The following is a 288,358-nucleotide window of genomic DNA, read 5'->3' as shown; positions in this document are numbered from 1 at the left end:
GCTTGGTCTAAAACTTGGCAATTCCAAATCTCAATCAGCAAATGCTCAGTCTTACATATAGGAAAAAAGAACCCAAACACTAAGTACTTGCTTGATGGACATTACCTTACAGATGACCCCCATCCCGTTAAAGACCTTGGAGTTTTCATGTCAAATGATCTAAGTGCCAAAGCCCACTGCAAATACATAGCAAAAAAGGCTCTAAGAGTTGTAAACCTAATCTTGCGTAGCTTTTTTCCCAAAAACACTACACTACTAACCAGAGTATATAAAACATTTGCTAGACCAATTCTAGAATACAGCTCGCCTGTTTGGAACCCTCACCATATCTCTGACATCAATACAATTGAACGTGTCCAGAAATATTTTACAAGAAGAGTTCTCCATTCCTCTGTAAACAACAAAATACCTTATCCCACTAGACTTGAAATCCTGGGCTTGGAAAACTTGGAACTCCGTCGCCTTCGACAAGACCTAAGTTTAACTCATAGAATCATCTATTGTAATGTCCTTCCTGTCAAAGACTACTTCAGCTTTAATTGCAATAATACAAGAGCAACCAATAGATTTAAACTTAATGTCAACCGCTTTAATCTAGATTGCAGAAAATATGACTTCTGTAACAGAATCATCAGTGCTTGGAATACTTTACCTGACTCTGTGGTCTCTTCTCATAATTCTAAAAGCTTTAACCAAAAACTTTCTACTATTGACCTCATCCCATTCCTAAGAGGATCACAAGCGCACATAAGCGCACAAATGTGCCTACCGTTCCTGTCCTATTGTTTTTCTTTTCTTCTATACCTTTATATACTATATAACCTTTCTGTATGATAGTTACATATATTGTTGTGACAAAATAAATAAATAAATAAATAAATAAATAAATAAATAAATAAATAAATAAATAAATAAAATCTTGGTGCTGTTGACCCATTGCTGTTTTTATATTCTGGTCCATCTCTGGAGACAGCAATTATTTCATTTGGGAATATGGTTGATGAGTTATAATTTCCAATGATGTTATGAATCTTATTGATATCTGGTTTGTTAGTGTTTTCAAGTCCAAATAATATTGCATTATTTATTTTTTGTCCTCTCTCCATTGGTTCTCTGATTAGTTGGTTTGTAGTTATTTGTTGTTTAGGTTGTGTTGTATTAATTTGTTGTCTGGGTTGAGTTGTAGGTTGTGTATTAGGTTGTGTATTATGTGATGATAGATGAGTTTGGAAGAGATTTAGATCATTTGAGTTTTCATTTTTTAGTGTTGAAATTTGTTTTATCAAGTTTGTGAAACTTTGTTCAATAACTGTTAAAAAAATTTTTTCTAAGTTTTGTTCAATATTTTGTATTCTTTTTTCTAGGTTTTGTTCAATAGCTTGTAATCTTTTATCTAAGTTTTGTTCAATAGTTATTAATCTTGTTTCTAAGATTTTATCAGCGTTGGATTTTCTGGCTGGCATAATGATAATATTTCTTATTCCTTTGTTTTATTTCACACTCTTTCCAATTTTAGTAATGATTAAGTATCTGTCACTTAATCAATTATCTTTAATTTTATATCTCTCTCTTTAACTTTAAATGGTAATCAATTTGGCAATTGCTATGGTAATGGGGAGTCACTATGGTAACAGTGAGATTTGGCGGGAAATTTAAAATGGAGAGATTGGGTGGTTGAAGAAGCTTCTTTAAGGGTGGCCGTAATGGCGGGAGTTTCAAAAAGTCAATAGAGGCCGGGAGACTGGAGTCTCCTAGGAACTCACCAGGGTCCTGCAGCAGTCCTGCCGATTGGGGGATAGGTGGTTTTTAATCCTTTTAATTCTGGTTGTTTTGAGTTGATGCAAATAGCTTCCCTCTCCCTCTGTTTCTAACTCTGGAAATTCAGAGACCATAACTTTTGTGTCACGGTTCTTCATTCAGGAACCCTTGGAGATTCACGCAGTTCCTGAATGGCATTTCAAAAAAAGCATCGGAAACAACTGTGTTCCACTGAGCCTTTAGCCCTTGGGCATTGCCAGAAGCATCTGTCCTGTTTTGCACAGTTTCATTAGAGTCTTCTGTTTCAGCTGAGGGAACAATATAATATAAATATAACACAATATGTTTTATCATCATATCAGGAGACCCAGTTTGGTGTGGTGGTTAAGGCACCAGGCTAGAAACTGAGAAGTGGGGAATTCTAAATCTTCCCTTGGCACAAAGCCAGCTGAGTGACCTTGGGCTAGTCACTCTCCCTCAGCCATAGAAAGGAAGCAAGGACAAATTTCTAAAATCCTAACAAAAACATTCCTGGGACCTGTCCAACCAATCACCAGGAGGCAATATTTAAAGGTACAAAAATAAAAAAAATACACGTATTTTATACCTCATATCATGTTGTATTAAAGGATGGCTAATTCAAATGAGAGAGGACAGCCAATAGCCGGCCATCAACTCACCAATCAACCAATAGGAAGCCACACCCAACCAGCCACCACATAAATATGACATATTTAGAGCAGCCCAAAGCACATAGTCCTGCAGAGAGAAATTCCCTGAGGATGGGTTCCAGCACAAATCCAAAAGTTCAGAAGACTGGGTCCCAGTGTCCAACCCAGATTGGATCCTGCAAGAGAGAGAAAAAAGACTAATAGTTCTAAATGGGCATTCCCTATGAGGGAGATGGGTGGTTAAGAAATTGGATATAAATAAATAAATAAATAAATAAATAAATAGTCTTCATGTTTCCATATTATCTACAGACCCCTAACATCCTGGACATAAACCATTTCAAATACTTCCCTTAAAATGATACTAACTTAGTTCCTTAACCGTTACCTCAAATTGGTCTTCATTTGCAGTGCCTGCTTTACAATACTATACAGCCCACTGTGGGAAGAAGAATGAAATATTTTGGGGGAATATTAAAAAGGCAGGCTAGAATATTTCCCCTAAAAGAGAAATGAAAAAATCTTAAGTGAGGCAGACACCAGCCCCAGTTTCCCTGCCCCCAAACAGAAACTGAGGAGACCATCTTTTAGAAATGTACATTTGGTAATCCATTCAGAAACACAGGGTCAAGCAGAAACTCAGATAAACAACAAACAAAAGGCTGACAAAATTAGCTCAGAGAAGCACCTAGGATTTTCATTTCCCCTTTTGCCTATTGAGCCAGCCATGAACCCATAAGAATCTGACAACAGCTAATAGAATATTGAAGGACATGTTTTTGTGCAGGAACTGGAAGCTCAGATACAAAGCTCAAAGAGGGTATAACAACCCACCCACTGTCAATTCCATTTTGTCAACTGTCCAGAATCACATATGATTGGTGGTTCTGTTTCATCAATAAAGAGAACCTTTCTTTCCAATCAGCCTGTAGGCTCCATTTTATCTCATGCCTTTCTCGTGGTTTGGAATTGAACCAGATGGATTTTTCTTCCAACATCACCAATTCAACATTTAATCTGGTCATTTGGAGAAAGAAAAACATTTTATTTTATACAAGCAAATTTAAGAATAAGTTCACAGAAGGAACCTGTCGATATCTCTGTTAGTCAACACATTTTGCTTCTCTGAGATGAACTTCAAAAAAGGCTTGCCCCAACTGTTAGCAGTAATGTTTTTCAATGTCTCACTTCATCATTTAGGCTTCTATTCCTGGTTTCCTTGCTGTCTCATGGTTTTGCCTAAAGTCACCATACTACACGCTGGGAATCTTTCTCTTCCCTTTAGGAATGAAGCAACAATGAAGCAGCAAGTTGCTGGATTTTTTAAAAAACTAAACACTTTTGAAAGGAGTAGAAGGGGTAGATATTCCCAAACAGAAATATGACAATAAAAGACTGGAAAACCCCCCATAAATCTAGAGTATGAATCCCGGTAAGCGTTTCCTATTAAGAAATGTAGCCCAACCCAGACAAATTGCCTAAGAAGCCTTGAGGAGGGCTTCATTTCAGATTTCATTTCAGTGACGAATGGCAGTCCTTAAACGTGACAGGGCTATTTTGTAATTCAACTAGAATGGTTAAAAGCAACCAGTTGGGTTCAAGGGCTTCCTCTGTTTGTAAGTATTCAATTTGTAAGCTGAAGAGATGCATGACCAAAGCAAGTGGAGATTTGCTTAAGCAAAGGTAGTTGCCACTCCAAAGAGGAAACGCATGCTAGGCCTCAGAAAACACTCTTTGTTTATTACTGCCATTTTGTAATCCAGTCAGGTAGAGTCAATACAGAAGGATCTACGAAGAAGAACCCCATTGTCTAAAATAATCTTGGTTCACTGCCTTGCTTTCCGCTGGCCAAGGATAGATAAGGTGCCTCATAAACAAGACATAATGATCTGCTGGAGCTCTGGAATATGGAGAGGTTTGGGAAGCCTAATAAATCTACGCCTATTAACTAAAGGCTGCATATTGCAATAAAGCTGCCAATACTTATATTACTCTTGTAAAAAGCAATAAAATCTTTGTGGGGGGGGGGGGTTGAGAATTTTTTTTTATTTTTTACAGACAAACAACAACATACAATGTATCTTTTCTGAACAAAATATCAGCCAGGTATATGATTACATCCAATTCAGTTTTTTCCAACACCTCTTATATGCTTTTATCAATATATTTTCCTTCCCCCCTTTTTAAAATTTCCTTATTTGCTTTTCTCTTAAAAATTCTAATCTAACCCTCCATCCCCAGTTTTAATCTGTAATCAAATCTATCCCTCCCCCCCTTTGTCTTTTCCCTTTTATGTTAAAACCCTATATTTCCATTTACTAATTTCTTTCTTTCCAACCTCCATAGCATCAGCATTAATCATCTCTTTACATTTCAATGAACATTTTAGAATTGTTATTCATAATCTTATGAAGAGAATAAAAAACAAGCAGGCATTTCCATTATTTCAAAAAGTCTAGTATTTATATATTCCCATCTCATTAATATTTCAACCTTAATTTATTTCAGTTCCCTTTTTTCCCCTTAAAATTCCTTGCTTTCTTTGCTTGTGCTATATTTCTATCCATTCTCCTTTTTTCCTCTTCCCCCTTTTTTGTTTCTCTCTATGTCCCTATGTAGTCCTTTGACTTTGTATTTTTCCCTTCCCTTCTTTCTTCCCTTGTTCCTTCCTTCCCATCTTGTTATTTTTTCCCCCTTCTTGTTTTCAGTTTTCCAATTACTTTCATCAATGTCTTTGTGCTATTTCCCTTTTTATTTCCCCCCTTTCCAACAATTTTTCCCCTCTCCCCTTAAACTGTTTTAAAGTTACATAATCACTTAATAGTTCATCATCAGTATTTTTTTCTTCCTCTTCCAATGCTCTTTCTTGTTTCATGGAATCTTTCTTTACTGTCAGTTCCAGAGCAGCTCTTATTTCTTTTGGATCCTGTTTTCCATACGGTCTTGTGATTATTTCTTTTATTTGTTGCTTAAAAGTCTTATGCAACTTTTTCATCATTTCAATTATTTTCTGTGCCATTTTTTAAAGTTGTAATTCTTATTCTTATCAAAGTCAAACAGTTTATTGACAAAAGAAACTTTCGGTTCTTACCAGCCTTATTGCTGCCGTAGAAAATTTTTCCACAATAGCCACTAGTCCTTGTAATTTTCTCTTTCGCATTTGGGTGTCACTTTAAAATCCACAGTTCTAATCCACAATTAGCGAAGGTATTCATTTTGTATCCTTTTCTTAGAGCTGCACCTTGTTTTATTTTAACTTTTTATTTTTTCCAATTAGTCCTGTTTAAAATCCGTATCCAAATTTATTTAATTCCAATTCATAGAGGAAAAAGAAAATCAGAGATATTCCACCACGTTGCAATTTTAAATCCTCCATTTTTTCCTTTTTTCCTTTTTATAATCTATAACCAACCTTAAAAGTTTCAAAATTGTCCAAATTTCCAGCTTTAATTAGGGGTTCCGGGTTTTTTTTTCTTTTTTGTTTGAGTTAAAATTTACTTCAATTTTAAAAGTCAAATTTCTCTCGGGTCTTTGGGTACTGCTTCCGTTTCTTTTGTTTTACTATGTTTACAGTCCTTCGCAATTTAGCCACTATTCCACTGCCAAATTTTTTTTTGCAAATGTCAAATTTAGAGTGCTTTTTTGTGAGTTGGTATTCACTCACCCAGCTTCGATATTTCATCCAATTCCCTGCTCCTGCTCAATAGCTTTGTCCAGTTGTCCCAGCTTAGTGATGGCTGCCATAGCCATCTCCCCCACCATTGAGTCGAAGGGATTTCCTCCAACTTCCAAGGAACTTGCTGGTTCCTCTTGGTCGTCCGAGGTGCCTCTTCTCCTTCACTATCCCTACAGGACAGTCCGGTCTAAAGACCCCTCAAACGACGGTTCGTCGGCCCGGGGATTCGCAGAGCTTGGCAGAGCTCACTTTTCCCTGTCTGTCTCGCTGCAATGCTTCCGGTTGAATCCCAAATCTTTGTTGCTATTCAGATTTTGCATTCATTTGTCATCAAACACCTTCACATAAATTTAATTGGGATTACATCTCTCTTCTAGAGTGTGAAATTAATCCTTTTTCTCCATGTATTTATTGAATGGAAGCTAATTCTCTGCTTTTTCCTCTCCTCCAAGAACTGTTTTGGGATGCAGAGTCTCCTTTGTCAGGCCACAGAATTGTTCAAAAGCCTTCTTGGCTATTTATTTATTTCTTTATTAATCGTATTTGTATACCGCCCTATCTCCCGAAGGACTCAGGGCGGTTAACAGGCACATAAAAACACATAAATACAGAGTAAAAACAATTAAAAAACTTATTCTAAAAGCCGAATATTTAAAACAATATAAAAATAAAACCCATTTAAAACCCATAAATTTAAAATCTAATTCAGTCCTGCGCAAATAAATAAGTGTGTTTTAAGCTTGCGGCGGAAGGTCCGGAGGTCCGGAAGTTGACGAAGTCCTGGGGGTAGTTCGTTCCAGAGGGTGGGAGCCCCCACAGAGAAGGCCCTTCCCCTGGGCGTCGCCAGACGACATTGCCTCGCTGATGGCACCCTGAGGAGTCCCTCTCTGTGAGAGCGCACGGGTCGGTGAGAGGTATTCGGTAGCAGTAGGCGGTCCCGTAAGTAACCCGGCCCTATGCCATGGAGCGCTTTAAAGGTGGTTACCAAAACCTTGAAGCGCATCCAGAAGGCCACAGGTAGCCAGTGCAGTCTGCGCAGGATAGGTGTCATGTGGGAGCCATGAGGGGCTCCCTCTATCACCCGCGCAGCCGCATTCTGGACTAACTGAAGCCTCCGGATGCCCTTCAAGGGGAGCCCCATGTAGAGAGCATTGCAGTAATCCAGGCGAGACGTCACGAGGGCGTGAGTGACCGTGCATAGGGCATCCCGGTCTAGAAAGGGGCGCAACTGGCGCACCAGGCGAACCTGGTAGAACGCTCTCCTGGAGACGGCCGTCAAATGATCTTCCAGAGACAGCCGTTCATCCAGGAGGACACCTAAGTTGCGCACCCTCTCCATCGGGGCCAATGACTCGCCACCGACAGTCAGCCGCGGACTCAGCTGACTGTACCGGGATGCTGGCATCCACAGCCACTCTGTCTTGGAGGGATTGAGCTTGAGCCTGTTTCTCCCCATCCAGACCTGTACGGCTTCCAGACACCGGGACAGCACTTCGATAGCTTCGTTGGGGTGGTCCGGTGTGGAAAAGTACAGCTGGGTGTCATCCGCATACAGCTGGTACCTCACACCGAAACCACTGATGATCTCACCCAGCGGCTTCATATAGATGTTGAACAGAAGGGGCGAGAGGATCGACCCCTGCGGCACCCCACAAGTGAGGCGCCTCGGGGCCGACCTCTGCCCTCCTGTCAACACCGTCTGCGGCCGATCGGGGAGATAGGGGGGGGACCACCGATAAACGGTGCCTCCCACTCCCAATCCCTCCAACCGGCGCAGCAGGATACCATGGTCGATGGTATCGAAAGCCGCTGAGAGGTCTAATAGGACCAGGGCAGAGGAACAACCCCTATCCCTGGCCCTCCAGAGATCATCCACCAACGCGACCAAAGCCGTCTCCGTGCTGTAACCGGGCCGGAAACCGGACTGGAACGGGTCTAGATAGACAGTTTCATCCAGGTGTAAGGGAAACTGATATGCCACCATACTCTCTACAACCTTCGCCGCAAAGCGAAGGTTGGAGACCGGACGATAATTACCTAAAACAGCCGGGTCCAGGGAAGGCTTCTTGAGGAGGGGCCTCACTACCGCCTCTTTCAAGGCGGCCGGAAAGACACCCTCCACCAAAGAAGCAGTCGTTATCGCCTGGAGCCAGCCTCGTGTCACCTCCTGAGTGACCAGCACCAGCCAGGAGGGGCACGGGTCCAGTAAACACATGGTGGCATTCAACCTGCCCAACAACCTGTCCATGTCCTCGGGAGCCACAGGGTCAAACTCATCCCACACAACGTCACCAAGACCACCCTCGGACGTCTCACCTGAGTCACCGCAATTTTGGTCCAACCCGTCCCGAAGCTGAACGATTTTATCGTATAGATAACCGTTAAACTCCTCAGCACGTCCCTGCAGCGGGTCATCCCGCTCCCCCTGGTGAAGGACGGAACGAGTCACCCGAAACAGGGCGGCTGGGCGGTTATCTGCCGACGCAATGAGGGAGGAAACGCCTCGCTTCCCTCAATGCCACTAGGTAAGCCCTATTATAGGACTTCACTAGTGTCCGATCAGCCTCTGAACGGCTAGACCTCCAAGAACTCTCTAGGCGTCTTCTCCGGCGCTTCATCCCGCTCAGCTCCTCGGAGAACCAAGGAGCCGGTTGGGACCTGCGCCGGGTCAGAGGCCGCAAAGGCACGACACGATCTAAGGCCCCCGCCGCGGCCCGTTCCCAGGCCGCAACAAGTTCCTCAGACGTGCCGTGAGCCAGACCTTCAGGAAGTGGCCCAAGCTCCGTCCGGAACCTCTCCGGGTCCATCAGGTGCCTGGGACAGAACCAACGCATTGGCTCCGTCTCCCTGCGGTGTTGGATGGCGGTCAGAAAGTCCAGACGAAGGAGAGAGTGATCTGACCATGACAAAGGTTCAATGACTATTTCCTTCAAGTCCAGATCTCTCAACCACTGACCAGAGATAAAAATCAGATCCAGTGTACCACCCCCAGTGTGAGTAGGGCCATCAACTACTTGAGTCAGGTCGAAGGCCATCATGGAGGCCATGAACTCCCGAGCCGCTGTCGACGACGAGCCGGAAGATGGCAAGTTAAAATCCCCCATGACTAAAAGTCTGGGGGTCTCAACTGCCACCCCAGCAAGCACCTCCAGGAGCTCGGGCAGGGCAGCTGTCACGCAGCAAGGAGCCAGGTACGCGACCAGCAAGCCCATCTGACATCTATGGCCCCATTTCACAAAGAGGGATTCACACCCGGCAATCTGAGGCACAGTGGTCTCCCTCGGCTCCAGACTCTCTCTAATCACAACCGCCACCCCCCCACCCCTACCCTGGGCTCTCGGTTGATGGAATGCACGGAAACCCGGCGGGCACATCTGCACCAGGGGCACGCCCCCTTCTGCGCCCAACCAGGTCTCCGTAATGCCTATAAAGTCCGCGGCACCCCCCTGAATAAGATCGTAGATTAGGGGGGCCTTATTGGCCACGGACCGTGCATTACACAGCATCAGCCGAAGGCCCGGGCTCTGAGGGTCTTGACCATCTGGGGAACGGGAAAATTCTGAGGGCTCGGGGCGCGCGATCGCCTGCAAGCATTGAGCGCGCACCCCCTTAACACGATCCGAGCCCCCACTTCCGCCATATCTGCCCCTCCCCCATACCGTGCAAATAGCACCACCCTCAACCAGTGGAACACGAACTCCCCCCGTAACCCTCGGACCTATTACACCACCACGAGCATGCGCAGGAACTGGTACCCCACCCGACGGGTTTCCCCCAACACCCGCCCTTCCCCTCCCACCCCTTAAAAATGCCCTATCTAAAAACCCCCAAAGGCTCTTCCTCTTCGCATGCCACCTCTGTGGGTCCCAAGACCCGTCATTGAGGCCGGCCCTTGGTAATAAAACGGGCCATTCCGCCGAGGCGGGGGCACCTCGCAGGCGCAAGAGTTCCTGTACCGAATAGCGTAAACAAATCGTAGAAATAACACTTCGCTAGGAGATAGAAGTCGACGGGAGATGATAATTGTCCAGGATGGCAGGAAATTAGTCAATAGTTCTTCACATGGATACCCATCGTCCGATGGTGGCTGACACATGATGACAAATAGGCTAAAGATGGAAAAGGTGGAAAAAATAGCCCAGTCCTAAAATCCATGGGGAAACGAGGTGGGTGGGTCTTCTACCACCAGCAGCAATGTCTACAGCTGTTTTTGGGTACGTCCTCCGGCAGATCTCAAATCGGTCTCCAAGCCTCTTCCATCACAGGCTATGGCTGCTTGTTGAAAAGTCTGGGAGGATGCACAATTCTGGTTGGGAGCAGATCTTCATGGAGAAAATCTAAGAGTTGAAAATTGCGCACAATCAATCAATCGTCAGTCAATCAATTTATTTGAGGTAGTGCAATCTGAATCTGATTGGACATGTGATGCAACATCCAGAAAAATATGGCATACTTCACTTAATCCCCAAAGGAAAGATTGAAGGCAAACGAGATCCAGGCAGAAGAAGAACATCATGGCTTCAATGGATTGGTTTGGACAAAACTCAACAGCACTTTTTCGTGCAGCTGTTGATAAAAATAAGATTGCCAACATGATCACCAACGTGCGATGACGGATATGGCACAACAAGAAGAATCTGATTCTGGACAAGAGCTGGAACTAGAGAGCCCCAGAATCATTACATTTAGCAAAGGTTGTCTTGAAGTCTAAGATAGAGCCTCCACAGCATCAAATGGTTAGCCTGGAGTGAAGAAGTTAGCTGGGTATTCAGCATACTGATGGTATCATACTGCATACTGTATACAGCATACTGATGCCGCAGTGGCGGTTGAGACCCCCAGACTTATAGTCATGGGGGATTTCAACCTACCATCAGCCGGCTTGTTATCGACTGCAGCTCGGGAGTTCCAGGCTTCCATGACGGCCTTGGACCTGATTCGAGTAAATGATGGCCCTACACACATGGGGGGAGGCACGCTGGATCTGATTTATATCTCTGGACAGTGGCTAAATGATCTGGAGTTAGGTGATTTAGTGACAGAACCTATGTCATGGTCTGATCATTTTCTCCTTCGCCTAGACTTCCGGACCGCCACTCACCACCGCAGGGAGACGGAGCCTATATGTTGGTTCCGTCCCAGGCGCCTGATGGACCCTGAGAGGTTCCTGACGGAGCTTGGGCCATTCCTGCGGCGGGGGCACCTCAGGCGCAAGAGTTCCTGTACCGAATAGCGTAAACAAATCGTAGAAATAACACTTAGCTAGGAGATAGAAGTCGACGGAGATGATAATTGTCCAGGATGGCAGGATATTAGTCAATAGTTCTTCACATGGATACCCATCGTCCGATGGTGGCTGACACATGATGACAAATAGGCTAAAGATGGAAAAGGTGGAAAAATAGCCCAGTCCTAAAATCCATGGGAAACGAGGTGGGTGGGTCTTCTACCACCACCAGCAATGTCTACAGCTGTTTTTGGGCACGCCTCCGGCAGATCTCAAATCGGTCTCCAAGCCTCTTCCATCACAGGCTATGGCTGCTTGTTGAAAAGTCTGGGAGGATGCACAATTCTGGTTGGGAGCAGATCTTCATGGAGAAAATCTAAGAGTTGAAAATTGCGCACAATCAATCAATCGTCAGTCAATCAATTTATTTGAGGTAGTGCAATCTGAATCTGATTGGACATGTGATGCAACATCCAGAAAAATATGGCATACTTCACTTAATCCCCAAAGGAAAGATTGAAGGCAAACGAGATCCAGGCAGAAGAAGAACATCATGGCTTCAATGGATTGGTTTGGACAAAACTCAACAGCACTTTTTCGTGCAGCTGTTGATAAAAATAAGATTGCCAACATGATCACCAACGTGCGATGACGGATATGGCACAACAAGAAGAATCTGATTCTGGACAAGAGCTGGAACTAGAGAGCCCCAGAATCATTACATTTAGCAAAGGTTGTCTTGAAGTCTAAGATAGAGCCTCCACAGCATCAAATGGTTAGCCTGGAGTGAAGAAGTTAGCTGGGTATTCAGCATACTGATGCCGCAGTGGCGGTTGAGACCCCCAGACTTATAGTCATGGGGGATTTCAACCTACCATCAGCCGGCTTGTTATCGACTGCAGCTCGGGAGTTCCAGGCTTCCATGACGGCCTTGGACCTGATTCGAGTAAATGATGGCCCTACACACATGGGGGGAGGCACGCTGGATCTGATTTATATCTCTGGACAGTGGCTAAATGATCTGGAGTTAGGTGATTTAGTGACAGAACCTATGTCATGGTCTGATCATTTTCTCCTTCGCCTAGACTTCCGGACCGCCACTCACCACCGCAGGGAGACGGAGCCTATATGTTGGTTCCGTCCCAGGCGCCTGATGGACCCTGAGAGGTTCCTGACGGAGCTTGGGCCATTCCCTGAGGATCTGGCCCGCGGCACGACCGAGGAACTAGTCGCGGCCTGGGAACAGGCGCGGCTGGGGCCCTGGACCGTGTCGCGCCTTTGCGGCCTCTGACCCGGCGCAGATCTCGTCCGGCCCCTTGGTTCTCTGAGGGCTGAGGAGATGAAACGCCGGAGAAGACGCCTAGAGAGCACTTGGAGGTCAGTCGTTCGAGCTGATCGGACACTAGTTAGGTCCTATTCTAGGACCTACCTGGTGGCAATGAGGAGGCGGCGTTCCTCGCCTCCACCCTCATTGCGTCGGCAGATAACCGCCCGGCCGCCCTGTTTGGTGACCGCTCCCTCCTTCATCAGGAGGTGCGGGATGACCCTTGCAGGGGCGTGCCGAGGAGTTTAGTGGTTATCTATCGATAAAATCGCTCAGCTCCGGGACGGTCTGGACCGAAATTGGGATGATCAAGCGAGAGAGAGGAGACACGTCTTGTTGAACCGGTTTGGGATGAGTTTGACCCTGTGGCTCCGAGGGCGTGGACAGGTTGTTGGGGAGGCTTCACGCCACGACATGTTTACTGGACCCGTGTCCTTCCTGGCTGGTACTGGCCACTCAGGAGGTGACACGAGGCTGGCTCAGAGGATTATCAACGCTTCTTTGTTGGAAGGGTTTTCCTGCCGCCTTGAAAGAGGCGGTGGTGAGACCCTCCTCAAGAAGCCTCCTGGACCCAGCTATTTTGGGTAACTATCGTCCAGTCTCAACCTTCGCTTTGTTGCGAAGGTTGTAGAGAGTGCTGTGGCGACAGCTACCCCAATACCTGGATGAAACTGTCTATCTAGACCCGTTCCAGTCCGGCTTCGACCCGGATACAGCACGGAAACAGCTTTGGTCGCATTGGTAGATGATCTCTGGCGGGCCAGGGACAGGGGGTACTCCTCTGCCCTGGTCCTATTAGATCTCTCAGCGGCTTTTGATACCATCGACCATGGTATCCTGCTGCGCCGGTTGGGGGGATTGGGAGTGGGAGGCACCGTGTATCGGTGGTTCTCCTCCTATCTCTCCGACCGGTCGCAGACGGTGGTGACAGGGGAGCAGAGGTCGGCGCGAGGTGCCTCACTTGTGGGGTCCCGCAGGGTCGATTCTCTCGCCCTGCTGTTCAACATCTATATGAAGCCGCTGGGTGAGATCATCAGTGGCTTCGGGGTGAGATACCAACAGTACGCTGATGACACCCAGCTGTACTTTTCCACCCCGGGCCACCCCAATGAAGTTGTTGAAGTGCTGTCCCGGTGTTTGGAAGCCGTACGGGTCTGGATGGGGAGAAACAGGCTCAAGCTCAATCCCTCCAAGACGGAGTGGCTGTGGATGCCGGCATCCCGATTCAGTCAACTGCAACCGCGGTTGACTGTTGGAGGCGAGTTATTGGCCCCAAAGGATAGGGTGCGCAACTTAGGTGTCCTCCTGGATGACCGGCTGTCGTTTGAAGATCATTTGACGGCCGTCTCCAGGAGGGCCTTCCACCAGGTTCGCCTGGTTCGGCAGTTGCGCCCCTTCCTTGATCGGGATGCCTTGTGCACAGTCACTCATGCGCTCGTTACCTCTCGCTTGGATTATTGTAATGCTCTCTACATGGGGCTCCCCTTGAAGTGCACTCGGAGGCTTCAGTTAGTCCAGAATGCAGCTGCGGTGATAGAGGAGCTTGGCGTAGCCCCCATGTAACACCGCTCCTGCGCAGACTGCACTGGCTACCTGTGGCCTTTCGAGTGCACTTTAAGGTGTTGGTTACGACCTTTAAAGCGCTCCATGGCTTAGGGCCTGGGTACTTACGGGACCGCCTGCTGTTACCACATGCCTCCCACCGACCCGTACGCTCTCACAGAGAGGGACTTCTCAGGGTGCCGTCCGCCAAGCAATGTCGGCTGGCGGCCCCCAGGGGAAGGGCCTTCTCTGTGGGGCTCCACACTTTGGAACGAGCTTCCCCAAGCTTCGTCAAATACCTGACCTTCGGACTTTCCGCCGCGAACTGAAGACATATCTTTTCATTCGCGCGGGGCTGGCCTAAATTTTAAATTTTATATTTTAAATTTTAAATTTTAAATTACATAAATTTTATCGATTTTAAATTCTCTATTAATTTTAAATGGGGTTTGGTTTTATAAATTTTAAGGTTTTAGGCTAATTATAATAAGTTTTTTAATTCGTATTTTAAATGGTATATTGTGGTGTTCTGTATTTTATTGTTGCCTGTACACCGCCCTGAGTCCTTCGGGAGAAGGGCGGTATAAAAATCAAATAAATAAATAAATAAATAAATAAATCTTGTGCCACATGATGATCTCACACACCCTACTTGCAGATATGAATGACCAAACTCCTCTTTACCAAGTCCATTCCCATTGCCATGCCAACTTGCCAATTTGCCAACCATAGATTGGTATTTCAGCCGCATTGCCCCACTTCTATAGCCATTGCTGACTCTTTGAGGGGGTCACTTAAAACAAGGTGATAGCCACGTATGCTTCTGTCCCAAATCACCTGAAAGCCAGACAAGGGATATTAAGAAAACCAGCCAAAATGAAACCACAATCCAGTCATATATAGCCACCTGGTCTGCATAAAGCTTGGAAGATCCCATCGTCCCATAACCTGCTAGCACCAATCACAAACCCGCTCTGATGTACTAAAATGAGGCCATAATCAAAGGCTTTCACAAAACCATCATGCTATGATGGGAAAAATGAAATATTGAATGCTAAATTGAAATCAAAGGCACTTAGATGGATAAAAGATGGAGAGTTTCCAATAACATGAAATCAGATGTAAACCAAAAGCAGTGCATTTTATAAGAATGAGATTTAGGATGCAATGGACTAATATTAGGAAAGGATTTTAGAAAAGGTTTGGATTGGAACAAGAATGATGTTCTTTCAAAAATATTACTAAGAAAGAAAAGTTGGGAAAGAAGTCTGTACTGAAAGGACTCTAAATATTTCTGAGATATTACCTCAACCTCCCCCTTAAAACCACCAATTGACTTGGAAAGCTCAACTAAAATGCTTCCATTAGTGGAAGATATTTTAGCCACTGCAGCACCAGCGTCTTAGTCAAATACACCATCTTGTTATTGCAACCTATTATCAATCCTTTCCGTGCTCCAACCAGATGATGAAGGGTCAAACCACATCTGTGAAGAGAAAAAAACAAAACAAAACAGGCCAAGAAAGCTATTTGAAATGCCGTTCAAGAGGTTGCAATAAAAACTGAATCAAAGATGGATCTGTTCGATCGAGAATGCTGTAGTAGAGAAGGAGCAGAGATGAACCTCCTATTTAACTTTCACTCTCCTATTTTACCTTTGACGTTTGATTAATATATTACTTTGTGTGGTTGCTGTGGTCTCTTGATTTGTTCCCTACCAGGAGATAATCTATTTTTCATCCCAGGGCCATTTGATTGCAAAATGATCTCTTGACTTTGAGGAGGCACTTAGAACTACAGACAGTATGCACATAATTTATCAAGATCTCCCTGTAAATACAACGAGGCTGACATCTTTTCCCTAATACATGCAATTTCGTGTATTGTTTATGATGGGAAGGGAAGATTATAGTAGTCATTATTTATTTTATGTCAGATATGGCACTATAGCTTTAGAAATAAATCAATTATATGTTTGGATGTCTCCATGTGTATTTCAAATGAGATATAGCCTGTGGGATTTGTAAGTTTCCCCTCAAAATTGTAGTTAGTTTTCCCAAGTAAAATTGAATATTATCAAACCTGGGTTGCAAAATAAATGCCAAATAGAAACAGCAATATCTATTCTAATGCTCAAAATCTCACCTCAGCAAGTTGAGGGTTGCCAGGGGAAACTATGGGGGCACGCAGTATCAAAGTCCTGAGGTTGTTGCAGTGAAAGTCTGCCTGAAGGTCCCCGTCCCTTTTACTCTTTATGGGTTCTGAAGTCTAAGTGTCCTCACTCTGAATAATAGTAGAATACTTTCTCTCTGTCTATATTGTTATTGATGGGGTGCCAGGATCAAAGCTATTGCAATAGAAACTTATCAACTAATTATGATGGAGAATGACTGTACCGTACTTACTTCTTGTATTTATATTTGTTTTTAGTTACCTGGATAGGTTTGAGAGGAGGAGGAGGAGGAGGAGGAGGAGGAGGAGGAGGAGGAGGAGGAGGAGGAGAAGAAGAAGAAGGAGAAGAAGAAGAAGGAGGAGGAGGAGAAGAAGAAGAAGAAGAAGAAGAAGAAGAAGAAGAAGAAGAAGAAGAAGAAGAAGAAGAAGAAGAAGAAGAAGAAGAAGAAGAAGTAATAATTAGTGCAATGACTTTATCATGTTAGGAATTATCTTACACAAACTCAAATACTTTATGTACCTGAAATTCAAAGCAAATCCTAAAATTACTATACATCAAATTTTACTAGCCCCAACAAATGGTTTGTGAAAGTGTCTTGATTATAGCCAGTCAGTTCAGTCTGATGGATTTGTATGAAAATCTCCTGCTGCTACCAGTTGCATATGACCTTCATAACAAGGACATTCTATACCAAATCTGCTTTTGATTAATGGAGCACGGAACCTTTAGAATCCATAATGTGGTACAGGAGACACATATTAACTGACAGTAAATCACACAGGTGCTGTAATTCTTTACCAAGGTAAATTTACATTCTTAGAATGTTCTAATCAGGTCCAGTGAATTTAGTAAATAGAAGATGATCACATTCAAGAATGAGTCAGAGCAGAAGTAGAAATATTGTCAATACTAATAGAATATACAATAATTTTTGAAGACTTTATATTTTATTTTTTGGCAAAAACTAACATCCAATGAATGTAGTAATTATCTGGTGTTACAGCACTCTTGTTTTCTTCCTAAATAACAGTGCAATTCAATTGCCTACCGATATTAGCAAAATGATTAAATTATGACAGTTGGATGTAACATGGCTTATTTGATATAAAAGCTGTGTATGTAAAATTAATTAACTGACTCTCAGAGCCAAATGTGCCTCCTTTTAATTGTCTTTGATCATTTCAACATATTCTCAAGTGTTTTCAAGAGTGACTTTTTAAAGCTACATCTGGGTTTCTTCCTTTGTTACGTTTATCTGCAGGCTGTTCATGAGAAAGTGAAGCATTTGTATGGTGACTTTATTTAATAAGACTTAGAGGCAGTCCGACTTTCAGATGGAAGTTTATATCCAAGGACAGAAATTAATAAAATAGAAAAAAAGAAATCATAGGAAAGGGTTCATGGTTCTTCAAACTAATACCATGCATTGTATTTGGGATTGGCAATCTGATTCTGGTTATTATACAGTATATCAATATTATATAGTATACCAATTCCATATGATGCTCCAGATGTATCTCCTTTTCAATTGCTGCAATCTCTGGTAAGTTCTCTATGATGTTTCTTATTGATATTATTTCATTTTATTTGAGGGTGGGGGAGCTTCCTAAAGGATCCAGCTGGCACTGCTCTTGTCATTACTTTTTACTTAGTAGGAGTGACTAGTACTTCAAAAATAATTCAGAACTTGCAGGATGGGAAATGTTACACCTGTCTGCAACTCTTTAAAGCAGCTGCATCTTCTGCATGTCTGCTTTCTTCAGCTGCCATGTGATTTTGGAAGAGATGAACATTTGTAAGAATTCAAATGTTAACAGACATGCATTCAAAAGGTACATTCTGGAATCAAATCCAAAACATTGTTTAGCCCTGCCAATCATTCTTCTGTTCTCTCCCATCCTATAACATCAAATAATCTTACTTTGTGCTGTGGTATTTTAGATTTCGACATCTACAATGTTTGTTGGTGTTATTTGTTTATCTAACCCACATATCACCTCCTTCCCAGAACTCAAGCTAGTTTGCAAGATAAAACAAAAACAACCCACCCACATTAATATCTCCTTTTTATTAAATAAAATGTCGCTATTGGCTCTCAATTGCCCTATGAAATGAAAAGATCTTAAGTGCTTTCTTGAAGATTGCAAAGATAGGGGACACCATGTAGCTCAGGAGGCAAAATATTCCAAATTCTCCACCCTGCAGAAGCTACATATGCCGACAACCTCAGAGTATTATCTATTCAGTAAGATGTGTCAGGGATCCAAGCAACACTCGCAACAAAATAACAGTCTGAGGTTGAAATTCCTCAAAGTTCCATTTTATTAGAGATGTCATATTGGCACATCTGGGAAAACCCGAATCTGAAAGTTTCCAGGTTTTCCCCACTGAAAGGAAAGCCCAACACCCACAAGTCAATCACATAGTCCAATCAAAGCACCATCCCAACTGGAGATTCCTCCCAGTTCCAGCCTTCCAGGAATGTTATTATGACTATATACATCACCCTGGCTCCACTCAATTCCCCCCTCCCAGTTTCCCACTGCAGCAAATGTGGCAGGCCTGAAGATCCAATGAAAAAGATGGCTTCCAGGCCTGACAAGAGGCTTGTAAAAAAACATACAGAGTTTAGTGACTACCGAATATTTGCTGTAATGTTTACTTTAGACCCAAGGATTCAATATTGTTTCTAATACTAATACTATAAAAATATTGCTATTATTTGGTTTACAACTTGCCTTTTTATTCAACGAGGGCACTCAATTCAGCTAACAAAAGAAAATACAAGTGCACTGGATGTCAGGAAAGAGGTTCAGCTAATAAACTTATTGCTACTAACCAGTGATTGGAGGATTTTTACATTTCGGATCTGGTAATCCTATTTTGCATAGCTATAAAAGGAGATGGTTTTCATCACCTGCAGCAAAATGGAATGAGGAAAATTTATCTGAGAGTTTACGTTTCTTTGAGACCAAGTCTAGTCAAATCATTTTTCGCTACTTTGCTTCTTCAAAGAAATAGTAAATGTATCTTCCACCAAAGTTAAGCATATGAGAGAAATTGCTGCATGTGCTACTCTCTTTCCTTAGCAGATAAAATACAATAATGCATTCAATTATTAACAATTTCCTTTCCCCCCCTGTCATAGAATAGAATAGAATAGAATTTTTGTCTTGGTGCATATGCTCTCAGTGTACATAAAAGAAAACATACGTTCATCAAGGTACAACATTTACAACACAATTGATGGTCAATATATCAATATAAATCATAAGGATTGCCAGCAACAAAGTTACAGTCATACAGTCATAAGTGGAAGGAAATTGGTGATGGGAACGATGAGAAGATTAATAGTAGTGCAGATTTAGTAAATAGTTTGACAGTGTTGAGGGAATTATTTGTTTAGCAGAGTGATGGCCTTCGGGAAAAAACTGTTCTTGTGTCTAGTTGTTCTGGTGTGCAGTGCTCTGTAGCATCGTTTTGAGGGTAGTAGTTGAAACAGTTTATGTCCAGGATGCGAGGGGTCTGTAAATATTTTCACGACCCTCTTCTTGATTCGTGCAGTATATAGGTCCTCAATGGAAGGCAGGTTGGTAGCAATTATTTTTTCTGCAGTTCTGATCATCCTCTGAAGTCTGTGTTTTTCTTGCTGGGTTGCAGAACCAGCCAGACAGTTATAGAGGTGCAAATGACAGACTCAATAATTCCTCTGTAGAACTGAATCAGCAGCTCCTTAATCTGCCTGTTGGTAATTTATCTTTGTATCTTACCCCAGCATGAAAAGATGGGATTTCAAGGTCATATAAGGGGGGAACTGTAGATCATGTTGTCCCAAAGGTGCTTTTTCAGGAGGCAACTGGACTTTCTTATTTTTCTTTAAAGATGTTTCACTTCTCATCCAAGAAGCTCATCCAAGAAGCTTCCTCAGCTATAGATCATGCTGTACGTGATTTTTTTCATGATAAGACATACTTTATCTTGAAATGGAGCATTTCAAATTTTGAAAACAGGCTGATGCTTTGAAGAATCAAGAATGTACTTGAAAAAGAAACATGTTATGTATTTGTTAATGATAATGTTGGTACAAATTGAAAAGCTGTGGTGTAAACCTGTGTGGTTGATCAAGAACATGATAGGGTGTCTCCCCCACCCCCCACCAAACGGACTGTGTTCTTCAGTTGTCTAAGACATAAATTATGACAAGATTATGACCTGGAGGTTTTTTTAAAAGCATCTTTTATAAAGACATTCTGAGCAGGTTAGGATTGGATTTGAGATAAAGCAATAGAAATATGCGGAGCAACTGAAACAATAAAAAGCTGCCGAGTCCACTAAAATGACACAACATGGATAGCACATCATGTTGTGGTTAAATAAACTACGCCAATTGCCTAGGTGTGATTCATTCCATTCCTGATTGTATGTTAATTTACTAAAATCATACAGATAATACGAACCAAATTAAGAGGAATGCTTGGAAACAATCTCATTAATTTTTAATTATCTCAAGGTTCCTGTGATTAAAGAAAATGTACCTATGTTGCTGCAAGTTATACATCTAGTAATTCATGGAGAGTATATATGATAGCTGAAATGAAATTTTTATGCCCTTGCTTAGCCCCACATTGGCTGGGGATGATAGTGTTATCTCAATATTTCTGGAGGACATTACGTTGGGAGAGTTATAATAAATATTATTAACCAGATTTATGTGATACTGAAGCATCTAGGCTCAAGGGCAACCAAGAGTTCTAGAAGAAGAAGAAAAAAACCTACAAGGAACATTTGGAGAAATTGGTACATTTAGCCTGGAGGAAAGAAGTCACAGGAACATCTCAGAGTTATCTTTAAGTATCTGAAAAACTGTCTTGCAGAAGAGGAGATAGAACGTGCTCAGTGTTCCAGAAAACAAGAAAATAAATAATGAATTTACATGAGAAAGCGATATATCTTAATTAGAGATCGGGAAGAATTTTTTGGTAATAGCTGTTCCACTGTGGTAGAGATTGCCCCAAGGATGGGGATGTGTTTAAATGAAGTTGGAAGGTAATCTGTTATAAGTGCTGTATTTATGGATTCCTGCAATTGGTTGGACTAGTGATCCCCAAGGAGCTTTCCAGCCTTTCACTGATTCCTTTAAAAAAATATTATGGATAAAGCACGGTTAAAAAAAAAATCATCTCTGGAAAAGTGTTTCAAAAAATCTTTTCTTGTCACAAAATATTTAAATCTGTGTTGGAAGCATTTGAGGGATATAATCACAAATCTGGAGGATTTGGCACAAAGGTAAATTGCTACATATCCAAAGATATTATTTAGACATTTGCAACCTGTTTTCCCAGATCTGAACAATCAGACTCACTGAGCTTGTTCACAATTTAAAAACTTGCTATTTCCACTGTCATTACTACAACTCATCTGTGTAAAGTCTTAACCTCAACTGGTATCAATACCAATATTTTTATAATTCTTCTTCTAAGAAATCATCAGACGATCATATCTAAAACAGCCATGCTGAGACATTCGTGCGCTTGCATTTTTTGTGTCCTTGCTGTGCAAATACCATGTGGCATTTATTTATTTGTATTCTAACATCTTCTGTGCATAAGAGAGGACAAATCAATAAAAGACACTTACTAAATGTTGCGATTTCCCCCCCCCCAGTCTTTTTCAATTCACATTTACATTTCTATCAACAGCCAATTCTCTGCAAGTGATGAATTCTGTAATTTGCACACCTGAAGTCATTGCGTCAAATCCTCTGCTCAATACAGGAATTCACAAGACCTTTCCCATTGGATTCTGGACTCTTGGGACAAACAGAAGGGAAAGAGTTTCTGATCTAAGTTTGGAGCTGCCTATTCTAATATTGCAAGCCGCTTGCAATTTTTCTTGAACTAATGTGATATGCAACAAGCACTTGCAAACGCCTTCTCTTTCTTACATGCCCCAGTGCAACTGGTCCGAAGTCTTTTCACTATATATATATATATATATGCAGGTTTTGGTATGTTCGGGTCTTTTCCTGTGTAAGATTGGAAGTATTTAGCCTAAATACTTCTGGTAGGCTGGTAGGCTGGTAGCCGGGAGGCGGGAGGCGGGAGGTATTATCTCGTTTATTCATGCTGTGTGGGCGTTTTTCTATCTTGATGGTGTCTCTGATTATTCTGTTGTTAAATTGTTCAGTTTTGGCAATAGTTCTGGTATTTTTAAAGTCAATTTTATGTCCTATGGCTTTAAGGTGTTGGACCAGGGAAGAAGTTGGTTCCTCTTTGCTGACTGAGTTCTTATGTTCTTCAATGCATGCACTTATTCTTCTGTTGGTTTGTCCGATGTATGTGGTGCTGCAGACGGTGCATGGGATTTCATATACTCCTTGGTTTTCTAACTTAATGATACCTCCCGCCTACCAGCCATTTGGAAACCTGCCCTTATCAACAAACGAGTCCCTAACATGAAGAATGACGCAAGACCCACACTCAGGAGTGCCACACAGCATGTCACCACCACACATCCACGCGGAAAGCAGACTCAAACCCACACTGATGATGAAGCATGACCACGGACCAGAAGCCAGACCACAGCTGCATCATTAGCCATTCCAAACCCCTCCAATCCATACATGCAGCAGACTGACACCCACCATGAAGATGTAGCACGACCACAAACGCGAAGTCAAACAACAGCAATGCAGCTCACCAACTCAAATCCCCCTGCAACTCAGACTAACCTGAACACAACCAAGCCCCCCCAAACAGAACACACCCCCAGCCAATCAGAGCACAGACAACTCCACCATCCAATCAGAGCACAGCCAAACCCCCAACCAATCAGTTCAAACCCCCACTAGCAGTTAAAAGGAAGAAACAGCTCACACATTACTCCTAGAAGCACGAAGCTGATAACACCAGCCTGAAGATGACGAATGAGACTTCGTCGAAACATCGCCAAGACACTTCCAATTTTATGCAGGAGAAAACCCGAATAACCAAAGACCTACACACACACACACACACACACACACACACACACACACACACATATAACTACCTCCTTTTTGGTTTCCAGGAGTGAGGGAAATAGAGATCCAGGAAGCCCAATAAAGGTGAAATGCCTCTTAAAGAAGAAGCTGGGTGTTAGTATAAGTTCAAGGAGTATTTTCAGACTGGAATGAAATGAGAATCTGAAATGGTTTAAACACAGTGTTATTCATGAAATGTCACACATATGGAAGGAACTTGATCAGAATTAAAATATGAAAATGTCTACACTAGTATTGGATCAGGAATGTTTTCTGCAACCTTCCTGTGGCAGCATGATTAAGAAACAGGGATCTTTTAGCGTAAGTAATGGTTTAATGAAGTTTAGCCACTTTCTTAAGTGTAGTTGAGAGAAATCTCACTGTTTCTGGGGATTCATCTTCCCAGAAATTATTTTCTTGGAAAGGTTGTAGAGAAAAATGTGACCCTATAGAGACCCTATAGAAAAAGATTATTTGGACTCTTGTTAGTCAAGGTTTAGTCCCAGGATTAGCATGGAAACTGCAGGGGTCATATTTGTGCATGAACTTAGAAGACTGGAACTATGAGAATGTAACTTTCCTGGTCCTCCTTGTCTCAATGGCATTTGATACCAAGGGTCTCCAAACTTGGCAACTTTAAGACTTGTGGACTTAAGCTCCCAAAATTCCTCATCCAGCTCCACAAGTCTTAAAGTTGCTAAGGTTGGAGACCCCTGGTCTAGACCATCTCCTACCTAGAGACTAGAGTGGAAAGCACTGTTCTGCACTGGTTCACTTCCTTCCTAGAGGGTTGTATCCAGACTGTGGTAATAGGAAAAGAGAAAGTCTATTCAGAGTTCTCAGCTGTGTGGCATGTCTTGGGGATCACTCTTCCTTCCACTTCTTTTCCACATTTCTGTGAAATTACTGATGGGGGAGGAAGTCATCTGTTGGTATGGGATTTGCTATCATCAATTCCAGATTAAACATATGAAGTAGTGAATGTATTCCCTCAATGTCTAAAGGCTGTCAAGTCTATATGAGGGGGAACAAATTTGGACTAAATACCTCAATCTTTGTGTGGCTTTATGACCTGGATGGAGAAATCCTATCTTTGATTCTGAAAAGAGCTGCTCAACTCTCCTGCTCAGAAATGGTTCACTGAGAGTCAGTGATGGGTTTCAAATTTTTTTACTACTGGTTCTGTGGGCATGGCATGGCTTGATGGGTGTGGCTTGGTGGGAGTGGCAGGGGAAGGATCCTGTAAAATCTCCATTCCCACCCCATTCCATGGGAAGGTTACTGCAAAATCCCCCATTTCCTCCTGATCAACTGGGATTTGGGAGGCAGAGAATAGATGGGGGCGGGGCCAGTCAGAATTTTTACTACCGGTTCTCTGAACTATTCAATTTTTCTGTTACTGGTTCTCCAGAACTGGTCAATACCTGCTGAAACCCACCTCTGTTGGGAGACCTCCTAGACTTACAGCTCCTGTTCTCAACTAAGAAAGGTTTAAGCAAAGTTAATGCCCCAATTACAATCTTTCATGGATCAAAATGGCCTGCTCCCAGTCACCCATACTCTAATCCCCTCCTATTTGGACTACTGAAATGGTTGCTGTTCAAGAAAATACAGTTGGTGCAGAACTTGGGCAATTATGGTCATATCCAATATACTTGGATGACCCTACTGCTTGAAAGCTACTCTAATTAATCAGTTAGTTTCTGGTACAATTCAAGTGCTAGTTGTCATCTTTAAGAGCCCATATAGCTCCAGACCTGGTTATCTGAAGGACTATCCCATCTAGTCATGTACTCTTCTGGGATTTAAAGGAACTTAAAGAGGAAGGAAATCTTAGAGGAACTCCTTTGTTTTGTTCAAGTTTTCAGAAACTTCCTGATGCAGATTGTATGTACTATCATGGGACCTATAAAGTACCTACTGAGTTTTTATTTATTTATTTATTAAATTATTATGCTACCCATCTCAGTAAGAGGCAACCCTAGGCAGCTTACAACCAAGTGAAAGCAACAAGACAAAAAATTAAAGTATTAAAATAATAAATACTGATATTAAAATTGACTTAAAATTAACAAAGATGTCAAGGAAAGGAGCAAAATGCACATGGACCAGGTGTGGAATTTATCAGTGACCAAAAAAAAAAAAAAAGCCTCATAATTTTTTGTTCAATATACTTTCTGCTCTTCCCCCCACCCCATATGGAACAAAACCTCCTCCAGAGGGTACTATACTGCTGGAAAAGAAAAGGGTTCAGCTGAGAAGTGTTCAGCTGAAGTTAAGTTTTAAATCAAAGAAAATTCAGGGATTATGACTTCTCATTTTCTGCAGACTTCAAGTCTCATCCCAGCTCCCAGATTATTAAAATAACGCAAGCACGATGAGTGGCCAGACTAATCCCTGTGTGCATCCAGCAAAATCCATCATTTTCAAGTAAAAATAATAATAAAGCAAACACGAAGCCTGCTAACTGCAGTGAAAACAAGTGCAATAGCAGAAAACTGTGAGGCAATGAAAATTCTTAGTTACTGGCTTTCATTGCTTGTATGCTTGTCATTCCTGAAGGCTTTAAGTGATAAAAGCACAGGTATATAGTTATAAAGGCATATAATATAAAATAGAAGAAACTCCATAGTCCATACAAATCATATCCATATGTATCTAAGTATAAACATAAACATAAAAAATAAATGCAAAGAATACAAGAAATATCAAAATAACAAACCAGCAACCTACATTCTAATCAAAGAACTCCCCTTCCTTTTGCAAATCAGAACAGTTTTTAAAGCTTTGTGAAAGCCTAGGAGGGATGAGGCTAATTGAATTTTCACTGGGAGCAAGTTCAAATGAGTGGGGGGAAGCCTCCAAGTCTCTATTAAGTAGAGTCTGATCCTAGACCTACAAGAAGTTAATCCTCTTTGATCTGGCCAGAAGAGAATATGAATATAGTCTTTGGCAGAGGTGGGTTTCAGCAGGTTCTGACCAGTTCTGGAGAACCAGTAGCGGAAATTTTGAGTAGTTCGGACAACCGGTAAATACCATCTCTGACTGGTCCCACCTTCATCTACTCTCTGCCTCCCGAGTCCCAGCTGATCGGGAGGAAATGGGGATTCTGCAGTAACCTTCCCCTGGAGTGAGGAGGGAATGGAGATTTTACAGTATCCTTTCCCTGCCATGCTCACCAAGCCACACCCATCAAGCCATGCCATGCCCACCAACCCACGCCCACAGAACCAGTAGTAAAAAATTTTGAATCCCACTACTGGTCTTCGGGTCATTGCCGTGCATGCTCAGGGACGTGTGCGGGGCTACAAGCACATGCGTGGAATACGTGCAGGGGGCTGCATGCATGCGCAGGGGGCGCATGCATGGGGGCATATGCACATTGCATTTTGGGGGTTCGGGCGTGTGCACATGCATTTGGCATGCGCACTTTGAACACTTGGTCTGGAAAAGGTTAGCCATCACTGTCCTATGCCTTGCCTATATTCACTAGTGCTTTTTTTTTTTTTTGATGCTGAGCTCTTGGAGATTCATATTCCCTTATTAACAGCCCCCTCACCAAAGAACAGTTCCCTTGATACATTTGTCAATCTCTTTCAAAGTGGCAGCAATTAATATCAAGATGAAGTTTTCAGGTTAACACTTCTTCTTTTTTTAAAGTTCCAGTCATGGGAACATTGATCTCTAGATCCCAACTGGGAAATGTGTCAGGTTGAAATGTTGATATACTGTACCCGTGGCAAAACAAAAAGAAAGAAAGCTGATAGATTGGAGACACTTGGAATTCTTTGCAGCAAGTGATCGAAGTTTGCTTTTGTAAAACAAAAGAGAAATGATTTTCTCACCCTGGCTGTCTCGTTTCCTCCTCCTGCAGGAAAATCAGACGAGGAGCAACAGCAACAGCATGGCTGACCTTGGGCAGCACAACAGCAGTAAGACTGGGCTGGGCTGTTTCTGGGATCTTTTGACCTCATTAGATCCCCCCTGGCTATGTCTGGACATCCTGCTCTGTATCCTTCTAACTGGCCTCGGGATGATCCATCGACACTAAGGTAGCTGTGCTATATAGATTTGGGCCAGTGGTGAAATCTAAATTTCTTTCTACTGGTTCTGTGGGTGTGGCTTGGTGGGGTCATGTGACTGGGTGGGCGTGGCTATTTGACTGGGGGATCAAAAGACAGAAACTCACTAACAATGTCCTGCTGGAGCAGGGTTGGACTAGATGATCTCCAGGTTCCTTCCAGCCCTGGATTATCCTCTAAAGCTGTGTCTAGTGCCAGGTTTGTAGTATTTCCTTCCTCCCCTTTTTCCTCCCTCCCTCCCTCCCTCCCTCCCTCCCTCCCTCTTTCTTTCCTTCCTTCCTTCCTTCCTTCCTTCCTTCCTTCCTTCCTTCCTTCCTTCCTTCCTTCCTTCCTTCTTTCTTTCTTTCTTTCTTTCTTTCTTTCTTTCTTTCTTCTCTCTCTCTACAACTTTTTTACCTTTTAAAAATGCTTTTAAAGGTAAAAAAAAATAAGCCTCTGACAATCAGTCACCTCAGCTGGAATCGTCAGAGCCTTGTTTTAACCCTTTAAAAGCATTTTTTTAACATCCTCTTCGGCCAAAGAGGTTGTTAAAAAAATGCTTTTAAAAGTAAAAAAAAAATGCTCTGACGATTGCGTGGCTCAGCTGGGCGTGTGTGTGGAGGGGATTTTTGCTACCGGTTCTCCGAACCACCCGCTGCCATTGCTACCGAATCGGCTGGTCCGGTCTGAACCAGGAACATTTCACCCCTGCTTTGGGCAGATTATGATATGTTGAAGAAAGTGTATTAAATCATGTATGCTGTTTTCTAAAGAGATAATTGTTCAGTGTTCAACATCAGCTGTAGAACCACAACTCCTATCACTCTTTGCCATTGCCCATACTGGCTGGAACTTTTAGTTCCAGAAAAAAAGTACAAAATAACAAGTTGCTGGACTAAACTACCATAAGTGGCTTTTTGCATTGCAGCCTTAAAATGCTTGCCACTTCTGTGTAATCTGGTTGGAACTGAAGCCCCTTTAAAACAGGGGTCTCCAACCTTGGCTTGGAGCCAGCAAAGCTGGCTGAGGAACTCTGGGAGTTAAAGTCCACAAGTCTTAAAGTTGTCAAGTTTGGAGACCCCCTGCTTTTAAAAAAAACCCTTTCTGGATTTTCATTCCTTTTTCTGTAATGGCCAAAGTGATTGCCTGCTGTCTGACTGAGTGACATTTACTATAATCCCTGATTGGTGGATTTTCGTACTTCTTTATCCTTCTTAAAGACACACACACACACACACACACACACACACACACACACACACACACACACACACACAGCTTTACCATTTTTCCAGTCGCTTGAATTAGAAGGAAAGTGACAGAACATTTGTCAATTTATGGGTTAAAAAATCCAGGTCCACCCTTTCAAGAGTTTCATCATTGAAATCATAAAATAAGAAGGTATCTTTCCTACCACTGTTCTAACACTTAACTTTTTAAAAAGAATTAGTTGTGGAGAGAAATAATCAGTAACTGAAGGAGAAGTACAGTTCCTGAAAGAGTACATAGGAGTCAGTTGGGGCGGACAGAAACCTACAATGAAATAAGAGCAGCAGGCAAATCAGACAATATCGCTGAGCCAGCGTAAGTTATAAACGTATTGATTAAATTTTTAAAATAGATAGAAGGCATTTGTTTTCCTTGTGGCTGGGTATGAGTAGAGGGTGTAGAACCAACCCCTCTTAGAAGAATGAAATGTTTTAGGAAATATTAAAAAGGCAAAAGATTATATTTTCCCTAAAGGAGAAACATGTTTCTAAAGACAGAAACTCACAGCTTCAGCTCCCTGCCCCCCCACCTCCGGGCAGATATTTGGTGCCCATTGAAAAGGACTGGGCCAGCCTATCTACAAAACAAAAGACCTTCAGCTCCAGGATGATGGGATTATCCTTCAGGGCAAAGCCACAATAGAAACTGCACAACAAAGCCCCTTCATTGCATCAGTCCAAGCTTCAACCAAGCTTGACTCAGATAAGCTATAAAATCAGCTATGTATCAACTTGCAAAGACTCTTGCATAGCCCCATGGGAGTCTTGACAGCAACCAATAAAATACATGCCACAGGAACAGCAAGCTCAAGGGCAAGGCCCAAGAGAGGGTATAAATAACCTTCACTCTCCACTCCATATGTCAGTTACCCAGAATCACATGTGTTTGACAGTTCTGCTCCATTAAATCATCTTTCCAATCAGCCTCCATGTTTCCAGTGTCTTTCTCCCCACTTGAAACTGAACCAGATGGATATTTCTTCCAACAAGGGCAATGCTGTTTTTTTGATTTTGAGAAATGATCACTAGTCCAAGGTCCTAGGTACAAACTGGTCATACAAACCAATCTTAAGTATAGATGTTTAATAGTACAGGGCTCTACCAAAGTACTGCAACTTTATAGGTCTCTGTCATATTATGATCCTACATTTGATCAGAGACCACTTGAAACCAAGCTTCATAAGCAAGCATCTTCCTCCCTGCTAGATAGCAAGTCTCTCATCACAGAGTTCTGTTTACTTCAATTAAGGCAAGATGGGCTAATGCTGCTTCTTTCTGCATCTAATATAAAAATGCCAATCATTTAATAGTATCTCACTTTGACAATACACATTTAGTATCATTAGGAAAATTTAGGTTTAAAATGTCAGCATTAATTTTGTAGTTCCTCTGTCATTACATGCAATGTGTTGAAAAATAGACAGAAACATTACACCCATTAGTGGGTTTCAATTTCGGCCGCTACTGGTTTGCTCATGGGTGCGTGTATGCCGCTTCTGCGCATGCGCAGAGTCGTTCGGGCGGGTGGGTGGAGCCTCCCACCGCTGCTACCACTTCGCCTGATCTGGGGTGAACTGGTAGCAACCCACCACTGATTACACCACACAAATGTGGTGGAGTTAAATTCAAATAGCATTTTTTAAAAATGGAAATATTCCATTATTTTTTTCTCAGAATGGAAATATCGGCTATATTCTAAGCCGCTTTTGTTGTAAAGAAACTTTACTGAGCAAGTCCTATTACATTTGAATTTCCAGCAGGAACCTGTGCCTATGGATCCTGGCATGCCCTTTTGCTAGCTCTATTTGGTCATTGGCTCAATTTTGAAATATTTAATTATTTGTGTCATGCTGAAAAAAATTGCTATTTTGGTTTACTCATATACTTACCACTGTAATTGAATTTTGTTATTTTACCATTATTGCAAATAAAATAAAATGAAATACAGTGGTACCTTGGTCTTTGCCATTAATTGGTTCTGGGAGACATGATGAGTACCAAAAACGATGAGTCCAAAACAAATTTTTTCTATAAGGAATAATGTAAATAAATGAAGCAACTGACACTGACAAGTTCTAGCTTGTGCATCAAGTACCAAGCAAACAACAAGTACCAGGACAAAATTCATTAAGTTTCAAAGCAGTTGAGTACCACGATATGACTGTAATATAATATTTGCATCCAATTTTATGAATATCTAGTTGAAAACTTTAGAATTAGGCCAGAGATACTAGCACTTAGTATGGTTGCTATCATCTGCTTAGATGACCCCCTCCATCTGAAGTAATTTTTTCACCATTCAATCATATCCAATTTTTGGAGACTGGACAAGTCAATGCAGTTTCCTTGGCAAGGTTTCTAGAAGTGATTTGCCCTTCCTCCCTCCTCCCTCCCTTCCTTCCTGGCATCTCTAGAATGACAAGCAGTGACTTAGGCCAGTGGTCCCCAACCTTTTGGGCACCAGGGACCAGTTCTGTGGAGACAGGTTTTTCCACGGACCAGAGGGGGGGCATGGGTTTGCATGCTGCCTGCATTCTGTGGATGGGGCTTCACTTGTTTGTGTGGCCCAGTTCTGACCTGGTGCGGCCAGTGCTGGTCCATGGACCAGAAGTCGGGGCCTCCTGACTTAGGCTTTGTGCCTGAGGGGACTAGAACTCATTGTCTCCCAGTTTCCAACAGATGTCTTAACCACTACACCAAAGTGGCTCTCAAGTGTAATAGAAGTTTATTATCCGAACTATAATAGAGCAAAAACTATTAGTTTTTAATCTTTCCAGTTGGAAATGGCTACCTGTTACATTGCCATATTATAGCTGAAGAAATGGTGCCACAAATATCTCAGAATGCTTCAGATAATTTGTGCTTCTGATATTTGTTTACACTGGCAGCTACAAAGTCTTCTCTGGATTTCTAGAATACAAAAGCTGCTAATGTTTTTGGTTTCCTTGACAACAGATAAAGTATTAATGAAAAAGAAGAGGGAGAGAACATGCACTAAGGGTTCAATCCTAGTTCTACACACATTAAACCAATTTGCCAACCTGTTCATGGTTACATAATTGCTACAACGGTGTGTAGTTTTTAGAGCATTATCATTTATGATTACATTTTTACCAGTGAGACGGTGTGCATAAATTTTAACTCTGTTTCAAATCTATATTTATTGTCTAGCAAATTAAGTCAGTCTCTTCCGTTTTCTTCCCTGACTCTTTTTTCTCAATTTGGATCATAGCTGATGACTAAATAAATATAGTTTGCTGGAGTTGTCGATACAAACAAAGATAAGAGTAGCCCTAAATTTGTGGCCAATATTGATTTTATTCTGTTTTCTGAATAAATAGTCTAAATAATATCTCTGAGTTGTCATGTTTGTTCAGAAAGACATTTTTACTTTTAGTCTATCTCCAATTTTGGAATTTTCATTGCTTTGTAACCCAGTCGACAATGACTTAGTTGTATCCTTTTCTGTTCAGCTCAATGGATCATGTTCACTTTCTAGAGGAGACCAAAGAATGGAAAAAATGGTTTTAATTAAAAACCCTTTGAATGGACTTACCTGCATCTTTTATGAGCTCTTCACTTTCACATAGATCCTGTTACTATTTTTCATATTTTAAATTTATGGGAATATCCCAGAACTCTTGGATCCCAATTTATATCCTTTTCTGTAGGGAATACAAAATGTATTTCTCTGGAATACTTACATAGAGATCACTGTTCCATAAAATGGATATTCTGCTTTTTACTTGGTTCAGCAGAGCTGAGTTAAAGATGAGCAGGGTGGCAAAATACAAATTCCTCAGAACCTTTCAAACGGGGAAAAAAAAAAAGCTTCTTGAGAGCTAATATTCATCCTAGTGACTAATTGCTATTATTGCTAGCTGCTATTCTTCAGTGAATAATATAACACATAACAGCTAGCATAATGCAACTGCTTATTTATTTGTATCAGCCTTTTTTATTTTAAAAAGTAATTCAAGGTGGTGGAATATATCCATCTTCCTCCTCCTATTTCCCCCACAACAACAACCCTATGAGGTCAGTTGGCCTGAAAGAGAATGACTGACCCAAAGTCACCCAGCGGACTTTCATGGCTAGACAGGACTCTAGTACCGCAACCACTAGACCAAAATGACTAATTATCTCTGAAATATGCCTGAAAAGATGACTGACTGTTAATTTTCTTCATAGTCAGGGTATCATTGTCCCTGGATGTTGACTCCAATAGTGGATTGGAAGCTGGGAAATCATCCTATCAAGTTTCAAAGCTTTGAATTAAATTATTTAGCTATTTTGGTAATTTTATTTTGTCCATTATTCAGTCTTCTTATCACCTGCTGAGGAAATAAACCCAATTAATGAGCCTGCTAGTAATGTCAGGTCAACATAACTAGCCAAAAAAAATGAGTAATACAATTTCCGGCTTTCTCAGCTCTGAATACTAACAAGCTATTTAGAAGCTACTGTGGTGGGGCAACCTAGCAAAAACAACAAACAAAATTTAAGACAAACATTTCTGTTTGGTAAGGAAAGAAAAAGAAGTATTTTGCACTGAGATATGAGAACACAGTTCAAGGATAATTCAGAAATATGAAATTACTGGTTCTTACTGCATCTATGTTTGAAAAGCTTAATATGAATTTCAGAGCCTCGTGATTGTAATTAGAAATAATATGTTTTTCTTGGGTCCTGCTGATTATAAACATTTTCAGTTTCTTAAAACACTAAACCTTGGGCACTAAACTTTAAGGGGAAAAAGTACAGGTGCGGATTGTTCTATGTGTTTTCCATAAATGTCAAGCAAATATTAGATTAAACACAAGTCTGGAATGTATCTCTGTACTATAAAAAAATCCACAGGCAGAATTGCTTCATGGAGAAAATTAAAGTTTTGCTTTAATTCAAGAGCTGCATGGGTTTAAGATGTACAGCAGTCCCAGCTATGACATCATTAATTCAAAATTAAAACAACAGAAATCCAATTTAAAACTGTCTATCTATCTATCTATCTATCTATCTATCTATCTATCTATCTATCTATCTATCTATCTATCTATTATCTATCATCTATTTGTCTATCTATATTTTACAATGTTTGTTTATTGTTAAGTTCATGATAAATTCAAATCTGATAAGTTCAAATCTGAAGCAAACAATTAACAATATAAATAATAACTCTCCCAAAGTAAAACATTGGGATACTACAATCAGTGGCTCCAAAATTACACCACCAGAGAAAAACACCATAATATTCAGTTATTTCCAATCTTGCCAGTAAGAACTCGGAGACCTTTGTCCTGCCTCTGGGCTTTGGGACAGGATGATATACGAGCCTGCTATAATTATATCCATTACATATCTGACGCTCCGTACAGTAGGTTTTATTTTATTGGGTCTTACTGTTTTTACCAGTTTCTTTGTCTTTGATTTAACAACAGTTAAATCAAAGGCAAAGTATATATATTCTGATTCCTGCGGTGTGATGGAACCACCATGTTTTAATGGAATTTCTAAAATTAGGAGGCATTCAATGCTATTGTAGAGGAGATGAGCAAGATATTCTGGAAGATACTTCCATGGCCTTCATGGATGGCAGTACTTAAGATAAGGTACCTGTAATGAACCCACCCTACTATAATCTTATGACACAGGGAGATGTTGGGATAAGATGGTCCTGCAGATATCTAGATCCTTCACTATGAAAGTCTTTATAGGTGAAAACTGCATCTTGAATAGTACGTGGAAGCCAATGCATCTGTCAAAATACAGAAATTACACAAGCTCGGTGAAAGTTCCAACTTCTTCATCAGAGGAGACCATCATTTATGGTCGATGACAGTCAGGAATACTTCATCAAGGAATGGTGATGGCTGGGATACCAGAACAAAGAAAGAAAAGCAAATGTAGGGGTTAAATAATAAGACAAAATTTCGACACAGTTGTGTGAAGAAGCACAACAGAGAAGATGGAAGTTGGTACAAAGCATGAAAAAGCACTGGTTTTCATTTAAGTTCAGTTCAATTGTATTGATGCATTCCATGGAGTTTTCTTGGCAACAGTAGAAAGTCATTCGCTTTTGCATTCTTCCAGGTTACTTTTCCATTTTCCAATCTAGGCTATTCCTAGAATATCTTGGTGCTTTCCCATCCAAGTACTAACCAGACCCAATTCTGCTTAGCTTCCGAGTCCAGGGAAGGTTGGCCAGAGGCTGCCACCATAATTGCAGACAGGAACTTCATAATGGATTCCAAGAAACTGCAAATGAAGTCCCTTTGCTCTCAATTAAGCTAATGCCTGAAAGGGATCTAGATGATGGCAACTGATGACAGAAATAATGATCTTGGCAGAGAACAGCTGGGGAATAACAAATCTAAGGAACAGTGCAGAATACTTTAGAAATGACAGTTTTAGAAGAACTCTAATGTTCAAGTAAAATGTTTTTCAACCATTAAATGTCAAAATGGTAGCCTTTGCTCATGGAGCTTTATGCTGGATTTGTTCTGCTCTCTTTTTAAAAACCCAGCAGATCTGCTGGAGAATGATAATTAATTCATAAAATATACCAGTTTACTTCTGCTATAGGTTTTCTCTATCATAATCTTATGTTCTATGTCACTTGTCTTTGAAGACTATGCTTTTAAAAGAGATCCTGGCACAATTCCACAAACTTGAAATATATCATGCTAAATATATTATGCTAAAATTGTGCTTTGGAAAGTAATAACAAGTTTCAGGGTTCTCTCTACCTCCACCAAACATTATTAAATAATGAGAAACAGAGGGAGAGGGGAAGAGAGAGAAGGACATAAAACTATTGAGGATGTATGTACTGTATGTATGTATATGAATATGTACGTATATGTTTATGTATGTGCGTATGTGCGTGTTTTCATTGTTATTAAAACATACTACAAATTAGTAAAAGACTATTTTCTCTGTGCAACTAATAGATCCACACTCTGATTACAAAATCTGATTTTACACTGTGGGAAGGGAAAGATAGTATCACCTCATGTCAGTAAAATCAATATCAAAATCAGGATGCACAAAAGGAAAAACAGTGCCCCTGGCTTGAGTCCATCCAAAATAAAGGTAATGCTTAAAACTGACTAGTAATGTAGTCCATAAGAATTCATACAGACTATTTTTCCTGAGGCATCTTCAGCCAGACAGGCTCCTGGAAATCTACTGCCATGGTAGGTAGATAGGTAGGTAGGAAGATGTATGTATGTATGTATGTATGTATATTTTCTATGGCCAAACCTGTCAAACAGAATTGGATGCATCAAAATTACCGGGAAAAGATGGTCCCTCAGCTAACCTGGTCCCAAGCCATGAAGGGTGTTATGTATCTTTAAATATTTTGGCGGGAAACAAGCACGTTGCTGATTGGTTGAAGCCGCCGGTTAAACAGTATATAAAGGGTTGTTTTTCCCCAGCTTGGTCGCTGGGTTCACCATATATTAAAGAGCTGTTGTCACTACCCTGGTCTCCAGCCTCGTTACTTCCCGAACTTAACACTGGCGACGAAGGTGGGATCTCGAGGCTAAGGAGCACCAGAACCGAGCTGAAGCACGAAAGAACCGAACCCAGCAAACTCAGGGCAGAAAAGCGGAGATGGCCAGTTACACTCCGCCCGCACCGCTTGACCCATCCAGGGAGAAATGGGAACGACATGACCCGCTTCGAGAGCTTCCTCGAGGCAAACGAACTGCAAGGAGTTCCAGACAACCGCAAAGGGCATACTTCCTGAGCCACTGCGGTCCCGAGGTCATCGACATCGCGGAAGCCCTGGCAGAGCCAACGCCGCTACAATCGGTATCGTGGCAGACTCTGCAAAATCTATTGAAGAACCATTTCGCGCCAACGCCGTCCAAATACGTGCGGCGTTTTGAATTTGGAGAGCGCCGGCAGCTAGAGGGCGAATCCATCGGCGACTACATGGCCGCCCTGCGGAAAGCCTCCAAAGACTGTGGGTACCGAGACCTGGACGAGGTGCTGCTGGAGCAACTCATCAGGGGGGTCAAAGACATGCGATTGCGGAGGCGGCTGCTATCGAAAAGCAATCTGACGCTGGCAAACGCCCTGGACGAAGCCAGAGCGCATGAAATGTCCACCCAAGTGGCGGAGACACTGCAAAAGCCTCTCACACCAAAGGCGAGCACAAAGTCAACCCCGGTGCACCAAGAAGAGATCCAGACCGAATCCGACGGAGAGGATGAGGAAGGGGTCTGCCGAACCGAGAAACGCGGAAAAGAGGACCGGGACGAATGCGGAAGTTGCGGAGGTCAACACCAGCGCCAACGCTGCAAGTTTAAGGACGCAACATGTCGGCGGTGCGAGAAGAAAGGGCACCTAGCTCAAGTCTGTCGAGCTCCCCAACCTTCCCGCCGAAAATTCAAATCGGCCAATCAGAGCGCGGGATCGGCAAGGCGACCCGCGATTGGCTCAAACAAAAAAGGCGCGGATTCGAACCAAACGACTGTGGTCATAGGCCGCGCCTCAACCCGAGTGGAGAAGAAGATCTTCACCAAACCCAAAATAGAAGGAGTACGGTGCCGACTCGAAGTGGACACCGGGTCAGCAATCACCATCATGTCCTGGGACACTTTGGCGAAGTCACTGCCATCAGTCGCGAAGCGCCACCTGCAAACACAACGGCTACGAGTCCACGACTACCAAGGGAATCGAATCCCTGTTCGAGGGACCACCTCTGTCCGAGTCGAGTACGGACCACACAAGAAGACCCTACCCATCACGATCGTCGAAGGGACCCTGCCTAGTTTGTTGGGACTAGACTGGTTTCGTGCACTGGGCATGGGAGTGACTGGCATCTACAGAAGTGACTGTAACCTAAAAGACATACTCATGAACGAGTTCAAGATGTCTTCAAGGACTGCCTGGGCAAGTACAAGGGGACCCCTATTTCCTTCAACTTAGACCCCAGGTAGCCCCATTAGGTTAAAGGCAAGGAGAGTCCTTTGCCCTCAAACCTAAAATTGACAAGGAGCTAGATAAGCTCATAAATCAGGGGATTTTGGTGCCAGTCGATCACGCAAAGTGGGAGACGCCAATCGTCACCCCAGTAAAACCAGATGGGTCAATTAGAATCTGCGCTGACTACAAGGCGACGCTAAACAAAGCCTTACAGAAAAGCGCTTACCCAGTTCCCGTGGTGCAACACTTGCTGCACTCTTTGGGGCAAGGGCAAGTCTTTGCAAAGTTAGACTTGGCCCAAGCCTACCAACAACTGCCCGTAGACGCCAACACAGCCGAAGCCCAAACGATTGTAACTCACAGGGTGCATTCAAGTGTACCCGATTACAATTTGGGGTGAGTGTGGCACCAGGGCTGTTCCAAAACTTAATGGAACGACTTCTGCAAGGGCTCCAGGGTAGTTCCCTACTGATGATGTATTGATATCAGCAAAACGAGAGGAATTGGGGAGCGTGAGAAAGGTTCTGGGCATTTTCCGTCAGCCGGACTAAAGGTTAAAGTGAACAAATGCCAGATAGGGGTAGAATCGAATTCTTGGGCTACCGAATAGACAAGAAAGGAATTCACCCCACTGAGAGCAAGGTCAAGGCAATCAGAAAGGCTCCAGCGCCCAAAAACAAAACAGAGCTACAGGCATTCCTGGGGCTAGTGAATTTTACGCGGTTTTTAAAAACAAAGCGACTTGCTGAACCGCTGCATAAGCTTCTAGGAAAAATACTGTTTGGTCTTGGGGAAAGTCGGAAAGTAGGGCTTTCAAGCAGTAAAAACCTGCTCTCGAGCGATAGCCTGCTCATCCAATATCATAGCTCATTGCCCTAGTGCTGGTTTGCATGCCTCCTTACGGGTGGGGCTGTGCTCAGCCACAGACTTCCAAACGGCACAGAAGCCCCTATAGCCTTCTACTCCAGAACGATGTCCTCCCAGAGAGGAACTATAGCCAGTTAGATAAGGAAGCGCTAGCAATTGTGTCAGGGGTAAAAATTTCACGAATATGTTTTTGGGCGAGACTTTGAAATTGTGACTGACCACAGACCGCTGTTAGGAATACTGGCTGGCGATCACCAACGCCTGTGGCACTTTCGCCACGATTGACCCGATGGACTATTTTCTTAGCCGCTTATTCCTACAAGCTGCAGCATCGACCAGGAAAAGAAGTGGGCATGCAGACGCTAAGCAGATGCCCACTACCAGGGCGATCAAGACCCCACCCGGGACGCCCATCCTGCTTATTGACTCTTGACTCTGGCCCAGTCACATCTAAGGAAGTGGCTCGGCATCATACCGACATTATGTTAAGGACTGTACCGGTTGGGTACAAGAGGGTGGCCGCGCCGCTTAACGGTTTAAGGAATTTGTAAAAACGTGATGAGCTCTCGGCTCAAGGGGTGCCTGTTATGGGGTGATCGGTGGTAATCCCGGAGAAATTGAGGGAAAGGTATTGGACCTCCTCCACGAGGGTCACCCAGGGATCGTAAGGATGAAGGGCTAGCAAGAAGCTATGTGTGGTGGCCACTCATGGACTCAGAGATTGCTGAGAGGGTAGGGAAATGCCAGGCTTGCCAAGAGTCCAGACCTCTACCCCAACGGCCCCAGTCAGGAATGGGAAAACCCCAAGGGCCCTGGTCAAGAATCCACATTGATTTTGCTGGCCCTTTCCACGGCCAAACCTTCCTAGTGGTTGTCGACGCTTTCTAAATGGTTGGAGATCATACTCATGAAATCCACGACAGCCGAGGCAGTAATCGCAGCCCTGCGCCACCTATTCGCAACCCACGGGTTGCCTGACACTCTGGTGTCCGACAACGCCCGCACCACGGCAGCCCAGTTTGAGGAATACTTGGCAGAGGAGGGCATCCGACATGCCCTCTCTGCGCCTTTCCACCCTGCGCCGAATGGTTTTGCAGAGCGCTCCGTCCGGAGCGCTAAGGAGGCATTGTCCAGGCTCAAGCCAGGTGACTGGCAAACAAAGATAGATTTCTTTCTGGCCGTTCAGCACAGAACCCCAAGCACTGCTACAGGCAGAAGCCCAGCCAATTATTGATGGGACGGAAACTCCGTGCCCACTTGACCGCTTGAATCCCCATTACACACCAGAGGGTTACAAGGGGAACTAGAAAAACGAGAGAAATGGGCATAGGCGATCGAGTGTGGGCCCGCAACTATGGGGACGGCCCAAGTTGGCTAGCAGGGCAAATCATAAAAGCAACCGTCCAAAGTCATACTTGGTTGAGTTACAAGACAACCGAGTATGGAGGCGCCACATAGATCAGATAAGGAAACGAATAGCTGAACAACCCGAGCTAAATGAGACAGATCATGACCACTCATTATTTGAACCCACAGCTGACCATAACCCGGGAGGCGCAAGACTTAGCTGAGGTCCCGGAGGTCCAGCGACGCCATCAGGTTCCCGATGGAAACAGCAGGGAAATTCAGTAATCCAAGGCCGGATGGCCAAGAAAAGAGTCTGCAGTAATCCAGGGCCCGAGGGCCTAGAGGAAGAGCTGGGAGGAGAAAACAGCCCCTCCGACCAGCTCAAAACACCACCCAGGACTGAACCGCGCAGGTCCGAAAGAATTAGGAGACGCCCAGGTTATTTGCGTGACTACGTCGAAAAATAACATGTAAATAATATGTAAATAGTGGTAAAGTGTTTTCTGGGAAGGGAGGAGTGTTATGTATCTTTAAATATTTTGGCGGGAAACAAGCACGTTGCTGATTGGTTGAAGCCGCCGGTTAAACAGTATATAAAGGGTTGTTTTTCCCCAGCTTGGTTGCTGGGTTCACCATATATTAAAGAGCTGTTGTCACTACCCTGGTCTCCAGCCTCGTTACTTCCCGAACTTAACAAAGGGCTTTAAAAGTGACAAGCAGCACCTTGGATTTCCCGGGAAACGTGCAGTTAACCAATGCAGCTCACGTATTAGTGGTGTTGTTTGTGTTAAATATGCAACATCATTTACTACCCCTGTAGCCATATTTTGCACCAGTTAAAGCTTCCATTACTTTCAAGGACAGAACCTTGCATATTATGTAATAATCCAACGTCCCAGCCCCTGAGCCATCGCGTCCCCTAAAAAGAAGGCTAGGGGGAAAAAAAGAAGGGCCGATGGAAATGTCTGGTTTTCTGCCTCCATTGCACTATCTGTGATGCACTGGATTGGGATGGGGAGGTGGAAGAAAGAAGCAAAAAGCCCACTCGGTCCATACGTATTCCCCAGCATGACGGAGAATCTCTCTTCGAGCTCCAGGCAATTGGGAGCTTGAGGAGTAGATTGTGTGCCCTGAAGTCTGTCTGCTGCTGCTCCAAGCCCAGCTCTGGCTGCAGCCCACCGTCGCCCAATTTTCTTCCAGCGCTCACGCGAGGAACCCAGGGAACGGCAGCATATTGCATGCTTTTCACTCCGAGCAGCCTGGGTTGGAAATCACATGCCTGCAGCCAGAGCTGGGCTTGGAGCAACAGCAACGGTTTGGAGCTTGTTAAGGAGGACTGCTACTCCACCCCAGCCATGCGTTTTCCAGTCTGGGCTGCTCGGAGTGAAACTCATGCAATATGCTGCTGCTAAGCCTCCTGAGTTTCTCACACAAGCACTGGAAGAAAGGGAGTCTGATTGTGAGGGTGGGCTTTTCCAATCCAGCATGGTGCAGATAGCCCAATGGAGGTGGAAAATGGGGGGGGGGGTTTTCGGTCGGCCCTTCTCTTTTTTCCCCTCTAGCCTCCTTTTGCCAGCATACTCCAGGCAGGCTCGGCAGGCAGTTGCAATCTTTAGGTGCGGGCAGGCAATGAGAAGGTGGCGGCAGTGGCAGGCAAGTGGTCTGGGCCATAGGGGCTCCAGGGAAGGCTGGCAAGTGGTCTGGGTCATGGGGACTGTGGGGAAGGCAGCAGGGAAGGCAGGTAATCAGTCTGGGCTGCAGGTACCATCGGGAAGGCAGGCAAACAGGCTGGGCTGTGGGTGCCACGTGGGAAATAGCTGGGCGAGAAGCAAACAAAGACTCATCAGCTGGGCCACGTGGTTGAGGCGAGGGAACCAGAGAGCAGCAGAAGCTATGCTGTGGGCAGGACTCTAGGCAAACGGCCTAGGCGGGCAAGGTGAGATAAGGAGTGATGGGGCGGGGTGGGAGGGGCTAGCCAGTGGTGTGATTAGCCAGTTCTCCAAACTGCACAAAAAATTAACAACCAGTTTACTTGAACTGGTCCAAATCGGCTGAATCCCACCTCTGCTTTATTTTATTTTATTTATTTTATTTTATTTAATCACATTTTTATACCGCCCTATCTCCCGAGGGACTCAGGGCTTTAACCAGTTTGTGTGCTACAGTGATGCCAAGTGGCTATAGCAGTTTGTTCTGTGGTTGTTGTTTTTTTTGGAGTGTTATCCTTTTCCTAGGTTGCACTGCTCTGCTGTAATGGATTGTGCAGTCAACTTCTTAATAAAGTTGCATTGGTATCCACTTTGTTGAAAGATTTTGGATCAGAGGTCTGTTTCCTCCATCTGGTGTTTCATGTTGCTGCAGTGTGTTTGTGACTATTGAATAATGTTCTAACAGAACTCCTCTTATGGGAGGTTAGGTTGCTGCTTTGGTAATGGAGCACTTAGCTAGTGTGGGTTACATAATGATATTATTATCTGCAAATTCTATGGCTTAATTATGCATAATAGTTAACAGTCACTACACTATTTGCTTATATGTTCAAGAAACCCTGTTTCATTAAATAATTAGACTTCCCTACCGTGGACACTTGATATTTGCTATTTCAAGAGAGAGTTGAAAGCAAAATCTTTGTGCTCTCACTTTTTCGTCTGAACTTGCCAGAATCAATTAAATTGGGAGGAGGTCTTCGGTGTAAAGAACTCCAAACATTTTCAGTGACTGAGGAAAAAAGTTATTTAAATGTTGTGACCGCCTTCTGCTGTTGAAATTGTAAGCGATTTCGGTTCCTTCCCCCCATTAAACTTTCAGGACTGCCGAATGACTCTTGCCAATCAAACCCAAACACAGGAAAGGATTTTTTATTGTTGTTTATTTTACAAGAGCCAAAAAACATATCTTATTCACACGAAAAGATATCATTGTTCCCAGTTATGCAATTGTTTGCATTTTTGAGCAGGCAGCAGAGCGGGCAACAGAATTTCATTTTTAATATCGGCCAGTGTGCTCAGAGTAAAAAAATGACAATAAAGGTTACCTTGAGTTTTCCATGTAAACGTTAGTAAGAATGGACTGGGAAAAAAACAACAACCAACCACCCAAATATGCACGATGGAGAAGCATTATTCAGTCTGTCCCATCTGGTCCTCATTTTCAGATCCACTTAATAGCTACATGAATGGAGAAACTCTTATTTAAAAAAAATCAGGAAGGATTGTATCTATGTATACTAGCAGAGTTAGAATCTGATGAAAACAAGGAAAGAGAGAAATAAAATTAAACAATACATTGCAAAAACAGAAGTGAAAATATTTAGGAATAAATGTTTTAAAAGGTGTTGGAGAATAAAATGTTTTTGCTGATGTCAAAAAGACAACATTTGCACTCACTTAAGAGATCTCTATGGAGATTCTCAGTCATCCAGTCATAGTTGTCCCAAAGGTGCTGTTTTTCAAGAGGCAACTGGACTTTCTGGTTTTTCTTTGAAGACATTTTGCTCAGTGGTGGGCTGCTACCAGTTCGCCACAGATCAAGCGAACCAGTAGCGGTGGTGGCAGGAGGCTCAGCCCACCTGCCTGGACATCCGCATACGCAGAAGCATCACGCAGGTGCATGAGCACCTGCAAGCAAACCAGTAGCGACCAGAATTGAAACCCACTACAAGCTTCTTCAGCTCTGGCTGGATGGTGGGGAATGGAAGGATTTATACCCCTTGCAGGCACCTGGTCATTTGCATTCTTTTAGCAAGTTGTTAAGGTCACCTGGAGGTTTATCTGTGTCATCAGGGTCATCAGAGTGGTGCAAATGGATATGGAGCCTAGATAAACCTCCAGGTGATCTTAATGACCCTCTAAAAGAATGCAAATGACCAGCTGTCTGCAAGGAATATAAATCCTTCCATTCCCCACCATCCAGTCAGAGCTGAAGAAGCTTCTTGGATGAGAAGTGAAACGTCTTCAAAGAAAAACCAGAAAGTCCAGTTGCCTCTTGAAAAAAAAACACTTTTGGGACTAAACTCAAGTGGGTATTCCAGAGCTGGGGACTATCACTGAGAAGACTTCTCAACCATTCAAAACTTACTGCCCTCTGCATGAAAAGGCACCCAGACCAGGGCCCTTAAAGATTTTCTATTCATATACAAACATATTAGAATACATATTCATTCAGACAAATTGACTTAGTCAAGTAGGAATTTGATTATTTTCAGAAAAAATACCCTTGATAATTTTGGCCAGGATGACCACGATAAAAGCATCATCTTTCTTAACGCTAGTTAAAAAAATAAGCATTATCTGGCTGAAGTGTTAGAAAATGACTTTTTAAAGGTGAAGAGGGTTTACAAATAACTGCATGTTATTGCCAAAAAATTTTTTTTCCTTTTTCTTCTTTTTCCTTTTATATTTTGTATCTTTAACCTGGATGCATCCTCTGAATTTCTTATTCTTGCACCAATGCATTTTGACAAGCTGATTAAGTAAGCCTAGGGAAATTAAATGCCAGATCTGAAGAAAACTTAATCGGGACTCAACCTCTCTTGGAAATTGAGTGCTATCTTTTTAATGAAGCTAAAAGCTGGGAAAGATTCTGCTTCCTTTGAACTAGGGAATAGAACTCGGCTTCATTACTTGCATTACTTGCATTAAAGCGATTCTGCATCACTGAAAGCATGATTTTTTTCTCACTATCTCAGCTTTCATGTACTGCCAGGCACTTAACCTAATGAAAGACACCACTATTTCCCCCATTGCATTCTAATATCAAAACCTTGGCTATTCATTCATCACTTTCTACCAGGAATGGCAGATAGAACCAGAGACATACAGACACTGGACTCAAATCTCAAGACATACTGAGTTGCCAAGTCACATCATGCTTGGGTTGTCCTTGGACCTCCCATCTGTTCATCTTTTAATGTGATACATGCCACTGTTTTTCAGCAATGAACTGAAATGTTATGAACAGTTTGTATGACAAACTAGCCGAAATTTGTCCTATAAAGCATGCTAATCAGACATTAGCATGCTCACATTGGAAGCCTTTTTAATACGAAATTGTAAAAAACATTGGGAACTTCCATGGTTGATTTCCATTATGGCGAATGTCTCTGGATGATTGTCCTGGTAGGAGTGAGAGGAGGCTATTTTGTTTTAGATTAGTATTTGATTTTCAAAAGGATCCCCCTCAATGGTGAAATTCAAATTTTTTTACTACCCATTCTGTGGGCGTGGCTTGGTGAGAATGGTATGGCTTGTTGGGCATGGCATTCTCCATTCCCTCCCCACTCCTGGGAGAAGGATATTGCAAAATCTCCATTCCCACCCCACTCCGGGACCAGCCAGAGGTGGCATTTGCCGGTTCTCCGAATTACTCAAAATTTCCGCTACCGGTTCTCCAGAACCTGTCAGAACCTGGTGGATTTCACCCCTGATCCCGCCCCTCTTCCTAACAACCTATTTTGTGAGGTAAGAAAGAAGATACAAGGTATATAATAAAGCAGGAGAGAGAAAGGATGCCCTTAAAAGAGAAAAAGAGCATCATATGTTTCACTCCTTCACCACCTTTCACTTGTTCTGTAGAGAAGCCCTCAATACAGTTCCCATGAGGATGATGCCTTAGGAAACAAGGCTTGCCCATCCATTTTAGATATTTTCACTGAATAGTCAAGAGTTGAGTTCAGAAGATTTATTTACTGTAGAAAGGGAAAAAATAATGGAGAAAATGAGAAAGGGCCAGGCAAAAGGATAATATGGCGCAGTCTTTGATGTTCCTACCCCTGCTTATGGCTAATGCATTTTTTATGAGAGCTATTTCTGTGGCTGTGGAACAATTAGTATTCCAGCAATTTAATTTTTCTGAATGTATGAACTAACTAAATAAAGTTAATCTATATTTATGATTTATGAAGCAGTAAATGCCTTTTGTGAAAATATTTTTTTTAATTTCATTTGTTTACAAATGGATATTTGGAGGAGTCAGAACTGGCATATTATCTCCTGGTTGTAAAATTAAAAATAAGTCCTTAAAAGTGTAGGAAGTTAGCGCCCCCCCCTCCCCCCGGTAGAAGAATGAAATATTCTAGGAAATATTCAAAAGGCAGAATATTATACCTCCCTGGATGAGAAATGTAGAAACATGTTTTTAAGGCAGGGAGCAGACTCACTTTGAATAGCCCCCACCCTCCTCAATAGCCCACAGCAGATGTCAGCACTTAAGAGATAAAGAGATAGCTAGGTCTATTCATAAGCAAATGCCCTCAACCAAGATCCAACAAAGATAGGATTCACCCTCTATCCATCTAGCAATAAAACTCACCGCATGGCACTTGGGGAAATTGCATCACCCAGCAAGGATCAACCAAGCCTGGGACTCTAAAGACAACCTACAAAGTTACCCCTGCATGGCCCCATGGGGGTCTGACAACCAATCAGAATACAAGCTCAAATTCAGAGCCCAACGGAGAGTATAAATCTCTCTTTCTCTCTCTCACTCTCTCTCGCTCTCTCTCTCTCTCATCCATGCACTTTTTTTGCGCAGGTTCTCAAGCTATGTGATTCTTGTCCACCATTAAACCATCTTTTCAAGCAGTTTCCATGTTTCCAGTGTCTTTCTCCCCACTTGGAACTGAACCCAGATGGACATTTCTTCCAACAATTGGAACAAGGGATCCTCTCCTCTCCTCTCCTCTCCTCCCTCCTCTTCTCTCCTCTCCCTCCTCTCCTCCCTCCCTCCTCTCCTCCCTCCTCTCCTCCCCTTTCAATTCCCGTCCCTTCTCCACTCCACCTTACCTTACCTCACCTACTTCCAAATAATAAAATAATAAATAATAAAGTAATAAAACTGTCCAAGCAACCTGTTAATAATAAAAGTCGACAGGTCTGTGTGGCATAACTGCAATCCATGAAAAGGCATCTAAGAGTAAACTGGAGTAAACACATTGAGATTTCAGCTGATTGAAGATCAGTCTTTAGGTTTTCAATGTAAAAAAGTGTTAATATTTAACCTGCAGCATGAAGTAGGAAAGGAAATAATCTGCCTTTATTTATTTATTCTTATTTCCTGTAGGTTTATTTGCTTATTTGTCACAAAGAAAAATAAAATCTGGGTGTTGACTTATCATCCCCATCGAAAAACACGAATTCCCTCTTTTCTCAACATGCCCTCATATGCTCTCCAAATTTGCTCTAGAAAATTGGGATGATTGGCTTCACAGCATATTGCGGGCTAGAGAGGGAAAATGAGAACAAGCATAAATGTGTGCTATTGAATGTAGCCCTCATAATCCAATTTATTGTTTTGTTAGCAATTTTCATTCTTGTTATTGTCAGTACAATGGGAACATGTCCTAACATAAGAGACATAAAGATCAGTAAATTGAGTGGGACTTGCTATTTTGTAGGTATTTGAGGCTAATCCAGGTAGCACAGAAAGTCCTGACCTTTGAAAAGCAATTCAGAAAAGTCTCCTTCAGTTTTATTTTATTTATTTATTTATTTATTTATTTATTTATTTATTTATTTATTTATTTATTTATTTATTTATTTATTTATCAAACTTATGTACCACACCATCTCCTGTAGGACTCAGGGCGGTTCACAGGCATATTAAAAACAATATAAAAACAATATAATAAATAAACATTAAAACCCAGTTAAAACTAAATATTATCATAGCCTGATCACTAAAAAGTAAAAACCAGTAAAACCCCCATTAAAATTTAAACTAAAACATTTTGTTCTTAGGCTAGTCCCGCACGCTGAAATAATAGAGTCTTCAGTTTCCTGGGTGAAGAAGGAATAGGTCATTCAATAGGGCCCTAGAAGAAAAATGGATGATCGAAGTAGAAACATTTAATCTATAATCTAACAGTAGTCCTCATTTAGTGACTACAGTTGGTTCTAGTGAGATTGTCACTAAGTGAACTATGTGACTGAGAGAGAGAAAGAGAGATGCTGGGAAGATCACAGGTTGCTGCTTTCTCATTCAGATAAAATTCTATCATACAATGTCCAATGCCTAACCTGTTTTGTTTTGTTTTTTGTTTTTGCGCCCTCACAGGATGGAGAAATTTCTTAAATAACCTATCTCTTCCTGAGCTGTTTTTCTCTGCAGTGCAGCACATCCTTCAAAGATGCAAACTGCAGGTTAACAAGCTCAGCTCCTGTGATGTTAATTTGTTGATTCAACGTTTCCCACAGCTGGAACCTACTGCCTGAAACTGAATAGACCTCAATCAGTTCTACACTAAAATCTTTTGTAAATGTGTACTTTTGTTGGAAAATGAATTTTTGATTGGGTGAGATCATCAGTGGCTTCAGGGTGAGATATCAACAGTACGCTGATGACACCCAGCTGTACTTTTCCACCCCGGGCCACCCCAATGAAGTTGTTGAAGTGCTGTCCCGGTGTTTGGAAGCCGTACGGGTCTGGATGGGGAGAAACAGGCTCAAGCTTAATCCCTCCAAGACGGAGTGGCTGTGGATGCCGGCATCTCGATTCAGTCAACTGCAGCCGCAGTTGACTGTTGGAGGCGAGTTATTGGCCCCAAAGGACAGGGTGCACAACTTGGGTGTCCTCCTGGATGATCGGCTGTCATTTGAAGATCATTTGACGGCCGTCTCCAGGAGGGCCTTCCACCAGGTTCGCCTGGTTCGGCAGTTGCGCCCCTTCCTTGATCGGGATGCCTTGTGCACAGTCACTCATGCGCTCGTTACCTCTCGCTTGGATTATTGTAATGCTCTCTACATGGGGCTCCCCCTGAAGTGCACTCGGAGGCTTCAGTTAGTCCAGAATGCAGCTGCGCGGGTGATAGAGGGAGCTCCGTGTAGCTCCCATGTAACACCGCTCCTGCGCAGACTGCACTGGCTACCTGTGGCCTTCCGGGTGCACTTTAAGGTGTTGGTTACGATCTTTAAAGCGCTCCATGGCTTAGGGCCCGGGTACTTACGGGACCGCCTGCTGTTACCACATGCCTCCCACCGACCAGACGCCTCACAGAGAGGGACTTCTCAGGGTGCCGTCCGCCAAACAATGTCGGCTGGCGGCCCCAGGAAGGGCCTTCTCTGTGGGGCTCCACACTCTGGAACGAGCTTCCCCAGGCTTACGCCAAATACCTGACCTTCGGACTTTCCGCCGCGAACTGAAGACACACCTTTTTATTCGCGCGGGGCTGGCTTGAATTGAATTTTAAATGGTAAATTTTTATTAATTTTAAATGGGGTTTTTAGTGTAAGGTAATTTTTTAAATTCTCAGGCTAATTTAATAAGTTTTTTAAATTGCATTTTAATTGTATTTTGTATTGCTTGTTTTATTCTGCCTGTACACCGCCCTGAGTCCTTCGGGAGAAGGGCGGTATAAAAATCAAATAAATAAATAAATAAATAAATGAATAAATAAATTACTGTTTATTATTTGTTTATTGTCATTATCTGAGACTGTTGCTAATCGGGGACTACCTGTATTCTGACAAATTCTGAACCCATGGAAGAAAAATGAACAATAAAAGGAGTTTTCAGAGCTTGAAACCACAAAGCCACATTTCTTATGCACCTATAGAGATTTTGAGACAGTGGTATCAGTTATAGCATTTTAATGAAATGATATAAAACATCTTACTCTAATACCTTAGACATTCAGTCTTATACAATATAGATGATTCAAGGATGGCTGAATTATTTAGGACAAGAAGAAGGCACACTAGCAATTATCTGGTATACAAAGAAATAAATGGCAGTCAATGAAGTTTCACAAAAGAGAATATGGATTTGAATTTGAATTTGCCACATTCAGTGGCTTAGTGTAGTCCTTCAACGATGCATTGGTTGTTGCAAGTGTTGAACTATCACCTCTATCTGTTGTTCAACGTGGTGTTGTAAACTGTAAGTGCCAAACAGCAGAAATATCAGTAAAGAACTCTTTCTTGGAAGAAGAGATGGAATCTTTTGACTTAGAACATTCTTGATCCTTTTCAAAAAGCATCTTGAGAGGTAAAAAGTTTCCGAAAGACTGGTTGGGCTCAGTTCTAGAGAGTGAAATCAACAAAGAATAAAGGCATTCTATCTTAGAGAGTAAAGCAAAGTTTGAAGATAAATATCCTACAAAATGAAGGTATCACCTGTTCTGGAAAATCAATGCAGCAGGCTCGGTCAATAACCAAATAAATTTATTTTATTTATTTATTAATTTATTTAATTAATTTATTTAATTAATTTATTAATCACATTTATATACCGCCCTATCTCCCAAGGGACTCAGGGCGGTTCACAGGCAAGTAAAAAGCACATATAAATACAGACTAAAATAACAATTAAAAAACTTATTCTAGAAGACCGAATTATTAAAAAACAATATAAATAATAAAACCCATTTAAAACCAATACAAATTTAAAATCTAATCCAGTCCTGCGCAGATGAATAAATGTGTTTTAAGCTCGCGACGGAAGGTTCGGAGGTCCGGAAGTTGACGAAGTCCTGGGGGGAGTTCGTTCCATAGGGTGGGAGCCCCCACAGAGAAGGCCCTTCCCCTGGGTGTCGCCAGACGACACTGCCTAGCTGACGGCACCCTGAGGAGTCCCTCTCTGTGAGAGCGCACGGGTCGGTGAGAGGTATTCGGTAGCAGTAAGCGGTCCCGTAAGTAACCCGGCCCTATGCCATGGAGCGCTTTAAAGATGGTTACCAAAACCTTGAAGCGCACCCGGAAGGCCACAGGTAGCCAGTGCAGTCTGCGCAGGATAGGTGTCACACGGGAGCCACGAGGGGCTCCCTCTATCACCCGCGCAGCTGCATTCTGAACTAACTGAAGCCTCCGGATGCCCTTCAAGGGGAGCCCCATGTAGAGAGCATTGCAGTAATCCAGACGAGACGTCACGAGGGCGTGAGTGACCGTGCATAGGGCATCCCGGTCTAGAAAGGGCGCAACTGGCGCACCAGGCGAACCTGGTAGAAAGCTCTCCTGGAGACGGCCGTCAAATGATCTTCAAAAGACAGCCATTCATCCAGGAGGACGCCCAAGTTGCGCACTCTCTCCATCGGGGCCAATGACTCGCTCCCAACAGTCAGCCGTGGACTCAGCTGACTGTACCGGGATGCCGGCATCCACAGCCACTCTGTCTTGGAGGGATTGAGCTTGAGCCTGTTTCTCCCCATCCAGACCCGTACGGCTTCCAAACACCGGGACAGCACTTCGATAGCTTCGTTGGATATAAAGATATGCTTGTATAAAGTACTTGCGTCAGATACTGGAAGAGGTCCTCCTCAGAAACAGAATACTTAAAGGAGACTTCTCTTGATCTGCAGCAAAGTCTTGGGCAAAGAATCTATCTTAAAAGTTTTTGTGGAAGATGGCACGTGTTGTTGAAGCAACAGTTATTTATAAAAATAAAAATGAGACATCATAGCAAGGTCTTTTGTAGGAGTTTTGGACTGCAGAGTGGGAAATTCTAGGCTCCAGTTTGTTGTTAGCATCTTGGGACAATAGGAAGGAAACTGGATTGGTTTTAGTCTAGGCCAGGGCTGTCAAACTCTGAGCCCATGGACTAGATGCGGCACGTGCTGGCCATGCCCATGTCCGGTTTGTGTGTATTCCAATAATACATTTTTTTTATTTCATTTTGTCATAACAGTATACACAAACATCGACATAAAAAACCAACATATCATAAAAGAAGAATATATATATAAGCAAAAGCATGCAACAGCTATGTTAATTTGATATAATAAAGGGAACAATAGGACAGGAACGGTAGGCAATTTTGTGCTCTTATGCACGCCCCTTATAGCCCTCTTAGGAATGGGGTGAGGTTAATAGTAGACAGTTTTTGGTTGAAGATTTTGGGATTTTGAGTAGAGACTATGGAGTCAGGTAATGAGTTCCAAGCGTTAACAACTCTGTTACAGAAGTCATATTTTCTGCAATCAAGTTTGAAGCGGTTGACATTAAGTTTGAATCTATTGTTTGCTCTTGTATTATTGCGATTCAAGCTGAAGTAGTCTTTTACAAGGAGGATATTGCAATAGATGATTCTGTGTGTTAAACACAGGTCATGTCGAAGTCGGCGGAGTTCTAAGTTTTCTAATCCCAGGATTTCAAGTCTGGTGGCATAAGGTATTTTATTGTTTATGGAGGATTGGAGAACTCTTCTAGTAAAATATTTCTGGACGCGTTCGATTGTATTAATGTCTGAGATGTGGTATGGGTTCCAGATGGATGAGCTGTATTCAAGAATAGGTCTGGCAAATGTTTTGTATGCTCTGGTTAGTAGTGTAGAGTTTTTGGAAAAGAAGCTGCGTAAAATTAGGTTTACAACTCTTAGCTTATCCTTTTTTTTAAAAAAAATCCTTATTTCTTAGCTTATCCTTCACCATAGAAGTACAGCTTCTTAACTAAAGTTTTTAACCTTTATGTCACCTTTAATAGCCTCTTGGAATGTTGAAGGTCTAAGGTGTCCATTTAAAAAAATGGATTTCTAGTAAATGGGCAGAAATAAAATCTGAAGTAATATTTCTCAACAAGACACTCATATTTTTCTACAGGAGATGGATTTTCAAGCCAGGAGATTGATAGGTCCAACGTATTAAATGGTAACTCTAAGTTTCTTGAGAGGTAGTTAACCTACTTTCTAAATTCCTGGTGGGATTTCTAATGAGCGACACAGAATGGTTTTTTTAAAAATGTAGATTAAATGTTGGAAATAAAAGATAGTACTGATTAATTACTATAGTTTTTCTGAAGGTCACCCAGATATTGTACCAATATGTTTTATATTTTTGTTCTGGTTATTTCTCTCATAATTGTATCTAGAGCTTTTAGTGGACTGCAGTAGAGTTTCAGATAAAGTGATATCTAATAATTGCTGCTAGAATTTATTTTGGTGGGAGTATAGTTATGTTTTAATCTTTCCCAATATGGATATATTTTTTTCTATTTCTCAAAATTCCTGACCTAATTCTTATTTGTTTCTCAGTCTTCAGCTTATCAAGTGGACTTCTGTAATATACAGTCAACTGCAATTTCTGAACGTGCTCCAATTATACCATTAATTTTTTAAAGAAACTATATGTTAATATTCAAAGTTTACATTTAAGGACATCAATCATTGGTTAAAAGAATGATGAATCCCACCAATTTAGAAATATTTTTGAGACTTTTATAAGGCATATATTTGAGAAGAATTTATTGTTTATGCTGCTTGGAAAAAGAACAAACAGGAGAAATTTCCTAACAGTGAGAACAATTAACTTGTGGAATGCCTTGCCTCAGAAGTTGTAAGTGCTCCAACACCGGAGGTTTTTAAGAAGAATTCAGACAACTATTTGTCAGAAATGGTATAGTCTCCTGCTTGAGCAGGGGGTTGAACTAGAAGACCTCCAATGTCCTTTCCGACTTTGTTATTCTGTTATTAACTTAAGTCAGTTCTTGTATTTTCAAACAGACTGCATACTGGTATTACCATAAATGGTGGATAGTTTCATCCTTCCATGAGCTAACAAAGTGCTGAAGTTGTGCAGTGATTTCAGGAACTGCTGAAACTGTTGAAAACCGACTGTATATATGTATATGTATATATACATATGTATACATATGTATATATGTATACATATGGCTCCAGAATTTCCTGAAAGCATTGCACAGCTTCAGCGCTTTGTCGACTGAAGGAAAGGTGATGCCATCTGCTCTTTTTGCTGTCTTGGGCACTGAGTAAATACTATTTCATGTGAGGTGCTACCAGGCCTTGTTTTATTCTTTATCCTTAACATGACTGGGGAGAGGGAGATCTCATTTTTTATGACTTTGTAAAATTTCCACATGAAACAAATGGAAAGCGTTCCATTCACTTGATTTTGGCAGCTTTTTATTGTGCTAAAATTCTACTCACCTATAACACATTGATTATTAAAATTAAGTGGTACAGAATATAACACTGCAACATTGGCTGTTTCTTTTGTTTACATTATGTTTACAAAATGTTTACATTAATGTCATCTTTAGCAGTCTCTTGTGTTAAAGGCAAAGGTTTTTTTTTAATGTCTTATCTTGGAGCTCTAGAAAAGCAAAGTAGGATTATTTCTCTGACCTTGCTATATCTATGAAATGTTGGTTGCACTGTTTAATCATATAATCTGGAGCTTGCTGGGAAAGATGGGCAGGATGCACCACTATATGAGAGATGATCATTTGGCCAGTTATTTTGTAGATGAAATTGCTCATATTTGCCAGACACAAACAACTGGATCCACCCATGTAGAGTTCAAACCAGGGGTGAAATGCTCCTGGTTCGGGCAATCTGGTAGCGATGGCGGCAGGTGGTTTATTTATTTATTTATTTATTTATTTTATTTATTTATTCGAATTTTTATACCACCCTATCTCCCGAAGGACTCAGGGCAGTGTACAGCCAAATAAAAACATAAGAATAATACAAATAAAAACAACAATTAAAAAACTTATTAATTAGGCTGAAATTAAAATATCACTAAAATAGTATAAAACCCCATTAAAACTAAATTTAAAACTAAAAACCCTAGGCTAGCCCTGCGCAAATAAATAGATGTGTCTTAAGCTCGCGGCGGAAGGTTCGGAGGTCGGGAAGTTGGCGCAGCCCTGGGGGAAGCTCGTTCCAGAGGGTGGGAGCTCCCACAGAGAAAGCCCTTCCTCTGGGTGTCGCCAGTCAGCACTGCCTGGCGGACGGCACCCTAAGGAGTCCCTCTCTGTGAGAGCGTACGGGTCGGTGGGAGGCACTCGGTGGCAGTAGGCGGTCCCGTAAGTAACCCGGCCCTATGCCATGGAGTGCTTTAAAGATAGTAACCAAAACCTTGAAGCGCACCCGAAAGGCCACAGGTAGCCAGTGCAGTCTGCGCAGGATTGGTGTAACATGGGAGCCACGAGGGGTTGGAGAACCGGTAGCAAAAATCCCTGCCCCCCCCACCCCAGCTGAGCCGTGCAATCATCAGAGGGTTCTTTTTTTACTTTTAAAAGCATTTTTCTTCTGCCAAAAAAATGTTTTTAAAAGTAAAAAAAAAAGCCTCTGATGATCACGTGGCTCAGCTGGGATCGTCAGAACTCTTTAAAAACTTTTTTCCCTCTGGCGATCCCAGCTGAGTTGCCTGATTATCACAGGCTTTTAAAAGCATTTTTTTACAACCTCTTCAGCTGAAGAGGTTGTAGAAAAAATGCTTTTAAAGTAAAAAAAAAAGTTGGCCATGCCCACCCAGTCACATTATCCCCCCATCAAGCCACGTCCACAGAACCGGTGGTAACAAATTTTACATTTCACCCCTGGTTCAAACTAACTTCTTTATTGTTCTCTGCATATAATATAGGAATCTCCCCAGTCTGGTAGCTTTTGCCAGGGAAAGACCAGATAAAACACAAAGTGTGTGTGTGTGTGTGTGTGTGGTGTCAGACCTTGCCCTCTTGTATTTATATAGTAGATCCAAGCTAAGTCCCTGCTTGAGACCTCCTCTCAACTGGGACAGTTACTCTCCAACATCTTTGCTTTAAGTTATCAACTACTGCCATGGTAATGGATAAAGACCTTTATGATGTGAAGCCCATCACTTGTGAATCTGATCTCACTGCTAGCTAGTCAAAGCAACAAGGGAGGGACTGAGTGCTGGCTGTTGTTGGCACCTCATTGCCAGAAGGAAAATTTCAGCTGCCTTGAAAAAGATACTTGTCTACTTCTTCTTTGAGGGGTTTTCCTTTAATCAAGCCATCATCTTTAGGTTTTGGAAGAAATGAACCATCTGGACTCTTGGCAGTCAAGATTCAGGTTAGTATATGGAATAGAAACTGCATTGTGAGTGATGATGTGTGGTGAGGCATGAAGGGCAGAAATGCAACCATCCTCATCGTCCTCTATCTCTCAGAAGCCTTCATATTGTTGACTAAAGCAGCATTTTAGGAATTCTGCAAAAACTGGAAGTTGGAGGTATTTTTTAATGTAGGTTCTGCTCCATTCTGAGCAGGCAGGTTCTAGCTGCTGGTTGTAGGAGAAGAGAGGTCAATTAAGCAGACACTGTAATGCAATCTGCCTTGCTTCTCTCCTTATAGTTAACATCTACAGTATATAAAGGCACTGGGAGAGGTAAAATATAAATATATATATATATATATGTATGTATGTAAAATAATGGATGGGTGATGCAGTGGAAATCTTCACTTAGTCCAAAGGCTGACAAAACTTGCTTGCGAGAAGCAGTCCCAGACTCAACTCAAGCAAGATGGAGTGGGGTTGGTTTAGTAACCAATTGATTCTGGGTAATAAGAGATTTTGGTTTTATATCGGGTTGGCTTTCCCTTGAAAAAAAGGGATGATAATCTGGACTTCTGCTGAAGAAGGAGGTGGAGATCAAAGCCAGAAAGTCTTTACCCAGTTTTAGCTGGTTCCCCAGCTGCAGATGTACCTAGACGGGATGCTCTGAAGAGGACTACTCTTATTTGTCATTGGATTATTGTCATTTATTGTACGTGGGAGTGCCTTGAAGACCACTTCAACCATTTCAACTGTTGAAAGATACAGCTGCCTGAGTGTTGGTTGGGCAATCATAATATTATGATATAACACTGCTGCTATGGGAACTGCTTTGGTTACCAGTCTGTTCCTGAGTGCAGTTTAAGGTGCTGGTTATATATTTCCTAGCAGGGCTTGCAACCTGGGTATGTATCAGAGGTGGGTTTCACCAGGTTCTGACCCATTCTGGAGAACCGGAATATCATTCATGATATCATTCATATCAAATGATCTAAGTTCCAAAGCCCACTGTAACAACATCGCCAAAAAGGCATTAAGAATTGTACATCTAATCTTGCGTAGCTTCTTGTTGTGACTCATCCTCCCTCCTCTCCTCAGCCGGGCCCCTCCCGTCTCCAACCAGGCCTTTTATCAGACTCCAAGTCTGATAATGAAGATGAATGGCCTGTCATGCCTCCAGCCCCCGGCCCTGGCCCCATGCCCGGAGAAGATTCCAGAAGTGAAAGAAGCAGCCCAAGAAACCTCACTCATACAGTGTGTGTTCCTTTGGCTCAGCCTTCAGAGCAGGAAGCCAGCCAGGTGCTGGAATTACTCAGGCCTACTCCCTCTGACCCCTCCCTTTCCAAGATGCTGACAGCAGATCCAGCTGAAGACAATTCAGTGTGGGTGGACCCTCGCTTCCAGAGATCTGAGAGGCAATGCCAGCAGAAGGAAGGGTGGAAGCCTGGATAAATGCTGAGTCATGGAGCCACACCCCACAGCCTATATAAAGGACCTGCTTTTGGCATTCCAACCTTGAGTCAAGCAAAGTCTTATCTAGTTTGCTGATACCGGACCCTATCGCTGAAGTCACAACTTGGACTCCTGCCTGCCCTGATAAACCTCGAAGGAACTTGGCAAGTTGCAGAGGCTTCGTTGCCAAGTTTGTTACGGATTTCCTTGACTCGTTCGTCGGAGTGGGGGTGGGACATGACACTTCTTCTCCAGTAAGATTACAGTACTAACCAGCGCAAACAAAACATTTGCTAGACCAGTTCTCGAATACAGCTCATCTGTCTGGAACCCACACTGCATATCAGACATTAATACAATTGAGCACGTCCAGAAATATTTCACAAGAAGAGTCCTCCTCTGCTCGCAAGAAAATACCTTATGCCACCAGACTTGAAATTCTAGGTTTAGAAAATTTAGAACTACGCCGCCTTCGGTATGACCTGAGCATAGCTCATAAAATCATCATCTACAATGTCCTTCCTGTCAATGACTACTTCAGCTTCAACCACAACAGTGCACGAGCACACAATAGATTCAAACTTAAAGTGAACCACTCCAATCTCGATTCCAGAAAATATGACTTCAGTAACAGAGTTGTTAATGCCTGGAATGCAGTACCAGACTCTGTGGTCTCATCCCAAAACCCCCAAAACTTTAACCTAAGACTGTCTACTGTTGACCTCACCCCATTCCTAAGAGGTCTGTAAGGGGCATGCAGCGTGCTTACAGTCCCTGTCCTAATTTCCCTTTAGTTGTATTCATTTTATGTATTAAATTCATGCTTATACTTATATATATTATTTAATATGTATTTGACAAAATAAATAAATAAATAAATAAATAAATAAATAAATAAATAAATAAAATAAATAAATAAATAAATAAATAAACATGTAGCGGAAATTTTGAGTAGTTCGGAGAACCGGTAGTAAAAATTCTGACTGGCCCCGCCCCCATCTATTCTCTGCCTCTCAAGTCCCAGCTGATCGGGAGGAAATGGGATTTTGCAATAACTTTCCCCTGGAGTGGGGAGGGAATGGAGATTTTACAGTATCCTTCCCTGCCGCGTCCACCAAGCCATGCCCACAGAACTGGTAGTAAATTTTTTTGAAACCTATCACTGGTATGTATCCCAAATGAATTCTGTGCATCTGGCCCAGGTGAATAGGAGCACTAACTGAAGGTCTTCTCCTTCAGGAAATATTTTGGAAAGGGGCCTGGATGTCCTCAATAGCCTCCCAGACCTGGTTCAAGTTGCCCCCTGAAGTATGAATGGCCACCACTTACACTATATGGCCCCTTGGAGAACAGCTAAAGACTGGCTTTTATGGAAGGCCTTTGGTGTTTAGCAATTATGGTAGAAGAAGAGCCATTCCATTATTGTTCGTTATTGCATACAGTTTTATTATTTTTATTATCTTGTTCTTTGAACGTTTTTTAATATCATCTAAAGATTCAGGAATGAGGCCATTTATAAGTCCAATAAGTTAAATAAATCACTTTTTTTTTCTCTCTCTCTCTATAAAAGCAGGGAAGGTGAAATTTCTCCCTGAGCAGCTGACTCGGTTTTTATTGTTATGTTATTTATAATCCAAATATAACATCACCAATGTTTTTAACATCTACTTTTTTTTTTAGAACTGAGATCATAATCATATTCTTATCAAATAGAGTAATCAAATTGGGGTACTTGAAAACCTTACTAAACCAACTTGAGGAAGGTTCATATCAAGTGCTAAATTGCTCCAATTTTAAATAGCAATCTGAAATGATCCGAACACAGTGAGGAAGTATAGACTTGCAAGGTAATAATAAGGGGCATATAGCAACTGATAATTGAACACACGGGAAACAGTTGACAATAATTGAATAGCATCCTAGTGGTTTTCTGAATCATTGTCACCTGATAATGATAAATTGTATATATTTGCACAACACAGACCAAGCTATTCTGAATGGTTAATTGGAAAGCAAGCATGACTGTATGTCAGTTTACTGCATTCTATGGCTGATTTAACAATGGTTGGTCACTTTCTTAGAATTAAACACTGTGTCGAAATGGTAGCCATCAAATTTTTCATGCACACCTATTAAGTCACAGCACTAAGAAACTATTGCTCTAGCTGTGTCACCATATGAATCAAGATGTTTCGTCTCTGTGTGTGCTGGGATTAAAGCAATGAACAAGAATAACACTTACTCATACTGAACCACAGAGCAAAGTATTAATCACAAAAATCAATGCAAGCAATAATTCCAGCCTGATAACTCTCCTCCGTCTCCATAGAAATCACGTAACATTAAATCAACAATAGAAAGAATTGACAATCAATGTCTAATAATTCTCCATAAACTTTTGTTACACAAAGTATCTTCATTATGGAATGGGTTATCAGAGACACAACCCTTCACATGGAATGCTGTGTGTAAGAAGCAAGCTGTTGCTGTTGCAAATGAAGTGTCACCTCTGGAAAAAAGATGCCTAGTAGGACAGTATCATGGAGGTGACCTGATTCTTCTTCTTCTGTGTGTAGATCAAACTTTAAGCTGCCAGAATGAAGCTACCTTTTGGCTTTGTCTTTGGCCAAAAATAAGTCATCGTTGGTAAGTGTTTCTGGCATCAGGGCCTCTGTGGCTCAGGCTGCTAATGCAGTCTGTTATTAACAGCAGCTGCCTGCAATTACTGCAGGTTCTAGTCCCACCAGGCCCAAGGTTGACTCAACCTTCCATCCTTTATAAGGTATGTAAAATGAGGACCCAGATTGTTGGGGGCAATAAGTTGACTTTGTATATAAATATACAAATAGAATGAAGACTATTGCTAACAGTGTAAGCCGCCCTGAGTCTTCGGAGAAGGGCGGGATATAAATGCAAATAATAATAATAATAATAATTAGACGACATACCAGCAGATGTGCCAGGCTCTGTGTCTCTCCGCATTCATATGTTGTTATCCACTAACACCCTCCACCTAAGCATAATATTCCAACTCTCCACCTATTCCAAGTTCTGCCAAGTAGTATAAAGAAGGTCATATCCTTCAGCCATCTCCTCCTTTAATGTTATTCATTGCTCCATGGTCTCTTTCCTCCATTTTAAATTCAGTTTTGTTCTTGTGTCCCCTCAGGAATGTTTGTTCTCAGAGATGAGTAAATTGACATTTGAAATTAGAGAACAAGATAAGCAATATTACAAAATATGGGATTTATTTTATCATTGGATAGAAGGAAAGATATGTTAGAAAAGATATTATAATATATGTGTATGATAGAGATGTTTATTTTGAGATTTCACAAGAAGATATGTAAACACCCCTTCAGCACACTGTAACTGTTTGATTCGATGTTGTTGTTTTTTTTGTGTTGTGAAAAAAATAAAAATTTTCTTAAAAAAAAAAAGAATGTTTGTTCTTAGTCCATAAAGATGTTCCTAGATTTGAGTCACAGGGCTTAGGGCATTATGTCTGTCCAGAGAATAGAATAGAATAGAATAGAGTAGAGTAGAATAGAATAGAATAGAATAGAATTCTTTATTGGCCAGGTATAAACCTAAGGGATAATCTGTTAAATGTAATATGTAGAAGGTAAAACTGTTGAAGAAATATAGGATATGAAACTGAATTGTGAATAGATGTTACTATAGTTTAAATAAGGATGTACTGTAAGATAGAGAGATATAGAAATAGAATCTTTGTAAATATGTTTGTTATGATAGAGATACCGAATATGGAAAAGCTGTCATTAGTGTTAAATTTTTGCTGTGTCTTTTTTTGTTTTTGTTTTTGTGTGTGTTTTTTTTGTATTTTGTGTTTTATATGTTGGAAATTTAATAAATATTATTTTTTTAAAAAAGGATAGAATAGAATAAACAGAGTTGGAAGGGACCTTGGAGTCCAACTTTTAGTCCAACCCCCTGCTTAGGCAGGAAACTGTATAGCATTTGAGACAAATGGTTGTCAAATCTCTTCTTAAAAACTTCCAGTGATTGAGCCTTCACAACTTCTGGAGGCAAGTTGCTGCACTGATTAATTGTTCTAACTGTGAGGAAATATATGGGGGATTAGCCTCTTGCTTGGTTCTCTCGGCATCTGCTTTTATTTCTCTCCTGATCCTAGATGGGGTAATGCCAGTGAGAGAATATGTTTTCTCAATTGGTGTTGGTTTGAAACAATCTTTCACTAAGCAGACTGCTTAGTGCTTACAGGTAACTAGATCTTAGCATTTGAAGACAGAAACCTAGTTAGCATTACTGTTATTGGCAAAAGGCAAAGATGTTTCTGACATTATTCCTCAGAATTTTAATATATTCAAATTTATTCAAAAAGCTTGCTCTTGATCAATTCTATTTCTGTATTTTATCTTGTTTTCATAAAATATCCTGGGCATTTTTTTCTAATGGCAGCACTGAAGTCTTTAAAATGGCTTAAGCATTCTTATGGCTCGTATTTCATATGAAATCATAATGAGATTCAGTAGGGTTTTCTTTGTATAGTGTCTGGTTTATGGCTTGTCACCTGCATGAGTCGAACATGGCAGTACAATATGATAGAAAAAGGTTACCATTGCATTATACCTCCCGAGGTCTGGCTGGCCTTGGGTGGAAAGTGCTCTTTCTTTAAGCTAAGTGATATATGCTTCACCTTTGTTGGCTAGGATTCCATAATGCGCTAAGCAATAAATAATAAAACATGCTTTATTGAATACTTGTGCAGAGTGGCATGTATTTAGCCATCTTTGGATTTTTGAGGTACAAATAAACTTCAACTTCTGAGGAGTTTGTAATAAACAAACAAAAAGTTAGAACTGAGCAAAGCTAGCTAAGCCAAAATTAAAACAATTTCAAGTAGTGGGGATGAGAAGAAGCTGACATTTGAAAGTGGTATGCAGAAATAAAAGCTGAGAAAACTCCAAAGAGAAAAATGAGCAACACTTTTAGAGCTGAGCTCATTTCCCCCCCCCAGAAAAACCATTAAGAAGAGAAGACAGCATTGATCAGAATTGAACAGTGATCTGAAACAAAATGTGTTAAGTTCGGGAAGTAACGAGGCTGGAGACCAGGGTAGTGACAACAGCTCTTTAATATAGGGTGAACCCAGCAACAGGCTGGGGGAAAAACCTCTCCTTTTATACAGTTCTGCAGGAGGCTTCGTCCAATCAGCAACGTGCTGATTTCCCGCTCAAATATTTAAAGGTACAACTGTTAATACATAACACTCCTCCCCTCCCAGAAAACACTTTGTCTCTATTTACATATTTATTTACATGTTATTTTTCGACGTAGTCACGCAAATAACCTGGGCGTCTCCTAGTTCTTTCTGACCTGCGCGGTTCAGTTCTGGGTGGTGTTTTGAGCTGGTCGGAGGGGCTGTTTTCTCCTCCCAGCTCTTTCTCTGAGCCATCGGGCTCCGGATTATTGGCCGACTCTTTTTCTTGGCCATCCGGCCTTGGATTAATTTTGGAATTTTCCCTGCTGCTTCCCTCGGGGACCTGATGGCGTCGCTGGAACTCTGGGACCTCAGCTAAGTCTTGCGCCTCCCCCGGGTCATTGTCAGCTGTGGATTCAAAGTGGTATTGGTCATTACCTGTCTCTATTGGTTTGGTTTGGTCAGTTATTCGTTTCCTTAACTGATCTATGTGGCGCCGCCACACTCGGTTGTCTGGTAGCTCTACCACGTACGATTTTGGGCCTGTTATCTTTGTTACTTGTCCTGCGACCCAACTCGGGCCGTCCCCATAGTTTCGGGCCCACACCCGGTCGCCTATGCTCATTTCCCTTGTCTTTTCTAGTTCCCCCTTGTAACCCTCGGGTGTGTAATGGGGGTTCAAACGGTCAAGTGGGCACCGGAGTTTCCGTCCCATTAGCAATTCGGCTGGGCTTTTCCCAGTGGCTGTGCTTGGGGTTCTGTGCTGGACGGCTAGGAAAAAGTCTATTTTTGTTTGCCAGTCACCTGGCTTGAGCCTGGACAATGCCTCCTTAGCGCTCCGGACGGAACGCTCTGCAAGGCCATTCGACGCAGGGTGGAAAGGCGCAGAGAGGGCATGTCGGATGCCTTCCTCTGCCAGGTACTCTTCAAACTGGGCTGCCGTGAATTGGGGCCCATTGTCGGACACCAGAGTGTCCGGCAACCCGTGAGTTGCGAATAGGTGGCGCAGGGTTGCGATTACTGCCTCGGCCGTGGTGGACTTCATGAGTATGATCTCCAACCATTTGGAATATGCGTCCACCACCACTAGGAACGTTTGGCCGTGAAAGGGCCAGCAAAATCAATGTGGATTCTTGACCAGGCCCTTGGGGCTTTCCCCATTCTCTGACAGGGGCTGTTGGGGGTAGCGGTCTGGACTCTTGGCAAGCTTGGCATTTCCCTACCCTCTCAGCAATCTCTGCATCCATGAGTGGCCACCATACATAGCTTCTAGCTAACCCCTTCATCCTTACGATGCCTGGGTGACCCTCGTGGAGGAGGTCCAATACCTTGCCCCTTAACTTAACAGGAATTATTACACGATCACCCCATAACAGGCACCCCCCTTGAGCCGAGAGCTCATCTCGTTTCTTAACAAATTCTTTGAACCGTTCGCCCGGCGCAGCGGGCCACCCTCTCTGTACCCAACCGAGTACAGTCCTTAACACAATGTCCCGGTATGATGCCCGAGCCACTTCCTTCGATGTGACTGGGCCAGAGTCCAACGAGTCAATAAGGAGGATGGGTGTCCCGGAGTGGGGTCTTGATGCGCCCCTGGCAGTGGGCATCGGCTCAACGCGTCTGCATGCCCCACTTCTTTCCTGGTCGATGCTGCAGCTTGTGCGAATAAGCGGCTAAAAATATAGTCCATCGGGTCAAGCGTGGCGAAAGTGCCACAGGCGTGGGCGGTCGCCAGCCAGTAATCCTAGTAGCGGTCTGTGGTCAGTCACGATTTCAAAATTCCGCCCAAAGACATACTCATGGAATTTTTTGACCCCTGATACAATGGCTAGTGCTTCTTTGTCTAATTGGCTGTAGTTCCTCTCTGGGGAGGACATCGTTCTAGAGTAGAACGCTATAGGGGCTTCTGTGCCGTTTGAAGTCTATGGCTGAGTACAGCCCCACCCCATAAGGGATGCATCGCAAACCAGCACTAGGGGTAGTGAGTCGTGATATTGGATGAGCAGGCTATCACTTGAGAGCAGGTTCTTTACTGCTTCAAAAGCCCTATTTTCTGACTTTCCCAAGACCAAACAGTATTTTTCCTAAGAGCCTATGCAGCGGTTCCATAGCAGTTGCTTTGTTCTTTAAAAAGACCGCGTAAAATTAACCAATCCCAGGAATGCCTGCAGCTCTGCTTTGTTTTTGGGCGCTGGAGCCTTCCTAATTGCCTTAACCTTGCTCTCAGTAGGGTGAATTCTTTCTTGTCTATCCGTAGCCCAAGAAATCGACCGATTCGACCCTATCTGGCATTTATTTGTCTTGACTTTTAACCGCTGTCCGGAAAATGCTCAAGACCTTTCTTAACCGCTCCCCCAATTCCTCCATGTTTTCCCCTGAAATTAGGACATCATCGAAGTAGGGAACTACCCCTGGGAGCCCTTGCAGTAGTCGTTCCATCAGGTTTTGGAACAGCCCTGGTGCCACACTAACCCCAAATTGCAATCGGGTGCACTTGAAGGCCCCCCTGTGCGTCACAATCGTTTGGGCTTCGGCTGTGCGGGCGTCTACTGGCAGTTGTTGGTAGGCTTGGGCCAAGTCTAACTTTGCAAAGACTTGCCCTTGCCCCAAAGAGTGCAATAAGTGTTGCACCACGGGAACCGGGTAAGCGCTTTTCTGTAAGGCTTTGTTAAGCGTCGCCTTGTAGTCAGCGCAAATTCTAATTGACCCGTCCGGTTTGATGGGGGTGACGATTGGCGTCTCCCACTTTGCGTGATCGACTGGCACCAAAATCCCCTGATTTATGAGCTTGTCCAGCTCCTTATCGATTTTTGGTTTTAGGGCAAAAGGGACTCTCCTCGCCTTAAGCCTAATGGGGGCTACCTGGGGGTCTAAGTTGAAGGAAATAGGGGTCCCCTTGTACTTGCCCAGGCAGTCCTTGAAGACATCTTCGAACTCGTTAAAGAGAATGTCTTTCAAATTGCAGTCACTTCTGTAGATGCCAGTCACTCCCATGCCCAGGGCACGAAACCAGTCTAGTCCCAACAGACTGGGCAGAGTTCCTTCGACGATCGTGATGGGCAGGGTCTTCTTGTGAGTGCCGACTCGACTCGGACGGAGGTGGTCCTCGAACAGGGATGCGATTCCCTGGTAGTCGTGGACTCGTAGTCGTTGTGCTTGCAGGTGGCGCCGCGACGGACGGCAGCGACTTCGCCAAAGTGTCCCAGGACATGATGGTGATCGCTGATCCCGTGTCCACTTCAAGCCTGCACCGCACTCTCTATTTTTGGCCTGGTGAAGATCTTCTTCTCCACTTTGGTTGAGGCGCGCCTATGACCACCGTTGTTTGGTTGAATCCGCGCTTTTTGTTTGAGCCAATCGCTGGTCGCCTTGCCGATTCCGCGCCTGATTGGCCGATTTGAATTTTCGGCGGGAAGGTTGGGCCGCCGACAAACTTGAGCTAGGTGCCCTTTCTTCCCACACCGCCGACATGTCGCATCTTTAAATTTGCAGCGTTGGCGCGTAGAGTAGAATAGAATAGAATAGAATAGAATTCTTTATTGGCCAGGTATAAACCTAAGGGATAATCTGTTAAATGTAATATGTAGAAGGTAAAACTGTTGAAGAAATATACGATATGAAACTGAATTGTGAATACATGTTACTATAGTTTAAATAAGGATGTACTGTAAGATAGAGAGATATAGAAATAGAATCTTTGTAAATATGTTTGTTATGATAGAGATACCGAATATGGAAAAGCTGTCATTAGTGTTAAATTTTTGCTGTGTCTTTTTGTTTTGTTTTGTTTTGTTTTGTTTTGTTTTGTTTTGTTTTATATGTTGGAAATTTAATAAATATTATTTTTTAAAAAGGATAGAATAGAATAAACAGAGTTGGAAGGGACCTTGGAGTCCAACTTTTAGTCCAACCCCCTGCTTAGGCAGGAAACTGTATAGCATTTGAGACAAATGGTTGTCAAATCTCTTCTTAAAAACTTCCAGTGATTGAGCCTTCACAACTTCTGGAGGCAAGTTGCTGCACTGATTAATTGTTCTAACTGTGAGGAAATATATGGGGGATTAGCCTCTTGCTTGGTTCTCTCGGCATCTGCTTTTATTTCTCTCCTGATCCTAGATGGGGTAATGCCAGTGAGAGAATATGTTTTCTCAATTGGTGTTGGTTTGAAACAATCTTTCACTAAGCAGACTGCTTAGTGCTTACAGGTAACTAGATCTTAGCATTTGAAGACAGAAACCTAGTTAGCATTACTGTTATTGGCAAAAGGCAAAGATGTTTCTGACATTATTCCTCAGAATTTTTAATATATTCAAATTTATTCAAAAAGCTTGCTCTTGATCAATTCTATTTCTGTATTTTATCTTGTTTTCATAAAATATCCTGGGCATTTTTTTCTAATGGCAGCACTGAAGTCTTTAAAATGGCTTAAGCATTCTTATGGCTCGTATTTCATATGAAATCATAATGAGATTCAGTAGGGTTTTCTTTGTATAGTGTCTGGTTTATGGCTTGTCACCTGCATGAGTCGAACATGGCAGTACAATATGATAGAAAAAGGTTACCATTGCATTATACCTCCCGAGGTCTGGCTGGCCTTGGGTGGAAAGTGCTCTTTCTTTAAGCTAAGTGATATATGCTTCACCTTTGTTGGCTAGGATTCCATAATGCGCTAAGCAATAAATAATAAAACATGCTTTATTGAATACTTGTGCAGAGTAGCATGTATTTAGCCATCTTTGGATTTTTGAGGTACAAATAAACTTCAACTTCTGAGGAGTTTGTAATAAACAAACAAAAAGTTAGAACTGAGCAAAGCTAGCTAAGCCAAAATTAAAACAATTTCAAGTAGTGGGGATGAGAAGAAGCTGACATTTGAAAGTGGTATGCAGAAATAAAAGCTGAGAAAACTCCAAAGAGAAAAATGAGCAACACTTTTAGAGCTGAGCTCATTTTCCCCCCCAGAAAAACCATTAAGAAGAGAAGACAGCATTGATCAGAATTGAACAGTGATCTGAAACAAAATGAATTCCAACTTTTTACTGAAACTTACCTGAATCTCTTGAGGCTTAGCAACTGATCAATGGCATTGAGTCACACAGAACCATTGAGAGCAGAGGACTTTACTGACAAAACAGTAAAACTGTTTTTGAGCTCAATTGGTAATAACTATGCCAGAAAATTGGATTTTCCAAAGATAAATCAGGTTTGAGTGGTCCTTTACGTCCTGTTCCACAACCTCAACTTCATATAGTTAAGGATAATGTTCTGGATTCCAGTCACTGATCTATAATATTGGGGACATCCTGGCTGCACAACACAAATTGACACCAACAGACTATTCACAGACAGAAGAGCGGGAGGACTGACCAACTTCTCGGGGTTTGGGCTTCCTCACTTATACAGAAAATAAGCTACTGTTTCTGCTGTTAATTTCTAAAGATTTGTTTTGTTTTGTTTTGTGGGTTTGACATGTTGCTTATTGTTACTCTCTCTGGGCATGATCTTAGTCTTAGATTCTACTTAAAAATGAAAAAAAGTAGTATTTTGCTTCGCTTCTAAGTTTGGTATTATTTACATTCCTTTCAGTGCCGTCTGTCCACTGTGGGTCTCAATCTGTATGGTGTGCGGTGCTTATTCTATCCTAGCTGTTCCTCTGCAAATAATCTTGAGTGATTTTTGGAATATAGGAAATTATTAAAGGCAGAAATTATTAAATGTATGCATAGTCACATTGATTGATTGATTAAAATGAAGTCATTTTTTATTTTGGATAGCAGCTGTTCTGATAATACTTATGTGATTAAGTTTGTATGCATGTTTATGGACTACAGAACATTATTTTTGGAATTATCCTTTCAACCAAACTGGAGCCGAAATATGCCCAGATACTTTTCTGGGATGGCTTGTCTTGTTCCAATGTATGTCATCACATCTAAGGAAAAATCCTGAAAAAACAGCTCAGTTATTCTTTCTACAATTCATATTAGTGTCTTCAGTCTAATGGGTCTTAGCCACATGGTGAAAACATTAAAGGCAAGACATAACATTTTTATATGGTAGTAATATAGAAGGATACAAACCCCAAATCTGATAGGGAGCTCTGGAATTTGCAAATCATTCCCAATGTATCTGAAGGATTTCTTTGGGGTTGTTTCTTCATGCGTAAACCGGTGGATCTGTGGATGATGGATGTTTATAGTAGAGTGATACATTTGGAAAGGCATCCCCAGAAACTCGTTTCTGCTGTCTTCTGAAACAATTGAAGCTTTCAGTTTGTCTTATGGGTCAATAGATAAGTCAGCCAGTGTGGTCTAGTGAGAGCCAATGCGATCTCATGATTAAGGTGTTGGGTTTGCTTTGGGGAAACCCAGGTTTAAGTTCACCCAAAAAATTCAGCCCAAAAAATTTGCTGGGTAGTTTTGGGTAAATCATTCTTTCAGCTCAGCTTGTCTAGCCAAGTTGTTGTAGTAGTAGAAACAGGAAGAGGGCGCATTGTGTGTCCTTTTGAGCTCCCAAACAAAAGGTGGGAGATCCTTCAAGAAAGTAAACTTTTCTTACTTGAACCTATCAAATAAAGGACTAATTCAAATCTTGCAGATAGTATTTATCAACAATCCATGATGCAAATGAGGCACAGTTTTCTACTTCTAGTGTTGTATAATAATTTTTTCAGCCAACCACTATTCCTGAAAACTACACAAGTTCTGATATCTCAATTCCAAATTCAGGGATTCAGACAGAAAGCACATAGCCATATTTGACATATAGTAATTGTTTCATGGTTCTATTGATGTCAGTCCAAAATGCCGGGGGCAAACAACACAAATTACATTTCCAGCAACAGGATGTCCTTAATCAACACTTATTGACCAACCCTTAATCAACCCTTATTAGCATTCTCTGAGATAGCCAGTATAGATGAAACAACATTTTTGTTATATTGATCTCATTTTGAGATCATAGGAAATCAATTTCACATTATTTAGTACAATACTCTATTGGTTTATCAGACACGACTTTGAAACTTGTAATTCTATGATACTGTAAATAATTAATATCAATTTCATCGGCTTCCTTCAATTTTCCTATAAGAAATTTACTGGCTTAGGAGCCACCATTAATTACTGAAAAATATCTAATCACCATTGAAGCAGCAATCATATCTGCAATTCCTAAAGCAAATTAAAAATGTTTAATTTGAATAAGCTGTCAAGATATGCTCTGAGATAAGTCAAACTTTAAGAAAACAATTCTGAAAAAGCTTTATAAATAGTTACTCAGAACTGACTTGATTCAATTATTAATGTTATGAAAACACACTTTATACAGATCCAGATGGTATTTTAAACTAAGGTGTAACATAATCTTTTTATGGGCACATGAATCCCCCTTTTACTCACTCCAGTGGCTGGCTCATGTTAACAGAATAGCAGCTGTGCCATGGCCCTAAAACCACATTTTGGCCAGCTTCTCTGTCCAGGTGGTAGTCCAGTTCAATTCGCATTAGTATGGAACATGGCTCATTTTACTTCCTCACATTATCTGAGCAATCTGGAACATCTCCAGTTATCTAGTACTTGAAAAAAATGGAATGACTATTATTACTACATTATTATATGTTTAATATCCTACCTTTATTATCTTTTATAAGCTACTAAAGGTGGCAAACATACATGTACCTAATAGTTCTTCCACCCTCTACTTTTCCACAATAATAATCCTGTGAGGTTAGTTGGGCTGAGAGTGAGTGATAAGTTCAAGTCACCCACCTGGCTTCAAGGCTAAGGCAGGACTTGAACTCACAGTCTCCTAGTTTCTATGCCAGCACATTAATCATTTACACCAAACTGGTTCTCATTGTGATGCCTATAATTTAAATGTTTAATCAGAGCATGATATTTGCAGGCATAATGGACAATTTTTAAATGCTTTCATTCATGACATAATTTCCAGGCTATTTTTATTGCGAAGCTTATCATTTCAGATTACGTTTGTTCTTTAATGTTGTTGTTTGTATTTGTACCATTCTTTTTATGATTACTTTACCATAATAAAATAAAATTGAAAACTGATTATGGTTTCTAATAGTCCAATAATCATTCATTTTTCCTGCTATTTATGGCTAAAAAGATAATATACTAAATGGTGTGATTTACTGTCTATGGATTGTATTAGTGTAGGTAAATATTCACTCAGTGAACAAGATACTGTATGTGAGAATAAATACATGCTCTCGAGCACATAAGCAATAAAGGCAAAATATACTAAAGTCCTTAATGGGAAGATGTTTGTTATGTCTCTAATAGCATAATCAGTAGAGCAAAATGTGCTCAGGATGCAATGGTTGAGGGAAATTATTTATATTAATTATTCAGAGTTATTTTGGTCAAAGGATACTGTATATTCATTACTGACGTGGTGGGATTATATTCTTCCAAAACAAAATTCTTTCAATCTTTGCAGGACTCCTGCAATTTAGGAGGAAAAAATAAGAGTTTGTTATATACATATTTAATGTGGACAACCTTACAACTGTGCAAAGGGTCAAGATAGTACCACTTTATATTGAACTGATCAAAACTACAGCTGTAGCTACCAGTTCAGTTCTGGTTTTTCTATATAAAAAAAAGAAGATATCTGTTGCCAGGATTCTCAACCTTAGCTTTATTAGCTCATTTCTGAAAATGCTGTTTTTGTATGTTCATATTTACTTGCATTTGATTATGTCATTGGTTGTGCTTTATGAGCATGTATTTTTGAAAAACCGAATAAGTAATAATGAATAAGTAAAATAATAATGGAGAGGTGTAAAAATTCTAGAAGCAGTTAGGACTGGGGAGTCTGCTGTCTGTTATTAATACAGCTGCTTGCAATTACTGCAAGTTCAAGTCCCACCAGGCCCAAGGTTGACTCAGCCTTCCATCCTTTATAAGGTAGGTAAAATGAGGACCCAGATTGTTGGGGGCATAAAGTTGACTTTGTATATAATATACAAATGGATGAAGACTATTGCTTAACACAATGTAAGTTGCCCTGACTTCGGAGAAGGGCGGGATATAAATTCAAATTAAAAAAAAAATTAAAGACATTTATTTTGATCCTGTAGTTCTTTCTTTTATTTCCACATTAATACTGTTGCACATTGTGGTGAAATTGAATCTAAAGAATACAGATTTACCAGGAGGAAACAAAATGATGTTGTTCTTATTAGCCCCACAAAAATGGCAAAGCAAATACAGGTGATTCTCTATTTACAAGAGTTTGTTTAGTGACTGTTTGAAGTTGCAATGGCACTAAAAATGTGACTTTTGACCATTTTTCACTCTTATGTCCATGGCAGCATCCCCATGGTCATGTTATTTACATTTGGATGCTTGAGAAGTGATTCACATTTATGACGTTATAGTGTCCCTGAGTCACGTGATTACTTTTTGGAAACTTCTGACAAGCAAAGTCCATGGGGAAGCCAGATTGACTTAACAACTGTGTTACTAATTTAACAACTGCAGTGATTCACTTAATAAATATAGCAAGAAAAGTCATAAAATGGAGCAAAACTCACTTATCAAAATTCTCACTTAGCAACATAAATTTTGGGCTCAATTGTGGTCGTGTGGACTGCCTGTAATAGAAGCACCTATTGTGATTTTGTTATAGTGCAAACCAGAAATCGTAGCTTGTTTTCCTTCTAAAAGAATAGAGCTGGATGCCAAGGTTTGCTCTGACTTTGGATTCTTAATTAAGACAAAACCAATGTTCCCAGTTTCCATATGATGGCAAAGAAACAACACGAGTAATTTTCATGGCTTTTTTTTAGCTCTTCCAGCAGTTATATTCAGCTGAACTCACTATAATATATGGAAGGAGTAAGCACTGAAGGAGCAAATTAGTTCTAGAAGCCAAAACAGTTGATGTATCATTATAACTATTGTCAAATGTCACCGGCCATCAACTATATTCAGCATAGTTAATGTTAATATATGGATTAAGTATGTCAGAATTGTCCAGCTATTTTCTTCTCTGTGGCCATTCTTAATCTTTCTCACTTGTTTCTATTACTTTGCGAATCTTAGTGATGCCTTCTTTATGAACATCCGTGGGGTCCTGAATGTTTGTTTGTTTGTTTGTCTGTTTATTTGTCAAGTACGTATTAGATAATATATATAAGTATAAGCATGAATTGAATACATAAAATGAATACAATTAAAGGGAACATTAGGACAGGGATGGTAGGCATGCTGGTGCTGTTCTGCATGGCCGATTATCATTTTATCACTCAAACCAAGTCCTTTTTTCCAATGTACTCTCAGATGTACAAGAGTGTTATAATCATACTGTAATAGTAAACAACACTCCCAAAAGTCTAATAAGTAATCTTAGAAAGAGTGCAGAGAAGAGCAACTAGGATAACTAAAGACTTAGAGACTAAAACATATGAAGAAGCGTTGGAGGATTTGGGTTTGGCTAGTCTAGAGAAAAGAAGGACTGGGGGGACATTATAGTTATATATTGGTCCTAAGTGATCCTTGGATGGAATAGGATCTCTTGCTTAAGCAGTAGGTTGGACTAGAGCTCTAAGGTCCCTTCCAACTGTTCTGTTATTCTGATAGCAGTCTTCCAGTATTTAATAATAATAATAATAATTTCAGAGTTGGAAGGGACCTTGGAGGTCTTTTAGTCCAACCCCCTGCCCAGGCAGGAAACTCTACACCATTTCAGACAAATGGTTATCCAACATTTTCTTAAAAATTTCCAGTGTTGGAGCATTCACAACTTCTGCAGGCAAGTTTTTCTACTGATTAATTGTTCTAACTGTCAGGAAATTTCTCCTTACTTCTAGGTTGCTTCTCTCCTTGATTAGTTTCCACCCATTGCTTCTTGTTCTACCCTCAGGTGCTTTGGAGAATAGTTTGACTCCCTCTTCTTTGTGGCAACCCCTGAGATACTGAAACACTGCTATCATGTCTCCCCTAGTCCTTCTTTTCATTAAACTACGCATTCTGAGTGCCTGCAACTGTTCTTCATATGTTTTAACCTCCAGTCCCCTAATCATCTTTGTTGCTCTTCTCTGCACTCTTTCTAGAGTCTCAACATCCTTTTTACATCGTGGCGACCAATGGGAGGCTGCCACAAAGAAGAGGGGGTCAACTTATTGTCTAAAGCACCGGAGGGCAGGACAAGAAACAATGGATGGAAACTATTTTTTTTTGTATTTATTTGTCAAGCATGTATTTTATGACAGATACAAGTGTAAACACAATTATAAATACATGAAAAGGATACGAAGAATAGAATAGAATAGAATAGAATAGAATAGAATAGAATAGAATAGAATAGAATAGAATAGAATTCCTTATTGGCCAAGTGTGATTGGACACACAAGGAATTTGTCTTGGTGCATATCCTCTCAGTGTACATAAAAGAAAAGATACCTTCATCACGAATAATAAGGTACAACACTTAATAATAGTCATAGCATACAAATAAGCAATCGATATCAATATAAATCATAAGGATACAAGCAACAACGTTACAGTCATACAGTCATAAGTGGAAGGAGATGGGTGATGGGAACGATGAGAAGACTAATAGTAGTGCAGATTTAGTAATAGTTTGACAGTGTTGAGGGAGTTATTTGTTTAGCAGTGATATACACAATATACAAGAAAACATTAAGACAGGGACGGTAGGCACGCTGGTGCGCTTATGCACGCCTCTTACAGACCTCTTAGGAATTAAGGAGAGAAGCAACCCGGAATTGAGGAGAAACTTCCTAACAGTGAGAACAATTAACTAGAATTGTCACATCGTATTTTATGATCGGGACAGGAAAAGAAAAACTACGATACCCAACAGGCTCAGCGAGAGTCCCGGAAATATTTCCTTGCCGCGCGTTCCTCCAGGACGCTGAAAGACAGACCGCGCGGGTGATTTCGAGTCCGGCGGGGCGGGAGAAATAAAAGTTTGGGTAGTTGTAGCTGAACGTGATGTCTTTCCCGGTGACTGAATTGCGATGGCCCAAGCACCTTCTCCCGCTGGAAGTAAGTAGAGGCGGAAGGGAGCCCAACACCAGGCACGGGCTGCGTTAATGGCGTGAATTAGGGCCTTACACCGGTACGGAGGGTGTCCCTGATCCTGGAAGGGATGGTGGTTGAAGGAGAAAAGTGCTTGGGAATGCGTACAACACGCCTTTTCCTTCTGCGAAAGAGCAAAGTTAGAACCTCGGCGTTTCTTCCGTTAAAAGCTTCAAGAAAGAAGAAGGGAAAAACTCCCCCACTAATGCAAACTAATATAAAGAAAGGAAGGAGAAAGGAAATCAAAGAAAAAGCTAAAAATGCAAGAAGAAGAAAAAATAGAAAAGAAAAAAAAAGATACAGAGAAGTGGCTTCTGATCTTTGCAGCGATTATAAATTCAATTATAAATTTACCTCTTTCCCTGAAGTCACAACGTGACTCTTTTTTTATAATCTTATCATCGAAAACCATACATCATAACTTGATTTTGCTTCTCTTTTATGCCAAAAGAGGTTTCCAGTCAGCAGTAAATGTAAATATTCTCTTTTCTCTCATCAAAGAAGTCAATTTGGCTATCTCAGCAAGTTCCAACATCTTCACTAACCATTCCCCTTCGTAGGTATTGCTGAGTTAGTGTCTTTTCCGAAAGTCTGGCAGGCTTATATTTTCAGTGAATAGAGATTGGAAAAGGCAAAATCTGCTTCCATTTGTTCCTGAGTTGTGGTATCTTCTCAAACAAATATTGCTTGCAAATATTCTGGAAATGTTTGGCTTCTGCATGTTTCCAGACTAGCCTGGAGCTATAGTATTACAAACCCCACCCCCCCCACCCCCCACCCCCATCTCCCATCCCAAGTACTGAACACTCACTTAAACTGCAACAGTAATTTTTGGCATCTCAGATTTTTAGTTCTGCTAGTACTCCTTAGTAAAATATTAACTCTAGTTACATAATGTGATTTACATAAGATATAGCAAAGAGTTGTTGGGGTGTGATACCATAAAATGTAAATGAAGCCTGTATCAAATCAAAACAGAAACAGCAAACTTTAAAGCATAAAAGGAGGCTATAACAGGCCTCAAAGCAAGAAGAATTGAAACCCCAAATACAAACAGAGATTTAATTTGTTAAATCAAGGACATAAAAAAATAAAAGTTGATTGCATCTGCAGCCTGGAAGTAGCCCCACATTTGAATTGATTAATTATTTTATTCATTAAACTTATTATTGTGTCGCATGGTTACTGTGTCCAAGAAATCAGCCTGGCCGCTGAATTTTCTTAGTCCATTCTGGATCTCCATTCTCCCTGCTTTTTTATTGAAGTATTTTGGAGGGATTGTTTCCTTCAGGTATTATTTCAAAAAATACTTTGTACTTTTGCAAATAGATCTGAGGATCCTGTTTGTCTTTTGACACTGCCTTTTTGTATGCAGATGAATATTTGGCAATTGCGGTTTCTATTAGTGCATTTTGTGATCGATGAGATTAAAATAGTTAATCTCATCTGCTCAGCTTCATGATGTCTTTGTAGCATTTACTGACAGGGTTCAGAAAGCCTTCTGTCTGAAACCCTGGAGTGTGGCTTACAGTCATTATAGATAGCCTTGTGATCTGATTGGGTCAAGCTGTATTGCACATTACATTTCCTTCCCTGTTGTATTTGCAGTTAGACCTCTGACATAATATAACTTTTTGTGGCTAAGTTAAATTGCTACTGGTTCACATCTTTTGCATTCAGATAGATGGGAAAGCTTTTAGAGCATTTGTGCAAGCTTTGCAAAAGATATGGCATATGAATAATTTTGCATACTATCACAAATGAATTTCTGAAATGGGTTAAAATATGTATTTCTGATGTTTTAAATAATTTTTCCTTCAATCATATATAAAACTCCAGTTGGCACCATTTTTTAATGATTCAGGGAGTGGATATTTTGGGTATTAGGGGCAAAGCTTGTGTATTTCTGTAGTAGACAAGTTGATACTATAAAGCAGCTTCTCATATTCTCCTAAATCCTAGTCAAAACACACTATAGACCAGGGGTGTCAAACTCAAAGGCCGTGGCAGCTGAAAACAGAGCTTGGAAGCCTGTTTTCAATGGCAGAACGCTCAGGCCACCACAGGTGTCTCCAACAGGAGTGATGTCGAGCTGGCCACGCCCACCCTGGCCATGCTCACCCCGGCCCCCTAAGATCAAACACCACCCTGATGCGGACCTTAATGAAGTTTGACACCCCTGCTTTAGACTAAGCAATGCCATTTCCCCACTGATAATTACTCATGCTTCTTCTTGCAGGTGGTTGGTGTCAGTTTCCATGTAGTCGCTGGGAGAAATGTGATAGGTTTGTCAGGAATTCTGTAGTTGATATTTGATAGTTGATATTTGATCAAATAAGAGTCATTGGTCTGACATGGACGGCTATACAGATAGAATAAATAAATAGCTGTTTAGCTGACTAGCCATTAAATTACATTTTTTTGGCTGATTGATCATGTGCCAGTTCTAGGTTTAGCTATATTGACTCTGTGCAGGTTCCTTCCAACATGCAATGATGCTGCATGTGAACAAAAGACACTGATTACTTTTCCATTTCTGTCTCTGAGGCTGCATGGCCTTCTGGGCTTAATATCCTTGTGCACACATAAGCGTAGGTAAAGGCTCATGCATGGTTGGGAAGAAATGTAATCTCACTGTTGGGAAGAAAATCTTCTCACTATATCTTCTGAAAGTGTAGATATTAGAGATAAGCATACCCAGATTCATAATAACAGTGAGATGAAAATGTCTGTAAAGGGATGCTCTTTGTTGCTAAGAGTATCAGTTTGAAAGTTATAAATAAAAGTTATATTTAGATACTGTTGATAACCTTTAAAATAACTTCATACCTTAGACATCTGGGACAGAAAATTGATTGTGTCTACATTCAGCTACACTGAATTAGTGCAAAATATATTAGATCAGCTATAAGATTTCATTATCTGATTTTTAAAATGTTGGCGTATTGCAAAATGCTGGAAGAGATTGGACTCAGGGTGTGGAGGCTGGGGGCGGGGGAAGTTTGGTTTGATCACACTGAACTCAAAATCTGCATGACCAAAGTCCAAAATAGAATAGGGCAGTGGTTCTCAATCTTTTCTTTACCATGGGCCCTTTTTAAATACCTTTTGTGGCTACCGATTGCCAAGACTTAAGATTGAAATCATAACATTCGTCCAAGCCTTTGCGGACCCCCTGTGATGTCCCCCCCCTCCCCAGGGGTCCGTGGACCACAGGCTGAGAACTTCTGGCCTAGAGGAAGAAGCTTAAGCCATTGAAATTAGGTTCTCCCTGTTACTGATACAGTTTCAGGTTGCAAATGGAATTTCTGGGGTGCTGGTATAAAGAAATAGAGTAACCATATTATTTTTTTCATTAGCTGTTCATTTAATTCCTTGGATGTGTTCTTAAATTAACAGTTAACTTAAATTAACTTAAATAATCTTAAGAAGCATAATGCTCTATAGATAGTATTAAACCATACTTCCAGTGTTGACTGTAGTCATTGGGAAATGGGCAGAATTAGAAAGAACAGGTTTTTTACGCTATGACCTTCTTACAGTAAAGAATAGGAATTATATTCATTGTTATTTTTTTCCAGTAAGTACTTTTGCAAAATGACTTTTCAGCTTACTCTATATAAATACTGTAATTTTTAAAATGTATTTCAGGAAGTTGATAACTTGTTGCGTTGTGGGATATGCTTTGATTACTTCAACACCGCGATGATAATTCCACAGTGTTCACATAATTGTAAGTATAGAAATGGTTTCCTTCCCTCCTATCTTTTTTTTATTTTTATAATTATATATTTGGTTTCTCATTATTTGCTATGATGAAGACATATCTAATGCCTGGCTTTTAATTGTTGAATTATTTTAGTATTTATTTTAAGCTGTGTTTTTAGCTTTCTTTAGCCATCTTAAGTACTCATAAGAACAGAAAGACATAATGCATCTTGAATTATACCCAGAAGCTTATAGGGAACCAGTGTTCAGTGCCCAGATTGTCTCAGTGTACTTTTTCCTTGGAATTGAATGATTATGAGTAATCATGTTTGATGGTATCAGCATTCTGACATTGTGTGACACCAGGTCACCAGATGGTCCTCCTCCCCCAGCATTTTCATGGGAAAGTTGAATAGCATGGAAACAGTATGAAAATTGAATCACAGTAAAACATTCCCCGGGTTCAATCCTTTGAGACAATGGCAATTCAGAAGTTTACGATAGTTCAGGATACATAAACAGCAGTATAACTTTTGGTTCTCCAACTCAATTGTATGATTAATTCCTCAGAGAGTTCATATAGTAAAACATGTTGTAAATGTGAGAGCGTGAGGTGGGTCATATCAAAGAAAAGTCAGCCGATCAATATTTGTGGATGTAAATGATGAGCTTTATGAGTGACTAAGGAGCCTGGGGGAAAAAAAATCTTGTTTTACACTCTGTCTTATAGTTTTATAGCTTTATAAATCAGGGGTCTCCAACCTTGGTCCCTTTAAGACTTGTGGACATCAACTCCCAGAGTTCCTCAGCCAGGTGGCTGAGGGACTCTGGGAGTTGAAGTCCACAAGTCTTAAAGGGACCAAGGTTGGAGACCCCTGTTATAAACCCTACATTTTCTAAAGCCAAGCTAATGATTTGGCTGGCACTTTTCTTTCTCTCTTTCCATGTAGGAATCCATTCTATGTTGAATGTTCCTAAATATTTTGCTAACATATGAAATAAAGGATGTTGTGTTGTAGTTTAAACAATCAGTTAGGTTTCCTTTCTTTGGTATAGATATGTAGATTGACCTCTTCCAATCTACTGGCCACTGAATTGTTTTCCACATTTGCTGCTACAGCTCAGTTAAAACCTTCACTGATTATTATTCTGTTCCTTGCCATATTTCCATTGATATTCTGTCAATTGTATGGGCTTCAATTTGGTAATGACAAGAAGATCTAGTTGATCTATTCAACTTCTAGCACCAGGGTCTTGTAAGTAGGGAATATTGTTCAAAGTATCTTGGATGTTGACATCTTTGCTATATAAAATTTCAGCATATGCTTTCTTTGATCTTTGAATCAGTTGCTATCTGTCCATTGGCTTAAATTAATAACTGTCCATCTCCTTTAGCATAGCAATTGAAGGCTAAAACCTCCCTCTGAGTTCAGAAATCTTTTGGAATAGTTTCCTTGTTTTTCCATGTCTATTTTCTTCTTTGATGTTTTTATGGATGTTGTATAATAATGTCCCTTGTCTCTTCTACAGCTGTCTGAAATTCTTAAATTCCTTTCTGAGATGCTGTTTGCAGCTTCACATTTTCTTTTCCTGCATGCAATATCAGCTACTAGATGTCCCGAAGGCTTTAATCTAGCCACGTTATAAACACCATTAGTACAGAGGGATCCACAGCTCTTTCTGAGTAGCATATTTAGAGCTGTCTGGCCTAGGGCCCATCATTGTTCTGAGCCTTGGATGAAAATATTGTTCTGAGCCTTGGATGAAAATATTGTTAGAACAACTCATCTGTTGATGATTTAGAGCAGGGGTCTCCAATCTTAGTATCTTTAAGGCTTGTGGACTTCAACTCCCAGAGATCTCTCTGGGAGTTGAAATCCACAAACCTTAAAGTTACTAAGGTTGGAGACCCCTGATGTAGAGTGTGAGTGGTTACTCTCTGCTCATGGAAAGACTTCTGAATAGAGCTTAAATAGAATGTTTATGCTAGTGCGGAATATAATTCAAATTCTTTGTACTATGTATTTTGCATTTACAGCAATTATATCTAGTTAGAGAAAAACAATGAAATTAATGGATTTTCAAAGGCAACAGGCATACTACCTGATTTGAAGGCTTTTATGTGCTGAATTGTGACCTAAATTCTAATTACTTTTTGTAAAATAGTTTTACAAAATTATTTGCTGGCCAAAATAATGTTTCCCTTGACAAATGAAGTATATTCTATGCTGCTTGGTTGATAATTATAAATGTTGATTATTTGTATCATTAATACTACTCCATTTTTAAACCCATAACTTGTTATGTGATTTTTAAAAAATGGCTAATTTTAGAGACATGGACTTTCTTCATGGTAATCTGTTTTGTTTTTTGTTTCATACGGAAAACTGTGGTTTGGTTTGATATAATTTCATTAGGGATATTCAGTTCTGAAAAGATTAGGATTTTCCCTAGCCATTCTAGGCGTATTGGTCTGAAAACTCAAAAATTAGACTAGTCCTTCAGATCTGGATTGCAAAAATCAGAACTTCTAGATGGCAGCAGAAAGTTAGAATTTTCTAAATAAAGGATGATTGTAGGTGAGTTGAGTAGTAATAATAGCAGCAGCAGCATCAATAATGGTAGTTTGTAATGAAAGAAAAATAAGTGAGATTGGAATGATCTAGTAGCTGTTGGAGCTAGATAGAGTGATTGTTGATTGTTAAGGATGACAGGCAAAAATTGTAGAGTTGGAAAAATCGTAGGCAAAGATGGTTGCAGAGGATAATAGATGGAGTCTGGTTTTTGAGAAGCTGTGGTGACCTAAGTTGCCAAGAATAGTGAATTTGTGTTTGTTGCTGACCTAATCTGAGTAGTCACCAGGAGGAGTGAGTTTCAGACTGGAGGAGGATTAAGTTGCCTATTAGAGAAGATGGTGAAGCTTAGGTTGGATGCCATCTCTAGAGGCCATTGACAGGCAAAAGAACAATTGAGAAATCAAAGGAACTGGGGTACCATGAAGATGATAGAAAGATACCGGGATACAAATGGGCCAGGAATGAAGGAATAATGGTAGGGGTGAGAAGGTAATTAAATGGAGCTGGAGGATAGGAGAAGGGAAAAAAAACCTATGAATGAATGAATGAATGAACGAATATATATATATATCTATTAACCTCTAAACCACAGGTTCTCCTCACTTTGTCAGCTGTACCAAGGGAAAGATTAAGTGTTTTTTTCCTATTGAAGCAACCTGATCTACCCAAATATGGGAGGGAGCATACTGCTTCCCTGGTACAGCAGACAAAGCGAGGAGAACCTGTGTGGCTTAGAAGTTAATACATCTGCCTAATATCCAAGCAAGCCCAGGTTCGAATCACAGAAGGGTATGGCTAGCCGATGAGAGCTAAATAACTTGAAATAGATCTATACTAGTCTCCCTTTATTTCTTCGTCAGTAAATATAAATTTAACACAAAATAGTTTGTCGTGAAAGTGACTGCCTGTGAGGGCTCCTGGATTGGGGCTGAAAGGTGAAAGGGAAGCAGTATGCTCCCTCCCATATTTGGCTAGACCAGGTTGCTTGGATAGGAAAAAACCATATAGATAGATAGATAGATAGATAGATAGATAGATAGATAGATAGATAGATAGATATGAATGGGAGAGAGAGAGAGAACAAGAACAGTGCGTGATATTTGAGATGGTTAAGTTGTGATGATTTACAATGCTGTGTTTTGACTGTAAAATGTTTTCTATGTTTGAAGGATCTAGTTTTATACATTATTTTATAAAATAAATACCAGAAGCCCTGGTGGCACACTGGTTAAAATGTAATATCGCAGGCAAACTTTGCCCATAGTCTGGAGTTTAAACCTGACCAGCTCAAGGCCTTCCATTCTTCTGAGGTACTGTAAGTAAAATGAGAACCCGGATTATTGGGGTCAATATGCTGACATTTGTAAACTGCTCAGAGAGTGCTGTAAAGCATTATAGAGTAGTATATAAGTCTAAGTGCTATTGCTATTAATTATTTATGATTAAGATTGTTTTTATAATTATTATGCTAACACTGAATTTATATTACTTCTGTAAGCTGTGTAGAGTCATGGTTGAAGCAGCAAAGAAATATCTGAAATAAGATACTCATTTCATTTGCTAGTCTATCTTACCTAATTTCCTCCACTGTACTTTGCAGTATAATTATTGTAAAATTATTGTAAAAAATACTTACTCATTTGGATACAGAGAAAAGATTTTTAAAACTTGTGCTAATAAAATGAAAGACATTTTGAAAGATATAAATCACATTTTGCCTATAGAAAATCAAATCTCGTAATTTGCACTTTTGTGCTCTGTTTTGCTTATGTTTTTTTGTGTGTTTTTTCTTACAGATTGTTCTCTCTGTATTCGCAAGTCGCTGTCCTATAAACCTCAGTGCCCTATATGCTGTATGGTAGGTGTGCCTTTACCATGTTAAAAATGTTTTTAATTCTACATCTTACTGCCATTGCGCTGGATTAGGCTTTTGAACATACAGTGTGGAAGTATGTGTAGGTAACTTTACAGAAGGTATGCAGGAGGAAATAAGGCAAGGTAAGAGACAATTTAATCCTGGGAAAGGAAAAGATGTAAAAAAGGACCGCAGAATAGTTCTGTTTGAGCCTGTTTTGTAAAAGAAGGGGCAAAGGAAAGCCACAAGCCTTTCAAGATGCTGGTATTATGCATTACCATAATACCAAAAAAGGAGAATATTTGTAGCTCGAGGTTGAAATGAAGGGACTTTGGTGCAGGGGTGAAATATACTTACCTTCCTAACTGGTTCGGAAGTGCGCGCGCTGCGTGCGCACTCGCTTTGATTGCATGCGCATGCACAAATTCTATGCGCAAAACCAGGAAGTAACGACAGCTGTGTGAGCGGAGCCTCGCACCACAATTGCTACCAGTTCTCCGAACTACCAGCCCAAATCACTGCTGATCGTACGATCCGGTCCGAACCGGGAGCATTTCAGCCCTGCCTTGATGCTCTCTGAGCCTAATTGTTTTCTTGCAGATGTTTCATTACCCAATGGGGGGATCTTATTGTTTTGGAGATGAAGGAGGCAGTGAACGTGGTCACCTCATGGGTGCTGCTGTGTTGCGTTGCTGCAGCAGCGCAACACAGCTGTCTATCAGCTATTCACCCTGAGGCTCTCCCCATCCATGCCTGCGTCCTCCTGTCCCTGCGCCCAGTTCTTCGGGAGCCCGCTTGCCCACGGGAGCCCACTTGCAAGAGAACAACTGCCTGGCACTTAATCCCGTACATGCACAAATGAAGCTTCATGAGCTAGCCTGCCAATTCCCAGTCTGTAGCAGTCTGTGAACCAGAGGTTGGGAACCCTCTAATCTAAACGCATGGAATATGTACGGGTATGAAGAATCGATGATTCAGATATCAGGAACCCAAGTTTCCAAGAGGAGTTCTGGAAATTAAAATCTATATTGTAGATTTGTAATAGAAGCAAATAACAATAATAAAACTGGGAAAATGTACCTGACACCTAGTCTACGTAATACTTTTGCAGCTATAGTTTATATAAATTGAAGTTTTGGAGTTAAGTATAACCCATTGCTTGGAGAATAAAACTGAAAAGGACTGTGTACCAGTTGGTTAAGTGGCATACTTAAAAGCAGCTTCTTTGTGCAGATCTGCTAACCCTCACCAGGATTATTACAGTAAATAAATTATGTTTTGAAACATGTTTACTGCTTTGCCTGGGTTTGGAAAAAAAAGAGAGAATTGGACTACTAATTGGATGCTGATGAAAATCAGACTGACCTGATTCAGTGGTTTCATGTCAATGTTAAAATGACATGAAAAATGGAACTGCTTAGGTATGAATAAAGGTCATAATAATATAGTCTTAATCAGTACAACTTGCACAATATCTCCAGAAGGTACACATGCTTGATGGTAATGAAAGCTGTTGCGAAGTCCAAAAGAACAACAGGGCATATATTTCCCACTTTGTCTTGGAGGAAAGGAGATACCACAGGATGAATGAGGCACTTCTAGTGCCAAGCCAAATTACAAATCTGTTTGAAATTTGCCCAGAATATAATTTTCATTCAGAAGTATCTAATGTTGACACACTATTTGTTATATTACAAAGTATGAATAGGAATAGCTGTAAAATTATCAGGAAATTATAAACTATATAAGGAACTATAAGGTAATGCAAACCTGTTTAATAGCAAGTATCAGTGTTTCAGTATTAAGACTGAGAACATTCTGCCATTATTCAGCCTACGCATTTATTGTATTGACATTTCATCATGCTTTGCCAAAACTAATCACAGATAATATTTAGGCATGAGATTTTTTCACAAGGGTGGATACGAAATTTAGAAAACTTAATATCATTGATTTGGTTTATAATTTAAGTTTTAAAAATATAGTTTCCATCAAATTTGTGAGCTAACAATATTTTGGAAAACACAACCTTATACATTGCTTTAAATTTAATTTCAGTGAGATATTATGAGAGGTAAATTGGTGAGACATATGATTGTTGAGCACCACTGCATATAGTGTTTACTTCAAAATTAGCATTATATCATAAGCTATTTGAAATTCAGGCTGCATGTTGAATAAGCTAGAAGTACTATGATAATCCTCCAGTGTGGCACTACTTTGATATGGCTGTGGACATGTGGGCTCTGAGGAAGATGAAACCTATGCCAGAGTCAGCCATATTTGGTAGGTCTTATCACAGGAGGCAGAAGAAGAGTGCCTCTCCCAAAAACAATATGGTGAGACGTAATTTACAGAAACTTATATCGAATTGCCTGAGTCAACAAGGGACATTCTAGTGGTTCTGGACATGTGGTGAAAAGTGGACTTCAACTCCCAGAATTCCCCAGCCAGCTTTGCAGTCCGCCAGGCTTACAGTTGCCAAGGTTGGGGACCTCTGGACTATAGGACTCAGAATTGTTGACTGAGCAATCAGGGCCAGCAGGTGGAGGACTATTGGAAGAAAAGTTGTTTTCAAATATTTGAAGATTGAAACAAATAATGCCCTGCTATTATAAATTTTGTCCCAGCTCCTGTCCAACTAGCAGATTGAAACCATGAAAATGCAAGTAGATTAATAGGTACCACTTCAGTGGAAGGTAACAGTATTCCATGCACTACTGGCCACATGACCAGGGAAAATGTCTTCAGGCAACAATGGCTCCCCTGGCCAAGAAATGGAGATGAGCACCTCGCCCTAGAGTCAGAGATGACCGACAGGGAAACCTTTACCTTTATTACAAATCAGGTCCAAAGAGAAGAAGGTGTTTTTTTTAAATGCACCCATGCTGGAAAGGACATCATCCAAAAATTAAAAAATAACAGAACAAAGTCTAGCAGGTCAAAGCTGATTTATAATTTAAATAAAATATTTGCAGAAGAAGAACTGGAAGAATTGCAAAGTATACCCAGAGCAAAGAAATCAAAGCCTTGCCAGAAGTAGCTCAGACTGTCAAGGCAACCAGGGTAAGGGTGGGGATGGGGGTGGGCAGTAGAGGAAGCCAGCATAGCTATTGAATCATTTTCTTTCTCCAACCAGACATCTTTTCCTCTAACTTCTCAGAAAGAACAAAGCCCTCCAACTAAAGAAATAAGAGGGATTGAAACAAAGAATAGCTGAGCATCTAAAACGAAAACAACAGAGTAAGGTTGCCTGCATTAAAACATGTTCCAAAGAAACAGCTGGCACAAGTATTAAAATATATCAACACTGTAATATCAAATATAAGCACCAGTTTACTGTAAAAAACAAACCAACTGCACAGTTATAACTACAGTTATAACTGAAGATCTTGGATGCAAAATTAACAAACAAACAAACAAAAAATAGACAACAGTACACCACAAAAATGGAGGATTAGGTTAGAGAATAAGATCAACATACTAACTTCAGATGTAAACGTGGTAGAAGAGATGAAAGAAAAGCTGAAGAACAAGAAGACCAAGGGGTGGTGGTGGTGGAAATCATAAAATACAGAGCCATGCAAATAGAATTATCTTGGCAAAAGAAAGCAAAGATAGTACCAATAGTAACAGATACCTTTGATGAAATCTCAGAATATCTGGAGTACCACGAATCGGCATTGACAAAATCACCATCAGTCAATTGCAAAAGGCAGCTTTACTCGGAAAAAACTTATATTTATTTATTTATTTTTATTTTATTTTATTTTTCAGATTTATATACCGCCCTATCTCCCTAGGGACTCAGGGAGGTTCACAGGCAATTAAAAACAAACATATAAATACAATTTAAAATCAGACATAAAAAACTTATTCAATAGCCAGATTGATAAAAACAATATAAATACTAAGAACCCCATTAAAACCAATAAATTTAAAAACTAACCCAGCCCCGCGCAAATAAATAGGTGTGTTTTGAGCTCGCGACGAAAGGTTCGGAGGTCCGGAAGTTGACGAAGTCCTGGAGGGAGTTCGTTCCAGAGGGTGGGAGCCCCCACAGAGAAGGCCCTTCCCCTGGGTGTCGCCAGACGGCACTGCCTAGCCGATGGCACCCTGAGGAGTCCCTCTCTGTGAGAGCGGACGGGTCGGTGAGAGGTACTCGGTAGCAGCAGGCGGTCCCGTAAGTAACCCGGCCCTATGCCATGGAGCGCTTTAAAGATTGTCACCAAAACCTTGAAGCGCACCCGGAAGGCCACAGGTAGCCAGTGCAGTCTGCGCAGGATAGGTGTCACACGGGAGCCACGAGGGCTCCTCTATCACCCGCACCCGCATCCTGGCCTAACGGAGGCCCCCGGATGCCCCTCAAGGGGAGCCCCATGTAGAGAGCATTGCAGTAATCCAGACGAGACGTCACGAGGGCGTGAGTGACTGTGCACAAGGCATCCCGGTCTAGAAAGGGGCGCAACTGGCGCACCAGGCGAACCTGGTGGAAAGCTCTCCTGGAGACGGCCGTCAGGTGGTCTTCAAAAGACAGCCGTTCATCCAGGAGAACGCCCAAGTTGCGCACCCTCTCCATCGGGGCCAGTGATTCGCTCCCAACAGTCAGCCGTGGACTCAGCTGACTGTACCGGGATGCCGGCATCCACAGCCACTCTGTCTTGGAGGGATTGAGCTTGAGCCTGTTTCTCCCCATCCAGACCCGTACGGCTTCCAAACACCGGGACAGCACTTCGATAGCTTCATTGGGGTGGCCCGGTGTGGAAAAGTACAGCTGGGTGTCATCAGCGTACAGCTGGTACCTCACACTGAAGCCACTGATGATCTCACCCAGCGGCTTCATATAGAGGTTGAACAGAAGGGGCGAGAGAATCAACCCCTGCGGCACCCCACAAGTGAGGCGCCGCGGGGTCGACCTCTGCCCCCCCGTCAACACCGTCTGCGACCGGTCGGAGAAAGGAGGAGACCCACCGATAAACGGTGCCTCTCACTCCCAATCCCTCCAACCGGCGCAGCAGGATACCATGGTCGATGGTATCAAAAGCCGCTGAGAGGTCTAATAGGACCAGGGCAGAGGAACAACCCCTATCCCTGGCCCTCCAGAGATCATCCACCAACGCGACCAAAGCCGTCTCAGTGCTGTAACCGGGCCGGAAGCCAGACTGGAACGGGTCTAGATAGACAGTTTCCTCCAGGTGCAGGGGAAACTGACATGCCACCATACTCTCTACAACCTTCACATGAGCGGGTTGGAGACCGGACGATAATTACCTAAAACAGCCGGGTCCAGGGAAGGCTTCTTGAGGAGGGGCCTCACCACCGCCTCTTTCAAGGCGGCCGGAAAGACTCCCTCCAACAAGGAAGCGCTCGTAATCGCCTGGAGCCAGCCTCGTGTCACCTCCTGAGTGGCCAGCACCAGCCAGGAGGGGCACGGGTCCAGTAAACACGTGGTGGCATTCAATCTACCCAGCAACCTGTCCATGTCCTCGGGAGCCACAGAGTCAAACTCATCCCAAACAATATCACCAAGACCGCCCTCGGACGCCCCGTCTGAATCGCCACAATTTTGGTCCAGACCATCCCGAAGCTGAATGATTTTATCGTATAGATAACCGTTAAACTCCTCAGCACGTCCCTGCAACGGGTCATCCCGCTCCGCCTGGTGAAGGAGGGAGCGGGTCACCCGAAACAGGGCAGCTGGGCGGTTATCTGCCGACGCAATGAGGGAGGAGGCGTAGCAACGCCTTGCTTCCCTCAGTGCCACTAGGTAGGCCCTAGTATAGGATCTAACTAGTGTCCGATCAGCCTCTGAACAGCTGGACCTCCAAGAGCTCTCTAGGCGTCTTCTCCGGCGTTTCATCCCCCTCAGCTCCTCGGAGAACCAAGGAGCCGGTTGGGATCTGCGCCGGGTCAGAGGCCGCAGAGGCACGACACGGTCTAAAGCCCCAGCCGCAGCCCGTTCCCAGGCTGCGGCTAGTTCCTCTGCCGTGCCGTGAGCCAGACCCTCAGGAAATGGCCCAAGCTCCGTCCGGAACCTCTCCGGGTCCATCAGGCGCCTGGGACGGTACCAACGTAATGGTTCCGTCTCCCTGCGGTGTTGGGTAGCGGTCAGAAAGTCTAGGCGAAGGAGAAAGTGATCTGACCATGACAAAGGTTCTGTGACTATATCTCTCAAGTCCAGATCCTTCAACCACTGACCAGAGATGAAAATCAGGTCCAGTGTGCCTCCCCCGATGTGAGTGGGGCCATCCACTACTTGAGTCAGGTCCAAGGCCGTCATGGAAGCCATGAACTCCCGAGCCACTGTTGATGACGAGCCGGCAGATGGCAAGTTAAAGTCCCCCATGACTAAAAGTCTGGGGGTGTCCACTGCCACCCCAGCAAGCACCTCCAGGAGCTCGGGCAGGGCAGCTGTCATGCAGCAAGGAGCCAGGTACGCGACCAGCAAGCCCATCTGACACCTATGACCCCATCTCACAAAGAGGGATTCACACCCGGCAATCTGAGGTACAGTGGTCTCCCTCGGCTCTAGACTCTCTTTAATAACAACCGCCACCCCGCCACCCCTACCCTGGGCCCTCGGCTGATGAAATGAAAAGCCCGGCGGGCACATTTCGACCAGGGGCACGCCCCCTTCAGTGCCCAACCAGGTCTCCGTAACGCCTATAAGATCCGTGGCGCCCCCCTGAATAAGATCATGTATTAGGGGGGCCTTATTGGCCACGGACCGTGCGTTGCATAACATGAGCCGAAGGCCCAGGCTCTGAGGGTCTTGACCATCCGGGGAACGGGAGAAGTCAGAGGGATCGGGGCACGCGATCGCCTGCGTGCATCGAACGCGTGACCCCCTAAACCGATGCGATCCCCCCCTTCCGCCATATCTGCCCCTCCCACTTACCGTGCAGATGGACTCACCCTCACACAAAGGAACACACTCCCCCCCCATAACCTCCGAACCCATTAGATAGTCGCCACGAGCATGCACTGGGGCTGGTTTCCCTCCCGACGGGCTACCCCCATCACCCGCCCTAACCCTCCCACCCCTTAAAAATACCCTGTCTAAAAAACCCCAAAGGCTCTTTCTTTTCGCATGCCACTTCTGTGGGTCCCAAGACCCGTCATTGAGGCCGGCCCTTGGTAGCGACGCGGGCCATTCCTGCGAGGCGGGGGCACCTCACAGGCGCAAGAGTTCATGTACAGTGTAGCGCATAGAAAAGTGCGAGTCGGCGAAGGATGCTAAGATGGTAAAATCCCAGATGGTAAAAACGGTGGATCTTCCAGCGGATGTCCAGTTGGCAAGGAGGACAGATGGAGCCGGAACCAGATAACGATGACAAAGCAGGAACAGACAGGCCGGCAGTCTCCTTAGTGGACCTATGGAAAACGATTCTACAATAGCTCTTAATCAAGTAGAAATGACTATCGGTCTGTCAAAGTCCATAGACCAGTCGAATCTAGTCCAATCCAGTCCAGTCCAATCCAAAACCCGCGGATAAACGTGCATGACCACCCAGTTTAGGTGACCAAAAGTCCGGTGTAGGGGGGGGGAGGGGTGGAAGGTAAGATGGAAACAAGCCATGCCACAAAGGGCCAATAAATGGCATGCGATGTAAATATTGTTTAATATGTTATTAAACAATAGAATCTGCCTGTCCCAGACCCTTGGGAATGACTTGATAGGTGAATAAAAATGCTCAATCGAGTTTGAACATCTGGCTGACTGTGTGACCAACCATAATAATAAAGGCAAACTGTTAATTGTTCAACTGTCAACTTATTTGTATTTATTGAGTGATAAACAGTTACATTACCGAGACTTAGGTTCTCTGTCCTGCATGCAATTTGAAATTTGATTTGAGGCCGATTCTTTTTTACAGATATTAGAAAATGCTACTGATTTAATCAGTTTTAGAGGAATTACTGGGCCTTTTTTTCCAAATCCTCCATGGCAGTATGCAGTTTGGGAGTCATTTTTCCAATTCCAATCTGCTTATGTGGCTCCCAGTCTAAATTTCAAATAATTAGCTTTAGCTCCTAGTCACCTTTTCCCAACCTGTGTATCTAGAGTCTAGACTGTCTCTCTAGATATGTGGACTTACGTTTCCAAGATTTCTCCGAATAGCATGACTATTCCTAGAATTTGGGAATCAAAACATATAGAGGCTTCCCAAGTTGAGGAAAGTAGGTATTTTGTCATTTTTGTAGCCTGCAATGATTGTTGCAGTGTTTGTAAAACTAAATTTGTTAATAAACATGTATGTTCTCTAGAATACAGTTTCTTGTTGAGGAACCATGTAGCACATAGGAGATAATGATTCAGAAGAAAAGAATAAGATCTGTTAGAATAGAATAGAATAGAATAGAATAGAATTTTATTGGCCAAGTGTGATTGGACACACAAGGAATTTGTCTTGGTGCATATGCTCTCAGTGTACATAAACGAAAAGATACGTTCATCAAGGTACAACATTTACAACACAATTGATGATCAATATATCAATATAAATCATAAGGATTGCCAGCAACAAGTTATAGTCATACAATCATAAGTGGAAAGAGATTGGTGATGGGAACTATGAAACGATCAATAGTAGTGCTGATTCAGTAAATAGTCTGACAGTGTTGAGAGAATTATTTGTTTAGCAGAGTGATGGCCTTCGGGAAAAAACTGTTCTTGTGTCTAGTTGTTCTGGTGTGCAGTGCTCTATAGCGTTGTTTTGAGGGTAGGAGTTGAAACAATTTATGTCCAAGATGCGAGGGATCTGCAAATATTTTCACGGCCCTCTTCTTGATTCGTGCAGTATACAGGTCCTCAATGGAAGGCAAGTTGGTAGCAATTATTTTTTCTGCAGTTCTAATTATCCTCTGAAGTCTGTGTTTTTCTTGTTGGGTTGCAGAACCGAACCAGACAGTTATAGAGGTGCAAATGACAGACTCAATAATTCCTCTGTTATATGTTATATGCATAGAATGAAAATATGTTCCTAAAAAAGACTAAATGAAAATAAACTCTTATTACATTCAACTCTTTTGGATTAGTTATTGCTTTTAAATTGGTAGGTTTTAATGTATTACTTAAAACAGTAGTCTGTTATGAAAGGTTTTATTAAGCCCTGGAAAGATATGTCTTCTTTTCAAGCTCTACAGTATATCTAAATGGATGAATTTGGCTGTAAACTCTTCTGGGAAGTTGGAAGTCTCTATGTTCTGCTTTCAACCTCTCTTGACTTCCCCTGCTTGTTTCGAAAATTGCTTCATGTACTTTGAGCAAGTAACTTTGTTTCTGTCTTTATATTTTCAACATCGCGTATTGTGATGTTTTTCTAAAGAACAATAGAAGTTTGGCTCCATACAAGGCAACTAAAAGCTCAAGGAAGATGACTATCACTTACATAAAAGAATATGTGTATACAAAAAAACCTTAATAATAAATTAAACTCTGGACATGTTTCTTTTCTTTTTTTCAGTTTAAGCATTTTCAACAAATACATGTGTAGATCTCATATTTATGTCTTTATATGTGGGAATTAATATACAGAGAATTTACGAGACCAGTAACAGCCAAGTGTACAATTACTACCTTGAGCATTTCTGTTGTTTTACAGGTAGCGACAGGACCTGACTTGAAAAATAACCGGATATTAGATGAGCTGGTACAGAACTTTATTTCTGCAAGGTACTGAATAATTTTGCAAATTTTAGAGTGAGACTCAGGTATGATTCAACCTAAAATCATGTCTGTCTGTCTGTCTGTCTGTCTGTCTATCTATTTATCTATCTATCTATCTATCTATCTATCTATCTATCGATCGATCGATCGATCGATCGATAGATAGATAGATAGATACACATACACACACCCCGTGTTTCTCTGAAAACATGACCCACCCCAATAATAAGGCCAACCCTACTTTTGGGGGGATGGGTTTAATATTACCCCTTTCCCGAAAGCAAGCCCGGGAAGATGGGCGTGGCCAGCACAAGTGGTGCCACGGGCACGGGTGGGGGGAGGAACTGTACGGCCCCTTGGGGCACCGCAAATACTGCTTTTGCCCTTCTCTTTCTGAGTGCAGCACTTCTGCTTGTTGGGCTGCTTCCCCGAAGCCAGCAGCTCCGCGGCCAGCTGCTTTGCTTTTTGGGAGGCTCGTGAGAGGCTTTTTGGTGAATGGGAGGAAAATGGGGAGGGGGATTTTCCTGCCTGCCATTCTTCCCTCAGTCTGTGCTGTGCTTGAGGAATGGATGACAGGCAAGAAAATTCCCTTCCTCAATTTCCCCCTGTTTGCCAAAAAGCCTCCATTCTGAACGCTGAAGGTTCAGAATGGAGGTGATGGTGCATCCACGGCGCATCCAGCTCACTGAGTGGCCTGCTGCACCTCAAAAAAAGTAAGACTGTTCGAAAATAAGTCCAAATGCTTATTTTCAAGTCTAAAAGAAAATAACACTTTGTCTTATTTTCTGAGAAACACTGTATCTATCTATCTATCTATCTATCTATCTATCTATCTATCTATCTATCTATCTATCTATCTATCTATCTATCTGAATGATATATATTCAGGTAAAATATGCAGTATTTTGTCCATATGCATTTGTAAATTTAGGCGCACAAAACACGGTCACACTAAGCATATCAAATTGGTTGCAATTCAGTGCTGTTATAGATAGGAAATTATTTCTAGAATACAGGGAAGGAAAAGGTAGAATTGGAGAGTAGAATAAAATTGTGGTATGATATAGTAAAACATGAAATATTTATTAATGTACCCTGTCCTAGGTTTAGTTTTGTGCATTGAAATATTACAATTTGTAATACTAGAATAGGTGAACTAATAATTTGGCCTAGGAGATTCCATAGAGGAAAGATGTGAGGTAACTTTAATTTGTAATAATAATGCCATTGAAGGTTAAGAATTATGATATTGTTCTTCAGCTCTCAAAGTTTCAAATTCTCCCTTTTCATGAGAAAGGCTGCTGGATTTATATATCTGGCAATATTGTGATAATTATTTGCTAGTGATATTTTTGTGAGCTATTTGTTTTGTATTAAAACATTGCTGCATCATTGTTAACTTAAGAAGAATTAATGGAATTGTATATAACAATATCCTGCTTTATTTAATGAAGTCTGTCCAATCTTGCATTCTGTGAATGGAAATTGAAGAGTTGTTTTGTGCTGATTTTCCATTTTCTCTTCTTTACATTCCTTTCCACCCATCCAGATCAGATATATATAGTTGAAATATAGTGGCATTTGAGATGATGTAGGAGGACATATAGGGACACGGTGGCTCAGTGGCTAAGACGCTGAGCTTGTCGATCAGAAGGTCGGCAGCTCAGTAGTTCAATTCCCCAGCACCTTTTAAGGGAGTGAGCTCCCATTACTTGTCCCAGCTTCTGCCAACTTAACAGTTCGAAAGCATGTAAAAAATGCAAGTAGAAAAATAGGGACCACTTTGGTGGGAAGGTAACAGCGCTCCGTGCGCCTTCAGCTTTTAGTTATGCCGGCCACATGACCACGGAGACGTCTTCGGACAGTGCTGGCGCTTCGGCTTTGAAACAGAGATAAGCACTATCCCCTAGAGTCGGGAATGACTAGCACGCATGTGCGGGGGAACCTTTACCTTTACCTATTACCTTTAGGAGGACATAGTTTCTTTTATTCATGGAAGCTATCCCCTCTACAGAGAGTTGCCTTATGAAGGTAAATATAATTGCCTAATAGGAGATAAGAATAGTCTAAAACAGACAAAATGTCAATTTTAAATGTTTTGTTTTCTTTTGACATAGGTTCTACCTCTCTGAACATAAATAATGCAAGATGACTGACAACGTTAGAAATATATAAACAGTTTTAAACTGTATAAAGATAATTTAAGTTATTGATACTATAACTTAAAAATCTGGCTTTCCCAAGAAGGAAAAATCCTTCATAGAGATCAATATACTGTCCATGGCACTTAACTTTTCCATATCTGTATCTAATAGATTTTGGATTATCTTGGAAATTAAGTAGGGTCAGTCTTGGCTAGAACTTAGATAGAGGACCCACTGGGAATTCCAAGGTTGTTGGCCCAATTTGGAGATCTAACCAACATCCCAAAAGAAGGCAGTGGTAAGCTACTTCTATAATTTTGTAAAGAAAACTACTACATGGACATATGTAATGAAGTCTCCAACAGTTGGATTCAGTCTGAATGAGACTTTCATTTAATTATTTGACATGATGTGCTTATCTAGCTTGTTGAGAAATGATTAAGATTAATTTGGTGAGGCGAACCAAGCTTTTGTATGGGCAGTGAGCATTCTGTAAGTGAATAGTTTAATCAGTCTGTTGTAGAATTAGAGCAAGAATAGATTTTCTTAAGAAGAAATGGAACATTTCCTGTCAGCTAAATTGTGTTACTATTGACTGGTTTATATTTTGGGTCACCAAAATATTATATCTTCACTAGATGACTCAGAATTGGCTACCTCAACGGTACCAATAGACTTTTAATCTTTCTGTGTAGAATACATTGTTCTTTAAAAATGAAGACAACATTGTAGAATGACACCCAGTTTGTTCCAGATTATGCAGGCAGTCTTCAGGGATCTTATTTCAAGAGATGAAAATCTCTATTGAATTGTTACTTTTAACAATTTGCATTTCAAATGTGTCTGTGTCTGTTCAAAGTGTTAAAATAAATATTCACACTTTATAGTTCTGACAATAAATATGTTATTTCAAAGGTTGATCTGAGAAGTGGCTTATTACATATAATAATAAACCCATCCTTTTTTTCAAGATGGGACTATTGAATTGCAATATGTTTGCACATTCCCAAAGCAATTGCAATTGAGATTACTTCCTTGGATCTGTTTCTCCTTTGTAAATGCTGGGATCTATTTCGCATCACTTTTTAATAAACTTTCATGTGAATTAAAAAAATGTGTATTTTTATACCAACAGCAAAGAACTTTTAATATTTGGATATTAACACCTCAATATTATGAAGCATTTTTTTTTTCATTTTGAGATAACAGCATCCAACTTCTTGGTGCCAAATCTGACAACAATGAAACTATACTTCTTCTCATATCCTCTTATGAACGATCCTGTAATTATGAAGACTGAATTTTGGCATGACAAGTTGCAATGTTGTTTTCTCAGAAAACGTGTTTAGTGGAAGCAGAATAGGGAAAATTTAGTGAACTATGAAATTAGGAATTTCCCATGATTCCTTTTGCCCCTTTGTAGTTAGTTTTAAAGAAAGTTGGCCTATCCTAAACGTTAATTTCAGAAAAGTGTGACTGGTGTTTATGAAGAAGCATTAGCTTCTTCATAAACATCAGTTTATTTTTGTTTTTGTTTTTGTTTACATTTACTATTTTACTACTGGAAAAATGTATCAAACAACAAAAAACATTCTAGCTCTTTTCTCTGGATTTGGAATGGCATTAATAATTATAATTATGTTATAATAATACTAATACTAATACTAATACTAATACTAATAATAATAATAATAATAATAATAATAATTATTATTATTATTATTATTATTATTATTATTATTATTATTATTATTATTATTATTATTATTATTATTATTATTATTATTATTTAATTTTTATACCGCCCTTCTCCCAAAGGACTCAGGGTGGTTCACAGCCAGGTAAAAACAACAATGAATGAATACAATACAAGTAAAACAATAATTTAAAAACTTATTCAAATTGGCCCCAATTTAAAATACATTTAAAACCATAAAACCATTTAAAATTAAAAAACCCAGTAATAAAATTTTAAAAAATTCTATGCCAGTTCTGCGTGAAAAAATAGGTACGTCTTCAGCTCGCGGCGGAAGGTCCGAAGGTCAGGAAGTTGTCGAAGTCCCGACATAATAATTTATTTTAATCATTTTGTATTCTGCATTATTGTAACAGTTTTATCATCCTTAATGTGTTAAACCACCCATATTCGCCTTGTGGCAAGATGGGCAAAAAATAAATCGAATAAAATAAATAAATAAATACATACTGTATATACATACATGCATAAAACATACTTAGGAAAATCTATTGTTATAGTCAGGACTACTATTTCTTAAGCTCTTTGTGTGATACAGTTATTTACCTACCTAGAATATTGCTGGAAACAGCAAAATATTCTGTATGTTTTGATTTGGAATTTAAGAATTGGTTCTAAGTTTTTATCAATATTGTTTTCACATAGAGCAAAAGAAAATGAAAGTGCAAAAGTATAAAGAATCAAAACCAAAAACTTGGATTAGTTACAGTCATTCTCTGCATCAGCTCCACCTTATAGAATTCTTCCCAGAAATACTGTATGTGTGACATATTACTACAATTGGAATTAAGTTGAAACTTTTTTAAAATTTCAATATGATTTCCATTCCAACTAAATGATGTAGAATTCCTGTATTGGGTTTTCAGCTTGGATTTCTTTTGTGGTTAATTTTGGTCCTTTGAAACTGCCTTTGATTTATGTAATTGTTATTTTTTTTCTTTGTTTGATTTTGATGACACTTGAAATCCTTTGGAATTGGGCTGGATTATAAGTATTGTAAAAAAAGTATATAAATATTTAAAAAGAAAAAAATATCTCAATCAAACACACAGAAAATAGCTCATGTTTCACTGCAGATTAAACCTTGAATGGTTTAGAATTCTGGTGCAGTCCCTGGAAAATTTTACCTACTGTGCTGATAAAAATACATGTTTTTTAAAATTTATTTTTATTCATTTATTCAATTTCTATAGGGTTGCTCGGTGGTTAAGACACTGGGCTTGTCGGCTGAAAACAAGCCAGGTTTGAGCCCCGAGCTGTACACGATAGGCTAAGCTCCCATCCTCAACCCAGCTGCCAGTCTAGCAGTTCAAAAGCATGCAAATGCCAGTAGATAAATAGGTACCACTTCAGTGGGAAGGTATCAGTGCTCCGTGACGTCATGCTGGCCACATGACCGTGGACATGTTTTTGGAGAGCGCTGTCTCAATGGCCTTGAAACGGAGATTAACACTGCCTCCTATAGTAGGCAACGACTAGCAGAGTAAAATCCACAGGGATTCCTTTCCTTTTCCTTTTATTTAATTTCTATAGCCACCCATCTCATTCAATGACTCTGGGTTGCTTACAATTCAAAAAATATATTGGCTCATCATTTTCTTATCCTTTTTGTTTTTTTAAGGTCCTGTCCCTGGGCCTTCAAGGGCATGTATAAATTAAAGTCATCTTAAGAACTTCGTCTCTTTTCTGTGCTACCAAAGCTGTCATGGACAATGTGCTCTATTTGTCTCTTGACCAGAAGAGGGTGTTATGACTCTGTAATTCATTTGTCAATCAGATGAATTGGGAGGCATCCTCACATTTAATCTTTACCTTTTTTTTTATGTCTCCCTTTCATGGTTTATCAGTTTTCTACTTTACTTTTGAAGCTTTTGGATCAGTTCTAGAGAAACTTATGTTGCGACTTGTACTAGAGAAGTTTTTTTCTTCCTGGATTTTCCTTACTCCCTTACTTACACTTCCTTGCCCCCTTTTCGATTGGAATATGAAAAGAATAACAGATTCCTTTAACATTAAAGAAAAGCTGTAGTTAAAATGTATAAAAATAATATAGAGTTATAGTTAATGGATATCTGTTCCCAAACCATCTTAATGCTCATATAGTCATGAGATATTTGAAAACCAAGATATGTGGATGGGTTGGAGGTAAAACACGAGTTCATGGAAAAGATAATAAAAATATGGGTGGAAAGATTTGTTAGGCACTGAGAAATATGTGGGGACAATCTGAACAGATGAAAAATACAGACTGTACTTGAATCTGACGGGAGACCGAGCCCAAAACAGAGCTGTTTTACTTTGGACAGAAATCTGTTAAATGAGTGAAGTGAAAATGTTTCCCATTGCTCAAGATGGGATGGGAAGGGATACACTAAAAATAAACCATGAATCAATAGTAATCTATGATACTCCATGGAAGTCAAAGGTTTGTAAAAGAAAATGTAGATTCTAAAAAAAATATATCTGGATTTATATTTATGTTTTAATTTTGGAAGCATCTTAGACCAAAATGGGATAGTGGTTCTTGAAGAAGATTCTATTTGTTTATCTGAATATCTACCACGTGATGGAAACATAGAGGAATGTAAAAAGTGGTAGTGTATGATCATCTTTGTATGACCAAATGATGGAGAGGGAAGGGAACTTTGGGGTAATAACTACATCAAAAAGAACTTTAAATAAGCAGAAATCGAATTACTTTTGGAGAATTACTGAAAGATGATTACCAAGCTAAAATATACCAACTTTCAAAATAAATATTAGAGCCATTAATTAAAGTGGCCTTAACTATTCACATAGTAGAAAAATGCCCTCCACATTAAGCGTTAAACTTTTAGATACCAAAAATTTGCATCTTAAAGAATTGGTTATGGGCTTATGCAGAGTATAAGATACACATGCTGCTGGATCAACTGAAAATGGTGACATGGTGTTAGCAATTTTTATTTTTATGTGTAAATGGGAAATTGCCAGAGAAGGCCAACGTAATTGTATCTTAATTCAGAGAGAAGTGGTAAAAGGACAGTTTAAGTAAGAAAACAAATGTATGTTTTCCAGGATAAGTGATTAAAGGTCACATAACTCTACAATGTTAAAAGTTCATCTAGCTTTAATATTGCAGATCAGGAAGATAAATTCGAATAAACCAAATGTCACATGAGTATAATGCAACTTCTAAGAAATTGTTGGAACAAGGAAATAGAGAGCCATTTTTAGCTTGCCCAGAACACAGTAGCAATTAACTGTTATTTTGCACTGGGACATTCCTATTTTTTCCTGTGAAGGCTAACACAACAATCATTGTAACACAACAATTCCCTAATTTTCCTCTTTGATTAACCCATCATTTGGAAGATGCACTTTTCCCATATAGCACTGAGATTGAAATTAGTATGTATGGGTGGGGTGGGGACTGCAGATTAAAACTGAGCATGTTATGTTTTCTTTCTTTTGGATGGAGTATTCAGCTGAGTGGTCATCACAAAAAATGAACATGTTATCTACATGAATACAAAAAAGGAAAGCAAAGCTACCCAAAAGCTATATAAGCAGACAATACTGAATGCAAATAAGAAATAAAAGGCTAAGAGCTATAACATTAATATTTAAGAATTTCTTTAAATATAGGCCGAACAGGAAACCAGTTAGTAAAATGAGAGCTGTAATGGATGAGGCTGTTTATTTGCACAAGGGACGCGGTGGCTCAGAGGCTAAGACACTGAGCTTGTCGATTGAAAGGTCGGCAGTTCAGCAGTTCCAATCCCTAGTGCCGCGTAACAGAGTGAGCTCCCGTTATTTGTCTCAGCTTCTGCCAACCAGTTCGAAAGGATATAAAAAATGCAAGTAGAAAAATAGGGACCACCTTTGGTGGGAAGGTAACAGCGTTCCGTGCACCTTTGGTGTTTAGTCATGCCGGCCACATGCCGGCTTCAGACAGTGCTGGCTATCTGAAGATGAGCACCGCCCCCTAGAGTCGGGACAACTAGCACATATGTGCAAGGGGAACCTTTACCTTTACCTATTTATTTGCACATTTGTCTCTTCTTCTAAAAAAAAAAGAAAAAAGCTGGTCTCTATGTACACAATTTTGAAATGCAGTGTTAGTTTAAAAACAACATTAAAATGTTTTTAATGCTTTTTGCATAAACATAGCAAAAATTTAATGGAATTAAGGGGAGCCAAATGACTTATGTGTACCTGTCTGTAATGAAGAAAAGGTGGGCAGATGATTGTCTTTGAATTCAAGATTTTGGTTAACTTCCTGGGTTTGACATTCTTTTGTAAATCTATCCTGTTCGTTTTAACAGTTTTTAATTTATTAATAAACAGATAGCTACACAAAAAAGGATGGACTTGAAAAAGAATACCAAATCCAGGAAGTGAACATTAAAAAAACCACAAGGATAAATTGTATCCTGGCCAAATGAATTAACAATGTACATTGATAGAACCTGGCTGGTAGTAGTAATTGACTAGGAAAAGAATATTGAACTTACAGTAGATAGTTCAAGAATTCGGTGTTCAACTACAATAAAAATAATCACTTATATGATGGGAAACATTTAGAAAAGAACTGAAAATAAAATTGTCAACATTCATTGTTAACACAATTGCCCTAATTATGCTCACAGTGAATATTGACAATATTATGTATGACATAGGATACTACATGCATTTTGCTCACTGTAAAAATAAAAATGATGCCAAATATTACCAAACAGTTCTTGTATGCTATTTTAAATTTGTCGAATCCCCTGAAATTTTTTATTGCTCAGCCCTATTTAATTGGGGTGTGATTTAGGGCTTGGCATTCTCCTAAGGGTCCATTTTTGACTTTTTTTGCTGTCCAAATCAGTAGCTATCTGGACTCAGTCTAACTCATCACCCACAGATATTATTACTCTTAGAATCAAAACCCATAATAGGTTATTAACAACCACAGATGCATAACACTTATGTGTCAGGCTGTGCACTAGCTATTGATAGTGTTCAATGGTTTACTGGCTCAAAATGCTGGTGGTGTCTTCTAAAGCCCTACAGCAAGGATGTCAAACTCAAGGCCCACAGAGTGCTTAAATCTGGTCCGTGGGGCTAGCCTGGAAATATTAAAGGACCTGTCTGCGGTGCCTCTGGCGGCTAAAACAGGCCGCATGCGGGGGTGGGGTGCCTCGTTTTCACCCTCCATGGCCTCCTGCAGCACTCTGCCAGCCAACGTGCCCAAAAATGGGCCCAAAAATGGGCCTGAATGGGCCTGGAAAACTGGCTGAAAAACTGGCCAAAAACAGGCTGTGCGGCCTGTTTTCAGGCAGCAGAGCGTTGCAGGAGGCATCCGTCCGCCTCCCTCCTGCCAGCTGCGAAGAAAAACTAAAATGTTGATCTGGCCCTTGAAGAAGTCCAGTTTAACACCCCTGCCTTACAGGACTTGGGCCTAAAGTGTTAACAGAATTCCTTCTTCCAACCAAAATTTAACCATTCCATATTCATTAATACTAAGAGGTGTTTTTATTATTATTACTGAATATCCTTCGTACTTTGGAATGGCTTCCACTCAGAGATGAAACTTGCTTCTTCTTTAATAGCATTTTTTCAAAGGCTAGTCATTACTGAGTAATATATTTTTGTTCAAACAGCAATGGTGGCTTCTGCAAGGTCATTAGAAGTTTGCTTGTAACTCAGATTTCTAATAATTTACCAAGATTTTTGTAAGCCGCCTAGAGTTTCTGGAAGGTTCAATATAATATAAATTATAGATGGATAGATAAAGAGACACAGGCATGCATATACTGAGTTGGCATTACTATATTAACAATATTTCATAATTCATGTGGTTATAAATGATTAACATTTTAAAGGCATTATATTACTGCATTTATCCATTAGTAGTTTTCTTCTCATCCGTTTGAACTATTTATGTTTCATATATTTGTTTAATTATGCTTATATTTAGAAGGTATATGGGGAGCTTGCTTTAAATGTGACAAAATTGTGTTTAACTCAGAATGCTTCTATTTCTTGAAAATCAATAATAATTTAGAAAATAATGTTTTAAATCCCACAACATAAATATTTTAGCTTGTACTTTGTTCTAAGTTGTCTGAGTGACAAATGATTTATTGGAACTTTTATTTTATCGTATAAAGCTTTGTCTAATATTGCTAAGGTCAAGTTGTCCTGTTCTCATCCTATTTGATATGGATTATAATCTTTTACCATTTTTGATTTCTTTAATGGATATGTATAAATCTTAGGTATCAGGGAGGTCAGATAATCTATGTTTTTGACTTGGAGAAGAACCAAATCAATAGCTGTCCAATATAGTATCCTTGGCTAAATTCTAGCATAAATGGTACAGGTTAGACACATCTTGGGACTGTTCACATCCTTGTATTCTGAGGAGCGTGCCGTGATATAATCATGTATTAAAAAATACGGCTATGGGGATTCTCAATCATCCAGGTCATAGTTGTCCCAAAGGTGCTTTTTCAAGAGGCAACTGGACTTTCTTGTTTCTCTTTGAATTCAAAGTAAAACAAGAAAGTCCAGTTGCCTCTTGATAAAGCACCTTTGGGATTATTAAAACATGGATGAATATGTGAAACAGATGGGAGGATATTACGTGTTTGTCTTTGGAGTATCACCATTTCATTTTCCCACACAAGTTGAAAAAGGTTTATTTTTCCATTTGCTGAGTGGACTTTGCATAATTATGAATTATGTATGTATGAACCGTATTTTTCGGAATATAAGATGCACCTGAGTATAAGATGCAGCTTAGTTTTTGGAGAGGAAAATAGGAAAAAAAATATCTGCCTACCAGGTATTCATCTGGCTAGTGTCCTTAATCTGGTCATTAATTCGCTGGTTTTGAGTGTGTTTGCCTGCTTTTTATCCCCTACTTGGGGATAAAAACAGCTTCTAAAGCACAGCTGATCTTTGGAGAGAGAAGCAATGAGAAAAGCAAGCGTGGAAGATCATTTCACTCGCTAGTGCTTTGTTAGGGCTGAAAAAAAAGCTTTGAAAAAGCTACATTTGGAGTATAAGACGCACCCAAATTTTCAGCCTCTTTTAGGGGGGAAAAAGTGTGTCATACTCCAAAAAATACAGTATGTATTTGTGATATTTCTAAGGATGTCTACTTTAAAATGACAACTACGCTGAGGTGAAAAACCAATCACCAAACATACCCAATGTTTGTCTGGGCCAGAACCTTGGGGGGAAAAAATCTTTAGTATCTTCTTAGAAGTTACAGTGGTTGGGCTATATGGGGAAATACTATTCCAAATGGCAGATACAGCAACAGAGAAGACAAATGTCCCTGTCTTGTCCCATGAAGATCTTTATAGATGATCATCAGCACCTTGATTTGCACCTGGAAGCTAATCCTGAAACTGATCAGAGCAGCTCATGGAATAGCAATGTTACAAAGGCAGACTCAGGTACATCCATAACTAATTACACTGCTATATTGTGGATTAGCTGTAACTTCCACATAAATCTTTAAGGGCAGCCCCATGTAATGCATATTGCAGTAATACAGACGTGAGGTGACTGAAAAATGCCTTCTCATCCAGGAATTGACACAGTTGGCATACAAATCTATGCAAGGCCTCCCAGATGCTTGCTGCATGTTGCCACGATGTAAAAAAGATGTTGCGATTCTAGAAAGAGTGCAGAGAAGAGCAACAATGATTAGGGGACTGGAGGCTAAAACATGAAGAATGGTTGCTGGAGCTGTGTATGTGTAGTTTAATGAACTATGACTCAAGATTGACTCAGCCTTCCATCCTTCTAAGGTTGGTAAAGTGAGGACCCAGATTGTTGGGGGCAATATGCTGATTCTGTAAAACCACTTAGGGAGGGCTGTAAAAGCATTATGAAGCGGTATATAAGTCTAAGTGCTATTGCTATTGCTATTGCTATGACTAGGGGTGACGTGATAGCAGTCTCAGGGGTTTCCATAAAGAAGTCAAGCTATTCTCCAAAGCACCTGAGGACAGAACAAGAAGCAATGGATGGAAACTAATCAAGGATAGAAGCAACCTAGAACTAGGAAGACATTTTCTGACTGTTAGAACAATTAATCAGTGGAATAACTTGCCTCCAGAAGTTGTGATTGCTCCAACACTGGAGGATTTTAAGAAGAGATTAAACAACAATTTGTCTGAAATGGTATATAGGGTTTTCTGCCTGAGCAGGGGGTTGGACTGGTAGACCTCCAAGGTCCCTTCCAACTCTGTTATTCTATTCTGTTCTATTTTTCATGTCCTTTAAGCAGGAGCTGAAAGTCCTCCAAACCATATGACAAATTTGGGAGAGTGCTTCTTACCCATTCCTATAGTTGGAAGATCCCTGGAATCAATTAGTACACATACTCATAGCTACTCAGTCTCGCTAGAGTTGAACCTCAATCTGTGCTCCATGGAGACTCCAGCAACCACCAGATTCTGGAAGAGGACCGTATAATATCACTATTTGGTTGGTCAAGATCTGAGCCTTGCCATAAGAGTATCATCATCTGTATTGATCGCATCTGACCTGTGCTGCCAAATAACCACCTAGCGGTTACAAGTAGACATTGAATAACACCATCCGTTACTTTTCTAGTGAAGTAATTCAGTGAAAGGAGCATAGCTTTTTCTCCCCTGGCTAAAACTGAACTGGTCTATGTGGATTTGAGCCATTGGTAGTCAAGAGTTTTGTTTTTAAAAATTGATTAACTTTGTAATTGGTTTTTCTGAAGGTTGCGGTATGTTTTCATGAGTGAAAATTGTATTTTGGCTCAATAGAACCATTTTCATTGCTTATATATTCATGGATCTATGGCCTTATGAGCTGAAGATATCTTTTCTGCCTCCTATCCAGGAGGAAAAGATGAAAGATGGGAGTGCTTGCTATATGTCTTAGAAGATTTTGACATCTGCTGTGGTAAATGCCATAAAAGATCTGTATTATTTTTATTTTTTGTTTAATTTGACCAATTGGAACATGTCAAATAACATTGCATTCACCAAAATTACTTCTATGACTTAACTTTTTTTTTTTTTTACTTTTGGGGTTTATTATGAGGTCTTATTAATTGCACCTAGTATGTGTCCACTAGATGTCAGCAGTTAGCTTATTGTAACTAGGCAATAGTAAGTATTACTGTATGACTCTTAATAACTTTTAAAGTTCAGTAATAGTTTTTGTACTTTTGCAAAAAGTACTTTTATTATGTCACTAATACTTGGGTTGAGCATTTTGCTATGAATTCACTTCATTATGTCTGAATGAGCATTGATAATAGCTTCATAAAAGTTTTAGATCTGTTTGGGGAGTGGAAATTATATAGAATGTCAATTATTTTTTAATGTTGCATTCATTTTATAGCAAAATGTTCTGAATTCGTTATCATTTGCATCTGTAATCAACTATCAGTAATATTAATTGCAGCAGTCTTCAAATTAATGTAACATACCATCCTAGGAGGAATTTTGTGGTCCAAATCTTTCATAAGAGGTTTATTTATTAAGTGTTAAACACATAGGCCAGAGGCTATGTGCATCCTAAAATATCTGCAGATTCTCCTCTAAGGATTTTGTCTTTCTCTGCCCTTGTGTGTTCTGTAGCTTCTTTACATTTGTTCATAAATTACAGAAAATTGTAGGTACAAACTTTTCCTATCAGCCTTAAACAAAACTGACTTTATATTATGGTAATTATTTCTTGAGCTTAGAGGGCTACCATAATTAGATGATTATGGTTTAGAAATTAGAATTTAGAACAGAGCTATATGTCCTGGGATATGCATAGGAGAAATGCATAGCAGAAACAAAGTTGTAGATATTCAACCAATAACTGATGTGCTGTGTTAACTGTTTTGAAAATATACTAAATTAACTGATCAGTATTTATTGCTTGAAATATATTTTGGGGAAATGCATTAAAAAGAAGGACAAAAGATGAGTTACTGTTTGTAGAAGAAAATAAAGTGTATAGTGTGATAGAAATTCTGGAATTAAAAGTACACTTTACTAGTGTCAAAATGTTGTACTAAAATTGTTGATTGTGAAAAAACTGCTATGGGATCCAGCTATTTAATTCTTTTCTCCTCTCACTCATCCCACACTTTTCTAATTTCAACGACTCCATCAAGTAATTTGAATTTAGAGTAGTCAAACTCTATCTTCTAAAAATGTGGCAGAATTCTTGGATAACTGATGAGTTTTTCTTCTCTTTATATTAATAAATAGTAGGCAGTTTAGGGGGTTTGTATCTCAGCTCCCAATGCTAGTTACAAATAAGGGGATAAATATTCAGTTGATTGCGGATGTTGTACATCAGGGGTGTCCAAACTTGGTCCCTTTAAGACTTTTGGACTTCAACTCCCAGAGTCCCTCAGCCAGCAAAGCTGGCTGAGGAACTCTGGGAGTTGAAGTCCAAAAGTCTTAAAGGGACCAAGTTTGGACACCCCTGTTGTACATTAATTATCATCCTTTCACTTAATCTTCACCAGGACTTCAGCCAGAAGGCATCATGCTTGGGTTTTAGCTATTGTTCCCTTTCAAATGTTGAAAAGAATGCTGAGAAAGAAAAGGCATAATAGTTTTGTAAATTGATCTAGCTCTGTATTTTGTTCCTAGACAGCGGCTATTCCAGGCAGTTTTGGATTCTCCATCAATTTCTTCTCAAGCTCTGTTACCTAAGAAAACTTCTCTCCAAGGTCACATTTTGAACTCTCCAGATGGATTGTTTTTAAAACAGAAAAAGCAATGTGCAGATACCTTTCCAGTCAACGAAAATAGACATTTAAAATCAGCTGACAAAGACAAAAATATTAAAATAAAAGAAGAGGAGAACCCCTGTAGCTCAGAAGAAAGTTATGAGGCAGGTGGTAAAGAAGTAGCAAATACAGCTCCCACTGGAAGCATCAGAAACTCTGAAATGCCTTCTACATCTGCAACAAAATTTGTCACAAAAGGTAAGGCATCTTGCTGTATACATCAAAATTGCACGTTCATTTTTCTGTACTCTTGCTAGTTTATGTCACATATTTGATTCCGATTATTTTCATCTTTATATTAATATATAAGATTATTTTATTCATACTATTGCTTCTACACTGATGTTAACTGTGGGTATTTTTGTGTTAGCTTAGATGTTCACTGCTGCATACAATAAGCTTCTCTTCAGGGGGTGGATAAAATGGATGAAACACTTGAGCCGTGTTTCTCAACCTTGGGAACTAAGATATGTAAAAACTCCCAGAATTCCCAAACCACTCTAGGGGAATTCTTGGAATCGAAGCCTACACATGTTAAAATTCACAAGGTGAATTCACTAGAAGACTATTAGTACTCACATTTCTCTAGATTTCTTACCTCCATATATAAAGTAAATAGCCACTAATATGTCAATTATAAATGAAATCTGTTTGCTTATTTATTTTACTTCTGACCAGTTAGATGAAAGGACTTCAGAATACGTACTATATATTACTATAAACTATATATATATATTACTTATAGAATAAGTAATAAAACAATCAAAAAGAAATTAAAACATTACACATTGATTAATTGATGATGTGCCATCAAGTTGTCAATTCCTAATGACCAGATAGTTAGATTTTCTCCATGATAATCTGTCCCTAATCTAATCTTCCAAAGGTAAAACAGTAACAATACATCAGCAATAACATTAGTTAAAATGCATAAAGCTATTTCCCTCCTAATAGCCAGAAAAAAAACAAATGACCAATATAATTTGTCATATGAGCATTTTGTCTATCCATCCTACTACTGTGATTTTTGGAAATTAGTTTTAATTAATTATAAAACAAAAGATAAAATGGTTTTATCACAGTGGTGAAATGCTTCCGGTTAGCACCGGTTCGGGTGAATCGATAGTGATAAAAGCTACTGATTCGGATGAACTGGTAGTAAAAAAAAGCTACTGTTCAGATGATATTTCCCACGATCAGCTGTGCCGCATGATTTAAATTCGCTAGAAAGCAGGAAATCCTGTTTTTTAACAAATCTAAATCACACGGCACAGCTGTTCTCCCTCTGCTGTTCTACTTACCTTGTTAAGCCTCCTTTTTTTATGTGAAGCGCTCATTTGACGCACATTGTGTATGCGCGTATAGCGTGCTTTTGATGTGCACTGTGTGTGCACAGCGTGCTTTTGGTGTACTGCATGCACGCATGCAGTGCGTGTTTGGCGCACACCACACGTGCGGGCAGCCAACTAGAAGCAATCCGTGGAGGATTTCACCACTGTATTATCATATTAAGAAAAAAATAGAAGATGAAATGTTTCAATTTTTTCAGAATTTCTTCTATCTGTATGCTGTTCCCTGAATATAGCTTATAGAAAATCCTTTTGGAGAACCCAACCATATATTAGGCAATGATTTGATTTTTTTCCCCCACACTGAAAATGAATTTATCAAACATAGTTGATTGGTGGGAAGTTGTTCACCTGCCAGATGATAAAGATTTTAAAAGTATACTTAAAAAATAAACTTTAATAACATTTTAAAATGGGATGTTTCAGATATAACCAAAGCTTCTCTGGGTTTCTTTCTCATTTTATTTTAGAAGCATGGAAAAAAGGAAGAAGCCTTTTACCTTGATCATTTTTTCCCCCTCTCATGAACTTTTCCCATTTTTAAATGTTAATGGAAGACCCCCAAAGAGTTTTTGCTTGTATGGGTTACATTTATCAATATTTACCAATATTAAAAATTAAAATTGATTCACTGCCATTAGTTTTTCTGATGATTGTTTAATGGGATTTTAATATTGTATTATTTTTTAACATAGTGCTGGCAAATAATTTTGATTTTTGGGGGATCCCCAGGGGTTTTAGGACCACGCTTCAAGAAACACTGCTTTAGATGAATTGAAGTTTTATCTGTTATACAGATTTTAGTGCTATGGTTCAGCTATGTATAAGAAAAAGAAAATTTTCATTATCTTGATTTGACATCATGGTTGTCTTAGGGAGGGGGCAAATGATGGATGTTATGATATGATTGATACAAATTACATAATTGTTCGATGGCTCAGTGCATACGTTGTTATTTGATTTCAGGATGGCTTGTTACACATGCTGCTGTTTGAGATGGGTACATTTCAATTTGTAGTTGTTCATAGTGCAAAGTGTAATTATTGTAAGGCAGGAAGAAGAGCTTTCTTCTGACTGCCTGAGCATGGAGAGGTTGCATAAATTTCTACCTGAATATACGCACATAGCTATTAATTTAGCTGGATTTTTAAAAGAGTTGTATAAATCCATCCATCTGCAACTACTAGCCATGATGACTAAATGACTTTATAATTTTCCCAAATGCCATTGCTCTGCTAAACAAATAATTCCTTCAACACTGTCAAACTAGTTACTAAATCTGCACTACCATTAATCCATCACCAATCTCCTTCCATTTATGACTGTATGACTGTAACTTTGTTGCTTGTATCCTTATGATTTACCGTATTTTTGGAATATAAGATGCACCTTAGTTTTTGGGGAGGAAAATAAGAAAAAAGCTTATTGGCAGGTGGATTGGCCTCCTGGAGTCCCCCAATCATCTGTTCCCAGAAGTGAATTTTAGCAACAGGTTCCTTGGTTGTGAGGTCTGTGCTTTGCTTTTTTTTGCTTTTTTTTCTGCCTCTGAAAGCAGTAAAAAAACCTCTGAAGCTCTGTTTGGGAGCTTCTTTTCTGAAGCTCTGTTTGGGGCTTTTTTTCTGAAGTTCCATTCGGAGTAAAAGACGCACCCAGATTTTCACCCTCTTTTTTTGGGGAAAAAGGTACGTCTTATACTCCGAAAAATACGGTATATTGATATTGATTGTTTTCTGATTGCTTATTTGTATCCTATGACTATCATTAAGTGTTGCACCTTATGATTCTTGATGAAGGTATCTTTTCTTTTATGTACACTGAGAGCATATGCACCAAGACAAATACCTTGTGTGTTCAATCACACTTGGCCAATAAAAAAACTCCTGTTCTGTTCTGTTCTGTTCTGTTCTTTTCTGTTCTGTTCTGTTCTGTTCTGTTCTGTTCTAATTCTGATTTCAATATTCTAGGAATTGGGGTGATCATTTAAGACCCAATTGTGAGCTTTTATTTATTTCATCGTCTTTTGAATGTTAACGAAAGAAATACTACCATTGGAAAAAAGCAATACAGTACTGTAGTTTTGTATTAAAAAACTCAGTGAAAATTGATAAACATCTAGTTGAGTGAAACTGTTACTCAGCTGGCCTTCTTGTTCCAAAGCAGTAGGAAATTATGAGACCATGTTTTAAATTATTTATGATGGGAATTTTTACATTCATCATACTCTACTTTTGTTCATCTTAAAAGATTGAAATTTTAATTTAACAATTACTTATGTATGGAAAGGAAACACTGTGAATTTTTCCTACCTCTGCACTGCAGGTTGAATCAAAGATATAAAATGCAATGATAGCTTTAATATACTTGCTTTTATCTTACATCAGCATCTTTGCTAACTTGATTTGGAATACCATGTTTGCTTTAGCAATATTATTGCTTAGATGGAGTTGACATTGAAATTTTGCTGACTTATGAGTGTAAGTATGTGGAAACTGGGAATAAAGCTATACATGAAAGAAAAAAAAATCTTCATTTCACTTTCCACTGCTTCATAATAAAAAAAATGAATGGGGTAGTAATCGTGCCAGCTGCAAAATAAGCAATTTCAGTCTTAGTTTTTTTCCCCTGAGAATCAAGAAAAAAATTCCACTTTGTTCACACTGGCAGAAATCTATTTGCATTGTTCTTTTTAGTAATACATAATAATATACAGGGAAACTGTTCATACTAGCTTCTTTATAAAAATTGGGTCATGTCTTTTTTTTTTTTTTTGTGAAGATGCTGGCTTCATTAGCGTATGATGATGAACTTTGAAATTATATAAATACAAGCCTAGTGTCTTCTGGATGTGTTCGACTGTAACTTCTTTCACCACTTCTGGAGGGCACTGGCTTGAGAAGAATCCATCTAGATGTCTGCACACTGTATAACTGCAAATATTCCCCCCTTCCCCCAATGAAAGTTTTTGTAATTTAATTTATAATCTGATATGGCCTTGTTTAAATATTTCAGTGGAGTGTCCTGTCTGTGGGGTTCCTGTTCAAGAACTACATATAAATAACCACCTTGATAGTTGCCTGACAAGAGATGAGAAGAAAGACAGTCTCCGAAGGTAAGGTTCTTGAGTGTATGAGTTGTAATAAATGCTATCCATGTGTCAGCGTTCCAGAACAACCCAACTCCAATCAAAAACTCCAAGACAGGCATCATCTCAAGTCTTCCATTTATTAGAGTGGGTATACTGGCATATCTGGAAAAACCCGAATCTGAGAATTCCGGGTTTTCCCTCAGGAAATCAAAATCCCAAATCCAGCCCCTGCACCCATCAGTTCATCACATGTCCCAGTCACCATCCGTCCCAACTTGAGCCATCACTGCAACCATTTTCCCTCCAGATCCAGAAACACCGTGACCTTGACCCGATGGGAAGAATGATATTATGTCTAACTACAATCATTACTCTACTAAATCCCCCATCCTACTTTCCCAAGCGCAAGAAGGTGGCAGCATGGAAGCTTCCAGTGTTAATATGGCTTCCAAAGCTGACACCTTGCTTACTTTAGCAAGAAAACAGTACCAAATTGGGTCAGTTTTTCTTGTTTTATCTAATGGTTTTTGAATAATGTTTTTAGGTATGAAAACAATATTAGAGAGAAGTTCCTTGAAGATGGGCTCCAGCATAATCGAAAGCTTGGAAGACAAAATATCTGGTCTCGATGACTGACCCAGATTGGATCCTAAAAAAATATTAGTACATTGGCTATCATCAATAAAGTAACAATTTATTCAGATTTATTTGGATTTATTTGACAAATGGGAGTCCTTCCCTCTGGAGCAACTGTTATCTGGAGAATAGCTGAAACAACATTAGGGCCTCTTTAGTAATATTTTCCAGCAGATGATTTTTCTTTGCTACACTTCCATAAAGGAGGCAGTTAAAAACATTCACTTTCTTTTAATCCTTTGTAGATGCTGTTTTTGTTTCATCTAGAGGTTTGATGTTACTATTTGTAATATCGTCCAAATATGATAATGGAGTAATTACTCATCCTGTGCATAGCAGAAGAATGTGATTGGCATATATTTATCTCTCTCTCACAATCTTATTAATCAATACAAATATAAATGAAATATGGTACAAGAGGCCTGGCAGGTCTCACAATATTGCTGCAGAGCCTCCCAAATACATCCAAAAAAGGTGCAGTTAGTTGAAAGGGGAGAACAGATTGTTTCATATTTTCGTATTTGCTGGGGTTGTACATCAGAACATGAACTCAGGAAGAGGGTTGCTGGTTCCAGTCTGGTAATTCTTTGCATTTGATTTCAAACAGCTCCTAAATCATTCTCAGTTTAATGTTCCTGAGCTTATAAATAAGGGCAGTAATTTAGTAAATTACTGCATTGACCATTTTCTTAACTGATGTTCTACAGAACCCTCGTGTTCCACAAGACGTCGTTAAAGGTTCCATAAAAAATAAACTTTTTAAAAAAACTTTTTATGCTCTGCAATGCTAGAACGTGAAGTGGTAAGAATTTTCATGTGCTATGAATGATCTGCTCACTGGCAACGTTGCTATTGTTGCAAATATTGTAAAATACGGATTTTGTAGGTTAGAAGTGAACTGTATTGTGAAGTTTTAATCATTTTTGTGACTTTTATGCAGAGGTTCTCTAAGACCTATAAATTATTTCAGGGGCTATTCCATGATATAAATGTTGAACAAAGCTGGTCTAGAGCAACAAATATATATGTGACATAACTATCAGTCATCCAAGCAACTGCCTAAATAGTAGTAGATACATGTTGACTTAATCGGCAAGCTCAACAAACAAGGGATTTTTTTTTTATTTAAAAGAAGAAATGTTTTCTCATCAGTGTTTAATTCTTCTTATTTTTGATCAAAATCCAATCAAATACAGATGATTTCCCCCCAGTTGTGATGTGTCTACATTCCTTACACTTTAAATCTCTCTCTTAATGTTTAGTTAGGAGCTAAGGCCTGTTCTACTTTGATTGCCTGTTATGTTTGCCCATAATACAGGAAGGGGCATCTTTAATGAATTTTCTGGGTTTTTTAAAATAAGATTAGTGATCTTAGATTGCTATGGCCAATTCTTGTTGTTGTGCCTTTTGTTGTAAACTACAGGGGAACCCCACCCCCTTTTAGTGGATCTCTCTTAAGGATCCCCCAATAAGCAGAAAAAAAGAAAGAAAAAGAAATACAATGAATTAATAGGATATCACCAATTAAACTGAACATCCTTGCATAGTATAGAGTCACATAGATTCTTCTGTGAAAAATATGCCCATGGCTAAGAGCTAAATTTGGAAATGGAATAAGCTTGAGCCTGATTAAGCCTTGGAGAGTATACTGCCAAGAAATGCCAAAGGTGTAGCAAAGCGTAGTAAGTCAACCTTTCAGAAGAAGCAGTAGCAAGACACTTCTATCCTCTTACAGAGAAACACTATCTTGGTCTGTTCATGACATTACCAAGACTGTGAGGAGACGTTTCTAAACAAGGAATACATACAACAGAACTGAAACGATTGTTCCCATCAATAAGCAGAAACAAAACCCCAAATATTTTGTGTTGGAAGCAGAGCTCCCAACTCTTTTGGATGTTTTTGTCATGGGAAATATGGGATTCAAAAGAAGTTCTTGAGCTGCAAAAATATGAGTTGTCAGTAGAGCCCTGGAAAGAGACAATATCCAATCTTAACTGCTAAATACAATAGAACACCTAAAACATTTTCTCTAAAACAACTGCATTGCATCTGGAATAAAAATAACTGCATTGCATCTGGAATAAAAAACACACATAATTCATAAGATACCAACTGCTATGTCTTCAGATTTGGACATGAGCAATGTTGTACATCCCTAGATCAGACATAACATAACATAATAACAGAGTTGGAAGGGACCTTGGAGGCCTTCTAGTCCAACCCCCTGCCCAGGCAGGAACCCTACACCATTTCAGACAAATGGCTATCCAACATTTTCTTAAAAATTTCCAGTGTTGCAGCATTCACAACTTCTGCAGGCAAGTTGTTCCACTTATTGATTGTTCTAACTGTCAGGAAATTTCTCTTTAGTTCTAAGTTGCTTCTCTCCTTGATTAGTTTCCACCCATTGCTTCTTGTCCTGCCCTCAGGTGCTTTGGAGAATAGCTTGACTCACTTTTCTTTGTGGCAGCCCCTGAGATATTGAACATTGCTATCATGTCTCCCCTAGTCCTTCTTTTCATTAAACTAGACATACCAAGTTCCTGCAACCGTTCTTCATATGTTTTAGCCTCCAGTCCCCTAATCATCTTTGTTGCTCTTCTCTGCACTCTTTCTAGAGTCTCAACATCTTTTTTACATCGTGGCGACCAAAACTGAATGCAGTATTCCAAGTGTGGCCTTACCAAGGCATTATAAAGTGGTATTAACACTTCACATGATCTTGATTCTATCCCTCTGTTTATGCAGCCCAGAACTGTGTTGGCTTTTTTGGTAGCTGCTGCACATTGCTGGCTCATATCTAAATGGTTGTCCACTAGGACTCCAAGGTCCCTCTCACAGTTATTACTATTGAGCAAGGTACCACATATACGGTACCTGTGCATTTTTTTTTTTTGGCCTAAATGTAGAACCTTACTTTTTTCACTGTTGAATTTCATTTTGTTAGATAGCGCCCAATGTTCAAGTCTGTCAAGATACTTGAGCCTATCTTCTGGAGTGTTGGCTATTCCTGCCAGCTTGGTGTCATCTGCAAATTTGATGAGTTCCCCATCTATCCCCTCGTCCAAGTCATTGATGAAGATGTTGAAGAGTACTGGGCCTAAAACAGAGCCTTGGGGTACTCCACTGCATACTTCCCTCCATGTGGATGTAGTTCCGTTGAGGACTACACGTTGAGTGCGGTTGGTCAGCCAGTTATGAATCCATCTGGTGTTGATGCTGTCTAACCTACATTTTTCTATTTTATCTAGTAATAGGTTATAGTCTACTTTATCAAATGCTTTACTGAAGTCCAAGTAAATTATAGCGACAGCATTCTTCTGGTCCACTAATTTTGTCATTTTGTCAAAGAATGCAATGAGATTAGTCTGGCATGTTCTGTTTTTGATAAACCCATATAGGCTTTTGGTTATTACTTTGTTTGCTTCTAGGTGTTCAATGATTCGTTGCATAATATAGACATTTTGCCCATTATGTTTCATCTCCGATAGAAGTCTAGACAGCAATTAAGAAAATTACTTGAAGGCTGAAACTGTTTTCTTAACAATATATGCTATATTGAAGGAAGTATGGTGGCTGTACAGTTTAATTGAGTAGGAAATTTTAAGAAAAAATTATGTCAGAAAAGCATACTTGAGTAGAAAAGATAGGCTGCAGTCTGTTTGGCTTTATTTATTTATTATGGTCTTTATAAAGATATTAGAATTTATTATACTTGAATTATTAATTCACGCTATTGTAAAGTTATTTTGGGCTGTAAAGGGTAAAATAGTCCAGTTCTGGATTATACCAGTATTTGGTTTTCTTTATTTTTGTATCAATTTCTCTTCTTCTTTTTTAAAAAAATGAAAATGTGAGCAGGATTATGTGAAGAGACTGAATAAAATTAAATTCTACTGATTAGAATGGAGTATCAGCATTGAATTCTTGCCATAAAGAGCTTTACTATAATTTAAATAGGCCCACAAAATCATGAATGGAGTTTAATTGTGAATGATTTTTTTTTCTGTCTTACGGGGTAAAAATCAGAGGACTCCCACTGAAATTTAAATAGACGGCATAAACAGTGTGAACAGTGTTGAAGATTTCTTTCTAAATTGAACTCTGCAGATTGTCTGTGGAGCCTGTTCTTGTTGCTAGGAAACACTATCTGTGGTGTCCACTAAAAATTACATTGTGTGCCTATGGCAGAAGAGTGATTCATGACTGTTGGAAATAATAAATGCGAGTTAAAAAGGGATTAGATAAGTTTTTGTAGTACATGGTACTGCAGTGACAAATTGCTAGGTAACTTTGGGAATGCAATCACATATTGTTAGTAACCTGCTCCTTTACATATCATGCTAGGGCATAATTGAATGCAATGTTTGCGAGTATTAACAAAGTGCAGTGGTGTTATGTTAGCACATTTACTTGTCTTACTGCCAAGTAATTAGGAAGCTTGGAAGCCTTTGCTTTTACTTATCTTCAACTTTCTGAGAAGTTCAGATCTGAAACAATAATTAATATTACACGAGGTTAATAAACATTCAGTTTAAATTATGTGATTTAAGATACAGTTAACAAGAGACAGAGTTAGTTGATTAGGTGAGATGATAAGCTAAAAATGTATCTACACGGAAGGAAATTGACAAAGGAAGAATGTATAAGCCTAATGATTTAGTCAAGTTCCCCCCCCCCCATGGAATTTATTGCTGACTGCTAAATTTAGAGATAGATATTAGAAGATAATCTTTTATCAATAACTTTGCTATTTTACCCTAATGCAGAATTCATTTCCAATTGAAGAGCAAAATATAAACTAGACTGAATACACAGGTAGTACACTTAATTTAATTTTTGTAGTTCAATGTTAAGTAATTTTGGTCTCCATTTGACACACAACCTAACAATAATTCAAAATAATAAAAAAAAAAATCAAAGCAACGTATGGTACTCCAAAAACATGTAACCACAATATCAAAATGTCTGAATGCCAGATTGTCATGGCAACTGAACTTATTTTTCTTGTTAGTTTCAGATGTTTCACTGTTTATCCAAGCAGCTTCATTGGTCAGAACAAGTTAGTTAGCCAGAGAGTCATTGGAACGTATCAACAGTGCTTGCACCAACCTCTGATTTCCTACCTTGCAATATGTCAATGAAGTTTCTCTAGCTAACTTACTTTGACTGATGAAGCTCTTTGGATGAGCAGTGAGATGTCTCAAACTAACAAGAAAAATAAGCCCAGTTGCCATCAGACAATTTTATCTGGATGATTGAGAATCTTCATCAATAAATATCAAAATGTGTTTGCCTAACAGCCTGCCCCAGTACTCAGGGGAAGAACCAAGAACCAGGTGCCATATAAAAGGCTGGCAAGGTCAAGGTCATCCATATCTTAAGAGGTATTCCATTTCATAGGGCAGATTTACAACAAAAAGGGCAAGCTTTGGGGGGGTCCCATTAGATGATATTAATAGAGGGGATCTGGAGCATGTCTGCCCTATCAGTCCTTGTGTGACAGTAGTCAGAATTGGAGACATGATTATCTCTGTGTGATGAGTGCAAAGGTGCCTCTTTAGAGGTCAGCTCAGGGGAGGATGAGCCGATTCCTGGCAGATGACTCCGAGCAGCCATCTGTGAGGGATTTGGCTGAGGCTCCAGATGGGAAAAACATGCAGCTGCAGCTAGTCAGTGAAGAGAAGGAGGAACTGCCTTCTGCACCTAATCCAAGAACATGTAGGGCAGAAAAAAGGCAGGAACAGAGAAAGTCAGCCAGACTACTAGAGAGAAGAAAGCCTCACCTGTCTTGATGGGCTGCACCAGAAGCTGGCTATCACTCACAGCAGACAGATGGAGGTGTTGCTGGGAACAATGTGTTTGTTTCCTAGCTGTGTTTTTTTCTGGTCGTTGTGATTCCTGCTTCGCTTTGGATTGACACTGTGTTTTGACTTGAAGTGTACCTTAGAAACTCTGGGCTTTTCTTGCCTCATGAGCTCTCTTGTGTTGTGGATTTAAGTTAGCCTGGTGGATTTATTTTGTTTGAGAAACTTTCAAGTGCCTTGCGGAATCTTTGGCCATTGCTCGTTGAATAACATTGGTCAGCTTGTGGCTGAACTTAATTGGGACAGTTCTGTGTGTGTGTGGTGTTTTTTTCTGGTCGTTGTGATTCCTGCTTCGCTTTGGATTGACACTGTGTTTTGACTTGAAGTGTACCTTAGAAACTCTGGGCTTTTCTTGCCTCATGAGCTCTCTTGTGTTGTGGATTTAAGTTAGCCTGGTGGATTTATTTTGTTTGAGAAACTTTCAAGTGCCTTGCGGAATCTTTGGCCATTGCTCGTTGAATAACATTGGTCAGCTTGTGGCTGAACTTAATTGGGACAGTTCTGTGTGTGTGTGGTGTTTTTTTTTGTGTGTGAAGGGAATTGGCTGTGAAGTATTAATAAACTCATTAAACCATAGTTACATGTGTTTGTGAATGATCAGGGCAGCACACTCTGGCATATTCTATTTTCCTCTTTGCTTACCATACCATTTTTTGGATTATTTGGAGTATAATACCAGGGAGTTCAGAGTTATATTCAGTAGAACTCTTCTATAAGTGGAAAGGCTATTGATTCATTGTAAATGTTGTACCTTGATGAACGTATCTTTTCTTTTATGTACACTGAAAGCATATGCACCAAGACAAATTCCTTGTGTGTCCAATCACACTTGGCCAATAAAAATTCTATTCTATTCTATTCTATTCTATTCTATTCTATTCTATTCTATTCTATTCTATTCTATTCTATTCTATTCAGTACAAGCACAAGTGGGAAGGCTGTGATCTATGCTTCAGAGTCTTTAATATGATATTTAGTACTGTTTTGAAGGATCTCCCAGACCTTATTAACATTAGGCCACTGGATAAAAGGAGCATTGGTGAAACATCATTTACTTTCCTTAATTGCCAGTGCTATCTTAGAGGGAAAAAAACCCAATATCTACATTTATGGTTGACTGGAAATGCTTTATAGATTGTTTGCATAGAACAAAATGCATTTAAGATTTGTGGTTTGGGTGATTAGAAAAAAACTTTATAATAGAAAAGAGTGAGCTTTTTTATAATCATAGTTAAGATAACTTTGCAATTATACTTACATTTACTGCAAAGAAATTGGAAGCTTCTTTTTGTACTTTACTTTTTGCATTTTACTTTTTTTAACTCTTTAATAGTTTGCGTTAGTTTTTGTGCTCTTTGTAAAAACTTTTAATAAAAAAATCAATTGCCAGTGCCATCCAGTTGATTAAAACTCCTTTCTACGAACAAGCAGAAATAAATTCTACTCTTCTTTCCACAGCTTGGTAGTCCTTTAAGCTTCTTTCTTAAAGTCTGGCTTGAAATACGTGACATAAATTAGTTTTGCTTACTTAAGAGTGCTGTAATTCCTTCTCCTTTTTTTTCTTTTAGGTAACACCTTTGATTTTGTTTAAAAAACGATATAAGTATTAATGAAACCTGAAGCTTTTCTTTTAGCTGGACAAGTGATGATGGGCAAGACAATTGAAAAACAATTTGGGGTCCTATTCCTTCACATGGTGATGGCTATGAGGATTGTACTTGCCAAACATTGGAAAGAAAAAGAAATGGTGGCTGTTGAAAAATGGATTTTGAAATTGACTGAATTAGCAGAGATGGCAAAATTAACTGCTTTGATTAGAAATAAAGGACTAGACAACTTTATAAGAGCCTAGAAATAATTTGTGGACTTTCTACATGCTAAATATAATAACAGGTGGTTAACAGAAGGATTTGAAGATTAGTGTAATGTTTAGCGCAATCTGTTGACTGCTTTTTCTTCTTTTTTCATATATGTGTATGTATGTGTGTACGGTATGTATAAAGGGGAAGAGAACTTATTGCTTTTTCTTTTCTTTCGGCACTTAGCCAGGGTGAATGTTAAATCTAATTGACCTCTTGTTCCTCCTTTTTTGTACACTATTTTTTTCTTTTTTCTTGTTGTTAGGGTGAATGTATGTTTTTGCTTTGTTTCATTTTGTTTGTTTTACTGTTCTGTATTTTATTATCTTGGTAAAACAATAAATTAAAACAAAGCCTTTTAAGTAATCTGAAATGTGTAATATCACTGACTTACTGTTAGCTTGCCATTTGTCATAGAAAGATAATGACAAATGTTTGTCAGTAGTTTTATTTCCATACAGATTTCTCCCTATCACTCTGAATAATTGCTGGCGTCTTTAGTTTGATAGGTTTTTGAGCATTTGTTGATTTTCATGATTATCTGTGGTGGTAATGATTTATATATGTAGAATGTGCTTTCCCTCTGGAAATATGGTTGTTTGGTATCAAATAGATTATTTTTATTTAGGCATCACACTTTTTGAAACAGTACCTAAGGAGATTGTTTTCACAAAAGATTTAGCCATGGTGAGTTATAATGTAACATTGGCACCATATGCTAATTTATTTCAATAGCAACATATTGAGTTAGTTGTAGCATGCGTTTTTCCCCCCTTCCAAATCCTGTCTAATTCTCAGAAACTGCCTGGACAAGTCCTTGTGGTTTTCTTGGCAAAGTTTTTCAGAAGTGGTTTGCCATTGTCTCCTTCCTAGGGCTAAGAGAAAGTGATTGGCCCAAGGAAATCCCGCTGGTTTTGTTCCTAAGGCGGCACTAGAACCCATGGTCTTCCATTTTGTATTCTGATGCCTTAATCACTACACCAAACTGGCTCTCATTGGATGTGCATAATTTTCAACAAACTCAGAAGGGGAATTATAGCATTATTTGAGTACTTAAAAGGAGATCACTAAAGGAAGGTCAATGATAATGTCATCACACGACGCAGGATACAGAATAATGTGTTTAAGTTACAGAAAGGCAGATTCTGATTCTAGAATCTGTATTGAAGTAGAAGCTGCTTAGCAATGTAAATGGATGATTTAATCTGGATTTCTTCACTCAATGGGGAGTTGGTTCTAAGGCAAAGCCGAAGAAAACATAGTTTTAAAGTGTAGCAGTATACTGAGAAGCACAGGTTTATTTGATGCAATATTTGAATTTGATCATAGCACAGGTGTTGTCTGTAGTGAGCTGTGACAATAACCTTGAGAAACAGAAGGAAGAGCTACAGCCTAGGCAACAGTCTGACAAACATAAACTGAATCCAAAGGAGGATGGAGGAAGAGAAAGCATCTCAGCATGTACAACCCATAGTTCTTTGGAAAGTAAAGACGAGGGAGGAAGTGCTTTTCAACTTGCAAGATTTTGTTACTGTAACCTTACAATAAAAGTAGTATTAGTACTCATGGGTTTTGGTTTTCTGTCTCGAAGGGCAAGATCAATCTTGCAAGTTGGAAAGTACATCCTTCAGTTGAAAAAATGAAGGAGGCTCCTTTCCAAGACACTGTCTCTTTCAACTCAATTCTTTCTTGTCAGACTGCTGTCCAGGCTTTTCTTCCTGTCTCTCAAGATTATTTTCATCGTCCATTACACTGTCCACATCACAGTTTCTGAATTGCTCTTTGAGAAAGCTTCAGTTTTGATTGATTACTAACATATGCATCCTAGTTGAACGGAAAACATAATAAAGCACATAAATAATATTAAACTATATATAAACCAGAGGTGTATTCTAATTTATAAGCATGTATTTATGGAAAGTGAGGGCAATACTGGTCTTCTGTTGAATTGTTTTCTTAGTTGATTCAGTTCCAGCATATACTGTAGTACTGTGTTTCCCTGAAAATAAGACTGGGTCTTATATTAATTTTTTGCTCCAAAAGATGCATTGGGGCTTATTTTCTGGTTAGGTCTTATTTTGGGGGAAATATGGTACTAAATGAATCCATCTGGCTGACAATCTTAAATGGGGCTTATTTTGTGGGTACGGTCTATATTAAGAGCATCCTGAAAAATCATGGCAGGACTTATTTTCCGGTTGGGTCTTATTTTCAGGGTAACAGGGTACATGTAACTGTTCTATAGCATTTACTGGGTAGCATCTCCTATTTTATTTACAATATAACATATGTGATAGCATTTTTGAGATTATCAGAATATTACTGTTTATCAGGATATTACTGAAGAATTTATATTCCCCTCTGGAATCACGTAACTCTTTTAGATGTCTTTTCTATATCTGCCAAATACCAAGGTGTTTATAATTAAAATAATATTAACAAACATCTTGTAGCTGTTTGGGAATTAAAGATTGAAGGTTGGGAAAAACATTGGGACATACATTGGGACATACAAAAACATACATTGGGAAAAAACATAGTATCAAGATATCTGATAGGGAGCTTAAACTTGGAGAATATGTAGCAATAGCGAAACAAAGAGTATATATACATATACATGGCAGCAGTTTAAATAAACTAAAGCAAAAATGGTACCATTTACATTATGCAGCAGATTAAATTCAAACACCTAGACTATGGTTTCTAAGTTTACTGATAGAGGGACTGCAAATACTTTGGTGTGCAAGGGGGAAAGTCACAAATCAAATATTTATTTTTTAGAGGTACTTTTTTTAACATTTATAAATAATATAGTGAAGACTTTGTCATTAAGCAAATATATATATAACTCATGTTTCAATATAGTTAATGTTATATGAATAATAATTATTTAATTTCAGTAATTACCTGTTTACTTATAGATATAATAATTTTAAAATACATATTAGAAGAAGACTGAAGGAATTTCTTTTAATTGATTATTTACTAGATTTTCCTAATACAATTTGAAAGGTATGTTAGATTGGTCCTATAAATAAAGCAGTACATGATTGAAATTTGTTTGGCAGGAAATCTGGTCCACAAGTAGAAATCGATGGCATAATTTTGCATTTCAATAACTGCATTACTTGTTCAAAACTCTTGTCTGCTAGTTCAACTGTTGGTTGAATGCAGCAAAAGTCACATATTATTCTCCAAACTGTGGAAGTTGCATTTGAAAGTGGGTGAAGGAGAGAATGCGACTGGAAGTCAGTTTTGATTAGCAGAGTCTGTGTGCACAATCCTAAATAAATAGTGCTTACCATATATGACATTTTGTGGCTTGCTGATTGTTGATATTTTGTTAACGTTTTTGAATATAGTTTTTAAAATAAATAAGCAGGAACATTTTTTGGGGAGAAATAAGAGATGTTAGCCTGAATGAGTTTGATCAGCTACTTTCTTACGGTCTCTAATAATAACAGAGAGGGGTGCCATTCCTCATTAAATATTTGATTATTAGCTTTTAAAATATTTACTTGAGTTCTGGACCTATCCCTTTGGCTTACCTTAAATCACAGTGTTGTTATAAGCATAAGAAAATAAAGCTGTCTGAAAGGAAAATGGGATATAAGTAATAATTTAATCAGAGAGTATATTATTGATGTTGGAGATAGAAATAGGACATGGCAAGGGGTTGCAGAGGGTTAAAAATAAAATAAATACGGTCAAAGTGAAATAACATTAAACACCATATCTGGACTAGAACTTGCAACATATACCCTGCAACCTATTTGTACCCTGTAACATATTAATGTGTACCTCATAGATTGAATACAAATATGTACATCCGTTCATTTTGTCCTATAGGAAATATTTTTACATGTTTCCCTCTATGTTTTTTTTCCTCCTAGTTCTGGACAAAAAAGAAAATTATTGCCGAAACTGGTTTACAGTTTGCTTTCTGACCGTGACTTGAGGAAAAGACTGAAAGAACATGGATTGTCTACCCAGGGAACAAAACAACAGCTTATTAAAAGACACCAAGAATTTGTGCACATGTATAATTCAGAGTGTGATTCTCTAAATCCTAAATCAGGTAGGAAAATGAAAATGTACATAGTGATTTCCTTTAAAAGTTAAGAAATGCTGTTTCTTAAGATATGCTTCTTCCTAACATTTATTTTACTTAACATTTTGAGCTAATATAACTTTGACTTGCCAATCTATTATTACTGTTTGAAATACTTCATATGAGACGTGCTTTACATGAAGTGTCTGCCATGATTGAAAACATTGAGCTTACATGACCATGGCAACAGATTTGAATTGTTATCAGTTTGTGCGCATATTAATTCGAGTTCTTTTATGCCTACATATTAATGTTTTTCAACCTTGAGAGCTTTAAGATGTAAGCACTTCAACTTCCAAAATTCCTCAGGCAGCATCGGAGTTGAAGTCCATATGTCCTAATGTTGCCAGGGTTGAAAAACACTATATATCAACAGTATTTAGGCAAATCGTATAGAGATATGAAAGTTATGGGGCCTTCTCACAAAAAAACCCCTTTGTTTATTCAGCCCTTTGAGGTATGGCATGTGAAGAAACAGATACTGGAGCCCTGGTGGCGCAATGGTTAGAATGCAATATTGCAGGTTAATTTCTAGCCACAGCTTGGAGTTCGAACCTGCAAGGTTTAGGATTGATTTAGCCATCCAAATTTCTGAAGTTGACAAAATGAGGATCCAGGTTGTTGGGAGCAATATGTAAATAATGCTGACATTGTAAACTGTCTAGAGAGGGCTGTAAAGCACTGTGGAACACTAAGGGCTATTTCTATTGCTACTGAATTGCAGTTGTTACAGGGTATAGGAAGAAAATCTTAAAAGCTTCCTTCTACACTTTTTTTATGCTAAAGAGAATCAAGACATGATTATCTTGAGTTTCAGTGGATGCATTTCTCCCATCTTCCTTCCCATAGCTAAGCAGATGTTGGCTTAATTATTCTCACACTTTCTTCAAGACTAGCATACTCTATAGTGGCTAGCACTTAAAATTACTTCCATGTGATGTTCCTGTGTATTCTGAAACTCATCTCTGATTTTAATTGCTGCAGATGTCTCTTTCCCACGTGTGGAAATTCAGGCATCTTATTTTGGATTTGTTGTGTTTCTCTCATTGGGAGTGTATAGTTCCTACCTGCCAATTTCAAAAGATAGTGGATGGCTTATGATGGCATAAAATTACAACATAGAAAATCAACAGCCTAATCATAATAGCACGAAGGCATAGAAATGTCACCTTTGGGGAGGCAAAATCTTCAAGCATCTCTGAATATCTATCTGAAGAGCTCTGTTTTCACAGCATTTCAAAAGTAAAACAGGAAATGGGTAATCCGAAAAATAGGAGTAGGTGGTTCCATGGTTGTTCCATTGGTATAAGATGCAGACATAATTATTAGGTACACTTTAAAAGTGTGATGGTACTCTAAAGAAAATTTAGCAGGGGAATTGCTGACTCAGTTCTGACAAATACTTACTCTATTATGTCTAAAAGCAAAGATATCCTTTTTCGCTAAGGTTCAGTGTGACTTAGTGCTACAATGGGAAAAATATCACCAAATGACACAGGTATTTGTCTGCAGCAAAAGGAGACATTTTACAGTTTACCACTTATAACTGTCATTAAGCTGTTTCGGTTAGTCAGAGCCAACAACAGAAGAGTCTGTTTTAAGTGATTTGATTTGTTAAAATTTTAGCAAGAGGTAGAAAAACATGATATAAACTCAAGAAGAGCTGTGCTGGATGAAACCAAAGGCCTAACTAGTCCATAAAAGAGAAATAAAGCAGGCTATGAATGAAATTATACCTTCCTGCTTTAGTTTCCTAGCAACCAGAATTGAGAATAGTTTGGCTAATATGACTAGTAGGCATTGTTAGGCTTAATCTCTGAATTTATCTAATTCTCTTTTAACATTGTCTATGTTAATAACTATTACTGTTTTACACTGTTTAGTATAAAAAAAGTTTTTCCTCTGTGTTGAATCAATAACTGTTTGGATATATCAGCTATTTCAAGAGAGATCTTTTTTAGATCTATATATAACTTTGTAAGTATTACTTATCTGCCTTTGTTCACATTTTTTGCTGCTTTTCCCTGCTACATTAATAGATATTGTTTGGGAAAGGGTCCTGTTAGATCCGAGACCGGCCCAATAAGGACAGAGGCGAGGCTGCCTTAAACTCCAACTTTATTGGCCATTAACAGAACAGAGACAACGCTAACCTTTCAACAACTCGTTAGAACGCTTCTGAGGAGAAACGCAGGCAGTTGACAGCTACATAAAAGTAGCTGTCAAAATGGGGAACCAATGACGGCTCTTCCTGGTTCCCGCTCTTCCTTGTTGCTTGCGCCTCCACCAATCAGCACGCGGCTAATCGGCTTCGCTGAGGCAGACAGGACGTAGCCGCGAGGACTTAACAGGTCCAACTTTAAACAATGATTTATGAAATGATTTATGAAAAAGTTGGTTCACATGTACTTTCTCACATATTACAGTGGATTCACAAGTGTGCATGTGTCATATAATTCATAAAGGCTAGGCTGAACTCCACTGTGTGGTGGACTTTAGCAATTCCTAGTATGTTTCTTCTGTCATACTTACTTCTTTAGTGACTATATATTAAGTAACATGGATTCCCAAAGTGAATTAAGTAGTACTAGGTCTTAATCAGATGGTGTCTTTAGTCCTCTATCATACTTTACATGTGTGAATGGTAGGAAAAGGTTTATGCTGTGTTTGGATGGTTGTGGAGTACCATAGCTCCCTCATTTCTATATAGAGGGGACAATATGCTGCTTAATATGCTTAAGGTAAGGTCTGTGAAACAATGACTCAATGGGGCACAGGTTGTCTAGTAGTATATACAAACCTAGAGCAGGCAATATTAATGCGACTGTAGTAGTGTGTAGATTTTGAAATACAAGTGATTTTCATGATACTGTCAGTATTTCAAGAATCATGCCCATAGCAAACAAAACTCTGAGGCAGGTCATTTCTTCAAATAATAGGTTTATTGAATATGTCATATTGGCACAGGCTGGTGAAAACCGATTCTGATTTTTCCCGTGGTTTTCACCTAATTAAAAGTAAAAGTTTGTCACTTTCTCAAAACAATCAGTCACATGGTTCAATCAGGATACTGTCCAGTTGCTAGGTGACTCCAGTCCCCTCCTGAGCACCTACAGGAATGTCCTTGGTTCCCAAGAAAAAGTATTTTGTTTTGACTACAGCATCCCAACTATCTCTATTGTCCCCTCCCTATTCCTCTTCTCCAGTGTGTCAGCACTGAAGTCTCAAAATGGCCTCAGTCAGGCTAACTTTAGGGTTGACAGATACTCTCATATCACACACCCTTTTAAACTTACAGAGTAAAAGCTTGCTTTTTTATTTTTGTCAGTGTTTTGTTGAATGTGGAACGAGATGTATTTCAGGTAAAACACAAACAGCTAAATAAAAAGTAGCATATAGAATTCAGTGTAACCAAACCCCTTGAAATAAGGCATTCTGTGGATGCCAATTCCAAGAATCTTTTTTTTTATAAATAATTTTTTATTTCCATTTTTCAACATCATATTTATGTACAAACTATTATCCATCATTAATCATTAATTTTTATTTATTACTAATTCAGGCCTGCCCGACTGCCACTTCCTTACTACACAACTTCCCTCTCTACCCTCTACTACTTTCCCTTATCCTTCATCCCCTTCACTTTACTACTTCCTCTCCTCCTTCTCCACTCCTCCCTTCTTCCACCCTATCTAACCCTCTTATTCCCCTCCTCCTTCTCTACACATTCCTATCTACTTTCTTCCTCCTTCTACTCCTCTCCTTTTCTTCCCAAAATGGCAGTCGAGCATCCCCAATATCATTTTAAATTTTTTAATTTCATATCTTCAAAAATTACTGTACATTAATAATCAGTCCATGTATCACTTGTTGATTCATTTCCCCCCCCCTTTCCCCCCCCCCCGACTTCCCAGAGCAAATACCGGGTATTATAACCAACAATCACAAGCTAAAGTATACAAAATATACATAACCTCCCACCTTAAAAAAATTTAAAACTATAGATCCCCTCACAATAAAAATAAAAAAGATAGGAAAGAATAATAAAAAAAAGAAAAGAAACAATACCAACTTCACATATTGCTTCTTCTTACAATTCCAAGAATCTTAATGGATTCAGTATAAAATTGAACTTGTTGAATTAAACTATCATCCTATTTATATTTTCCTGCGTTAATTTTCACTGTGCTCAAATGATCTTTTGAAGGGTGTTTATAAATTCTTGGATCCTGCTGTTGCTGATCCTACTCCTCTGCCATTATACATAAATTCAACAAATGAAAGTTGTTGGCAACTAAATAATCTTTGTCTTGTTTTCAGTGAACTTTTAGGATTGCATCTTAGCTTTCCATAGTTAATATACAGTGTCATAACTGTCCTTGAGGAAGCTAGGCTGTTATTCTGAAATATATCCATGATGCAAATCATTTAAGAAACTGTTCTGTAGAAAATATTAAAGGCAGCAACTAAAGGTTATGAGAAGCTTGTAGACTTATTAATATATTTTAAAATATTTTTAAGCTGACGTGTAGAGCAGATTTTCCAAAGTGGTCTACAATAAAAGTCAAACTATAAAATAGAAAAATATAATGATAAATATACAATATAAATATTGATAATATTAAAATGAGACTGCATTAGCCTACATAATATGTTTTTTAATACTATTTCTTAATGTAGCTATCTATATTTTTTACATTATAAGTAGTTTTTAACTGATTGTTTGTGTACCGCTCAGAGTTGCTTTTGGGGAAATGTGTGGTGGAATTGCCAGCTAGAATGGGGGGGAAGTGTGAAGAGGGGACCAAGATTAGAGTCCTTCCACAGCTGGAAGTGACACTGTTTTTACCTCCTTCAGAACCCCTGAAATCCTATCTAACCATTCCCAGGAAAATGCAGTTGGTCTGGCGAGATTCATGTAAATAGGCATGCAAGAATTAAAGAAAGCAACATTGATTAACCCACGGTGTTATTATGATTCCTTGCACTTGACAGATGATCGTCTGTACAAATTTAATAAACAAACAAGTAAATAAAATAGATAAAATGTAGTCCTAAATCATTAACTAGCTCTGGTAAACTGTTGAGTCTTTAGGATTGAAGTTGAATGCTTATGTTGATGAAATATAATAGATATCCACTGTTTCACAGCTAAGTGGCCCGTGAAAAACAGGCTCCTAATTGTTCATAGCATTGGATGCACAATTGCACATGTAAAACTTTTAATTCTGATCTCAGTGTCAGCAAGTTGGTACAAATGAAGGCGGGATTCAGAGTCACTTTGACAACCAGTATAATTAGTATAGTATGATATGACTTGTTATTAATTGGCAACATGTAATTAAGATTCCAAATTATGTTGAAAAGGAAGTCCAGTGTCAGGGTTCCAAGGAACACCCCCAACGAAATAAAGTTCTGAGGTTTGAGGTTCCTCAAAATCCATCCTGTGTAAGGAGGGAGTTCAGCCTAGGTATGGTCAAACTATGAATAATTGAAGCATTATTCTTCCTTTTTTGGCTGAAAGTTATCTACATATTGATGAGAGCTAATAATTTCTGTATTGCCCTTAGCAATCCATGATAATACTAAATTTCATAATGTATTGCTCCTGTGTCATTGCAACCTAAATCAGTCAGGCAGCATATAAATTTAATACATTATTATAGTAATGATTATTAAATTACCATGCTGATTCTAAAAGCTCTAATAGCTCAAGAACTAATAGATAAGTTACAAAAAGGATGGCCAGTAGTTTTGAATACCAGTTGTTCACACTATTGTGTTCTGGTAACATTGATGGGATTGTTGCATTTGGATCTGAAACCAAATCTAAATAATCAGCATTGTGGCTACATAGCCTGAGAGGAAATACATTCTTCAATACTTTAAAAGAATATGGGAGTAAATATTGTGGAATTTCATATTTTTTGTCAAGTCATTAAAATAGCAGGCACCCTGCTGCTCCTCAGAATATTAATCACTTAATTGCTTATAAGGTCCATTAATCCTAATCACTTATAAGGGCCATGATGGTGCAGTGATTAGAATGTAGTATTGCAGGCTAATTCTGCTAACTGCCAGCAGTTCGGTCCTCACCAGCTCAAGGTAGACTCAGCTTTCTATCTTTCCAGGGTCTGTAAAATGAGGACCCAGATTGTTGGAGGCAATATGCTGACTCTCTAAACTGCTTAGAGGGGGCTATAAAGCACTATGAAGCAGTATAAAAATCTAAGTGCTATTGCTATTAAGCCCTGACAGTTTTTAGAAGGATCAAAAGCCTGTATGTGTATGTCAAGCTTCCAAGCACTATCTTCAAGCTGTACGGTCTGAAAAATACCTATAATAGTATGTCCAGATAGAGTTGTATTGATCAACAATGGCTAAGAAATTAAAAGTGTTGTTTGGAGAAAAGTTGGTATTCCACAAAACGTGTGCTGGTAATGTTCATAGCTCTCTCATCACACTTCAGTGCTCAAGTCTCGTAGCCCTTGAACTTCGGCTGCTGATAGTGTTGGAAGATAAATAGTTTTGGAGATCTGTCCATCTGTCTTCTGGAATATCACTCTTTTGTTCTTGGATCTTGTAAGAAAATACTGTATTGGTTACAGGGAGAAAAGTTTAAAGCTCAGAACCATTGCCCCATCAAAGATTTCTGGAACAAACCTTTTCTAATAATTACCTCTTTCACCAGTTTCCACTGAACCAGTCTTTCCTCCCTTAGTTAGTTATTAGTTTCACTATACCTTTTTCTCTAAATCTGTTCGTTTTTTAATTCCATTTACATATGGTAAAAACCCCTCATTTATAATGCCTTTTTCATGTGCCAATTCCAGTTTTTGCATAATAACTGCAAATATTGAGTGCTCTTCAAAATATTTTATTCTGGGATATAGTCACAGTTACCAGAGTGCTAGATTGCTATTAATGGTGTTTATTTATTCTAACAGTTGCGGAAATAGTAAAAGAATTGGAAAATATTGAAAAGACTCAAGCACAACTTGATGCCACTAAACCCAAAGAAGATGTAAGTTAATAATCTTTAATTTTAGTCCTAGTGAAGATAAATTTAAATACATTATTCCACCTATTAGAAAACCGCAGTGAATTCTTCTTCTTTTTTTTGCATAATGATGCTAATTTACTAGATACATATGAGTAGATATGGGTGGATAATTTTGATGCCAAATCTGACCAAGCTTTTTAGCAGGTGATAGTCATAGTTTTGATGTCCTGCTGAACTCAAGCTTGAGTAAAGATTGCATTTAGAGTCTCTTTTATTCTGCGCAAGTCGACTTGTGCCTTCTGCACAAGAACCATGCCACATTGTAGTACCTGTGCAGCAGTCAGTAGATAGATATTTGTTATACATGAGACCCTTTTGCTTGATATATCTGTGTCTGTGTTATTTTCTGTTCATATGCCTGTTGAATAATCTCTTCACCAAAAGTTGACTTTTGAAATGTCACCGCAAAGGCCAAGTAAATGTGCATTGTATGCCCATCCTTAAAGTTTATATTGAGGGGAAATACTGTCAGAAACCATCCAATATTGAACAGCATACTAGATAAACTGCTTCCATCTATTTAATTGCTACCACCAAATTAAAGCTTTGAAGGTTTATTTGTTTTTCATTTAAGGCATTTATGTCCTGCCTATTTAACCACAGAGTTTTAGATTGTGGAAAACAGTAAAGCCATTTATTTAAACAGAAACATAAAACAGCAGGAAATAAAACAACAAAAAGGCTTATATATGGTTGACTTTCCTAAAAAGGAAAATTTTCACCAACTATCAAATTGCTGCTGATTCCATTGATGTGCTGATGGAGATACCAAGTGCAGTTTGAACAAAAATCCATATTGCATGGAAAGCAAGTTTAGAAACTTAGCTTCAAAATGAATAAATAAATGAAGGAATATTCACTTACCATAGTTTTTGGAGTATAAGATGCACTGGACTATAAGATGCACCTATCTTTTTTGGTGAGGAAAACAAGAAAAAGAAATCTGCCTCTGCCTCCCAGCAATTTTGCCTCTGCAGCAAACAGTCTGCTTTACTTTCATTTTCATTTTCAGCAAAGATTGATTAGCACAAGAAAAAAAAATCTGCTCCCAGCAATTTACCTCCTTGCAGCAAGCAGCAGAGGCCCATGCAGCAATAGGCAGTGGCAGTCCCTGCAGCCTGAAACAGCTGAGAGTCGGGGACAATCAACTTGTGCTAATTAGGCTGTGCTGAAGCTGATATGGGCTGTTTCTTCTTGCTTCTTGCTGCAAGGAGGTAAATTGCTGGGAGGCAGAGGCCAAAGGATGGGGGCCAGTGGGTGGGAGGGGCTACATTGGGCGTATAAGACATACCCAAATTTTTACCCCCTTTTAGGTGGGAAAAAGGTGTGTCTTATACTTCAAAAAATATGGTAAGCTGTGTATTTTTTACTTGTATTTTAGAATTCTAGCCTAATCTCTCTCCTGATGTCTAGAAGGTTTATTAAATATAAACCACTAATGTCTAAACAGCTAGTGGCAAATTTATGGCAGAAATGGGTAATTAGTATCTGATAAACACTCTTCCTAATCTGACTTTATAAATTATGATGGTGATGATGATGATCATATGTTTAGCATAATACAAAGTGAAATACCTCTAATTTGCATTTTTCTTGGGCCTTATATCAGGATGGTAGAGCAACTGGAGGATTAAGTTCATTTTTTATAAAACAGTATTTAATAATTAGTCTATACTGACTATCCCCCACTTCTCCATGACTGATATTCACTGAATAAATAAATCTTGCACTTTGTGAACCTCTTTATTAAATATATATACTCTAAGTGCTCTATTCCAAATGATGCACAATTGTACTGTTATTATACAGAAAGCTAGGTATATATAATATATAGCTGTTGGATACATGGATCCCTAGTAGGTCAGTTCTCCATTTCCGTACAACAATTCCATTTATACTCTTGAAATCTGCAGTTCTGTATTAGAAATCTGAAAAGCCTGGTGTATTGTTTCTATGTCAGGAGCCATGACAAGGCTATGGTTTTCCCAGTTGCAATATATGGTTGTGAAAGTTGGACCATAAAGAAGGCTGAGCGTCAAAGGTGCTATGAACCTTTGAACTGTGGTGCTGGAGAAGACTCTTGTGAGTCCCTTAGACTGCAAGGTGATCAAACCGGTTAGTCTGAGAGATCAGCCCTGACTGCTCTTTAGAAGGCCAGATCCTGAAGATGAAACTGACATACTTTGGCCACCTAATGAGAAGGAAGGACTCACTGGAGAAGAATCTAATCTTGGGAAAGATTGAGGGTAAAAGAAGAAGGGGATGGCAGAGAATAAGGTGGCTGGATGGAGTCACTGAAGCAGTCGGCGTGAGTTTAAATGGTCTCCGGGGATGATAGAGGACAGGAAGGCCTAGTGGAAAGTTGTCCATGGGGGTCTAATAGGACTTCGCAGCTAACAACAACAGGGTGAAATAACCTGAAATAACATTATCGGAGAAGTTGGAGAGTGATTTTTCAATTTGTTTTAATATAATCTGAGGAGGTTAAATATGGAAAGGAGACTGTTATAGCTGTCATAAATCTTGTATTCCTATTTATCCTATTTAAGGATTATTATTTTTTTTGCCACTGCATGTGGGAGCTGATCTCAACAAAGTTCAAAAGTTTTGAACATGACATTTTTGAGGCTGTGTGCCACTATTACTGCTTAAGAAGGGAAGTGGAAAAAGGATGATCCTGTGGAACCCATTGACTTGATTTTGTTTGCATTCAGCAATTAGTAGTGAAACCTGAAGTGGAATGGCCAAAGTCATTTTCACTAGCATGGATTGTTTTGTTTCCTTTTTGAATAATACCCTGAAGATTCTGAAAAAGGTTTTCCTTGCAGACAAAAATACAAATTCCAGGGTATAAATTTACTGTTCCGAAGGCATCTCATATCACTTTGAGATTATGTAGCAGCAGCTTTGGGGCTTTGCTCATAATAACAGGGTATGTGTCATCAATTTTCCATGATTTTTTAAAAAAGACCTATCCTTAAAATAAGCCTCTAAAAATTAAATGCTAAAACAATATTGATGGATAGAAAAGTTTTTTTAGTTCCAAGATAATTATGTCTTAAAATCTTTCAGCTGCAGATTTACATCTTTCATCTTTTAATCTTTAAAAATAATGTTTGTGCTATTGTTGCAGAGTATGATATTTACAAAGCACCAGACAGAGAATGAAATAGATGAAATTCATAAAGATTATCGTAAGTAACAAAATTACTTCATTTGTGTTTGAAAAGAAACTCATACTATCTTGAGAAATGTACATATTAAAAATGAACTTGTATTAAAATACAAACCTTCCTTTTTTCTATATCATTTTTTAATGTGAAATTTCACATTTCTCTCTTAATAGGCTTACAATCTCTATGGTTAGCTTGCAGATCGTTTTTGGAGAACAAGTATATAGTTTGTTTGGATTTATCTCATGACTTTGGTATGCAGTATAAGGGAAAGTAACTTCATAGAATTAGAATATATAGGGGAAAGGGGGTGGACATAAATAAGTCTTAATCATAGAATACAAAATCGTTGATTTAGTTTGTATCTGAAGAGAACCATTGTCTTAAATAGGTTTTGTCAGTAGTTCTGATTTTAAATTTATAAAATTAGTACTCTGGTATCTGTTTCCATTTATAAAGTGAGATTTGGAAAAAATACAACTATTTGGATCTTGAAATTGTCCTGACAGTCTGCACGTGAATCACCAATGTGATATGTCTGCATATATGCTGTTTTAGATGAAATAGAAATATTGCTTCTAAATCATAGGAAATGATGCTTTTAATCAATTGTGCATTTGTCAGACCTAATCTCAAATCTTGTGTTCAGTACCAGGCACCACACTTTAACAATGATTCATAAGGCAAACAATTTCATAGAAGGCCAACGAGTAGAGGTGTGCAAAATGTTTTCATTTCAAAATGTCTTGAGCACCAAATGTCATAAAACATCCTTCTCTGAGTCAAAAGCTGTCCTTTGAGAACAAAACAGACTGCCTTCAGCATTTGGAAGCATTTTGAGCTTGTGACAAATTTCTCAATTGGGGGGTGCCTCTGTTTTGAGCTCAAAAGCTTCCCCAAATGCCTGGAACAACTCACTAAGAACCGCCTAAATTGCAGTTAAAGAGAGGATGCGTTATGAAATTTCAAGCTTGAAGCAGTTCACAGCAAGCATTCTGTAGACTCCTAGTAATGGGGATAATTGACGATTAAAATTAAGTTTCATGAAGAGAGACTGAAGGAAGTGGGTATGTTTAATACTGAGAAATTTGAGGAGAGAAAGGATAGCACTGAAAGCATATCACACAGAAATAGCTCAAGATCAGTGCTCTTTTTATTTATTTAAAAGATTTCTATGGGTCCCCATGTTAAGCAACTCTGTGTGGCTCACAACAATAAAACCAATGACTATAAAGCAGTAATAAAAACAGGCAGTAAAACAAAAGCCCCCTACACCTTAATTGTCCCCTTAGCTACCTCAAAAGTACGGATATAAAATAAAGAATTTAAGTTACAAGAAGATAAATTCCAGTTGAGTTAGCAAACATTGTGGATCCAATTATCAGGAGTCATGGCAGGCTCTCCTTTCTCTGCATATCTTAATTTAATCACATTGCTTTAATGGAACTCTAAAATAATTAGGAGGAGAAGGAGGAGCTTGTAAAAGTCAACTAAATCAGTAATTGTATTTCAGCGAACGTACTGTATTTTTCAGAGTATAAGACGCACCGGAGTATAAGACATACCTTAGTTTTTGGGGAGGAAAATAAGAAAAAAAGCTGATTGGCATGTTGATTGGCCTCCCAGAATACCCCCAATCAGCTGTTCCCAGAGGTGAATTTTAGCAACAGATTCCTTGGTTGTGAGCTCTGGGCTTTGCTTTTTTTTTTTTGCTTTTGCTTTTTTTTCTGCCTCTGAAACTTGTTTCAGAAAAAAGCCTCAGAAACAGAGCTTCAGAAAAAAGCCACAAACAGAGTTTCAGAAAAGAAGCTCCCAAGCAGAGCTTTAGAGGCTGTTTTTCTGAAGCTCCATTTGGGGCTTTTTTTTCTGAAGCTCCGTTTCTGATGCTTTTTTCAGCCTCTGAAACCTCCATTTGAGAAGCTGGGCGGGGCTACATTTGGAGTATAAGATGCACCCAGATTTTCACCCTTTTTTGGGGGGGAAAAAGATGCGTCTTATACTCCAAAAAATACAGTAAATATATTGGTATTCATTCCATTACGGCAGGGGTGAGCTATTGGTAGCCTTTGGAGCACATGCCCTTGTCTTCTATTCTGCAGTCCTTGGTGCACTCCCAAATATACCCCCAGTTGGTGGTGCATTGTCCTAAAAAACCTGGAAATTGGTACATTAAGCATCCCATAAGCATCAAACATCATCTCAGTTTAAAAAAAAAATACAGGAAAAACTGCTTAACTTCATTGAGTTATCAGACATATTTCAGAGGCTATAAATCAACAAAGCATGGCTTACAGCAGGAAAAAAAAGCTCTGATGTTGGCCTTGGAATTCAAATAATGTCCAACTTTTGAAATAAAGGATATCAAAGTAAACCAGATGAATTGATTTTATTAAATTTGGATTATCGGACTTCATAAATATGTTCCTACAAGTAGCATTTATATGGGAAGAAAGACTGAGCTTCTCATAAGAGCTCTTGGAAAGTACAAAAGCAAAGGTATAGCTACTATAAATCTGCTAGTCCAAGTTTAGATGATAATAGGGTTTCCAAAATTCCTAATGCAAAATGATTGCTATCTACATTTTTCTCCCAGATCCTGTGGTAAATGGGAATATATAGTGGCATGTGGTACATGCAATCTTCTTTATTTAGCATCTTTGTGTCTAAATCTGTTTCATTAATAGTTTTTGCCTTTAATTATATTTATTCTCCAACATTTTGAATTTGATAGGCTGATGGCTCAACAGTACTGTCAAGTTCTCTCCTTTCTAGGCTCTTTGTAGAACTGTAAACGGTATTAGTTCTTGAAAATATAAAAGGTTTTTCTTTTGTCTTGTATTTTGTAATAGGCATTTGAGGACAAAGGGAGAAAAAATTTCCTTGAATTATGGTCTCATTTTAAATAGTTACTACATAGCTATAATTTGTGCATTTCAGAGTCAAACAAACTTTTTGTTGGAGAAAGATTGTTGTCAAAAGCTGTCTGTCTGTGTAACAACACAGTCTTTGGTTTATCCTCCAAGAAAATCTATATACTATCACTGTCACGACCTTTAATTGGATAAAACAGTGCATTATAGGGAAACAATTTTTGAACCAAGGTACTTCAAATGGCTGATTTTACAAAATGGGTCCAAAATCTGGGCCCATGATTCCTGTACAAATGAAATTTGTAGAAGCTGTGGCTGCTTCAGTGCTACTGGCAGCTGCCGTGCTGCTGCTGTGGTCACATGAACTTCATTTTCAACTTTCTGTGACAGTTTCTTAGCCAGTTTCACAATCCCTCACTCCCCCACCCATTAGCAGCCGCTTACTTACCTGTTGGGTAAGTAACCAGGGAGGGAGGGAGGGAGGAAGGAAGGAAGGAGAGAAGAAAGGAAGGAAGGAAGGAAGGAAGGAAGGAAGGAAGGAAGGAAGGAAGGAAGGAAGATTTCTGATGCTCCATTTCACAAAGAAACTCAATGGGAAAGTTCAAAGTCACTCCTATTCCCATTGCTTTTTGATCCATCCTTGGCTTCTCCGTTTCTCTGCTTAAATATCTAAAAAAAATCTAAAAAATAAAAATGATAACATTGTAACACCTTCTGCTAGGGTAAAATAAAGATAAAACACTATGTAAATCCAATATCAAGCTTTTGAAATACATGATAGTTTTCTCCATGACAGTTTTGCTTATAATAAGTTTAGTCTTCTTTTTGTTGGTCCATCTTCATGAATAATAGCATTAGCTTGGAACTATCTTGGAAAGTCGCTTGAAATGTCTGAACTTTATGCCTATGATTAAGATTCTGTTTTGAAAGGAAAAGGGGAGATTTAAGTCAAATGGCATTTACCTAAAGCATTTCCACATGTCTCTTGTATGAGGCTGTTCCCCATTCTACCTCCTCCTTGTAGTCTTTCTAATATGTGGTAAAAACACCGTGAAAGAGATTCTTGATTTATGTGCTCCTTGTCAAGCATTACTAGATTTTCTGTTTTTGTTCTGGCAAAGTTTTGACACACCAACTATAATTTTTCTCCTCATTTCCTCAACTTTTCATAAGTCTTCTAGTTCCGTCCTCCTATTTGCCTGCACATCAGCTCTCATTTTTCTGTGGGAAGGTTTCTGTCTGTGTGAAAAGTGTGTTGTCTTTTCTGATCAGCTATGTAAAAAGAACAGCAAGCATGTCCTAACACACGGGTCTGCAAAATTAAACACTCAAAGAGCCATTTGGACCCGTTTCCCAAAGAAAAGAAAACACTGGGAGCCGCAAAACCCTTCCCGTGCCTGACTTATTTCTTGAGCGGCCACAAAACTTGCATGTGTAGTTGAATTAAACGTTCTGTTTTCTTCTGAAACTTTTCTTGGATTTATGTATGGTTGGTCTACCGGGGGTTGAAAAGCTCAATAAATTGCGTGCCAGCGGGTGTCGCACATTGGTGGTTGTGACGCATATTTTGAGCAACAGGGAGCCACAGCAGAGGTGTGAAAGAGCCACATGCAACTCCAGAGCCGCAGGTTGCTGATCTCTGTCCTAACAGGATGAATAACAGCACCCAGCTATTGGATACTGTCACAATATAACTCCCCATGTATTAGATATTACATTATTAACATTCATAAAATGGTAACAGCTTTACAGTTCTTAATTTGTTCATTAGGTTTATATATACCATCTTTTTTTAGAAGCTTATACAGTAGTACATGCATTTTTCATTTTATCCTTCCAAGAAGAATTGTTTGTAGAAGGCTAAGCTGAGAAACAGTAACTGGCCCAAGTGAGCTTCTCTAGTTGAGGATAGACTTCATCATAAATCTTACTCATAGAAGGAGCTAGAATACATCAATCTAATGGGTCATTGTGCCAAGATGTGTCATATTGCCAGAAAGCACTTAAGCACAGAAGTTCCCGTTGATCAGGGCTTTCAAACTCGCGGTCTGCAGGCTGGATGCATCCAACGCTGGCCACGCCCCTGTTTGGCAAAGGGGAAAAAAGTTGCGATACGTCACGTGATGGTGCTGTGACGATTCGAATCTGACAACCCTGCCTTAGATTCTCTCTCCTAATTTTCTGCTACTTCCTTGTCTGCATTCGCATGTAAACTTTTGACAATTTTTAATAGTGATAATGGTTCTTAGAAAAAAAATTTCTGCGTAGGCTTATTGGTATATACACCTTCTTTTTCTGTGCTTCTAGGAATCCTCAGTGATTACAATCATTTTGCCATTCCCAAAATTTTCTTTCTGGAGAGAAAGGTTGTGCCTTTATATGACATTTTTGAAGTGTACAAAATACTTCAATACACAATAATTCAAATGTGTTTTGTTATGTTCGGGAAGTAACGAGGCTGGAGACCAGGGTAGTGACAACAGCTCTTTAATATAGGGTGAACCCAGCAACAGGCTGGGGAAAAACCTCTCCTTTTATACAGTTCTGCAGGAGGCTTCGTCCAATCAGCAACGTGCTGATTTCCCGCTCAAATATTTAAAGGTACAACTGTTAATACATAACACTCCTCCCCTCCCAGAAAACACTTTGTCTCTATTTACATATTTATTTACATGTTATTTTTCGACGTAGTCACGCAAATAACCTGGGCGTCTCCTAGTTCTTTCTGACCTGCGCGGTTCAGTTCTGGGTGGTGTTTTGAGCTGGTCGGAGGGGCTGTTTTCTCCTCCCAGCTCTTTCTCTGAGCCATCGGGCTCCGGATTATTGGCCGACTCTTTTTCTTGGCCATCCGGCCTTGGATTAATTTTGGAATTTTCCTGCTGTTTCCCTCGGGGACCTGGTGGCGTCGCTGGAACTCTGGGACCTCAGCTAAGTCTTGCGCCTCCCCCGGGTCATTGTCAGCTGTGGATTCAAAGTGGTATTGGTCATTACCTGTCTCTGTTGGTTTGGTTTGGTCAGTTATTCGTTTCCTTAACTGATCTATGTGGCGCCGCCACACTCGGTTGTCTGGTAGCTCTACCACGACGATTTTGGGCCTGTTATCTTTGTTACTTGTCCTGCGACCAACTCGGGCCGTCCCCATAGTTTCGGGCCCACACCCGGTCGCCTATGCTCATTTCCCTTGTCTTTTCTAGTTCCCCCTTGTAACCCTCGGGTGTGTAATGGGGGTTCAAACGGTCAAGTGGGCACCGGAGTTTCCGTCCCATTAGCAATTCGGCTGGGCTTTTCCCAGTGGCTGTGCTTGGGGTTCTGTGCTGGACGGCTAGGAAAAGTCTATTTTGTTTGCCAGTCACCTGGCTTGAGCCTGGACAATGCCTCCTTAGCGCCCGGACGGAACGCCTGCAAGGCCATTCGACGCAGGGTGGAAAGGCGCAGAGAGGGCATGTCGGATGCCTTCCTCTGCCAGGTACTCTTCAAACTGGGCTGCCGTGAATTGGGCTCATTGTCGGACACCAGAGTGTCCGCAACCCGTGAGTTGCGAATAGGTGGCGAGGGTTGCGATTACTGCCTCGGCCGTGGTGGACTTCATGAGTATGATCTCCAACCATTTGGAAAATGCGTCCACCACCACTAGGAACGTTTGGCCGTGAAAGGGCCAGCAAAGTCAATGTGGATTCTTGACCAAGGCCCTTGGGGCTTTTCCCATTCTCTGACTGGGGCTGTTGGGGTAGCGGTCTGGACTCTTGGCAAGCTTGGCATTTCCCTACCCTCTCAGCAATCTCTGCATCCATGAGTGGCCACCATACATAGCTTCTAGCTAACCCTTCATCCTTACGATGCCTGGGTGACCTCGTGGAGGAGGTCCAATACCTTGCCCTTAACTTAACAGGAATTATTACACGATCACCCCATAACAGGCACCCCTTGAGCCGAGAGCTCATCTCGTTTCTTAACAAATTCTTTGAACCGTTCGCCCGGCGCAGCGGCCACCCTCTCTGTACCCAACCGAGTACAGTCCTTAACACAATGTCGGTATGATGCCGAGCCACTTCCTTGATGTGACTGGGCCAGAGTCCAACGAGTCAATAAGGAGGATGGGTGTCCCGGAGTGGGGTCTTCGGTCGCCCCTGGCAGTGGGCATCGGCTCAAGCGTCTGCATGCCCCACTTCTTTCCCGGTCGATGCTGCAGCTTGTACGAATAAGCGGCTAAAAATATAGTCCATCGGGTCAAGCGTGGCGAAAGTGCCACAGGCGTTGGCGGTCGCCAGCCAGTAATCCTAGTAGCGGTCTGTGGTCAGTCACGATTTCAAAATTCCGCCCAAAGACATACTCATGGAATTTTTGACCCTGATACAATGGCTAGTGCTTCTTTGTCTAATTGGCTGTAGTTCCTCTCTGGGGAGGACATCGTTCTAGAGTAGAACGCTATAGGGGCTTCTGTGCCGTTTGGAAGTCTATGGCTGAGTACAGCCCCCACCCCATAAGGGGATGCATCGCAAACCAGCACTAGGGGTAGTGAGTCGTGATATTGGATGAGCAGGCTATCACTTGAGAGCAGGTTCTTTACTGCTTCAAAAGCCCTATTTTCTGACTTTCCCCAAGACCAAACAGTATTTTTCCCTAAGAGCCTATGCAGCGGTTCCAAGAACGGTTGCTTTGTTCTTTAAAAGACCGCGTAAAAATTAACCAATCCCAGGAATGCCTGCAGCTCTGCTTTGTTTTTGGGCGCTGGAGCCTTCCTAATTGCCTTAACCTTGCTCTCAGTAGGGTGAATTCCTTTCTTGTCTATCCGGTAGCCCAAGAAATCGACCGATTCGACCCCTATCTGGCATTTATTTGTCTTGACTTTTAACCCGGCTGTCCGGAAAATGCTCAAGACCTTTCTTAACTGCTCCCCCAATTGCTCCATGTTTTCCCTGAAATTAGGACATCATCAGTAGGAAACTACCCCTGGGAGCCCTTGCAGTAGTCGTTCCATCAGGTTTTGGAACAGCCCTGGTGCCACACTAACCCCAAATTGCAATCGGGTGCACTTGAAGGCCCCCCTGTGTGTCACAATCGTTTGGGCTTCAGCTGTGCGGGCGTCTACTGGCAGTTGTTGGTAGGCTTGGGCCAAGTCTAACTTTGCAAAGACTTGCCCTTGCCCCAAAGAGTGCAATAAGTGTTGCACTACGGGAACCGGGTACGCGCTTTTCTGTAAGGCTTTGTTAAGCGTCGCCTTGTAGTCAGCGCAAATTCTAATTGACCCGTCCGGTTTGATGGGGGTGACGATTGGCGTCTCCCACTTTGCGTGATCGACTGGCACCAAAATCCCCTGATTTATGAGCTTGTCCAGCTCCTTATCGATTTTTGGTTTTAGGGCAAAAGGGACTCTCCTCGCCTTAAGCCTAATGGGGGCTACCTGGGGGTCTAAGTTGAAGGAAATAGGGGTTCCCTTATACTTGCCCAGGCAGTCCTTGAAGACATCTTCGAACTCGTTAAAGAGAATGTCTTTCAAATGGCAGTCACTTCTGTAGATGCCAGTCACTCCCATGCCCAGGGCACGAAACCAGTCTAGTCCCAACAGACTGGGCAGAGTTCCTTCGACGATCGTGATGGGCAGGGTCTTTTTGTGAGGGCCGTACTCGACTCGGACGGAGGTGGTCCTCGAACAGGGATGCGATTCCCTGGTAGTCGTGGACTCGTAGCCGTTGTGCTTGCAGGTGGCGCTTGACGGACGGCAGCGACTTCGCCAAAGTGTCCCAGGACATGATGGTGATCGCTGATCCGTGTCCACTTCAAGCCGGCACCGCACTCCTCTATTTTTGGCCTGGTGAAGATCTTCTTCTCCACTTTGGTCGAGGCGCGCCTATGACCACAGTTGTTTGGTTGGAATCCGCGCCTTTTTGTTTGAGCCAATCGCGGGTCGCTTTGCCGATTCCGCGCTCTGATTGGCCGATTTGAATTTTCGGCGGAAGGTTGGGCGCTCGACAAACTTGAGCTAGGTGCCCTTTCTTCCCACACCGCCGACATATCGCATCTTTAAATTTGCAGCGTTGGCGCTGGTGTTGACCCCGCAGCTTCCGCATTCATCTCGGTCCCCTTTGTCGCGTTTCTCGGTCGGCAGACCCTTCCTCGCCTCACCGCCGGATTCGGTCTGAACCTCCTCCTGGTGTACTGGGTTGCCTTCGCGCCGCCTTTGGGAACCGGCTTCTGCAGTGTCTCTGCCGCTTGGGATGACATTTCATGTGCTCTGGCTTCGCCCAGAGCGTTGGCCAGCGTTAGGTTGCTCTTTGCTAGCAGCCGCCGCAAACGGATGTCTTTGACCCCTCGGATGAGTTGCTCGAGGAGCACCTCGCCCAGGTCACGGTATCCGCAGTCCTTGACGCCTTCTCAGGGCGGCCATGTAGTCACCGATGGACTCGCCTCCATCTGCCTTCGCCTCCGAATTCAAACCGCCGCACATATTTAGACGGTGTTGGGGCAAAGTGGTTCCTTAGCAAAGTCTGTAAGGTTGGCCACGACACCGACTGCAACGGTGTTGGCTCTGCCAGGGCTTCCGCGATGTCAATGACCTCCGGACCGCAGTGGCTTAAGAAATAAGCCCTTTTTCGGTTGTCGGGAACTCCGTGCAGTTCGTTGGCTTCTAGGAAACTTTCGAAACGGGTCATATACGTCCCCCATTTCTCCTTAGCCGGGTCGAACGGTGCAGGTGGAGTGTAACTGGCCATCTCGCCTTTTCTGCCCTGGATTTGCTGGGTTCGGGTCTATCGTGCTTCAGCTCGGTTCTGGTTCTCCTCAGCCTCGAGATCCCACCTTCGTCGCCAATGTTATGTTCGGGAAGTAACGAGGCTGGAGACCAGGGTAGTGACAACAGCTCTTTAATATAGGGTGAACCCAGCAACAGGCTGGGGAAAAACCTCTCCTTTTATACAGTTCTGCAGGAGGCTTCGTCCAATCAGCAACGTGCTGATTTCCCGCTCAAATATTTAAAGGTACAACTGTTAATACATAACATGTTTATGGCTAAGTTGGACATAAAATATGACCTTTAGAGCCCAACATCTTTTCTGGGCTGTCTTGTTCTTTTTTTTTTTGGCTCCCTATTCAGATGCAACTATGAAGATGACATTGGAAGTTTATGGTTCTGTTTTAGATTAGGATCTGAAGTTTGCAATTTATAACTGCAAAACATAAACTGTCATTAGTCTTAATGATAATAATAGGTGAAAACAAGCCAGCTTAATAGAGTAAGGTTTGTTTCCAACTCTTTATAGCTATTCTAGCGTGGTCAGAGATGGAAGTAAATCAGCAAGTAGAAAATTATAGTTTACATTATGACCGGTTAGTCTTTTCATTTCATTTCTTGACTGCCTTAATAGAAGCGGGTTTAGAAATTACTCTAAATGAAAGTAATCCTAAAATAGGGAAAAAATTTTTTTGAATTATTTAAGAGAAGACTATGTACTCTCTCTCACATTCTGTGTACATATGTGTGCATGTAAAATTTTTAACTTAAAAAAATATTTTATTTCATTATATTTGGATTCATATTGTTTATTGCTTTCAACTTTCATAATGAATCAGAAAAACAGAGCCCTTGCCTTTATATTTACAATAGCGTTATACTTACTGCAATAGTTGTTAATTTTTATGGGTATAATTTCTCAAGTATGGCTTCAGTTGTATACTTAACATAATCTGAAGGAATGAGAATTGTGCAGAGGACATTCGTTCTGGGTAACATCTGTTTTAACTCCTTGTTAATGATTTATTAGATTTTATCTCACCTTTATTAATTTTATTAATAACTCAAGGCAATGAAGTAATTAATACTCTTTCCCCCATCCTATTTTCCCTACAACCACAACCCTGTGAGGTGGGTTGGGCTAAAAGAGAGTAACAAGGTCACCCACCTGACTTTCATGGCTAAGGCAGGACTAACATTCACAATCTCCTGTTTTCTAACCTGGTGCCTTAATTACTTGACCAAACTGGCTTTCTCTCTAGTTTATATTAATTCTTTTCATATGAGTTGGGAGTCACTGCAGGTACTTAATACCGTGTTTCCCCGAAAATAAGACCCCGACTTACATGTTTTTGAATCCTGAAATAAGCGCTTGGCCTTATTGCCATGTGCTCAAAAGTCCGATTGGGCTAATTATCAGGGGATGTCTTATTTTGGGGAAAACAGGATAGTTACTAATATGAACAGTGGTAAAAGTGCAATGTTTGTAGAACTCTACAATATTTTGAAATCTTTTTGTTTGTATTGAAGATCACAGGATCTGAGGTTGCCGCGGTTTATCTGCAATAGAAGTTTTTGTTTAAGTCACTGGAACTGTTGAGTTAATGCCCAGCTGAGTCTTTATCTCAGCTTTTTTTTTTGTTCTTGGTTTCTAAAGCAAATGAGTACTATAATGCTAATGATGCAGTTTTGGAATCTTTGCTAAGTCCTCATATATCATTCTGTGGTTCCTTTCAGAATTAAATGGACACGTAGAAGACATTTCTTTTAGCTTTCATAGCCATGAGATTTTATTGTTCTTTTTTGAAATCACTTCGCTGGAATATTGATATGTGTGTGTGTAGTTCTATATTGAAATAAAGGTTTATGTTTCAATATATCATCATGTGGGACAGGTCCGGTTTTAATCCTTGGCATGTGAATTTAAAATGTGAATCAGATGATGAAAAACAGCTATGCCAAAGGAATAGAAATCCTAGTCTAAGTTTTGGTCAGAGTACACAAAATAATCCCCTGGATTATGTAGCCTAGTCTGTCTAGTCTGATTGGCAAATCAATGCATCTTCAAAACCACAAAAAGAAATGACAATTTCTGAGTCAAAATTTGAATTTAGACTCTGATTTGATTGGGGAGAGCGTCTCAATATTCAGAGGAAAACTGTGCTGTTTTCTGAACTGTAATCTAACCTTTGCAGTCAGCACATGTCTCTACTACCACTAAACTGAGAGCGGTCAAATGTTTTCATCCTGGAAATTTTTTAGCCAAGTGAAGCTTCTGGTGATGTGATTTTATCATTACAGAGGTTGGGTTAGTACAGGGGTGGGGAATTATGGCCCCTTTTTGACTTGTGGACTTCAATTCCCAGAATCACTGAGTCAGCATGTAATAAAGTTATATGTCATAAAGGGGGCCTAGTTCCCTACCTCTGGGTTAGAATGTACCACTGATGGTGAACCTTTTCGGCACTGAGTGCCCAAACTGGAACGTATGCGCCAGAGCGCCGGAAACCCGAAGACCAGCTGGCCGGCATGCATGCGTGCGCCAGAAACCCAAACAGTAGCTGGTGATGGCGCTCATGCTCACAGAGTGGGCTCTGCTTGCCACCTCTGGCACGCTTGCTGTAGGTTCGCCATCAAAGGCATATATGTTTCAACTCTAATTCCATTGCATTAAATATCCCAAACAGAAATTGGCCATTCCATTTTGAAATTTGCTGGTGTGATTTTAGGATAGTACAGGAGCTGTAGGCCATGGGACAATCAATTTCCTTATTAAAAATGTTTTGTTTTCCATAAGCTAAGAAGTAAATAGGTCAGTCTTCAGATACCATGAGATTATTATTATTTTTTTTTGCATTTATATCCGCCCTTCTCCGAAGACTCAGGGCGGCTTACACTATGTCAAGCAATATTCAGGGCTCCCATAGAGAAATTTTGATTCAGCAATGTTTTTCTCATTTTAGTAATAACAATACAGCTAGTGCATTTAAAAATTGAACCATAACCATAAAAAGTGTTCTTTTTATGTACATGCAAGTAAGACATTTTACCAGAATATGTGGTAATCTATTTGTCAGTGTAAATGCACGGTCTCCATTTTGGAACTAGATACATTGCATTGAGCCAGAGATTTGTGTATAATGTTGACAAGAAATGCCAAATTGTACTGGTTTTCCTTAACACAAGGAATATTATAAGGACAAGAGAAAAAAATTGTGCGATTTTTCACTTGTCTTACCTGTATAAATTCTGGGAAGTGCAAAGAAAAGCAAACTTAATTTTGAAATATAATTCGGCTCTATAAAAATATACTTTTAATGCTTGCATCTATTTTTATACTTCAGTACTTAGAAATCTAAAAGTGCTAAATTGAGACTTTGCTGGACAACTGTGAAGTTTATACCTGAGTCTTTTAAATATTCAGGATGGGATCAGACCCTTTGAAGACAGAAATATGCCTATGGTTTATGAAGCAATCACTATTCTTTTAAGCCACTGGACTGATAAGTCCAAAACCAAGGACACACAGGTAATATAATTAATAGCAAGGTAGTGACTTGAGAACCAAGAGAATAAGAAATTCATTGTTAGCTTTGAAACCACTTGAGGTTAACTTGAAAACAAGCTTGTTATTAGTTGGAATGTATGAGGAGAGGAAGAGACCAAATCTATTGCCCTCAATTCTCTGGAGCTCTCTTCAGTATGTAGAATACTGAAGTAGTAAATACAGTAATAGAGACAGGTGTTTACTCTTCTGGGGTCATTCTCAATGTAGCTTGGATGTCTGTATTTTCTAATATTAAATAATTGTTTTCCCAATCAATATCCCGTCACCCTTCTTCTCAAACTGTCTATATTGACAGATAGCCAAAGACTGGAAATAGAAGGAGAAATCCTGATACTGCTTAACTGCACATATAAGATTAGTGTACTTGGTCCAGAATGGAGTAGCCCATTTATTAATATGGGCTGTGTATAGGTGCTTGTAACATCCCTGCTGAAATCCTACAGTGGCTTCCACTTTGTTTTATTGCAGGTAATTTAAAATCCTGAACAATTTAGGATGAAGGTAATTGAAGGATTATTTTCTCCCACTGAGTTCTTCTTTGGAGGCCTTCTTTTATGTGCCAACTTTTATTGTTTCTTAGATATTGTTTCTTCCTTAACTTTAAATTGCTGCTAAAAAAAAACTCCTTTAAAAAAACCCAATTAACTATTTTTTAAAGCCCGCCCCCTTACTTACCCAATTGGAGACAGGCAGATTGAGTTGCTCACTGATGAGATGGATTGTAGGCAGGCAGATTCAGTTGCTAGCTGATGCAATTGATTGCAGCAGCCGAAGCAAGGATTAGCGAGCCCGATTCATGCCATAAGTGGGAGAGGACATTCTAGAAAGCATCTAGATCCTTCCCACATAGAATCCAGACTTGATGGAATCTGAGCAACTTTATGATATAATGCTGTATTCATTGATCACAGGAGTCAGGAGAAAAGTCTTACAATTAGCTTATTTCAGCTTGCTGATGGAATAAGAGAGAAGAATTAAGAACATATCTTAGGAATTAGTCACAAATGTGAATTGGTCACTTTTTAAACTCCTGAAGCTGTCTAGATGTCTGTGGAACACAGACATGTTTTAATAAATGTTACATGTAATGATGATTAATCTGATAATATTCTCAGCTAATCTTTTTATTTATTTATTTGTCTATTGCTTTTGCCTGTTGTTGAATAGTCACAAGAAAGAAACCGTACACAACCTTTTCTAATTGGATATAATGGAATGTGTGAATGACCTTGGGTGAGAAAAGAAAGATATGCTGCCTAGGGAACAATTAGACAAGAAAGAGGAATCTGCAGTCACTTAATGAACAGAGAAAGAATTTCAGAAAGCCTTTGCCCTAATTGATCAGACAATTAAAAGTAGTGGCAGGAAGTTTGTAGCTTGAGACTTGCAAATACCTCTTCCTCGTTGTTTGATATTTATTTACTATGTTTTGGTGAAATTTAGAAAAATAGATACTAGAAGGGATAAACTGCTTGTCAATTTTTAAAACCATTTCCAAAGGAGATAGAAAACCCCAAAGACAAGGAACATTATTTTTACAGGACCCAAGAAGAAAATCACCTGCAGTAAGTACTTTTGAACACTTCACTAATGGACATGAAAGCTAATTGCTAAGAATGTTTTGAATCACCAAAGCCCCAGAAATCATTCACATAAAACTATTTCCCTTTATTTCCTTTCAATTATCTATGCAGAATGAAATATTTCTTCAACTGAGTATGAAATGGTAGATGTATTTATATTTTAAAAACATAGCTCCCTTTAGTAATACACTGTTTTTGACAAGATATTTATGGCTGATAAAGTCTTTTTGGTGAGAGAAGCAGCTAAAAATTTAGATTTGTGCCTTGAAATTTTACAGGCAAACAAGATAGATATTGCTATTACTATTTCATTAGGACTTACAATCCTAATGAAGCCTGTCTATTTCAGTCACACATTGTGATAGTCATTAAGAGACATTCCCACTTGATTGCCTCACTTAATGACTGACTGACCACCCACCCACGCGCTATTTTTGCAAGTATAGTTGTTAAGCCAAGCAGAAGGTGTCTCAGGTGGGGGAAGCCCCGGGAAGCCTAGTGCACACTCAGGTCAATTTACCCCAAGCCTCCCCCATTCCCTAAGGCAGGGGTCTGCAAACTTGGCTTCTTTAAGACTTGTGGACTTCAACTCCCAGAGTTCCTCAGCCAGCTTTGCTGCCCTGCCCTAAGGCAACCCGTGCTCCACTCCTCCCATGTCCCCACAGGCCTTGGTTTCCCACCTGCTGGATTTCAACCCTCCTTCTCACTCTCCATCAGTGACTGGCACTTAACTTCTCTAGATCTCCTTCTGGAAGCTCTGGAGATTGTGTTTGGGAAGGAGAGCAAGCTGCTCCGCTCCTCAGCATCCCTGTGGCCTCTCCCAGAATGGCGCCACACAGCCTAGGGATGCCGAGGGCTAGAGCGGCTAACACTCCTTTCCCAAAGTAATCTCCAGAGCTTCCAGAAGGAGATTTGTAGTAAAAGACAGAGATTGATCAGTGATGGAAAGTGGTGATGAGGGTCCCGGTGGGCTGGGAAGAAGGCCCAAAGCCTGTAGGAATCTGGGGGAGTGGAATGGGAGACAGGTATGCGGGAGGCTGCTGCAGAATTTCTGCAGTCTCTTGAAAGAGCAGGCAGATTGCCAAGTGCCTGAATTTATTCACTGTGGGAGTGCTGCAGTGGCCATAACTTTGAACAGTGGGTCTGTTCTAGCTTTGAATGATCGATAAGCTACTAATTTTAAATTGAGGATTACCTGACTGGAATATATAGATTAAACAGCTTGGAAGATGTTTCAATGTAGACATTTTTTTTACAGCAGTCTTATAATTTGTTACTTAGTGCACAGACCAGAAAGCTTTCAGAACTATCTGAATGATAAATTACGTACTCTATAAAAAACAAAAGTAACCCTCTTTTTAAATCTTAAAATAGCAAAGAAAAATGGTAGAGCCAGATGTATTTCCAGATCATGGTACAAATTTTTCTTTCCTCCTTGGGTTTTTTTCTTTGAGACTAAATATTTGAAAAGGATAATTATTTTCTGCCTTATGTTTGAAAAAAAATATTGCTCAAGAAACGTGTAGCAGAAGAACTTCTGCCGGACTAAAAATGAGAATGTTTAAAAATGTATAAAATGCATTTGCACTGAAATTTGCTGTGCTCTGAAATTTGATCTGGTTTGACATAAGGCAAAATTCCTTAGAGATAAAACCACAAAAGGCTGGATGCTACACCTCAAAATTCTTCTCATCTATTAATGCCCAACATATCTTGAAATAGTTCAATATTCTGTTCTGAAGCCATAAAGTGCAACAACTTTGTGAAACAGGATCTGTCTTTTTCAGTGCTTAGAAGATGACCTGTTATTTGAGTGAAAAATGGTGGGATCTGAAAAATATAAGGCTGACAAATCAAATTAGTTCCTCTGGTCTAGGTATATTCCTAAACAATTTTGGGATTAGATGGAAGCATGCTAAATCTGTTGCAAGAGCTATTTAGCTCTGCTGTATTACTGGTCTTCCATTGCTCTAACTAGCTATAGAGTTTTTTGGTGCTCTTAGATTAAAATATTGTTTCACAGTGTAGAAAGGCAGCCTCTCCCTCAAAAGAGGCTCAAATCATTCACTTCTCTCCACTACCAGGAAAACTCTCCAGGCAGTCCCTCCAACTATTATGTTTTAAGAATGAGATACTTCTGTAACTATTGAGAATAGATGCTATTTAGCATCCATTTACAGAAAACCAGAAACAAAACATTGGGGAGATGGGAGGGTGGACTAGATGATCTACAAGGTCCCTTCCAACTCTTAATCTGTTAAAGCACCTTCATCTACATCTCCCCCAGAAGGCTGAAACTGATGGGATTAAAAGTAGAAAAACAAAAATCTACATTCCCTGCCCAACTCTAAGGATGATCCGCGATGTGGCTCAGGCTGTAAGAAGCCTGTTATTAAACACAGCTGCTTGCAATTACTGCAGGCTCGAGTCCCACCAGGCCCAAGGTTGACTCAGCCTTCCATCCTTTATAAGGTAGGTAAAATAAGGACCCAGATTGTTGGGGGGGCAATAAGTTGACTTTGTATATAAATATACAAATAGGATGAGACTATTGCCTTACACAATGTAAGCCGCCCTGAGTCTTCGGAGAAGGGCGGGATATAAATGTAAAAAAAAAAAAAGATCTCCCAGGCACAATGGGAGTCAGGCAACAATAATTAGAATACCAAAAAACACTCAAGCACATATCAAAGAACACTTCACAACAAACAGGCATCGCAAAGCCCCAAAGAATGTATAAAAGCCCACTGACTCTCAATTTTGTCAGCCATCTCAGAAGCATCTGCTGTCGCTAGTTTCTGGCTACCAAAAAAACAGAAACTTCCTTTCCCGCAGCCTGCCTCCATTTTATTTCCAGCATCTTTCTCCTGGCTTGGAACCAGATTGGATTTTTCTTCCAACAACAGTTCTTGAAGGAAGAGCATGCTACAAGTGTACCAGACTAAATAAAAAACATAAAATGTGCCCAATTGTCCCTTCAATAGAATCTTATGAGGAAATTTGCTTTAGTCTCAATAAAGGATATAGATTGAAGGAAGCTTTATCAGGCTTCAAGTTGGAAAACATTGGTTCTGTCTCCGTAATCAGATTCGGGACAGGACAGATTCTGTATAAATCACCACCGACAGAACTTACAGGACAGATTCTGTATAAATCACCGTTGTTCATCCAAGTTAAGTTTTTAGAACAAAGCCTTGATATTAACAAAGTTTTGCCTTAAATATTGGTTTGGAATTTGGATGGATTAAAAGAAGAAATCAATTCTTGGGAGGGGGAAGTTATCCCAAAAGGGAAGTATCCCAAAAGTATCCCCAAAGGATACTAAACTTTGTCAAATCAGCTGACAGACTTTACTATTATTTTGGAATTACTATTTACTCCTTGAAGTTTAACGTCACTGAGTTCAAGATAAAACCTTGAATTCAATAGGTAGCTTTGATTGGAAGATATTTCAGATTTAGAAGAATGGCAGTGTGTGATTCCTTATATACTCTGTTCTCTTTTGGTGCTTATTTTTCTTGAATCTTTTTTTAAAATTTGAATGTTATATATTGTACATCAGGAGTAGTCAACCTTTTTATACCTACCACCCACTTTTGTATCTCTTTAACTAGTAAAATTTTCTAAACCCCCCCCACCGGTTCCACAGTAATGCTCCATGTATCATTGTCTGCGTATGCCTCTCGCACATCATGGATTGGGTTGTGGGGGGTGCCAGCTACCAGCTCTGCTTGTCTGTTACAACTGGGTAGTGCGGGGGGAGATGCGCAAGCTATTCTGGGATGAGGGTCTTTTGTTTGCGGTCGCACTATAGCGCCATTTAGTTTCACTTACGTAACGTGAACTAAACTTATCCGCGGCTGATACAAATAGTATATTTTCAGAAATTTAAATTCTCACAGGGAATTTTATGAAAACCTAATGAAAATGTTTTTAAATAATGCTATGAAAATTTTTTAAAAAGTCAATTAAATTAAAAAAAAGGAAAGTGCTTCAGTATCAGACAAATCCCCTACCGCCCACCATGAAAGCTGGAACGCCCACTAGTGGGCGGTAGGGACCAGGTTGACTACCACTGCTGTACATAGTGAGAACTCTGAATGGCTGAAGCAGGGGTGAAATCCAGCAGGTTCTGACAGGTTCTGGAGAACCGGTAGCAGAAATTTTGAGCAGTTTGGAGAACCGGCAAAAACTACCTCTGATTGGCCCCAGAGTGGGGTTGGAATGGAGATCTGCAATATCCTTTCCCTGCCACATCCACCAAGCCATGCCCACAGAACTGGTAGTAAAAAAAAATTGGATTTCACCACGGCTGAAGACAACTGGTCTTTGGAGTCTCCACCTTAAATTTAAAAATACTACATATCAATAAATCAAATCTTTATTATGGTCATAGGCCAGCAGGTATTGCATATCAGAATTTCTTAAAAGCGCTGCCATGATGCTTTTAGTCATGTCAGAAAAATCTTCAAGGATAGTTAGATGCCTCTATTTATTTATTGAGCAAGTGGGCTTCTTTGTTTGCTTTTTCAACAGCGTGTTATAAAAGAACAGCTTAAATGACTTCATAGAGTATTGTACAGAAGCAGCTGGTGAAATTCCTTCTCTTATATATCTCTTGTCTATTAAAGAATATTTAATAAATTCTTCAATACTTTTCTCTTATTATATAGTGCCTGAATATGGAACTTTATTAAGAAATGATTCTGATTGGGATCTGAAGAAATGTGTATCATCCAATTTTTTGGCAAGGTTAAAGAGTATATTTTCTGCTAAGATAAATATAATTATTTGTATTTGTTTTATATTGAGACTCTCAGTTGAAAAAACAACAAGAAAAAAAATCAAAGAAGAACAATTGGTTGAATAGAGAAAGACTGATATATCTACTAGTTGTCATTTGATTCTTTCCTACAAATGTTCTGTCCATCCTTCTAAGTGTCTATCTGTCTTATAGGACTGTTATACATACATCTGAAGAAAGTAATCTAATCCAATTTTATTTCAGTGCACATAATTTTGCATTTAAACTGGTAATGCCAGATTTTTTTCATCCTCGTTATATATCGAAGTCTTCAAAACAATTATCTCATTGGTGATTTGTATTTTTAGAACTAGATTCCTGACAGAATTGTAAAAGATGCATGTTGAATGATTTGATGTAACGTATTTTATTAAGGCATGCTTTCTTGCCTTGTGGCCTTCTTAGAATTGGCTGAATGAAAACATAATAGCATCAGTGCATTATGCAATTAATACATTTTAATTACCCATTCAACAGGAGGAATAGTTCTACTAAGTGATAGTGAGTGAAAATGTGGCCAGTCCAGAAGGTAAATGAAATCAAAACAATCTGAAAAGCTGCATTTGTGAAAAGATGTACATATTGGAGAAAGCTGTGGATGATAACAATGTTTGCCAGAAGTCTGACAAAATAGAATTATACATAGAACCCTACAATATAGCAATAAGCGAAGTTTGGTTGAGCACCATGTTTCTTGTTCAGTGTGTGTTCAATTTTCATCAATTCTGGTGGTCTGGTACATCTTTCTCTGTATTCAGAACAGAACATATTTCTATTTCTTTATACTATCTTAGCAATAATTCCTGCTAAAATTAATGGCCAATTAAACATATTTAACCGTCTCAGTTTAACCATGCTAACCATTTGTGGTACATCAAAAAGAAAAGATAAGTACTGTTCGTTTACAACAAAAGCAAAATATCTTCTGCCTAACATTTCCTGTACTTTATTCTAAAGCTGAGCTTAAATGACTTCAGTTTCAATGAAAATAGGTCAAAAATTTTAAATCAGTAATTTGGTACACATTTATGCACATGGTAAGGAACTTCTTTACACATTTTTTCCCCAGGAAAGAAACACAAAGCTGAATTTCAGCTTTTAATTGACCAAATGAAAAAGCGAAAGAAAAATGCAAGCAAAGAACAGATAAAGGAAGAAAAACCAGAGCAGAAAGAAGAAAAACCAGACCAGAACGAAGCAACTACTGAAAGTGGTATTCAGTGCTAATTATGATTAATATAATTTCATTAATTAAACAAAAATAAAACATATTAATTTCCATAAGAGTTGATTTAGTGAATTTCTAAAATACCTGTCCAATTTTATTTTGTAAATGTCTAACTTTGAAAGATAGACTTGCATCGTGGAAATATGTTCATGAATTGTTTGTTTGCTACCTAGTTTACTAAAATTGGACAAGAATCTTAACATTTGTTTTAATAATGTTTTTAAAGTAATAAAGATGCACAGTTTGTATAGTTATTTTACATTATATTATTTTACACTATAACAAAAGAGCACAAAAAGGGAAATTGTATTGTGGAGTCCTTGGTGCTCTCTGAGCTTGGTTATTTGCTTGCAGACATTTCATTACCCAACTAGGTAATACCATCAGTGATGATGATTAGAACTGATCATGTTACCTAGTAAAATAATGAAATATTTGCAAGCAATAAGCTCAGAAACCACTGAGGACTTCACAGTTCAGCCCTGACCTAGATATATTCTCTATTGTGTATCATGAAAATGGAAACAATTTTTGGCTCCTGCATTTCTAATTCCTGTTATTTTTTCTTATGGTCTGAATTTCTGCTATCCAGCTGATTTCAATTTATGACTTTTCCTTCTAGCTAATTTACAGTGCCTTCCGAAAATATTGTGGAGATTTATTTATACGGAATGGCTGAGATACTCATATTGCAATGGATGAAATACAGACATTTAAAAAGATATTTAAAGATCTTTAAAAGATCTGTAAAGGCATTTTACAGACATTTTAAAAGATCTGCAGAGAAAGTTTTCTTTTGCTCTTATATCTCTATTTTTTATTGCCGATATTGTCTGTGGGGTTTGTTCCCTCAGCTGACATGGACCTATATTTTCTACAACTGAATTGCAGATGAACGCAAACTGCGTTTCACTAATGTAACACTCTGTTTTCCATAACTTTCTCACTTTCATCCTTTTTCTTTCCAATTGGAAATAATGCGTAAAGTTAAAAAAAAGTAGTCATGGCAGGCTTAAAAAAACTTTAAATTTAAGTGGTCTAGATCCTGCCAATAATGTTTATAGTTTATATTTTCTCTTCCCCTTAAAATTTCCTTAATAAAATTCCATCTTTTATTGCCCTGCTTCCCTTTTTTCTACATCTCAAACAAACAAACAAAAAAAAAAGATTCAATTTTCAACTTGATCTTGCATGTGGAGGGAGATCTGCCTCCCCAAGGGATGTTTGTCATTATGGGGTACTGAGTTTAGATTAATGAGGAAAAAATAAATAAATTTCAACAACTGTAGAATCCGGCTGCAGCATAACAAAATGGACAAAAGTGATGGGATGTACTCTATTTCTTATTATAAGGAACATGTTGGTATGGGGCATGAGTTGGGCAGAACAATAGTTGGATGAAAAAGGATATGAGTCAAATGATTTAGAACAAGATGTATAGTTATAAAGCAAGAATTATAAATTTGTTTAATTCACTTTTTGATATAAACTAATAAATTTAGAAGTGAGTCAGAATTCAGTCATTTCTAAATATTTTTTAAAAATATTCCTTGGGTTTAAAAAATGGTATAAAAATTGCATACAATTGTCTATTAAGGAACATTGCACGCAAAATTTACATGTATATAAAAATTCTTGTTAAAAATTCCACTTCCAAATATTGTTCCAAAGCAATCCTAAGTTGTTTTGGAAGTTAGCAAAAGGGCTAAATAAGAAGCTTCCAGCAGAGTGAAGGGAACTAAGCAGAATTGAAATGGAATCTTATTTTTTTAATTTCCAAGGGGAACAAATGATGAAAAGGAAATTATAAATGCTTTGATATTGAAAAAATAGTAAAACCGCAGATATAAATGATAGAACTGAAAAAAATGTGGATATAGTTTGTACAAGTGACTGTGTAATTTGATTAATGTGTATATTAAGAAAGCATCTGTGTCTGACAGTTGAAAAAAATACTGTTACTGTGACAGCAATGAATATGGGAATCTATTGGGGATAATTTACCAAGTATAACTGGGAAGTGTTTGGGCAAAATTCTGATCCAAAGGATACAAGAAATGACAATAAGCAAATTTTGGAAAATGCAATGCCGTTTAATTTTTCTTGGAATTTTTCTTGTTGCTTCTCAGTGGATCATTGAAAAATTTGGAGAGGTCTTTTGATAAAGTGAATAGGTTTGAAGTATGAAATATTTGGTATAAATCTGGAATTGCAGATTAGTTGCTCCTTGTAAGAGAGAGAAACCATGGAACTAAAGCATGTGTGACAGTAAATAGAATGCTATATGAATACTCAATACTGAGCCAGGAGTAAGAAAGGATATGCAGATACTTAGCTTTTTAAAGTATTCATGGATAAATGTATAAGAAATATTGGTCATGTTACTTAAGAACACAAATGTGTAGGTCCTTTTATATGCTGACAATTTCATTGCTGAAAACTTGAAAGATTTGCAGATGACCGTATATCATTTCAGAAAAATGGTTGTCCAATCTCTTTTAAAAACCTCCTGTGATGGAGCACCTACAACTTCTGAAGGCAAGCCATTCCACTGATCAATTGCTCACACTGTCCAGACATTTCTCCCTATTTTTAGGTTGGTTCCTTGATTAGTTTCCGTCCATTGCTTCTTGTTCTGCCTTCAGGTGCTTTGAAAAATAGGTTGACCCCCCTCTTCTTTGTGACAGCCCCTTAATAGATTACTTAAGTGTATATGATAAAAGAGAACAAATATAGTCAAGAATCAATGGGTGTGAATTGATTAAATACATAAGTGAGTGATCAGTATGAGAAATATGAGAGAAGTGGTTTGCCCAAAGAGGGCTAATAAATGAAGATAAATCTCATGAGGGAAAATTGGCTGAGAGGAAGATGAATACTGGGAAAGTCAGTTAAATAGAATTGTTGAGATCCTTCAAAAGAGACAAGAATAAAGTCCAGAAAATGAGAGCCAGTTGTTATATAAATGTAATAGAAGCAAGGATGGTTAGCAAGTAAATGATGGATGAGGAGATAATAATGAATTATGTTGGTATAAATTAGATTTACTGAGATTTCCTTTTTCCCCGCTTATCTCCTGTGTCAAGATTTCTTTTGCTTAGTATTATTGTTCCAAACTTTGCGTATTATCGCTTATAGTGAAATGGAATGGAATGCCTGTGCGTATATTGAAGTCCAAATTTTTAAAGATATAATTACTTTTATTTATGGACAGATTCATTTTTTATACTTCTGTGGAAAACTTCTTATTTTGCACTTTCATCTTGGCAGTCACTTTATTGTAAGGATCTAAATCCCAACTATTTTCAAGTTAATAAGTTTACTTTTTTGGCCAGTCACTTGACATTTTTTTTTAAAGTAAATCTCTCATGAATAAAAATAAACAAGGTTTTTTGAACCTTGCTAATGACATCTTACGCAGCCCTTGAAGCCCTCAAAATCTGAAAGGCTTCCAGGAATAAAATGTATTGCTTTTAGTTTATCCAGCAATAGTATTCTTCCTTTGTTATGGACAGAAATCTTTATCGGGTGGAAGGATATCAAATTTACGATGTGCAATCCTTCTGCAATCCATAACACTGAAAGACTGATAAACACTTCTAGGTAAAAATCATAAAATCATACTAAAATATGGTTTTCAAGGTGAGAAAAAATCCAAAGTAATAAAAATTCCAGTATTGCTCTAGTGCAGCATTGTCAAACTCAAGGCCCGGGGGCTAGATGCAGCCCACATGATGCTTAGATTTGGCCCTCAGGGCTGCCCTGGAAACAGCGAAGGATTGTCCTGCAGTGCCTCTGCCAGTGAAAATGGAGTTTGGGAGGGCTACACATAGCCCTCCTGATCTCTGTTTTCACTGGCAGATGGTTGCAGGAGGCTATCGCAACCGAAAATGGAGCTTGCGAGGACCACAAGCAGCACTCCCAAGCTCTGTTTTTGCTGGCAGAGGATTGCAGAAGGCTGTCACAGCTGAAAATGGAGCTAGGGAGCCCATTTTTGCTGGCAGAGTGATTAGGCCACCACAGGTGCCTTTGACGCGAGTGACATCGAGTTGGCCACGCCCACCCTGGTCATGCTCAACTTGCCCCCCCCCCCAAGATCAAACAGAACCCTGATGCGGCCCTCAATGAAACCAAGTTTGAAACCCCTGCTCTAGTATTACATGCACTCCCAGGTTTGGCTTATGGTCACTCATACTCTCAGCCTTGGGAAATAGCCACACTCAAATTACTTTCAGCCAAACCTATATATGCTCCTTCTCATACACACACACTCGTTCACACTTACCTCTGTCCTTCTCAACTAGGCTGGCAGGCAATAGCCGGAAGCCGGGAAGCCTAGATCCAAAAGAGTGGGTGGTCTTCAGGAGTCCTTTTATGCCTCCAAATCCTTGATTTGTTGATTCTCAAAACTGGCAGCTACTCTTGCCTTGCTGATTTTCAAGTCTGGCAGGTTTTAACGGGATTAAGGGAGAGGTTTCACTGTGTTCAGGCCCAATTTTTTTGGTCTGGTGCAGGTGACATTCTTTTTTGTTTACTTAACAACTTTGTTCCTTCTTTTCTACCCTCTCTAAGAGTACCCTCTACCCTTCTACCCTCACTTATACACTGGACAGCTGTTTATCCAGAATGGTAGAGTCTCCTGCTTGTGCATGGAGTTGGGCTAATAAACTTCCAAGGTCTTGTCCAACTCTATATTCTATGTTCATATACTTAAAAATTTTTACTGTTCATTTGACTACTGTTCATTTGAAAATTTGTAGTCAAATTTTCACTGTGATACAGAGGTGGGTTTCAGCAGGTTCTGACCAGTTCTGGAGAACTGGTAGCAGAAATTTTGAGTAGTTCAGAGAACCGGCAAATACCACCTCTGACAGGCCCAGCCCCCATCTAGTCTCTGCCTCCTGAGTCCCAGCTGATTGGGAGAAAATGGGGATTTTGCAGTAACCTTGCCCTGGAGTGGGGTGGGAATGGAGATTTTACAGTATCCTTCCCCTGCTACTCCCATCAAGCCACACCCACCAAGCCACACCACACCATGCCCACCAAGCCACACCCACAGAACCGGTAGTAAAAAAATTTGAATGCCACCACTGCTGTGCTAGTTTTATTTACTTGTATATACCTATATGAATGTGTGTGTGTGTTACTGTGTCTGACTTGGGAAAAAAGCTGAGGTTGCCTCGTCAAAAAGTGCACTGTTAACTTGTGATTTGAAAAGCTTCACAAAAGTAAAATTTCTGTCCTCAGCGACTCAATGAAGGGGGAGCAGTTTCTTTCTGCAGATTTCCTAATCTCTGTGTGAAGGGTGGGAAAAAGTGTTCTTGCTTACATACTTCATTCATTTCTCTTGCAGTTTATTCTTTTTCTTCCAATATCAGAAAGTCGTTCTATCATTTGAAGCCTTAATACGGATTTAAAAAAAAAATAGTTACAAAATCCACTTAAACACTCTACAAGGTTCAGCAATGAGTAGTTTTAAAGGACAGATTTTCAAAGTTTTATTCAATATCGAAACTAGTAGACCTCATCTTCTTATCTGAATGTGTTTCAGTTATATACTAAGGAATAGGTACTTTGAAGTAAATGTCATTTGAAACATAGCCTCACCAATTTGCTTATGGTTGTGCTGTAATCTTTCCACTAGGAGAAAAATTAAGGGTTCAAGAACAAAGTGATCGGGCCTCTGTCAGCAATCGGTCCCCCGAAACAGAAGCTGCAGCCTGGGAAGAAAACCTCTCTCTTTTTGCTGCCTGTGAGTCCTCTGCATCTTCAAACAGGTGTGTATGTGTGTGTGTGTGCATGCAGTGTTTGTGATTAAAGGGCCCAGAATGTAAGTAGAGTGTGGAATGGGATGAATGCTTGAATACAGTTGAAATTACTCGGTACCTGACAACAGTTACCTAAAACTGCAATATATAGCATTTCCCTTAACTGCACATTTTATCTCTAGGATGTGAAATTATAGTCTAATATGTAATTGCATTTTCTGATATATAGAAATCCATAGTCCCGTGACACCTAAGGACGTATATGGTGAGCAGTGTTTTCCTATTTCTTCCTTTTTGACATAATCCATCTGTCTAGTTAATTTCCATTTCAGCTCTTTGTTGCCTATTTCTCCACTCTCCTATTTCAGTGTTTGTGGGTTTGTTTGTTTTTTGCAGATTTATTATTGCATATCAGGTATATATTGCAGCATACACACTGTAGCTATGTATAACAGGATTCTTTGCTGTTTTTCTCTCATTTGTTTTGTCTAGCTGCATTCTGTATTTGGAAATCTCTTCAGATTCAGATACTATTTTCCAAGACCCGTATTGAGTTGTCCTTCAGGAAACCAGAAATATCCTTGATTTCTCATATTTATATGTCTCCTTTCTATAGAGCAGTAAATTTAAAGGGATTAATCTTTATATATTATTGTAAATGTACAGTGTTACCAACTTGTAGTCAAGTCTCAAAAAATCCTTGAAAAGAGTAGGATAGAAATTTGGGAAGTTGGTTTATATTATTCCTTGTAACTCAGCAAAATCTGTTGCAAAACCAGTTGTCCAGGTAGAGTTTTCAGAGAATCTGGAAATGCAAGAAACTGTATAGACCTTTTATTTACCACACAACCCCTTCTTACTCTATGCCATGTTATAGAGATAGAGAAAAATACCTCAGATTGAATCAAGTCATTGGTTCATGTATTTCTTTGTTGTTTACATGGATTGGCTGCAGTTCTGTGGGGGCTTTGATAAGTGTTTTTCCATGGAAAACTGGAAAACTCCTTTGCTTCCAGACCTTAAACACTATCACTAAACTATGGCTTTACCTTTGGAAGCCTCTTAATGAAAAATGCCAGAAAGACAGTAGTATTGGTGAATTATCAGTTTTGATTTTTATCCTTAAATATTTTTGGCGTAGTTCACTTATTCAACTGTTCTAGAGGTCTTAATATGCATATTGTTTCATTCATTCATGCTTCAGGGATGCCTTGCCATGTTTGTGGCTAAGAAAAAAATAATTAAGCAGATAGGCACATGAAAATGTGAAGCATATAAAGAAATTTGGAGAGGGAAATTGGCAATGTCAGCTATAGTCTGAGAAAACGCTTTTTGAAAATTTAAATGTTTAGCTTACTTAAGGAACAGATGTTTTCCATTGTTATTGCATCTCTGGCTAAAAGAATGCTAATTCAATATATTGCAGCCAAATAATTGAACAGCGTTATTACATTATGTACATTTTAGCCGCAACTAGGATAAAAGATGTGCACTTTATTTTTGTGTCTAAATATTAAATTATGGATTAGATTACTGCAGATTTTGTCTTATTGTATGTTTCATGACCAAAAGGCAATGTTCCAAGCAACTTTTTCTATGTTAATGTCTTAGCAAGTTTGAATATTATATAAAATAATATTTGATTATATAAAATATAAATATTTTATCAGTTGGCAGAGAAATAGGTATATATAATGAAATTTACCTGATTGGAATGAGGCAATTACGGCTATTATTCATGCTGATATAATACGCCAGAATTGATTGGGTCAATAATTTATGATTATACAGCTATCTTTCCCACTAGATTGGAATGGGTGGATTCACTGTGGGTCTCTTCTCTTAAATGCCATTTGGTGGAACTTATTAAATGGGTCTTTTTATAGTTGCTTCTACTCTGTGGAACAGACATCCTCAAGATACAGAGGACCCTACCTTTCTGGCCTTCCAGAAGGCCATTAAGACATGACTTCTCTCACCTATTGGATCACTGGATCAGTGAAGGGGAGGCTAGCATTTTTGGTTCTGTGATAGCATTGGAAGTATGAAAGTTTTTTATATTCATTTTTTTTGTCTATTTGTTGTTAGCTGCCTAGAGTTAATTAATATGACATGGGCAGCCATACAAATATTTTAAATACATACATAAATAAATGGGTACTTTTGTAGCAGATGAAAATTGTGATGAAGAGTATAAAGGTTCTTCAATGTCCAGATGTCATAAATTTGATCTGTTTTAGAGTCCGAGCACATGAGAACCTCATTCACTCACCAACCCATTCATTCAGCAGCCATTAAAAGTTTCTATGATGATGATCACTCCTCAAAATTGTGGCTGTTGCCATGCCCTCACAGTCATATCGTTGCCATTTGCAATCTTGCCTCCTGACTCTGCAAGCCAAGTCAATGGGGAAGCCAGCAGAGAAGGATGCAAGTCGCTCTGGTCGGTACACCACCTTGGCCTCTCTGTGTTCACATGTGGTCCGTGCTGCTTCTCCCAGTTTCCTCACACACATCCCTGTCACGGCATCCCCATGCTTTTTACCTGGAACGTCATCTCTTTCCCATTTACCCATGTGTCTCAGGGTTATGTGCCAACCAGGACTGCCAGGATTGCTGTTGCTAAACAATATGTCATGTGATGTCACACTTTACAACATCATCACCTAGCACTGGCAGCCCTGGTCCTATTGCTATCAGAACTGGACTATTACTTTTACTAAATTAACATAAATTTGTGTTGTTTTTTTTAAAATAGTACATTGGCTATACATATTTTGTGTCACAAGTATGCTAGGCGTATTAAATGTAGGCATCTGACATAGCAGAATGGTTACTGCTAACATTTCTTTCTCTGTAACCTGTGTAGCCTACTAGTGAAATTAGATTACAATTGGAAATGAAGTCTTAGTTGTTGACATTAAGCAGGACGTCCACATGACCACTTTGTTCAAAAACTGCAATCCTTTGTTGTGGTTGTTAAGCTGACAGAGTGAAAGGACAGGCAGGTAGCAACCTTTCATGTGTGAAAGGGAACTCCTGCAGCAGTAGAAACCAAACATGGATCCCAAACATCTGAGCCCCATTCCTGCAACCTAGTGAGCATCCTCCCTATTCCTCTTGCGTGGAGGAAAGGGGAAATCATTCAACAGGTGGCAGGAGCTTGCAGTCTTCCCTGCAGCTTCCCCATTGAGTTTTGGGAAAGCTGGCAGAGAATTGCACTTGGCAACCCATCATAAGTGGGAAGAAGCACTCAGATGCCGATCATGCATCTAGAGGGGCAAGCACAGTGTTTTATGCACTCTTTCTGAGACTGTAGTAGTTTTCAATTGTTGTTAATCATTGATTTAGCAATTGTTGTAAGTCAAGGACTACCTGTATCCCGTTTTAGTTAAGTACTTAAGTACTTAAGTACTTAAGGCAAATGCACTGCCAGCCTCCTCTAGTGTCTGCTATGTTGCTGCCTTTAGAAGAGTCTCAATATTCTAAGAAAAATCTTATTCTAAGTAAAAAAAAAACTTTCTACATTGTTAAACAAAGCAATTTTGATATCAAATCAACTCCTTCCATTCTTTTATAAAACTTAGTTTTTTATTCTTGATCGCTGCCATTCTTCAAATTTCTTCTGCTTTTGCCAAGAAAACAATATAGTTGCATCCATCTGGTCATCAAAAGTTGACTCAAAGGAGTATTTATGCTTATTGATAATTGTAGCATATATACATTTATGTATATATGTGTGAAATCTAATAATTCATACCTTTCTTTTTCTCCTTGCAATCCTTGGGTTCCACAAGGCAGTTCTGTCAATGAAATAATCATTAATAGAATAATATGATTCTATTAATAATATGATTGGACTCAAACTTACTGATGCCAAGAATAAACATACTGAAGTTAGTTAACATAAACCACACTGATTTCAGTGGACTTGTTCTGTATATAAATAAATACAAGGTTGAACCCTCACTATGTATTTATTTAAGTTTTATATTAAAATTAAGATCTTCTTTTGAACTAAATAAGCTATAATAGAAATATTTCAAATGAAAGAGGTCTGTATCTTTGTGTGTATAAATATAAAATGAAGCGATTGTTTCCAACATTAATTAATGTACCAATTGATTCTAATTTTATAGAAAATAATGATCTTATTATCAAATCATTCATCAATTTTTAATTAGTATTAGATCTGTAAATCATAAATATAGATTGCTTATTAAAACAAATAAAATAACGAAATATGTGAAATGTGATTGGGTTCTTTCTTCCAATATGCAAGACTGAGCATTTACTGGTTGAGATTTGTAGTTGCCAAATTTTAGACCAAGCAGTTAGATGATCAAGGACCTTTTGAATTGTGGATGTATTGTCGGTGGTGTTGAAAAGTTTGACATCGTCAGCAAAGAGAACACAGTTACCTGAGATATGATTACAAAGATCATTTATGTATATTATAAAGAGAGTAGGTCCAAGAACGCTACCTTGAGGAACACCACTCTTGACAGGAACAGGATTTGATAGAGCATTACCAATTTTAACTACTTGTTGTCTGTTTGACAGAAAAGCAGATATCCAGTTGTGTAAGGCTCCTGAAATGCCATAGGATTTTAATTTTAGGAGAAGTTTATCATGTATTACTGAGTCAAAAGCTGTATAGAAGTCTGTGTATATTGCATCTATTGATTTACCTAGATCAAGATTTGTAGTCCATAGGTTTTTACAGTGGAGAAGTTGTAAATTGCATGATAATTTTTTTCTGAAGCCAAATTGTTTATTTGAGAGAAGGTTGTATATTTCTAAGTGCAAGATAATGGATTGGTTGATGATGGATTCCATTACTTTGCAGGCGACGCAGCATAGGGAGATTGGTCTATAATTATCAACTAAGCTGGGGTCACCTTTTTTGAAAACTGGAATGGCTGTGGCTAGTGACCAGAGATTGGGAAGGGCACTGGTTGTGAAAGTTTTATTAAAGAGTATACTTAGGGGTTCTGCTAAATTACTAGAGAGTTTTTTTAAGCACAAAGTCCATCAGGTCCAATGGATAGAGATGGTTTCAAGTTACAAAGAGTTTTTTCAACATTTTCTTCTGTAAAATCTATATTTGTTAAGTCGTCATACTCATTGCTTGTACGATTTGGGAATGTGGGATATGTGCCATCACTGTTGACAAAAACTGAGCCAAAGAATTTGTTAAAGAGGTTTGCTTTAGTTACCTCGTTATTGTATTCATTGCCGTTAGAATCTTTTAGTGGTGGCATGGATCTACAGTCTTTAAGCTTGTTGTTGACAAAATTATAGAAGGCACGACTGGAATTAGTGCGCAGAAGATCCTCTTCTTGCTTGGTGTGATAATTTGTGCATTCAGTTTTTATTTGGTTGCATATAGTTCTGTAGCGATTTTTAAAATTTGCTACATAGTCCTTTTTGTTTCTTTTCCAGAGGGATTTTTTTTTTGATTGAAGCTTTTTTATTGATATGGGTAGTTTGCTTTTCCTGATCTTGGTGGTAGTTTGTGGTACGTATAGTTTGATGACTCTATTGATTTCGAGTAGGAAAACTCTATAGTGGTCTTCAGCAGTTATACAGGTTGAGAACAGATTTTGCCAGTCCAGAGATGAAAGATCATTGTTTATAAGGTCATAATTGGCTTTTTTGAAGTTTTAGATGGGAATGCTATTGATATGACGATTTAAGTGATGACGTATATTAAGGCGGAAGTTAATCATGCAATGATCACTGTTGGAAAAGGGTTCTCTTATTTGTAGTCCATAAATGGTATTGGTGTTGTTGCAGAAGATGAGGTCAAGGCAGTTGTTTAGTCTTGTACTGTTAGTTACAAGTTGTTCAAGACCTAGGTTATACATGTAATGAAAAGATCCAGGGAACAAATGAAGAAAAGGGGTCAGATTTGAAAGATTACATTTACCCCTTGTTAACATGTAATAAAATTCAAGAGCATATTGATCGACTGCTAATATTTTCTGTATATTAGTTGCACTAATAGTAGCAATCCTGCTGGGGAAAGCATGCAGAACATAGCTTCTGGAATTCTTTCCAATCCTTAAAAAGAGGTTTATGTAATGGGGAAGGAAGAAGGAGTGGGCTTAGAATGGATCAATGAGTAACATTCTGAACCATTGTCTAACTGTTTCTCCTATAATATAATATAACAACAGAGTTGGAAGGGACCTTGGAGGCCTTCTAGTCCAACCCCCTGCCCAGGCAAGAAACCCTACACCATCTCAGTCAGATGGTTATCCAACATTTTCTTAAAAATTTCCAGTGTTGGAGCATTCACAATGAGGATTTCTTTTTCCCCTTCATATTCTCTAGCCAGATATAATACATCTTTATTTTATTTATTTATTTGCTTATGCCATACCAAATTGGTCCTATTCTATTTAGCTGCTGGAGACATATTCTTCTGACAGACAATTCTAACCCTTTTTACGTAACAACTTTCAAAAGTTCTGCTGGGTTGGAAAGAGAAAGGATATGCATTTCTTACTTATCATATATTGTGTTTCCCCGAAAATAAGAGCCTGTCTTATATTTTTTTGAACCCTGAAATAAGCACTTGGCCTTATTGCCATGTGCTCAAAAGCCCAATTGGGCTTATTATCAGGGGATGTCTTATTTTGAGAGAAATAGTGGCGAGATGACTTCAAATTGTGTTTTCTATTTTTGTAAGAAAAAAAAATCATATCCACTGTCAATCTTTTGGAAGGTAAGACTAGATAATGAATGTTAGCCTTTAGATTTACTTTTATCAAAATTTCCCAAATTTCCTTTTTTTACCACTGCTTTTTCATAGATAGATCAAGTAATTAACAACCACAACAACAAGAAAAGCCAAAAATCAAATGTTTATTACAAGCTTCGTTTTCTGAGAATAAGTTAGCAATAAATTAACTTCGCACATGACTGTTGAAATGCAGAAAATTCTGCTTTTCTTGACCAGTTCTCACTCAATTTGATGAATTGGCTTTAGAAATCCTTTGAAAGAAGGGAATGTTGGATAAATTCTCATGACTCGGATTTGCCATTCATTCAAGTGGTCAAAGGGTATCTGCAAAGGACTTAAATTTTATTTTACAACCATCTCTCCCACAGTTTGTAGCATCTTCTTGGCATCTAATACTTGATTTAAATCCCAAGAGAAGGTGCAATGAGCCCCACTGAGCTTTTTCAGTAGCAATACTACTGTTACCACTAAGAGAGAATTTTGCCCTTGAGAAATTTTTGGAGAATTTCTTCTCCCCCTGGAGAAATTCAGATAAATTATCCATCCAGATTCTGTGATCACAAATTTTTGGTGAAGAATGTTGACAGGACTATTTGTGCTGTCTTGTGGAATGCCATTGGAGAGGACACAAAGTCCCAAAGCCTAAGTAGTTCTTGGAAAGATCCGCTGCTTGTCTAAACGTGTTGCTGTGGTTGCTGAATCACTTTAGTACATTTGCTTGTAAAGATGATTCAAATAAAGTGCCCAGGTTACATGTGAAAAAAGGGGCTTTCAAATATTTTTGCCCCAAACTGGTAAATATTTTGTTACCATATTGAAAATAATTGGAACGGTTCTTCATGAATAATGAGTAGAGGTTATTTGTGTTCCATTCCAGTGGCATGAGGAATGAGTCATTAATGCCCATTCCTGCCCATCCCTTTTTATGCTTAATACATTTATCAGATTGACCTTCACATGATTTAGAGTGAATAGTCATACCAAGTAGCATGCTTATTGTCCAGTGTAGGAAAACAGACTGTTTGTCTTAATAGACTGTTGGCTTTTATTTTATTTATTTGTTTATTTGTAAAATTTATATTCTTGCGAATGAAGGTAAATTTGTAAATTTAAAATTTATATTCTATTTTTCATAAAGGATTTCAAGACCTTATGGAAAGCACTAATATCTCTTGAGCAGCTTCTGACTATCACCTCTTGGTTGTTTGTTCACAAGGCAAAAAATTGTTCTAGACCAGGAGTGTCAAACTGGCGGCCTGCGGGCCAGATGGGTCACGAGCAGGCCACCCCCACCCCGGCTCCGCAAAAGCAAAAAAAGTCATAATATGTCACGTGACGCAATTGAGTTTGACACCTATGTTCTAGACTTTTTAAGCATCATTTTGAATGATTGTGTTGGTCTTGATCATAATTGCCAGGAAAGTTTGCTTAATTTGCTTGTTTATTTGGTGTCAACTAAAAATTTTGTACCCTACAAAACAGGTCATTATGTATGCCTGTTCTTCATCTCTTCCTGTTTCAAGGTCAGGTGACATCTGTATGACTGTAACTTTGTTGCTTATGATTTATATTGATATATTGACCATCAATTGTGTTGTAAATGTTGTACCTTGATGAACGTATCTTTTCTTTTATGCACACTGAGAGCATATGCACCGGAGACAAATTCCTTGTGTGTCCAATCACACTTGGCCAATCAAAAATTCTATTCTATTCTATTCTATTCTATTCTGTTCTATTCTATTCTATTCTATTTGCTGGCTTCCAAAGTTTACTTTACATGCTAGCGTACGTATTCTTGGGAAAATATTGCAATGCTTTAGGGAAGGACCTACTGGACACTTAAGATGATCGTGCCCAGAGCATTGCTATTTTATCCAGGGAAATTTAGCTTTAAACTTTTAATTTAGTTACTTCAGTTCCTCCACCTCTAGAAAGAAAACAACTGATCTTAGAGAACTAAGAAAATGATTTCCTCTTTCAAAGAATCTACCCACTTGCCTCTCATATATCCCATAATTATCCATCCCACATTTCCCAGCTCTAGCCCAATTACCTTTGACTGCAGCTGAAATCAGGAGCAATACATTTAAAAAAAATGTAATATGTGTCCAACAGCTCAAAAATTATAGTCCTGTCAGGCATGTCAGCACTACATAATAAATGGATTTATTCCTAAAGGTTCAGCCAAAATCATGAGCAAGATGCAAGAAGCTTTGAGAGGAGGAGGAGGGGGCAGTGAAAACATCTTCTAATTATAAAAAAGTTTTCTCTAGACTTTCTGTTACAAGCGAAAGGAAACAACAATGAAAATTAAATTAAATTTTAAAAATATACATTGTTACGATTGTGCAGGTCAGAGGTATTTTCTGTAGTAAAACATGGTGAGCATGGAGATAATAACCAATAGATAGCAGGCACTACATATTTAGTCTTGCCAGCACTGTGAATTGGTCAAATAAATGGCAGTAGGGCACACTCATATGCATAACACGTTTTGGAACTGAAACAAGCATTTCTAATTCCTTGAAATTAGATTAAACTTCATGCACTGCAACTTCAGTTGCATGTGACACAGTTTTCTTGATGCAATTTTACCTCAAAATGTACCTGAAAATTTTCTTACTTGAACTTTGCACAAGTCAAAAGGTCTTGGAAAGCTTTTGTCTTAATCTAAATAGCTCTTCTTTTAATTGGGAATTATGGGGGTTTTCCCTGTTCTGCCTGCCAGTGAGTTTGTGTACAAATTAGTTACATCTGCTTTGCTCTTTTGCACATCCCCCCTCCCCCCCCAATGAGTTCTTGATCAGTGGTTGACTGTTATCTCTGTGCATCTCTCTGTGCATTATCTCTGGCATGTACCCATGCCATAAAAATAATACACCAATCAATTCCATTCATGGCAAGCAAAAAGTTTTCAGACAGCAGAAATTAACATTAAAGGTAAAGGTAAAGGTTCCCCTCGCACATATGTGCTAGTTGTCCTGACTCTAGGGGGCGATGCTCATCTCCGTTTCAAAGCTGAAGAGCCAGCACTGTCAGAAGATGTCTCCGTGGTCATGTGGCTGGCATGACTTAACACCAAAGGTGTACGGAACGCTGTTACCTTCCCACCAAAGGTGGTCCCTATTTTTCTATTTGCATTTTTTATGTGCTTTCGAACTGCTAGGTTGGCAGAAGCTGGGACAAGTAACAGAAGCTCACCCTGTTACGCGGCACTAGGGATTCGAACTGCTGAACTGCTGACCTTTCGATCGACAAGCTCAGCGTCTTACCCATTAAGCCACTGCGTCCCCTTTGTTATTTTTTCCGAATAACAAAGAAAAGAACAAGAGTCAGGATTTTTAACACATTCTAGTAGGATCACCAGATCTATTTAGGGGTAAGGAACTCACTTATCTGAGACTAGTAGAAGTGATAGTGCATTGATAAATATGATAAAGGAGATAATGCTTAAAGGCAAAATATAGGTAGTGCTTGACTTACAACAGTTCATTTAGTGATTGTTCAAAGTTACAACAGCATTGAATAAAGTAATTTATGATCATTTTTCAGTTACAACCTTTGCAGCATCCCCATGGTCATGCGATCCGAATTTGGGCACTTGGCAACTGGCTCATATTTATGACGGTGGCAGTGTCCCATGGTCATGTGATCACCGTTTGTGATCGTCTGACAAGCAAAGTCAATGGGGAAGCCAGTTTCTTTTAACAAGCGGGTTACTAACTTAACAACTTCTGTGATTCACTTAACTGTGGCAAGAATTGTTCATAAAATGTGGCAAAACTCACTTAAGAAATGTCTTGCTTAACAACAGACATTTTAGGCACAATTGTGGTCATAAATTGAGGAATACCTGCACAATTGGACAGTTTTGCCACAATAGCTAAGAATGTATTTTTGTTGTTGTTAGTTGTGAAGTCGTGTCCGACCCATCGCAACCCTATGGACAACATTCCTCCAGGCCTTCCTATCCTCTACCATTCCCCAGAGTCCATTTAGGCTTACAACGACTGCTTCAGTGACTCCATTCAGCCACTTCATTCTCTGTCGTCCCTTTCTTCTTTTGCCCTCAATCTTTCCCAGCATTAGGTTCTTCTCCAGTGAGTCCTTCCTTCTCATTAGGTGGTCAAAGTATTTGAGTCTCATCTTCAGGATCTGGCCTTCTAAAGAGCAGTCGGGTTGATCTCCTCTAGGACTGACTTGTTTGTTCGCCTTGCAGTCCAAGGGACTCACAGGAGTCTTCTCCAGCACCAGAGGTCAAAGGCCTCAATGTATTTTTAGCAGAACACAATCTGAGATGTGATTTTTAAAAAAAAATAATAAATAGTGTGTCAAATTGAGTACTTAAATAAAGTACTTTAATGCGTTAACCTCATTTAGCTATCCAGATATATCATTCTTAATAGAACTGTCATTTTACCTTCATGGTTTCTGTTTCCAAAATATCTAAAAATATTAAGTACCCTACTTGTTTGGCTACTTTAGGTAAATATCGAAAAGATTTCAAACTTAATTTTATGCAGCATTAGACTTCATTTTTGGGAATGAAAAAGGTGAGAGACTCATTTGTGCAGACCCTTGTCAGGCACAGAAACCTTATTGATTTTTGTTTCCTGTGGATCAATAGCATTTCATAAGAGAAAGGTTATCTTCCCCCTTCTTCCACGTCTCTGACTAATCCATTGGCCATTATAATGTGAGAACTCATAGATGTGGTGCAATTGAGATGAAGTATCTCAAGATACATATGAGGTCATGGATGACCTTTAAGACACTCTGCTCTCCAAAAATATAATTCTGGTGGTCAAAGTATGACATGAATTTGCATAGATTTTGTTTCTTTCTCAAGTTTGTCAGTTATTGCTCCCTTGTTGTTTAGTGTCTTGCTGTTATGTTCTTAACTATTTCGTTAAATAGGAGACAAACACTGGGGGGGGGGGTCCAAATATTTTTAATCTTTTCAAGTGAATCTTAGTGGATTATATTTCAGCCATATGTCTAGAGGAGAGAGATAAAAGGCAAGGAAAGATCAAATAAGGAAGATATAGGAGTAGAAATATAACAACTAATAAGAGGAAACAGAAAAAATGTAATTTGTAGAAATGAAATTGGGTACACTGCCATTTATATGTATATATGTAAATAAATTAATATTAGACTTGTATGTATAAAGGATATATTGAAATAAGGATGAAAAAATGGACCAGAAATGTTTAACCATTGGGAAATTGTTGGAAAGAAACTACTTTTTAAAGATTCTTTTTGGTTTTTTGAAAAATGTATTCAAAACTTAATTTTTTTTAGTTTACACCCTATCTCTTTAGGGATGTTAGAGATTGCTTTCCTACAAGGTGTTGAAAATGAAATAAACACATCATTCCCTCACATTTTAGGAAGGGGGTTTCATGAGATTTCATTGTTGATAATCTTTTGTTTCTTTTCACTGCTTTCAGTATTTTGTCTTGATGCAGAGGGTTTGAAAAGTAGCAATTTCAGTGAATGTAAATTCCCTTAATGCTACTTATCTGCTTATGAAGCAGGATTTGGATATGCAGATTACTTCATCACAGCTTAGAATAGAATAGAATAGAATAGAATTTTTATTGGCCAAGTGTGATTGACATACAAGGAATTTGTCTTGGTGCATATGCTCTCAGTGTACATAAAAGAAAAGATACGTTCATCAAGGTACAACATTTACAACACAAATGATGGTCAATATATCAATATAAATCATAAGGATTGCCAGCAACAAAGTTACAGTCATACAGTCATAAGTGGAAAGATATTGGTGACAGGAACGATGAGAAGATTAATAGTAGTGCAGATTTAGTAAATAGTTTGACAGTGTTGATGGAATTAATTGTTTAGCAGAGTGATGGCCTTCGGGAAAAAACTGTTCTTGTGTCTAGTTGTTCTGGTGTGCAGTGCTCTATAGCGTCGTTTTGAGGGAAGGAGTTGAAACAGTTTATGTCCTGGATGTGAGGGATCTGCAAATATTTTCACGGCCTCTTCTAGATTCGTGCAGTATACAGATCCTCAATGGAAGGCATTAGACTATATTTGCTGGGCAGGTTGAACTCCACCACATGTTTATTGGACCCGTGTCCCTCCTGGATGGTGCTGGCCACCCGGGAGGTTACACGAGGCTGGCTCCAGGAAGTTACCAACGCTTCTTTGTTGGAGGGTGTCTTCCCCGCTGCTTTGAAAGAGGCGGTGGTGAGGCCCCTCCTTAAGAAGCCCTCCCTGGACCCGGCTGTTTTAGCTAACTATCGTCCAGTCTCCAACCTTCGCTTTTTAGCGAAGGTTGTTGAGAGTGTGGTGGCAAATCAGCTTCCTCAGCACCTGGAGGAAACTGTCTATCTGGACCCGTTCCAGTCCGGCTTCAGACTCGGTTACAGCACCGAGACGGCTTTGGTCGCGTTGGTGGATGACCTCTGGAGAGCCCGGGACAGGGGTTGTTCCTCTGTCCTGGTTCTATTAGATCTCTCGGCGGCTTTTGATACCATCGACCATGGTATCCTGCTGCGATGGTTGGGGGGATTGGGAGCGGGAGGCACCGTGTACCGGTGGTTCTCCTCCTATCTCTCTGACTGTTCGCAGATGGTGTTGGCAGGGGGGCAGAGGTCGACCCCAAGGCGCCTCACTTGTGGGGTGCCTCAGGGGTCTGTCCTCTCGCCTCTCCTGTTCAACATCTATATGAAGCCGCTGGGTGAGGTTATCCGTAGTTTCGGGGTGGATTACCACCTGTACGCTGATGACACCCAGCTGTACATTTCCACCCCGAACCACCCCAATGAAGCCGTTGAGGTGATGGGCCGGTGTCTTGAGGCCGTACGGGTCTGGATGGGGAGGAACAGGCTTCGACTCAACCCATCCAAGAAAGAGTCGCTGTGGGTGCCGGCTTCCCGGTACAGTCAGCTTACACCATCGCTGACTGTGGGGGAGGAAGTACTGACCCCCAGGGAGGGAGTGCGCAACTTAGGCGTTCTCCTGGACGACCGGCTGTCCTTAGAGGATCATTTGACAGCCGCCGCCAGGGAGCTTTTATCAGGTCCATCTGATTCGCCAGTTGCGCCTTTCCTTGACCGGGACACCTTACGCACGGTCACTCACGCCCTCGTCACTTCCGCCTGGACTATTGCAATGCTCTCTACATGGGGCTCCTTGAAGAGCACCGGAGGCTCAGTTAGTCCAGAACGCGCCGCTGGTGATAGAGGGAGCACCGCGTTGCTCCCATATAACACCTATCCTGCGCGGCCTGCACTGGCTACTGGTAGTCTTCCGGGTGCAATTCAAGGTTTTGGTTACCACCTTTAAAGCGCTCCATGGCTTAGGACCGGGATACCTTCGAGACAGCCTTCTGCCACCGATTGCCTCCCAACGACCTGTGCGCTCCCACAGAGTGGCCCTCCTCAGGGTGCCGCCAACCAAACAATGCAGGTTGGCGACCCCCAGGGGGAGGGCCTTCTCTGTGGCGGCACCAGCCCTGTGGAATGAGCTTCCTCCTGGATTACGACAACTCCCTGACCTCCGGACCTTCAGACGTGAACTGAAGACTCTATTATTTCAGCGCGCGGGACTAGCCTAAGAACAAAAATGTTTTAAACAAATTTTAATGGGGGTTTTATTGGTTCTTATTGTTTTAGTGATCAGGCCTTGATAATATTTAGTTTTAATCTGGGTTTTAAAAGTCTATTTATTATATTGTCTTATATTGTTTTAATATGCCTGTGAACCGCCCTGAGTCCTATGGGAGATGGTGCGGTATATAAGTTTAATAAATAAAAAATAAATTTATTATATTACATTTGCCATAGAAACTATTTTATTTATTCTTAATATTGATTTTCAATTAATTCTAAAATTCTTTACTTTTTTTCCTAAATTGAACAATGGCAATGTACAATTCTGAAACTTAAACATTATTAAAATGTTACCAGAGTATTTAAAGTGAACTTTATTGTTATAATACTACTTTAAAAACAAAGAGATTTCTATAGCTTTTAAGAAAAGAGTTTGATTTTTCAAGCGTTCTGGCAGATAATTCTTTCTTACTTGTTACATGATAACTCAGTCAATCCAGAAGTGCTTAATAATCCCCCATTTTTAAAAGGCCCAATGATTATTGTAAGTACATCAATTTTAAAAAGGAGAAATGAAAAGACGGAAGACTCTCAGCATTTTCATAAAGTCAGTGCAGCTTCTATCTTACTTTGGACTTGGCAAGCTGAATGTTCTCACATACGTTTAATAACTTCTTTGATGTATGATGATTTTCAACAAGCAGTCTAAACTAAATCTTACCTTGCCTTTCAGCTCAAGTTCGGACATCATAAGAGATTTAGAAATTGCTGGGATGTGTTCAAACTCATCAGATAAGTAAGTATGAAATGAGATCATTGTTTTCCATGTCATAAAATTATCGTTGATTTATTTTGGACACTCAGCTGGCAGAAAACTTGGCCAATGTGGTTGGAAAACTTGCTAACTATTTTGGCTTGGAGTCAGAAAACTTCATATTAAAAAAAGAGATTTGGTTGTAGGTGAGCATCCTTCTCCTGAAGGTCAAGTTCCTTCCGTTTCCCATTAGAATCCAGAAAAGCTTCTCCTGTTGGGGAGAATGCCATCTTCAGTCTAGGATGCTATATGGCAGGGGTGTCAAACTCAGGGCCCACATAGTGCTTAGAGCTGGCCTGCAGGGCCACTCTGGAAACAGTGAAGGACCAGCCCACGGTGGCTCTGCCAGCGAAAATGGAGCTTGGGAAGGCTGTGTGCAACCATCCAGAGCTCTGTTTTTGCTGGCAGAAGGTTGCAGGAAGCCTTCACAGCCGGAAACAGAGCTCAGGAGCCTGTTTTCGCTGGCAGTGCGCCCGGGCCACCACAGGTGCCCCTGACACGAATGATGTTGAGCTGGCCACCCCCACCCTGGCCACGTTTACCTTGACCCCCACCCCCAAGGTCAAACACAACCCTCATGTGGCCCTCAATGAAATCAAGTTTGACACCCCTGCTATATGGTGCAGGAAGCTCAAAAACAACAAAAAGAAAAAAATCTGGAATGAATATGTTCCCTTCTGTTATCAGTCCTTGTCTTTTCCTCCACCTTCTGTATTATATTCCATTCCATTTAAGAGGGGGGTAGTCTGACCTTTCCAATAGAGCTTTTGGCAGGAACAGAGTTTGCCAAAGAAGGACGAGACAGCCAACCCAGTTTTTGCTTTTTCATTTCTGCCAGGGCAGAATAAAAGCTGAGATGAGTATCATTTTATTTCCAGGACTTCGTGTTTTAATTGTTGATTCTGTCTCTTCCAAGATTATAAACAGGCTGTCTAGCCAATGAAGACTTATCACATTGAAAGTGCTAAACCTGTCTTGTCTTTCCATTATCATGTTGCCATTCTTATCCGTTTGGGGCTCATCCTCATATTGACAGTATTGTGCTTTCCTCCCATCCTTGAACCAGAAAGAAACGGTTGATATTAAAAGATTGCCTCTGCAGCCTACTTTGCCTGCATATTAGTTGTCAATCTGGCTTCCTGCACATTTTAATGCAGAAGAGTTTAAAAGCAGAGATTGGCACAATCCTTGCCATCCTTTTCTTTCCACTCAGTGCTATCTTCCCCTTAGGAAATTGCTTTCCTGATACGTTTGATTTTCTGATGGAAAATGGTTTTTTTAATTTTTGACAACTCAAAACATAAAATGTTGAGTTGCCTATGCTATTGGCCACTGACAGGTTAGGTCAGTACAATTGGCAGAAGAACCATTCTGGGGAAAATGGAGATCGAACAACTGCTAAGAAAGTAGAAATGGGGAAATTGGCCTGACTATGTAGAAGAGGTAATAAGCCATCACAGGCCCTGGGAATGTTGGATCTCCCATCCAGATTTCCATAAAGCCAGGAAAAATATCAGTAATCATCTCTATTTCTAGAAAGGAACTGGCAATCTAGTCAGTTTCAACTCAGCTTTTTTTTGTGATAGGTTAATCAATTTCAATTAACCAAACTCTTTGGATTTGGGAGAAAAAAAGGATACCCCCTCAGTGGATGGGGGTGGGGGGGCTTGTTCTTTAGAATCTGTTTTCCTTACATAATGTTAAGCTGCTTTTGTTAGTTTGACAGAAACCAATGCTCCAATCCCACAAATTCAATCAACAGGAGAGGAAACAATAATCAGCAATTAGCAGTCTATTTCTCTCTTTCCCTCCTCAAGGGGATATTTTATTTATTTATTTATTTATTTATTTCGATTTTTATACCGCCCTTCTCCCGGAGGACTCAGGGCAGTGTACAGCCAAGTAAAAATTCAATATATAAACATTAAAAAGAAGTTAAAAAGAAATATTATAATGTGGCCGACATGATGGATTAGCGGTTAAAACACTGAGAGCTGGAAAGCTGACAGCTTGGGTTTGAGACCCAAGTGCCGTGTGATGCGGTGGGCTCCCATTACTTACCCCAGTTCCTGTCCACCTAACAGTTTGAAAGCATGCAAATGTGAATAGATAAATAGGTACCACTTCGGTGGGAAGGTAAAGTACCATGCATGTCAGCTAATAGTCATGCTGGCCACATGATTATGGAAATGTCTTCGGACGATGCTGGCTCCTTAGACTAAGAAATAGAGATGAGCACCAGCCCCTAGAATTGGATACTACTGGAAAGGAGAAACCTTTTCCTTTATCTTCCCCCCCCTCCCCCCGCCCCTCAACTCCTTCTCGGTGTACTGCCTTTTTTCATGCAAACTCCCCTGACAAATTCATGTTAGTTCATTCAGTTTTTATTTGGAAATATATTTATTTTGCTGGAGGAAATGTGGGAAGGTTCATCTTTCCCAGTTGACAGGTTTTATATTCGAGCTCAGCACTAAATCTCAGACTGTCCAAATGCAGAATTTAAGAATAAAAAGACTCTCAGTCATGATTCAGTTAATCAGAGCTGTTTATAATAGATAAGAATGAAGCCATATGCATACAGATTATTTGCACTCTGAAGGAAAAAAAAAGCTTTGCATAGGTGCCAGAGTTTAACTTCTAGGCTTTTCTTCTTGTCTTTCCAAGTAAATAGACATTTGGCAGTTCATTTAGTGGCCTTGGGCAATTCAGGCATGTTTACTTAAAGATCTTTTCTAGTCTGGGAACCATACATTTCCACTTGACTAAATTGAGCACTTGTATCTAATCCAGTCTGAGTATAGGGGACAAAAGAAAACTTTTACACATAAGGTTGAAATAGAAATATTTGGTTTCTTCTATAGCTTTGCACTGTCTGGTTTGGTTAGGCACACAAGAATATATTCCCAGCCTATATAACATTTCTTTATTTTGGTAGCCCAGAGAGCTTTTTTTTACTTTGTGTGACAAAGATGTTGACTCTTAGGAACATTCTAAGTAACTCCCTCCTGTTTTTAAAATGAATCTATTGACATTTCTCCTGAAATAATGATTAGCAAGAAGAAAAACAAAATCATCTTGACAGGCAGTTTATACAAAGTGAGAGAGATCTCCAGACTTTAGTCCTGGAAGTAAATTAAAACAAAACAAAATTAGCATGCATAAATGGAGAAAATGCATTCATAAATTGTTATTGCAGAGATTACTCAAAGTTTGTAGGGAGTCCTGTTAAACAGTGCTGGAATTGGCTCTATCATTTGACATATTGACATTACAGGTAGTTCTTACTAAAGGACCACATGCAGAGGTGGGCATCATAAAGTGTAACAACTGGTTCTCCTGGATCCGAAAATGTGAGTGCACATGGCATTGAAAAACCGGCAATTATATAGGACATGATAGTGCCAGGGCAGGTGGGTGAGCCCAGCCTCTGGTTGGAACTACCGGTTCATCCGAACTGGCAGCAGCCCACCACTGACCACATGCAACTCAACAGCAACTGTTTAGCAAGTGGCATTTATGACCTGTTCTCATAGTTGTGGCCATCACAATGACCCTGCAGTCATGTGTTCACCATCTTGGTGCTTGGTGATCAGCAATTTTGAAGTCATAGCATCACACAGTACTGTGATTGCCTTTTGCAACCTTCCCTGCTGGCTTCCAACAAACAAAGTCAATAGGGCAGGAGGAGCTGGCAGGAGGTCATGAATGATGACTACATAACACTACACTTAACAATGGTGTATATTCACTTAACATCAACAATGGAACTGCTCCTGCTAAGTGGCGTGGTCATGCGACATCATGTTTTATGACTGTTGCCCAATGACAGAAATTCTGGTCCCAATTGCCATCATTAATCAAGAACTACCTATAATAGTAAAAATGAAGTTTGACTGTATAAATGTTTTTCTTTCTTGCATATCGTGCCACCATTGGTTTTGAAAGAGGGAGAAGATGGAATATAACTTAAAGATGCAGTATAGGAAGTCCTTGGCTTACGATCACAATTGAGCCCAAAATTTCTGTTGATAAGCAAGACAGTTGTTAAGTGACCTCATTTTACAACTTTCCTTGCCACAGTTGTTAAATGAATATACAGTTATTAAATTAATAACATGGTTGTTAAGTGAATCTGGCTTCTCCGTTGGCTTTGCTTGTCAGAAGGTTGCAAAAAGTGATCCCATGACCCTGGAACGCTACAAGTGTCATAAATATGAGGCGGTTGTCAAGCTTTCTAACTCTTTTTTTTTTGTTTGTTTACATTTATACCCCGCCCTTCTCCGAAGACTCAGGGCGGCTTACAGTGTATAAGGCAATAGTCTCATTCTATTTGTATATTTTTACAAAGTCAACTTATTGCCCCCCCAACAATCTGGGTCCTCATTTTACCTACCTTATAAAGGATGGAAGGCTGAGTCAACCTTGGGCCGGGCTCGAACCTGCAGTAATTGCAGGCTTTGTGTTCTTAATAACAGGCCTTACCAGCCTGAGCTATCCGGCCCCTCTGATCAGTGACCAAGGGGATGCCGTAACAGTTGTGTGAAAAACAATCATAAGGCACTTTTTTCAATGCCATTGTAACAGCCATTAAACGAATGGTTGTAATTTGAGGACTACTTGTACAGAATAACTCAAACTTTAATCTTCTTGATGGGATTTTGTCGCTGGTGGAGGATAGAACAGCAGAGCCAGAGATACTGTTGAATTATATTCTGAATACAGCTCTGTATTTTTAAAAAATAGTGTTTGTAGTTATACCGTGTTTCCCTGAAAATAATTTTTATATTTTTATGAACCCTGAAATAAGCACTTGGCCTTATTGCCATGCACTCAAAAGCCCGATTGGGCTTATTATCAGGGGATGTCTTATTTTGGGGGAAACAGTGTAGTTGTAGAAAGATTTATTCCACAAGTTTCCAGAAATTTTTCCAGACATCTGCTTATTACACATAATATATATCTATATCTTAATAGCTTCATTATGGTTTTTACAAGAATGGTAATTTGGCCATAGTATTCATATTTAAGAAGTATTATCTATATTTGTTCCAGACATTTTATTAAACTGAATTATTTAGTTTAAATTTACTACAAAAATTGTTTATGCCTTTTAAATACTGTCAATTTATGAGCCTGGTTCATATGTTGCATTAAACGTAACATAATGTAATGTAATGTAATGTAATGTAATGTAATATAATAATACAATACAATACCATACCATACCATACCATACCATACCATACCATACCATACCCATACCCATACCCATACCCATACCCATACCCATACCCATACCCATACCCTACCCTACCCTACCCTACCCTACCCTACCCTACCCTACCCTACCCTACCCTACCCTACCCTACCCTACCCTACCCTACCCTACCCTACCCTACCCTACCCTACCCTACCCTACCCTACCCTACCATACCATACCATACAACAACAGAGTTGGAAGGGACCTTGGAGGCCTTCCTTGGAGAAATAAATATGATTTATTTCATTATGATACAAGGCGTTGTATAAACCTAACAGTAAGGTATGGATAAAAGAAAGTTCAGCTTCGTGTTCTGTGTGATGTGTAGATACATACACCTCGTATGGTCTAAAACAGAGGCTTTCCACCAAATGTTTGCAAATCTGTAGCTCACCTGTATTAAATGTTACAGTTTTGTAATAGATTTTTTGATGGAAGATTTACTAATTTGGGCAGATGAAATCGTTTGAGTAACCCCCCCCCCCAAACTGGTGCTCTGACCCTCCTAATATAATTTCTTTGAACACACTTTCCCCATGAATAAACATATCGGACTATACTCAGACACAGCTCCTGCTGTGCCTCCCATCAGGCAGCAGTATCATTCTCCTTCAAGAAGAAAAGATGAAACGCTCAGATTGCCTGGAATGGTTCAACACCAGGAAGAAAACAAAACATGCACATGCACACGTGCATACACACACATTCAATCACTCACACATTCACTGCGGGAAGAAGAGGTACAATTGCTCAGATTATCTGGAATGGAAGTATAAACTCGGTACCAGAGAGAACACATCCACTGACTCCTTGACTGAGAAGAACTATTTTGGAAGAGGGGAAGACCAGAAAACAGTTCAATCTTAATCTGGTAATTTTGGACAATACTCAGGAGTGATTTGGGGCTTGTACAGGAGCGAATGCTGGAAATGCAAATACTGTCAAAGGAGAGACCTACACCTGGATTCCACAGCTACCTTCCCATGAATACACAACTCAAATTTGGAAACCTTCATAACAACGAAGAAAGATTGCTGCTTTTTCTTTCATTGTCATTTATGACAAATGGGCATTTATGCATGATGCTGGGAAAATCCTAAATTTTATTTTTAGCTTTGTACAATCCTATTTTAGCTACTTCAAAAAAAACACATTTCCCTCTAGAAGAGTTTCCTAGAAAGTAATTTGAATGCTAAAGCTCTTTCAAACTTGGATTTGATGATGATTTTTTAAAAAAACACAACTAAAAGGAACCTTGGCAAACAGAAATGTATTTTTGGAACAGTAAGTAGCACTTTGGATTATTTACCATGTTCTCTAGGAGAAATAATAAGATTTATTAAAATGATAATGATTTCTATTTGATTTGAAAATGTAATCCAAATTATTGCCCAGAACATGACATTTACAGACTTTGAAGAGGAAATGGTAAATGTTCAATATAAGCTTGATAGTATTTTCCAATGTTTCAAAATGCACTTTTAACAAAGAAGCACATTATATGCATGGCTGCTTATTGCTTTTAAGAATTTAAGAACTTTCTGCAGATTAAAAGAAGTAGTCTCTTTCTTGTATGCCAAACCAACAACTTTCCAAATTAGCTTGATAAGTATTTTGAGTAATGGATGTTGTAGAAGAAAAGCTCTTTTAAACTTGGGTTATGTTTAAAATTCTTGTGATTTAAAATAAGGTTCTTCCAAACAGGTTTATGCAGAAGTCTGGCCTTACTGCACTTTAAAAGTGGTAGATTTAGTATTTTAATTGACTCTCCTTTATCAAATTGGCTACTTTCGTAATTCTTGGCCTGTGTCAGAACTGCAAAATAATTATTCTATGGTTTTTGTATTTTAATTTGCACTTAAATGTTATATATCACTTGTAGCTTCAGTAGCAAAAATCTGAACAATTTAAATCTCACACCTAAAAATCAGCTTCCTATGTGGCAAACCTTGTAGAATAGGTGCCCTCAAAGTTCTGTGTTCTCTATAGAAATGATAGAAAAAAAGATGAGTCAATAGCAGATGTGTAGAGTAAAAAGGCATTGTTGAAGGCAGAGAGATGACAGGTAGGTATGTAGGTAGGTAGATAGATACATAGATACATACATAGATAGATAGTCTATGATATCTGCCCATTAATGGTGCTGAAAGAAAAGCATTAGATCAGGCCCAGTGTATAAGTCACACAAATATTTCAGCAATGTTGGATGGGCATCAGCCTAAAATAAATTCCTTTTTACATAGGAGTCACTGGAAACTAGTCTTGGTTTTTTTTTTAAAGTTGGTATCCCAGTCTTTCTCTTAACCTACTTTCAGTGGTCCAGGTTCTTTAGCATCACAGCATATTGACCACAAGGAGGTAGACAGAGAATAGCACTTTATGCACCATCTTTATCACTTTACCTTCTCTTTGTCCATGAGATTATGTCAGTGTCACTTCCATGTAGAAGTAGAATTCTTGCTCTCTGACTTTCCTCCTGGTGGAATGTAGTTACCTGGGTGCCACACTTTGCCTATCTCTAAATGTTATTTCTGCTATAGTTATACACCTGCTTCACTAATAATTGTTCAGATTAGATTCCTGCTCTGAGTTATGTTTTTTGCATACGCAGAAGATATATTCTCTCCAACAGATTTTTTTTTTTACCTTTTCAGAACTCAGTGCATGTACAAATTCAGTAGGAAAGCCACAGTTTAGAACTGCTTCTTTAGTGCCTTTTCCATGTCACTTTAAATTTCTTACCAGAACCTACTGGGAAAATACAGTTTCAGCCAAGAAGACAGTTAAAAAAACAAGAACTAAAACTGTCCCTCCATGTGATCTAGAATTTTTATTGGCCAAGTGTGATTGGACACACAAGGAATTTGTCTTGGTGCATATGCTCTCAGTGTACATAAAAGAAAAGATACGTTCATCAAGGTACAACATTTACAACACAATTGATGATCAATATATCAATATAAATCATAAGGATTGCCAGCAACAAGTTATAGTCATACAGTCATAAGTGGAAAGAGATTGGCGTTGGGAACTATGAAACAATTAATAGTAGTGCAGATTCAGTAAATAGTCTGACAGTGTTGAGGGAATTATTTGTTTAGCAGAGTGATGGCCTTCGGGAAAAAACTGTTCTTGTGTCTAGTTGTTCTGGTGTGCAGTGCTCTATAGCGTCGTGTTGAGGGTAGGAGTTGAAACAGTTTATGTCCAGGATGCAGTGATCTGCAAATATTTTCACGGCCCTCTTCTTGATTCGTGCAGTATACAGGTCCTCAATGGAAGGCAAGTTGGTAGCAATTATTTTTTCTGCAGTTCTAATTATCCTCTGAAGTCTGTGTTTTTCTTGTTGGGTTGCAGAACCGAACCAGACAGTTATAGAGGTGCAAATGACAGACTCAATAATTCCTCTGTAAAATTGGATCAGCAGCTCCTTGGGCAGTTTGAGCTTACTGAGTTGGCGCAGAAAGAACATTCTTTGTTGTCCTTTTTTAATGATGTTTTTGATGTTAGCTGTCCATTTGAGATCTTGCGATATGATAGAACCCAGAAATTTGAAGGTTTCTACTGTTGATACTGTGTTGTCAAGTATTGTGAGAGGTGGAAGTATGGAAGGGTTTTTCCTAAAGTCTACCACCATTTCTACAGTTTTGAGTGTGTTCAGTTCCAGATTGTTTTGGTTGCACCACAAGGCTAGTTGTTCGACCTCTCGTCTATATGCGGATTCGTCATTGTCTCGAATGAGACCAATCACTGGTCAAGTTAAGCTGATGGATCATTGGAGATGCAGTCATTGGTATACAGAGAGAAGAGAAGTGGGGAGAGCACACAGCCTTGGGGGGCCCCTGTGCTAATTGTACAGGTATTTGATGTGATTGATTGGTTATTTGATTGATTGATTGTACAGGTATTTGATTGATTGTACAGGTATTTGATTGATTGATTAAAAAAATTATACACTATCTCAAGACTCAGGATGTTTACATTACATAAAATAAAACATAGTTCTTCCTCTAAACATTACTTAAGAATAATAAAATAATGAGTGAAAAATGCAAAAGATATCAGCAAACCCCAACAAAGGCAGCCTAGATATTCCCAATTTCTAAATACTAAGAAGAACAGAACCTATCGCTGTATCAGAGACGGAGGTAGGAAGTGTGAAGGTAAAGTAGAGAAATCTGAATTGTTCCATCTCTGGAGCAAGCTCTGATGTTGGGAAAGGTGAAAGGAAAGAACAAAAGAGAGTGACCAGCAGCAAGGTGGATATGCTCAGTTACAGTGGGGATGATTCAGTCAGTTTTGGAAGACCTGAAAGACCAGATTAAGGACACATCATCCAGGAGAAAATCTGTCTATGTGGTTATTAAGGGTTTCCACTGACTTGATGGCACATGATTGATCAATCAACTATTTATTGAAATCAGTTTTGTCTGTGTTTCAGCTATTTGTTTTGGGGTTTTAACACATCTAGGAAATATTAGAAAAAATATTCTTTTGCCTACCCTTAATCTTCCTATTGAGATATACACCGTATTTTTCGGACTACAAGACGCACCTAGATTTAGAGGAAGAAAATAAGAAAGAAACAGTTTTTGGCCTCCGGGTGTCCCGTTTTCGTGTTCCCCAGCCCCAAAAGCACTTTGCAGGCCAAAAAAGAGGCCTGTTTTGGGTCTCCCAAACCCTCCGTACGTCCCTTTTTTGCAAAAAATGGATCCATTTTTGGCCCGCAGAGTGCTTCTCGGGGCTGGGGAGGGCGAAAACGGGGTGCGCGGAGAGTTCGGGGGCCAAAAAATGGCCCGTATTCAGTCTATAAGATGCAAGACTTTCCACCCACTTTTTTGGGGTGTGAAAAGTGTGTCTTACAGTCTGAAAAATATGGGTAGTTTACTTTTTGCCCTTTAAACCAGGGGTGAAATCCAGCAGGTTCTGACAGGTTCTAGAGAACCGGTAGTGGAAATTTTGAGCAGTTCGGAGAACTGGCAAATACCACCTCTGGCTGGCCCCAGAATAGGGTAGGAATGGAGATTTTGCAATATCCTTCGCCCAGGAGTGGGGTGGGAATGGAGATTTTGCAGTATCCTTCCCCTGCCACGCCCACCAAGCTACGCCTACAGAACCGGTAGTAAAAAAAAAATTGGATTTCACCACTGCTCTAAACTATTCTCTTGAAAAAAGGAAGAAAGAACACTAATTGGGAAAGTTCTTAGAAGATAAGAGAACAAGAAGTGTTAACTTTTTTTTTTACTGGAAATGTTGCTTGTTTTTCTGCTAGTCAGCCAGGAGGCAGAGAGGAATCACTTCTTGATTGTCAAGGAACAAAATGAAATGTCTAAAATGCAGGCTGCAGATACCTCATCTGCCATATCCAGAGCTCTTCCCCATTAATATCACTGCCAAATTAGGGGCTGATACTTTTAGTGATTGAAATAAATAATCGAAAAGCAGGTGGCATCTCTGGTAGTCTTGTGTGGCCCTGGCTAACCCACCCACCCCTAACTAGAGTTCATTCACCTTGGAAGGCACTCTCCTCCAAGAAACCTCAATCCAAAACATTTGGTAGTAATATCTACAGTGAAATAACGTTCTGTTTCTTTTCCGAATACTTTTCAGAACTAGGAGAAGCTAAGGGACATAGGATTGCTTTGGTTTCAACTTGGGAACAGTCCAGTGGTGGGTTTCAAATTTTTTTACTACTGGTTCTGTGGGTGTGGCATGGTTTGGTGGGCGTGGCAGGGGAAGGATACTGCAAAATCCCCATTCCTTCCCGATCAGTTGGGACTTGGGAGGCAGAGAATAGATGGAGGCGGGGCCAGTCAGAATTTTTACTATCGGTTCTCCGAACTACTCAAAATTTCTGCTACCGGTTTTCCAGAACTGGTCAGAACCTGCTGAAACCCACCTCTGGAACAGTCATGATTGGGGAAACTGGCTATGAAACCATGGGAACCAAAATAATTGTGCAAGAATACTAGAGGATCTAAGCCTAACTCGAAATAAGAAATAATTAAACTGGAGACATCTTTTAAAAAAAAAAAAAAAAAAAAGCTCCTAATTTATAAAAAGTCCCACCAACCACTGTCTATTTGTGTGTCTCTATCGGCTCTTAACCTGACCTTCCCTCTACACTATTCTGTATAATATACATAAATTAAGACATACTTAATTCAAGTCCCAGTTCCTAGTCAGTATGGCTGAAGGTTGTATCTGAAGATTGGAAGACTAAATATGCCTTGTACTATTAGCTGCAGCAATTAACATATTCAGAATAATTGTAACACTTCTCGTAATAAAGCACCCATTACAACCCATGAAGAAGTATTGATGCATATGTTGCTTCAAGACTATGCAGGTGTATATAAGTTAAAACTTCAAGTCTTATCATTGGTGAACATTGATCTGGCTGTGTTTCAGAAGCAATTAAGCTCTCTGGTCACAACAGTTAAATCATTGTACCAGAAAATATGGGGCACTGTTTTTAATTTCAAATTTGGCTCCACAAAAATAAATAAATAAATAAATAAATAAACATACATACATACATACATACATACATACATACATATATTCTGAGGTTTTCGCGGGTGTTTGTATGTAGGTCTTTGGTTATTTGGGTTTTCTCCCGCGTAAAATTGGAAGTGTCTTGGCGACGTTTGGACGAAGTCTCATTCATCATCTTCAGGCACAACCAAGCCCCCACCCAAACAGGACACCCCCCCAGCCAATCAGAGCACATAAAAACCCCCATCCAATCAGAGCACAGCCAAGCTCCCACCCAATCAGTTCAAACCCCCACTAGCAGTTAAAAAGGAAGAAACAGCTGCAATCACACATTGCTCCCAGAAGCACGAAGCCTGAAGATGATGAATGAGACTTTGTCGAAACATCGCCAAGACACTTCCAATTTTACGCGGGAGAAAACCCGAATAACCAAAGACCTACATACAAACACCCGCAAAAACCTCAGAATATATATATATATATATATATTCTGAGGTTTATATATATAATATATAAACTTGGAGGATAATTTTCTGAACTTGGAGGATAATTTTCTGAATTTTAGAAATAGAAAGGCTTTCCATAATAGTTTTCCCCTTATTAATGAATAATAATTAATCTCTACTTAGTGAAGATGTAGAGATTTTAGGTAACTACTGTTGAAATTTTTGTTCATATTATTCTCAGATGGGTCATATTAATTTGTGTCATGTAATGGGACATCTGGTATTAACTGCCTGTAGCTTTAATGCATTTTTTGGGTGGGCTATGAATTTCTTAACAATGAATCACCGGTCTTTCAAATTAGATTTGAAATAAATTCATGGTCATGATAGCTGAATTTTTCTAAATTTTTCAATTGCACATTTTACATGCAATAAAGCACAGATTGAGAGATTAAAAGATACCTTGAAATATAGAAGAATATGAATCATGAATATTTAATTATTTATATTTATTATTTGTATTTCTATAAAGGCCATCTCCTAAGGTTCCAGACAGTTTTTCATTATTCTTACATTATTAGACTAACTTTACAATGTATGCGAGTTCTCTGCCCCCATTACTTAAAATATAAGAATTAGGAAATCCTTCCCAATTTTGCAAAATTATCAGTTACCTGACTGGGCATCACAAAGCAACAAACCTTAGTTATGTCTTAGAATTACTGTGTTTTTATATACCATGGCGTTGTGTTCCTACCTGAACTGTTTGGGCTTAGTTACCTGGGTGAGGAGTTGAAAACTACTTATTCGGAATTTAAATGTTTTGAATTCTTAGCATAGCAAAATCCCTTGTAGAATAATTTAATAAATAATCCTGTATGTCCCTGCAGAAAATTGAATCTCCCATAAGCACCCCCACCCCTTATAAATAACTCATGTTGGCAAATATACCTAATGTTCTTTCCTCCTCCCATTTTCCTTACAACAACTCTGTGAAGTAGGTTGTACTGAAAGAGAGTGATTACTAGCCCAAAGTCACCCAGCTGGCTTTCATGCCTTAGGTGGGACCAGAAGTTACCATCTCTTTGTGCCTTCATCACCTGGTGCCTGGTGCCTTCATCACTGGAAATGGCACCAAAATAACTTTATTTCAACTAAATTAAACTACATCATCGTTTTTAATTTAGAAGGACTGCAGTTTTTATCTGTAGAATACTATGCACTGTCACAAGTTAATTTTAATGGTCTACCAAGTAGGTGATGCCTTTTTGTTTTACTGTGCAATAATAATAGGAAATGTCTAACTTTCCACTTATCCAAGTTCTGCCTTATAAATTAACATATTAAGAAGGCAAGAACATATATTAAGCAAATTGAATTACATTTAGAGTTGTAGCCATATCCATCACACAGAGTTTATTACTCTTCAGCAATAAATGAAAAATGCAAAGTAGGCTATGTTAAGCATAAGAGCACTTTCTTTTACAAATAAAACCCCTTGGATTCCGCATCTTTTTTTCTGTTCCAGTCCAGTTCTGTCACCTTGCTGTGTTTTATTCATTAAATGTTTTTTTAATTGTGAGTTTCTCAGAGTCATAGAATGTCAGGTGGCATGTAATGGATGGATGGATGGATGGATGGATGGATGGATGGATGGATGGATAGATAGATAGATAGATAGATAGATAGATAGATAGATAGATAGATAGATAGATAGATAGATCCAAAGAGCAGGTTTATGCAAGAAAATTCTTTTCTCCAAGTTCCTGCATAGTGTGTGGTCTGCTGCAATCTTATGCTGCAGGTACATAGCATGGCAAATCATGCCAAATATTTGGAATACAAAAAACTAAGTTTAGAAATAAATGAAGAATGCATAATTTAAAGATTCAAACAGTGTATTCTGCTAAGAACTTTTGTAATTAATGAACTTTTAAAATTTATTTTTAATCCATTTCACATAGTTAGTCATGACTACTAAAGTACAGTAGGAATCTAGACTATTATTATAGGTTATATATACATTATTATATCACACCTTTCCTTACCAGCGTTATGATTGTGTTTTAATTATACTATTTTGGTTTTTTTTATACATTTCAGTAAGTTTCAGCTTGCCTCAATGCTTGTTCTTGGCGCAATTTTACCTAATCTCAGCCAATCCACATTTTTCTTCTTCGACAGTTTGTTTGATTTGAAGTAAACCTCTGACTTCATTGATGGTTTTGATGGTGTTTCCACTGTTCAATTTTGTCTTCGGCCCTTTTCTTTACTAATCATGTTTTTAATCCTTTTTTTTTTTTTCTAACTGCAAAATGTCCAAATTCTTGTAGGCTTCATCCAGATAGCTCTTGATGGTTTGGCCATTCAACATTTCAATTCCATTAATGTTTATAATTATTATTATTGTGTTTGGTTGCATGGATTTGATTTGATTTGATTTGATCTGAGATATGCAGATGATGTTTAATAATATTAAAGGTAATACCAGGGGATGCAAGCTGTTCCAAGTAAAACTGCATTTTGCAATTTGTTGGTGGTGAGATTGTCAATGACAGTGGTGTTCAAGTAGTGCTCCAAATATTTTGGAATTGTAACTAAAGAACCTATTACTATTGGTAATACCAGATGATTATTTCCTGGTTTTCAACAAGTGAGCAATTTTTCTTCTAATAGTCCTGTGGTTGCTGGTCCTGGTTGCTCAGCCAATAGTTTTGAGTCCTGTGGCCCACTTATCACCATCCAGGAACCAAGGTGAAAAAAACGATGATTTTTTTTAAATTAAAAAAAATGGATTTTTAAAAATTTAAATTTGATTTTTTTATTATTTTTATCAAATTTATTTTAATAAAATGCTTTCGGAGTAAAAATATATCTAAAGATAGTTTTCTATTTAAGATACATAAATAATTTAGTTTATTCAGCATAAAATGGAACTTAGTTACATAGCATGAGGCTGTATATTCTGCAATATTTACATTTTTGGTAAACTCACTCAATCAATCCAAGCTCTGCAAGCTGAGATAACATGCACTGCATTGATGCATTCACACAATTTCACAGTAACCATGAGATAAATCATAAAACAAAGTTCGGGAATGTTCCTTTATCCCATTGTTTTGCAAATCTATATACACTAGAAACTGTATGATTGTTTGAAGAGAAATGCATCTGTACCACCAGGCTCTAAGTGTGAGGAGGAACGGCAGGCAATAAAAATGAAAGTGAAACCTTCTAAGCAGCTGATAAATATAATAATAAAGAGCAATTGTCATTTCAGATCCATCATGCTAGTGCCTGTTAGTGGGCATCCACTCACTCAGGTCCCTCACATTGTTGTGTCACTACCGCATCACCAGCCGTCCCATTAAAGTGAATGGGATGGTTGATGAGTCAACTGCGGGTCAGAGGAGGAGCCGCTGGGGGACAGAGATGACAGTTGCTCTTTAAAAATTACGATTTAAATTGGGTTGATTTAAATCAAGCCTTTTTACTAACAATTTAAATCGTGATTTAAATCAAGTCGATTTAAATCACGATTTAAATCATGATTTAAATCATTAGTAAAAAGGCTTGGTTTAAATCAACCCAAATCCACCCTGCCAGGAACTCCCAACACTAAGCACATTCCTTATCTGATCATGGTGACAATTTCCAGTTTCTCTAAGTTATGTCTCATCGTATTACTTATGAGAGCGAAACCTTTTTTCTGGATGCTGTGATCAGACCTGCCTTGTATCATCATTTTAATTATTCGGCCAATTATAAGTTCTTTAATGGATTTTTTATTTGTATTTATATGTATATTTTTATCTGGTTGTTAACCGCCCTGAGTCCCTAGGGAGATAGGGCGGTATAAAAATACGAAAAATAAATAAATAAAAATAAATAAATAAAATGTTTGACCTTCTGGAGTAGCTCCCATTCTACGCAAGCCCCACAATAATGTCAAGGTAATGGCTCAATGGAAGATTATTATCATTATGATTTCAATTATGATGGTGAAAGCTTTATTTAGTTAATTTTTTCTTTTAATTTGTAAATTTTTGAATCTACGACTCAAAAGAACAGCATAAAATACTTCTACTGTTAAAAGTTTTTGCAAGTAATGAATGCTGTGTGATCCAGGATGTATAATTTATCCAAGTGATATATAGCTTATTTCTTTCTGAGTGGTATAGTGTAGTGAATGTAAAAGAACACTGAAACCAAGGAATTGACATGAAGCACATGGTTTTATAGATACTTCTGTTGGAGATTCCAATTCTGCAATAAATAGCTCTCAATATCAGTTTGATATTCAGAAACCCTGGATGAATATCATGTGTCAGATGTATAATTATATAATTATAATTATATAAATAATTGCTACCAACCTGCCATCTATTGAGGACCTGTATACTGCACGAATCAAAAAGAGGGCTGTGAAAACACTTACACATACCTCACCTCCTGGACATAAACTGTTTCAACTCCTACCCTCAAAACGACGCTATAGAGCACTGCACACCATAACAACTAGACACAAGAACAGTTTTTTCCCAAATGCCATCACCCTGCAAATAATTCCCTCAATACTGTCAAACTATTTACTAAATCTGCACTACTATTAATCTTCTCATCTTTCCCATCACCCATCTCCTTCCACTTATGACTGTAACTTTGTTGCTTGTATCCTTATGATTTATACTATAATTGATTTTTTCCTGATTGCTTAATTGTAGCCTATGACTATCATTAAGTGTTGTAGCATTAAGTGTTAAATTTGCACCCTATGATTATCATTAAGTGTTGTAAGTGTTGTACCTTGATGAAGGTATCTTTTCTTTTATGTACACTGAGAGCATATGCACCAAGACAAATTCCTTGTGTGTCCAATCACACTTGGTCAATAAAAAATTCTATTCTATTCTATTCTATTCTATCTATACTTGTAGGTAACAATTCCCCTGGCACTAATAACTGATATTTTCCATTTAATACATGCTCACTCTCCAATAAAAATGTATCATGTATCAAAAATCCTGAAGAGACATCAGAATTCTTCTTGGGCCCACCTGCTTAAGACTTCTTGACCTTGCAATCAAAGCTTTAGAAATAACTGCCCCTATTCCTCATACCACTATTTGCCAAAGTCATCTCTAATTATAGTAGGGGCAGTGAAAACAAACAATCCACAATCATACTTTTAGTCCCTGGTCGATATTTCATTTTATAACTGGAAAAAAATAATATTGTCAATCATCTGGCAAGAGCTGTGGTGGCTCAGTGGTTACAGTGCAGTAATTGCCAGAATTCGATTCTCATCAGTTCAAGGTTGACTCAGCCTTCCATCTTTCTGAGGTCGGTGAAATGAGGACTCAGATTGTTGGGGGCAATGTAGAGAGGTCTGTAAAGCACTGTGAAGTGGTATGTAAGTCTAAGTGCTATTGCTATTATTTCCCACTGATGCTCTATCCTTTGTAATCAGTAGTGTAAATGGTTTATATTCAATTTCTGGCTTAAAGGTGTGGCTTTAGTGGCACAGCATCCACTTCTCTAAGGCCCAAAATCAAGCTAGTTCTTTCTTCTTTCCCAGCCATTTAATATTTTTTTCAGCATCAGTTAGTGGTATTTAAGTCTTGTCTATCATATCCGCATAAATATATAAATACAGCTCTCAATGCAGAATAAGAAGCCTCTGTTGCACAATAAAATGTAATGCAGAACTATTAATAATGAGATACCGTATATACTCGAATATAAGCCGATCCGAGTATAAGCCGAGGTCCCCAATTTTACCCCAAAAAACTGGGGTAAACTGGGGACTCGAGTATAAGCCGAGGGAGGGAAATGAGGCAGCTACCGGTCAGGGAAAGCCTCCCTCCCTCAGCCGAGAAGGCTGGCGGCTCCCGCCCGCCCTCTCACTGCACCGCAGGGCTTCCCGCTAATGCAAAAGCCCGGCAAGTTTGCACCATCCGTATAATGTGAAAAAGAAAAAAAACTCGAGTATAAGCCGTATATACTCGAGTATAAGCCGAGGGGACGTTTTTCAGCACAAAAAACATGCTGAAAAACTCGGCTTATACTCGAGTATATACGGTATTTCATATTTTCAGAATAATTTGGGGGTCTGCTTCTGTTCATTTTCTTTCTAGGAGAGACTGTACCAGAGAGAAATATAGGGTAATGAAAGAATTAAGGCTCAAAAATAACGTATCATTTTCCTATCATAAGCCACTGGTGGTTCTATAGTTGCCACATGGTTATGATCAGCTGCAAACCTGAGATTAAATGCCTTCTAAAAAAAGAAAGTTTGCTTTCCCTAATTCACATTTATCAAATTAAACTTTACAGTACTATATAACTATACTATATACTATAAACTATGGTACAGGCTGCAAGTTACTTTGAAGCTCTTCTGATATACTCTTAAAAACAATGAACTCATCCAAATAAAATTGAATCTCTTTTCAGTGTTTTAGATTTTTGGCATTTTTAAATAATATGCTGCGTGCTGAAACAAATCCATAGGGAGACTGTTTAAAATAGACAAGTTTCTCATGTAATAAACACAGTAAGGTCTTTATTAATTTTCTGAAAAACAACTTGCTGGTATGCACTCGGCAAATCAAGAATACAAAACATCTTTGACCTTTGCAATTCTACAAATGCATTTTATTTGTAGAACAGATAACATTGCATTACAATAAACTCATTTTCTCTGTTAAATCCATATAAAGATGGATACTCCTGTTTTAGTTTTTTTTTTATCACTACAGCAGGTAAAACCCATTCTGCATCAGTAATATCCCTCTGCATCAAATCCTTTATATCTTTTGACCTAGGCCTCTCAATGTTGAAAGTTCTTTTGTACACAAACATCCCTTCTTTTTCCATTGTTTAAAAGAACTAACCTATGGGAACAGTCCAATTCCTTTTCATGTCAGCACCACTGAAATTGATGCTTGTCCCATAAGAGTCTTTAACCAGGCGAAACATGTCTTTCCATATCCCAGTATTTAATTCAGCAAATACGTTTCTAAATTAGAAATATCCGTTGAGTCCAATAGACCTGTACGTGGTAGGGATTTTTTTTTATGAATTTTGTGAATTCGCTGTAAGGACATAAACGTTTAAGATTTCCCAAAATCTTAAGGCCATTGTTTTTCCTGCTTGAATGGAAGCCACTTGTTACCCTGCAGTTGTTTCTAGCACAGAGAGAGGTAGAGAGAGCAAAGTTTCTTTCTAGGAAGTTTCACATAACTACCTAGTTGATTTGATGATTTTCCTTACAAGATTTGAGCTTGAAAACTGGGCATGGAGCCCTTCCCTCCTTTATTTTTCAATAGATGGAGGAGTTAAGGTATTACTTCTGAGTTTCCCAGTTCTACATCAGAATCCAATACCCCTTTGCATTAGCTAAGAGGATGCTAAAAATGCATCTATCCAGAAAATGACAGCTAATAAAATTCTAAGTGTGCTAGTACTACTTGGGAGATGCTTTGTTGAATTAGATGGAAAACATGCGTAAACATTATTTTTGGAACAAGATTTTGATCTCATCAAAAGGTCCAGAATATAGTGCAATTGTTAGTTTTAAAATACTGAGACTTGGAAGGATTTCAATACAGAACAGTATATAAAGGATTGACATAGGTTGAGTATATTAACAAATGTTATTCTTACTGGGAAATCATTACTTATCTTGGAAGTAATTTAAATGGAAGTAACCACATCAGTGTCTAAGATGTGCACATACAATTGTATTTAGGGAGACATATTTCCAAAGAAATATAAGATTGAAATATCAATACAATAGAATTAGAACAATCTTATTTATTGGCCACATGTCTTAAAAAAATGAAAATAGCTTACAAGCTCATAATGTAAAAGAAAAGTGTTTCACCAGCAGAATTGATTTATGGGTCCATGAGTGGGGCATCTGTAAAAAAAAAAAGGACCACTATAAATATGCATGTCCTCCTTTCCAAATCTAATTTTGGATTAATTTCTCCCATAATAACTGAGTTCTAAGTTGGTAAAAGCTGATTTAATATTATTTTAGTGATTTTATTCATTTTTCTTCTCTGATGTTTTATGTAAGTTTATTCTGAAAGAAGGATTTAGGTAATAGTGGTAATATATGTCTATAAATATAGGGACGCGGTGGTTCAGGGGCTAGGACGTTGAGCTTGTCGATTGAAAGGTCGGCAGCTCAGCGGTTCGAATCCCTAGTGCTGCCGTGTAACAGGGTGAGCTCCCGTTACTTGTCCCAGCTTCTGCCAACCTAGCAGTTTCGAAAGCACGTAAAAATGCAAGTAGAAAAAATAGGGACCACCTTTGGTGGGAAGGTAACAACGTTCCGTGCACTTTTGGCATTGAGTCATGCTGGCCACATGACCACAGAGACATCTTCGGACAGTGCTGGCTCTTCGGCTTTGAAACGGAGATGAGCACCGCCCCCTAGAGTCGGCAACGACTAGCACGTATGTGCGAGGGGAACCTTTATCTTTACCTTTATGTCTATAAATTCTTAAATTCACATCAAGAATTTTTAAAAATAACCCTGTCATTCGTGGCTGACTGTTGAAAATTGCTTCTTGAAAACAGAAACCAGAGTATTGACAAAACTAAAATAGGTTTTGATTTTGTGAACAACAGTTTTTCTGGAGTAGTATTTCCAAGTGAAAACAGCACATTGAATGCATTGGCTTGCTTATTGAAATATTATGATATATTTCCCCATGGGTAGCAAAAATTACATCATCAAATCCAAAGGCCACTTACCATTTTGACTATTGGCATCATCAGAAGTTCAAGGACTTTTTGTTTAGTTAGATCTTGCTGCAGAATAATCTACGTATAGATTTGATTACTAGATGCAATGAACAAACATTTAATACAAAACCAAAAAATGCAAAATAAGAAACTACTAGCCTATCTTTTTTAACACTGGGTTGGAATAAATACGAGAACAAAACTATCTGGAAAATGAAGAAGGTGCAATTTTACTTGAAATGCAGTTATAATCATGTACTTCCTCTAAGGAAATCTTGTAGGTGGCTCTGGAAAAAAATTTTGGGTCATGCATTATGTTCATCTGAAAAGAAGTGGAGTTATTATTCTTCCTGGAAAGGAGGCACTACCATTTTTTAAAATAATAATTAGCATAATTTTTCTCCTGTTTGGAGAGACAGTCGTGTCTTTGAAGATACTGCACACAAGCCTCCATCATATCCATTATTATTTCTGTCAACCAACAAAAAGTTGTGTTTAATATGTTTTGCAAATAAAAGGTCAAGCAAGTCCATGTATAAATCCATTGGGAAAAAGATCAAAGCAGTTTTTAAAAGAAAAAGTAGCTTAAGAAAAACAGAGATCCATCCTCTTACATGTTTTTGGTTTTTTTATTTTATTTCATTAAATTTACTATAGACATGTTTACCTTACCATCTCTCATAGAATAGTGGTTTGCTACTTTGCAATGTTGGACAACTGATTTTATCAAATGAGTCCATATTTTATATTTTATATTTACTGATACACAACATTATCTATGTATTTCCATTGGGTAGCAAAAAAAACCCTGATTGCCAAAAACAGAAAATTGAATTTTTTTATTTGAATAAATAATGTCACTTTCCTACCCATACAAGCTACCATTCTTCAATTGTTCAATTTTCCACTGAAAATAGTTATTAATTTATTGTGTTAATTTCTTATCTGGTTGGAATCTTTTTGTAGGGAGTATCCATAACATTATCAGCACTTCAAGAGAAGGATTATCCAGTGATTTGTATGGTAAGATGTAAATTCTATAAAGCTATACTTTATCAGTCTTTCAAGTTGTGGCATTAAAAGGCACACAAACACATCTAGACATGCAAAGCTGCATTTATTATAGTTCTGGCATTTCAGACACCATTTTGACTACAACAAGATGAATCAGTAAACCTAAATAAATCAGGAGTTTTCAAATTTTAGGATGCTGTAATTGTCCCCCCACCCCCGCCCCATGAAAAATGAACCTTCCTCTTCTCCTCATAAATAAACCTAGTGATTTCAATGGGGCAAGAAATAAACATCCTCCATATGCCTTCAGTAATTAAGTTTAGTTTCCCTAGGTCCCAGGGCTAATGTGCTTTATGATTTTCTCTGTCTTAAGGGAATCCAGTCATGGGTAGGCACCAGGGGTGAAATGCTACCGGTTCGGACCGGTTCTCTTAAACCGGTAGTTAAAAATGCTATCGGTTCAGGTGAACCAGTATTTCCGATGATCAGCTGGGCGACAATCAGCTGTGATGCACGATTTATATTAGCTAGAATCGTCAGATTTCCTGCTTTCTAACTAATCTAAATTGTGTGGCACAGTGGATTCCCCCACTGTTCTACTTACTTTTGCAGACTCTGAAGGCTTCAAACTGTTCCTTTTTTAGCTCTGCGCAGGCGCACCTCAAGCACGCATGTTTGTAAAGTGTGTATGCATGAGCGAAGTGCGCAATCGGTAGCAGACTTACAGAACCGATAGCAGACTTCAGAGGATTTCACCGTTGGTAGGCACACTGAATATAAGGAGGTCTGCAAGAAAGTGTTGTGTCTCGCCCAATCTCACCACAGCCGGGGCCTGCTTATCTGCTTCCGAACACGGAGGAATGTTCTAGTATGCCTCCCGGCCCCAGCCCTGGCTCCATGCCCAGACAGGCTGAAGAGGAGGAAATATCTCCAGCCCCCAGCTCTGGCTCCATGCCCAGGCAAACGGAGCAACTAGACCCCTCCCCCTCCTCCACAGCATGTGAGCCTGAGGGAGGTCTATTGCCAACAGCTGCCGACTGGAGTGACCCTCGCGTCAGAAGACTTGATAGGCGGAGGCAACAGAAGGAAGGGAGGGGCAGGCCTGGATAAGTGCTGAGTCAAGGAGCCACACCCCATGGCCTATATAAAGGATCTGCTTTCTGGCATTCTCTGAGTCAGGCAAAGTCTAAACATATCTTGCTGAAGTCACTTTCTGATCTCCTGCCTGCCCTGAGGACTTTGCTAGGACTTTGGCAGAGCTGCAGAGGCACGCCTGATTCGGATTTCCCTGACCCGGCCGTCAGCGGAGGAGTGGGACACGACAGACAGGTTGCAGAACTGATAGGCCACATTCTTACTCTGCCTGGGCAGGCATTTTCCAACTAAAGCAAGCCATTAGTAAGCTGCCTCAGTATTTCCAACGCTCCTCAAATGTGCTGGTGGATACCCACCTACAATTTGAGAATCCCTGCAGTAGATTGGAGATTCATTCTTTCTTTCTTTCTTTCTTTCTTTCTTTCTTTCTTTCTTTCTTTCTTTCTTTCTTTCTTTGTTAAATGACCATAGAAAAGAATTTCAAAAAGAAAAATGAGAAAAGGGTAGAAGAAAATCAAACTTCTACTTTTTTAGAATAGAATAGAATTTTTTACTGGCCAAGTGTGATTGGACACACAAGGAATTTGTCTTGGTGCATATGCTCTCAGTTTACATAAAAGAAAAGATACCTTCATCAAGGTACAACATTTACAACACAAATGATGGTCAATATATCAATATAAATCATAAGGATTGCCAGCAACAAAGTTACAGTCATACAGTCATAAGTGGAAAGAGATTGGTGATGGGAACGATGAGAAGATTAATAGTAGTACAGATTTAGTAAATAGTTTGACAGTGTTGAGGGAATTATTTGTTTAGCAGAGTGATGGCCTTTGGAAAAAAACTGTTCTTGTGTCTAGTTGTTCTGGTGTGCAGTGCTCTATAGTGTCGTTTTGAGGGTAGGAGTTGAAACAGTTTATGTCCTGGATGTGAGGGATCTGTAAATATTTTCACGGCCCTCTTCTTGATTCGTGCAGTATACAGGTCCTCAATGGAAGGCAGGTTGGTAGCAATTATTTTTTCTGCAGTTCTAATTATCCTCTGAAGTCTGTGTCTTTCTTGTTGGGTTGCAGAACTGAACCAGACAGTTATAGAGGTGCAAATGACAGACTCAATAATTCCTCTGTAGAACTGAATCAGCAGCTCCTTTTTTTGAAAGTAATAATATCAGTAACAACAGTAAATTTATATTTATTACACTATTTGTAATGTGTATTTTTCTCATTCATGATGTTCATAAATTATTTCATGGTATTATTCCCTTATACTTCTAAATTGATAGTTCCCTGCCATTGTTCAGGGATTTTTTTTTAATAAAAGTCATGCCACTGAAATGATTTCAATGAAGTTTATTTTAAGTTGAATGTACTTTTCACATTAAGCAGAATATTAAGATTCAGAACTAGTTACCTTTACAATTTTTTCATACTTGGTAAAATAATTGATTTTTTAACTTCTAATATATTGCATTAGATACTTTCTTCCTTTTGGTAAAATAAATAAATAAATCTAAATGCCAGATATTTGGCACCAGTAGCATCTTACGTAAGTCCTAGAAGCAAAAGCTGGAATGGATTGGTAATTTGAAAAGTACAATAGATACCAATATATTAAATGGAGTAATTATTTATTTGCATAGACTCTTAGAACCAAGATGAATTTGTTTCTGCAGAATCTTAGAACAAAGAGAGATGTGAACAAAAACTGAAGTTTGATAAGAGTCCTTTCTCGTGTATTATTACGAAGAAGAGCTTTCAATGAAATGCTAGTTACATGATGGCAAAATGGAAATTGCCCGTTGAAATTTGCTGAAGGTCTTGAGCGTGTAAATATTCTCCTTTCTTTTTAAAAGTTCACCATGTACCCTTTGCTATTCCCCCTGGCTTGCTCTCTCTTTAAATATAGTGCTCTTTTGAAAGTAACATTTATCAGGATCCAAGATCCTTTGTCATCTGAAAAGACAGTTCTGCTTATACTCACCAACAATTTCTCTAGGTTGCTCCAGGCCACAGCAATGCTTCATGTCCCACCCCAAAATATGTCTTTTCCTAGGAACAACTTTCGGTAGGAACAGAAAAAGCTACATTGTTGCCAAATGAAAATTCTATGTCCCATCTCTAGACCAGTCTATTATTTGTGGAAGAGCATTTCCTCATGAACTGCAAATGTTACAATTTTAAAACTCTAGAATTCAGTGCCTACTTTTTGACTTTCTTTGCTCTTACAATGTTCCACTTCATTTACCCCCTACCAAACAGTGGTAGGTTAAGATAATGTGTGTTTGCTATGTTACTACAAATGGTGCTTCGGAAATGGCTGAATGCAAGCGCTTGCTTCATAATAGAACAATGTTTTCAACTAACTGAGAAGGCGTGAAATAATACCGCCTTGAATATTTAATTTTTAAAAATGCAGCTAAAATTTTGCCAGATTTCTGTACTCTCAGAATAAAGTTTGGCCATTTTTAATTATATTTATTGTATTGTATGATCCTGGCCTTCTGATAATGTCTCCCTCCTGAAAATATTGCTGGCATTGTTCTTGCCCCATTGAACAGAATATAGATGTCATCGTTTTCTAGGCCCAAAGTTGACACCACAGTTTTTCTCTGAATTTTTTTGTGTGAACTGGCCCACTGAAACAATGGGGCACAATTGTTTTGTGTTGTTTCCTTTGTGCAATATATTCCTCTGATGTTGGCAGTCAAACTGCTCTTTCTTATTGCAGGTTTTGGTCTATGCTGTATTTCAGTAGTTATGCATATTGTTCTTACAGTTTGTTCTTAATTCCATTCTCTTCCAAATAATGTTGCATTCTTTAATTATCATGTGGCAGGAATCGTAGTAATCAAGGATGTAAAAAAGATTCTTATTCCTCAGTGGTTGTGGCAAAACATGTGTACTCTTGGAAATTATAATTTTATATGTGAAAATATGGTATAAATTCTTGACTTTTAAATCTGTAGAAGACCAAACTCATTTTAGATATGTTATAAATGTTAGCTGATCAGAAGGTGACTGATTATGTTTATGTTCACCTTTTGTTTGTACAGTATATGTCTGTTTGTATTGTTTTAATAGATAGTACATGAATGGCTTCTTAATAGGTTTTTAAATATACTTGAACTTGTAATTCATGGTAGCTGTACATTACATTGGCAGCTGTAGAGCTCACTTATGAGATTAATTTCCTATGAATGTCATAGAATTTACTATTCAAAGATGAATTACGTTGAGAATAATCTTGTTATATCTGTGATAAAAAATCCTTTAGTCATTATAATGATCATTCTTAATGGAATATAGAATATAGCTTTAACCAAGATTGTCTTTGCTACTAAGTTGACTTTTGCTTCTGCTTTCATGTTTGTAAACAGTGATTTGCTTATGATGTAAACATGCAGTTATCATTAAACATAAATTTCGGTGCAGTTAGCTGTCTACAATAATAGAAATAATGATTCAATTTTCTGTCTCTTATTTTTTAATTCAATTTGGTTGACTCTACAGGTGTGAAATTTGCTTTCTCTATTCATACTAGTTTGCTCCATAATTATCAGTTTATTGTTTAGATACTTTTTCTATCAAATCTAACATGTAGTTAAAAAAACATTTAAAAAATTCAAGTTCTTGGTTCTATTTCCTATCATGGAAAAGTAGGAAGATGATGAAAATGTAATCAGGAGAGATCACTGGAAGAGATATTTGAATATGAATTTTATGAATTTTAGCATGACAGTAAGGGGAATCTTGTTAGTTTTGTTGTTCTTGATCTGAGCACATTTATGAGCCAGGGCACAGTACTAAGCACATTAGGAGTGAATAATTTGCAGAGTCGTAATGGTTGTTATGCTAACGGACTTTAACTAAGGTCTGCTCAATTATCTTAGTAAAAGTTTTATGGGTACATCCCAACATATAAAATATAAGATTGGTTCTCTCCCTATCTTTAGATGCCCATCCCGAATGCACATTAGTACACTGTATGTACATTGAGTATACAGCACGTAGACAACAGAGGAGAGATCCAACTCTGCTCTGCACAGCATAGCATGAGTTTATTTGTGATAAAATAAAGTTTTAATTGCATTTGTGATATAGTGGCCAAAACTCAGCAAAACATGTACTATCCTTATTTTTAAGTGCTAGAAGTGAGTTAGATAAAAAGAAAAGAAATAAAAGTTGAATGCAATTGGAGTGCAGTATTTAGATCTTGTTTGTGGTGAAACGAGAAGAGGGTCAGGAATGCATTGGTGATGAATGAATGTGGATTGAATACAAACATGAATGATGGTTCTGAAGGAAGTACAGTACATTGAGACACAGGTAGTCCTTGTTTAGCAACCACAATTGGAGCTTGCCATAAATGTGAGGGGATTGGTTGTAACTGCGAGCTGTCACAAATGAGGATGACCTGTAGTTTTGACATAAACAGAGAATATATTAAGATCAACCTGGGAAAAACAGTATTTGAAGAGAGAGGGAATGGGTTGGGAGGAAGGAAAAGTTCAAGAGAGTCATAGATGAATGAAGTTGGCAAGATTCTAAAAAAAAAATGAGAGAGAGCGAGAAGAAGTTTAAAGAACAAAAGGCAGTATAGGAAGCAGGGAAAGGACTTGATGAAAGTGAGTATGGCCTGAAGTTGCATAGTGAGAGATAGTATTACACACTTTATTTTGTTTCCTATATATCATTCCCATTTTATACTTTGCCGTTTCTTACCATTATCTTTGAAGTGAATAATGTGCTAGATAAGCATGTATGTATGCAGTATACAGAAGGACAAGATGGCGCTGTTTCAGCATGCTTTTGGACTGGATAGAAACATATATATATATATGTTTCTCCTTCTAAAGTTAAATGTATTTTCACTGTTATTTTTAATTATTTTGAAAAATCAGAATGGGAAGCAATAAAGAAATGAACTATTTGAATGCATTATACTTATTGGTAAAGGAGTAAGTAAGTTCTATGTGCCAGGCCATCTATGTGTGTTGGCAGCCATCTATATGCAGTATTAGAAGTAATAGAATAGCGCAAGAAGAAATAATGGATTTTGTACATTCCTGTTTTTTCATCCCTTTTGCTGAAAATAAACATCTTATAGACTTTAAAAAGTTAAATAGTTTGCCTACCAGATATCTCCGCATCAGTAAGCTAAAGAGCAGGGGGGAAAATCCATTGGAGGCTTTGGGAAAAGGAAAGCAGATGAACCTCATTACTTTTGGACTCTTTTTGTCTCAGGAAAAAAAAACAAGAAGAAAACTCACTATAATAAGCCTTCTCTTAACTAGAAAAGAAAACACTGAATTCTGTGTTTCTCTAATAAAAATAAAGAGACTTAACAAGAAGGAGACGCCAGACTTACTTTTGGATATTTTGGGATTTGACAAAGAGGCTTACTGATTTGGATAATTTAAGTAGCCTAGTTTTGGTGCACAGATTGGTTTCTTATTAAAGTTTAAAGTTGTAATTAGTGATTATCTAAGGTATACTTTAGTGTAAACAACACATGCCTATCCTCATTTAATAAACAACATAAAGAATAAACTGTTACATTTTTAAATTGTGACTCAAGAGAAATTTGGTGCTGAGGCATTTACATAAAAGAGGTTTTGTGGTTTTTATCCAATATTAGTTGTCTGTTTTAATTAATAGCGTGTGGTTGATGAGACAACTTGTACTAGGAATTAGACATTACTAAGAAAGCATCTTTCTGAGAGCTTACATAGTTTCTTACATATTCTTGTGTGCCCTGTTCCATCATGGTTATGTAGAATGGCAATATAATCTTCATTGATCTGAAATGATGTACAATATCATGACATGAGCTTTCTGGAAATCTAAAGGCTTGCAAGTTTCAAAATTTAACATAATCAACTCACTAAAGTATTTTTCAAGAATATACATCACCCTTTGGCTACAGGCATCTGGCTTTAGAAAATTCTAATATGATCTATCCAGATGTGTTGTGTTATACATAGCAGTGCTGGTAGTGGTAGTTTTTAGAAATCAGAAGGGGCATTAGCTTGGAGAAGTTAGCATGTTCCTAAGATGCCCAGTTTTTGTGTACAAGAATTTTACTCCCAATCCAAATGAGTATCCAAATGTTCGTTTGTTTTTTAAATTGTCTCTTTCTCATCTTCAATTTTCAGTGCTATATAGAACTGATATGAAAAGATAAAAATGATTTTCATCCACAAGAACATTTTGTTAAAAACTCCTTTTGATCATTGAGATTTCAAAACCCCAGTCTTTTGTTGAAGAATGGTATTATCTTGGTCATATTATTCATCATAAATGTCAAACATCGTTATATTATGTCTGTTATCAACATGTTCATGTAATTCCCCCCCCCCCCTATTATTATGGCTTAGAAATAGAAATAAAGTTAAAACTCTACCTTAGTTTAACCATCACAGTCATAAAATCAGAACTTCTTTTCCTGACTATTTAAAAATGATTTAGCTAAATCTCAGGTAACTCAGAAAAATTATCTTGATAAATATCCTAAGTGTTCATATTTATGTATTTCATCATTTACCTTTTCAATGTATATAGTCACTTCTTTGCTAAGCAATTCTGGGCAGCTAGCAAGTTAAAAGCACCAAAAATATATCCACTACGAGGGGAAAAGTCACAAATCAGCGCATATAACAACACAAACACTTAACTTACATAACACAGCTCATACTTAATAATGACATACAGAACATCCTGACCCAGTGCTCAAGGAACGAGTCACATATTCAGCCTCTTTCTAAAGGCGAGAAAGGTCTGGGTCATTTGAGTTTCAGAAAGCATAGCAACAGAAAAGGAGCTCCATAACATAGCACTGTTTAATAGATAGGACCTGGAGCATAGCTATTCTGTCAGTTCTGATTAAGTGGACAGAGATACTTGCGTAGTCCTTCAAATATCCTGCCTCTGAACCCTGAAGGGCTTTATAGATGATAACCAGGACCTTGAACTGCAACCAAAAACCATTGGTAATCATTGCAGCTTGTGCATTAACTTTGTTATATTGTCATCTTGAGGTGTACCCAGGGGTGAAATGCTCCCAGTTCGGACCGGATCGCCTGATCCGGTAGCGATGGCAGGTGGTTCAGAGAACCGGTAACAAAAATCCATGCCCCCCCCACCGCCCATGCCCAGCTGAGTCGCACGGTCATCAGAGGTTTTTTTTTTTTTTAACTTTTAAAAGCATTTTTTCTTCGGCCAAAAAAATGCTTTTAGAAGTGGGAAAAAAAGCCTCTGATGATCGTGCCTCTGTGATCGTCAGAACCCTTTAAAAGCATTTTTTCTACCACCTCTTCGGCCGAAATGCTATTAAAAGGCTCCTCTGGCGATCCCAGCTGAGTTGCCTGATCATCAGAGGATTTTAAAAGCATTTTTTTACATCCTCTTCAACCAAAGAGGTTGTAGAAACAATGCTTTAAAAAAATTTTTTTTAAAAGTTGGCCACGCTCACCCACTCACATTACCCCCCCCCGAAGCCATGCCCACAGAACCGATAGTAACAAATGTTACATTTCACACACACCGTGCCCCACTCCCGCTTTGCATGCATGTGCACCCCCTGCATGCGCTTTGGCCCCATGCATGCGCGTGCAACCCCAGCACACGCCCCACGCATGTGCGGCATAGACTCAAAGACCAGCTGGCCAGCGGGAGGTGTGCACACATGTGGGGGTGGGGTGGAGCTGAACTGGAGCGATGGCTCGTGTGCCCACAGAGAGGGCACTGTATGCCACATCTGGCACACGTGCCATAGGTTTGCCATCATGGACCTAGACTATGTTACTTGGGCAAACCAGGGGTTAAGAGATGTAGCTAACCTATGTTGCCAGGTGATCTTTCTCCATTGGCTTCACTTAACTCTCCTGTTAGAGAGAGCATCAACCCATAAACTAAGCGCCTAAAAATTAGTCTTCCCACTGTATCAACCCCAACTGGAAGTAGTCCTGATGTCATCCAGAAGAGCCTTGCTCCTTTCATATATGCTACTCCAGAGATGCGAGCTAAAGAGGGGGGAGGGCGGAGTGGGGCTTTGATTATGGTGCAGAATAGGCTAAGTTTGTGATTCCTATACAGTATCTTCAATTTTTATCAATTATATCCACTTTTTAATTGGCACATGTCTCCTTTTCTTTTAGAAAAAGAAGTGTGAAAGCAACTAAACAAAAATCACAACATTCTAGGAGCACCTCACCAATATCCAAGAGTAAGCGAAGAAGGAAGTAGCAGACATGCTACTGTTACAAAAATTTCCAAAATGGCTTTACTTCTAAAAATTTAGAAGCATATCTAGTCTCAAGTTCCATTCCCAGCAACGAACATTGCTTTACAATAACTCTACTTTTCCTGTTAATAGCTATATATTTAAGTGGCAAGAAAGTACTGTATTACATTCAGAACGTAAGCTTTTAGAATAGATGCTGTTTTACTAGATCAACCTTGTCTTAACTGTATGTACAGTGGACTGCAATTACTATCATCTTCAGAGATGCTCCTAGGACACCATTTAATTCAGATTATTTAATTTGAAAAAAGTTGATTCAGGTAATTTTCATTCTTTTCCTTTACCTCCCTTTTTAGCACTTGTGAATATGTTTGAATCATTATTCTGGATATTTTTTATAGCCTGAGTTGGACCATGGTTTATTCTTTTATACAGTAACAAAAAAATTAAGAAATATTGTATGTATGTAAAAAAAATGAAAACTTGGTATTTGCTCTGAGAGTATTGCTTTTTCAACTGTCTTCCTCTTTATTCATTTATTATTTGACATCTATATTCCTAGTACAAGATTCTGTATTTGTTTAACAATTAGAATTTCTAGACTAAAAGAAATTCAGACAAATGAAATTAATTCCAGAATGAATATTTTCATCTGCCATTTCTTGATAAAAATGATTTCAAGATCATGCTACATGAGATTATAATTACGTACTGATATTTTGCCAAACCTAAATAAGTTAGCAACCTGGCTAACAAAAAGTCCACTCCTATGCATCCATTTAGATTGCAGACCTGGAAATCATTTCATTACGAAATTAATTTTGTTAATGAGAAGAGAAGAGAAGAGAAGAGAAGAGAAGAGAAGAGAAGAGAGAATTTATTGGTCAAGTGTGATTGGACACACAAGGAATTTGTCTTGGTGCATATGCTCTCAGTGTACATAAAAGAAAAGATACCTCCATCAAACTACAACATTTACAACACAAATGATGGTCATAGGGTACAATTTAACATTTAATGATACAACACTTAATGATAATCACAGGGCACAAATAAGCAATCAGGAACAATCAATATCAATATAAATCGTAAGAATTACCAGCAACAAAGTTACAGTCATACAGTCATAAGTGGAAAGAGATTGATGATGGGAACTATGAGAAGATTAATAGTGCAGATTTAGTAAATAGTTTGACAGTGTTGAGGGAATTATTTGTTTAGCAGAGTGATGGCCTTCGGGAAAAACTGTTCTTGTGTCTAGTTGTTCTATTGTGCAGTGCTCTATAGAGTCGTTTTGAGGGTAGGAGTTGAAACAGTTTATGTCCAGGATGTGAGGGAACTGCCCAACACCTTCACTGTTGAAAAAATAAAAAAGGGTCTATTTTCCATTTCCCCCACCACATCCTCCAAATGGAGTATTGGGGGGGATTCTAGAACAGATGTGGGGGGAAATTTAATAAGAAATTTAAGAGGGAGGGCAGGAAATTAGGATCTTGTTACACAGGACATCTCCTTGCGCAACTTTGGATTTCTTTCTCAGGTTAATGTGTTCTATAGTCTAGCCTTTATTGTACATCATGTATACAACAAAATTGGTTATTTCTTTAAAAATTCAGTCCTGTGATGCATGGCTACATAAGCTATATAACAAACTCTGCTTCTATCACTCTTCGTTTGCAGGAGTATACTGTTGAGACTACTACTAATGCTAAATATTTTTCTATTCATATATACATACACACACGTGCACACAAACAAACGTGTAATTCAATATTGAACATAGTTTATATATAACTATGCATGCTATATGATGAGGGCTTTCTAATCCCAAATCATAACAATTAAAAAAAAAATTAAAGGTATTATCTTCCAAAAAGTGCTACTTCTGCCTTTTGGGGATTTCTTCTAAATCTGGAAACATAGCTGCTTCATCTCGGAAAATGAATTTGAGATAATGGGCGAGGAACATACTCACTGCTTCTAACATTTATCCTATATTTATTTCCTTGAATAAAGGAATGCCGTATGTCTGCCTTCTTTCTCTTTTCTTCCAGCTCCAAAGAAACGGGAGAAAGTAGAGGCTGCCCTTGGGTTAACAGATAAAGCTACAGCTTGGATATGAAATAAGGAGGCATTGTGTTCAGCCTCTATTCCCCATGAATGGGCTGAACTCAAAGTGCCCCTTCATCACAGAAGGAAACTTCCAGCTTGGCTGTGAAGTGAAAGGTAGAACGGGTATGTTGATTCTGCCTGTGTGTCCACCGGTGGTTCCGAATGTAGAATCACACAATCAGACGAAGAGACCTTCATCGCTTTAGCATCTCAATGTAAGTCCAAGCCAAAGCAGGAAGGTGGAGGTTGGGTTTGCTTCAAGCTTCAGAACTGAGTCCAGGGTGCGCTTTTTAACCATGGCAAGTTGAATGACATTATCAATGCCTATTTAAATTTGTTCAAAGATTTAGCATATATATTAACACCAGTTATTTAAACACACACACACACACACACACACAAACATGTTATATACCAGGGGTTTCCAACCTTGATCCCTTTAAGACTTGTGGACTTCAACTCCCAGAGTTCCTCAGCCAGCTTTGCTGAGGGACTCTGGGAGTTGAAGTCCACAAGTCTTAAGGGGACCAAGGTTGGAGACCCCTGGTATATACAGTTCTTTTTAATTTTTGGAATGAAAAATAAAATCCATAGGCAAGTTCATCATTCCGATTTCATTTTCCTTGCAGTTGAGGTGATGCCATGACCAGGGCTGTCTGTCTTGTGCCATGCTGAGCATTCACATCAAGGCCTTGCTTGAATTAAAATCTGGCTGCTTATTAATATATGTGCTTGCTTTTGACTGCTTATAAAATTTCAACCACCAGGGGCCTCTGGTGGCTCAGCAGATTAAGTCTGTCTGTCTATTAACACAGCTGCTTGCAATTACTGCAAGTTCAAGTCCCACCAGGCCCAAGGTTGACTCAGCCTTCCATCCTTTATAAGGTAGGTAAAATGAGGACCCAGATTGTTGGGGGCAATAAAGTTGACTTTGTATATAATATACAAATGGATGAAGACTATTGCTTAACACATTGTAAGCCGCCCTGAGTCTTTGGAGAAGGGCGGGATATAAATTAAAAAAAAAACAAAACCTAAGTTTTGGGCCTGTTCTTCAATGTCACTTTGCAGCTAACTTTCATCATCAAATTTGCTAAGATTTGCACTCGTGTAAACAGTTCCCTGAGGGTATTTTTTCAATACCAACTTAGGAAAGTATTTCCTTATCAAATTTTTGCCAACTACTTTTTATTAATTTTAATATTAAGAAGATATCGCTATGACCTATTAATAAAATCAAGAACCTAGGTGAAGAATAACTTTTATCAAATTATGTCTTATTTACATTCCCTAGCACAAGAGTTCTCTTGGTTCTCTTTCTTAATGTAATATATTCGTGCAATGTATTATATCAAAGGCCATAAATGTCAGCCCTGCCGCTTTGAATTTTTATCTCTCTTTTTTTAAAGTTGCTGCTTTATTTTGTTTTATTATTTCTCGTGGATGTCTTGTCAGACATTTGAGACGAGTGGGTGTTTTTCTTCCAATTTTGGTTATTTCTGCAGCATGTCTGATTTTTGCTGAACTCCATCTGGTGCAGATCAAGGACTGTGTCCCAAAGGAAGGTGTGTGTGCAGTTGATGTTTTACAGATTTTTTTGTTATAAAAACTAGTTTTGATGTGCATCCTAAGTTTCATGAGATTAATAGAAATAATGGTGGAATAGGGCTATGTAAGTTTCGAAATAAAAGAATTTGGTGGCAAACTTACTACACTTATACTGTGGCTTAAAAGAAAAATACCATTGGTATTTTAAAACTTTCTTTAGGGATAATTATTCTATAAGCACAATTCAACTGAGACAAGAGGGACACACCAAGATATTAATGGCCTAATATCCTAGGAAAAAGATGCCATACTTAGAATTATAGGATGCAATTCCATTTAAAGAATAGTAATTGAGAATCTTTATATTGAGAGTAGACATACTTGAAATTTTGAGGCTATGTAGTGAGTATTTCAATAAAGAGGGAGCTATTGGTTATTAAAAGGGCTTGCTATGATCTGTCACAAAATATTCATTTTTCAGCAGCAAAAGAACAATACAAATGTTGTGATACAGGTAGTCCTCGATCCACAACCATGTGTTTCGTGACTATTAACAGCACTGAAAAAAGTGACTTATGACCATTTTTGTCATGGCCCTTGCAGCATTCCTGTGGTCATGTGATCAAAATTCAGACGCTTGGCAACTAGCATGTATTTATGACGGTTGCAGTGTCCTGGGGTCACATGACCAACTTTTGTGACCTGACAATGGGAAAACCAGATTTATTTAACAACCATGTTACTAGGTTAACATTTCCAGTGACTCACTTACCAACTGTGGCAAGAAAGTTCATAAAATGGGGCAGAACTCAATTAGCAAATCTCTTGCTCATTAGTGGAAATTTAGGACTCATTTGTGGTCGTTCGTTGACCTGTATCTCATTATTTGCATTGTTTTATAATGTGTCATAAAATTGTATTACTTCTGTATCATGATTTCATCCTTAGGACACTCAAAGCTTCATCTGCCATGCATTCCATTTTTCAGTGAGTCCTTACCTGAAGAACAAAACACTGGGCTGCTGCCATATAGCTATTTGAAGTAGGGTGTTGATTTGTTTTGGTGTTGTTTTTTTTAAAAGAAGTGCCTCTGAGGCCTTTTTGGTCATCAAAAGCAATCCAATAAATAGATGGTAGAAGCTGGCACTTTGCTTTGCAGCACACCAGCTTCTCACAGAGTTGGATCCTTTTGAAGTAATTAAAATCAGATGGGTGAAGAATGTGACTGCTGCCAAGGGACGTGCCTGAGAACTGTTGTCAAGGGCTGTCAGATTAGCCCAGCCTTCTCGATTCCATCCTGTCTAATGTTGTTCCCTTACTAGGCTGTTCTTTCCCTCAGTGTGTCAGAGCTAGGGGTCGGCAGTTGCCTTCTCAAACATGGTTGTCTTTAGCATATAGCAATAGCACTTATACACCGCTTCACAGTGCTTTATAGCCCTCTCTAAGCGGTTTACAGACTCAGCATATTGCCCCCCCCAACAATCTGGGTCCTGAGTCAACCTTGAACCTGGTGAGATTTGATCTGCCAAATTGCAGGCAGCCAGCAGAAGTAGCCTGCAGTACTGCACTCTAACCACTGCGCCACCAGGGCTCATATGAAGCTGTTGAGAATCATCTTGGAGATGGCTGCAAAAAACAGCTGCTTTTCAGCATTGACCTGCCTGCTGGGACTCTCTTCACATGGTGGAAGATTATCATCAGCGCTCTTCTGTGGAAGACCGTCAACAGAGTGGTTCTGTTCTTGTCTCTCATGATCAAAATGGCCAGTAACAATTCTTACAGGCTTTTGATGGTTAACCACTGCCAACCATTTGACTTTACTGAGTTTTCCTTTTTTTCCCAATTGCCTTTATAGTTTATGTATTTGTTTTACATTTGGTTGTGTGCCATCTGGAAGCCATATGCGATAAAGCTGAAATACATTTTCTTTCCTTGAAAACAGATACTGAGTTTGGCTACAAAATATATTGCTGCGTCTCGTCTCTACAACAAAGCAGACTGTTTATTTATATTAAAATTAAAAGCAAAGTGCCAGGGAAACAGGTCTTTAATGAACGATGTTTACTTTTCATATCCTGAGAACTTATTAAACTATGTAAGAAAACAAATTTCTTGGCCTTATTTTAATTTTTATCAGTCATTAAAAAAAAAAAAGTTTGCAGGGTCAATTATCCAGCCATTTTTTAAAAAAATAAAAGAGCCCAACAATCCTTTTAAATTAATGATATATCCAATTCCTGATCCAATTAAAAATGAATAATATACAAAGGCTATGAATGAAAAATATCCCTTAAGAAAAATTAACAGTGAAGCTCTTGTAGATAAATAAAGAAGAAAGCTTTAAGCAATAGAATACAACATATTTTTCTGGTATCTTAAGACGATTATATTTTTGCTAATGCAGAGGTATGCTATCCTGATCCCTTGTGATTTTGGTAGTGCTGTAACACAAGTTAACATTTGTTATCTCTCTTCATCTTATTTACTGATTACATTTTTTTCAAGCTTTTGGTACTTCCTTTTCAAACTGGGTGGGTTCTATTGATTATCATGACCAAGAAGACAATTTGTAAATCTGTTAGGTAAAGAACTATGGACTGTGGAATATTTCTAAAGACAGGCCTCTAAAGGCTGATTGAGAGTTGTCCGCAATGTCCCATAGCCATCGCCACCTACGCTACAAAGAGGTTGATGGGTAAGCAGGTTGCAGAGGGCTGCAGATGGACTGACGCAAACACTTTCTGAATCCCAACTATGAGATGCCCACATTGCGTGCTGATTGGTGGATCTGACTTCCTGTTCTGTGGCTTTGCTGTTTGAAGGCCCCCTAACCAGAATGTTAAAATTTGCTGATGTGTAAAAATACTCTAAAAGACAAAGCACATACTGTTGTGGCTCCCGCCCCCGAACCTGGCCTCATGCCCGAAAGTGCCTTGGAGCCGGGCCTGCTGCCAGAAAGTGATTTGGACAGTGAGGGGGAAGGGCCATCAGGACTTACCTCGGAAGCACCGGCCTCCCTGGATCAGCTCCAGGAGTCAGAAGCAGGCCAAGCGAAGGAGATAATGAGGCCTCTTTCTCCTGACTCTTCCCCCCTCCCCAGGCCACACCTGCAGACCCAGCTGACAGCAATCAGGCTTGGCTCAATCCCAGGTCTCGTAGGCAGGAGAGAAGAGAACAACAGAAGCAGGGGAGGGGCAGGCCTAGGAAGTGCTGAGTCATGGAGCCACACCCCACAGGATATAAAAGGCAGCAAGAGCTGGTGTGTCTCTTTGTATCAGGCAAATCCATGGAAGGTTGTGACTCACCAGCGTCTTGGCAGCTATTGAGGGCTCTTGGCAGATGCTGATTCTTTTGCTGCCAGAGCTGATAAGAGCCGGCTAATTAAGCCATCGTTCGGATGGAGGCGAGGAGGACACAACACATACGTTCCCCCACATGCTGGAGAAGTCTGCTCCCAACCTTCCGACAGCATTTCTTCTGCATCTTTCTGTTCAGGCATTTGTTATTTGAAATAATCAGGAATCCCTCTGCCTGCCTATACTACTTTAACAATGTTATTGACTGTAAGCATTCGCATGTCCGACCAAAGTAGACCAGATTAAGAAACCAATGCCACATAGGTCAAGACTAATAGTACTAACTATAGTAACAGAATTTTGCAAGTCTGAATATGTTTTCCCCACTCCTCCTTTATATAGGGGTGAACTAGGGAGGGCATTATTTTCTCACATTATTTTCTTGGCTCCTCTTATCTGACTGCTGCCTTCATAGTGGCTCTTCCTTCTGTCTTTCAAGACCACTCCCTCTGCCATCTCTTGAGCAGCAGTGAAGCCACACATACAACTTTACAGACAGTGTCTTCCACAGAAGCCAATATAGCAGAAGAGCATGTAGCAACCAGTGCCTTTGATCTGATGTTCGGGAGAAGGTCAGGATTATCTAGAATGCTGTTGTGCTGAGCATTCCAGCTAAAGGAAGTAGCCAGAGCCAATATTTTTAAAGCTTTGGCTGATCTGAAAGACTTTTAAGAAGTAATATTTGGATTAGATACGCTGGAAAGAAAGGCTTGCAGTGGTCAGGATGAACTCTTCCCTTTGTTTCCTCACCATGACGAATACTGGAGCACATCTGGTTCCAAATTTCAAAAGGAAAATTCTGGTAGCATATGGATGAGATTGTGTTGGAGGACGATTTCTCTTGCATAATACAGCAAAGAAGAATTTGAAGCCCAGAGAACAGAGCAGCCATCAGGAGAAAAAAGTGTGGTCTAGCAGGCAACTGAAGTTGAAGGAGGAGTAGGTGCGGACTTCAGCAAATCAACCAAAGGTGAGGTGAATGGGAAGGCAGAGCAAAGAACTCTACCAACAATACAACTATCCTCCAAAAAGACCTTGACTTTGTGTTGGAATGATCAAAAATTTGGCAACTCCAAATCTCAACCAGCAAATGCTCTTTCTTACGCATTGGAAAAAAGAATCTGAACACTAAATACAAGCTCGATGGACATTACCTTGTTGATGACCCCCCACCCCGTTAAAGACCTTGGAGTTTTCATATCCAATGATCTAAGTGCCAAAGCCCACTGCAACTACATCGCAAAAAAGGCTTTAAGAGTTGTAAACTTAATCTTGTGTAGCTTCTCCAGAAACACTGCACTACTAACTAGAGCATATAAAACATTTGCTAGACCAATTCATGAATACAGCTCGCCTGTCTGGAACCCATACCTCATTTCGGACATTAATACAATTGAGCGTGTCCAGAAATATTTTACAAGAAGAGTTCTCCACTCCTCTGATTACAGCAAAATACCTTATGCCACCAGACTTGAAATCCTGGATTTAGAAAATTTAGAACTCTGCCGCCTTCGACATGACCTGAGTTTAACTCATAGAATCATCTGTTACAATGTCCTTCCTGCTGAAGACTACTTCAGCTTCAATCGCAACAATACACAAGCACAAAATAGATTTAAGCTTAATGTGAACCGCTCCAATCTTGATTGCAGAAAATATGCACTACCAGATTCTGTGGTCTCTTCCCAAAATCCCCAAAGCTTTAACCAGAAACTATCTACTGTTGACCTCACCCCATTTCTAAGAGGTCTGTAAGGGGCGTGCATAAGAGCCCAAGCGTGCCTACCATTCCTATCCTAATGTTCCCTTTAATTGTATCCAATTCGTATAGTAATTACATACTTATGCTTATATATATGCTTATATATCGTATAGTTATTTCATGCTTATGCCTATATATACTGTTGTGACAAATAAATAAATAAATAAAAGACACTGAAAGCCTACAAATCTACTTAGCCTACAACTCAAGTTCCTCCCTGCCAGCCCAAAGCACAGTTTAGAACAGCAGCTGACAACAACAGAAGACAATTGACTTGAAGGTGCTAAACTCTACTAAAAATCTGCATAAGCTCAGGCAACAAAGAACAGAAATGTTGATAGGATTGTTCAGAATGTAGATGCACACATAGATAGAAACAGCCATTGGAATCAATTATATTTGTCCATTTATTTATTGAAGAAAATGTAACCAAAATTACACAGGGACACTATTCTAGAAGGCAAGCACTGCATGGAGAAGATACATTTCCAGGGTCCCATATGTGGACTTTACCTCCTAGAATTCTGCCTGGGGAATCCTGGCAGTTGAAAGCCATGCATCTTAAAATTGTTGAGGTCAGGAAACACTTCATTAGATAATGTTACTTCACAGAAGGGACTTGGAGCATGCCCATCCTCCTGGATTTAGTGGAACAAGTGGACAAAATTGGAGAAAGGCAGTTCCCCCAAATAATCTGCCATGTAGGGATTTATAGATAATAACTGGTATTTTGAATTGCACCCACAAGCCGCCTTATACCCAATTCAGTTCACTGAACTGTGTTACATGGGCATAGACAGCTTATGCTGTTAGATCTGGACCAGTTACAGCTTCCAAATACTCATCAAGGGCAATTCCATGTACCATGCATTGCAAAAACCAAAAGGAAGATGATGAATTACTGTGAACAGGACCTTCAGCAAAATCCCCAAATATAAGCCAAAAATGTCTGTCCTGTGCACTTCATTTATATCAAAATGTTATGGGCTGTGATCCCTGTGGTGCCTCCTCGCCACAAGAAAATGGCCTCACCACAACAAGAAAATTATGTAGGATTGGGAAACCTTTCAGATTCACTGGGAACCACTATGCTGACATGCCTGTGGCCACACAACATTATGCCTCTCAGCACCTCTCTAATCCAGATGTGCTTCCTCTTGTATGTAATGTTAGAGACCGCTCCAACAACTATAATGTAATGTGGTGTAAAGTATTGATTATGCTGCACTCATTGGTTGATAATTCAGGATAATTTTGGAATTTGTGAATTTGTGTTCTTGTGAATAACCAACTCTATGTATCATCAGCACAATGATATTCAACCATGTTTCATATTGAGTTTCTTAATATTAGTTAGAAGACTTTGGTAGTTTATTATATACTTTTTTGTGCGACTGTTGATAAAAATAGGATCGCCAACATGATCGCCAACATCCAATGACGAATACGGCACAAGAAGAAGAAGGTAGATTATAAAAATGATGTCCATTAGACATATACTGCTGTATGTCTGTGTAAATACTAGGCTAATGATCCCATATAAATAAGGGAAAAACATGAGAAAAGAGTTGTGCTGGACAGGCTAAATATTTTCACTCAGATTAGAATAATGTCATTCCTGTCCCTTTTGCTAAATTCTGCTTGTCAACATTGATTATTCAAAAATAGCACAGGCATAGTCTATATCGCAAAAGATCTAGAATGTAGCAATGAAGCATGGATTCCATTAGACCAAACTTACTTGCATTAGCATGTTAATGTTCTCTTAGATAAGTGACTTCTAACATCATATATTATAGAATATAACTCTCCAGCCTGAGAAAAAAGACTGTTGTGTGGATTTTCTCTTTCTCCCTGATTCAGCTTCCCAAAAGTTTCATCTGAAATACGATCAAAATATAATGCAATGCATATGAACCCAACAGAAATTAAGTGACTCAGAGTGCCAATATTTAAAATCAAATTGGTTGTAGAAACACAAAATAGACTTCAAAGACTATTTCTGTTAATGGAGAAGCTCCATTTCTAGAACAAATTGACCCCAGTTCCCAGTTTCTCCTACTTTTTTCCACCTCCACCATCCAGTCTGGTCCTAGATATTGAGCAGCATTTTTGAACAGTTTAAGATGACATTGACAGTCTCAGATAGAGGACCAACTATGGCAATGTTTGCCTTTTATTAGCAAAAGAAGTTCTAGTCCATGAAGCTGTGTTCATAATAATTAAGGTTGCTCAACCTACCCAATTACTTTGGAAAAAAAGATTTGTTCTTTCAGGTAAAAAGCAGAGAAGATATAGGGTGAATATTTGATTGGAGAAATTCTCTTCAGCTGGGCCATGTCAAAAAATTAAACAATCAGGAAATCATGTAATTATGAGTCCTTCAAATCAGTTTGAAAGTATGTAGGGTAAAACTCTGAGAGGCAGAAAATTCTTCAAAAAAAATATTTCACAGATTGCCTTCTGGGGGAGCTCTTGGAAGTTCTCTGCTGCATGTTGAAACAATGAAAAAAACTAAAACAATGGTTAAGCATTTTTTTCTTTATCTCCTTTTCCCCTATCCCCTTCTATTCCTTCTTCTAGATATTCATCTCACCTTCTACTGAAATGCAAGAGAGATTGAGACTTTCTATTAAGTTCCTTGACCAGGAGAAAGGCATTCTTCAGAATGAAATTAACCTTGACATTCTTCACAAAAATCGACATTTAAAAACAGTCATGCATTCTAATGTGGCCAAAGCAAACTTTTCACCTCCACTTTTCACATGAATTCCAGCTTTAGACCATCTTGTCTGTATGTTTGTTTCTTCATTGTAATTTCCACAACAAATAAGGTATATGCCATTCATAATGGTCATGTAGGCAAAGACTATTTGGAAATGCTGTCTGTGCTCTTACATGGTTTGTAGTTGTCTAGCCCTGTCTATGCATACAATCTTCTGACCACACCAATTGGTTTGGCCTGAACCACTGAAGCACAGAAGCACAAAATGTAACCAAACCAGTCCCATTGGTTGTATAGTAAAGATAATAAAATGAGGTTAAAGTATTGGATCAGATAGATAAATATTGTCACCAGACTTCTTGTGAGAGAGGAAAGAATATCTTACCAACCCAAAAGCAACTGAGAAACATGGTAGAAGAAAACAGGAATTCATCTCCTATAAAGTTAAGGATAAAGGATTAGAAATTTAACACAGTTGCCTTTCCCAACCTCACTCCCCAAAAATGATTTATTCTAATCTTTGTTTATTTTTAAAGGAGATACTCAGTTACAATTATAGAAAAATTTAGGCCGATTTGTTTTTAAATTAAGGTGGTGAAATGGGGGAAAAAATGTGGGACAGGGAGCAGGAAGGGAATAACAGATGGATTTTAATATCCCCAGGAAATTCCCAGGCTCACCAATGAACAAAGGATTGTAAACGGGCGGGCTTCAAAAATTTTAGCAAGAGGTTCTCTGCCCGTTTGTTGGGTGGGCGTGGCCATGGTGGGTGTGGCATAGTTGGCCTCCTACACCATAGCGGGGGGGCGCTTTTGCCCTCCCCGGGCTCCAGAGGCTTTCCTCGAGCCTCCAGGAGGGTGAAAATAGCCTCCCCAGGCTCCGGAGGCCCTCTGGAGGCTGGAAACAGGCTCATTTCTGATTTTCCCGAATTTCCAGTAGGCCCATTTTTCATCCTCCCCGAGCCTCCACATGCACCGTGCACTTACCTGCATCCAAAACGGGCCAAGTGGGAATTCCTGGGAGGGATGGTGGGGTGGGCAGGGCCAGCCAGGAGTGGGATTTGGCAGTTCTCCGAAGTGCACAGAATCTAAGTTAGAGTTTCTCCTGAACTCCTGCAAACCCCCAGGAGCCCACTATAAATCCAAGAAGGTTTGGGGATATTTGCCTTGGTTCTCTCCCCCACCCCCCCAAAAATCCTCCGTACAGTTTGATGAGGATATCTGAGCTCCTGGAAAAGAGTATTTAGGTGGTTGTTGTTGTTTTAAAAAATGAAAATAGAGCCTAGGCTTGTCCAGTGAGGCTCTATTCGGGATACTGAAGGTTAGCTGAAACTAGGTATGCTCCAGGAAACATAACAAAACTATCGAAGTCTAATTGCAGTGGTGACCATCAATGGATGACTTCATGGAGGTAGATCTAGAAGGGTGAAACTTTGCAGTAATTGAAATAGGAGAAAAACAAAGTTTTGTTATCTCTCTTCTTCAACTATTCTGAACAGGGAATGTTAACTGACTTTGTATTCCTGGAAATATATAACTTAGGCCAAATGTCCAATGTATATTCTTTGAAAATTTAACTGGCTGTGTGTTTTTTTTTAAATGAATGTTTAATAGGGAATAGCTTTGAGTGCTTGGGTTTTATTCCTTACAATGTGTTGACACAAAACTGTCTTTCATTTCAGAAAGTGCAAACAGCTTTGTTTTCTTTCATTTGAATTTTATTTATGGATGTGTTAGTAGATTGGTGTACAAATTGAATCTCAGTGTGTTTATTTTATTTACAAAAATGAATATCTCCAAAGAATAACAGCTTTGGAGATTTTTGCATTCCAGCAATCAAGCAAAAGAAAAGAAAAATGTCAATTGTATTAACATATTTTATTTTATTTGATAATTTTTTTTACAGATTACAGAACAGTGCAATAATAGCGGTTAAGTTGAGGGGTCTTTGGTGCTCTCTCAGCTTGGCTGGGTTTTTTTGCAGATGTTTCATTATCCCAACTAGGTAACATCATTAGTGCCAGTAAGGAGTGGGGTTTCCTCTCAAATTCTAGTGGCTGGCCCTGTCAGGGTTGGTGCAGGTGGTCTTAGAGTTTCTTTGGTTGGGCTGTTTACTGTTGGCTTCTTTGGCAATTTTTTGACTGGGGTATTGTTTACTTGATTGTAGGCTTGATGTTAATCTTGGAGTTAATCTATGCTCATCTGGGTACTGTTTGGAGAGGTGCTTAGATCTGTTTGTTCCCTTTGTCAGGCCTGGAAGCCATCTTTTGCCTTGGGCCTTCAGGCCTGCCACATTTCCTACTGTGGGAAACTGGGAGGTGGGATTGTATGGAGCATGGGTGATGTATAGTCATAATAACATTCCTTTCTCAGATAGTCAAGGACATTTTACCCTGCACCTGGAGGGTTGGAACTGGGAGGCCTCTCCAGTTGGAATGGTGCATTGATTGGACCATGTGATGGACATGTGGATATTGGACAGGAACTTGAATTTTCTGTTGGGTGGGGAAAACCTGGAAGCTTTCAGATTCGGGTTTTCCCAGATGTGCCAATATGACATCTCTAATAAAATGGAACTTTAAGGAACTTCAAGCCTCGGAGTCTTCTTTTGTTTGGTGTGTTACTTGGAAACCTGACACCCTTTTTGGCTTTTGATTGTATCATTTGCATATTCTATAGCAGGGATCCCCAACCCTCGAGCCACGGCCCACAACCAGGCCATAGCCTATTTGGAATTGGCTGCATGAGTGGCTGACTGGAGGCACGCACATGCAACTCAAATGGTGCAAGTGGTGGGCCGGAGGGCACTCACACACATGCATGCTGATCTGCTGCTCTTGCAAGTTGAGCTACGGACATGCGTGCCAGTCTGCTACTTGCATGGCCCAATTCCCCTCTTTCCTTGTTGGACCACCAAGCTACAAAGGTTGGGGACTGCTGGTCTATAGACATTGATTATGTCTATGTGTCTATTGATGGCTAATTTGTCTGAGTACCAAGCTTCAAGAAATTTCCTACCGTTTTTGGAATTGGCTTGGTCTAGGATGGTGACAGTTTCCCAATTATGCAAAAAGAGAAGGAGTCTCTTTTGGACTCCTTTTGGAGAAGGACCTTTTGCTAGCCTGGCCTGTCTCACAGGTTTGTTGTGACGTAAGCTTGTAACAGAAAATTTTGAATTAAAATCCTCCTGAATGATAATTATAATGATAATAATGTGCCATGGCATGGTTTCTGTATCTTTTAATTAGCTGATCAATCTGACCATCCTCTGGACCTCACCTCCAGAAGTTCTGAGTTGCTCCATCACTCCATCACATCTTTTCAAGAAGAGATTGGAGACTCATTTGTCCATAATAGTATAAGGTCTTCTGCTGGAACAGGGGGTTGGACTAGAATAGGGGTCTCCAGCCTTGGGAACTTTAAGACTTGTGGATTTCAACTCCACCAGTTGAAGTCCACAAGTCTTAAAGTTCCCAAGGTTGGAAACCCCTGGACTAGAAAACCTCCAAGTTTCCTTCCAACTCTGTTATTCTGTTATCCATCCCATGGGATTACAAGGAACTGGTTTTCCACTGTTTATGTGAATGAGGGAGACAAGTAAAGAATGGTAGATGGTCACATCAGTAAGCTCACTAGTATGTGAATATACAGAGATGTGTTTCCTGACCCAGTGGAATCCATCTATATAATGCTTAAACCTGAAATAATAATCTTTGTGTTTAAATAAGTTAGACTCCACTGTATATCTTACAAAGTTCCTTTTGGAAAACCCAGTTAGATTTCAAGATATTTAACTGTGAAAACTACGTATAGTCATAGAGTCAGTAGTGAAAGGTCAGCTGCAATCATCATCCTTTTATCAAAGACACTAATGTACCAGAATATTAAAAGCTAATACAGATTAGCTAAGAGGTAGCATTATTTTTTTTTCTGAGAAATTCACCTATCTGTTATATCTGAACATTTTGTTAACTGTGTCAAAAATTTAGTAATAATGGAAGCATTAGGTTCAAGGCAATGCTGATGTAAAGCACTTGAGCTTATTTTGGAGAGGAATGGATTTAGCACAGTCCAGACGAGTTCAATTAAAGAATGACTGAATGATTTACAGAAAGGAAGGTGAGGAAGAAAGTTGCTTAAATGGGTTATTTGGACTCCAATTTCTAAATGCTGCATCAATTATTCTAATTCAAAAGTGGGGTTCCTACTGGTGGCTATAGGCTCTTTAATGTTTTGGAGAATGTGCTGATTAACCTTAGCCTACCTGGGCTGCAAAAATCCAGATGACCACTAAATATCCAGAAAGAACTTCTTGACTCAAACGATGTATGCCAATAATATATCCCCCTTATGATTGGACATAAGTTGGACATAAGTAAGATTCTACATTTAGGCAAGAAAAACAAAATGCACAGGTACCGTATATGTGGTACCTTGCTCAATAGTAGTAACTGTGAAAGGGATCTTGGAGTCCTAGTGGACAACCATTTATATATGACCCAGCAGTTGGCACCAAAAAAGCTAATACAGTTCTGGGCTGCATAAACAGGGGGAATAGAATCAAGATCACGTGAAGTATTAATACCACTTTACAATGCCTCGGTAAGGCCACACTTGGAATATTGCATTCAGTTTTGGTCACCACAAGGTTAAAAATGATATTGAGACTGTAGAAAGAGTGCAGAGAAGAGCAACAAAGATGATTAGGGGACTGGAGGCTAAAACTTATGAAGAACAGTTGCAGGACCTGGGTATGTCTAGTTTAATGAAAAGGAGGACTAGGGGAGACATGATAGCAGTGTTCCAATATCTCAGGGGCTGCCATAAAGGAGAGAGAGTCAAGCTATTCTCCAAAGCACTTGAGGGTAGATCGAGAAGCAATGGGTGGAAACTAATCAAGGAGAGAAGCAACTTAGAACTAAGGAGAAATTTCCTGACAGTTAGAACAATTAATCAGTGGAACAACTTGCCTCCAGAAGTTGTGAATGCTCCAACACTGGAAGTTTTTAAGAAGATGTTGGATAACCATTTGTCTGAAGTGGTGTAGGGTTTCCTGCCTGGGCAGGGGTTTGGACTAGAAGACCTCCAAGGTCCCTTCCAACTCTTCTCTTCTCTTCTCTTCTCTTCTCTTCTCTTCTCTTCTCTTCTCTTCTCTTCTCTTCTCTTCTTCTCTTCTCTTCTATTCTCTGCATAGACCACCCAAGTGTTGTTCAAAGGCTGTAATTGCAACTTGGGGAATGTAAATTTCCCCATTCCTGTTCTCTGTCATCTAATTGGCCCATTCCATGAACATTTGTATTTCTTGATTGACATCCACTCTTCAACTATATAGCTTGATTATTTATATGTATTGTTTTTATGAGCCGCAGTGGCACAGTACTTAGAATACAGTACTGCAGGCTATTTCTGCTGGCTGTCAGCTGCCTGCAATTCGGCAGCTCAAATCTCACCAGACTCAAGGTTGACTCAACCTTCCATCCTCCCAAGGTGGGTAAAATGATGAGCCAGATTGTTGGGCGCAATATGCTGACTTTTTAAAACCACTTAGAGAGGGCTGTAAAGAACTGTGAAGTGGTATATAAGTCTTAGTGCTATTGCTATTATAGAGAAGCCACCTTAATGTACCCATATGGGTTGTCCCCATTTTAATCTTTAAGATACTTTTTGTTTTCCTTTAGTTGAGTTGTGTCCAATTCTCACCTAGTCTAAAGGTTCATTAGACTGGCCTAAAATGAAAGAAGGTTTTAGTTTTGTCCTAATAAGGATCAGAACCAGAATCTCACCTAGGTCTGGGATATACATATTATTCCATGAGAGTTCTCATGGTGTTATTGGTGCTACAATCTGTCACCCACAAATCTCTCACAGAATAATATTTCTGAATGCAACCAAATGATAAATGTTATCTTTTGAATAAATGTTTCCTAATATGATTCTGAAGCAAGGAATTGCCCGGCTGCAAGAGCAATGGGCCTTTCAGATTCGTAGCTGTGGAAATGCTTCAAAGAAAGACCACAAGAGTTTTGCTTCCTTTTAGTTTCTTCTTTTTTTAAAAAAATCAGAGGATATTTTGGAGCTCATTCTGAGATCTTCCCTGGCTGCTCAGATTGTGACCAATTAATTTCATTTTTTTTAATTTATCAGGGCAACTAACAGATGAAGAAATAATTTGGGAACTTGTCTAAATTTATTCATATTTTTCTCTGGCAGGATCAATAGATCATCTTCAAAAACTTAAGCAAGAACTGAGGTAATGAAAAACTAGCAGATAAATCAAGAGGATCATTCAAATAAGACTTGTGAAGACTGAATTATTGAATGGCATTATGTAATTATAGAAAATAGTATTGCCTGCTTGATACAGCCAAATATGACTCATGCTCTTAACCAAAATGTCACTGAAGAGTCATGAAATATTGCTGAGATCAAGAGCTTTTCCACGTTATACCTTTGGCCCCGTACAAAAGCATAACCAATCAAAATAGCTATTTCTTTGTAAATTGATCTATTAAACCTCCGACATAATCAACTCTGTCTCAATGGGATTAAATTCAAATTTACCCATAGTCATAGAACCTACTGTTAATCATAAACACTCCTTTACAACTGAGGAGAAAAAGAAAGAAATAGAGAACACATCAATGTTTAACTCAAAACTCTTCTTTTAAGTGGCTTCCTGTAGATCCTTTGCAATAGAAGTAAACAAAATGCTGGAGACTATTTCTAAAAAACTAAATGAATGATCAATGAACTGTCAATCTGAATCCAAAAAGTTTATTATGTATTATTTACACATTGACTATCAATATCCAGAAATTTCCATGGCTGACTGAATATGTTAGTCAAGAATATAGCTGGATATTAAAAATTACTAAGAGATCTAGGAAAATTAACAAGAAATTATATAGTCAATATCTTAACAGGATGTTGTCAAAACTGGCATCCAAAATTCAAATATTTTTAAAGGTTTGACCAAGAATGGGCAATTCCTTTACCCAGTACATATCAATCTTATGTCAGTTTTCTGAACTCCTGTACGTTTGTCCTTTTTGAACCCAGTTGGTTCATTGCACTTTTCTGTCCATAGATATGGTTATATTCTTACTATGATCTTAATAAAAACTTTGTTGTGCAGAAATACCAGTACCTGGATGAAGCCGTCTATCTAAACCCGTTCCAGTCCGGCTTCCGGTCCAGACATAGTATGGAGACAGCTTTGGTCGCGTTGGTGGATGACCTCTGGAGGGCCAGGGATAGGGGTTGTTCCTCTGCCCTGGTCCTATTAGACCTCTCAGCGGCTTTTGATACCATCGACCATGGTATCTTGCTGCACCGGTTGGAGAGCTTGGGGGTGGGAGGCACCGTTTATCGGTGGTTCTCCTCCTATCTCTCCGACCGGTCGCAGACGGTGTTGACAGGGGGGCAGAGGTCGACCGCGAGGCGCCTTACTTGTGGGGTGCCTCAGGGGTCGATTCTCTCGCCCCTCCTGTTCAACATCTATATGAAGCCGCTGGGTGAGGTCATCAGTGGTTTCGGGGTGAGTTATCATCTGTATACTGACGACACGCAGCTGTACTTTTCCACACCGGACCACCCCAATGAAGCTGTCGAAGTGCTATCCCGGTGTCTGGAAGCCGTACGGGTCTGGATGGGGAGAAACAGACTCAAGCTCAATCCCTCCAAGACGGAGTGGCTGTGGATGCCGGCACCCCGGTACAGTCAGCTGCAGCCGCGACTGACTGTAGGGGGCGAGTTATTGGCCCCAATGGAAAGGGTGCGCAACTTGGGTGTCCTCTTGGATGGGCGGCTGTCGTTTGACGATCATTTGGCGGCCGTCTCCAAGAGGGCCTTTTACCAAGTACGCTTGGTCCGCCAGTTGCGCCCCTTCCTTGACCGGGATGCCTTATGCATGGTCACTCATGCTCTTGTCACTTCCCGTTTGGATTATTGCAATGCTCTCTATATGGGGCTGCCCTTGAAGTGCACCCGGAGGCTGCAGCTAGTCCAGAATGCAGCTGTGCCGGTAGTAACAGGAGCCACTCGTTGCTCCCATGTAACACCACTCCTGCGCAGTCTGCACTGGCTTCCTGTGGTCTTTCGGGTGCGCTTTAAGATTTTGGTTACCACCTTTAAAGCGCTCCATGGCTTAGGGCCCGGGTACTTACGGGACCGCCTGCTGTTACCTCATGCCTCCCACCGACCCGTACGCTCACACAGAGAGGGTCTTCTCAGGGTGCCGTCCGCCAAACAATGTCAGCTGGCGGCCCCCAGGGGCAGGGCCTTCTCTGTTGGAGCTCCTACGCTCTGGAACGAACTTCCGCCTGGTTTACGTCAAGTGTCTGATTATCGGACTTTTCGCTGTGAGCTGAAAACACACCTATTTATTCAAGCGGGAGTGGCTTAAAAGTTTTATTAAATTTTAATTGGGGTTATTTATATTTTAAGGTTTGTTAATTGTTTTAAATTTTCGGCCACCCTATAATATGTCTTGTTTTAATCTTGTTTTTAATGTGTATATTGTGTATTTTAAATGGCTGTGTATTGTGTATTTTAAATGGCCTGAGTCCTTCGGGAGAAGGGCGGTATAAAAATCGAATAAAATAAAATAAAATAAATAAAATTAGTGCAATGGATACTATAATTTGATTGTTCTTGTCATATGTATGTAAGTATGTCCCCATCCACATAGATATAAATATTTAGATATATAGATAGTCTTTGTTCAGAAATCACAGTTGGGACTTGTGGCAACTTGATTGTTAAATGAAGCCATCACTAAATGAAACTGTTATTGTTGGTTAATGACCACAAGAACATTAAATAAGAACCCCTGACTCTGCTTATGATCTTACTTTAGCTTTCCTTTGCTTTACAGACCTGTGAAAGTCGTAAATGGGAGAATTGGTTGTAGTTACTTTTTTATAACTGTCATAACTGAAGGATCGCTAAACAAGGAAGTTGCTAAATGAGGATTAGATGTAAATGTAGCTGTGGATGTTGGTATAGATAGATAGTATAGTTGAGTGATAGTAAACCTATCGCATGCGTGCTGGAAGTGGCACATAGAGCCATCTCTCTGGGCACGCCAGCCATCGCCTGTTGCTCTTGTGGGTTCCGGCACACACATGTGCGCCGACCAGTGGGTCTTTGTGCACGCGGGAGCACCAGAAACCAGAAGAGCAGCTCCCTGGAGTGCATGTGCGCACCGGGAAGCTGAGTTTGCAGTTTCAAGTGTGCGCATGCGTGCTGGCCAGGTGGTCTTTGCACGCGCATGGCTGCCAGAAACCGGAAGACCAGGTGACCAGCGTGCATGTGCATGCCAGAAACCAGAAGCTCAGCTTCCCCGCATGTGCATGCGCGCCTGGGAACTGCTTTTCCGGTTTCCAGCGCTTCCGCGCTTGGTCACCGCAGTCCCATTTCAACACCCATGATGTAGATGAATTCCAATTTCTAGGCCAAAGTCTTGTTCCATAATGTTATATTTACAGCTGTTACAGGTAATCCTTGGGTTACGACCACTCATTCTGTGACTGTTCAAAGTTACGACAGCACTGAACAAAGGGAATTTACAACTATCCTTGGAGTTCCAAGCATTGAGAGCAATCCCTGTGATCATGTGATCACAATCTGGGCATTTGATGCCCAATTTGCAATTATGATGTTGCAGCAAACTGCAGTCATAATGGTTTCCAACCTTCCCTGTCAGCTTCCTATGAGCAAAGCCAATAGAGAAGCTGGCAGGAACTCAGAAGTTGCTTCAGTTCCTGAAGTTTTTTTGCATTTGCCCATGGCATTCCCCCGCAACACCAGTGCCCCTGCCTGTACTCTGGATTCCTATCACTAAACAATGCAGTCACATGACATCATGCTTTATCCCTCTAGCAATAGCAATAGGACTTAGAGTTATATACCACTTCACAGTTCTTTCAGCCCTCTCTAAGTGGTTTACAGAGACAGCATATTGCCCTCAACAATCTGGGTCCTCATTTTACTCACCTCGGAAGGATGGAAGGCTGAGTCAACCTTGAGCCTGGTGAGATTCGAACTGGCAAATTGCAGGCAGGCAGCAGGCAGCAAAAACCCTGCAGTACTGCATTCTAACCACTGCGCCACCATGGCTCTATCATTTAATTACAAAACTTACCAATTGCTGTTTTTAACCTGATACTATCTGTAATTCTTAATTTATTTTTTTCAATTGCTTCTCTTCTAATTTTAATCAGTTCAGCAGTTATTTCTTCTTCATTTGATATTGTCCTATCTGAATACTTACTTAGTGCCTATTGTCACTCACTTTCTTCCGTAATAGAATCAGTTTCTGGATATATTTCCTCTCTACAATATATGTGGCATTCTATAATTCTGTTTGTAAAAGATTTTAGTACAGTCTTTGCATCTTCCTTGAACTTCATTTGTTCTCAGTCAGATGTGTTCTGAGATTATTTGTCCGTATTTCTGTGTTAACTGTAAATGTTCTTGTATTTTTGGAAACTTGACGCCATTTTTCTTCTTCTTGACATGTTGACAGTCTTGACTGAGCTGTCTTCTTTTGTCTCTTCTTGATTCCGATTGGACATCAACTATCAGTCATCATACAGGCTTTTCATGGCTCAAAGCCTTTCATTCTTCATTTTTCCTTATCTATCAGGATAGCTTGTTTGGAAAACAACTTGGATTTTTATCTTTTTTGAAAACTTTTTTTCTACTTTAGCTTTTATAATGTCCGTTAAGCATCCTGTATCTTTTCTAACATTGATTTTATGTTCAATTGTACAATTTCAGGTGCCTTTGGCTTACCTTTTCTCTTCAATTGATTGAGTTTAACCCATACATTTGATACCAGTGATTCTTGATCTGATTCTTTTCTCTCAAGATCAATTGGAGTTACTAAGGATTTTGGCCCCAGAGAGATTACTGGGTTTAAAATTCATTCCAAACTAATAAATAAAATATTTTCAGTCATAATGGGGAGAAAATACATGCCTTGATAGTTGAGGAAAATGTCTATGGATAGTCTCAGTCATCCAGGTCATGGATGTTCTAAAGGTGCTTTTTCAAGAAGCAACTGGACTCTCTGGTTTTTCTTTGAAGACATTTCGCTTCTCATCCAAGAGGTTTCTTCAGTTCTGACTGGATGGTGAGGAATGGAAGGATTTATACTCCTTGCAGACACCTGGTCGTTTGCATTCTTTTAGCAAGTTGTTAAAGGTCACCTGGAGGTTTATCCGTGTCATGGGAATCACCGGAGTGGCGCAAATGGGTGTGGAGCTTTCCTTCTTGGAAATGTTGAAAGGACTGTGTTGTAGATTGTCCACTTGCCTCTTGAAAAAGCACCTTTAGGACAACCATGACCTGGATGACTGAGGATATCCATAGACATTTTCCAGGGCAACTTTGTGACTTTCTTTCACAAATAAAGTCACCCAACCAGGTTTCATGGCTAAGGCAAGACTTGAACTCACGGTCTCCCACTTTCTAGCCTGATACCTTAACCATTAGGACTACTGCATTATTTCCATTCCCTGTGAAGCCAATGAAGGAAGCAGGATTCATTTAATGACTGTATGATTCACTTAATAACTGCGGTGATTTGCTTAATAACATGCCACATATAGTGTCTTATAATCTATATTTTAAAGTATTTTAATACGTGTTGGAAGGCAATTCAAACATTGCTCTTTTTTAAATGTTTGTACTGATACATTTGTGACAAAAAAAGTGAATGAAACTCATTTAACAACCTCTTTGCTTAGAAATGGAAATTCTGTTCCCAATATTGTGGCCGTAAGTCCAGGACTACCTCTAAACCATATATTTTTAAACAGTAATAAGTTGGTGGGGGGGAAATACCCATATAAAACTGCCAAGATTTGTAGAGGCCTGTTATCTAAGCAGACCAAACGATCAAGACAAGCCTTGTTACTGAAATTTTTGGTTTTGTTTTGTTTTAAAATTAGATCTATCGTGGAAAGTGAGTAACAGTGGAAAATGTGTTGAAATGATGAATTCTTAGTAAGCAGATACAGGAAAAGAAAACATGTGCTTTCAAGAGAAGAATCCAAAACATAAGGGCATTGGAGACAACTATGCTCAATGTTGTAGACAAACTGTTCTTAGGGGAATTTCCCACTAGACAAAATGCTTCATTTCTGAGGAATCTATGGCTATTTGGAAACCGCTGAACCTTAGGGTTCTACAGAACAGAAACGCCTCATATCTCTAAATTTATTACTTAAGAGAAAAGGTGTCATTACTACAAGTTTTTTTGACTAAATTGAACACTTCTAACAAAAATCAGGAAGTCGGTTATTGACTTTATGTGCATGCTTTATTAAGCAAAAAAAAAAAGGATGAAAGTGACAGATAAAATTAAAGTTATGGAAAACAGAGTGTAACATTAGTGAAACAGAGTTTGCATTCATCTGCAATTCATAGTTGTAGAAAATATAGGTCAGTGTCAGTTGAGAGAACAAACCCTATAGACCAGGGGTGTCAAATTCAAGGCCCTTGGCCCAGATGCGGCGCATGGGGTACTTAGAGCTGGCCCGTGGGGTTGTCCTGGAAACAACAAAGGACCAGCCTATGGTGCCTCTACCAGTGAAAACAGAGCTCAGGAGGGCCACATATGGCCCTCCTGAGCTCAGTTTTTCATTGGCAGAGGATTGCAAGAGGCCGTCGCAGTCAAAAATGGAGCTCAGGAGCCCATTTTCACTGGCAGAGCACTCCGGCCACCACAGGTGCCCCCAACACAAGTGATGTTGAACTGGCCACGCCCACTGGCCATGCCTCCCCCCCCCGAGGTCGAACACAACCCTGATGTGGCCCTCAATGAAACTGAGTTAGACATCCCTGCCATAGACAATATCAGCAACAAAGATCAGAGATATAAGAGATACAAGAGCAAAAGAAAATTTTCTCTGAAGTTCTTTTAAAATATTTGTATTTCATCCATTGCAATATGAGTAACTCAGCCATTTTGTATACTATGTATTTGAAATATGCCCTATAACAGCTGATAAAACTGTTCTTGAAGCATTGTCATCTGTTCCTATGGGATCAGTCTGGTGGCCAACATTAAGAAGTTTCCACCATGAAAACTTTTCTCTTTTCTTGTTGGTAATTAGGCAGAGGAAATTTTTTCGACAAACCAAATTTAAAATCCTGTTTAAAATAGGATTGTGAGAGTCCTGTGGTCAAGGTATCCTACAAGTTTAAGGAGGAAACAGAGTATGGCTTTGTCCTTTCCCTGTCATTCTTGGAAAATATCTGCTTTACAGAGGTGCTTCTTTTGATGCTGGCTTTCCCTGTGACATAAATCCCATCTTCTAAAATAATATCACAAAATAAATAAAGCCACAGGCATAAAAGATGGAGAATTTCAGCCACAGAATCCATCTTGGAATGTCAATGTGCATGAGCAATGTGTGTATGAGGCAGAAGCAGGAGTTTCAGTCTGGATAGCAGATGGTTTAAGGATCTAGAAGAACGTGGCAGTAGGTGTCTTGCTTAGGTACCTTCTGTCTTTGAAGCAATCAAGATGGAACTGTTGGATGTATTTCATAATTTTCCTTTTTTATTATGAGAATGTCATCATTTTACTAGAAGGATCAGAGAATTGGTAAGTTATTTCTCCCCCCCCCCAAAAAAACCATATTAGTGATGTAACTACAGAAGAAAAATAGACACCTTCCTGGTTGCTGGAAGAAAGCAATGAAGGATTCACTGGATTAGCAGAAATGGATATCACTCTCCTGCTTCATTCCTGTTCCTAGATCAGCGGTCATCAACTGGTGGTCCGTGGAACACTGGTGGTCTGCAAGAAAATTTTGGTGGTCCTCAGAAAAATTATTTGCATTTTTTATATTGCACTAAATCATTGTCCTCAAACTACAGCCCCTGGGACAGATATGTGCAATGAATGTTTGTATTGCTGCAGAGTCTCCTCCTTCGGGGTCTTTGTGTGTGGGTTGGAGGGGGGCAGAAATTCCAACTTGGGGTCCGTTTCAGCCTTCTGGTGTGGGGCTTTGGGTGAAGTCTGGAGAGAAGTGCTGCTATGGCAAAGAGCCAGAAGGGCTTGTTCCAGTGGGACTGCATCATGGCCTGGAACTGGCTGACCATCTCAGCCCGCTGAACCTCCAGGCACCGGTACTTGGCCTTACACTCCCGCAGGTCTTCTTTCTGCTTGGAAAGCCTATGTTCATAGTCCTCAGTAAAGTTCTTTTGCTGAGCCTCCTTCTCGGTCAGACCCAGTTTGAACTGAGCTGTTTTACCAACTCTTGTGGTGGCTGCTTAACTCTAACAACTGGTTCCTGTTGGGGCCCTAAAGAGCCCATGTGGGGAGGCAAGGAGTGTCTGGGAGGGGAGGGGCAAGTAGAGGCCGGCGAGCCACCCTTCGATATGAATGACATCAAGTTGACCATGCCCACCCAGTCACATGACCACCTAGCCATGCCCACCCAACCGGTCATAAGGCAGATCATATTAGTGGTCCATGAGATTTAAAATTATGAATTTAGTGGTCTCGGAGGTCTGAAAGGTTGGTGACCCCTGTCCTAGATGACATAGTCCTTATATTTTTTCTTTCTTTCTATTTCTATTCTTGGCATTCCAGTCTCCAACCTCAAGCAGAACAGTTTGCTTGCACGTTTTTGTTGATTTTACATTGAACTTGATCATAAAATTCCTCAACCTCCTCTTCTTCTGCATCAGTGGCTGGAGGATAAACTTGGATAGCTTATTAAAGCGTTGTCTGCAAAGTCTAATTGATCTGATTTTATTATTACAATTAGGTACTGGCTAAAGTAATATCCTTCCTAAGTATGAAAACAATACCATGCCTTTTGATGTCCTGAGTAATAAATAATATTAAAATGTCCAGTTTCAGTTGTTATGGGAAAAATACCCACACTAAAGTAAGGAACTAAACTATTAGGAGACAGATGTAACAAAGTACCTTGTATTGGCATACACATGGCTGGACCTCTTGGCAAAGAAACACAGAATAGCCACAAATCCCAAAGCTTACAGCTTTTATATACCCTCTGAGTATATGACACATTAGATAAAAAAGAGCAATTTATAACATGACCTTTACTGTGGGAATATAGGATCTGATAACAACTTGGGGTGGCCTTATGATGGGCTGACTTGGCACTGCTGCTATTCTGCTTCTCTAAGGAGGCTTCAATAAGCCTTTCTGCTGATATTAGCACCTTCCACTGTAAACAATGGTCTTTACTGTATCCATATATTGACTCTCTTTACACGACAGAAAACAACTTGGTTTTTGTTACTATGTTTCCCTGAAAATAAGACGCTGTCTTATATATTTTTTAACCCTGAAATAAGTGCTTGGCCTTATTTTTGGGGAGGTCTTATTATTTTGGGGCATGTGGAACAAGATGGGGCTCCTCTTCCCCGTTTACTCCCAAGTCCCAGCTGATCGGGAGGAAATGGGGATTTTGCAGTATCCTTCCCCTGCCATGCCCACCAAGCCATGCCACACCCACCAAGCCACACCCACAGAACCGGTAGGAAATTTTTTTGAAACCCACCACTGCAGGGGATGTCCTATTTTTGGGGAAACAGGGTATCTGTCATCTTCATTCCAGGGTCATCAATTTGCCTGCTCTGTCTACCATCAAAATCAGATGGACTTTTGGATTTTAGGGGTAGAGTAATACTCGTCCCCCCCACCACAATCCATTTGTTGCCTCAAATGTTAATGCATGGTTGATTCATTTCATTTTTTTACTATGTTGAACTTTCCCATGTTCATGCCTCTAATGTCCGAGGTTCCTACTGTCATTTTGTCATTTCAACTTTGGATTCCCACTCCCCTGGATGCCAACATCAGCAACTGGATAGCCAGAAAATTTTATTCTAGCCACATCATAAACCGAAGTATTACTGTACTCGAAGATGTCCTCAGCTCTTCCATCATTAATACTCTCAAGATCCTCAGTAGTATGTGTGGAGTATCAGTTGAGGAGCCCATCATTCCCTACGATATTCTCAATGATTGTATCTTGACTATCCATGTGACTTTCTTGGTAAAATACCACTGCCTTCTCCTGCAGTGGTATGGACTGATGCCTTTGCCATTGTCACTAAAGTGATAACCTGTCTTCAATATCTTCCTGCATCCAGAATAGATTCCTGGATAGCTGGGATGACTTTGTCCCTTGATCCAGCTGGGAATATGTACTTTTGCCCTATACCAGAGGTGGGTTTCAGGTGGTTCTGACCAGTTCTGGAGAACCGGTAGCAGAAATTTTGAGTAGTTCGGAGAACCGGTAGTAAAAATTCTGACTGGCCCCGCCCCCATCCATTCTCTGCCTCCTGAGTCCCAGCTGATCTGGAGGAAATGGGGATTTTGCAGTAACCTTCCCTTGTGATTGGTCTCATTCGAGACAATGACGAATCTGCATATAGACGAGAGGTCGAACGACTAGCCTTGTGGTGCAACCAAAACAATCTGGAACTGAACACACTAAAAACCGTAGAAATGGTGGTAGACTTTAGGAAAAACCCTTCCATACTTCCACCTCTCACAATACTAGAAAACACAGTATCAACAGTAGAAACCTTCAAATTTCTGGGTTCTATCATATCGCAAGATCTCAAATGGACAGCTAACATCAAAAACATCATTAAAAAAGGACAACAAAGAATGTTCTTTCTGCGCCAACTCAGTAAGCTCAAACTGCCCAAGGAGCTGCTGATCCAATTCTACAGAGGAATTATTGAGTCTGTCATTTGCGCCTCTATAACTGTCTGGTTCGGCTCTGCAACCCAACAAGAAAAACACAGACTTCAGAGGATAATTAGAACTGCAGAAAAAATAATTGCTACCAACCTGCCTTCCATTGAGGACCTGTATACTGCACGAATCAAGAAGAGGGCCGTGAAAATATTTGCAGATCCCTCGCATCCTGGACATAAACTGTTTCAACTCCTACCCTCAAAACGACGCTATAGAGCACTGCACACCAGAACAACTAGACACAAGAACAGTTTTTTCCCGAAGGCCATCACTCTGCTAAACAAATAATTCCATCAACACTGTCAGACTATTTACTGAATCTGCACTACTATTAATCTTCTCATAGTTCCCATCACCAATCTCTTTCCACTTATGACTGTATGACTATAACTTGTTGCTGGCAATCCTTATGATTTATATTGATATATTGATCATCAATTGTGTTGTAAATGTTGTACCTTGATGAACGTATCTTTTCTTTTATGTACACTGAGAGCATATGCACCAAGACAAATTCCTTGTGTGTCCAATCACACTTGGCCAATAAAATTCTATTCTATTCTATTCTATTCTGAAGTGGGGTGGGAATGGAGATTTTACAGTATCCCTCCCCTGCCACACCTACCAAGCCATGCCCACCAAGCCACACCCACAGAACTGGTAGTAAAAAATGTTGAAACCCACCACTGGCCTATACCCGGCATTTTTGGCTCATCCTTCTTGGGAACACATAGCGTCACTAGAATGAGGCAGCATAGCAGGACTTTGGGGGAAGGAGGATTGAAGAGTGGTAAAGTATAAAATGAAGAATTGTAACAGTAATTTACTGGTAAAGCATAACATTAGGAATTGTAACAGTATTTTCTAACAGGCCTGCAGGGCTTTTGAATTACTTCTAATTTGATACCGTTGTCCAACTAAGACAAATGCTTCTACACTGCAATGCATTTCATTTGCCCTCGCTGATCAAATAGAAAGGACAAAATGACACAGCAGGCCTCCCACCAGCAAAATTCCACCCACCACTCGCAACGTCAGTAAATGACAGGCTCCAACTTTAGGGTAGCAGAGGAGAGGCACTATTTTGCCTGCTTGGTGAGATCAGGGAGAGAAACCAAGTTAAAGGACCCTGCCTCATCCTGTGGAATAACCTCTCCTCAAATACAAAGACAAGTTTGGATAGAATTGGGCAATTCTTGTGATGACAAATAAGAAGGGTGTGCGTGTGTGTGTGTGTGTGAGAGAGAGAGACTACATTTGTTGTGTTTGTTGCAACTAGATGTCAAAACAATAAACATTTTGAAATTGAACTGAATATAAATATAGATCTGGATCTGGATCCCAAATTGCAGCATTTTAATATATTATATATTATACATTTTCACTGTTTATCATTGTCACGTCACACAGGCATTATTTTTAAAGGCATTATAGAGCTAGATTGCGATAGGATAAAAACTTCCCAAATCTGTTTTTATGAGGCTGTGGGTTTGCTTTCAAGTGTTGGAAGCACAGGAAGACATTCTTGTACATCTCCCAATTCATTTTCAAAATCTAGGCTCTTTTGCAAGGTTACCTTTGTAAAATAGGTGAATGCAGAAACGCCATTGGTATTGAAATGCCCTACAAGGCCTGGCAATTCATTTCCACGAGTGCCTGGAGATATTTGGGCTTGCTGCAGTTCTCTACAAACTGGACTGCAATTTAACTGTGGTGGGTTAATGCTACATTCATTTGGCCTTCTAGCCAGTCAGAGAATTCTACTGCATGATTTTTTTCCCCCTTACTGTTCCCAGACAGATTCTATAATCGTGCTGTAATTCCTGGGACCCCTACTGTCCTGCCTGCAGTGCTGTGGCCTAGAGAAGCTACCCAATGTACACTTTGCTCTGCAGCTGACTGAGGCGATGACAGCTTGCTTAGAAGCTGGTCAGACAGTTTTGGAAAGGAGCTCCAGTGTCCCGCTGAGTAGCTGGCATGTGGCCAGGACATCACAGTGAAGTCAGCTCTGCCTTGACTGAAGCTCCTATTAGCAATAGCCAGTTTCTCCCTTTGCGGAGGTGGAGATAGGGAAAGGGGCTTGCAAAGCCCATGCTGGGTCAGGTAGGGACGCCAGTCTTGCCAGTCCTGTGCCAGTTCAGGTTTATGTTTGTTAATTACTTTCAGGTTTTAATTTCTGTTACCAATGGAGAGAGTGATTGAATTGTGTCGGGTGTTTTTTTATTTGTGTCCTTCAAATGTTATCTAGCAATCTAATTTGGGTGGTGACCCTGGTCAAAGCCGCTCAGACAATAATGGGCGGGAAGGGTGGTTTCTTAACTCACAATGTCTATTGCTCTTTGGGAGAGGCCCTTGCAGGATTACAGAGCCCTCTGGTGTGCTGCTCATTCTCACAAAGCAGGAGAAAGTTCCCTGCTGCGTTAGAACCCAGGCAGAAGGGCTGCCAGCTGGAATGAATGGAGCACAAGAACAGCCGGTTCTCGTGAACTGGACCAAGCCAGCTAGGTGCCACCCCTGGACAAAAGGCAACAGCCCAAGGGCTCTTCTCCAAATGTGGGTAATATACCTACATTTGATTTAACAAGTATGAATCAGTCATCAAGCTTAGTCAATGGTGGATTATTCATAAGACTTGATTAAACAAACCATGGTATAGTCCAGTTAGTGTATCAGCCATAACCTGTTTTAATTTGTATTAGCCTCTGTAAACCGTTGGAATGAAGGCACTTCAACAAGACAGATCAGCAGCCTTGTGTATATTCTTATTTCTCCTGGGCCTTTGGATATGGAACATAGCTTCATTGCTCCTTTGGCCGCAAGCCCTTTAACTCTGGCTTTTGGTTCTGCTTCCTTCAAAAAGTCTCCATTAAAATATTTGTAACGAAGAGTTGTAAATACAAGAAGGTAAGAAGAGCCATACTGGATCAAACCCAAGGCTTACAGAGTCCAGTGATAAATGCTTCTAGGATAATGTTTTTCAACATTCATCATAGTAAGATGTGTAAACTTCAATGCCCAGAATACCCAAGTCAGCATTGGAGAATTCTGGGAGTCTACATACCTAAAAATGGCTTAGGCTAAGACAAACTGCTCTAGGAAGCCGTCTAATTGGACAACAGCCCATTTTTATTGTTGTAAATAAGTGCACCAATAAATAAAAATAAATAAAAGGAAAAAAAGGAAGAAACTTGTTCAGTTTGCGAGTTTCTGTTTAATATAATCAATAAATAAATGTATAAAATAAATAATGAAGATTGTGCTGAGAGTCCAGCTTCTTGTTTGGACTATCTGGAACAACTAACATTGCATTTGGCAATAATATTTGATAGTGAGATATTGCTGACATAGAAGCGTGACGCATAAAATGGGTTTGCATCAGGGATGCTATTCAGCAGGCTCTGACAGGTTCTGGAGAACCGGTAGCGGAAATTTTGAGTAGTTTGGAGAACCAGCAAATACCACCTCTGACTGCCCCCAGAACAGTGTGAGAATGGAGATTTTGCAATATCTTTCCCCTGCCACACCCACCAAGCCACGCCCACAGAAGCAGTAGTAAAAAAAATGAATTCCACCACTGTTTTGCACATGCACTGCCTATAATGTGGCTTGCTTGGTTTTGGCTAAGCAGATTATAGAAAACCAACTATTCTGGTCTGCAACATGAGAACACAGTCAATTGTGTGGTTCCTTCCCCACCCTGGGTTGCAACATGTGTGAATCCAGCCATGTTTTCAAATCATAGCAGTACTTGCAATTTGCTAATATTGTTTGCCGAAATGCATCAGCTTATTTACACGCCAACCATAAAATGCCAAAGATATATTTCTTATTTAGTAGCCGACTTGCTCTATTATTTTCAATTACATATCAATCAATTGTTGACAGGCATATCTTGCTTTAATTCCAGTGCTGAAACTCCAGCAAAATCTGATCCCTGATGCGTTCGTGCATTTTATATTAGCTTCCTACAAACTTAAATGTCATCTGTAAGCTAGATTTTGAAATGTTGGGGGAAAATAATGCACAGTCTCATACTCAGGCATGACTTTTAGAGGTGACTTTAGGCAAGCTGCTCTCACAGCGTGATTTATCTTGCAGGGTTGTAAATAAGATATCTGGAATTGGAATGGCAGAAATGTCTTCTCGACCAAAGAGCCGTCAATGGATTGATGGCTTATTTTCTTTCCTAGCAAAGGTCAAAAGCCAGTGATCGCTAAACATGCTCCTTGTTTGTATTTTTGGCCAAGTATTGTTTGTTTTTGTCAACTTGCACTTGTGAGTTCCATACAGTCCATCCATCATATTGACAAAGACATCTTTGCAAATTCCCACCACATTCAAATATTGATTAGTGGAAAACTAATCCCAGGATACACAAACAAATAGGGAGTGATAATATGTATGATGCCAGGGATTTTTTTTTTTCATGTTGTAAAAAAACACACATTTATTTCACTCCCGGCTGTTGGTTATCTTGGCAGCTAGTTGGGTGGAGAAGCCTGAGAAATGCAATGGAAATTTTAGACACAGTGTGTTAGGGGAACAATGAAGATAACTTTGAAGTTCATGGTTTTCTAGAAGGGTGCTGTTTTGTTTGAGAGGTGACTTCGCAGAATGAGCTTATGAACACAAGCAGAATATTTGATTGAAAAAATTAAATTATTAATAGCAATAGCCATAGCACTTAGACTTTTATACTGCTTAATAATGCTTTACAGCATTCTCTAAGCTATTTACAGCTATTTTCTCTAAGCTATTTGCATATTGCTCCCAACAATCTGGGTCCTCATTTTACTGATCTCAGAAGGATGGAAGGCTGAGTCGACTTTGAGGTGGTCATGATCGAAGGAATCAAATTCCTGGCAGTGAGCAGAGTTAGCCTGCAATACTGCATTCTAGCCACTGTGCTACTACGACTCATAATATAGTTATCTTGGACATTGAATATGGATGTAGCCTAGCTGTCAATAAATGCCTGCAGACATTCATTACAGTTGAGTATTTTCATTAAGTTATGTACAATGATTGAAAGGCTCACTTCTAACTAACCAACTTCATATGGAGGGGGAGGAGAGAGAGAGTATGTGTGTGTGTGTGTGTGTGTGTGTTGTCACTAAATAAGAGATTAATTTAGCCAACAACAAGCCAGGTGAGAGACTGACAGAGGGACAATGAGTGAAGACCTTTCCACTCATTTCAGTTTCATTATTGATAAGGTCAAAGCAAGTCATACAGTAGGTGCAAAGAGATGATGCCATCTCCATCACATCCACCTGCTACTCTCACGTATGTTTGCACATTGCATCGGTATTTGACTTAATCATGCATTACTAATACAAATGGAAGGATAAAAGTATGGCCTATTGGATGGGGAATCAATAAAGTTCAAACTCAATCTAGAGCCATTTCATTGGAGGCACCAGAACAGGGAATTAATGAAAGTTATACTAAGGATATAGTGTTTCCTTTGTTTGAAAATCCAAATCCAAATCCATCCATTCATCCATCCCCATACCTCTACCTGTCTCTCTCTGTCTGTCTCCCTCTCCCTCCCTCCTCCCACTCCCTCTGTGGGTGGTGTGATTCCACAGCCTTTTGAGTTGTATCTCTGCTTTTTCAATTAATCATCCCGTTTGAGAAATGCATGTGAAGAGGACTGTACCATGCATAACACTCCAACTGTGTATTTTAATTATAATTTCCCCCCCTTCAGAGAACCTATTCAACATAACAATCAAGAAATTCTATTTTTCTCTCCATAATGAGTTGTGTGTGACTTTTGCTACTTCAGGGAGAAACACATCTGTCAAAACGGGTCCTCCTTTATTTTGCCTTCTCTCCAGTCTCTCACCTTAGTCCTTGCCTGGATGAAGGAAAAGACGACCCTGATTGTTCAAAAGGCTAGGCAACAGCATTGTGCTTTGGGTTTACGGAACAGCAGCAGCCAAAGCACTGCAGCAGTTCCAGCAGCTGCTAATTCAAAGAGTCCATTTTGGTGAATTAATTGCAGGATTCCTGACCTACCATGGGAGAGTAAACAGCCCACTTCTTTTCCCCTAAGACAAATTTGGAACGGATGCCAATGGATTGATGTGGATGTATATTTGCTAACATTTGTGCCTAGCTCACAGGATAGAGAGTTATCTGCTTCCAAGATGCATTCTGAGAGCTATAATGGTGGGATTAAGTGTTTTAGCAAAACGCAATGAGTTCCAGCAGAACATTTACTGACTATTTTTGAAAGCTATGTAGGGGCTTTATGGAAAGCAAAGTGTAGCTTGATACCGCAGAACGCATTAAAATGATTTCGAGTGCTGTCAGTTGGCTTATAAGTAATGAGAAGGAACCTGTGTTAAGCATACAGCTGCTCTGAAGCAGACAGTGACCCTCAGAAGCTACAATTCAGAAGCTAAAATTGATCCATCTGGGTACAGTTTAAATATAGGCCCATGATCCTGAATGTTTGTTTATTTATTTATTACATTTGTGGCATCTTTGGGCCACTAATGTAACATCAGAGGTGAGAAATGCATGGTCCTTGGCCCAGATCCATGCTGTCCTTGGCATAATATCACAAAGTACAACAAGCAATTTCTTCTAATCTCTGGGAAAAGTGATTGGCTGCTGGTGAAGGAAGAAGGATGAGACCAAAGATGGTGATAGAAAGAAAAGCAGGATCAAGGCAGGAACCCCAGGGACATGGCAACCTGTAGCCAAAGAAAGGGTCCCCACTCTGAAAGAATAATTAGGCTGTTGGATTAGGGCTGGAGAGATTCTGCTTGAGATCCGTTCCTAGCCATGAAGTTCTTACACTCTCACAGTTATAGATAAGGGAAAAAATGGCACAAGGAATATTAGGGGTTTAACAGAGTTGGAAGTGACCTTAAAGGTCATCTAGTACAACCCCACCTCAAGCAGGAGACCCTACACCATTTCTGATAAATGGCAGTCCAATTTCTTCTTGAAAGTCTCAAGTGATGAAGCTCCCACAACTTCCGAAGGCAAGCTGTTCCATTGGTTGATTATTCTCAGAAAGTTCCTCCTCATTTCTTGGTTGAATGTCTCCTTGGTCAGTTTCCATCCATTATTCCTTGTCTGGACTTCAGGTGCTTTGGAAAACAGCTTGACCCTCTCCTCTCTGTGGCAGCTCCTCAGATATTGGTACAGAGTTGAAAAAGTCAAAATGGCAGCTGCAATCAGGCAATTGAAGCCCCACTTCTTTTTCTACATGCACCAGGTGTGCAGGACACACAAAATGGTTGAGGCTTTGATTGTACTCTTGCAGCTGCCTTCTTAAAAATTTTGGCACCCCCCCTCTTCTCCCACATGGAAATTTTATGGGGAAGATGACAACTAATGAATTCCTGGAGTGGGGAGGGAAGGTGGGATGCCAATGTATCAGATAATATGAAATAAATAGCATCATTTATCCAATAGCTCCACTTATCCTATTTGTCCCACAAAAGATGTTAGCATGTAGCTGATTTGGCTAATTCTCTCCCCCCCGCCCCCTCACATCTCCAAATCAGACCTGGTCAATAGCTTTGGGCTAATTGACAAGCCTCCTCAAGGACTATCCTTGACTCGAAGAACACCAGGAAATCCCAGGCTTTAGCACTGATGGGGAAACCCAGGACATCCCAGTGGGTGGCAGTGGAGAACCACTTTTAGATTGTTGCCAAGTAAATTACATGAATGTCCCACCGGAATCACCAGCAACTTTGGGGAGCTATTTCACTTAAGTGGGGAGAGTTAAATGCTCTGTCAGGAACGTTCAAAGCACCTCTATACAGTAATGTACAGTTTTAAATGGATATCAATTCCTATCTGTCACTTTGTTGACAAGTCTTTAGGCTTATAGTGTTTTGTTTTTTTTAAAAAAGTCATCTGCTGCTTTCTTTAGTTAAAAACCCTCAAAGTAGTTTACAAAATGCAGAAAACCAGGCAGACTAGGTCTCATTATTAAAAGAAGTCGTCTACTGTGAAACAAAAGGCAAGAGATGACCAAAGAGCAAGAGGCAGAACCTGAACTCTCATTTCAAGTGTGGCAAAATGATACAAATTGGCCTTAGCAATCCTCTAGCCTAGCTGAATGTAAGTCTCCCAGGGAATTATTCTGCAATCTAATTGTCATAAAACAAGAGCAGGGGAGTTTTCTAAATTAGGCAACAACCCAGTTCCTCAGCAAGAAAGGGGGCAAAGGCAGGTCAGGAGGCAAGGCTGCTGGGACTCATATATGTGGAAATGGCTACCCATCATGGGCCAACCTTCCTCCCACACAGCTCTGCAAGGGGCAGAGCATCTTCTGTCTCCAGCGCATCGTGGCTGACATTGCCAGGCATCTTGGGGTGGGAGAAGTGCTGTGTCCCTTTGCTCTTTTGAGTTATTGTCCACAGTGTCCTGATGAAGGGAGAGAGAAGAAATGTCTTCTCCTGTCCTGGGACGACAACAACAACAACAACAACAACTGGTTTTCATGAAAACTGCAGAAAAAACAGTTGCTACCAACCTGCCTTCCATTGTGGACCTGTATACTACACGAGTCAAAAAGAGGGCTGTGAAAATATTTACAGACCCCCTCACATCCTGGACATAAACTGTTTCAACTCTTACCCTCAAAATGATGCTACAGAGCACTGCAAACCAGAACAACTAGACACAAGAACAGTTTCTTCCCAAACGCCATCACTCTGCTAAACAAATAATTCCCTCAACACTGTCAGACTATTTACTAAGTCTGCACTACTATTAATCTTCTCATCATTCCCATCACCCATCTCCTTCCACTTATGACTGTATGACTATAACTTTGTTGCTTGTATCCTTATGATTTATATTTATATTGTTTGTTTCCTGATTGCTTATTTGTACCCTATGAGTATCATTAAATGTTGTACCTTATGATTCTTCCTTTTATGTATACTGAGAGCATATGCACCAAGACAAATTCCTCGTGTGTCCAATCACACTTGGCCAATAAAAAGTTCTATTCTATTCTATTCTATTCTATTCTATTCTATTCTATTCTATTCTATTCTATTCTATTCTAACTGGACCAAGCTGGTTAGGTGCCATGGACAAAAAGCAACAGCCCAAAGTGCTTCTGCAAATATTGGCAATATGCATACATTTGACTTAACATGCATGAATCAGTCATTGTGTTTAGTCAATTGTTTAATCTAGCCAATTGTGGTTTATTCAGAAGCTATGGATAAACAAACCATGGCCTAGTCCAGTTTGTGAATCAGCCATATTCTGTTTTAATTTTTATTAGCCCATGTTTCATTAGCCCAGCTATCAAACCGAGTTTGTTCGTATGAAAATCTATAAACTAAAATGCAATGTGATGGAGAAAAGGCAAGTTTATTATTCAATAGTATTTGACCTTAGCTTGATTAATCCATTAGCTGGAACATGGGCATCTGGTACAGGTCACAGTGACGATTCATGCATCGTAATGTCATTGCACAAATGCCCAAAACAATATAATTTGCAACAGTGGTAGAAGTGACTGGCAAAATTACATCATTTGCATTATCTGTGTGATGACAGCCTGATGAAAGTGGCTGGCTGGGGATTTCTGGGAGTCAAAGTCCACACATCTTAAAGCTGCCAAGTCTGGAAAAAAAACATTGCTCTAAAAACCATCAAAAATTACTAACAAGCAATGATGATTGGGTTCATGCCACTTACTAAACCAAAACCAAGTAAACTACATTTTTTAGAATAAAGTGGCATGTGTGAATTCAACCTGAGTCAGAGAACTAATCATGTGCTGACTGAAATCTTTCATTGCTGCCTTCCCTTCCCCTGCCTTTTGTTAGTTATGGCACTTTGTTAAATGATTCACTTAGATGGGAAATCTGTACTGCTTGCTTTATGCTCCTCAACCTCTTTCTTTGGTTCTTTTGTTTTTTCAGCCATTTCTATTTATTTTGCTGAAGGATGAATTATTATTATTATTATTATTGTTAACCTTAATAATGGACTAGTATTTTGCATTGGAAAGAGAGGCACATTACCTTTTATGGCATTCTGGACACTTCTATTTAACCACCGAGGCAGTCTCTTGGAATGGCCTCTGCCCTATCTCGTCCACGATCCACACTTTATCTGTGCTTTTATTATAATGGTTTTAAATAACAGCCAAAGTTGTTGAAAGCATTCAACTTCACTGACTAAGCCCCTCGCTGTTTGAGAAATCCCGTCTAAAATTAAATCTGACTGCACTTTCCAGCCAATTTGAGGGCTCAAGCTTAAGCAGAGTTTAATTCTGTTGTGATGGCTATTCCCATGTGATTTGGCAATTAACTCATGGGAATTGCTCCACATGAAATCATGAGATGCTTCTGCTCATGATTATGTGGAGGAGCTACAGATCCATGGCAGAGCACATGTTTTGCCGAAAGAAAGAGCCAGGTTTATTTAAACATTTCCAGTTGAAAGAATAACGTGTGATCTTTCAATCTTGTCAACTCTGACACATATCAGCATAAATCAGAGTTTGTACAAACCAGTGTGGCCAGAGTTGAGGTACATATCTAGATTTGAACATTACTCACCAGTAGTGGTTTTCACTTACGTTTGCTACTGGTTCAGACTTTGAAAGCGCCTGTGTGCGATGCTTCTGTACATGCATCTGTGATGATGTCTAGGCAGGAGCCTCCCACCCCCACTGCTACCAGTTCGTCTAAAACAGGGTGAACTGGTAGAAACCCACCACTGTTACTCACCTCTGCAAAACAGCAGCTAGTGATCGGAATGCTCTCTCTAAAACAATGAAGAACAATGAAGAACAGTTTCCAAGGTGAGAAGGCAATGGCAAACTAGACAGAGATTATTGCAAGGTTCCTTAGTATGGTATGGTATGGTATGGTATGGTAGTGTATGATATGGTCAATCATTTTGCTTAGATATTTTGCCTAAGTCCTTTGTCATGATTTGGGGCCGGAATAGCTCAGGCTGTTAAGAAGCCTGTTATTAGAACACAGTAGCCTGCAATTACTGCAGGTTCAAGCCCGGCCCAAGGTTGACTCAGCCTTCCATCCTTTATAAGGTAGGTAAAATGAGGACCCAGATTGTTGGAGGGGCAATAAGTTGACTTTGTAAAAAATATACAAATAGAATGAGACTATTGCCTTATACACTGTAAGCTGCCCTGAGTCTTCGGAGAAGGGCGGGATATAAATGTAAACACAAAAAAAACAATTTCCTAAATTGTAAATAATGCTAGCTTAGTTATAATTACAGTACATCAAGTGATCATGGTATGCTTTCTATATACCACTAAGCCATCAATCATAGTTTATAAACCATATCTGCTGGAATCACACATGGCATAAAGCCATAACCAAATGTAAATCATTATGGCTAGGGTAAACAGGTTCCCAAGAATAAAAACTGAGACACATTAATCTGTACAGGATAAAAATGTACATACTTGCAAGTTGCCCTGCTATGTAGTACCAGCTGCCCTTAATTATATGCCTATATAATTATATAAAGGCACTGAAAGTTTGCCATTTTGGCATAGATCCGTGATGGCAAACCTATGGCATGTGTGCCCGAAGTGGCACATGGAGCCTTCTCGCCTGGCATGTGCGGCATCACCCATTCTTCTCCTGGGTGTCTGGCGCGCATGCGTGCACGATGATCAGCTGGCCTTTTTGCAGTGCTGGAAACTAGAAAAGCATGCATGTCAAAAACCCGGAAAAGTAGCTGGCTGAAACCGGAAGTTCAGTAGCTGAAACCAGAAGTTTATTTTCGGGTGGGCGCATGCGCCCTGGGCAGCTTCTCTTCCAGGTTGTGGCCCAGGTGCACGCGTGCGAAGCGTGAACGTTCATGAGTGCTCCCTTTTTGGCACTCTGTGGCATAGGTGCTTCTAGGTTAGCTCAGGAGCAGATTCTGTTTTATCTTTCTTTTTATGTGGCTTCTTGTGTTACATTTTGTGAATGTATTATTTTCCTTCATCTCTATATACTTGTGATCAACTCCATCATTAGTCTGGAGGATATGAAACATTTTAATTGCCTCCCCAAAGAATAGGTATTCTTAAACAAAAAAACTACAATCGCCAGCTTTATTCCACAAGCCATTTTAAATGAGGTCCCCTCTGGGTCCCCCCCATAAACTCCCAAATAGCCAAAATCTGCCTCTGTTTCTCTTCAAGTGACCTCTCTTTCATCTCAGCAACTTCCACTTCCAAATATAGTCTCATATTCAGGACACACAACTTTTATCCACCAGGGATAAGAGATACATCTGCTTTTATTGAACAATTTTTTTTTTTACAAAGCTTCCTTCTAGTAAACGGTAAAGTTTATGGAAATCCCTGGTGACTTCATAGATCATAAACCAAGAAGAGCTGTTTTGGGCAGCAATGCAGAGCTGGTTTGCTAGTGTTCACTCTTGGGATTTTCTGATGGCCTCCCATCCAACTATTTTATAGGCCTGACCAGTGGTGGGATTCAGCCAGTTCGCACCACTTCGGGAGAACCGGTTGTTAACTTTCTGAGCAGTTTGGCAAACTGGTTGTTGGAAGAAATCATTACGGCAGAGAACCGGTGGTTAAATTACTTGAATCCCACCACTGGGCCTGACCTTGCTTAGCTTGCAAACTTAATAGTTGGCAGCAGCAAGTCTCCACATTGTATTCTTTTTTTCTCCCTTCACTTTTTTTGAATCATCTTTTTTTCAACACACTTGTAGACCAGAATGCTGGTTTCCTACCCATGGAAAACATCAGTGGTGGGTTGCTACTGGTTCGCCCAGGAGTGGCGGCGGGAGGCTCTGCCCACCTGCCCGGACGCTTCTGCGAGCGAAACAGTAGCAAACTAAATTGAAACCTACTACTGGAAAGCATGTAGACTTATGGAATGCCCCCTCCCACAATTCTTCAACATCCTCCTTGCCATATATCACAGTATTTTGAATATAGAATTACCTCTATTCATCTTCCTTGTCCAGATTCCAATTTATGGACAGCTTTGACATTTTAAAATCATTTAGAATGATTATAGCTGCATGATTATCCAGCATTATTCCTTCGCTTTTTCTGCGATTATACTGAGATGCTCATGTGCAAAAAATGAAAAAAAGAGCTATCCTATATGCAGATACTTTTAACATAGCCTCACTGAAACCAGTAGGAAAGTGCTCAGAGGTACTGTAAATATGAACTTATTGTGTTATAACATATGTATTGAATTAGCAACTGGGTAACTAAATTCAAGGAAAACCCATGGAGGGTTTGTGGGGTGGGAATCAATCTTGTGTTGTTTAATACAGTGGCACCAATGGGACAATTCTATTAAATTATGTTCCATTGAAAGAATGGGCCAATGGAATAGGCTATTATATTTTCTGTCCATATTGCTTCTGTAACAATCCTTGGGCTCATTTGTTCTGAACAGCTGCTTTTGCATTGTGAAATATTTAACACAACTTTTGGGTAGAATGAAGAAAAAAGGTTCACAGTAAAGAGTGGGTCTTTACTAAAAACCCTCTTTCTTCCAAAGAAAATCGTGCCTTTATGTTCAACCCATTTTATTCTTCCTTTCAACAGTGATTCCGGTTCAAATCCTTTATTTCAAATGGAACATCCATTTCAAATTTGACTGTTAGTAATACTGTAGATTTCCTTTTACCTCCTACAGCAGCCACGGTTTGTGGGGTGTTATTTTATGCTGTCTTACTGGATAAGGATTGTGGGGCTTTCAAGCTCCTTGTTAGGGTGATGCTAATGAATGAGCCAGGAGTACCCTCAGGGCTGCATGTCAAAATGAAGAGCATTGTGTCAGTATTAAACTCCTACGCTTTTGTATGTGCATGTACAAAAGGGGCTGTACTTTGATAGTGACTTCATGCTTGTCATCCTCCAGATTTTGATATTCCCCCAATAGTTCAGATAAGTTATTCATTTAATTTAATTTTAATTTATACAATGTAGGTAAGCACTGCCCAATTTATTTTGGGAGGTATACTATAAAATCAGACAGAATAGAAAATATAATACAATAATGAGAAAAAAAGAAACAAGAAACGAATAGAGAATAAGAACTGATCTAGCTCCAATTGTCTCTGTCCAATGCCTGGGAAAACAGTCAGTCTTTAAAGCAGAGGTCTTCAAACTTGGCAGCTTGAAGACTTGTGGACTTCAACTCCCAGAATTCTCCAGCCAGGTATTCTGGCTGGAGAATTCTGGGAGTTGAAGTCCATAAGTCTTCAAGCTGCCAAGTTTGAAGACCTCTGCTTTAAAGCTTCCTGTAATGCCATTAGATGGAAAATCTTAGGAAGAATCTCATTTCTCTCCAAGATAGTTTCTGGGTCCCGACAAACAATACTGTTTAAATGAAAAGATCGAGAATGTGCCAACCCTATCAGTTTTCACCTTCCAGGTGAAAGGCCAGGTCAAATAACTAGGCCCTATACCATTTAATCAGACGCGGTGGTGCGGTGGCTCAGTGGCTAAGAAACTGAGCTTGTCGATTGAAAAATCGGCAGTTCAGCGGTTCGAATCCCTAGTGCCACGTAACGGGTTGAGGTTCCATTACTTGTCCCAGCTTCTGCCAACCTAGCAGTTCAAAAGCACGTAAAAAATGCAAGTAGAAAAATAGGGACCATCTTTGGTGGGAAGGTAACAGCGTTCTGTGCGCCTTTGGCATTTAGTCATGCCGGCCACATGACCATGGAGATGTCTTCGGGGAGCACTGGCTCTTCGGCTTTGAAATGGAGATAGAATCGAGAATGACTATCACATATGTGCGAGGGGAACCTTTACCTTTACCTTATGCCAGTTAAGGCTTTATAAGTACAAGTAAATTGAGTCACACCTGGAACACACCGGTAACCAGTGCAACTCATGAAGCAGAGGTATGGACATAGTGAGGTATTGTTTTGCTAGTTTCATGTGTGGCTTGATATAAAGAAAGACAGAAACCAGGTTTTCACCTCAATAAGCTTTTAATCTGCTTATTCAGCTGAATAAAGATGGGTCTTCCTCAGCAAGCTTCACTGCCTGAGGAACTCTGGGAGTTGAAATCCACAAGTCTTAAATTTGCCAAGGTTGGAGACCCCTGCTATAGATAATTTACAAGCATACCAAGGCTGTCTCTATACTAGGTTCTACCTTGAAACTTGACTGTCTGGTCTAGTCCATCTTACCTGGAACATTTATGGCAGCAGTTGCCAGAGTTTCAGATAGAAATCTTTTTCCTAAACCTTTCCCTCTTTTCCCCCACCCCCTCTGGATATTCCAGACAGGAAACCATTGAGGAATGCCATTTGTCCGAGATCTGCAACTTAACAATACTAATAGGATTTAGAGACCTACAATGTTTCGTCTGAGAAAACAGCCTTTCCTGGGTAACAACAGAGTGCTATTATTTGGAATGAAATATTTGGGACGTATTGATGGTTGGTTGCATTTGTAAGAAAAAGATATGTATGCTGACAAGAATTTTCTAATTGGAATGCCTAGTTGTGGTGCTGGAAACAAATACATCAAATGTAATAGATGGTGACTGAATTTTGTTCAGGCAAGAACTCCTTAAAATGTTAAATAGAAGCATTCACACAAATGTTATGCATGACTGAAATTCAAATCCTTTGGGAGAAGAAAAGATATGGAAGGATGCCAAACTATCAGATTCAAAGCTTTATTGTAAAGATATACTGCAGATAGTTTTCAAATATTCTCACGTCATGAATCATTATGAATAACACGTACCATTAAACAACATGAGACAAGTAATTTACATTACAGTGAAGTCCTTTCATATCTTGGGGTAGGAATTTAAAATATTTTAGCAGCTTTATATTATTTGTCATATATCAGCAAGTAAATAGCTATCAAAACAAGCTTAGTTTTCCTTTTTTTAATGCTCTCTTGCTGGTGCAAAATAATGTGGAATCAAATGCAAGACCTGTAACCAACAATCAAGGCTCACTGCAGCATTTATTGTCAACAGTGCACACTGCAGGAGTTGCCTCCAGAAAATAGTGGCATTCCTGCAGACAAATGATGTACTCGTGTGTGTATGTGTAGAGGCTAATTGTACACCTTTCTATGTTTCCTGTTTGCTAATCCATTCCTACTCCTCTAAGTGTTTTTTTGATTACAGTAATGGGAAAGAGTAAGGGTGGGATACAGATCTAAAATGTGGGGATATTAGCTAATTGTTTTGCTGGTCAATCCATGCAACATCATATGTACCAACATTTTACTGTTATTGGTTTTAGGCTGATTCTTTTAATGTGCATATAGTTGTTAGAGTGCAAGGAAGAAGCTTTGTGGAAAGGCACATGGGCCTCCAGGGTGTCTTGAGCAATGCAAAGTCTATAGACGTTGTTTTCTGGTTTTTAAATGGCCACATGATGGTATAAACCACTGATGGCTAACCTTTTCCAGACCGAATGCCCAAAGCATGCATGCAAATGCACGTGCACGCGGCCGAACCCCCAAAATGCAATGTGTTCACAGTCGCCATGCATGCACCCCCCCGCACATGCACACGTGGCCCCCTGCATGCGCCCCGTCCCACAGGCATACGTGGCAGAGACCTAAAAACCAGCTGGCCAGTGGGAGGCACTTGTGCATGCGCAGAGGCCCTGAGCTGGGCCGACGGCTCACGTGCCCACAGAGAGGGTGCTGCATGCCACTTCTGGCACTCGTGCCATAGGTTCACCATCACGGGTATAAACTACACAAGGACAAGTGTCAAAGGATAGAATGACAGCATCCCAATAAAGGAGGCACAATCCCATCCCACCCTAGCAAATAAAAGACTGTAAAGGATATAATTTGGATACATGCTGTATCTTCTCGGGCTTGTAAATGCAATAGACAAGTCTGTCTCTCTATCTCTCCCTCTCCCTCTCCCTCTCCCTCTCCCTCTCTCCCCCTCTCCCCTTCTCCCCCTCCCACTGTCCCCCTCTCTCCTCCTTATTATTCCATACAACTTTTCTGAAGGATCCTAAAGTTGATTTAAAGTACAGTATATGGAAAAATGCTTCTTAAACAGGTGTAGAGAGACGGTTCCTTTCAGGGATTTGGATTCCAGGATGTGAGACCTACAGTGAACTTGAACTGAGCTCTGCAACATATATTCAACCTTTCTAGAATAGCGTTCATGGCCTTTTGAATAGGATTACTGAGATCTGGCTTGCAAAAAAAATCAGATGTGAGATGCTTGCAAAAAGGAACAGACAGTTCCTCCTCCTCCTCCTCCTCCTTTTTTCCTTATTGAAGTCTCTAGCTTATGCTCTCTACAAAAGTTAGGCTTTGATATTTCACTGGGTGTGGATTGTGCCTTTGGTTTTTATGGTGCAAGTTTCATCTACAGTACACTAACTGTTTCTTAACTGGCCATTTGTTGTCATTGCTCAGTCCTTAAGTCATGTCTGACTCTTTGTGATTTCATGCATGCAAGCCCCCCACTTCCTCCAGTGTCTCCCAGAATTTGTCTAAATTCATGTTCATTGCACCGATGACACTATCTCACCATCTCTTTCTCTGCTGTTCCCTTCTCCTTTTCCCTTCCATCTTACCCAACACCAGGGTCTTTCCCAATGAGTCCTCTCTTCTCATTAGGTGGCCAAAGTAGTTGAGCTTCAGCTTCACCATCTGTCCTTCCAAAGGACAGCCAGGGTTGATTTCCTTTAGGATAACTGGCCATACCCTAGGAATAATTATGCTTTTCCTGTTTCCACAGCAGCATAAAATCCTTAATAGGTAATAGCACCTGGGTCATAAAGAGGAATGAAACCATTTTAATTTTCATGTTTTTTAACAGTATCAGCCAGCATGGAAAACAGCTCACAGGAAAAACCTATTATGGAAATTATTTATTTTTGCACCTAGCTAAATATAATTATCTTTTGCTTTCCCTTTCCTACATCCTTCCCAAAGATCTTGCTGGCATTATGAAATGAAAATACCTCATGACCTGAACATTTAGCCTCTCCCCCCACTTTGTGTGTGTATGCCTGGTGGTTGTACAAAATATTTGTAACTGACCTTTGATTCTTGAAAAATCTTGAAGCAGCTAGTGAATGGAGACAAATGGCGAATCGGTGAAGTGTATTACATGTGTACATTACACATGTTCATATGTCATACATGATTTGCGAATGATTTTTTTTCCTAATATATTTCTTCTGGGGGAAAACTTTCTCATAAAAAAAGGTACATGTAGTATTTGGCATCTTTTTGTAGTGATAAAGCTACACTGTAAATGTGAGAAGAGCCTCAATGACACCACTGAGTCTATTCTGGTTCACAAATAATTTCAGGCTATAAGTTGTATTTGCTGACTCAATCCTAATGAAGAACAGGTGAGATCAAACTGCTTTCAGTATCTCCACTGAATATTATCTCAGGAACCATCCCAGAGAATGGTTACCTTGATGATATGTATGGGATTCTATTAAAACCCTGGCTCTGAAAAACCATTTGTATGTATATCCTTGATTTTGCCAAACAAGAAACAGTTTCTGGTATTTTAATCATGATGCTGGGCAAAACATCAGATGTATCATCGGAGCGATCTGAAGCAGAACAGCAGATTTTATTCTGTTTATGTTCTTGCTGAAGATGAATTGATGTAACATATTGCATTTCCCAGGTTATTAAGAAAATGGATTCTGAGAGATCTGGAAATGGAAGAATTTTGCACAAAAGGCGCTCCCATCCTCCCCCCACCCCACCCAGGCCCACATTAAAACAAATCTTTAAAAATTAAATTAAAAATGTTCTTGGCACTTGTTCTCATATGAAAGAAAGAACTGTGCTGTATAGCATGAATGTAAGTCTATTTCTCTTTTTCTTCCCGGCAATGAACTGTGGGGCTTGTTTTGCTGAGCTGTTTAATAATTTTGAGATATTTGCATTTATTGTGGTGGGGAAAATAGGAGAAAGAAGGTATGTTGGATAGGTTTGCTGCCTTATTTGTAAAAATAATAAAGGCAGGATACAAAAAAATTAATTAATAAAAGTTGGGCATTAAGAAGTGGGGCAAAACATAAAAGAACAGAACAATGCATTTCAGCAGCCTAGAAATACCACAGCCTTATCTTGAATATGCTTGCAGTAACCTGAGTTTTGTCTTACCAAAAAGAGATTTTTTAAAAAAAAAAATCCACATAGCACCTTAATAGCCTATTTCTATTCATTTGTCAGTTTCATTGATTCAAGCAACCTTGACTCATGATCTGGAGTACAGGTAGCACCAAAGTCTGCAACTAGAATTGATTACAATAGAGAGAGAAGATATTTACAGACCCCTCACATCCTGGGCATAAACTGTTTCAACTCCTACCTTCAAAATGACGATATAGAGCACTGCACACCATAACAACTAGACACAAGAACAGTTTTTTCCTGAACACCATCACTCTGCTAAACAAATAATTCCCTCAACACTGTCATACTATTTACTAAGTCTGCACTACTATTAATCTTCTCATCGTTCCCATCACCCATCTCCTTCCACTTATGACTGTATGACTGTAACTTTGTTGCTTATATCCTTACGATTTATATTGATATTGATTGTTTTCTGATTGCTTATTTGTTCCCTATGACTATCATTAAATGTTGTACCTTATGATTCTTGATAAATGCATCTTTTCTTTTATGTACTCCGAGAGCGTATGCACCAAGAAAAATTCCTTGTGTGTCCAATCACACTTGGCCAATAAAAAAATTCTATTCTATTCTATATTGGGTTAGCAATGGATTTTGGTTGTCCTTTTGACTTGAGAAGGAAGATGAAAAAAACATTCTGGTGGAAGGAGAAAGCATGCCACTGACACGTCCTTGAAAATAGCAGAAAAGTCCAATCAGTCTGAAGGAGATTTTACTTTAAAAATAATTTCTAATTCCTTATTATTTCTTGCAATTAATTCAATCAAATTGTTTAATCTGACAATTGCTTTTTTTTTAAAAAAAAAAAAGCAGTATCTATCCTTTCAGATGTATCTTGCTTTGGGATACATAATTTTGTTTATATTTTAGTGCACAACTTACGTATGTGCTTGTTATTGATATTTTTTTTATACTACTATTCTAATTTGGATTCATCACTGAAGTATTTCTCATTCACACATGTTAAGGCAAGTTTCTCAGTAGATGCTGTTCTTTCATGAACATTTGTAGTAAAAAACAGCTGAGACCAGTAAATTCTATTTGCGGTTACTATCTATGCCACAGTGGATTCCATTTCCATGGTTTGTGATATTTTCTGCTTGTTATATTTCTTTGACATGCTTCTCCTGGCAATGATGTTTTTTCTGCCCACTATATTCCCTTGATGTTGCTTTTATCTAATCTTCAGCCCATGACTGGAACAGCTTCATCTCATTTATGGCTTGACTAACCCAATCAATCAGAAAACAGTGTGAAGGGACCTTGGAGGTCTTCTAGTCCAATCTCCTGCTCAGATGTTTGTCTAGTCTTTCCTTAAAAACCTACAGTGATGAAGCACCTACAACTTCTGAAGGCAAGCGGTTCCACTGATTAATTGCTCTCACTGTTAGGAAGTTTCTCCTTAATTCCAGGTTACTTCTCTCCTTGATTAGTTTTCATCCATTGTTTCTTGTCTTGCCCTCTGGTACTTTGGAAAATAAGTTGATCCCCTCTTCTTTGTGGCAGCCTCTCAAATTGTTCTGTTTTCCCCTCCCACCACTCCCAACAAAAAGTCAGTCCAAGGCCTTTTCCCAGTTTATTTACACTTGGCTGGATTCCTTCTGGCACAGAGATGTTCTGGACACGTCTCCACACATGCCTGCCAAAATCCCTGGAGATAACCAGAAAAGGGGCCGGAATAGCTCAGGCTGTTAAGAGCCTGTTATTAGAACACAGTAGCCTGCAATTACTGCAGGTTCAAGCCCGGCCCAAGGTTGACTCAGCCTTCCATCCTTTATAAGGTAGGTAAAATGAGGACCCAGATTGTTGGGGGGGCAATAAGTTGACTTTGTAAATATACAAATAGAATGAGACTATTGCCTTATACACTGTAAGCCTCCCTGAGTCTTCGGAGAAGGGCGGGATATAAATGTAAACAAAACAAAATAAAAAAATATATAGATAAAGCATGATTCACTCATGAAGAGATTCTTCTATCCATGACACAGTTTGCCCGTGCAAATTCATTGCTTTGTCCAAGACAAAAAGCCAGGAAACTCCGCCTCCTGCTTTATAGCCGCTGTGGGTGTCACTCCGTGACTCATCATTCTCTGATCCTGTCCCAATGCCTCCTCTGCTGCGCACGCCGGTCACGTCTGCGCAGTCTCGCATCAAGCCAAGATTATTCTTGGGGCGTTGCCAAATCAGAAGAAGGCCCGGGGGAATCAGGCCTTGCCAGCCCCTCCCCCTCCTTCTGGGTCACTGCCAGGGAGGGAGAGGGCCCAGGGGAAGCAGGCCTTGCCAGCTCCTCCTCCTCACTCTCTGAATCATCGTCCTCCAGGAGTCCAAGTCCGGGAACCTGGGTCACAACACAAATACTGGAATACTGCTATCATGCCCTCTTTTCTTTAGATTAGCCATACTCAATTCCTGGAACCATTCTTCATATGTTTTTGTCTCCAGGCTTTTAATCATCTTAGTTGTTCTTTTTTGCACTTTTTCCAAACCCAATAGTAGTAGTTGTTGTTAGTTGCAAAGTCATGTCCGACCCATTGTGATCCCATGGACAACGTTCCTCCAGGCCTTCCTGTCCTCTACCATCCTCTGGAGTCCATTTAGGCTCACAACAACTGCTTCAGTGACTCCATCCAGCCACCTCATTCTCTGTTGTCTTCTTCTTCTTTTGCCACCAATCTTTCCCAGCATTAGGCTCTTCTCCAGTGAGTCCTTCCTTCTCATTAGGTGGCCAAAGTATTTGAATTTCATATTCAGGATCTGGCCTTCTAAAGAGCAATCAGGGTTGATCTCCTCTAGGAGTGACCGGTTTGTTCGTCTTGCAGTCCAAGGGACTTGCAGGAGTCTTCTCTAGCACCATAGTTCAAAGGCCTCAATTCTTTGGCATTCAGCCTTTCTTATGGTCCAACTTTCACAGCCATACATTGCAACTGGGAAAACCATAGCTTTGACTATACACACTCTTGTTGGCAGGGTGATGTCATACTACCCAGTATTTTCCCCTTATTATTATCATGTCCAGGGGTAACTTCCAAGTTATAAAATCTGATAGTCTTTCTTTTCTATAACCTTAAAGAGGGATTAGGTACAGATAGCATGAACTGGGTCTAGAAGCTCTGGAGACAGGATCGTGACAAGCAAATGTCCAACCTGAATAGCTTCTAACTCAAGGCTCAGCAGCGGAGAACAGTCTTTGAACTACTAGCCAATTTGTTTCAAAGTACAATTCATGATACTGGGTTCAGATTTTAAAGTCCTAAGCAGCTCATTAAGCTTCTCTGAACAACTCTGACTTCTTAAAGTGCCAATGCTAGATACTCAGAGGCAATTAGTGATTGGCAATGTGGACCAGTGTCCCATGCCTGAATTCTGCTGAGTCAGCAATTGGTGGATAGTACTAGCATACAAAATAAAAAGAGGACGACAGAGAATGAAGTGGCTGGATGGAGTCACTGAAGCAGTAGGTGTGAGCTTAAATGGACTCCAGAGGATGGTAGAGGACAGGAAGGCCTGGAGCAACGTTGTCCATGAGGTTGCGATGGGTCGGACACGACTTCGCAACTAACAACAACAACAACTAGCATACAAAAGAGAGGAAAAGCTGTTGGGGCTTCAGATGACATAACAGGGAAACCAGCTCTGAAATTAAGTGTCTCTGGTGAAAGCTTAGTAAATTAGTTCCATACATTTCTAATTAATATTTTATCAGAAACACATGGATGACTAAAGTTTAGTGGAGCTCTATATTATAGATAAAAGGTGGATCTATCTTCAGAGAAATGTCATACTCTTCTGCCACATCAAAGCAAAGGAAAGAAACAAGGGTATCTCGGTTCAGTTCACCAGCATGATATTCTAAGCAAGCATTCCCCTTTTGAGAGAATGCTCTCGGAGCCGCTGACTGGGTAAACAATGTTCCAACTACACCATCTCTTTGTGTTGCCACTGCTCCTTCAAGCTATGAGTCATACCTGCCAACTTGAATTCTTTGGGTCTGACCTGAGCCTGCTGTGTTATTAATTTGCTGCTTTGACTCACTTCAGAAGCGAAGTCACAAGGGACAGCTGGCTAGTTTTAATCATCCCTCTAGATCTCTTTTATATCTGGAGCTGCTGCAAAGTAAACACATCTGTGACATTTAATGAAGAAACATAGGAGAAAATATATTGAGCACCCAGGAATGCAATTTGTGCAGATGCAATCTTGAATTCAACAAAGATCACAACCTAATTGATGGGAATTAGGATAAGAGGTGGTGCAATTTGGAGATCCAGTCTTGGTGACTGGCCCTGCACTTTTTCGTAGAGTAGTTAGAAATTGAAAGTCTACTCAGTGTACAATGTGCAGCCACATTCTCACTATCTAGAAAAGGATATTTATACAGGTTATTTTCTGTCGATGACAATAGCTTTAGTTATGTTTGGAACAAAATAGCAAGAACAATACAAATTAAAAAAGAGAGAACAACAAAAAAATAAAGCAAAATATGCAAATCATAAAATGCAAAAACACGTCGGTAGACAATAGAAAGAAATAGCTTTAAAAAATCTACCAATGGTGTAGATAAATAAACAAAGACATTTAATGTGTAATAATGCTGTTAATCAACAATGAGAATTGTGCAAAACATGGCAGCTTTCCTAGATATTTAGGGAATTGTGATAACCAAGAGAAGGCAAATTTTCAGTTTGTTAGAGCAGCTATAAAATAGTTTGACAATAAACAACATACTCAATCTGTGTGGCAAGGCATGCCAAAGATACAATGCAGCAAAATGTGACTGACAGATTCATTTGACAGAGGGGCTCATGTTTGGGGTGTTCTGGTGAAGGTATCTGCTGTCTGTTAGCCTAGAAGGTAAAGGATTATGTCTTGCTAGGGAGAAATTCCTTTGTCAAGAGACATTTAAAATGTTAATTAAGTAGCTAATGAAGATAAATTTTCTCCTTCTCAGCCAACAATCCCCTCCCCCATATTATTCTGATGGCTAGGAAGGTCAATATGAAGGATGCACTGTTTTTCATGTCCTAGAGAAATAAGATTCATGATGGATTACGAAACTAGTCTGAAGTTGAGATGATTTTTTAGGCTGAATAAACGTCATTGAAGAAGGTCCTTAAAACCAAATGACTTTTTTGTGAAGGTGAATTCAGTCCAGAACTTGAGTAGTCTTAACCTCATATAGGTTGCTATGGAAATGAGCCCTGATTCCTGCCAAATTGAAAATTGGAAACCGTATGAATTTCTTTCAGAATTGATCTTTTAAAAATTTCATTGGACTGCTTCATTTTCAGATATCTTTATCTGAAACACATCCAACAGCATACCAGCTCACTCTGGTCCTAATGGAATTAACGGTAGTACGTGGGTAATTGTCACCTCCACTGCACTCCATTCTGTATGGACTTGGTGGCACAGTGGATTAATGATGCTGGAACTGCTGGCCAGAAATGGTCTGCACTCCAGTGGTTTGAGCCCAGGTGGGATGAGTTCCCATGCTCACTCCCTGACTCCTACTCACCCAGCTGTTTAAAATCATGCAATATTGCAGGTAGATAAATGGATACCATTTTGGTGGGAAAAAACTAGCTACATTTGTGTGTGTGTATGGAGAGTGGAAGCTGGTGCTGGACCTGGCTAGATGTCAGGCAACACAACACAAGGCAAGACTGGCAGAAGAGCCCAGAAGAGGCAGCAACCCTTGCACCACTGGCCAGCTGGTGTAAACTAGTTTGCTCCCTGTTGTGCACCAAGAGTAGGCATGCAAATGCTGAACAGAAGGAACTAGCAATTTAGGCTGTCAGGGCTGCATCGTGTCTATAGCATTTGTAAATTTGCCTGACACATGCTAAATAAATAAACTTCCACTGCTTGTGAAAACAAGCCTCCGTTTGCAATCCTATACCTTGGGTCTACTGTTGCTTTGAAGATATTTGAAGATAATGGTATATAGTTAAAGGCTTTGACTTATCCAATGATGGCATTATTTATGTTCCAATGAGAAGCCTTTAAATAAACTACTTTTGTCTTAGGGTCTAAAACTTGGCAACTCCAAATCTCAACCAGCAAATGCTCAGTCTTACATATTGGAAAAAAGAACCCTAATATCAAGTACAAACTTGATGGACATTACCTAACTGATGACCCCCACCCTGTCAAAGATCTTGGAGTTCTCATATCTAAAGACCTTAGTGCCAAAGCTCACTGCAACTACATAGCAAAAAAAGCCCTAAGAGTTGTAAACCTAATTTTACACAGCTTCTTTTCTAAAAACTCTACACTACTAACTAGAGCATACAAAACATTTGCCAGACCTATTCTTGAATACAGCTCATCCGTCTGGAACCCATACCACATCTCTGACATAAATACAATAGAAAGAGTCCAGAAATATTTTACTAGAAGAGTTCTTCACTCCTCCGAAAACAACAAAATACCTTATACCGACAGACTTGAAATCCTGGGATTAGAAAACTTACAACTCCGTCGACTTCGACATGATTTTGACGCACAAAATCATCTATTGCAATATCCTTCCTATAAAAGACTACTTCAGCTTCAATCGCAATATTACAAGAGCAAAAAATAGATTCAAGCTAAATGTCAACAGCTTCAAACTTGATTGCAGAAAATATGACTTCTGTAACAGAGTTGTTAACGCTTGGAACTCATTACCTGACTCCATAGTCTCTACTCAAAATCCCAAAATCTTCAACCAAAAACTGTCTACTATTGACCTCACCCCATTCCTAAGAGGGCTATAAGGGGCGTGCATAAGAGCACAAAAGTGCCTATTGTTCCTGTCCTATTGTTCCCTTCATCATATCAAATTGATATAGTTGATGCATATTTATATATATATATGTATATTTTCTTCAAAATATGTTGTTTTATCTATGACAATTGTTTGTGTATTCTGTTATGACAAAAGAAATAAAAAAAAAGTTGATGGCAAGACTTTCCTCTCTGCAACATATCGCAAGACTCACAAGTTCTGCCTCCAGCCCCTTTGAGTTGTAAAGAGGAGGATGGCGTTCAGAACTGAATTAAATATATTTCCCAGTTTGGGTAGGTATATTTCCATTTCTTCCAGAACTGAGTTAGGGAATTACTGTAATATAAAAAGGGAATGGGGCAAGTATAAAACCTTGCTTCATTCCTTTATGAAACAGAGTGAAAAAGTAGCCTAAAGTACACGTACCTTGCATTAGAGTATTTTTCTCTGGTTCTCTGGTAAAAAAATTAGAAGCATCTGATCACACTGTCAGCTTTACCTGAAGTCTGTCCCTGGAGAATCAATTGATTGCCATCAATAGATCTATTTTTTTTTCATTATTTGATCAGTTGGTGCATTTTTCAGCTGCAAGACAGTACAAGGACGGAAGTGGATTGTCTCAGCCTGAATTTTACTTGCTTTTCAGTTACAGATCTTTTCCTGGATAATTCAGTCAAATGTTTTCTATTACAGACAGGAGTGTCAATGAGCAGGGGGTGGGGGTGGGGGGGAAGATCAAGACTACAGCTTTAAGCACGCACTCTGATTCTCCCATTGGATACTCTGACTGGCATATAATTTGGCAAGTACTCTTAATCAGGTACTAATTAATCAGATCAGAACTGGGTCATTGTGAGTGTGGGATTGGGATCAATTCTCTGAAATCAGGCCAGTATAGTTAATATAAAAGGCCAATACTGGGTGTCATGAATCAGGATCCATCTTTAATTATTCAACAAGGATCGATCCACCTTATTTTTCATCTGGAGAATGAACTCAGCTAGAGACCCTGGTGGCTTGTCTGGTGGAGGCCCTCCAGGCATAAGAGATAACTCATGGGATATTGAGCAACCTGGTTCATTGCTGACCTGTGCTGGGAAATGCTCAGCCCAAATGTCAGGCCCAGGTGATTTATTAAAAACTAAGTGGACTATTGGATATGAGAAGTCAATGAATTCTATCCTCAATTGTTCAGGGAAATTTGCACTAATTGTTTAAATAGGCTCCCTGTTTTTTACGTTTTAAGGATAGATTTTTCAAGACAAATTGAAGTAACCAGGAAAAAGCCTGACTATGAGTATAGTTCAGGGGTGTCAAATTTGTGTCATCACATTGGCGTCACCTGGCGTATCGGGACTTTTCCCCCCTTTGTTCAACTGGGGGTGGGCATGGCCAGTGTGATGCATCTGGTCTGTAGGCCATGAGTGTAACAGCCCTGGTATAGTTAGACAGTTTGAGGATTGGGTTGATTTTTAGCTATAGCGCTAGTTTAGTTCCTGCATTAAAACTTGCAAGGCATTAATATTCTCATTTAATCTGAGATTGAAAACTGCAGGTAAATCCCACCCACCCCCTTTTAAAGACATCGTCAAGGAGTATGCCAGTCTACATCCACACCTGATTATGATTTATGTGTAGGAAGGCCAATAGCAGCAAAATAACTGGTAGCTGTGATTTCATATTGTTGAATATATTATAAAAATAATCTTCTGTTACAAACAGGACATTAATCTTTGATGTTGAAATGGTGGGTTTTTCTTGGTGGCTGTCTGAATTTCGTCTTTGATTTCATTGTGTTTTTCTAGTTATGTAAGAAAAAAGACTACTACTAATTTTCATGTGGGATGCTTTGATCAGATTCAGAAGCTCTCTTATGGGAGAGTCCCTTTGATAATCCATTGATTACAGGGAACATGGGTTATGGAAGTGTCTCTCTTTTAATAAATCCCTAGTGCTGCCATGTAACGGAGGTGAGCTCCCGTTACTTGTCCCAGATTCTGGCAACCTAGCAGTTTCGAAAGCACATAAAAATACAAGTAGAAAAAATAGGGACCACCTTTGGTGGGAAGGTAACAGCGTTCCGTATGCCTTTGGCATTGAGTCATGCCGGCCACATGACCACGGAGACATCTTTGGACAGCACTGGCTCTTTGGCTTTGAAACGGATATGAGTACTGTCCCCTAGAGTCAGCAACGACTAGCATGTATGTGCTAGAGGAACCTTTACCTTTACCTTTAAGATCCATTATTTTCCATGATCCATTAGGGAGCCCAGGTAACTTCTAACAACATAGTCTTAGATTGGCCTCTGGCTATATACAGTAGAGTCAAAAGAACTCTGAAGTACACAGGAAATCTGTTCGTCATTTTTAATTATATGGTTCTGGTAAATGTACACTGTTGTTCTACTCATAAACTTGACTAATGAAATAACTACAGCTAGAATCTGGCATGGCTATTAGAAAAAACTCTTGGAGTGGGGGGAATGTTGTGGGAATTTCAAAGATAACCACCCAAGGGTCAGGACTTCACATTTTTACATCTTTAATAGAAGTCAAGAAAACAATTGGGAATAAAAGATAAACAACTGTAGTTTGATGAGATCAAAAGCAAAACTTGAAATTAATAAATTGGGTGCTAGCAAAATAGACAGGAAGCCAATCTGATGCATGCAAACACAGTTAGTGGAAGAGAAATGGCCAGCACGAGAAACTGAAAAGAACATGCTGATGGAAACATAAGCTATGCTTCAAATTCCACAAGAGTCGAAAGGCCAGTTGAAATATGGAAGTGTGAATAGACAACTTCCAAATTGGGAGAAAGATCTGTAGAATGCTGAAGTGTCCACAAGTCATGGTTAAAAAGTAAGTCAAGGTGGTGTCACAATGGGGTGTTTACATCTACAATTATTGTTCTTTTTCTACAGCTTTTTTTTAAACCTGCTACCCCAGGTTAAAACTCTTTGTCATGACTCAAAGAGTTCTGATCACACCAGCTCAGACAGACTGACTTCTGATCTCACCAACAGGTTTTGGCTCCAAAGCACATCAGTCCACACATTTGAACCACATTTGTTATTTTGGTACACATTCACCCATTTTATAGCTTGTCACAATCCATTTGTGTTTTAATCATTTTGATGACTAGTAAGAGAAAGCTCTTACTCCTCATTTTTGTGAGGTTGTTTTTGTTTTTTTTTGCAAAAAGAATTGTGATGGATTAATATCATAATTTGATGTTAGATTGAAAAAGCTACCTTATAGATTTTGGGTGTGAGATTGTGTGTGTGTGTATTTTTTTTTTTTTTTTTTTGCATTTATATCCCGCCCTTCTCCGAAGACTCAGGGCGGCTTACACTATGTCAAGCAATAGTCTTCATCCATTTGTATATTATATACAAAGTCAACTTATTGCCCCCCCAACAATCTGGGTCCTCATTTTACCTACCTTATAAAGGATGGAAGGCTGAGTCAACCTTGGGCCTGGTGGGACTTGAACCTGCAATATTGCAGGTGTATGCATATACCCTTTTCTTAAGATGCTTGGTACTAGAAATAATGTTTTAAAAAGATAGTTTTGTTGTACTTTTCACAAATACCAGATGCTACAGACAAAACCTTGTGAAATACCCTTAAAATAAGGGTTGGTGTCTTAATGCTGTCTTTCTAACCTACTGGCAGAATTTTAGGGAGACAATTCAAGGATATAAACCAATGAAGAAAATGTTAATAGATATAAAACAAGCTTATTAAAAAAGATGAGAAAAAGGAAAACAATGTAAATGAAGGAAAAATATTATGGACAGAGATTTTCCTATTTGATTAGTTTCTTGAGTTTCAAAGTCTCTGCAATTTCTGCCCAGAGGATACTAATCTGGTCCCCTGCAGAACATTTCTCATTACCTGGCTTTCATGCATGGATGGAGATTTAAGACCAATGAAAATAGACTTCATCTCTTGGATGGGATGGAAGTGGTGACTGATGCCTGAAATAGTTTCATTTCTGAAGGAATACTTAGTTATAGGAGCAAATCAAGCCATTTAACTGCCATATATTTATTTATGAATAGGTTAAAACACATTCACCCCAATTCTGAGCACATAAACGTCAAAAGATATACACGTATTACAATTAAATTGCACTTCTAATGCTCCTGCATTAAATCATCTTGGGACTCCTTGTATTGTTTGTCTTTCTTCTCTGAAAAGCCAGGAATTCAATGGGCAGGGCAGATGACCAACACTGGAACTTCTTCCTCTGCAGTTCCTCCAGCCTCTGTAAAGTCCTGGTAATCTCTTTAATTTAATTTTAATTGAGTGAAATTTAATAGATTTTAAATCAGGGAATCCTGACTGTGAAAAGCCACGAGCCCCTGCAAGAAAAAAAAAAGTGGGGAGGACTGAACCATGGGCCAGATGGGTGGAGCTGGATCTTCAGCCCTGTGATGGCCCCAGACAAGGAGAACATTTCAGACAGATTTTTGAGCTCCAAATCATGAAGACCTAGATAGGATGAAAAGCTTCAAGAGCTTGGCTTTTTAACTCATACTGTTAATCATACAAAATTGGATATTGGCAATTGTCAGTTATTGGCAACAGTTATGGCACTGCCACTAATGTATAGATAAAGCGCATATCCAAGAAGGTTTGAAGAAATGCCTCATTTGCAGCTGTTGCTCATTTTGGAGATGCTGCTTTGACAGCTCATTGCAAATCTCCTGGTTTTAACAATTCTGAAGCTCTGTAGAAAAGTAGTTTGCTCGATGTGTTACTTAAAGAAAAGAAACCAGAAACTCATTAGCGGGAAAGGGTACCTGATTAGTAATCAACTTTTTTTAAAAACAACAAGAACCCCAACCTTTGACTAATTTGGAAAATGTCATAATGAAGCACGTTGAAGTTGTCTCCCCAAAAGTACAGGGCCCATTTTATTTTCATGGGAAATAATTTTCAGCCAAATCCTCATCACCCTTCTTGTAAGCAACTTCCATTGAATTTAATAGGCACCACTCCTCCTAGCAATCTTGTTTAGGATTTCAGTCATCCTTTGAAATATAAAATGGCCCTTTGCTCAGAACAATAAAATGCCAATAAAAAAACCACACAACATCCAAAAAGATCCATTTACTTTCTGACTCACAGGACATTTTGCTCTGAAGTCAGTTGATGCCGCAACTTTAAAGCAAGTTTTCAATTGAAGAGTTCAAAAATATTTTCAGGAATATATTCTGAAAAGCTGCAGAATATAGAGGCAGCCAGAATATATTCCTCTTGATTCTTTCTGCTGTTCTATTTCTGGAAACCATCTTCAATGAATTGTAAAGCCAAAAAGAAAGGCTGTCCTCCTTTCCACATGAAGATTTTGCACCAGTTTGAACAAAGCTCCAGATCTTCAAATTCCTGATGTCAGTAATATTGGAAATGGATTTATCTCTGGCTTAGCTCTGGTGCAGCTGAAACCAGTTCAAAGCTTCTTTCTTTCTTTCTTTCTTTCTTTCTTTCTTTCTTTCTTTCTTTCTTTCTTTCTTTCTTTCTTTCTTTCTTTCTTTCTGTTCTTCCTTCTTTCCTTCCTTCATCCTTTTCTTGCTACTGAGGTTTGGATCTATAGCAGAACGGGTAGTTTGATGGCTTTGTTGTAGTCTCTGAGTATGTGAATACCTTCAAGTCAGTAGTGACTCCTAGCAACTGCCTGGGCAAATTCCTGCAGTTTTCTTGGCAAGATTTTGGAAGTGGTTTGCTCTTGCTTATTTCCTAGGGCTGAGAAAGAGTGACTAGCCAAAGCTATTACGATGGGCCGTAATAGCTCAGGCTGGTAAGAACCTGTTATTAGAACACAGCAGCCTGCAATTACTGCAGGTTCAAGCCCGGCCCGAGGTTGACTCAGCCTTCCATCCTTTATAAGGTAGGTAAAATGAGGACCCAGATTGTTGGGGGGGCAATAAGTTGACTTTGTAAATATACAAATAGAATGAGACTATTGCCTTACACACTGTAAGCCGCCCTGAGTCTTCGGAGAAGGGCGGGATATAAATGTAAATAAAAAAATAAATAAATTACCCAGCTGGCTTTGTACCTAAATAAGGATTGTAACTCATAGTCTCTTGGTTTCTATTCTGGTGCCTTAATCACTACATCTTGCTGGCTGTTTTCTCAGTAAGGTAAAGATTCCCCTCACACATATGTGCTAGTCGTTCCTGACTCTAGGGGCCAGTCTCATCTCTGTTTCAAAGCCGAAAAGCCAGCGCGGTCTGAAGACGTCTCTGTGGTCATGTGGTCAGCATGACTAAATGCCAAAGGCGTACAGAACACTGTTACCTTCCCACCAAAACTGATCCCTATTTTTCTACTTGCATTTTTTAAATGTTTTATTTATTTATTTATTTATTTATTTATTTATTTATTTATTTATTTATTTATTTTGTCACAACAATATATGTAGGTATTATACAAAAAGATTATATAGTATATAAACACATATATGAGTAAATATAGGAGGTATAAGCATATATATATATATAGGAAGAAGAAAAGAAAAAACAACAACAATAGGACAGGAACGGTAGGCACGTTTGTGCGCTTATAGAATAGAATAGAATAGAATAGAATAGAATAGAATAGAATTTTTTATTGGCCAAGTGTGATTGGACACACAAGGAATTTGTCTTGTTGCTTATGCTCTCAGTGTACATAAAAGAAAAGATACGTTCATCAAGGTTCATCAATGCACGCCCCTTATGGTCCTCTTAGGAATGGGGTGAGGTCAATAGTAGAAAGTTTTTGGTTAAAGCTTTTAGGATTATGAGAAGAGACCACAGAGTCAGGTAAAGTATTCCAAGCACTGATGATTCTGTTACAGAAGTCATATTTTCTGCAATCTAGATTATAGCGGTTGACATTAAGTTTAAATCTATTAGTTGCTCTAGTATTATTGCAATTAAAGCTGAAGTAGTCTTTGACAGGAAGGACATTACAATAGATGATTCTGTGAGTTAAACTTAGGTCTTGTTGAAGGCGACGGAGTTCCAAGTTTTCTAAGCCTAGGATTTCAAGTCTGGTGGGATAAGGTATTTTATTGTTTTCAGAGGAATGGAGAACTCTTCTTGTAAAATATTTCTGGACACGTTCAATTGTGTTGATGTCAGAGATGTGGTGAGGGTTCCAAACAGGTGAGCTGCATTCTAGAATTGGTCTAGCAAATGTTTTATATGCTCTGGTTAGTAGTGTGGTGTTTTTGGAAAAGAAGCCACGCAAGATTAGGTTTACAACTCTTAGAGCTTTTTTTGCTATGTAGTTGCAGTGGGCTCCAAGGAAAGTTTTCCAATGAAAACTCCAAGGTCTTTAACGGGATGGGGGTCGTCTGTAAGGTAATGTCCATCTAGTATGTACTTAGTGTTTGGGTTCTTTTTTCCTATATGTAAGACTGAGCATTTGCTGGTTGAAATTTGGAGCTGCCAATTTTTAGACCAAGCGGTTAGATGATCAAGGTTGTTTTGAATGATAGAAGTATTGTCTGTGGTGTTAAATAGTTTGACATTGTCAGCAAAGAGAACACAATTACTTGAGATATGGTCACAAAGATCATTAATGTATAGTATAAAGAGTGTCGGTCCAAGGACGCTGTCTTGAGGAACGCCACTCTTGACAGGAACAGGATTTGATAAATGTTCTTTCGAACTGCTAGGTTGGCAGAAGCTGAGACAAGTAACGGGAGCTCACCCTGTTATGTGGCATTGGGATTCAAATCCCAGCATCTTAGCCACTGAGCTACTATGTCCCTACCTTATCTCAGTTGATAAGGCAAAATAAGGAAGGATGAAAGAGCTCAGATAGAAATAACAGGGCCCCAAGATTTTTTTTCCTGGTTGTACTTTTTTGGGGCCAAGGGCTTCAGTTTTTGTAGGAGATTGGGATGGGAAAGTGAAGAAGACAGCAAATCATCATCAAATGGCTTTTGAGAGTTTAGGGGAATGAAACAGGCCCATAGAAGTGCCTCTCTGTGTATTTTTTTTCCTCAATAATAGAGAATATCTCTTATTTCAGGGCTGGAATCTTGGGTGAGAGTTCTCTGAACTTCATTTTTCATTTGTAGACATCTACAAATTACAAATACATTACTTTCCAACATCTTTAGTGTGTTACGATATTGGAGAAGGGAGGCTTGTTGGTTAACTATGGAATATGTCTTCCCTGACCTTTCAGTCTTTTAGGAGATTCAATAAATTGTGTTATTGTTTTCTATGTGAGTGACACATTGTAATGTTGTTCTGGTTATGTTGATGCAGGTGCTGGGTTAGGATTGTGTGCAGAATTTTTGCACAGCTTTGTGTTGTGAGCCAGTGGTGCCCATTTCTGGATTGAGAGGTGTTACTCAGTCACTCATATTTTGGTCATCTCCCACATGGACTACTTAATGCATTCTATATGGGGCTGTCCTGGAAGAGCATCCAGAAGTTTTAGTTGGCGCAAAATGAGACTGCCCAGACAGAAAAGCGAGGCAGTAAAGTGAGACAGTAATGTGTGTCACCATAGGGTAGCACACATTAAATTCTTGTTCCATGAGCTTCATTGGTTTGCTTCCTGATTCAATTCAAGATGCTGGATTTTTTTTTTTAACCTTTAAAGCCCTACATGGCATTGAGGCCAATCTATTTGAAGGATTGCTTCTTCCTGATCACATCTACCTGTCCCATCAGGTTCACCAAGAGAACAATGCTGTGGGTCCCATCTCCTAGAGAGTTCCCTATTGTGGCATCTCATCCTTCCAAAATAAAATTAGCTCCATCCCTGTGAATATTTTGGAAGGCCCTGAAAATGTGACTTTTCCAGAAGCTTTGGGGAACACATGGGGAGCATGTGCTATTTTGCTATTGCTATATGCTACTTGCTTAGCTATTATTTATTTATTTATTTATTTATTTATTTATTTATTTATTTATTCGTATTTGTATACCGCCCTATCTCCCGAAGGACTCAGGGCGGTTCACAGGCAAGTAAAAACATATATGTACAAATTAAGAAAACCATTAAAAAACTTATTCTAAAAGCCAAATTATTAAAAATAGTATAAATATTTTTTTTCTTGAAAGAGTTTTAAAAAACAAAAGCATTTTCCCCCTTTTTCCCCCCTCCCTCCCAAAAAAAAACCCTCCCCCCCTCCCCCCCCGGCTTCCCGGGTCAATCACAACGTATTGTTATACATAAACCAAACATAGAATAAAATTTTCCCTTCCAATCCAAATAACCACATCCAAAGCTTTTCATCTCCCAACCCCTCCCATTACATAAAATAACTTTCTAATTATTCAAAGGCAATCTGATATTTCTTAATCTGATATCTGTTTTGTAGATAATCAATCCATTTTTCCATTCAATTAAATATCTTTCCTGCGTATTGTCTTTTAAAAAGCTGAGATTTTAGCCATCTCAGCCAAATTAATAACTTTCAGTATCCATTCTTCTATTGTAGGTATCTCTTCTTCTTCCAGTATTGTCCAATCAACAGTCTTGCTGCTGTTATTAAATTCAGAATCAATTTAGTCTCAATCCCTGTACAATCCGTTATAATTCCCAAAAGGAAAAATTGTGGCAGGAACTTTATCTTCTTCTTCAGTACATTTTGAATAATCCACCAAATTCTTATCCAAAAGACCTTAATTTTCTTGCAAGTCCACCAAATATGAAAATATGTAGCGTCATCACAATCACATTTCGCTTGGATATTAGGATACATACATGATAATTTTTTGGGATCTAAGTGCCATCTATAAAACATCTTATAAAAATTTTCCCTTAAATTCTGTGCTTGTGTAAATTTAACCCAAATTTTCTCCCATGTTTCCAACATTATTGGTTCCTGAATATTCTGTGCCCATTTTATCATACAATCCTTTACCAAATCCTTTTCCGAATCTATTTCAAGCAACACATTATACAATCTCTTTATATGCTCCTGGGTCTGATTTCTAATTTGCTTCATTAAATTTTCCTCCCTTTGCATTATACCAATTTTTTGATCTTCTTTCCATCTAGCACTTATTTGCCCATATTGAAACCAAGTATAATTCCTCCCTTCTTCATTTAATACCTGTAATGATTTTAATTGCAATCTACCTCCTTCAGCATACAAAAGTTCTTTATAAGTAATCATTTCCTTTTTCTGTTCTATATTTATATTCTCTATTGCATGTCTAGGGCTCGCCCATATAGGAATCTTGTATTCTAATTTATAGGAATATTTTTCCAGACCATAAAGAGCACTTCTCAACACATGATTCTTAAAAGCCCTATTCACTTTTTTCATAAAATAAATCGCATGCCATCCATATAACAAGTCATAACCTTCTATATTCAAAATTCTTTCCTCTGTTAAGTTAAACCAGTCACTTATTACTGAAAGGGCTACTGCTTCATAATATAGTTTAAAGTTAGGCATTCTTAAACCACCTCTTTCCCGTGAGTCCTGTATTATTTTCATTTTAACCTCGCCTTTTACCCTGCCATATAAATTTATTAATCCCAATCTGCCAATCTTCCAAATTTTTATCCTTTTTAATTATTGGTATCATCTGGAACAGAAACAAAAATCTAGGTAACACATTCATTTTAATCCTTCCCAATAGGGATAACTGCAATTTCTTCCAGACACTCATATCATTCTGAACTTTTTGCCATAGCAAGTCATAATTATTCTTATAAAGTTTCTTGTTCGATGAGCTAATATAAACCCTAAGTATTTAACCTTTTTTACTACCTCAAATCCTGTCATTTCCTCTAGTTTTTGTTTCTGTTGTATAGACATATTTTTAATTATCGCTTTTGTTTTATTCTGATTTATTTTAAATCCTGATACCTTTCCATATTTATCAATTACTTCCAACAAAAATCTACTTGAATTTATAGGATTTGTTAACGTAACCATTACATCATCTGCAAAAGCTCTAACTTTGTACTCATATTGTCTAATCTTAATTCCCTCTATTTTCATTAATTCTCGTATTTTATCTAATAATGGTTCCAGAGTCAAAACAAACAATAATGGTGATAAGGGACATCCCTGTCTCGTTCCTTCGCAATCTTAATAACTTCTGTCAAACTACCATTTACTATAATCTGTGCTGTTTGCTCTCCATAAATCGCTTTAATTATTCTAATAAAACAGTCTCCAAATTGCATTTTCTCTATTAATTTAAATAAAAATCCCAATGCAATCGATCAAAGGCTTTCTCTGCATCCAAAAATAAGTGCTGCTAGTATTCTTCTTTCCAAATATTCCAATATATTAATAATCTGTCTAACATTATTCCTCATCTGCCTCCCTTTTATAAAACCAGATTGATCAGTATGAATTCTTTGTTGTAAAACTAACATTAATCTATTTGCTATTATTTTACAAAATCTTATAATCATTATTTAAAAGTGAAATCGGCCTGTAGTTACCAGGTTTAGAGCAGTCTTGCTCCTCTTTTGGTATCAGTGAAATAAAAGATGTTTTCCATGACGGGGGTATTCCCACTCCTAATTGTATCTGATTAAATAATTCTTTAAGTGGGCCTAATATTTCATCCTGTGTTTTTTTATAATAAGTTGCTGTAAGACCATCTGTACCAGGGGTTTTCCCCATTTTTAATTGTTTAATTGCCTCCACTATTTCTCCAGTAGCTACCGGCCGATTCAGCTCCTCCCTATGTTGTAATGTTAGAATATTAACCTTATAATCTTTCAAATAATCATAAATGTCCCTATTCAATATTTTGTCTTTTGCATATAGTGCAGTATAAAATTCTGAGAATGCCTTTTTAATTTTATCCTGTTGGTATATCTCTTTACCTTTATATTCTATTTTTTGTATGACACGTGCTTTCTGTTTCTTCCTTAAATTATATGCCAACCATCTCCCAGGTTTATTTGCATTACAAAAGGTATTATGTTTAGCATATTGTATATTTGTTGCCACCTGGTCTGCCATTAACATATTAAATTGACTCTGTAATATTTTTATAGCCTCTTTAAGTTTGTGATCTTGTGGGTTTTGAATTAATAACTGTTGCTTCCTTTGAATTTCTTCTTCCAAGTACCTACGCTGCCTTTGTTTATTATTCCTTTGCCTATTGTCCAAGTAAATCAATATCCCTCTAATAAACGCTTTGCTTGCCTCCCACACAGTTCCTATAGGTGTCCTATAGTATAAATATTAAAACCAATTAAAACCCCTATAAATTTAAAAACTAGTCCAGTCCTGCGCAGATGAATAAATGTGTTTTAAGCTCGCGACGGAAGGTTCGGAGGTCCGGAAGTTGACGGAGTCCTGGGGGGAGTTCGTTCCAGAGGGTGGGAGCCCCCACAGAGAAGGCCCTTCCCCTGGGCATCGCCAGACGACACTGCCTAGCTGACGGCACCCTGAGGAGTCCCTCTCTGTGAGAGTGCACGGGCCGGTGAGAGGTATTCGGTAGCAGTAGACGGTCCCGTAAGTAACCCGGCCCTATGCCATGGAGCGCTTTAAAGGTGGTTACCAAAACCTTGAAGTGCACCCGGAAGGCCACAGGTAGCCAGTGCAGTCTGCGCAGGATAGGTGTCATACGGGAGCCACGAGGGGCTCCCTCTATAACCCGCGCAGCCGCATTCTGAACTAACTGCAGTCTCCGGATGCCCTTCAAGGGGAGCCCCATGTAGAGAGCATTGCAGTAATCCAGGCGAGATGTCACGAGGGCGTGAGTGACCGTGCATAGGGCATCCTGGTCTAGAAAGGGGCGCAACTGGCGTACCAGGCAAACCTGGTGGAAAGCTCTCCTGGAGACGGCCGTCAAATGATCTTCAAAAGACAGCCGTTCATCCAGGAGGACGCCCAAGTTGCGCACCCTCTCCATCGGGGCCAATGACTCGCCCCCAACAGTCAGCCATGGACTCAGCTGACTGTGCGGGATGCCGGCATCCACAGCCACTCTGTCTTGGAGGATTGAGCTTGAGCCTGTTTCTCCCCATCCAGACCCGTCGGCCTCCAAACACCGGGACAGCACTTGATAGCTTCGTTGGGGTGGCCCGGTGTGAAAAGTACAGCTGGGTGTCATCAGCGTACAGCTGGTACCTCACACGAAGCCACTGATGATCTCACCCAGCGGCTTCATATAGATGTTGAACAGAAGGCGAGAGGATCGGCCCTGCGGCACCCACAAGTGAGGCGCCTCGGGCCGACCTCTGCCCCCTGTCAACACTGTCTGCGACCGATCAGAGATAGGAGGAGAACCAACGATGGCGGTGCCTCCACTCCCAAACCCCCCAACCGGCGCAGCAGGATACCATGGTCGATGGTATCAAAAGCCGCTGAGAGGTCTAATAGGACCAGGGCAGAGGAACAACCCCTATCCCTGGCCCTCCAGAGATCATCCACCAACGCGGCCAAAGCCGTCTCCGTGCTGTAACCGGGCCGGAAACCGGACTGGAGCAGGTCTAGATAGACAGTTTCCTCCAGGTGTGAGGAAACTGATATGCCACCATACTCTCTACAACCTTAGCGGCGGGTTGGAGACCGGACGATAATTACCTAAAACAGCGGGTCAGGAAGGCTTCTTGAGGAGGGTCTCACCACTGCCTCTTTCAAGGCGGCCGGAAGACTCCCTCCACCAAAGAAGCTCGTAATTGCCTGGAGCCAGCCTCGTGTCACCTCCTGAGTGGCCAGCACCAACCAGGAGGCACGGGTCCAGTAAACACGTGGTGGCATTCAACCTACCCAACAACCTGTCCATGTCCTCGGGAGCCACAGGGTCAAACTCATCCCATAAAATGTCACCAAGACCACCCTCAGACGCCTCACCTGAGTGACCCCAATTTTGGTCCAGACCGTCCAAGCTGAACGATTTTATCGTATAGATAACCGTTAAACTCCTCAGCACGTCCCTGCAACTGGTCATCCCCCTCCCCCTGGTGAAGGAGGGCAGGTCACCGAAACAGGGCGGCTGGGCGGTTATATGCCGACGCAATGAGGGAGGAGGCGTAGCTACGCCTCGCTTCCCTCAATGCCACTAGGTAAGCCCTATTATAGGACTTCACTAGTGTCCGATCAGCCTCCGAACGGCTAGACCTCCAGGAACTCTCTAGGCGTCTTCTCCGGCGCTTCATCCCTCTCAGCTCCTCGGAGAACCAAGGAGCCGGTTGGGACCTGCGCCGGGTCAGAGGCCGCAAAGACACGACACGGTCTAAGGCCCCCGCCGCGGCCCGTTCCCAGGCCGCAACAAGTTCCTCAGCCGTGCCGTGAGCCAGACCCTCAGGAAATGGCCCAAGCTCCATCTGGAACCTCTCCGGGTCCATCAGGCGCCTGGGACGGAACCAACGTATCGGCTCCATCTCCCTGCGGTGTTGAATGGCGGTCAGAAAGTCCAGGCGAAGGAGAGAGTGATCTGACCATGACAAAGGTTCAATGACTATTTCCTTCAAGTCCAGATCTCTCAACCACTGACCAGAGACAAAAATCAAGTCCAGAGTGCCACCCCCAATGTGAGTAGGGCCATCAACTACTTGGGTCAGGTCCAAGGCCGTCATGGAAGCCGTGAACTCCCGAGCTGCTGTCGATGACGAGCCGGAAGATGGCAAGTTAAAGTCCCCCATGACTAAAAGTCTGGGGGTCTCAACTGCCACCCCAGCAAGCACCTCCAGGAGCTCGGGCAGGGCAGCTGTCATGCAGCAAGGAGCCAGGTACACGACCAGCAAGCCAATCTGACACCTATGACCCCATCTCACAAAGAGGGATTCGCACCTGGCAATCTGAGGTACAGTGGTCTCCCTCGGCTCCAGACTCTCTCTAATCACAACCGCCACCCCGCCACCCCTACCCTGAGCCCTCGGCTGATGGAATGCACGGAAACCCGGTGGGCACATCTCAACAAGGGGCACGCCCCCTTCTGCGCCCAACCAGGTCTCCGTAATGCCCATAAGGTCCGCGGCACCCCCCTGAATATGATCATAAATTAGGGGGGCCTTATTGGCCACGGACCGTGCATTGCACAGCATCAGCCGAAGGCCCAGGCTCTGAGAATCTTGACCATCCGGGAAACGGGAAAAGTCTGGGGGCTCGGGGCGCGCGATCGCCTGCAAACATCGAGCGCGCGCCCCCAAAGAACGATATGAGCCCCCACTTCCGTCATATCTGCCCCTCCCACTTACCGTACAAATAAGACCACCCTCAACCGGCGGAACACAAAACCCCCCCGTGACCTTCGAACCTATTAACTTACCGCCGCGAGCGCACGCAGGAACTGGACCCCCACCCAACGGGTTTCCCCCAACACCCGCCCTTGCCCTCCCACCCCTTAAAAATGCCCTATCTAAAAAACCCCAAAGGCTCCTCCTCTTCGCATGCCACCTCTGTGGGTCCCAAGACCCGTCATAGAGGCCGGCCTTCGGTAATGTAATAGGCCGTTCCCGCGAGGCGGGGGCACCTCGCAGGCGCAAGAGTTCAGATCTAGAATAGCACATGCAATAAACAGTAAAAGTCAGCAGAAAATAGATCGTCCCAGACTGTGATATATTTTGCTTTTATATATATTTTAAAGTTTTTAACAGTTGTGACATCATTTAAACTGTTGGTTGTATGCCACCCAGAACCACAGTCAATAAGATGGGTGTCCATATACATTTATTAAATAAGCATGGGGGATTTGTTGCGATGAGTGTCTTTCTATTTGAAATGAGTGACGTGGTGGCCTAGCGGTGAAGACACTTGCCTCCCACCTGGAAGGTTGAGAGTTTAAACCTAGGTAGCAGCAGATCTTTCTCTCCTAGAGCACAAAGAGAAAAAATCTACTGCGAATACCATATAGTGTTGGAACAGCATCTGGCTATAAATGCTCAGCTCCATCCAGTTGGAGTCCATCCCGGCTCACCCTTAAAAAAGGAGGGTTTTTTTATTTGTTGCAATGAGTACTGTTCTCATTTTTATTTGAGTTTTGATTGTTTCTTTTGAATATATGGGGTCTAAGTTTATGTCTCTATCAATTTGCTTATTTGTCAGAGATCCGGGCTTCTAGGAATTTGTATACATTTTTTCACTTCACCTGGCCTAGAATTTCAATATTTCTCCAGCTGAAGTCATGGCTGAACTTGCCTGCGTGCAGTGAAATTAATCAAATTTCACTGTGTTTTCAGTTGCTCTCTGCTAACCTTCTGTCTACTTGTCCTGGATAGTCATGTTCACAGTCCATAACTTTTATTTTCTGAATAATGCTCTGTCTCCTTGTAAAACAAGATTCCTGGATTTACTTGTTGCTTTGGAGAGATTTTGTTGATTTTTGTGTTGGTTATTTCAAATAAGGGATGCGGTGGCTCAAGGGATGCGGTGGTTCAGTGGCTAAGACACTGAGCTTGTTGATCAAAAGGTTGGCAGTTCAGCGGTTCGAATCCCTAGTGATGGGGTGAGCTCCTGTTACTTGTCCCAGCTTCTGCCAACTTAGCAGTTCAAAAGCATGTAAAAATGCAAGTAGAAAAATTGGGACCACCTTTGGTGGGAAAGTAACAGTGTTCCATGCGCCTTTGGTGTTTAATCATACTGGCCACATGATCACGGAGATGTCTTCAGACAGCACTGGCTCTTCGGCTTTGAAACGGAGATGAGCACCGTCCCCTAGAGTCAGGAATAACTAGCACATACATGCAAGGGGAACCTTTACCTTTACCTACTGCAAATGGTTGTAATGGCCTGTGGATCATTTTTGAGCTATACTTGATTTAAAAAAAGAGAGAGATCCTTTTTGGGCATTGAGATAATTGTGCTGCAATTGGTTTGTTGGAAATACGCTTTTTTTAAATAAAGAGTTGTCTACTTGCATTGATTTCTGTGGGCTGCTTTTTAATAAATTTGAATGCCATTATTTTCTGTGTTGATAGCAGAGATAACAATCTCCCCAAAGGAGAGTTGATTATTACGCTGTTCTTTGTGAATACGCTCTCCAATACATTGTTGATTATCTTGTTTGCATTTTTGTTCTTTTTTTATTGTAACAAACATGTAATCCCTGTAATTAATCTAGTGCTGTGTAGGTGGGGAGACTATTGTTTTCTGCTCTGAGTTTTGAAATGGGAATCCCATGAGTGTTCTTTATCTGCTTTATGTCCCTCTATAATTCTAGACTGTTTTGAGAAGGGCACGCCAGTGCTATTGCGCAAGCTTTACAAGAGTGAGGAAGTAATAGCCAGCAGCAAAAATTTGTGCTGAAATGGAAGTGACTGATACGTTTTGGAGCTAATAAGGATGGCATTTAATTTGAGGATGAAATGAATATCCATGCTCAGCATACAGTTTAAAATCAATGTCACACATATTTTTAAAGATGACTCATAATTTTGACAATGCTAAATTGATATTGGATTTTGAGATCCTGGGGTTTGCTGAGCTTTTAAGTCTTCTTAAAAACTTTTCATTTGCAAGCATAGTTAGGGATGAGGAATGTGGTTTTGCTGACTTTTAATCTGGGTTTCAGGGACACAGTGGCTCAGTGGTTAAGATGCTGAGCTTGTCTATCAAAAGGTCGGCAATTCAATGGTTCGAATCCCTAGTGTCGTGTAATGGTGTGAGCTCCCATTACTTGTCCCAGCTTCTGCCAACTTAGCAGTTTGAAAGCACGTAAAAAATGCAAGTAGAAAAATAGGGACCACCTTGGCATTTAGTCATGCCGGCCATATGACCACGGAGACGTCTTTGGACAGCACTGGCTCTCTGGCTTAGAAACGGAGATGCGCACTGCCCCCTAGAGTCGGGAATAACTAGCACATTTGTGTAAGGGGAACCTTTGCATTTACCTTTAATCTGTGTTTCTTCTAATCTTGATGGTTGTTTGCCTGTTTCTGATTGGTCATATTCTGCCTATTGTTTGTGTCATCTTTGTTTCTTTCTGACTATTGCATGTGTTATCTGAGTGTTGGTGTGCAAGTAAGGGAGGACGCGCTCTGGCCTGTTTGTTTCCTTCTTGGGACTTTGCTTTTTTTCTTTGAATAATTTATAGATCAGATTTATCTCAGGTGTTTGTGAACAGCAGATCTGTCAGAATGCCAGGCTTTTAAAAATTTTTTTTCCATTTTTAGATTTTTTTATTTATTTGCATTTATATCCTGCCCTTCTCCAAAGACTCAGGGCAGCTTATACTATGTCAAGCAATAGTCTTCATCCATTTGTATATTATATACAAAGTCAACTTATTGCCCCCAACAATCTGGGTCCTCATTTTACCTACCTTATAAAGGATGGAAGGCTGAGTCAACCTTGGGCCTAGTGGGACTTGAACCTGCAGTAATTGCAAGCAGCTGCTGTTAATAACAGACTGCATTAGTCTGTTGAGCCACCAGAGGCCCGTTTGGCTTGCTCTAAAATGTTCCAGTTGAATTTGTGGTTAAATAGGCCTATGTGTGGTGAAATTAAAAGATTTTCATCTAGTGATTGAAATAATCTGCTGATGGTTTCTGAGTATTTTTGATGTAAGGGCGCTGTAATCCTTTCGTCGATTGTGATGATTGTGTTCTAACTGGTGGTATGAAATAGCTCTTTTTATGAAGTTGTGTTAACCCATTGTGTTGAAGGATGCTGTAAGGGCAATCGGTTTCCTTCGGTTGTGGCAGTGTGCTTTTGCTTGTCTGCATATCGTTGGAAGCTGCCTGAGCACAGATAAGGGGATTTACCTTAGGACTTACTGGTGATGATAAGGGCAGAATGGCATATTTATTTCTCTACCCTTGTTGCATATGCAGATAACTGCCCACTGGCCCTGCTTCAAGTGATCAGATCTCTCCTGGGCATGGAGGAACCAGGGGAGTGCTGGAACATTGTTATGTGAGAAATGTTCCCAGCATCTATCAGATAATCTCATGGAGCCTGGCTGTGCAGATCGCTTGGAATTGACTGAGGTACATCTGAGCCTGATTATCTGGGAGAAGCTTGAGCTGGATAATCCTGAGGGAATGGAGAGATCCTTGTGACTATTAGCTCGGTCACCTGTGTTCTGGACCACCACCCCCTCTCCTTGTTATTCAAGCCTTCCTTGAGGGTGGCATGGGGTTGGGTCCAAGTGATGATGAATGCCTTTTTAGGGGAAGGAGTGGTTAAGGGTGGGATTCTACCAGTTCGGACCAGTTGAAATGAACCGGTAGCTCCAATAATCAGGTGGGAGCAAACCGGTTCGCTCCGACAATCAGGTGGGCCCACATGCCTGCCTCTGTGCTTTACTGACCCATATCTTCTCAGCTGATTTGTGCAGAGGAACGGATTGCCATGCCTCAGCTGTGTTACTCCCCAGCAGTAACGTGGAAGGTAAGTTTCGTAAAACTGCACATGGACGCATAGCACTGCGTGCACGCATATTGCACGATCAGCGAACCAGTTGTTAAACTGGCAGGATCCCACCACTTGAGTGGTACCTTCTCATCCTTGAACTCATCAGTGCTAGATTGAAATTTTAAGTCTAGATAGCCTCGAACTACATCGTCTATGTTCTGGCCTATGCTTAGTTCATAAGATTATTTACCAAAACGTCCTACCTGTAAATGAGTACTTTAATTTCAACTGTAATAACACAAGGGCTATCAATAGATTCAAATTCAATGTAAATCACTCTAATCTGGATTGTAGGAAATATGACTTCTGCAATAGAGTACTAAATGTCTGGAACACTCTACCTGATCCTGTTGTTAGTCTCTCTAATCCTCATACCTTTTACCTTAAACTGTCTACCGTGGAGTTTTTATGTTTCTTAGGAGGTCCCTAAGGGGGCATGCATAAGTGCACCAGCATGTCTACCATCCCTGTCCTACTGTTCCCAATTATATGTAATCATTCTATGTGTTTATGGCTATGTTTTGCCAATTTATATCCTTTAATTTTTTTTTCATGTGTCCATGTCTATATTTATACTGCTACTTGTTTCCTTGTACTTGTTGACAAATAATAAATAAATAAATAACTTTTGTGCAATCTCCAACTTTCCCTTTTTAGGGATCAAATACGATACAGTAGGCAAAACAGCCAAAGAAGATATAAACAACCAAGCCAGGATATGTTAATTAGAAACAGGCATGCAAGAATCTCACTGACAGTTACAGTAGATTAGGTCAGCAAACTTTACTCTCTCATGTCAAAGTAGTGAGATTCTTGCATAGTTTAGTTATGAAAAGTTTGCAAGAAGACAACCAAACTCAGCAAACACCAGGATGCTACCATCTCAGTCCTGAACAACATATATTCTCCACAACGTTGAATTTTTCAGAAGGAAATCCACTTTGTTTGTTTGAGCAGAACTCTGCCAAAGCTTTAATCTTCTTGCCATAATTCAGACTGTCAGTTTCCGATAATGAACCTTTAAGGTAAATCAGTATATCTTTCTTCCAGTGATTCTAAATAACACTAGAGGCTGAAACACTGATTGCCATTAATCTCCATGTTGTTTCCTTTTGTGAAAAGATAATTCTGTGGCAATTGTTCAATGTTTGCCATTTTTGCTCTTATAAAAGTACTCAAATGTACCAAAACATTATTTCTCCACTTTTGTTTTGACATAATAAAAGTTAAAATTAATTTGCTTCATTTCCTTTAAAACTGTTATCAGATCTCCATTCAATCTTCTCTTCTGTAAACTAAACATACTTAGGTTTTTTATCTGTACCTCATAGGACTTGACTTCCAGTTTTTTTCACCACTTTGGTAGTTCAACACTCCAAGTGAGGCACCTGACCAAGGCAAAATAGAGTGGATAATTACCTCCCATGATTTACAGTGTGTTCTTTTTTATGCTCTTCAATATGTCATTGGTTTTCTTTGCAGCTACACAGCTACCCTACAGTATTGGAATATAGTCAACTTATGATCCACTAGTATACCCAAGTCGTTCTCACCTGTGCTGCCCTTGAGCTGAATTTTCCTCATCCTGTACGTGATTTTCTTCTCTAGATCTATGACTTTATACTTCTCCCTGTTAATTTTCATTTTATTTGTTTTCATCCTCTGTTCTAGCTGAAGTCTCTCTGAACCTTTCCCCTCCCCTCCCACGTGTTCACCACCTCTCTTAACTTTGTTTTGTCTGCCAATGTGTTCAGCATTTCCTTTACTCCCTGATCCATATTATTTATGAAAGCGTTGAATAACTCCACACCCAGGACAGAGCCCTCTTGCATCCTACTTGAGATGTCTTTTCAAGGAGATCTGATGCCATTTATAACTATCCTTTGTATATGATCCTTGAACCGACTGTGGATCCACCTAACAGTTGAGTTCTCCAACCCATATTTGACTGTTTTGTTAATAATATGAGAGACTGTCAAAGACCTTGCTGAAGTCAAGATATGCTATAGCCATGGCATTTTCCTAATCAACTAGTGTAATAACTCTGTCATAAAAGGAGATCATATTAGTCCAGCATGACTTGTTCAGCATAAATCCATGTTGGCTCCTGTTAATTAGTAAATTCTCATTGGAGCACTCAATGCTGTTTGATAATTGGCTCATGGTCCTGGCCCAATACCAATGTCAGGCTCACTGGCTGTTTTTTGGATCCTGCTTCTTCCCCATTTTGTAAAAAGGAATAAAATTAGCCCTGCTTCAGTCTTCTCAAACTTCATCTCTTTTCCAGGTCTAGAGATGAAAGACAGTGATTCGGCAATTACTTCTGACACTTCCTTCAATAATCTAGGGCGCGAGTCATCTGGCCATGCAGACTTTAATTTATTCAGATTAGCTATTGTGACCCTGAATAAAATATCCACCATGCTCTGCGCAGCTTCATCTCCTAGTCTGAGGGAGGGAAACGTTTGCCTTTTGTGAAATTTCTGATAAAGCAGCTTTCTCCAGCCTGGTGCTTATGATTTTGAGGACTCTTCACTCAAAGTGCAGTCAGACTGCTGTCTCTCATTCACTCGGCCTATAACCGACTTCCACCTAAGGGAAATATCAGTATGCAAGAACAAATTAAGCAGTATTGAAAGTGTGTAGAAAATTACCGTAACTAGCATATTTCTGAAAGTAGATGAATAGTTGCTTGTCCTACAGTGCTTCATTACTTTGAGAGCTGGTCCCTGGTGATAAAGTTTTGGGTAGACCACTTGAAGAGATATATGTAATTGTTTGTATAGTTGATTCTTTCCAATCAAGCAATGCATGTGTGTTTCTGCACATGCTGATACTATATTAGGAGATCCTAGTAAAGTCAACCCCCTAGTGTTTTTCCCCCCCAGTTTTTGTCTGAAGAATGCAGGAAGGAAGATATTTTAGGTTAGAGAGCAGCATTATGGTTCCTTTATAATCTGATAAGAGATATTTCCATGGAGATCTGCCCAAATAACCACTTAAAACAGTGCTATTTTGGGAGACGGTGGGGAGAAGGAAAATAGACATTAAAGCAAACTGGTCTTTTAAATCCTGGTTTCAAACTATGTTCTGAAATAGCCCCAAAATCTCAACACCTTGAACCTGTGCCAAGAGTAGGAAGCAATAAATGATCTGAAAGCATATTTTGCTCCAGAAATATTTTTTTCTTGGCGAGATGCAATTGATAAAGAGACTTAGGAAGGAGAAAGTTGGAGAGGGATACAGAGACTTTCTAGATTGGACAAGAGAGCTGACTTCCTTATGCATCATGAGGCAAAACAAAACACAAAAAAGACCAGTTGAAACATTTGCCCATGTTCTAGATTGCAGAAAGTCTTTTTTTTTTTACTGTGACTTTGGAGGAAGGTGGGAGGGAGTGACTTGGCTTGTGCATGTGTGAAGAAGGTGGGTATGTGAAAGAATTGAGCTAGAAAATGCAAAAATGCATTTTCTAAAGTTCTAAAGCAGTATTTCCCAACCTTAGCAATTTTTAAGATACCTGGACTTCAAGTCCCAGGATTCCAAAGCCAGCCATGCTGTCTGGGGAATTCTGGGAGTTGAAGTTCACAAATCTTCAAGGGGCCAAGGAATGTTCCAATGTTAGGAAACATTGTTTTAAAAGGACATTATTTTAGTATAGTTATTAATTTTACACTAAATTATTTTGATCCTCCAATTAAAAAAAAAATACCACTGTTGAAAGCTGTACATTGAGCCACGGTGGCACAGTGGTTAGAGTGCAGTACTGCAGGCTACTTCTGCTGCCTGCTGGTTGCCAGCAATTTGGTAGTTCAAATTTCACCAGACTCAAGGTTGACTCAGCCTTCCATCCTTTCCAAGGTCAGTAAAACGAGGACTGTTTGTTGGGGGCAATATGCTGGCTCTATAAACCGTTTAGAGAGGGCTATAAAGCACTGTAAAGTAGTATATAAGTGCTATTGCTATTGCTACATTCAACTTTACCACTCCATGGAAATCCCTCATCTGTTGGCTGGAGTGACAACTCTTTGCTGCAAAAGGCAAGCCGACCCATCAAACCTCAGCCCTCTCTCCCATGAGACCCACTTCTTGCCCCATTTAAACTGGTGCTTGTGCTTCAACAGGAAATGCCAATACAAAGAGGGCAAGTCATCCCACTTAGCAACTTACAACCTGAGAAGAGGTGCATGAATTCCTCTGGTGAATCACATGCCCCAAGGAGAACTTACTACAGGAACCACGGCACTGACCTTTGCAGCTCCACTTATGAGCTTGGCATAAAGACACGTGCTTGTTAGTTCAGTATGAAGAACAAAAGACATTTATCCTGGGCAATTAGTAGATGTCAGTATATGCTGGGCCACAGCTTCATTACCCAGAAGTCTTTTGAGATGCTCAGCCGAGCAGCTTAATTGTATTTAACAAGAAAATTTCAATACCTGTCTTCAGTGAGTCAAGGACAACTGGAGTCTTACATAGACTGATATTCATAAGATGAAATTTGCAAGATGAATCACAGCTGTTTATGGAGGTGGGGGTGGGGAGAGAACTGTGTTAAAGCTGAGAAATTCCCCAGTTGTGGCAAGCCCTTTTCATCTCTGTCAGAGCAACATCATTATTTGCAAAAGGTAGAGACGGGGGAATATTATAAATTAATTAGTCTGAAATACTGGGGAGGTTTTTTTATTTATTTGTGCTTATTAAGAGGATAGGTCTTAAGGACAGATTTTACCAACTAGCAATTATCCAATTTAGAAAGAGAGTGTCAGTCCAGAAAACCAGTTATTTTTCTGCTTTAGAGGCAACCAACCCCAGGTTGGCAACTGATAGTGATCCAGTTGAGTAGCGCAATTCACCAGTGGATTCCACTATGTCTAGTTGTCATATAGAGTTGTGCTGGTGCAGTGGTTAGAATGCAGTATTGCAGGCTAACTCTGATAAATGACAGCAGTTTGATCCAGACCAGTTCAAGGTTGACTCAGCCTTCCATCCTTCTGTGGTCGATAAAAGGAGGACCTGTATTGTTGGGGGCAATGTGAAGCCTTTGTAAATCGCTTAGAGAAGGCTGTAAAGCATTATGAAGCAGTATATAAATCTAAGTGTTATTGCTATGTAGATGTATTTGATTTGAAGGCGACTACAAGGTGACTACATTCTAACTGCATGTTAGAAAATAGAACAGCTATTTTCAGAGTTGGAAGATTTGTGACAGAGAACCTGGTACACTCCTGCTTGGAATTATACATTTACTATGTAATGTCTAGTCTTTTCCACTCATATATGTTTCTAAGTGACTTTTTAAAATTAAAACGTGTATGAGACATGAAATAGCCAAACCAACAAAACTTCATTTCAGCCAAGTACATTTCAGTTATTGACTGGTAACTGAAAAGTGAGATTTTGCCTTGGCTTGTTTTCTTAGAATACCTGTAGACTTTGTGAAAATGTAAAACCTTAACAGCAAGTAGCCCTTCCTGTTTCTGAAGTCTTGAAAAGATCACAGTTGTTAATACAGTTATATCAAGCTCCTTACAATACATCAGAATGGACTATATACTTACTGAACCCAAAGAAGATTTCTGCCTATGTCCATTTCCCCCCTGAAAATCCTATGATTATCCCATACAACGTATTTCAAAGATATTTCCACAGCTGCAAAATTTCCCTTAAGTGTTGAATCAATATGTAACTTTACTTTATTTGGAAGCTTCCAAGATATTGCTTTCTGCTACTGTGCAGGCTCATTCTTTACAATGATTCCTAGAACCAGAGTTATAGATACCTGTCATAATAGTCCTTTTCAGAATAAACAATCTTAATGCCTTGCACGTAGAAGTACTGGCGTAATGCATTTCTTGTATTTCTGGAAAGCCATATGTCATGTCTAATCCTAGAGATTTTCTCTGCATGCCCCGAATAGCAGCTATGATCTGGAATGTTGTTACTTTAAATCATGGTTGATCTGGGTTTTTTGTAGCATCAACGTAAGATCTCTAATGCAACAACTAGCCTTTAATCAGACCATAAACAGATATTTGCATTTTAAAAATATCATACCTTGTTAGTTTACCCTGAAAGAAAATTGGCTATGGCCAGATCACCAAGGCAAGTGCTTCTGTTTACTATAAATTTAGCCTTAAATATATTTTTCTGGAGATATAAATTATTATGATATTTAATGGCAAGTTTTCTTTTGGGAACATTACTAATAGAGTTACAAGATGTGCCAAAGCAGCATAATTGGATAAAGAGGCAGAATTAATCTTCCTTGGTTTTGTCAAGTTTCATTTAGCATTATTAGAAACTTCAAATACATGAACTGGATGAAACCCAAAGAATCTTCTAATCGCCTTTCTCTATATCCCAAAGCACAAGTTAAGTCTCAATCCTCCTAAATAATGATTGTTCAGAGCTGGCTTCAGAACTCCCAATAAAAACATTTCCATAACTTCTATGGGGTATAACTTTTATGTTCTTCTGTCTTTGCTTCTCCATTTCTGAAGTTGTTGCTCTAAAATTGAATGACGCTGTACAACAGAACTGACTGTTCAGGGAGAATCAGTAGCAATAATAATAATAAGGAAATCAGGTCTGCTTGTTTTTCCAAAAAGGAAAGAAGCCGTACAATTCTCCCTACCCCATGAGATTTTATGGCATTTGCACGTTAGCCTGCGGAAAGATATTGTATTTTATACTGAAAATAAAATCCCATTGATGTTTACTACTATAAAATTTCCAAGTCTGCAAGATGAAAGATAAAACTTTAGAATTCCTTTAGCTGTCTATGGACTAGAAGACCTCTAAGGTCCATTCTAGCCTTACGATTCCATGTTTCTTTCTCATACAAAACAATCTATCCGACTATTCTATTTTTAGAAACATGTTAATGTTAGACCACAAACCATTTTGCAGTGTCTGGAGATGATAGATAGATAGATAGATAGATAGATAGATAGATAGATAGATAGATAGATAGATAGATAGATAGATAGATTTAAAGCAAGTGATATCTTGGAACTATTAAAGATTGTGTCAATTGTATACAAGTGTGCAATAGAGTTTTCATTAATTAGCACCTCATTAATTGACTTTATAGTTTCACATAGTTGTAACAGTTACATTGCTCAGACAATGTTAAGAACTATTCCACATTTCCAAGGGAACCATCTTTTTGATCCTAAACCTCCTTGATGAAACTCATTTCTTTATACAGGAATGGCTATTATAAAATATTCACAGTTGTGCTGTAGTATTATATGATCTGCTGTGGTTTCTGAAGCCACTATAGTCTGGACTTCTCTAGTAAGGTCACATCTCAGCCATTTGAATGAAAAAGGCAGGAGTATTTGAGAGGCAGGAGAAGGAGAGGAACATATTTCCAGGTTCTGCAGTATGGAACATATGTCATGCAACATGGCAAATCATGAATTACATCACAGTCCATAGAAGATAAGATATCATTGATCATCCCCACTCTGTTGTGGCTCTGCAGAATTTTTTCTTTGGCTGTGAGGCAGTTCCATGTTTTCATGTCTTGTTGATGTAGTCTTCTGAATCCATCTGAATACAGCTAACTTAAAAAGATAGCCATAAGTAGAACCCAAATCATGGGTTGGAGCCATCAACAGAGTTTGAAAAAACAACAACCCCAAGCTATTTTGAGGCCCGATGCAAAGAACACAGTGACTTAAACTACCAGTGTAAGACATAGTTTTTGAGATTGAGTAAATAAATGTGGCTTTCTTTTTCTTTTCATTATATATTCCACTCAAAGTGTAATTAATGCTCTTGTTCAGCTTCCAAGAATTGGTCAACAGCTTTACATAATATATTACATGTGGACACTGTTAGATTCTGTTGCGCAGTTGATAGCAGCATCCTACATAGACATATAGTACAGATGCATA

The 288,358-nt window shown here is 39.6% G+C and overlaps 1 protein-coding gene across 4 annotated transcripts; it reads left to right on the top strand.

The window, feature by feature from the left end:
* Positions 1 to 74,152: 74,152 nt before the first annotated feature.
* RAD18 (RAD18 E3 ubiquitin protein ligase) lies at positions 74,153 to 209,487 on the top strand. 4 transcript variants are annotated; one of them, XM_058168309.1, is made up of 13 exons: positions 74,153 to 74,297; positions 77,982 to 78,063; positions 82,411 to 82,476; positions 92,079 to 92,145; positions 106,662 to 106,999; positions 111,160 to 111,259; positions 123,494 to 123,678; positions 130,659 to 130,735; positions 133,908 to 133,968; positions 154,569 to 154,712; positions 160,372 to 160,504; positions 175,569 to 175,631; positions 206,878 to 209,487. In XM_058168309.1, the coding sequence occupies exons 1-13, from the start codon at positions 74,244 to 74,246 to the stop codon at positions 206,963 to 206,965; spliced, it is 1,458 nt and encodes a 485-aa protein (XP_058024292.1). In that variant the 5' UTR covers positions 74,153 to 74,243; the 3' UTR covers positions 206,966 to 209,487. The 4 variants fall into 4 exon arrangements, with proteins under 4 accessions (XP_058024292.1, XP_058024293.1, XP_058024295.1 ...); XM_058168310.1 differs by lacking the exon at positions 206,878 to 209,487 and adding an exon at positions 197,577 to 197,633; XM_058168312.1 differs by lacking the exon at positions 154,569 to 154,712 and having other exon boundaries at positions 206,878 to 209,290.
* The last annotated feature ends 78,871 nt before the right edge of the window (positions 209,488 to 288,358 follow it).

The sequence above is a fragment of the Ahaetulla prasina genome, chromosome 2 (assembly GCF_028640845.1).
Source record: "Ahaetulla prasina isolate Xishuangbanna chromosome 2, ASM2864084v1, whole genome shotgun sequence".
Classification (NCBI taxonomy): domain Eukaryota; kingdom Metazoa; phylum Chordata; class Lepidosauria; order Squamata; family Colubridae; genus Ahaetulla; species Ahaetulla prasina.
This window is presented reverse-complemented; position numbering and strand designations above follow the sequence as displayed.

Bases quoted from the DNA above. Each gene is read 5' to 3' on its own strand.
- RAD18 (XM_058168309.1), top strand. From the start codon at position 74,244: ATGTCTTTCCCGGTGACTGAATTGCGATGGCCCAAGCACCTTCTCCCG. The intron at 92,146-106,661 runs GTACTGAATAAT...TTTTGTTCCTAG, and splicing joins CAGAACTTTATTTCTGCAAG to ACAGCGGCTATTCCAGGCAG. The intron at 130,736-133,907 runs GTAAGTTAATAA...CTATTGTTGCAG, and splicing joins CCACTAAACCCAAAGAAGAT to AGTATGATATTTACAAAGCA.